Raw genomic sequence first — 288,358 nt, 5'->3', positions numbered from 1 at the left:
TATAAACTACTTCAGTTAGTATTTATTTTATTAATAAAAATTAAAATTTAGCAGTAGAAGCAAGATTTGTAATAACTTCATAGTTGTGATTGTTGTATGTATAATTACATTTTATACACATGAAAGGATTTCAATGATTGTTTACTGAAATTAAAAGAAAATACCAATGAAGAAACCAATTTAAAAGTTATATTTGAAAAAGTGAGTATAACTACTAAATAATTTTAATTTTTTGAGGGATCTTGTTTCCCACTAATTTTACTGTAAAATAAAGTTTTATCTCAACCCAAATAGGGATGCAAATTCTATATTCTGCATCACAAAAAAGGAGTAATTTAACATTATACAATAATTGTTATTATTATGTTGAAATTATGATTTTGAGTTATTGTATACCCAATTTTTTGAATGAAATGTGTGTGTTTTAAGAACAAAACTTCAATGTTCACATTCCAAGAATGAATATTAACACGTTCAGCACCAAGGGAGCCTCTAAGGTGGCCAACGAGCTATTATTTTGCCATCTGGTAGCACCATAGAGGCACTCTGTGCAACGCTTCGTTTGTAGCAGTCATCGTCATTGGTTGTACAGTTAAGCTTTGTTTCTTTTCGCGGCGTATTACTTGCATGTATAGAGACTGTGTATTTGTACTTGGTCCAAGTTTTTTTTCTTATTGTTTGAGTATGGCTGACAAATTGCGGTTCCTTCACAACCAAAGAGAACACGTTTATCAGCACAAAAATTTATGACGAATATAAAAATATTCGTCAAAAAAATAAAAATATTTATGATGAATTAAAAGCAATTTTAGAGTGTGATAGTAGTGACGATGATTTTTATGGAGATGATGACTTCGATTATTGTTGAGGGGGTTAATAACAATGAAATGGAAGAAGTGACAGATGATAATATTATCAATAAAAAACCGATATAAAAAACTAGTCTTTCATATTATTGAGATAATGTTACTAAATTCTTTCAAACTTTATTGGAATTACAAACAACAAAATTCCTTTTCATGATTTCTGATTGGCTGTAATAGAGGAATTGTTATCCGAAAGTTCAATTGTTTAAGGAAATGTGAAGATAGTGAAAAACATGGTCTCACACTTCAGAAACAATGCCATCAATGAGCTAAAAAAATTGCAAGTGGAAAGAAAGATACAATATAATATTGTACTTCCTGGTTTGTGTTTTGAATGTGATGAACTATACCACATGTAAAAGTGTTAGGCCTAACTGTAAGTGCATCAGTTTTTAAGTATAATGGCCTATTTCATTTGTGACTTTTTAAATATGTTTTATTTGTGTTATATTGAAGAATAAAAAGATTGGCTGTAGCTTAGAATTACCTAGAAACTGGTCACCAAATTGTTTTATTTCAAAATGTAGTCTTTAAAAATGAACATAATTCATGTTTCTTCTTGAATTTATTCAGAATAATTTTGAGTAACTGTGAATGTCTTGACTGGTACTAGTAAAAAAAACATAAGTTTAAGCAATAAACTTACTTTACCAATTTAGCAAAGCAGAAACTTCATTATTGAATAACAAAAAGGGGATGATTTAAATTTAGCAAAACATCTTTTTATAAAAGTTTCCAATCATAAAAACACTGAATTGTTATCCCTACCCTTAAAATTTTATTAATAGGTGGAGATATCTCTTCAGTTGTTTGGTTAAGGTTCATTAAGAATCCTTTCTTTTCTAGATCTAACACCCATCTATAAAAGATAAATGTACTAAGTTGCACTGGGAGGGGATTAGATTGGAGATTTAATATTTTTGAGGTAATAAACTTACTTTTTATTGTGATTTCTTAAAATAACAAATGTAATTTATAATTTTTTACTCTATTTTTTATTCTTATTCTAAAATCCTTATTTTACAGTGTTTGTTAATTAATTTTTTTTTGTTTTTATTTTTTGCTTTTATACATTTTATATTTAATTTTTACATAGAGATTTTAGTGATTATATCCAAATTTAAATTTTAAGCAGGATTTTTTGTTTGTAAATGGTTTTTGGAGTGTAATCTTTTTTTTTCATTTCATTTCAATAATATATATAAATGTATATGTAATATGCCAGATCAATTAATAAACATTCTATTTCTGATATTAACACAAATCTAGAAATTAATCAAGATGACAAAAAGTTAAATATAAAAGAAAAATATTACACATATAAATGCAACAAAATTTAAATTTGATAAACCATCAGAGTGTTTGAAGGAGACAGTCTTATAAAGGAAGTATTCATATAACAGATTAATATGCAATTTTCATTTAATCATTTATCTCAGTTTATTACAGTAATGTAAGAAACATTACATTCTGTGCATGGTTTATTTTAGTATTTTTAATATCTTTACTTAATATGCAGTTTAATTACATGAATTCAACATGACTGAGGATACAGGATCTCACGAAAGTATTTTCCTGATAAAATTAAGGTTTTATCTCAATATTCTGTAGTGGGGTGGTTTATATTAATAGAATTTAAAATGTAAAATGTATCTGTATATAAGGAGCAATACATATATATACTATCTCTAAATCATAGTTTTGCCTGCACCATATGGTTACTTGCATTTCCCGTAGTGGTCAATTCTTTTATTTTATGTTTTTTAGTCAAGTAACCGGAGACAGGTGCAGCCAGTCTCACACACACAGTTACAGTGGCTGTGTTGGTTGAGTGCCTCCTTCCCCTTTTAAGGGATGCAAAGGTATATTATATATATATATATATATATATATATATATATATATATATATATACATAAATTTTTAAAATCAATTCTTTTATGAACCATACTCCTCTGTACCAATAAATTAATTTTGTGATATATATGTAATTTTGGCATGTTTTATATATATATATATATATATATATATATATATATATATACGAGGTTATCTCCAAAGTAAAGACAGCTTCATTGTAAAAAAAATTTATTCTGAAAACTTTATAAATATTTTTTGTTTCTCTTGAACTACTTCTCTATACAATTGCCACATCAATTAAGACATTTATTATACATCAGATTCAATATATCCTTGTCATATTCTTCTGCCGCCAGTATCTGTCAGTCTTTGCTAGGTGAAGACCTTTACTAGATAGAAGCATCAGCAAGCATGTCTTTCCAGTGATTTTCAATTTCCAATAAACCAAGTACAGCACAAACAGCTGTATATGTTTGGTATAGCATACCATCAACAGTTTTCAAGTAATCAAAAGATGTAGGTCCTTTAACATTATGCAATAACATACACAGATGAAAGCATTCACTTTGGTTTGGATGAATTGTATATACTCTACCCAAAACAGTATACTTTTTGATTCCTGGAAATCCTTCGATGTCAGTTCCACACTTTCTTCTGCTAAACTTATTATTATAGGTATAGTATCTAGGAACTTTAGGATATAACAGTGTCTTAGTGAAGTCATCAGACCGACAGTCAAAGAAAGCAATAAAACTGGTCTTCTGTGGACTTGTCAAAATCTCCAGCACTCTGGAGATTTTGTTCAGTGAAATAAATATGTGACAGTTTGTTAAGTGAACTGCTAAGATAACAATAGTGGGATAACGTAGATGCATTGGAAAGTTACAAAAACGCTAATTGGCCTCAGGTATACAAATATATCTACCATTAATGCACTGATCAAATTGATCTCTGATTTTCAACCAAAAAAGTTGGTGGATCTGAACCTTATGCAATATATATATGGAGATATATTGAATCGCAAAATTCAACATTTATGTGGGCATTAAAACAACATGACAATAGTGGACAATGTGGGATGATCCATTTATTATAAATATCAATTTGCATGTTTAAAATTGTCATATGACCTCTGTCCTCTGGATTTCTCCTGCGATAAGTTGGGTAACTGATCTGCAGTTTGAGTGTTGCAAATGATCATTCGATGATACTTTTTTGAACATTTTCCATTTATCATACATGGTGATGATTTATGTATATTGCCAAATGGTCCGTGACACATACGTTTAGAAACATGTCATATAATAAATAATAGGTCAATATTTTTATCAGGGAGTTCAGCAGATATGTTAAGATCAATTTTATCAGGTTGTATTTTAGTTACTAAACATACTAATATGTGATGAGGTAAGCCTGGTTTTTGCCACCTGACACTTAGTGCATAGCAGTTGAACAAACCAAATATTTCTTTTTTGTTAATAACGTCTAGGAGTTTTTCATTTTCAAATGGAACATTTGCAATAACATACACATTATATGTTACACATATACTTTCCCACCAGAACAACATATGCCTGGTGCTTTATCTTTTCATTGTTTTGCAAAACAATGATTGCATATTTTTATCATTGTACCAATTAGTAAATCTTTACTATTAATATAATCCAAATGACTATCATATTCAAAAGCAGATCCAAACTTTAAAGTGGCTTTCCTACATTGTGTAGCATCGTAAAATAGATCCTCACACGCTCTTTCATAATCTCATGTAAATGCGATATAGATATTCGTCTCGCATCTGTAGATTTTCTACCAATATTACGTCTTTTCTGTTTAGGCATGATTTTAGAAAATGAACTCAACAAATACTGCCAAAATAGATAGATAAATAAATTAATTTGAATAATCAAATATTTATCGCTGAATAAATACCACCAACATAGATAGGAACATAAATTTGAATAATCAAATGTTTATCGCTGAAAAAATACTGCCCAAATCATTCTCTATGAAAATGATGGTGCATGGGTTTGCTTGTTTGTTGTATGTGCTCACAGTTTTATTTTATCTGCTGTTAGTGCAGAGTAGCCAATGGTGTGCACCGGGCAGCTGTACACAGCTCCAGGTGGCTGCACATAGCTCATGCTAAAAGCAAAGCTTTACTTTATGCTCTTTCCTGCTAGAAGCAGTCCTTTGTCAATTAATTTACAGATTATTTAATTTAATTTTTAAGCGTATATTATTTTAATTTATATCATTATTACTTATTAATTTTATAAATTTCAATAATCAAATATTTATTGCCTATCACAGAACCAATATATCATATTACCTGAGAAATCAAATACAACTGCATTAACCTAACTACTATATGCACATCAAAGAAAGAATTAAAATTTTCTGATATTCAATAAAATAACAATTATATTGGCAACTTATGCTCTTGTGATTAAGTAGATTGAATTTGGTGCAACATGTCCACCACCTGGCCGAGAGCCAATATACTATGTAAAACATTGTTGCCTGAGCGCAACATATCTGCAATCTAGTGGAGTCAACATTCTACATACAGAGGTAGTAAAGCATTATTTTTTTAATGTGTTTCATTATTATTGTTTTTAATGATTTTTTTGAGATGAAATATACGAGGTCTGTAAATAAAGTAATGAGACTGGTTCAGAAAAAATATTTATTTACAATCCAATTACACATGGACGCTTCAAACGGTTTTCCTACTCTTCATAGCAGTGTTGGAACTCAGGAACTGGACTATCCTTCAGATGGTCGGTTACATTTTTTTAAAAATGTTTTCTACTGATCCAAAATGGTGTCCTTTGAGGTTCTTTTTTAAAGTTGGGAACAGGAAAGTCGCAGCGACTCAAGTCAGGTGAATAAGATGGTTAAGGAACTACAGGAATGTTCTTCTTTGCCAAAAACTCATTAATTGAGAGTGCAGTGTGACAAGGTGCACTGTCATGATGCAGCATCCAGTTGTCTTTGATGGCTGGTCTCACATGGGCAACTCTTTTCCACAAAAATTTCTTGGTAAACATATTGATTTACAGTCTGTCCTGTAGGCAAAACTCCTTAAAAACAATGCCATTAATATAAAAGAAACAAATTACTCGTAGCATGATTTTGATTTTTGATTTGCTCATTTTTGTTTTTTGGGACATAGTGAGTTTGAAGTGTGCCACTTCTTGCTCTGGAGTTTTGTTTCTGGGTCATAATCAAATATGCAAGATTTATCACCAGTAATAACATATTTTAGAAAATCAGGATCAGTTTCAATTTGCCCTACAAGATCGCGGCACACTGTTCAACAGTGAGGTTTTTTGGGATGAATTTTGTACAAACTTTTTTCATGTCCAATTTGTTTGTCAAAATTAGATGGATTGTGGTATGGTTCAAATTCAGTTGTTCAGCAACCATTCTGACAGTTAATTGCTGGTCGTACCATATCAATTCTCTGATTTGCTAAACATCGTCATCACGTTTTGATGTTAATTGTTTTCCAGAGCGTGGATCATCTACAACTGATTCCCGGCCATCTGAAAATGTTTTAAACCACCTAAATATTTGGGCTTGTGACAGCATCATCTCCATATGCCCTTTTCGGTTTTGAAAATATTTCAGTAGGATTCTCACACAATTTAATAGAAAATTTAAACCTTAATTAATTTAACTTAATATATATTTAATTTACCTAAAATCAGCTAATCATATGTTTACTAGTAACTTCGCAGTGTTGCCACTTTGGCTGCCAAAAAAACTGGTCTCATTACTTTATTTACAGACCTCATATATACAAACCTTCTCAGTTATGCCAAGAAAAATAGGTAAAAATTTGATTGTGATTGATCAGGTAGTTTTTTTGTTTATCTCGAACAAAAAACATCTCTTCTCTTTATATTTTGATTATATATATATATAAAAATAAAATATATATCTAATATATATATATTTGATAGATTATATTTTGATACGACATATATATATATATATATATATAAATAAAAACTGTGATGATTTTTATGGTAAAACTCCATGTTTTATGGACAACATTCTACTTTTGCTATGGTGATGAATACCTTTTGTTGGATTTCAGTTTTCTTTGATCGGCCTCTTTTATATGATATAAATGTTAATGTTAAACGCAAAACAAAACTTTAAAGAAAAGAGTGGTAGATGTGAGATTGGAAATTAAGACTTTAAAAAAACACAGCTCCTAATATGATCTATTATAGTATTGTGTAATAAATTTTATATAACAACATACATATGAGATTTTATCAAGAATTTTTTTGTAAAAATCTAGAACAGTAGTGAAGTTACATATACATGGTTATTAATGGCTGTGTAACCATTTAGTTATAATAATGCCCTAAGAGAAGATGGTTCACTTTTCTCATCAAAAGAAAAACAAGAGGATAGTACATTTCTTGTACCACATTACAGAAACGAGTTGCTTTATCCTACCTCTTGAGGAATACAAGTTGTATAGATTTACATCATATTCAACTTGGATTGTACAGGGTCATTCATGGGAACCGGATGTTTTTGAAGTGGGTTGTACTCAGGCGTTCGTGGTGGGAGGGGCACGTGGCTGGTGTCTGACGTTTCCTTTGTTCATGGCATTTACATTTTAGTCGTTGAGATGGAGCCGTGGACGCTAGACCAACGCCTGTACGCGTATGACAGTTTTGTGCGAAATGACGAATCCGTAACTGCTGTTCAGCGAGATTTCCGCAGTCAGTTAAATATCCATCATAATGCAAGTGTCCCTTCTCGTAACACAATATTGCGATGGGTAAATAACCTTCGAACAAGTGGTTCAATATTGAAGAAAAAACCATCGGGTCCCCGACAAACTGCTAGCACTCCAGAGAACATCGAACGAGTAAGGGAAGCCATTGTCAGAAGCCCACGCCGCTCTATTCAGAGGCATTCAGCAGCGCTTCAAATACGGTAAGACGTATTCTGCATACAGACCTGCATTTCCATCTTTACAAGATAGCCCTTGTGCAGCAGTTAAACGAGCAAGACTTCACGCAGCGATTACAATTTTGTCAACAAATGCTTACCATTTTTGAAGAAAATGAAAATTTGTTATTATTAATGAGTGACGAGGCCCATTTTCATCTGAATGGCTTCGTCAACAAACAGAATTGCTGGTATTGGGCAGAAAGAAACCCCCATCAGCTTCACGAGAGACCACTTCATAGCCCAAAGGTGACTGTCTGGTGTGCAATAGGAAAGGTCGTTGTTATTGGACCATATTTTTTTAAAGAAAATGACGCTGCCGTAACTGTAACAGCTGATCGTTACATTGCGATGTTGAATACGTTTTTCATCCCTGAGTTACAAAACCGGGGAATAGATTTTCAAAATGTGTTATTCCAGCAGGATGGAGCTACAGCGCACACAGCGAGGGCAACGATGGCTGTTCTCCGTAACTTGTTTCCGGGATGGATCGTTTCCAGATTCGGCAACATTCCTTGGCCCCCTCGGTCCCCCGACTTGAGTAGTTATGATTTTTTTCTGTGGGGGTTTCTGAAATCGCATGTGTATGGCAATAAACCGTGTACATTGGAGGACCTAAAGATTGCAATTTGTCATCACGTCACCCAGATTGATGTAGACATGCTGCAAAGAATTGAGGCCAGTTACCGTGAAAGGCTACAACAATGTATAGCCCAAAATGAACATCACTTGCCGGACATAATTTTTCGTTCATGAGTAAGTAACAAATGCTTTGATTTAACAAGTGTTTCAGTACCAATAAAACTTTTTTAAAGTAAATATTCAGTTTTTTATGATTATTTTAAAAACATCCGGTTCCCGTGAATGACCCTGTATAAACACAAAAAAAATTAGTTGATTGTTGAAAGACACGCCAACATAACTGGTGATGGTAAAACCAATTTTTTGTGAGTGATGTTTCAAAATTTGCTACCCTACTGATAACCGTCTTAGTTTATTGGCTGATAAACAGTTTCCAACAATACATACTATGCATTTTGAGGTGTATGTTCAACTGTGTCAAGAAAAAAAGAAATTGTTTGTTGCTTGGATAATCCCTCTCATCTTTATCATCATAACCCCAGCTGGTGGAATGGTAGATGATTTCTGTATATAAAGCTATTGTTCATATATCTATTGAGCTAGACACTAATTGAGAACCTTGTCATCATGTTGGCTTGTAGAAGATGAAGTGCTTATATTATAAAGTATCACTTTTTTAAGAAAACAACATAAAGTGTAAAACAACGAATTAAAATTCATAATTTAAAACAAAAAAGTGGTATAAAGAAAAGCTAGAAGGAGGAATTGAGGCAGAGCATTTAATATCAAAATCGCACCAGAGACATGTTGTGGTACATCTAAAATATAAGGAAAGCAAGTTAAAGGAAGAATATAATCTTATGTTGAATGGTGAAATCAAATAACAAACATTTTAACTATGCATAAATTGAAATCATACTGAAAAACAGAGATGTGCTTTATGTCATTCCTTTTATTTATACTGACTTTTTCATATACTGGTATGCAAATCTGCATTTTTAAAAATAAAAACTTTTTAAACACTGAATTGTAAGTTTATATTTTGCTTATTAAATCAGTGGGTAGATATTGTGAAGGAAGAGAGAAAGAACTATTTAAATGATATTTACCTCAACATTAAGAAAGGATTACAATACCTACAAGGAACAGAAGAGGTGGTACATAAAGTTAAGATGATGGGTAGATAAGTTTGGATGTAGAGCAGGAACTTTCACGGAAGAAATCTGTAAGTATAACAATGTCCCACTAAATATGTAAAAGAAGATTTACTGAATGAAGTAAGGAAAATTATGGCTAAATGGAAGAAATGCTTAAAATGAATGGTATAAGGAATTACATATGACAGATGAGAGAGAAGTTATAGAAACTGATTTTTTTTTCTGAGGCTGAACCGACTTTAGGTGAATTTTACAGCACTTCACTCAGAGCAATGTACATCCTCAGATATTATTCAAGGCATTTCTTGCATAAGGAAAGAGATGTCTGGTGAACTCTAAACCCAATGCATATTCAGCGGTATCATGTGGTTAATGGATTCTCAAACCTCATATGATGCTCACAAACTGCTATAAACAAAACCTACACACAGTACACAATGCCTGTGAGCTGAAGTTACAAAACAGATCTTCTGCATGTGTTGTCAAACGTGTTCAGACATTGCCATGTATGTCTGTTTTTCAATCAATTAATAAATCTAGGGCAATCAGTCTGTCAGGAATATCTTTATATGATACAACAATACATATTTATTTATTTATTTTTAACAATCACAATAATTTATAACTCATTTATTATGTTAAAAAAATATACATACACAAATAATGATTAGATGTGAACAAGACAATGTTGACATAAATTAAACAAAAACAAAAGTTGTACATCAATAATTAATCTCTGGTCTAAAAAAAAAACAATTGGCAATATATAATTAAAGTTTCAACAACAAAACAATTTTTATGTAATTATTTTATTATAAGATTTAGAAATATATATATATATATATATATATATATATATATATATATTAATTTAGAAAATAATTATCATTTGATTAATATAATAGTTACACATAATTTCAGTATTATGCAAATCTACTCTGCAATTTATGAGAAACAATAATAATTCTATTTTATAAAACACAAATAATAATACCAATAATGGTCAAAGAAATATTAAGTTATAGTAAAATATGATGTTAGAATTACATGGTAATTTCACCTCAAACTTTTCATCAAATACTACACCATAAAGTTCTGTATCATATAACCAATTCAGAAAATATCTTCCAACACTTTTTATCATCTGAAAAAAAAGGGAGTTTTATAGTAAATTTACATACAACAGAAAACTTTTTTTGAAACTTCAGAAAAAATGATCAATGATGTTAAAAAACGTATATAAAAAATGCTACAGATAGTCAAGTGCAATGTTTTGAAGTAGATGACAGCTTCATCAAGTTAATTAGGACAATGGAAAAAGCAAGCAGCAAGCACCAAACTGAAAACAAAAAGATGCAACTTGATTCCTTTTAGTATTTTATTTTAAATCTTTTGTTGGTTGAGCAAAAGAATACTTAAAAACTGCAATAGAATTACTGGAAACTCCCATACCCGTTACAGATTAGCCAACAAACAACTGATAGTAGATGAATAAAAAAATTATATACGATATGGTTACATTATATGTCAGTATTATTCATCAGTTTATTTGAGAAATCAGTTCTACTTTAATGAAATAAATTGTAAACAAAATAGACTATCTTTAGCCTCTCAGTTACAAAATAGAGAATTAAAAAGTCACTAAAAGTTATAATATAATCATTATTTAATTATGTTAACACTTTATGTAACTTATTTTATATAAATTAAAAAATTAACGAACATATAAGATCAGGAGTTATCTCAATGAAACAACGAAAAAAATACAGATATTTTTTATTTTAACTATGATTTCTTTATTATTTTTTTTTGTTAGTTGTGTAAAAGAATGTTTAAAAACTTTCCTTCTTCTAAATGAAAAAGGAAATCAGTTAGAGCTACACCTCATAATCAATTCATTTATTATATTTAACCTATTTAATACAAAAATTATTAGAAAATTGCTTTCAGTTATTGTATAACTTTACACTAATAATAATAATAATAACAAACAATAATGGCTATACTGACTGCTGCAATCTATTGCCTTATCTGGATATTGTGCTGTACAACCTGTAATAAAAATCTCCCTCTCTTCTACACTATCCATAACAGAAACATATACACTAACAGAAAAAAATTGAACCACTACATACAAACTAATAATCTGAATCTTATAGCTTCTTCCACATGCTTATCAATATATATGGTGTTTCATTATAACACATTACTACTTTGCTACTAAAATCTGTGTTCTTTGTGCGACATGTGGATATGGATTATACCTTTGCCTTTATTTCTGGTATGACAATTATTAGTTTTATTTTTGTCAACATATTTTGTTTTTATAACAATTTTTCATTTTTTGTGCTCTACAAAAAATTTGTAATTAATTATGTATATTATATTATTGTTTGTAATTAATTATTGCATATAAACAAACGTTTAAAATGACTGAAATAGTTAATTCTTAAAATGTTATTTCTCAAATTGAAATGGCAGACATGTATTTTATAGTTGGAAAACTGGAATTAGCTGAAGCAATCTGCCTGAATGTATAACATTTTCCTAATTGGTGTTTGACAAGTGAAAAGTTTTTTGTAATTCTGCAAGAAAGGTCAGGAGAAACCTGAAACTTTTCTCCTAGAGTAGATGAGCAAGAGAGATTGCAAAGCAAAACGCATAGAATTGGAAGATCAGGTACTGGAACACCTGCATCAGATTACATTTGCAATGCTCTGGTGGACAAATAATATTTCACTTTTCTACCTAATAGTTGCAGACTGTATGTTACCCTTTTATCCTCAGATGAACCAATAAAATTTATAAGTGCCAGAATTAAGAGATTCAACCATTCCCATTTATGAAGGATCATCATCTTTAATACTTAAGTTAATTTCAAAATCAGACTTTTCTTTATTATTATTCACCTCTATCTTCCACTATTATTTGTTCACAAATCATATTTAATACAAAATAATGAAAAATAAACAAAATAACTGTAACACACACTAAAAATAACACTAAGTGATGACAACAATTCATCCACGAACATATGAACAAGTCGACATACATCACAATTCAACTAATAACATATTAGAGTTCTACAAGAAAGCAAATGGAAAATTAAATAAAAAAAATTGTATAAATTAAAAATTTTTGTGTTACTTTTGAAAACTAAAAAAGACTCAAAGACTAAATAACTGATCATATTAACAGCTGAATTTTACAAAATACAATCCAGAGAATTGATGTAAACAGAACTGGGTGGTACAAAATATAAAAATAATGTGTTACAAAGCTATGTAGCAAAGTTAGTTTAGCTGTACTACCCGCTGAACAAGTTTTATCATTGCTAAATTGATGATTGGTAGTACTGAGGTTAAATAAATAATCAAATATTAAGGCATTTAACAGAAAAATATTTTTGGGTCTTATTAGATCTGCTATCTTAATTCCTCAAAATGAAGTATTCTTTTAGATCCATTATTTGTTAACATATGATTCTACTTACTTAATAACAGTTTTAACATTACTACTTAAAAATCTTGGTCTTGAGAAAATTCTGATGATCACTTTCTCAACTAATGAAAAACACCCACCTACTTTTTTGTCCCTGATAAACATTTTGTATTAGCATTCATCTCTAGTTTATCTGGCTTCTTTTTTATGGGTTTTAAAATATCAAATTTAGTATAATTCTGGTAAATAAATAAGTCTCTGATGCATTTATATGATCAAGAAGAAAAATAAGATCAGACTAAATTTTAGAGGCAATAAAGCCTTTAGAAATGAAACATTATATTCAGCATTAATCCATTATCATTCCTACACAAAAACAGTTACTACATTAAACTTATCCAATATTACATAACTGCTTGACTGACTGTACAAGGATGGCACTTATGCAACCTATTTAAAAAAAAAAAAGCAAAATATATGAATTTCTGTTCTTCTTAACTTTTATAAGTTTCAAAAGACTGAATAACTGACCATACTAACAGCTGAATTTCATAAAAAATCTTCCAGAGAATTCATGTAAATAAATAAAACTGTGTTTATAAGAAAAGTGATTACATAACAGGAAAAAGTAATTTCTGTGTGTAAATGCTATACTGCTTTTTTATAATAATGTCATATGAATGGACAATAAGCACTGTCAAGATGAATATAATCAGTAATCTAAAACAAAGTACTCAATAGTTTAAAGAACAAAGTCAAAATCAATATAAAGTAAAATACACTGCAGAAAAAATTGATTCAATGGATCATCTGATAATGTAAGAAGGGGAGCTTTGTTATTTTTAAAATCTATAGTGCTGTTATATTCTTTTACTTCTAGTAAATTGTCTCAAATTCAAATTTAAATTTGTAAAACCGATTGTAAAATTGGTGATTTGCATCAGTAAATGACAAGAAGAATGTAATCCATCTTAAATAAAAACACTCATCAAGGAGAGATGAATATGGGAATAAACACTCATCACAAACTATGAGATGAATATGGGAAACTTTTGGTGTAACAACAAGGAAACTGTTGACCAGCTATAACCAACATATTAAAGATAGTACAAAATGTTTCTAAAATTAACAAATTACAGTGGAAAATGTTAAAACGTAATACACAGGACTATTATTTTTTCATGCTAAGAAAGACAAAGATATATGAAGAGAAAGAAACAGAATATGAAAAAATTAATCAATCATGTATAATAAAACTAACCAAATCAGTTTGGAAAACTCACATTTGAGATAGATTAAACTATTATAGTTAGTACAGTATAGATATAAATCTAGTAACTGACATTCTATGGTTCATGTAATAAAGTTATGGTTATGTAATAAAGTGTGATTTCTGAATAGCTGTATAAAGTTGCACGAAGTATTCTATTTAATTCAAACCATGCAGTTCATTTTGCATATAATATTTTACATTGAGCAAGGCTTCTGGAGTACAGTTTTCTGTAAAAAAAAAACATATGTAGATGATATTTATGTATGCATACAATTACAGATTCACGTCCAATTACAATTGGCTTCCTATTTATGGATGAGTATTTAGATGAGATAAGGTAAGTGAACTATGAAGAGCTTTTATGAATGGTTAAGGTTTTATACCCAAAAATTCATGATAGGTTAGTAGAATTGTGTTAAAAATATGTTATGACCTCACCATAATTAATAATTCAAAAATTACTTACAACTTGAATTTCCCTTAACATGACCTTTGTAAATGTTAATATTGTAAACATTTTAAACTAGCACAAATTTCTACATATATACAAGTTATAATACATATGATACCCACCAACTATTAACTCATACAGATAAGAATGTGTAGGATATCTATTCACATTTTTTATTATTAAACTTTCTAAGCATGCTTAGCATTATATTATCCATACAAATCATATGTTACTTCTACATACCTGTGCACTATTTTATTTCAATAGGCTGTTTTTACTGAAGTGGTAAACATTTTACTTTCTGAGTTAGCATTCAAAAACTGGCAAACAGCTCAGCAATGGTAACAGATTGAAGGTCTATATAACCGATGGTGGTGTAGTGGTCACCGTGTGTCCATCTACTGAATGCTTGTATCAAAGGTAGTACTCTATCTACCATATAGTAATATGGTAATTCTGCTGAATTTCAAGAAAATTTAGCATCAGCAAAACATTTTCAACTGATGTTGATATTATAAAATTCCAAATTATTCATACCAAATGTCAAGCAACCAAAATAATGAACAGTGTCTTTTTTGCCTCAAAGTGGCTTACTGTTTTCTAAAAATTTATTAATTCAATCGTGAAGTTTATAATGACAAATAGGTGGTGACTATACCATATATGTGGTAAAGAGGGAAAGCCAGAAAAGAAAAAATAACTTATATGTTTCATTTTGACTGGTACTTTTTAGGTAAAACTTTCATGTTAGTAAACGACTTATAAAATACTACCATTAGTTGGGACTTCAGTTATAAAGAAAATATTTTAAGGATTTTTCCATTATATTTTTTGTCAGTTGACTTAAAAATTACAGATACGATTAAATATGGGAATGCCTATGATGCTAGCCATTAGCTTTTTGGTTCATATAAACCAAAAATGATTTTTTAGTTTTTAAATAAATCACATTTCTAAAAAATAACATGATCCCCTTAGCAATGATAATTACAATCATATTTCAGAAAAACTAGTAAGTTTCCTAATAAAATATGCAAATGTTTTTTACATTATCATTAACTAGAAGTGGCTCAGTTGTTGCGACCAAGTACTTGACCACGGCCCCAAGTATGTCTTCTGGGACCTCCTTCATCCACTCCAGGTGTTGGTTGGTTGAACCCTCCACGTGCTGCTGGTACACTGCCAAAACCATGGACTGTTCTTTGATTAGGGAACCAGTAATACCTAAAAGTATGAATATAAAGTAAGAAAAATATTGAAACAAAATAGTTCACTTGCACATTTTCATCCACAAATCATATTCACATTTGAAGTTTGTTAAAAAAATTACTAAAATATAGTTTGGTAATGTTTAGGGCTTACTTGGGAGTTATATTCCATTAGTTTTGAAAAAAAAAAAAAAGTCTGAGAAGGTAGTGAGCAGAAAGGGTGCAGAAAGTCACTCCATTTTTAGCATAAAACTTGCAGATTAATAAATGTTGAAGTGCAATGCAATGTCATGGTGGAGTAGCAAAGATCTACTTTCCCAATTTTCAGGCCTCTTCATCTTGACAATTGCATGTAGTCTTTTTAAAGCTTCAAGGTAGTAAAGTCACTTTATAATCCTCCAGGCAAAACTTTGAAGTGAATGACACTTTTAATGACTTAATATCTGATTGAAGTTCCTCAAATCTAATAATATATTTTTTAAAAATGCATGGTGTTCAGACCTACCCATACTCTCCAACCATTTATTGTACACTTTCTTTTTTATTTTATCCAAAATAATTATCAAATTTACAATCTACTTCTCGCCAAATCAATCTTCAACTAACAACCCCATCCACGCAAATTTCTCCATACTATATCAACCAACCTGTTTCTACATCATTACCTCTGCTCTCTGCCTAGTTAACCTAAAGCTAAATTAATTCAATAGTTTACAATGTAGTTATAATGCTTATTCAGAGTTTGAATGTAAAGAAAGTCACATTTTGTTTCCAAGTACAGAACATAGTCTGATGCAGACCTGGATAGAAAAAATCATCTTAAGAAAAGCATCTTTGAATTCTTGTAATATTATATCAAACCTCTATTCCGTACATTACAACTGACTGGCATTGCTGCTTCAAAACTCTCCTCTTAATTGAAAGTGGCACTTCATTGTTAATACGTTATACCAAATATTGTTTTGAATAACACTTGCAGCCACTTTCTGTACAAGAAAAAAATTTTTTTTTGAGAAAATTATACCCAAATACTAGTAATTATTTACTATTTCAAATAAATTCCCACTAAAATACCATTTATTCCTACTAGACATTCCCACCACACCATCTAAATACCAACATTCTGGATTTTTCCATGTTTATGACAAGGTTATCTGTTACTGTATGCTTTTAAATTATTGATCATTGTCTGCAAAACATGAGGATGAGATTCCAACAGTACAATAAAACTTTTAATGTTAAGACCATCAGTAACAAGAAACACTTTTTAACTTCACAATTAGATAAAAAGTGTTATGTCAGACTGCCATTACACCACATCAAAGAAATTGTATGTGAGTACAGGTCCTTTAAGACTGACTGATACCATTACATTTCATAATCCAATACAATACAACTTATAAATCAGAGCTGACCAATCAACGCTTCAAATGTGGATTTGAAATTTAAAAAATGCGTGAAATTTTTTCCTGCCTTAACATTCAGCTAAACCAATATATACATAAAGGTTGAAAATGTCATCAAATGCCGTAGACTCATTTCTAATTCTTGTCTGAAACTCATTTAATTTACTCTGTTTCCTTACCAGTTCTCCAATATTTAATAGTACCCCACAAAAAATTTATCAATGCCATTTAATAAGAGATACCTTTATAATTAGTGACATCAGATCAAAATAAAAAACTACATTACCTGTAAAGAAATCTTTAAGTGTTCAATAGACTTTTTTAGTCAATGTCATCATAAAACTACGAGAGAAATTTTATTTAATAAAATTTTATTCCTTAAAATAGGCGATGGGATTTTCATCAGTAATTCTGATCAATCTTCATCTGATTATAAATTTTGGCAATTTTTCTATCTTATATATATTTACCATAGTTAATTATTATTTTATTTTTTGAAAACTCCTCAAATTTATTACTGCTGGTTAGTGTTCCAGCAGCAAATTCATTACTGCTAGAACACTGAGTGTTCAGTGTCTCCCTAAATCTCTCTTTTCTTTGAATGGAAAATGCATCTTACCCTTTGGGCTTCCTTTTAGAGAACCTAACTTCCGAACTCTTTAGACCTCTTATATTTAATCTTGTTTCCAAATGTAAGAAACCTATTGAATCAAAACTGTGAACTTTTAATTACAGTTCTCATCTAAGTAATAATTCTACAAGAGTTCTGATATATGAAAAACAGTATTAACTTTAAACAATAAATGTTCTTAACTTCCACCAAAAATAAAGTTTAGCTACCATATAGAAAAAGTTACTTTTTTATATATTGTCTTTTGCCTAAAATTTCCAAGTACAAGTTAGTATAAAGGAGAACTTTTTCTCTGTATTCATTAGACAACCAGAAAATTGTACTGCTACATCAAAATTTTTCTAGAAAAATATTAAATGCATGAAAGTAAAGAATTGTACTTTAAAAGAGATTAAACTTTAATAGAAATAAATTTAACAATACATTTATAAACATTCACAGCTGGCATTTCACAATTGGTATTTCACAGTTTCAAAGTCTGTATTCACAGTTGAAACAGTTTCAATAGATATAAATTTGTTTCTTAGAATTCATTTTAGAACGAAATAGAATTATTTTGGTAATAACTTAACTGGTTACATTCACAATCTGTGGGCCATCTATCCCATTTTATGTTTTCGCCTACATAAGAAGTAAATGCACATCAACTCATTCATATCTTACTCGCCTGAGTAAAATAATTTAAAATTAAATCCAGCTATGAGGAAAATAAAACCCAGTCAGATTATCAGGTAAATGACAAAATAACTATTGAATATACCATTTTGTTTTTTCTAGTGATACAGTTGATTCGAGACCAACACTCTAATAAATATCAAATGATAACATTTAAAAACAAACTATATTAAGACGACTGTCCAAAAAATAGAAATGGTAAAATATGATTAACTTTAACAGCTGACATTCAACCCAACATTAATGATAAACAAGACACGGATGTTCTTTTTGTGGAAAAAATTCTGTCTTATAAAAACTACAATCCCTTTTATTACTTACAAAATAGTAGGTGTTTTTAACAGCTGTGGTCCTCCCATTTCTTGAGGGAATTTAAACATAAGGAAAAAGTAAAGATGTCCAATTAATATTCCAACCAGCTCCAGTACACCACTAAAATATAGTAATCACTCAATTAATTTATATTAACACTAAACTCAGTTATGTATTTTATGTTCTTCACACAAAGGTTCCTTGACACAAAATTAAACAATGTAAATAAAAACATTAAGTTACAGACTAATAATACAATAAAATAAATATTTTAAATTAAAAAAATTAATTCTTTATAACCATACAAATAATTTGAACTAAGTGATAAAAATAAAATTAAACTAGATAGAAAAAAATCCAATAAAACCAATTGATAGAATCTATCAGTTGGTTTTAACCGATAGATATCAGTTAGTTTTTATCTGACAATGTAATTCACAGTCTTCTTGTTTTATGTAACTTAATGAAAACTGGTTTTAGCATAGACAAATTAAATGGAGTATGGTTCCTTTCACTGCTGCATTGGGCCATGACTTTGTGGTTGAATGTAAAGTTAAAATACACTATTTGTTCAAATAAACAGTTGGAGCATTACCTTTCCTATAATTAATAAAATATGAGCAGCCATCTAGTCAAATCAGAGCAGAATTAAAAAAAAAATTATTACTACATTCTTTTTACATAAAATGTAACATATCTTTTTAACTGTTAACACAAAAAATTATTTAAATCTGCACTGATCCAGTCAGCGTACCTGTGTTTCAGTGTTGCTTTTTTTTCCTGTCTTGTCATTTGGCTGGTCTGATCTTAACTTTCATTCCTTTCTAATTTGTTCTAATCTTCTAACCTCAACATTAATTACATCCTGTACCTTTAGTAATTTTTTTTATTATAAATTTTAATATTTGGTTTTTTCTGTATGGAATCTTTTTCTACTAAAGAGCAAAAGGGGTTATACATTAAAGGATAGGAAACATTTGTAAAATATAACTTAGAAAACAATATTAGCAGCCACAATAGTAAACCAACGAATTCTATTTATAGTATCTAAAAAGTGATAGAAAAGGAATAAATATGTTATTGTAAATTAATGTAGGCATAAACAATATATATGCCTGTGATGAAACAGGCCAAAAGCACTTTACTACTCAATCTAAAAATATAACCATGCACAACAAACAGAATAATCCTACCTAGTAATATAATAATAAAACCAGTAAGGTGGTAATATAATAATCCAATTTCTCATCTCTATTAAGCATTTCTTAATAATTCTAAAAACTTATTTTAATTATCAGGAGCAGTAAATTAAAAAAAAATTCTTGATTGTTTTCTACTACATTCTTTTTACATTAAATTTAACTTAACTGGTTTTTTTTTATAATTATTAACCATAAAAATTACTTAAATCTGTATCATGCAAATTCACTTATCTTTGATATTCTGTTACAACACTCACTTTCACTATCACAGTCTAAATGTAAAAAAAGGTTTCCTTTATTTTTATACATTTACGGTTCAAGTTTTAATAACCAACTTTAATGTTTTATATTTTTTACATTAAGGTTTTCTGTGATCAATTGATTTTAATATTAATCAGTTATTCTCAGTTAATTTTTGAACATCTATCACAAAAAAATTGTTATAATTAGCTTACATGTTGTTTCACTACCTAAACCATCTTGATTGGATTCAAATGAAGATGGTAAGGTGGAATTCTAACGATACAAGGTGTCCTTAGTATTGCACTGTAGATCCATGTTTTTCTAAATATCTGACAATGTGATACAGTCTTCTTGTTAGATGTAACTTAATGAAAACTGTGGTTTTAGCATAGACAAAGTAAATGGAATACGGTTCTTTTCACTGCTGCATTGGTCCATGACTTTGTGGTTGAATGTAAAGTTAAAATACATTATCTGTTCAAATAAACTGTTGGAGCATTACCTTTCCTATAATTAATAACCTATAACTGTGTTTAAATATCCACTTGTCTCTCCCTAAATATCGATTTCTCAAAAATTGTCTTTTTATTTTCCGTTTTACAGTACTTGAGAATTAATTTTTTTCAGAATAACCACTAACTTTAACTAATTTTAAAACCATATCTGAATTTCTTGCAACAATTTTTTTAAGGTAGGCAATTCCTTCTTCTTTGCCTGAAACTTGTTAATTGCTGTTTTTACAACATCTTATTCAAATCCCTCCAATTCACTGACAGGTTTTGAAAATTGTTTAAATTTCTTCAATGAATTCAGTGAACATGACACATGACTGTGATGCTGATGAAGCACTTTCATTCTTTTCAAAGTTTTTGAACCTGTGATCTTGATATCTCACATGCAGCAGCAATTCTTTCTTTTCATTTTTTAGATGGCTATTATATTCTTGTCATTCCTCTTTGCCTGAACCCTATTAAACCATTCTTGAACGCTGTTATACATCTTCTGTAAGCTGAGCAAACATGGATGCAATGTTGATTAAGGAAGCACTTTCTTTCTTTTCAAAATTTTTGAATTTATGATCTTAATATCTCACTAGCAAAAGCAATTATTTCTTCGCATTTTTGAATAACTATAATATGCTTATCGTCTGTAAATGTTCCTATTTTTAGAGCTTCTTTCTTAAGAAAATTATAAACATTACTGACAATTTTATAAGCTGAATTATGAAGTATTTTATTCAAAACTATCAATTTAAATTCTACCATAACATTCAAAAAACAAAATTAATGCCAATTAAACCCAAAACCAGAAATTTTTTAATATATTTCACCATGTAAACCAAAAAAATAATTTACAAAAACTATGAAATGTAACAAAAGTATTAAATATTTATTATGTGATAATTATATAACAGTCTAAGTACAGTTATAGGACACACTAAAAATGAAACTATATTAATTTATTCAAAATGGTGATTGGATAAACTAAACATACGAGGTGTGACAATAAAGTAATGAGACTGATGTGAAAAAAAAGTTGCTTACCGTTTTAGTCATGTTTAGTGTTGTCTCCTTCAAAGTAGTTCCCCTCTGATTGCACACACTTATTCCAGCGCTTCTGCCATTGATGGTAACATTTCTGGAACTCATCTTCTGTAATATCCTCCAAGACCCTCGTCACAGCTTTTTGGACATCCTGTGTTGTTTGAAAATGGTGTCCTTTGACTGCCATTTTGACTCTTGGAAATAGAAAAAAGTCGCTCGGAGCGATATCTGGTGAATAAGGTGGCTGTGGTAGTACTGAAATTTGTTTTGAAGTTAAAAATTGCTGTACTGACAGAGCAGTATGGGATGGCGCATTATCGTGATGCAGAATCCAATTATCAGCAATGTTAGCACGGACACGAAGAGCTCGGTTACGAAGTCTTTCTAAAATTTCTTTGTAGAAATATCGGTTAACTGTTTGTCCAGGAGGCATCCACTCTTTATGAACAATTCCCTTGGCATCGAAGAAACACACAAGCATGCATTTCACTTTTGACTTTGACATGCGAGCTTTTTTTGGTCTGGGTGATCCCTTTGAGCACCATTGCGAACTTTGGCGTTTTGTCTCTGGATTGTATTGAAAAACCAACCTTCATCACCAGTGATAACACGGCTCAACAAATCTGGATTGATTTCCGTTTGCTCTAACAGATCGGCTGCCACATTTTCCGTGTTTCTCGCTGTTGTTGTGTGAGATTTTTGGGGACCATTTTTGCACAAATCTTTCTCATACAAAGATCTTCAATTAATACCCGTATTAGACGAACCGTTTCTCGATTGATGTTGAGTTCTTCTGCAATCATTTTCACGGATAATCTTCGATCAGATCGTACGATTTCACTCACCCTGGTCAAGTTGACATCTGTCTGTGAGGTTGATGGTCGTCCACTGTGGTCTTCATCTTCAACATTCGTTCTGCCTTCACTAAAAATTTTATGCCACCGCAAAACTTGAGCTCTTGACAGAACCTCCTCTCCAAAAGCCTTCTGAAGCTTACCATAAGTTGTCGTCGCGTTTTCACCCGATTTAATGCAAAACAAAATGGCATACTGTTGCGCAATATTTTGCGGTTTCATTTCTGTGAAGAGAGACACAAACACGTGTTCGCTTATTACAGCACAACTCACGACTGAGCAGTTGCATCAACGTGCCGCTTGGACTAGAAGTAGCTTATAGACCAAGGTCAAAGATGGTGTGCCTACGCAAGCTGCAGGGTTGCCACATCTTGCAAAGAAAAATCAGTCTCATTACTTTATTGTCGCACCTCGTAAGTAATATAATTAAGTTTTCAAATTTATTTTTAGTTATTATTAAAAAAATAATTATACACACAAAATATACATACAGTTGATAAAGGAATATAATTTATGGAAAAAGATAGTATATATCAATTGCAGTAAGTGCCTGCCTTGTATGTTTTTGTCTAGTGCATTGTATATAGGATATAAAATATTCAAAGATCTTGCAGACTGGAATAAAAATATATTTTAATAAAATATTCTCTAATACTTGGCAATGAGTCGCAATAATCAATAAAAATTTATCTTGCTTTTTTGGGACACATTAGGACCATGTTAATTTGACCCAATTCGGTAGAAAGTCTAATAAGCTGTAACTTAACAAAATAAACAAAAACAAATATAACCTGTACAAAATAGACAAATATACAATTAATATTAATACATAACAATTTCCTATACGGTATATTATATGTAGCCAACTCTGCTATTAATGAAGAATGAAGTAAAATGGATAAAGGTAAGCAAGATTATAAATTACTGAAATTATAGCATTATGATACAGCACTAGTAAAAAAAAATCTGTACAGAAAATTCATTCCTTTTTCTTATCTGTAAAAGTTGACTGAAGCCAATACTGGACTGAATAAACTGCAGATTGAATAACAGAAATAACTTCCAATGAGTTATTTTAGGATTGATCTATTTTTAGTATTTTCAATATATCCCTAATAAGGCATGGGATTTATAGATTAGTTTTTAAAGGTATCTTACCCACAATGTAATTTTTACTGGACATAGGTTGAAATACAAAATAAAATAATTTAATACTGTGGATTATTATTATTATTACTATTATTACTGTCAGATTTCTGTGAAAGTGCATGTATAGTCATTAAAGTTACCACAGAAGCAAAGGATATTATTTATGCAAGTAAATTTTTCAAACTTTAGGCACTGAATTTGCTAACTCAATCAAAAGGAAAAATTGCATTTTATATTGTTCTTCAAATGAGAACTGGAATGGTTCACTGAATTATTGTCACAATGTTTAAATAGACTTACTAAGAAATATAATTTATAAGATTTCAATGTGTATTGTAGTAAAAATATTAGCATATATAAGGAACTCCATAATATTGTAAGCAAGTATTATTTCTAAATTATAGTTCATATTATGATAAGTTAGAGGTCTATTTAGAACTAATATTTTACAAAAATCACTCAAATAAGATAAATGCAGTAAATAAGAAGTAATCAGATTGTGGTTGTAAAGTTATAAAGGTCTTAGTGAAAGACAGCGAAGAGTTGAGTGGTATACAATAAATGACTTTTAAGAGGTACACTCTAGCAAACAAACAGAAATAAAAATAAGGTAACAAAAATAAATAAATAAACTGGTATCAGATACGATCAAAGAAAATTAACTTAATTTGAAATAACATATATTTATTAACTAATTTATATATCACTTCAATTTTGTTGGGTTATCAGGAGAATGCAACTTGAAAATCTAAACTTATCAAGAAATGAATGGATATCCAAAGAATATGTTAAGTCAAAGTAACACCCACACCATTTAGAATAAACAAAGATATAATTAAACAAACAAAAAAATTATGAAAAGTACAAATACACTAAAAATTGCAATGTTTAAGCGTCAACAAATATGGTAATACGGAAAGTAGAAAATAAGGAAAGAGATCTCAACTCAGGAAACAGTGGCTGTCAAAAGTTGTGGAATTGTAAAGGAAAATGCATCATCATATAAAGAACAAATTTACAACATTTCTTTATTTCTAATTTGTGTTTGAAAAACAAAAACTGGAAAAAAAATTATAGACTGTTCTTAACAAGTTTCCATACCTTTTCAAGAAATACAATTTAAAATAAGAAAACAATATTCAATATCAAATTTACAACATGGAAATATTTAAACCAATAAAAGTAACTATTTGTAAGTGTGCAAAACTGGTGATAAAAATATTAGCATGATGTCCATAATTTTCTGAAAACATTGTGGACTTTGACAGGAAATTAAACAACTTTTGCATTTATGTACTGTAGGCCTGTTTTCAACAAACTATGAAACTGATATCATAGTATAGTTTTTGTATATAAAATAAAAATAAAAAAAGTTTACATATAAAGGAAATATGTAATTCACAAAAGATTGTAAAAATATTCAGTACAATTTTGATTGAATTTGTTAAGAAACAATAAAAAAAAGCAATAAATCCTTGAATTATTATTATTGAGTGTTTAGTTACTAAAAAGTGAAATGAACCAATCAATGTAAAATTAATATAATTACTGTTATAAATAACATCAATTTCATAGAAAATTTACTTTTTTAAAATATTAAACCGAACTCATAACATCTATAAATAAATCAAACAATCTACTACCAGAAGAATATTGTAAAATGAAAAAAAGGACTAGGATTAACTACTTTATAGCATACTATTATTTAACAATAAAAGGGTAGTATATTGTACTTAACTCTTAGTACTTAGCATAATAAACTCTTAGTACTATTTTTAATGAGGATATTTAGTCAGGGACTAAATGTGAATATATTATGATTACTACAGATTCAGAAGAGGAAATCCCAAGACATGTAAACCTAGCAATTAAAAGTTTATAAAGGGTTTAAGTATAGTAAAGTATGTTAATGGTAAGTAATAACTAAAAATGAGAATATTTTAATGCAGGAAGCAATATGTAACACATCTCCATACATTATTCACTGAGAAATATATTATTTATATCATAAAAAAATAAAATAAATATAAAGAGCAAGTGTTTAGTTAATTAGAGAGTAGAAGAATTAAATGTCAGCAAAAACAACTTGAAAAAAGTTGAATAATTCTTCCATTTAATGATACAACTATCATTAATTTTGTACGTCACTTTGAATTTAGAATTTTTTAGTTATAGCAAGTGAAACATACAAGTTAAATCTGAAAATATAGATGGAGGACTAATGAATTATCACAAAAAAACTTACCCTCCTGATATGACGAGATTGAATGCAAATAACACCCAAGGAAGATACATAGCCTTAAATTGTGAACCAAACCAGAAATTAACAATAACATCTTGATTTAGTTGACACCACACATAAAGGACACTGAGAACCATTGGATCCATCAATAACTGTGAACATCAATAAATATATTTGTCATTTTCAATAATGCAAGTTAAACCATTTTATTTTGAGGTGAAATATCAATGTGTAGTAAGCCCAATTAATTTACCAGTAGGTATCCATTCTGGTTGAACAATCCTAAATGAGGATGAATAATTAAACTAAAGTACACAAATAATGAGTTTTAAAAACAATTAAACAGTCTACATATTGTCTACTACATCATTTCTAAATAAATAATGTTGCTAGTCTCTTGTGAATAATAGAATTGGTCTATCAGATGTTTCATTTAAACTCCTATACACAATTGTATATTTTGAAAGAATACTCTAATGTGAAATAAACTTAAGTAATTAATTATTATCTTTAATGATCTGTTCCTATCTTGTACAATTTCACAGGCTATATTATGCTTAAACATACAATATAGTTATAATGTAAACCATTACGACAAATGCACAAAACATTCAGTAATTTAATAAAAATAAGAAAACATCACCACAAATTATTTCTGCATGGAACACATTAATTTGTTTATTTTTATCATCCTCAGATCAATACTAGAATGGAAAAGAAAAAAGTATATGTTTTCATATTTTTTTGAGGATGACAACATAAATTTTAGTTTTATCAATAACCAGTTTTTCTGCTGTTTCATTAAAATTTTTTCCAAACATTAACAACATACAACTGTTTTACATGACATTTTCCCTTCAAATTTTGGCTTATAACTGATATAGAACAAGATCTCTTGTATCATTCTTAAGCACTTCAGAATTTAAAATAATGACAATTTTTCATTTATTCTTGTTTCACAATTGATTTTAACTGTTCTATTATTAGTTAAAATATGCAGTAATTGCTGTGAACAAATACTCACTGTTGAAAATAATTACATTAATTAATTAAGTAAATAACATCCTCGAAATATATCTTGCTTTTATTCATACCAGAAAAATATTTATTTACTCTTATTATATCTATGAGAAAAAATCAGTTTTATAATATTGAAAAATGCTCATTAACTTTTAGAATCAGCATTAGTTTATACAAAAAATCTGATGTGGACACCACATGACTTCCTTGTATGCCTATTAAATTATATATACTCATTTTTAAAAGTACGTAAAATGTTAATTTCACTAATAACTTCTGATTTTTTTTTTGTATTCTTTTTTTTATTGTTATTATTTAATTATTATTTATTGTAACTTTTTTTATAATCGGAGGTTAATTATTATTAATAAATCAATACATTTAAATTAAAAAAAAAAAAAAAATGAAAAAAGGAAGAAAATTTTAGAATAAAAGATAAGAATTTTTTGCAATTTATCAAAGACTGGGCATGTCTGCCTCAAGTGTATATGTTCTTGTGAAGGTCTATTTTTCAGTCACTCTGTAGTTAACTTTAATGTAGATAAAATTCAACAGAAATAAATTCCAGAATAATTAAATAAAATTAAACAGAAATTAAACTAGAAAATCCAAAAATAATACGATTCTAAATTATAATTTTCAATTAATGTTAAATAATCTGATGTTTCACCAAATCTATTACATACGTATACACATATGTAATAATGCCTATTAAATTACATATACACATTTTTAAAAGTAGATAAAATTTTATTTCACTAATAACTTCTGATTATTTTTATTATTATTGAATAGTTATTTATTGTAATTTTTTTTTACACTCAGTAGTTAAAAAAAAAGAAAAGCTGATGAAGTATGTATCGCGCATAACTCAAAAGTGATAAGCTGTAATATGTTGAAATTTTGGATTTAGGACTGTTGTAACTCTAGTTGTGCACCTCCCCTTTTTATTGCAATTGACTGAACCAAAAGTGTCCAAAAAGCCCAAAATACAAACAAATTTAATTTTTGACTTTTTCTTAACTGCAGTAATAAGCCCTCATTGAGAGCTTTTCAATGATGTATTGTAAGTGGTACTTATTTTTATTGGTTCCAGAGTTATAGCCAAATAAAAGTTTAATTAATGAAATATTTGGATCAAGGGGAAGGTACATCGATTCATCTCCTTTTCTTGATAATTCTTTTTTTTAAATTTTTATATACTGATTTATTAATAATTATTAACCTCTGATTGTAAAAAAAATTATGATAATAATTTAATAATAACCATAAAAAAAAAAATATGAAAAAATATTAGTGAAATAAAATTTTAAGTAAAATTTTATGTTTTTCATTTAAAAAAAAATGTGTATACGTAATTTAACAGGTGTAAATGGAAGTCACGTGGTGTCTACATCAGATTTTTTATTTTTCTGATAACAGTGTAATTACAGAGAAACATCTCAGTATAAAAATAAGGAACACAATAGAGAGACAAGAAAATAAGAGATGCTATAAAGTTTTCAAAATATAATGCAATCATACAATTCCAACTTCTACACACTAAGAATCCTTTTGAAACAGATAAAACAGAAAACTTAAATCGTATTTTTCTGTAACCATTCCTTTCTAAACAAAGTGCAATAAGTATTATACATAAATTAAATGAATTACATATATGTAACTGTCTGTTATTTTTGGGTATACATTTCACCCTTTCAAGAAAATACAGAAAATATTGATTGTGTAAATAATTAATAGTTAGAATACATAACAGATTCAAAAAACTCATCTAACAAAGGAAACAGAATATACATGCAAATGGGCAGTAGTTTAAATACAATAAAAAATGGTATGTAGCAAGTCTATCTACAAAGAAATGAGCTTAATAAAAAGTATCTAAATGAAGAATCATATCACTGCCTTTTGCTGGTAATGAGGTTATTACGTAATTTCCACACTAACTGAATAATACTATTAATGATTTGAAAGAGGTTATTTTCTGTGTTTAAGGCAATTTTCTTGGCCAAAAAGATGAGCATTAAATTTTGTTTTAAATTGGGGATAACCTTCACACACACTTAAAATGGTACAGGATTAAGGAGAAAAATGTATGAACTATACAGTGTTGTAGGGGCTTAATTATTTCAAACTAAGCAGGATAAGGTTTGTTTTTTTGTTTTTTTTTTTAGGGCGAAAAACGGTTGAATGTTATCATCGCCCGGAAAATAAATAAATAAAAGTAATTAAAGTTGTTAGATAAAATTAAAACTTAAAACTACTATCACAGAAACAAAATCCGGAATGGGTGTAAAAGGCCCATTCTCGGATAACAAAAACACTAACATGTAACTTAAAACTACGTTAAAAACAATCACATTAAAAATAAATAAAACTTAAAACTAAAAAAGGAGATAAAACTTAAAACTATTACGTTTAAAGTCTTACAACTAATATCACAAAAATCTTACAACTAATATCACAGACGAATTTAAAAAACAAAAAAATATGAATATATATATATATATATATATATAGAAAAAAAAAAAAAAAATTCCGATAGGGAGTATAAAAGGCTCGCTACTCGGATAACAAAAACAATACATAGGACGACAATACATACAATTACAAAAGAATACATACTTATTGAATTTTTTGTATTAACCCTATACTACGTAAAAACATAAACATCCGGTTTAAAACCTCCTTATCATCACGCAAGATACCATGGATGTTACTAGGTAGTTTAAATTTACGATGCAATGCCGCATAACATATGCAGTCCACGAGTATGTGGCGCACAGTCACGCGGCAGTTGCATCTTGCGCATAGAGGTGGTTGTCCTCTTGTAAACAGGTACTCGTGTGTGACTCTCGTGTGTCCTATCCGCAATCGACAGAGAACTACTTCGTCACGACGGGGTTTTCTGTATGAGGAGTTCCATGGTAATACAGAATCTTTAATCTAACGGAGTTTATTATCAACGGTAGCTGTCCAATCACCTTGCCACCTTGTTCTTAATAATTGTTTTACATAGTTAATGAAATCAGAAGTAGCAACTCGGGTGGTGAAAGGAGGCTGGTTACATGCTTCTTTGGCAGCGGAATCTGCATGTTCATTACCTGGAATCCCTACGTGGCTAGGGACCCAGCAAAAACTTAATTCTGTGTTGCGATTATTCAACTCAGTGATTGCGTTGTAAATTTCAATGACGATAGGATGTTTGGAATAAAAGTTTTTTAAGGCTTGGAGAGCACTACACGAGTCACTGCAAATAAGAATTTTTCTATATTTAGGGTTAATGATGTTTAGAGCCTTATTTATAGCGTATAGTTCAGCGGTAAACACACTCGTAATACAGGGTAGACCAAACATATAAGTTCTCTCATTAACAACAAATGCACACCCAACTGTATCGTTTTGTTTCGATCCATCAGTGTATACAACCGCGTCTGGTTTCATCTTGGAGAGAACACACTGAAACATTTGCTGAAAGACAATAGATGGTGTTGATTGTTTATTGTATGTGGTCAGGTCAAAATTAAAATTTATAAGGTTTATTCTCCACGGAGGATATGAGCAAGGATATATAGGAAAGAATGACGGTTTGTCAACATTTATATGCTGCAGCAGACGCCAGGTACGGATACCTACCGGTGCAGTACGACGTGGATGGTCCTCATACTTTCCTAGATTAGGATTTCTAAAGACTGACTCAAGAGCCGGGTGATTTGGTTGTCCTCTGAGACGAGCAAAATACGATAATAAAAGCTGGTCTCGTCTATCCCAAAGTGATGGTTCACCACAGTCTACAAGTAAGCTTGCGACAGGACTAGATCTAAACGCGCCTGTGGCAAGCCGAAGGAAAGCATGATGTACACTATCTAGTATTTTAAGCACGGTTTGACGAGCTGAAGAGTAGGCCACACAACCGTAATCTAAACGGGAGCGAACAAAGGAATAGTAAAAACGTATCATACATGATCTATCGGCTCCCCAGTTGGTGTTAGTAAGGACTCGCATCATATCTAGAATTTTGGAACATTTTGTTTTCAATTCTTTTAAATGTTTGACCCAAGTAAGACGGGCATCAAAAAATAAACCTAAAAACTTGACGTAAGTAGAGATAGTAATAGTCTCACCGTTCAGAAAAATTTGCGGAATAGAAGGGTTTCGTAGCCGAGAAAAAACGACACATTTTGTTTTTTCGGCTGAAAATGTGAAACCAGTAATCCTGGACCAAGCTTCAAGGTGAGATATAGTGTTCTGCAGCAATCTCTCTACTGTAGGTGCCGAACGGCTTGCAATGTAGATAGCAAAGTCGTCAGCAAATAGAGAGCATGAGACAGGAGCCTGAACACATTTGGTAATATCATTTATGGCTACAGAAAATAAGGTGGCACTTAATACACTACCTTGGGGCACTCCATTCTCCAAGATGACACTATCTGAGAGCGAATCATCCACACGAACACGAGCCGTTCGGTGATTTAAGAATCCCCGGATAAAAGCAAGCATATTGCCCTTGATTCCCCATTTTTTGAGAGTGTTAAGAATACCACGTCGCCAGGCTGTGTCATACACCTTTTTTATATCGAAGAAGATAGCGACGAGGTGTTGCCGATTTAGGAAAGCGTTTTGTATGGCTGTTTCCAGTGACACTAAATGGTCAATAGAAGATCGTCCTTGTCGAAAACCACACTGTTCTGGAGATAGAAAGCCATGTTTCTCGAAGTACCATGTAAGTCTGCGGTTTACCATTCTCTCCATTATTTTACACAAAACGCTTGTTAATGAAATAGGGCGATAGCTTGAGGGGTTCGTCTGGTCTTTACCAGGTTTTAGTACTGGTATAATAAATGCTTCTGACCAGCCGGGTGGGAAGACTTGTTCGGAGAATAAACCGTTGAAAATATTCAAAAGTTGTTGTAGTGCCGAATTAGGAAGGTGTGAAAGCATGGAAAGGCGAATGTTGTCCGGTCCAGGGGAAGTGTCCCGTGAATTTTTAAGTGCATGTAACAATTCTTTAAATACGAATGGAGTGTTTAATTCACCAACCGAATCACCAATGTTTAACGATAATACGATTTGTATCTTGTACCGTTGAAAATCGTTATTATATGATGAGGTGAGAGACACCGAGCGGAAAGATTTTGCTAGACTATTTGCCACTTCCGAGGATGATGAAAGGAGTTCTCCTTCATCAATAAGACCAAGAATAGATTGTTTTGGTGATCCGAAGATTGCACGAATTTTCTTCCATACAGTAGACGTGGAAGTAGTGCGTGAGATAGTGCTCACGTATTTCGTCCATGAGTTCCTCTTAGCGTCCAAGAATACTCGACGGCACACCGCTCTAGCCCTGCGGTATAAATTTAGATGTTCTGTTGTAGGCCTACGATTAAATTTACGTAGTGCCTGCCGTCAATTCCTAATAGCATTTTTGCAATCATCGTTCCACCATGGAACGAAAGGACGTCTAGGATTACCCGATGTATGTGGGATATATCTGTTGGCATTCTCAAGTATCATGGACGTAAAAGAAGAATACTGGTCGAGGATGTTCGCTCCATCGTCATACTGAGATTGGAATGCTTTATGGTATCCGTTCCAATCTGCCTTTTCAACAATCCATCTCCGTGGCCTTCTTTTAATCTCGCAGTCTACACCGAAACTAATAATAATTGGTCTATGATCACTGGCGTGAAAGTCATCACAAACCGACCAATTTAAATGAGGGAGCACATTCGGTGAGCATATGGAAAGATCAAGGTACCAGTTGATAAGGACATGAATGTGTGTGATCCATTATTCAGTAGGCAAAGGTCAAAATCTTGTCTCAATCTGTTTATCGTATTTCCTCGAGTGGAGCAGAAGGTTGAGCCCCAGGAAATATGATGGGCATTGAAGTCTCCTACTATTAACGATGGAGATGGTATTTGTGTGAGGAGATTTGAGACATCTAAAGCACTGAACTCAGTGTTCGGTGAGAGGTACAGATTGCAGATATGCAATTTGAAGGGAATAGAGACCTTTACTGCAATAGCAGGAATGACAGTGGTTAGTTGAATTCTTGTAGCTGACACCCCATTCTTCATGAAAATCGCTACTCCACCACTCTCCCTACTGTCTACTAGGCAGTCGTATCTCTCGCAGAAGTATCCTCTAAGTCTAATTCGGTCATGTTGTAGAAGGTGAGTTTCTTGGAAACACATGATTAGTGGATCATGTGTGTGCGCTAGTACTCTAATATCTTCAATGCGGGACCGAATACCTCTAACATTCCACTGAATAATGTACAGTGTAAAAAATAAATAAAAAAATAAATTTCGGAAATTATATAAAAATTAGTTGTACGTGATTCGGTTTTTCTTTTTTGTATTTTTTATTTTAAAGAACTCCGATGCCCTAGGGTCGGGTGGTTCTTCAACCATATCCTCCAGTATATGAGGTGATGGTGGAGGAGATTTATTTGAATGGGATGCTGTAGTTGACATCCGAGAAGAGATAGTTATGTGGGTTCCCTTTATGGGGAGCTTATTAGGTGGCTTACTGCCAGCTGTGATAGTCGCTATTCGTGGCGGTACGACTTTGGGAATAGGAACTTTCGTATGTATCATACTGTTTGATTCACTAGCTGCGACGGAGGACTTTTTATTCATTTTTGTCAGCTCTGAGATAGTGGCTGTAAGTGAAGCTACTTGATCAGATAGCATCTGAACAAGTTTTTTAAGCTCATTGCAGGATCCGCACTGCTGATTATTAACATTTGTAGGAATTTGTTTAGATGTAGCGGTGGCAAAAGATACGTCTGGTTTAACCAGGTTCCGTGAATTGTTTATCTTTTTATATTCTCTACGTGCAGCCGGAAAAGATAGTTTTTGCTCCGTACAGATTTTGAGAATTTCCTTTTCTTCTTTAAAAGTTGGGCAATCTCGGGAGCGGGCTGTATGTGGACCACTGCAGTTTGCGCATTTTTCACTTTCTTCGCAGTTAGTGTCATTGTGACCTTCTTTAGCACATCGAGCACAGATCTCAGTTTTTGTACAAGATGTTGTAGTATGACCAAAACCTTGGCATCTGAAACATCGCCGTGGGTTGGGTATGAATGGTCGTACCCGAACCGAGCGGTAACCCACTTTAATCTTTTCTGGTGGAACAGGGAGATTAAATGTTAATATAAGAGACGGTGTCGGTTCTTCTGTTCCGTTCTGCCGTTTCATTATACGTTTTACTTCAACAACATCTTGGTGGCAAAGCTCATCAACTATTTCCGAGATATCTATATCTAGAAGGTCTCTACAAAAAATTACACCCCGGCTCGTATTTAACGTTTTGTGGCATTCTGCACTTATATTTATACCACCCATATTACGGAGACGTAAGATAGATCGACTCTGTTCATCGTTGAATGTTTCAACCAAAATCGATCCGTCGCGTAATTTCCTGATATTCTTCGGGGAGCCACTTGCACCTGTTATGGTTTTGTTTATTAAGAACGGTGAAACCTTTTGAAGGGAGCCACCTTCCTGACTATTTCTGAGAACAACGAATCTAATATTTTTGTATTTCGATTCTAAGAAGTTCTCTTCAGTAGGACTTTTATCCTCGTCAGACAAAGCTGACCGAGGTCTCTTCGCAAGACTTAATTTGGTGGTTTTTTCAGATGGACCACCAACCATCACTGTGTTTGTTGTTGGAACTGAAACCCTGGTCCCACGAGTACCGGTGAAAAACGGACCACTCCAGCAGAGCGCATGCGCACTGGAGCCAGAGCCAAACACAACTGGGCTCGCCCCAGCGCCCAGAGAACACCGCCCGAGACCCACCACGCAGAGCCACCCACCCATCGGCACGAATTGCTCCCGCCCCGGGCCACGGCCGCGCCCCGCAAGACGCCGCAACACCACCGAGCGCAAATGTAAGAAACATCAGTGTAGGTTGTTGTTGTGTAATTGTGTATGTGTGTATGTTGTAATTTATGTAGTGTTCTTGGTGTAGTATATGTGTAAAATGTAAAGTGTTCCGCAGCTCATTGTATAGTGGGAAGGAAAGCTGCGGAGGCTAGGCCCGTGGGGACGCCAACCCCCAAAGTCTTAAAGAATAAGACTCCCCGTCGGGGAGGATAAGGTTTGTGGAAATTCAAAAATCTGGATTTTGTCAGAATCAACTGATAACAATGATGTTAAAGAAGTACATGCCATTATCAGGAATTTTTTTTGCCGATCCATTAAATTTTATAAAAAAAAAACTTGATCCAATTTTGGCTGAAATGGAACATGGATCACATGCAAAATTAGTGTATTAGCTGCTAACTAAAGAATGTTTTTTATATAACAAAAGAGGCATTGTGGTTTAAAAGAAATTCTCAGAGATAGATCAAATGATGTTGAAAAGTATTTTGAAAATCTCATCAATGGGTGCTAAGCTACTATTAATGGGAGTATGGCACTTAAGCTACTACCAAACCACAATCATCACATGGGTGGAGAAAAATCATTATGGCTAAACATCATGATCATGTTGAAGTTTTCTTTAACTTAAAGCAATTTCATCATAAACAGTTTGTCAAATATAAGAGGTCAATTATACAGAAAAACTTTGTTTGACAGTAACAATTAGAAGAATAATCAGTTTATTCTAATAAAGTAACATTTATGCTATACTTAGGAATGTTCAGCACATGCAGTTTCTAATCATTAATATTTTGATAAATACACAATAATTGATGTTTTTTGGCCTTTTCTGCTTCCTTGACTTTGCTTTTACTGACTGTTTTTGTATCAGTAACTAAAAATCAATCTTGAATAGTTACAGTATAGAGCATACAGGAAATTTACTAACAATACAATCTTTTTAGGATTACAAATAAAAGAAATTCATTCAAAAAAAAAAAGAAAGCGATCTGATATAAGCAAAAACACTGAATACTACATTTTATAGGTGTAGTACTTTAACAGATGTGCAGAATAACAAGTTAACAAACATTGTTTTTTTTTTTAAAACTAAGTTCAATCACTCCTTTTTTAAGTTTTATCTCTATATAAAGAACTCTCATATGTAATACAGCATTTTCATGAATAGAGAGGTGATCTCAGTCATATTTTAAACATAATTAAAATAGAGCAAGAAATGACAAACAACCATAAAAATGAGACTGGGCTGAAAACCAAAGCCCATATTTCAGCCCATCATAGTGGACTGAAATATGTTGAGAGGATACAGATAAAAATAATGTAAAGTTATCTAACTTTTGAGTAAATCTAACTTATGGTGTACGAGATTTCAAGTAATATAGTTCCCTTAAAATTTAATTAAAATTTGTTTTTATAAAGTATTAACTGTAATTTAAAACAAACTTACATGAATTTCAGCTAAAAGTCCAACAATTACACAACAAATCCAATTGAATATTAACATAAATAGATAGTCGGCAGGTCTATCACCAAATACATCTGTAAATAAAAGTAAAAATGTATGTTTAAAAAATACCTACATATGCAGAATAAATATACAGAGTTACATAACTACTGAATTCTTCCCACAAAAAGAAAACAAATCAAAAGATTATTTCCAAAACAAGCCCAAAGCAATTAAAAGGGCAACCATCTTGTAGGTGGAGTGGATTCAAAATATCTTTTCCTAAATTTCTGATCTATTGATAATTTCTGTAATTAATAATATATCAGAACGGACAATTTTAGACTTTTAAATATTTAAGGACACCAAATATTTTAATTCCCCTAGAGTGGAGAGAAATGAGAAGTCTAAAAGTTTGATTTAAATTGTAATAAAGAAAGTACATCTCTGAAATGCTTTACCAATTGTAAAAATCTAAGTTTGCAGGATAAAAATTATAGGAATACAAAAATTATTTAGCAAACATTACAAAATAATATGCTACTTGGCAGAAACTGCAATCAAAATTTTATTTAGTCATCTGGATTATTTTTCTGATTTACAAAATATGAATAATCCTCAATTTTACTAAACATAAATCTAAAACAATCCTAAAACTGAGTGGTATGCTGAAGAAACTAATAATAAATTAACTATAAAAAATCTGAAGTCGGTACTGAAAATGAATAGATTAATAAAGGAAGTGTAACTGCAATTATGTATAATAGATGACCTATCCTCAGCATATATGATATGAATACTTGGAGCACTGTTATGCTACTTAAACAATAAAATACAGGTGTGACAGAATGGAATCTCACAGGTTAATAAAAAACAGTTAACGATATACAAAAAAACTTTTCATTTCTGAAACGCAGATATATGAAGCTTTGTTTGCTTAGGTTTTAAAAATTATGTCGTCCAAATGGCAGCCATCACAAGTGACAGACTCAAAACCATTCCTGGAAGTTTTGCATCACTCTCTCCAGCATATTGAGGAGTAGTGGTGATAACTTCTCTAATCACATTCTTAAATAGTTTAAGGATTTGAGGCCCTCAAACCCTTATCTAACCTTTAAACATTAATCTTATCTTTCAGATAGCCCACAAAAATAAAATTGCAGGGCTTAGATCAGAAGAGTGAAATGGCTACTTTATATTGCCCCACAATGAAATATGATGTCCTAAAAACATTTCTTGCCAAATGGCACAAGAGCAACAAGCAGTGTAAGCTGTGGCCCCAACCTGTTGAAACCAGAAGTCCTCTGATTCTTCTTTATTGAATTTTTGACAATTGGGGCTGGAGAAATTTTCCCAATGTGTCACAGTACTGATCAGAATTCATAGCAATGGTGATGCTGCCATCTTTAAAAATGTAGGGCCCTACAATGCCCAAAACAGATAAAGCACAGCATATGGTCACTTTTGGACTGTGAAGTGGTTTGTGGTGAAGCTATTGAGGGTTTTCCGATATCCAGTAACAAAATGTTTGCTTGTTTATAGTGCCTGAAAGATGGAAATGAGCTTCATCACTGTTCCACACAACAGACTTAGGGCTCACTTAATTCCTGTGCAAGCCATTTTGTATGGGCGCAAATCCAAATCAATATGCAAAATTTGGGATTTCAGATCAATCTGAAATCCCAAGTCCAGAAGCATGTTTTTGAGCAGAATGGCTTGGAGACTGCTCTACAGATACTCTTCCTGAGCAACATTTTCAGGCATTCTGATAGTCCTAGAATGGCCAGCTGGTCATCTCAGTAACGCAGAACCTGTTGCAATCCATTTCAGAATTATTTTCCAATCTGGAATGGCCACACTTGCCATTAAAAGGCAGTGCATACAAAATTCTCTTTGCATTGTTATGGATTCTGCATTTCTAAAGTAAGCTTTTGATAACACAGCCCTCTTGATCACCTGACTAAGGCATAACCAACTGACAAACTTCATCCTCCACCTGAACGAAAGGAACCTATCTCACCTCTCTAGCCCAGTCAGTGACCTTGTGATATATGGGACACCATTCTGCTGCACCTGGTACTTCCACTGAAGATATATTCAATATTAATAAAGTTTAAGGTTTATGGGTCATTGTTACTTTCTATCACATTTTAATATATTGAAATGAAGATATTAATTTCACAAATGAGAATGACCAATATAATTATTACAGCACAGATAGATAACTAAACACTTATTACTTTATATCTCAAATCATACTCAAATTTAAGCCAATAAAACTAACACAAAATCTCACCTCTTTCAAGGCGCACAGAGTAACTATAAAGGAAGAAACAATTGATTAAGAAGTGAAAACCTGTTGCAGGTGTCAATGGGTAGAAAAACAATGCAGTTAGAGGTCTCCATATCTGTAAAAAAAAGAAAGAAACTATCAAGTTATTACACTATACACTAAACACACTGTAATAATCTGTTACCATTATTAATAAATAATGGTAACAGATTACCATTAAATAAATAATGGTAAGTAACATTACAAAATGAGTGCTTAGATTAGAATGCAGAAGTTGTTTAACAATGTATAAATGCAATTATTTATTAGAGTAACTAAGTATGTAGTTTTAATAAAATATAAAAATTAAGATTGTTAAAGTTGCTTTAAGAATGGATCAGTCTTAAAAATTGCATTGTTACAAGATATGTGTTCACCATACCTTAGATATTTTTATAACAAATGTAAATAATATCATAAATGAAAAAACAACAAATTGCTCATAATAGCTTTATCTAAAATTTAAAAATTATTTTTAGTTTATTCACTTAGTAAAAATACAGTAATAATTGTGGTTTTTTCTCTTAAATTTATCAAAGTTTATCCTTTTTAGTTAATTATGGGAAAGCTGTTAACTTTTGGCCTTTAACATTTTAGCCTTTTGTATAAGGCTAACTAACATTATTAAGAGAATAATATTATGTAGAATTTTCTCTTTAATTTGATTTGCAAGACAATTTAAAATCAAAATTATATGCTATTTCTGATGATGTGTTTACTATAAATCTGGTTGGCGTATAACAGAAAAAAATATCTGCAATTACAAGGTTAAATAATGAAACTATAAGTCTAATAAAATAACAGTAAGACTGAGTTTATGAATCATATCCAGATTGACCTTCGGCCTTCTCACAAACATTTTCATCCAGCAGTTGGTATATTGCTACATAATATTTCAGTCACAGGGGTTTTTACATGTACTAGAAAAATGTCTTTGTACTAATAACACTTTTATTGCAGACTATTAGAATTATGTGCTAACATTCATTTTAACAAAACAATACCAATTTAAAAATAATCACAGCACTGACCATCAATCTTCTATCAACCTATCCATCAAACTAATAAAATATCTGCTTAAATAATATAGCAAGTCGTTCACTTGAAACTTTTAAGTAAAGTTTCAAAACATGGTAGTGCAATCACTATAATCTTTTCAGTTATTCGACATTAACTGTGACTTACAGCAATCACATGTAAAAAGTGTAAAGCAGTTTCTTAAGGCACAAAAAATTTCAGGAAGGTTGAGAAAATCTTCAACGTAATAAACAGCCAGTGCCCATCTAGACAGGTACAAAAAAAGAAGAAAAATGAGGTTTTTAAAAATGAAGAATTTTTTATAGTGTTTGAACAGCAGCATAAAATGAATACTGATATACAAACTATCAAACTTATGATATAATTAACACAATGAATTGTGCCAGGATGGTAGCAGGATTTTTCAGTTCTGATCAGAATCAAATCAAAAGTAAATCTGAACATATATTTTACAGTAAATTAAAGTGGATTTACAATTTTTAGAGAAAGTGTTTACTTAATGAAACCTGGATTTTTCAGGATGACCCTCAAACGAAATCCAGTCTATGAACAATCTGACCCAGAGGACAATCCGATCCAACCAAGAGAAGCAGGAGGAAAAAACGTCTATGGACAAGAAAACCTCAACCTGTTCAAAGCTGAAGAAAATCAAGTCCACACTCAAGGAAATGCAGTGGATCAAAACTATTTAAAAAAAGTTTCATAAACCTAAGAAAAGCTGAGGAAATTTGCTAGAAGTGTGTTTAAATAGATTCTTCCTTCAAGATAATGCATCAGTTCATGGCTCATTCATTACCTGGGAAGCAATTTCTGGCCAAGCAATACATTGCAAAAAGTTACTTATCTGAGTAGTGACTCAGAACTACCACTTGAAACATTTATATAACCAGTTAAATTGTTCAAAAGGGGCAGCATTTTTTTAATCACAAAGATAGATATAAAATAACATATAAAATATGTATCCAGTTTTATATTAAAAGATTTGAATGTTTTCTCTTCATACGGTGTATAAGTTTGTCTTTATATATTCTGAATATATTCTTTTTAAAATTATGTAAATTTTATTATGATATTTAAAACAATATAAATAAGTTTGTGATGAGCAATACATTACTCGTTTTTATGTCTGCTGCTGTTAATATAACAGTATATTACCATAATTAAGCGTATTCTTTTTATGTAGTAATATGTATATAAACTGAACACAACACCAAACTCTAATAATCTTTAGAAGTTTAGAAACAATAAATTATTTGAAATATGGGAAATTTTTTTTGTATATTAACAAACTGGTTACTTTAATTTAATATTAACCTTGTGCAATTATATAATCAAAACAAAACCAATGTAGGGCATGGTTACAGTCTACCACCTTTTCATATGTTGATCTACCTTTGTTAAAAATGTGTTAATTACTGTGAGCAAAAAAAAAAACCAGTAATACTTATACATATAATTACAAAACTGGTATTAAATAAAAATTTTATGCATTTTCGTAAATATATTTTTGAATTTAGTGAAATAGGTTATCGTACATTAAAAATTCTACTATTACATTTCTTTTATCAATTCAAATTAGGTTTTGATTATATTTTTCATCTTTTTTAAGGTATTCCTTATCCATGGAAGAATTTCCAAACTCACATTAAACATAAACATTTCTATTTTCTGAATCTGCTAATTCCTGAACTATTATTATCTTTCCTCAACCTTCTTTAGATGAATATATCTCCTTTGCCACTCTGACAATTCAATTTAAAAAATTTTCTTTTTATACAGATGCATAATTGTATGGCTGAAAGCTAAGCTGTGGATACTATTCAGTTTTCTTTGCATGGTACTTTTCATACACTACAAAATCCCATTTCCATATCCCACATGCAAGCTTCAAGCTTATGTGGTAATAAAAAGTAAAAAAAAGAACAAAAAAACAAAAATAAAAAGAATTTCTAAGAAAAAAAAAGAATTTCAAGATTTATATTCTGAAGAAAGTAGTTTATATTCTGTAAAAATATTCTGCTGTCAAGGGTGAACTTGACCAATCATGAACATAACAGTATGGTTGTATAAATTAAAGTTTCCACTTACTAACAATTTTTAATATGTACATCCTAGTACTTTTGAAGTCACTTCAGAGCAGCAGCCGTACAAGTCTGCTATGTTTAAGCTCACAGTTTGATGAGATACAGAATAATCTTTATGGAACATCTTAATCTAGCTTTAAAAAAGGATAATCCATTTTTGGTATATGTACATGTCAGAAAACAACCATAATTTATTTATTACACAGAATGTTTTGATAATGCCAGCACTATTTACGATTTGATATGCTTCACAATAGACAATCTAAATGTATTTAATGGTGACACAAACCAACAACAATGCAACAATAGGTGCAGGTTGAACTACGTATTTCTATAATTCAAGCATTATCCATAATATGTGGTACTTTGTCTATTTAATGAACTCATCAAATTAAAAATAATGTAGGGATTAGAATATTTAAATGATAACTCAAATATTAACTTCTGCAGTGATTTTCAGTGTGAGTGGGTTCATGTTACTCACTTGTGTAAGTCAAATAAACGCGATTAATTATACACTTTCAATCAAAGTATTTAAAATTTACACAGCTTGTATAAATAAAATAATCAATATGTTATTATTGACAAATCAAATTTTCAGTTCAACCCACTATGGCAAAGCCTTAAGTATATTCAATATAAGGCACACCAGCCAGTCCCTCTTGGCATTACTTATCTGTACAATTTTTTACTCTGTAGAGCTTACAATGTTTATTTGTGGAGTGAACATTATGAGTTTTATTTTTAATATTATGATCAATAGAATTGAAATATACTTTATCCTTTGTGACAATGGTTCTTAAGAACACAATGCTGACTTATTTTATACTACAAATAAAGATATTAAACACTTATATTCCTAAGATAAATTAATTGTAAGTGATCAGTAAGCCTACAGCTTACCAAAAGTTTTTTACGTAATGCGTTATTAAATATCGGTCAGGAAAAAAAATTTATTTAAATATCAGTGAAATAGTAATTAATTACTTAAGTGGGGAACAAAAATGTTGTAAGGTTCTTACTTTAAAATGCACAGCGCACTATAAATGAACATCATCTAAATGATGTAATGTCTTAACAATCCTTAAACAAACTAGATTCAGAGGGTTAATTTGCATAGTTCAATTTGTCAGGTAGAGTTCACTGTGGAAACTAATACAAATTTATTTTGTCCAATTAATACAAGTTATACGATTTCTGCGACTAATTCATTGAATTTTCAAAGCCATAATCTTACAAAATCCGCATATCAAGTAATATAATTAGACATACAAGATTTACGTGTACTTAAAAGTTAAAGAAACTAACTATTACTACGCAGGGGGGATACGTACCTGAAACTTATGGATAAACGGATCAAACATCAAAATAAGGTTATGAGCTCCGATTAAACCAAAACGCCCAAGAAGCGAAAGTCCAGCTGTTAAACTCAGCCAACACCTGGTAAAAATGGGTAAAGATTTAAACCACTCTGGTATATCAGTCATTTTAATTTGTTCAGAACACTGTCGGAAACAAGTGAAAACTAAAAAAACTTTTCAACGTAACCCGAACACTCAAACTTGTGGTAACGTCAAGTACAATTATTTATTAACATAAAATACGCAGAATTATAACTCTTCTATTTTTAAAATTAATAGTACTCATTTAAGTAAATATTAAAATATATTATGCCAAGCAAAACACGACACGTGTAACACTACCATTGCCGAACTACTGATATTGCAGCAAGTCATTTGATATCACAACAAACCACAGAGAATGCAATTAACATTCAGTGATCAGCTGACAAGTTCCTGCCGTTATATTTCTTGAAGTTTAATAATTTTCCCATTAATATAATTTTAAACACTCTTAGAAATTTAATTTACAATAATATAATTTTTTATCGCACCTTCTATAAGTGTTAGACATATATTTAAGTATGTTGAGCAGAATACATTTTGATGAATATTTTTTTGTATTCTTATTACGAAAATGAAAATTTTCACAAATATAATCTTAAAGAAGTTATTGAATTCACCCTTTTTCAATTAATTCAGACTTACCTAGATACACTGTTTAATGACAACAAAAGAAATGATAATACATTATTGTTAAGCCAACAATAATTTTACTGGCTATATTGTTAAAGAGGGAAAATTAAAATGACTTCAGAGATTTATTATATTTCTTTAAAAGAGACGTCGGCGGTTGATAATTTTTTCTAAGTAAAAATTCGGGACATTAAAATAAATTTTTTGAAAATTTAAATTATTTAATAATTATTAAAAACTCCTTGATTCTTATGGAAATAAGTCATTTTGAAGTTGAATCAAATAAAATTCTTCTTTTTGTGTAATTTTAACTGCCAAATGCCAGTCTTAATGCAAATCAAGCATCAAAATTTGCGAATTTACTTCAATTAATGTAAAATCTTTGTACACAAGTTAACAGATAAATGATAGTTTTGGTTGAAATATATTGCAGTTACAGCTGATATATTAACAGATATGCCGCATAGATATTAACATGCAGTCCTACAAACAGTGACTAATGATGTAAATAAGTAATGATATCAATAGGTGGATGTGATTGAAAACTATTAAAATACTTTTACTGCAATGAGATATGACAAAAACAACTGTAAATCAATACTTTGGGTGTAATCTTATTGCTCATATTTTTACTATAACAAGTCTTCTTGAAGTATATCAAGTGTTATTACAGTTTTCTATGTTACTGAAATGTGCCATGTAAATTTTATTATAATTAACATAATTAGTACAAAAAAAAGGTACTATTGTGTTAGGAGGGGTACTTGATTTGCTCTGTTTTTAAGTACTGCTGTTTTCTGTATGATTAATATGGTATTTTGTATGATGAATTTGTATTTAGTTTAAATATCACTTTTGTTATTTAATGAATTGTAAATAATTTGTACATGTAACATTACTTAGAAAGATTAGTGAGTGTAGGTTATGTTTGGTATACACGGGTACATGAATATTATATATAATAAATATTATATATTAATAATATTAATTTTTGATTTGTCAGTACATAGAATCCTCATTAACCAAACATATGCTTGCTTTGCATGCTAATCTCATCTAATTGTCTAGTTAAACTATTATTAACTAAATACAAAAATTTATAGTACTTAGCACAAATGTAGTGCCCCCTTAACACAATAGTACTAAAAGATTGCAGAAGATAGGTTTTAAGTTTTGTACAGGCATCATAATGCCTGTACCATCAGTTTTTTAAATATTTAAAGTGTAAATAACAATTTACACTTTAAATATTTACTTTTATAAAGAATAGTAACTTACGATAAGTGAAAACATCATTATAAGCCAACATTTTAAGTGGCAGTACATTAAACACAAGAATTTCAGTTCTGATGTCAGAAAAAGTCTAGTTGTAACTAGAAGGCAGAAACATCATTAAGTATTTTACTATACTTTACGATGTTTTGGTATATAAAGCCAAAAGTCATCTCTACAGGGGATTGTCTGATAACAAACTCTAAAGCCTGTAATAAAGGGGAAATGATATTGTTTTTAAAGAAATGTTGAGCAGTTTTCCTTATACAGCAGAATGATTCCTTGAAATTATTTAAAAAATAGAGCACTAGAAATAAATTTACTGAAGAAAGGATAAATTTACTACAGCAAGTAAATTTTCTGTAACACATTACTGTATTTATAATCCTTAGTTATCTGAGTCAAAATGCATTTGAATTATAGATCTAATAAAATTTTGTTTTCAGGCTAAAACAACTTCGAGTTTGAAGATTTTCAATTGGTTACAGTATGTCTTTATTTCTGTATATGAAAGAAATTCTATAAAAATATTTATGTATTATATCAGATCATCTTTCAGAAAAATTCTAATGACTGATAAATTGTTGGATAATAAACAATAAATGTTGACTATCAGCCAAATACCAATGATTGCTTTGTAAATATTCCCATAACTTTAAATTACTGCCCAAAATATAATTGTCTTCTATCAGCTTATGCAACTTGTATTGTTATTGTGATTTTGGATTCCTAGTTATCACAGCTAAAGCTTAAGCATAAATTTTAATAATTATAAATAGCTTATTGAAGAATAGTGACTAGTAATATAAATTAATCAATTCACTGTTTTTTCATTCATTGCTGTAACCAATCTATGAACAAGTTGAAATATAAATTCTATACTTTTTGGCTATAAGTTTTTCATTTTCTCTTTAAAGTGGGATTAGTCTGTAAAAGTCAGCTGAATAGAAATATTTTTAATTATTTTTTTTTCTGTACATTTTATCCTCTGTGATTTACTGAAATTTAGAAATAATTTGGTACATGTATGTATATTAAGTTGTCAGAGGCAGACAACTATTACAAAGGAAAATTTCATTTACCTACTGAAATAATGACTTTGGTAGAGCTATATTTCAAGATTCAGCCAGTCCAAACTTTAGAATAATAAAACACAGAAATAGTAAACACAAAATTCTAACTAGTCGCTGGACAATGGTCCGTGTTAGTTAAAAAATATTTTTGTTACAAACATGCTGAAATTTGGTGTATTTGAAGTGGTTTAAATTTTAATAAAGTAGTTTATGTTTTTAAGTGGTTTAATAAATGTTTAATTAATCTTTTATTCATAGTGCTGAAAAAGTAGTTTTTGGACTACAAAAAAATTCTGAATTGTGTATTAATCTCATCTCAAATAAAATTTTTAACTGTATTAATAAGATTAAGCAAGGAACAAACAGAAAGTACAGTAAAATTAGAGGATTAATTAATAAATAAATTAGGAGAGAAATCTGATAATCCTTACTATGTACCAGTGCTTTGTTGTAGAAGTTTACCAGGATAGGTAAAAAACCCTTCTAGAATTTTAACCTCTGTTTTCTGCAATTTAGTGTTTATTTGTGATTTTTCTCAGGTCTTTTTTAAAGATTACTACAAAAATTTTCTGCAATGAATCAGGTATAGATTTAAATTCCAGAAATTGATTCTATTTGATAACTACTGAAAAAAAATCAAATGTATGATATAGCAATCAAATGTATGATATGGCAATTAAATAATTAATATATTATATTAATTTAATTAATAGCTATTAAATATTAGTGGCTGTATTAATATTTGTAAAAATCTTTTAATGTTAATTTTGGGAAACAAGTTTCATAAAATATGTAAAAAAAGTAAAATTTTAATGAATGATTTAACATACTGTGAAAATACAATAGTTACTAAGAAAAAGGTACATAAGTTATTATTGTGAAGGATAGAGGGCAGATTGGTTTACTAAACATTTTTAAAAATTTTATAAAATGAAATCTTATAAAACCAAGATTAATAAATTGTTTTTGAAAATTATCAATTAAGGATGCGATAAATAAGGCAATATTTTGTACAATTGATTAGTCATATGATAATTGATGAAAAATGTGACTACAATTTTTAGTGACAAAGATTTTGATATTTCTTGTTGATTCACAAAGCAATGCATTGTATTTTACAATTTTTCCCAAGATACAGAAATCTTGCAAACACATATTTATATTGGTTAAATAATAAGATTAATTTTTTATTTGCAATTTTTGATTAGTAAGAATTAAAAAAAATATTGTAATTCTGAAATGAAACATTTACATCTCAATATCTCTCATCTCAACATCTTTATTCACTTTTTTTTAAACTACAGTTCTTAATATCATTTTAATTAGTTTTAAATTAACCTACAATATTAATAACTACAATAGAAAGTAATTTTTATTATCTTTTGCTATAAAGAAGAATAGCTATTCAACTTGCATTTCATGAAGAGTATGCACAGCCCATGGGATAGGATTACCAGGGGAAAATAAGGGTTGAAGTGGATTCTTTTGCCTTCTTCACTGACCCAAGTATAATAGAAATATTTACATGCCAAGCTCACAAAAAGTAATTAAAATGTAGCTTTGTGAATAACAAATGTCACTTTCTTCACTAAAAGAACTGACTGTGGAGGAAGTGAAAAACATTGCTCTCAGAGGAAGCAAATCTGCTGGTTCTTGCACAAAAGGTATTTTACAAGAATTACAGATAGACTGAGACAGGTGATGCAAAACAGACCCATTGGGCTGGTCTAGTGGTGAATTCAAATCAGCTGATTTTGAAGTCTATATTTTTAAGGTTCAAATCCTAGTAAAGGCAGTTACTTTTATACGACTATGAATACTAGATTGTGGATACTGGTGTTCTTTGGTGGTTGAGTTTCAGTTAACCATAGCTTCAGGAATGGTTATACAATACTATACTTCATTTACATTCATACATATTCTCATTCATTTTCTGAAGTAATACCTTATGGTGGTTCTAAAGGCTAAACAGAAAAAAGAGAGGGGATGTAAAACAAATCAATTTAACCCTTTCTTTTATGAAACTATACAGAGTGGTATCACAAAGTTTTCCCAGGACTTTTATAATACTAATTATTCTATTAATGAAAATAATGGAAATGTTCATATAAACATATGTCCTAAAATGCTTTGTTTGTGGGTTACGGCTAGTGAAAGATTTTGCTCAGATTTCAATTACCCCAGTAAAAAAAGGTTGCACTGAATTTTTAGGACATAATTAAGGGGCATAATTAATGATTTCAGATGGGTTTTGACCTGAAAAATTGAATAAAATAGATCCCAGAACTGTATCTGCAGTGAGTTTTGAGAAATCTGGGTGAAAACAAATTAATTGGGTTAAAAAAAACTGTTTTTTACTTTTTTCGTGAAAAATTTTGGTTTTCAGTTTTAAACGGAAATATCCATTTTGATGTATGTGCATATGTATCTTGCATAATTCAAAAACGATTAGCTGTAGAATGTTGAAAATTTGGATTTAGGACTGTTGTAACATCTAGTGGAACACATCCCCTTTTGATTGCAATCGATTTGACCAAAAATTTCCAAAAAAGCTCCAAATCCAAAACATTTTAATTTTGTACTTTGGACTTTTTCTTAACTGCAGTAATAAGTTCTCATTGAGAGCTTATATCATAAGTGGTATTTACTTTCATTGGTTCCAGAGTTACAGCAAATAAAAGTTTAATTAATGAAATGTTTAGATCTAACAAGGGGAAGGCACATCGATTCGAATCAAGTTCATTTACTTATTGATTTAAATATGTTGACTTATTAATAATTATTAACCTCTGATTATAAAAAAATTACAATAAATAATTTAATAATAATAAAATTATTATTATTATTATTATTATTATTATTATTATTATTGTAATTAGTGAAATAAAATTTTATATCAATTTTATAAAATTTTATATTAAGTATATCAAACTGATATAATTAATGTACAGATGAATACAAACAGATGAATACGTTTGTTTGGTATAAAGTTTGGGTGTATGTAATATTTATGCTTCAGCTGCTGCAGTAGATCATGAAATATGTCTTCTGAATTGCAAGTTTCTAGATCCCAAAACAATTAGAGCGACTTTAAACAATCTTAGGAAACAATCTTAGGGAAACAGGTTCACGTCCTAGTATTTGTACCAGCTATGAGCGATCTGTCCAATATGATGCTGTTATTGATGTATCAATGTAGCCTAGGCATCAGTACATGACACATTCTAAGCGGATTGGAGTTTTGCATTCGATGGTCTGGAGGACATTTTCACAAATAAGTTTCAACCTTAACATAAACAGTAGTTTAACATCTACACCCAGGAGACTTTCCGCTTTGCTTGGAGTTCTGCAATTGGTGGAATCCAAATCAACAATTCTAAAAGTATATTTTATTTACCCATGAGGTTAATTTCAGTGAAGATGGCATCAACAATTTAATGCAATGAGCATACATGGGAAGAAGTAAATTCTTATGAAACAGTTGAAGACAATTCTCAACAACGAAGACAATTCTCAAAAACAATTTAGCATCAATGTATGGTGTAGTCTTCTTCACATTAGCTGTTTAGACTAAATTACCTGGTCGCTTAAATGCTGATGTCTACCTTCAGTTTCTGCAAGAATTGCTGCAGCTGTTGAAGATGTTCCTCTAGCGCTGAGGCACTAAGTATACTTTCAACAAGATGGTGCGCCTCCCCACTTCTTGTGCTGTTTCCACTCACTTAATCATCATTTCCCTGAGAAATCGATAGGTCATGGAGGTCCACATTCCTGGCCGCTGAGATCACCTGATCCTGACACCTGTAAATTTTTGTGTCTGGGGTTGAATGAAAAATATTGTATACAGAATAAAAGTACATTCTCAAGGAATTAATTGTCCACATTATGGATGTGTTGAAAAGCACCAGTTAACTTCCTCACTTGACAGTACTGATTATGTAGCGACTGTATTTATTGTAACCATACCATTTTTAATGGATTTTCTTTATTTGAGGTGACAGTTTTTTGGTGAAATGTTTCTTGTATTCGATTATCTTTAATATCATGAGGAACATTTCATAATATTCTAGAACAGCAAACATAATACAATAACACAATTTTTTAACATAATCTCTGTTTAGCATAGTGCACTAGTTACAATGTTGACTTTTTGATACCATCATAATATATGATTTTTGAAACTGTCGAAATATGGATTTGTTTCAACTAATTCATTATTTGATGAAAATCTCTTTCCACTCAGCTATTTTTTCATTTCTGGTAACAGGAAAAGTTACAAGTTACATGATGCTAAATCTGAAGAATATGTTGAATGTGAAGCAATGCATAGTAAAATTTAAAACATTTTCTTTGAATTGTTGCTGTGTAAGATTGTGCATTGTCATGATGAAAAAGCACTTTCTTAATCAATAATTGTGTTTTCTTTTCTTTATAAATTAATTGATCTAATAATGATAATGTAACATTTACCTTTAATGGTGTTTACTTTGAAAGATTATCGATAAGTTATTGTGCCCTGTGCATTCCAAACAGTCATCATAACCTTTTCAGCTGATCCAATAACTTATTGCAATAACTTCTACTTATTTCAACTATTTTTTCATTAATTGTGTCTAGTGAAAAACCATGGTTATGGTTTTTATTTTATGGATTGTGTTTACATAGTTTTAAAAATGCTTATAAGTGATCAGACTATTATATTTTTTGTTAAGTAAATACAACATGTATCTTTCCAGGTAGCTTTACATATACAGAACTGTTCTTATAAAATGTGAATTTGTTGGATTGGGATGTTCACAGTGTTAGCAGTCTCATGCACCATATTTATTTCATAATATTCCAAAATGAAATGAACTTTTTTCAACAATTTCTGATGTCTCATTTAGATGTCCAGTGTGTGATTGGTCTTTTGTTCTTGTGTGTCTGTATCTAATGTCACCAAGAGAAAAATAAATTGTTGATGATGGGACTAATTGCCAAAAAAATAATAAAGTTCTCCAATGACATCTTAGGCCATCAAACTTCCAAAAAAAAAATATTTAATCTGTGGATAATCACTTGTTATTTCCTATTAACAGTTTAAAATTTTCCTAGAATTTTTGTAAAAGTTAATACTGTCAAACTAACTGTCTATATTACTGTGCTAACTATACTGTCTAATTATTAGTTATTCATTACATTATTGCTGCCATCTGTTTCAATTACAGATGTTTATCAAATGTTCCTTGTAGTTATTCAGGATATAATGAGTGAAGTATATTAAATTATTAAATATAACAATTTGCACTGAATCCTTTTTAAACAATTATTTTCTTTATTATTTACTAACATTGGTTTTTTTAAAACTATTTTGCTGTCTAACAAATAATTTTCTTAATATGAGATTTTGAAATCTTAAAACAATTTTACTGTAGTAACTGATCAAAAGTTATCACAGGGTTACCAACTTACTCATAACCCTCTAATTATTGAATGATCCATGTACATAACCAGTTATTTCATCTCTTCCTTCTCATAATTTATGTTACTTCTGCTGTGTGCTTTTCAGTTTTTGTCAGCTATCTTGGAAACCTTCTTGAAGATTAATATAATTTAAAAAATAAAGCAATGTAAATTTATTTTTCATAATTTTATATTTAATAGAAATTTTATATACATAGTGTGTGACTTTTAGTAATAGCTTGCAGTGGTGACACAAGAGTTTCCAGACTTAAGATAACTAAGTTTATCTAGTATAAATTATTCAAGCTTATATAAAAGGACTAGAATTCCTTGAGTACTGGAATGTTCTGTAAGGAAGAGGGATGGGAGCTGTCTATTATAACGGATAAGTTGCTGCCATTTCTCTTTTATTAAGTAATATTTATTTAAAAACTGGTTCACATGATTTTGTATCAGCCACTTCAAATAGTTTGTGTAAAAAAAGTTTTTTCTCCAATAATAAGTAGCTACCTCAAAACATACTGAAGCATTGTAGGGGTGAAAAGTTATCCCTCTCCAAATATGTGGTGTATGGAAGTAAGTAATGTGCATACACTGTGTAATACATACTACATAGTTTATGTACTATAAATTGTAATTAAACTAGATGAAAAGTAATTTGCATCTAGAAGTGCAAAAGGCAGAAAAAAATTGTGTGTGTGTGTCTGTCACACACACACACACACACACACACACACACACACACACACACACACACACACACAGAGAGAGAGAGAGAGAGAGAGAGAGAGAGAGAGAGAGAGAGAGAGAGAGAGAGAGAGAGAGAGAGAGAGAGAGAGAGAGAGAGAGAGAGCGAGAGAGAGAGAGATTATAAGTAACTTATAAACATTATCATAAAAATTGTTGAAATTAAAATTTCATAAATGAAATAACACTAAGAGCTTTTTTTATGTGATGGTAATCTAGTTGTTTAGGTAAATTTTTGGTTTCCATCTGGAAACTTTTTGTAAGTAGTGTCAACCATACGTCTAATTGATTTGATACTCTTTTAACTAATTCCTTGAACTCTTCACCCCTGTTAGAACTGAACTTAACTAATTCAATTGTGTGCAGTTCTAAAGAGTTAAATAATTTTTTATCTGTCATATTTTTTGGTAAAACAAATATATTATGATAATTAGTGCTGTTGTTAATTACAGATTCTAAGTTTAATATATGTATACAAATTGCTTTTGAAAACTTATTTCTTCTGACTATTTTCTTTAATTTTTTTTTATATTTCACAGCCCACTTAAGCAAATCATCTTTTAAATAAGAATCATGTTCTTTTAATTCAATTCCTATGTGTAACTTTCTTTTATCATATGTAATGCCAGTTATATTATTCATTCCAGTCTTAAAATTATGATAACTTTCTGCACTTTGACTATAATTACTTTTGGATGTTAGATTTGCAATTTGATCATCTTGTGATAAAATTGAATTAATGAATAATAAAAGCAAATCCTCATTTTCTTCAGCAGCAAAAAGTTGTAAAAAAGCACCAGCTGAAATTCTGTTAATCTGGTTCATGTTAAATAATTGACATTTATAAAAATATACCAAACATGAAAAAATGAACAATTGTACTAAGTTCTTCATTACTTTTATTTCAGGTTTTTTATTTTTTATTATTTATTTCATAAAAGCTAACTTTAGTCTTATTCAATTAATGTTGATGTATAGTTTAATAAAAAAATAATGTGACCTTCTGAATGAGAGACAAAATTCACCTTTTAAAATCTGCAACAGAATAATACAACTTATTATTGGTCATTAGTGGAATATGTAATTGCTAATACCACAAGCTGATGAAAAATGCTCAAAATTATTCATTTTTAATGAAAAATCAAATGAGAGTTACTTTAATGACTTTTAAAAATTATATTCATATTTTCAATCATTCTTTTGATCTTCTTTGGTTTAATCACAGGTTGCAAGAATGATTTTCACTGTTGGCAAATGAATACTGAAGGCATTTCCTTTGTTACCCATGAAGTAGTAAACTTATCTTCCCTGACACAATCTGCATGTTACATAATTCTCTATTGATCTGAATAATATATCGATCAGTTATTACATTCTGTTTATGAAATGTCCATTAGATATTTAAATATCCTTCCATGTTAGGCTCCTCTGATATACTGTAACACTTGGTTATAATTTTATTTGAACAAGACCAGTCTTATAACTAAAGCTGTTTTTCCATTATAATACTCTTTATCGGTGGTTGCTATCATGAATTTATTATAGGAGTAACTTTTACAGTTATATTGAGAAGGCTTGTGATAGTCCTCACCATGATACATGTTATGTTCAATATGATTATGACTGATATCCTTATTGGTCCTTGATCCTTCACAGGACCAGAAATTGTTGTAAGGTACACTTTTTAATGTAATGGTTGAATAATTTCATTGATCTTTAATGAAAAAATCTTTATTGATCTTTCAAAAAAATTTACATGACCAAAATTTCAATAACGGTGAAATAAAATTAAGATTTACAAATTAAATATGAAACATTTCATTGACTCTTGTGGTCATTTGATTTTTGTGACTAATGACAGATATTTACAATTTCTAAAACTACCTAATCCCAAATAAATTATGTGTTGTGCGAGTAAATTTAATAAGTACATCATTAAGATAATGTATTTCTTATAAGGTAATGAAAAGTTTAAAACAGAAAAACTAATACAAACTATCATTACAGTTAAATGACTCATTAGCTAATTGACTCTAATGTAAAAAATAATTATAATCAATATTATAATAAGTTAACTGATAAATTAATTCATGTAACTTAAAAACCTTGTGTTCCATTAGTAAACAATTATATTATTTATTCTTTTTTTCAAGTTCATTAAAAAATACAATAATTGTATTTGCATCTGTTCAAACATATGCAAATAAATAAAAACCTGTTGTCTTCATACTGTCAAATTTTTACATAGTATTTAACAGAACAGTTTTTAATATACTGAAATAATATTGATATTGATTCAATATCTTCAAGTTAAATTGAACAAGGTTATTTAAGTTCTAAAAAATTTGGCTGTCAATTTTGAAATTTTCTAAAAATCTTTTTTTTTAGATCTTAACAAGTTATCTTTTTTTGTTTTTCTAGATTTTGCTGAAATTTGTATCTGTATTATAATGCTTATTATTAAAAAAAAAAAAAAATTGTGTCCTAATATCATCTCTAACAAATGGTATCATACTGAAGAGGTTGGAGGTAATAGATAATGCAATATAAAATTTTTGTTCTTAATGGATGGAAATAAAATCCAATGCACCATAAAGTCCATTTTGCTGTTATTTTAATTTCAGGTGAAAAGGAAAGAGAAAATAACACAATCACTGGCCACTGTTGTTGTTGTCACTGGCCACAGTGACAAGGTAAGGTTTTAGGTAACAAAAAGTTGGTATAAAAAAGCAAAATTTATTTTGATCAGTATCAATGCATTATACAGATCATGTCAGGAATGGAGAGGTGTGTTACATTGCAGATAAAAAAGGGATTATCCACCATCTGCCTAGATGAATCTATGGAAATGAGGTAAAACCTTGGTTAAAGCAATGCAAGTTTTGGGTGGCAAAATAAATGAGAAACTTTTTTGCATAATGCAAAACTAAAATCTCAAGATTTAATTCCTTCCAGGGAGGAAGTTCAGCTCAGATAAAACTGTTTTGAAAATGTGACTATAACATATAGAGATTTTAATTATTGCCTCAGTATAAAAAAATGACAGGTAACGTTCTTGATATCCATCACCTGAAAATGAAAGAAAAAACTTCTTTAGGGAATGCAATCCCAGTAGATATATTTTTGATATATAGGAGGAATGAGAATTAAAAATAGCAAGGGACTTATTTGATTTAATTTGTCTTGAGATTCACAGAACAATAAAACAATTCAGGCTGCTACTCTATTTGAGAATCTAGTCCCACAAGTCACTGAAAGTTTGAATCTAGGAAATAAGTTGTAGGATTCAACTTTTATGGCACAGCAATCTGAATAAAAAACAATGTGAGGGAGGTAAACATTCCAATCATATTATGTAAAAAGAGTTAGTTATTAGAGTGCAAAAAAGTTGATCGATTTTTTGCCATAATTGAAAATGAAACAGAAAAGTAAAAAAAAGAAAAACATGACAGTAAATAATGACAGAACATAGCAGAATGACAATAAATAACCATCCAGCAGCCCAAATCTCAAAGATTTAAAATACTAGTAACAAATTTCGCAGTAGTGTTAACTGGTTTTACTGGTTGTAAACCCTGGATGTATAGCTCCCCAACATTTTTGTGCTTATAGACTCTTAAGACCACTAAATTAATAAGGATATTTTTTAAAGACATGCAGACAAATGAAATAAAAGACTGAAAACTAATTGTCTTGGATGATGTGGAGTATTTCTTATTAAATTATTTTCTGAATTATGAGTGATATATGAACTAAATTTTGTACTTACAGACCAATTGCAGTAAAGATTTAAGTGCTATTTTATTCTGAAATGATTTGTTAATATAAATTCTGTTTAATTCAAAATTTCTTTTGGTGAAAATATATTTCAGCCTGTTTGTATATTGATAGATATTCTTTGGTCTACAACTATAATTGTCATAATACGAAACTAGTTTTAAGATATTTTTCAAATACTAAGTTATATTTTACAAATAAATAATTTCTCTGTAGCTAGCATTAAATTAGTAAAATAAACAATATCAAAAGAAAAATATAGTATGATCTTATTTTTGTTTGTAAATATAAACTTAAATTGAATCAACCATAGCATCTATTATTTATAAATTAATAACATGTGGGCTGACCGTGCTTATACATTATCTACGCATATTTCATTATAAGTAGAATGGATAGACTCTTAATAAACATTTACTAATTTAAAACAACCTTAAACCTTGGTAATATAAATAAAGTATTTGGTTGTCTTTCATTACAGTCTCTTCCATTTGTACTGAGAAGGAGCTTTTAAATTAGTTCTTCTTTAAAATCAAAAGAATGTAGTCTCAGTTGAATATGTAAATATTTATGTAAATATTACATATACAGAAGAGTCTTTGTATGCAAATATCAACAACACTATTGTCTGCATATCTGGCTATGAAATAATTACAAGTAACACCTAAAGATGAAGTACTTTTACATCGTATCAAATATTTTCCATATCAATGTTTAAAAATTTTTTCTAGTTGATTAAATTCATTTTACTTTTAAAATCTAATCTTAAAATTATACCTAAAATTTGTTTTAATTTTTAAGAATGGATTTTCTAGATAAAAACGGACATAAGTATCAATTTTATGAATTCAGGAGATAAGGCAGTTGAAATTATTGATATCATTTTACTAAGATAAGCATTGAAGCTTAAACTGTGCAGGGTAAAGTAACTGAAATACAGATGGTGGTTGAATATTTACTGGTAATGCTTGAAGCAGAAAACAGTATATTAGGATGAGAAAGTATATATGTATGAGACTTAGACTTATGAGACTTAGTATGAGACAGTATATAAGTTAACTGAATTCTTAGACTGCTAGAAAAAACTAAATGATGGAAGAAGAGTTACTCTGATATAGAAGAATTTGTGGAAGGTACAAGAAATTTAGTAAAGCTTGTTAAAGGGTTAAAAAATGTGTTGACAATAAAAAAGTAAAGGTTGGAATGGCTTCTATGTAGCTAAGGAAAAAACCATATGGAGTCTTCTTTCAGGAAAAGGATTGGTGCAGAAGAAGGCAGAAGAATTGGATTGTGGTGTGGAAGGTGATGTAGGCCTAATAAAAATGCAGGAAAAGGAAGCAGTATGAAAAGTGGACTATAATTATACAATTTCTAGATGGTTATTACAGTGCATTTACAGAAATTTTTTATTATAGTATAAATACTATAATGTTGGTATAAACCAACATATTAAATTATACCAAAACTTATGGTACAAATATACTAAAATTGAAAACAAGTTTTAGAATTCTTATCTGAACACCCTTGTTCTTGTGAATGATTAAATGATTTTTGCTTCAGAAAAGTTTAACTTAGAATATACATTGAAAACGCTAATAGGAAGTCATAGGAAATAGGGTTTAAAAGTTAATTTTAAACTGAGGGATATGATAATAAAATCGGAAGGGATGTTGAAAAGGTGTCAAATATCTGAAAACTGTGTTAAGTGATTTAGCCAGAAAGAGGTAAAAAATACTTATTAATTGGAAGCATGAGATGTGATCAAAAAGTATCTGACCTTATATTTTACTGTGGTAACCAGTTGTGGCGCGGAAAGGGGACTGTAGTGGATTGTGACTTTGACTCATATTAACTGCATATGATTCACTATTTTACAGCCAGTCCCTTGCTTAGCAGCTGCGAGAGTAATACTTGTGAGTTGTGATGATGTGTTTTTGTTGCTGTTCAAAATTACTTAATGAGGTTGAGCAGAGCTTATGCATTGGCTTTTGTCAGAAACTTGGTGATAGCAGAGACAATAAGGAAGATTCAAACAGCTTTTTGTTATCAAGCTATGGGTGTTACTTAAATTAAAAAGTGGTACTGCCATTTCTAAGATGGCTGAATGTCTGCTGAAAGTAACAAATGCTCTTGCAGACCCTCTACCAACAAAAATCCTAAAAAATCAAGCAAGTTAGACAAATGGCAATTAATGCTCATTGAGTAACACTTAGAGAATGAAGATGAAATAGGAATTTTATTTGGTTTGGTGGATTGGTTTTAACAGATCTGCTCAAAATGTGACAAGTAGCAGCAAGCAAACTTTGTCCTAAAATTTCTTACTCGTGAACAAAAGGAAAACAGACTGCAAGTTGCACTTGCGTACACAAGATATGCTAGAATATGCTAACAGTGATCCTTATTTTATAATATAATTAAAGAATTATAACTGGAAATGAAACATGGGCCTATGGTTATGCCTCTGAGACAAAGCCAGAGTCATCCTATTGGAAAACTCCAAGTTCTCTGCAGCAAAAGAAAGCCAGGCAATTACAAAAGAATTTTTGATTATCAAGGCATGGTTCATTTTGTGTATGCTCTTCATAAGAATAAATACAGAGTATTTCATAACTATTCTTCATCAGTTAAAAGAAGCTGTTTGGGGCAAGAGACCTGGAGCTTTGGGAAAATGGTGATTGGAAAATTCATCATGACAATGCTGTAGCCCATGATCAATACCGCAAGGATATGGTATACTGTTATTTGGCAGTTGCAGTGAACACAAACGAGTGTATCAGTCTGAGAAATGAGATGTCCATGAGTGAGTCTAGTGTGCCCTATTCGCAACGGACAAATAATAATCTCCTCTCGACGGTTATCCTTGAATGAAGAGCTCCATGTGGATGGTGTTATTAATTGGACAAAGTTTATTGTTGATGGTAGCATTCCATTCATTCTGCAGTTTATTATGAACCACCATCTTCAAGAAAACAGACAAAATCACCCAAAACAATACAATTAGTGAAATGAAGCTGCAAACAAGCCTTCTTTGCCGCACGATCAGCGCCCTCATTGCCTGAAATTCCAATATGGCTAGTGATCCAGCAGAAGCTCACAGTTGTGTTATGCTGAGTCATTTTAGAATTAACACTGTATCTCACAGACAAGAGGGTGTCTGGAGAATATGTCACTAATCGCCTGCAAGGCACTCATGGAGTCTGAACAGACAAGTACATGTCAAAATAATGGGATAATTATATCTAAGGCTTTCTTAATAGCAAACAGCTTTGCAACGAAAACACTGATGATGCTGGGAAGTACAAAAATGTATGTTCTAATTACAAACTACAAAGTACAACCATCAGAAATATAATTTTTAGAACCATTTGTATAAACTACAGCATTAGGATTCACGCTATTTACAATATTATAGATATTATATAAATTTTCTCTACTAGAGAAGACCACCAAAGGGGTAATAACACTGAGTAACAGTATAAACTGGAGATATTTGTACATTTACAGATAAGAAAAGGTGATGAGCTCTGATGCTCAGTGGGCTGTAGATCACAACTGCTCTTGATGTTGATTAAAATGTGGTTTGGCTAACATCGTGTCATAGGTTGAATGATTTGGTTGCATTTTAATGTGAGCTACATAGTAGCAGATTGTTTGGTTTAGTCTACACCAAAGAGATGGCTTCCCACTGTCAACTAGAAAACTTAATCAAGGGCTTGAATGAAACTCACTGTAGCAAGACGGATAAATTAATGATGGACTACATCAGGCATCATAAGAGGTTGGCTCGTGTGGCCGAATAAACCATGCAGTTGTTGTCCAAGCAGGAACGGACCAGAGCTCTGTAGAATCATTATCATGCACACTCGATCAGCTCCCCAACGAGTATTAGATAGAATTCTCAGCATGTCTAGTTTTTAGATGTTAGTTGTTGGTCAAACCACAATCCTAAAAATCCAACCCGGGTGCATGGTTCAACTTGTACACCACATAAAAACAGTTGAGGTTGAACATATTAACTCAACTGGGAAAAGCAGATGGTTTTCTTTTTCTCCAGGTAAAAGAAAAACCCAGTTGTTTTACACCACAATTCTAAATGAGTTATTGTGTTCTGTAGCAGACTCTCGACAGTAGCTAAAGTTCTAGATGCAATGTAAATTGAAAAATAATCTTCAAATGGTGCTTTTACACTCATTTTGTTACAGTATTTATGGCTATGATAAACAAAGTAACACTTATGATACTTCTCTGTGATGTTCTGTTTCTAGTATAAAATCTTTGGATACTGTCGTTTCAATTTGAACTTCAAAGGACCGACTACTGAGGAAACTCCTGATAAATGCAAGGAGCTTCCCTTGTATGCCATATTCATGCAGTGTATTCTGGATTCCTCTCCTCCATACTGTGTCGTATGCCTTTGCATATCGAAAAATACAGCAGCATGGGGTTAGCGAAGTAGGAAGGTGTTTTGGATAACAGATTCCAAGAAATGATCAATAGAAGATCTTCCTTGGTGAAACATTATTCAGGGACAATTAAAGCATTTCTCTCAAGGTATCACACTAGATGACAGTTTATCAATCTTTCCATCACTTTGCACAGGTACTGATCAAGGAGGTGGGACGATAACTTGAAGGGCACGGTTTATTTTTACCAGGTTTCAGTATGAGAATTACCAATGCTTCTAATCAAGAAAATATTTTTCAGATATTTTTTTACAGATAGTCAAAATATATAATACAGTATCCGGGAGGTGAGATAACATACTGAGCCTGATATTATTTCTAGGAGATATTTCACGGGAATTATTCAAAGCATACCTTAGCTCATCAAAAGAAAAAGGAATGTTTAATTCATTTCGTGAATATCCAGTAACAAACAGAATACTTTCTATCTGCAACTTATACCTCATAAACTCAGAACAGTATGACGATATAAGGGAAACTGACATAAATGAGTTTCCAAAAGTGTTGATCACATCGATTAGTGTGGTTACAAGGATGCCATTGCTTTCAAATCCAATTGGCAACGAAGATTGTCCTGTTCCACATATAGTCTGAACTTTTCTCCAAACAACCGATGATGGAGTTTTCCACATAATTCAACCATGATTTCTGTTCAGTACACCAAAACACTTGACGGCATATAGCTTTTCTGATAGGCAAAATTCTGTTGTAACTCAAAGGACCGATTAAGATTGAGATTGTGTAAAGCCCTGCGACAATTCCTTAGTGCACTCCTGCAGTCTTTGTTCCGTCAAGGAACAACAAGCCGCCTTGGCTTTCCAGATGTTAGAGGGATAAATTCACATGCACTATTGAGTACCATATCAGGTGTGTAAACATGGTAAGTTGGTGGATTGTGCTACTACTTTTGTCATGTTGGCCAAAATTATCTTTGTATCTGATCTAATCCACTTTTCCAACAATCCATCTGCATGGCAGGCTGTAAGCCAAAGATGGTTATGTCACCTGCTAAAAATGCTTCAACATAGGTTGCTGCCATTACATGTATGGTATTATAAGCCAGATGGAAGAATTGATGTTGGCAGACTGAGATGGTGATGGGCATCGGAACAGGTTAACCAAACCTATGAAGGAGGAGGAGCAGGAGGAGGAGCAGCTTCAATCTTTTCACACAGTCAGTTCAAAAAGGTTCCAAATAGGACATTTTCATCTTGTAAGGATGCCATATTCAATATATAATGTTAAGGATGTTTTATTTTTATCATGGATAGTTGGCAATGAAATTTATTTAAATCTACTATTGGTTCCTTGCTGCTCTGCAGTGTTATTATTACAGAGTACAGTATATATTTCTTTAAAAAATCTGCAAAACTTAATGGATCAATGTTGCTCTACAATGTTATAATATAAATTAATGTTATATATTTAAAAATCACAACACGTCTCACCCCAACCCCTTGATTTTCTCTTTCCTTTCCTACCACAAGTAAAATACATACTCAAAACCTATCTTCAGTCCATCCAGACATTATAATGGACAGACTTATTTTTAATAAATCCCTATTTATTAAAAATAAAGTCTGTAGATATGTCATCAAGCAATGACAGACCTTCAAAGTGATTTTCCTATGAGTAATAACCTTGGAAAATTTCTTAATTAAGTAGTAAATAAGGATTTTTGAGGAATTCTCAAAGGAGACTCAAGTTTGGGGTCTAATGATGCTTGATGACATATCTGTGGGTTATTCTGATCAGAATAAAAAAAAAATTAACTCTATCCATGCAGAAGAATGCTGGGAAATATACTGAAAATAGGTTTTCAGCCCAATTTTTAAAAAATATAAGAAGAACCTTGAAATGAAAAATGAACTACATTAATAAATTTAAGATTATGACAAAATTAAACAACAAAGCTACATATACTAAATGAAAAGACAAAATATAATATTGTAACACTTGTTTTGAGCACATTTTGAACAACTGTCCACATCAAAGAAAATGCCAGCAGTAATATTTAAGTGCTTAATCTAAAATGTTTATTGTTTTAATTATATTAAATAAAATTCTCACATTTATTACTTAGTGTATTGCTGTTTTTATTTTAAAAATGACCATTTATGTGTAATTATTTATTAACTGAATGTTTTCAGTTAAATTAATGTAACAGTCAGCTACCATGAAAATAAATAACTTCATAACAATAATTTAAAATAAGATAAACAGAGAAATAATTGAAAGATGTATTAATGTGAAAAATTCTATAAAAAAGTGTTTTGTAAAAGTTTGAGTTCAGAATGAAAACAAAATTGCTTAAAAAGATTTATATGACAATATTAGCAGTAACAGATCAAAACAATTTATTCTGATATTTCAGTAAATAACAATGATAAACATAAATTTTTGTTTCCTAACATGCGATACATGATTTTAATCTGTTTTTTGATGCTGAAAACAAATATGAACTCAGAATCTTTATATCACCACCATTTTTGAAAAATTTTTTAATTTTAATTAAAGGATTTTTTTCATTTTTCAACATAAAAATATTGTATTTTGTTAAGTAATTTTTTGTTGTTTAACTTTGTTAACATAATTTGTAAGCTATAAATAAACAATACTAGACAAAGAATTAATCACATATTATGACATCATATCTAATACTGAAGAGTGGGCCTTCATGGATAAGATTAATCATGTCTGTGCAGGTCAAAACAAGTACCTGAAAACATAGCTGTGTTGTTTGTATTAAGCACTGGATTTAGGAATGAATTAATTTTGTTCAGTCTTATTGCTGTCTTAAGTTTGTTAACAGTGCAGTGTCAATAATGGCTTGAAATTGTGTAAATTATGTGGATGCCTTTTGTTATGTATGTGGTGAGTTTACCATAAAAGCAAATTAATGCTTTTTTAATTAAAGAAGCATATCATTTGTATTTCAGTGTAAAGTTGGTGATAACGATAAGATGTTGGCTTCTCATATAGTGTGCACTAACTGTTCTGTATGTTTAAGTGGATGGCTGAAAGGTACATGGAAGGCTTTGCCATTTGGTATACCTATTGTTTGGGGTGAACCAAAGGATCATGTAACCGATTGTTACTTTTGTTTAACAAGTGTGTTTGGAATTTCTAAAAAAATCTAAGTGTAATGTAAAATATCGAATGCATGTTTTGAAAGCAGTGATGAAGAATAAGGCAGTACTGAAGAAGACAACAATGATTTTGAATTATCTGCCAAAAAGCCACATCTTATACCACAAGGTCAATTAAATGGCTTTGTTAGGGATTTAAATTTATAAAAAAAATCAAGCTGAACTGTTAGAATCAAGATTGCAAGGTTGGAATTTACTTCAAAAAAATACAAAAATTTCAGGCTTTTGAAGCCGACAAAAAGAACTTTCTCAATAATTTATCTATGAAATTAATTTGGTTTATTGCACAAATATTGATGAGCTTATGTTGTTGCACTTAGGATAAGTTCATAAACACTTCTAATAAATTTCTCCAAGTATAGTTTAAAAGTGGTTCTACTACACAATGATAACAAATATCCTTCAATACCAATCGCTTATGGTATTAATTTGAAAGAGACATATGATGTGATGAAAGATGTTCTTGAAAAAATAAATTATAAAAAACGTAGCTGGAACATATGTGGTGATTTGAAAGTTATAGCTATTTTGTTATGCATGCAGTTAGGCTATATTAAGTACATGTGTTTTCTTTGTGAATGTAACAGCCGAGCTAGAGATAAATATTATGTTACCAAAGAGTAGAAGAAACAAGACAATTTAACTCCAATTGGGAAAAATATTATTCATGAGCTGTTAGTTGAACCCAAAAAAATATTTTTATCCCCTCTTGATATCAAGCTAGGCCAAATGAAAAATTTTGCCAAAGCAATGAAGAAGTATAGTCACAGATTTTTGTATATCAGGCAGAAATTACCGAATGTAAGTGAAGGAAAAATTAAAGAAGCAATATTTGTTTGTCCTCAAATAAATGAGTTGATCAAAGATTATGTATTTAACTCAATGTTAAAAATGTAGAAAGTGCAGCTTTGGGCTTCATTTAAAGATTTTGCAAAACCTTTCTCGGCAAACAAAAACCCAGCAATTACCACGATATTGTTAATCAACTTCTTATTTCATTCAGAGCTTTGGTATATAATATATCTTTGAAAATAGATTTCTTCTCCACTCACATCTGGATTTTTTCCCAGACAACCTGGGAGACATAAGTGACGAACACAGTGAATGTTTCCAAGACATTTCGGTGATGGAATGGCACTATAAACGTAAATGGAATACTAACATGCTAGCTGATTACTGTTGCCCATTAATTTGGGATGTCTCTGAGCTTATTTATAAAAGAAAAGCATCAGTGAAATCATTCTAACACAGGTATTTCCATTCAAAATTATAAATTTTACAGATTTTTACTATATTTTTTTACCTTAATTTTTTTTGAAGCGTAATTTATTCAAAACTACGGGTGATAGAACAGATCTGCAATGTAAAAAAAAGCAATTCAAGAAATAGTATCACACTTAGAGAAACAGTAAAAAATTTTTTTTTGTCTGTCAGTGTAATTTATAAAAAAAGTTTCATATTATTTTGATTAAAAATAAAAATGAATGGTGTGTGTTTGTGTGCATTGTGCATGTGTGTTTTAATAATAATAATAATAATAATAATAATAAAGCACCTTTTAATCCATCTGCAGAATAAATATTTAGAACTAATTTCTACTAACATCACATATTATTGAAATAAAAGAAAGAAAAGATTGTTATCTATGTTAATTATTATCAAGATTGTTCTGAAGATACACAGTCATCTGAATAAAAATGTTAAAGAATGTAATAATTAAAAAAATTTGAAATATGGTATGAATGCAGATTTAAAAATAATCTCTTTATTAATAATAGTTATTAAATATTTCTTAAGTAATATTTTGTGACTGGTTAAAACATTTGAGGAGAGTGATTTTTATCTTGGAGTGAAATCATAATTTTATTGTTTCCGTTGATTGTACAAGTAATGTGTTGATAACTATTTATGGCCTTATACTTTCTCATTCTGAAAAAAATGTAGTGACACTTTTAAAAATGCAGAAGTGGGTTCTGGAGGAGTTTCTCATAATTTATATTCAGCTTCTTCAATAGCTGTATTGTGGCTAAGGCATAAACACTGTTTTAAAGCAGTTAAGAAACTTTCAGTCTTTGGTAATTTTATGCGTGAATATCTTGTTTCTGTAAAACAATCTTTTAAAGTTGATTTTGTTTTATTTGTTGTTGAATGTGTATCTGTATAAAAACAAAAGGCATTAAACAGGGCTATAAATTGATGTTAATTTGTTGTAGGTTTGATAGTGGAACTTTCTTTAATTCTGGTTGTTGAAGATTCAACAACCAAAATATTTGGTACATCTTCATACATCCAGAGTAACATTCAGTGACATCAACACAAATTATGGTTAGTATCTTTATACTTATGTTCTAAAGAGGATTTACACAACTTCTTAAACTCTTAGGAAACCATAATGAGAGGAGCTACAAAGTATTCAAGCCTCAGATTAGTGCTGTGGTCAGACTTCTTTATTGACATAAGAGATAATGCTCACTTACAACAAACCTTTTTTTTATCTAAAACTGTACGGTTTCTACAATGCTAATATTAATCATCCCATATAATAACTCCTGCACTGTCAATATTATGATGATAAATCTCTCAATCAGCACATTGGAGACACTGTACATTCTGATTATTGTTCATTCTTGATGAATTTTAAAAGTAGAGATACTGTACTGAAGATTAATGTCACTAAAAGGTACAAAAGGTCACCTCTCATAGTAAAGTTAACTGGGAAAATACTCAATCATTATAAATACTCTTAATATCATACTAGTAAATATTCAATCATTATTTAATAATTTATCATTTAATTATTTATTTGGAGAATGATCCAAATAAGGTTTTTTTTTTTTGAGTTTCAAGTCACCTTTACACAAAATTATAAAAATCACTTTCCTTTGATAAAAGTAAACACAAGAGGTTAACTGAAAAACACAATAAGTTTTCTCATGAACTTTCATAAATATAAAGTAATGGCTGCAACATGTTCTACCATTGTATGAAATTTTGAATTTCAAAGGAAGGTTATTGCAAAATTAGAAATTATCATTGTTATGGGAACTATGCTAACTATATTCTGCTTTCACCAGAGGAACAAAAGTATTAAAAATTTTATCATGATGTTGTAGAACATATATGAGTACAAATAAATGCAAAACAATTATATATATCTTGTCTTGAGAAATAGCCATTAGAATGATTATACGAGAATTTTCAATTAACTACTATTCATTGGCAAGAAATTTCACCTCATTGGAAATTAATATAAAAGTAGTACCTAGACTGAAGCCTCCTAAAGCTAAGAGGTTGGTATTTATTTAATTAATATTTATTTTATTTAATTACTTTGGAACTAAATTAAAATTTATAAATAAATTTAATTAAATTTTTAAATTAAAAATATAATCTAATCTAATCTAAAATAATCTAATTAAAATTTTTTAATGAAAGTTTGTAACTACCATTTTGCATTCTGTAACCAAATTGCATAATAAGTATTACACAGCTATCTTTCCTTCAGTTCTGAAATATTCTAAGTCCATAACAGTATACAAAATAGGAGACTGGATTCTTCTGAAGTTATGGGCCTATTACTAGATTTTTTGAATTCTCAAGAATGTTTTGGTAAAATTACTAATATTAACATGATTCTAGAATAGAACAATCAATTCTAAAGGCTGTCAACGTCATAGTAAAATTATGGAAGCCTTTGAAAGTAAAAAATTAAAGCTTTATATTGTGTGATGTGGTACTACCTCCCATAAGAAGGCTATTGCTAACTTGGAATATTATGGAGTTATAAAGTGTCAAATTAAAACTTGTCCAGTGAACATTGTTACTTTGTGGTGTATAAAGTTTTAGGACATAAACGAAGAAAGTATGTTCTTCTGTTCGCTCTCTCGACCCGCATGAAGTAATTTCAGATAAAACTGAAATTCTATGCAGGCTTTTAATGACCTATTGCCTGATGGCAACGAAATTTAGGAGACCGCACATCATCTGCGGGTTCGGCTTGACGTTGGCCTGTTTCGCGAAGATGCAATGTCCTTGGAGGTTACTGAGGCTGAGGTGCGCCAGGCCATTTGTGGTTTGGGGAGGGAAAGGCTTTGATGGCATAACGGTGGAGCTCCTTGTTCGCTCTCTAGGGGTGTGGGTTAAGACCATCACAAGAATTTTTAATAAATTGTTGTTTGGGGATACTTTCGTGTGTGTTGGTAGAGGGGAATTGTAAAATTATTGTATAAGGGTGGTGGCAAGGATCCCACTGTTACTTCATCTTATAGTCCTCTGACATTGCTGCCGGTGATGTATCTTTGCATAAACGAGAGGTTAACTTCGCATGATCTTGATGGAAAATCAGTACGGGTTTCGTCCCGGAAAGGGTACGGAGAATGCTATGCTTAAGGTATTGTGTACTATCTCTGCCAGTTCGGCGGATTATGTTCTGGGTATTTTCTTGGACATTTCCGGAGCCTTTAACAATCTACAGTGGCCCTCTGCCATTTATCAATTACAGAAACGAGAGTGTACTGTGTGTACGGGTGTGTAATTGCATGAATTGCAAAGCTTTAGACACCGAGATATGCTACTCCGCGAGGGTGGTTACGAGGTTAGCGAGACTCTGTGCAAGGGATGTCCTCAGGGTAATGTGTTGGGTCCTTTGTTGTGGTTAGTGGAGTTTGTCTCTCTTCTGCGGCTGAGGTTGCCCAGGGGGTGTATCGTCCTGGCTTAGGCTGACGACGGGCTCCTGCTGGACGAAGGATGCTCGCGAAGATTGAACTCCGAGCCATCCAGGCTTGCAGAATACTTACGCTATGGGGTCATCAACATAAGATGACGTTCGGCGCGGAGAAGACCACGATGATACTCCTACACGGCGAGCCTGTGTATCGATGTTAGATCAGTGTATAAAAAAGTTAAAGTTCAAAAATACTTCGGGGTGTTTTTTGATGAGAAATTGGAATTTAAGAGGCACCTTCAATACGTCGCGGAGAAGGCGTGTGGTGCCTTCTTTGGTATTCGATGTGTGGTCAGTCCTGACTGTAATCTTAACATTAAGACCATGAGTATCCTGTAAGGCCATATGCGAGGCAATTATGCTATATACGTCGCCTGTTTGGGCGGATAGGTTAAAATTAAAAAACTATCGGGATATATTATTAAGCGATCAACGTCTTATACTGTTAACGATGACGGGAGGTGATCTTTGTGATTGCAGGCGTGATTCGCATCGGTAGCATCCTGGCTGAGGTGTAATGAAATATATTAAATGCTGAGGTTTTGAAGATGATCTTCGGTAAAGCCCATAAGGGCTTGATACGGAGGGGATGGTGGTAGGTGTCTTCCTCTTCGGGGTCAGGATGTCCATGTGTGTCAGTGTATCGGAGGCTTAAAAGCTCGGTGAGTAGAGGCCTGGAGTCAGTGCAGAGATTGCGCAATCGCTCTCTGCCAGAACCGCACTGCCTGTTCCACTGGAGTTTCCGGTCGGGGGTTTACTCCGGCGGCTAACCTTGCTACAGAAGGGATTAATCTTTCATGAACAATCTATCGTGAGTGAGAGTTCACATTTATTGCCATAAGAGAAACTGAAGAAGCGTTTTGAATTTGTACGGATTACAAATGAGGTAAGGAATCTGCAAAGAGTTATTATTTCAGAGAATTAGAGATGAATGGCTATTTTATAGGGTGTGAAAATACCTTACCGGGGGAATTCGAAACCGGGACCTCCGGATAAAAGGCCGATATGCTCCCACTCGTGCCACGGAGACCGGCTAGAATTAAGTACCTCGTGTTACAAAAGAAGATGATAATTTTGTGAAGATAAACTCTTCCTTTTCTTATTGCTCTTGAAATAACTAGCTGTGCTGGTAACCCGATAAAAGAAATAAGACATTCAGTGGTATTTACGTCGAAGCAACTAATGATATCTATTCACAAAAGATTCTTGTTTTTTAAGCAAAATAGATGAGTATGCTGTACGTATTGAGCCACAGAGCACTCTTAATCAAAAACAGTTGTTGTTTTTCGCCACTTAATTCAGTTGTTCTGAGCACGAGATTGTCGAGAAGCTGTCAACACAGAGTATAATAGAGTGCTGAAGGCTGAACACGAGAAGATATGGTGAAGTTTTACCTTCTGCTTCTCATGTGCTGTTCATTTGTAACAAATCTTCCTTTCCCGAGAAAGTGCGCACAGGTATACATTCTCTAGATGTGCGAGATTTTGTGTTGCAACCCTTGCGGTAATTGTGGTTCCAGCGATTTGGCCATATAGCAGCTCGATGTGAGAGGCCGTAAATCATGGTATGGAGAAAAATCATGAAGGGATGATCCTCTGTGTTAACTGTAAAGAACAACATACATGCCTGTCAAGAAACTGTCCTGTTTACAAAGACGAAGTAGCTGTTCAAGAATTGAACAAGTGAAAACATTACAAAAGATTACTACTCGTATTTCGAAGGCAAAAAAATTGTAAACAGCCGTAAACTTAGAGGAACAACATATGCTCAAGCAGCGGCTACTGTTATAGATGGTTAGGCAGTGGCACAAGTATTGATCCAGATCGTCCAGATCGCCTCAGTAACCTTGCGCAACTTTAGTTACCGTGATAAGAGAGAATAATAGACAGCAAAATGAAATCTTTCCCTAAAAACAAGCTTTAAGTCCTCCCCGAGTTACAGTCAGTAAATGTTTTGAATTAAAGTAAAAGCACATCTGACCGGTTCAAAAAACAAAAATAAAATTGAGGTTCAGGTTGAGATACGTAATCCGCCAGATGAATTTATTAAGAAAGTAATTATTTCAGAACCTCTTTTATTTTCCCAGACGGTCTCACAACTTAAGGAGTGACATTTTCTCCACTTTCCGAGGAAACGGCTGGAACGACTCCTAACATGGATGTCGCTCCTGTTTTTGTCCTTGAATCGACATCTATTTAAAGCGCAAATCCATGCCCTTCTTCATCTGCCGCTTCCTTAGTTTCTGACTCTGAGCCTGGACGCTACACGGGCGACAACACGATTTTAAACAACGTGGTAATTCCTAGGATGGAGAAGAAAAAAGGATTGTCCAAAATGCAAATTCAGAAATTAAATCTCGATTAATCACAAATTAAACGATTCGATTCTGCATGTTGACAGAATCCATGTTGGATGTTTGTCAAACATCCTTGAACTCCAACGCTTGGTACATGATGTGGACCCTACTTTTATATCTTTGCAAGAAACATATTTCCGTCAAGTTGTAAGTTTCAGTTTAAGAAGTTGTAATATTTTTCAGAGATAAACAGCCAAATATAAGAGTTAAGGTGGAGTAGCACCTTAAAGTTAATTTAACGTTAACTAATTTAACGCTCTAGTCGACGTTAACAAATTTAACGTCGACTAGAGCTACTATCGAAGCGGTTGCAACAAATACAGAACTCTAAAAGCGGTAGCAATCAGAATGAACCGTTCGTCACATATTATCTACAGCATATACTTACCAAACTTTGATCGAAAGGTGGATGACATAATGCGATTAATTGCCCAACTTACCTCACCCATACTGCTAATGGTTGACTTTAATACACATAATCCTATTTAGAAATCTGATCGCATAGATCACGGAGAAGAGAGTTGGCCAAGTTCCTTTTAAATTCTGATGACTTTGTTATATTAAATAAACGTCAGAGACGGTTCGACGTTCTGAAGAGATTTAACATTTATAAGTGCATTGATGCACAGAAATACACTTTCAAAAATGTACAGGACCTTCACGGAAGCCACCAATTTCTGGTGCAAATATCAACCGGTACTTCAGTGAAAGTATATCTCATTCCAAAAAGATTGTTTGGTAAGGCAGACTGGACGAACTTCACTGCTAACATAAAACTCCCTCAAACAACTAGAGTGATTGAAAACGATCTCGACGCAATAACTGATATATTTGACTTAGCATCAATATATATTTCCAGAACACCCCAGGAAGCCACTCGTTCCGTGGTGGAATAATGAAATTCACTAGTGAAACGATTAGAAAGAAGAAAAAAGCATACAACGCTTTCAAAAAACGTCCAACATCAGAAACTATATTCATCTTTAAAAAATACAGAATGTATCCAGAAAGTTTTATAGATAAAAAACCATCCTGGCAACAATACGTCTTATCCATTAGCAGAAATACGAGTGGGCAAACGTTTGGAAGAAAGTGAAGGCCATCTGTGTACATAAAAACTTTACCCCATGTCTGCCTTCATTCTGAATTTGATCTAATATATTCACCAAACGATGGACTTGATCGCTGGAACTCTCGAATTCCAAATCGGTTGATTTGGGAAGATGCGTTCACCACTAGACCATCCCGGTGGGTTAAGGTGTCTTGTGTTGATAATAGTTAATACCAACGTTGATAATAGTTCGGCTGGTGAATGTAATTCTGGCAATTTCACTTTTCCACCCGCGCAGCACATCCCTGATGTTTCATTCATAAATTTGAGGGCACTGCAATATAGTCAAATTTATCCATTTTTCGAATAACCACAGTCGGATGAAGATTGTAATCATAATTATCATCGTAATGGATCTTTCTTCCCGTTGCTGCTCTGTTTCAGACGAACGGGCTTCAGCAGTACGTACTCGATCGGTTTCCAGTTTTGTTTCCCGTTGCTCGTCTTGTTTCCCCTTTCTTCGTGTGAAGATCGTAATGCTATTTACTTTTGTGCTTGAGGTTTATATCGACCAGTCGCTTGTCTTTGGGTGGCATAATTAATTTCACAGCAAAAATAATGCTTTGTGACGTCTACAACCGTATGTAAATTTGTTAAACACTTTTTATTTTTTACATTTTAATTGACTTGACAGCGAAAGTACATTACGAAACAGTATTTATGACGAGTACAACCGTATACAAATTTCTTAAAACTTTTTATTTTTTTACACTTTATTCACTAAATTCATTATTCACGTTTTAGTATCTTTGATCTTGTAATTCATATATATAACATTATTGCATTAATTAATTATAAATTCGTAACAAACGCATGTAGAGTTTTTGAAGGATGGACCCTAAATATAGTGAGACATAGTAATAAAAAAAGTTACATTTGTAGAGTAACAAAAAAAGTGAAAACTTTTATTTTAATATTTTTAATTCCTCCTTTAATAAAAACATTAAAAACAAAATCAAAAACCATCTCAATCATAAACACAGTATCAAATATTAAATTCAGAGAACGTCTAAGTACTCCTTTTGAAATTAAAATTTGCTTAAGACAAGAAGAAGGAATATCTTCCCTGCTTTTCAACCTCATCATGGACAAAATATACTAAAGACCTTCTAGGAAAGATCGGAAAATGAATACGGATAGAGACAAAAAGTAGCGGAACCCAAGTCAGATGTCTGGCCTTGGGGATGATCTGGCTCTACTAACAGAAACACAGGGAGAAGCGAATCAACAGGTGGGTGAAAGAGTAGGCCTTTGAAAAATCATAAATAATGCTCAACATAGAAAATTAGCCCAAAAAGAAAATTGACACCGAATACGGAAATCTAAAGTAGTGTCTGGTTTCAAATATCTAAGGAAATAATAAAATACAACAATATAGGTAGAACGGTAACAGTTTAGAGAACAAATAAATTTGATAAACTACGTTTCCTGACCGAAGATACCTACAACAAAAAGAATATCTCAAAAAGGGCCAAACTCAGATATTACGCTACAGTGATGAGATTAGTGCTACTATATGGAAGTGAAACGTAACTTACGACCTAGGAAAAAAACAGAAAAACAAAAAGGAAAGAGAAACAGAAAGAAAATTGAGAACAATCTAAGAACCTGGCCATAATTGTCCTAGGCCCCAAGAAAACAATGGAAAGATACAAACTGAAATCTAACCGAGAACTACATGAAGACAGAACTCTGGGCCATTATATAGATTAGACGGACAGAGAATAAATAAACAAATATTCATAAAACTCTGGGAACCAAAGAGCAACCGTGGTACCAAAAACAAATGAAGAAAGATTTACAGAACCTAGGGATCCAAGAACAGGAAATGAAAGCTAGAATGCTACTCAGACAAAAACTATTCGAAGTTGAGTTTAAAACGATGAGAAAGGAAAAGAATTACACCAAAGTGAAATGTTCAGAAGAGAGAAAGATCAAACACGCAGAGAATGAAAGAATATTGTGAGAAAATAAAAATAAACTAGAAGAATATCATTTTGATTTGACAACAAAAAAAATCCCGATAGATATAATGATTAAAGTCAATAAAAATTGAAATCAGTAAAAAAAATTGCACATTATATATTTAAATAATGTTTTTAAACATTTAAGAAATGGTTTTTAAATACATTAGAAATGACAGCGGAAGCATAATAAGGCTCTTTAATAAGTGAACTGAAGTTCTTTGTTGAGTTTACAAATACAGTTCTAGTTCTGTTCATGTAATATAAAACAAAACTAAAATATAAAAGAAAATTTTTTTTCTTTTTTCTTTTGGTGTATGCAAAGTATATTTATTAAATATACCGTTACAAAATGAAAATAACAGTGTACATTTTTAAATAATTATATCTAGTATAAATAAAATAAAATATTTAAATGAACTACTAAAAGAAAATGTGAAAGATCACGTGAAAAAAAATTACAATTCAAATTTGTGGAATAATATCTGCCTTGGTATATAGTACCTCGGTTAGGAGTATTATTCTTTTATATAAATCGCTGGTTCAGAACACTAAATATATATAGATTTTGTTCACTTTGTATTTATATATGATCCATTAATGTTTGAATGAATGATACAAAAGATTGTATCAGTATACAGTATTACAATGTTCAATAATATATATAATTTACTGTATGTATATGTTAACATAATAAAATCTGAATTTTGACTAAACAATATTAATTAATAGTGTAAGCTAGTGTCAGCGAGTGAATTAGGCCAACAAAGCCCAATGAATGAGGAAATGATACAAGAATCTGAACAAAATTCATGTAAATAAAAAAGACTATTAAAGAAATGTTGAGAACAATGTACGAGGATGACAAAACTATATTTACAAATAAAATATTACACGAGGCTTGGCTGATAAATTTTACACACTAGCGTGCTACACGGAGACAAAAGGTTCTATCGAGTTGGGCGTGGTAGCAGATATAGCTAAAATCCTCCATTAGAAACCTGCGATAATGTGTTGAAATCCGTTTACCGGTTTGTTTTCAGTAGCAGTTAAAATTGAGTCGAGCACAACCAATATATCAACACGGTTAAAACAGCGCGCAGTGATCGAATTTTTAACAGCAGAAAATGTGAATCCTACAAATATTTTTCATCGTTTAAAAGCGGTTTACGGTAGTGAAACTGTTAACAGGATTACTGTGAATAGGTGGGCGTTGAAATTTCAGGAATGTGAAGCTGGTAAAGCGACAATTGAGGACGCACCTTGCAGCGGACGACCAGTTTCTGTGACTAACGAGAAACATCGAAAGGAGGTGGATAACTTGCTTCAAAGTGACCGGCGAATCACACAGCAACGCACTGTTTAGGCATATCTGAAGAACGAGTAGGCTATATTATCGAGCAATTGGGTTACCGTAAATTCCGCATCCGCCATACCCGCCGGATTTGGCTCCATGCAACTTCCACTTCTTCCCTTCTCTCAAGAGGGATCTCGAAGGTAATCATTACACCACCGACAATGAGGTGAAGGAAGCTGTGGCGACTTGGATCCGAGAGAAAGAACTGCCAGAATTTTTCAGTGACGCAAAAATTTGTCACACATTGGGAAAAGTGTTTCCGTGTAAACGGGGATTATATTGAGAAATAAATATTTTGTAGCTAAGGCATTGTAGTTCTATTTACTTTTTATTTCATTCCAATATCTCTTTTCATTCCCATGCTAAGCAAATATATGCAAAATTTATCAGGCTAGCCTGGTAATTAAGTAAAAGAGAGAATAGTTAAAAATTAAAGACAAAAAGTAATATTTTAAATTATTTTGGTTTAAATACTATTTACAAGAAACACGTTTAAAATTATTTTAAGTTTTACTACGGTTTATCATTACAATACTAAACACCTGCTTAAAAAAACGCTGTTATTAAGTGAATAATATGTATTATTAAAAATATAATTAGGGTATAAAAAGCCGGCAAAGATTCCAAAACATTTCCGGTGCCGCCCATTTTGTTCTAACAAATAGAAATTTCTTATTTATAATGCGAAAGTTTGTGGCGGGTTCTGTCTCCTCGTTTGCACAGCATCACGACAAAATCAAATGACTGATTGTTTTCAAAATTTCAGGATATATTCGTGTTATCCTCGGATACCACGAAGCCATAGATTTGAGGCCAGATTGAAGCCAGAGATCGAGGCTCTAGCCCACTTGAGGATGAAGTTTTCTTCGTTAAATATTTGTGCACTTCAATTACTACTACTCTGTCTTTTGTAATTTAGTTTATTTTTTAGGAATTTGTAAAGTTTGTTTACTTTAATTGTTATTTATCGGTATTATTCTCACAACTTTGAGGATAATGAACACAGCGGGGACCAGGGGGCGGAGGAGCTCCCTGGCTAGACAGAAGGAGCAAGCTTTTGTTTTTAAAAAATATTAAAATAAAATACTTAATATAAAATAAATGATAATGATAGAATGAATAGTATAAATAAACCAGTAGTTTACCTAAGGGAAAAGACTCCTACCGCACTGCTGTGTGAAGCTAATCTAGAGATATATATGGCTGACCACCAGCCAGTCAAGCGCTTTAATATGGTGGACAGGTACTTTACTGGATCGTGGATACCGGTGTTCTTTGGTGGTTGGGTTTCAATTAACCACACATCTCAGGAATGGTCGAACTGAGAATGTACAAGACTACACTTCATTTACACTCATACATATCATCCTCATTCATCCTCTGAAGAATTATCTAAACGGTAGTTACCGGAGGCTAAACAGGAAAAAGAAAGGTACTTGCTGGCATTCAGTGACCTAGGCGTGGCAGCGAATTGCTGTCTAGACGAAGTAAATTTAAATTATGGATGTCATATATATTTTTAGAGACGGGGTGCGCCTACCCAAGTGAGCGGTTGGGACACGTAAGCCGGTGGTGTATGGCACCGCGCTTAATCAGCTCACGCTGTTAGGTAAGCTCTAGGAGTTATTTAGGACACTGGTCGCTAAACTGTTTCGAGGCTCATTAGCCGTTTGTGGCACAAACATTCGGTCTTATGCTTTAGGACGACCGAATGGGGTGGTGGCGGGAGAAATGCAAGCAAACCAGTGCGAAGTACGTTGGGAACCAATGAAACAATGTCATCTAATCTTTTACAATTTCGTAGGGCCGTCCGTTTATATTCAAATATTTGAGTATTCAGTAATAGATTTCAACTATTTATAACGTTTGGCGTACAGCAAATGGTAATTTTATTGTTTTTAATTTAGATTATTGATGTACTATTTAATTGTGGTTTTATTTCACATTTTTATTTCTTATTTTTAATTTAATTTGTAATTGTTAATTTTTAATGTTTATTTACGTACTGTATAAATATAGTGTCCGGGCGCTGATAACGGCACTCAGATAAAAAAGCGAAACTAATGAAGAAGCCTTATGAAGTAAACCTTTTTGAAACGTTTTGGAGCAGAGACGAAGGAGGCTTATAGGACGATATGAAGAAGCATCATTTGGGTTTTTGGATCAGTTTTACAGCAGAGAACGTCCACTGAATTGTTATTTTAGTCGTATGAAGAAATAGCGTAAAATATTACGTTAGTAGAATTATTGCTTTCTTGGGAAGATTTTTTAGAATCTCTGCTGTTATCAGATTGTATCCTGGGGACTTTCTCTTTGGAAAACGTACAATTTCATTAAAGGTAAAGAATTTTGTAGGTAAATATAGCTCTAAAGGCGAAAGCAATACCGATTCAATTTGATTAAGTGTGAGGATGGGGGGAAAGTTAGAAACTTGAGGCAAATTCAGAAGCTTTATCTTCATCTGAAAGGGAAGCATTTTGAATATAAATTATATAAAGTGAATATAAATATAAATCGGAAGTTTCCGACTATAAAATTTAAAGAAGAAAGAAAGGGAAGCATTTATATATCGGTTATTGCTACCAGTTTTAAGGAATAAAAATATCCGTTTTCACAAACTTTTTATGAAATAAGAAATTCCATGAAGATTATAATAAATTGAAAAAATGTTGACTGAAACGATTTCAGTAATTGTGTAACCTTGGGAATTTTAAAAGTAGCCGCTGAGACTGATTTTTATAATTGCCTATTTTTTCAATGGATTCTTGTATTAGAAACTCGACGTCGAGTCAGTACAAGATTCTCAGACAAATACTTGTATTTCTGAAACAACACCAGTAACGTGAAGCGAATTAATTGTACGAGGATTTTTTTCTTTTTTGAGTAACTTTTAAAATTCTATTAGCTGGCGTTAAAAATCTACATGTAAAAATATTCATGATTCTAAACAAGATTAAACAAAAATATTCTAGCAAATATGTACAGTTTTTTATTAATTCAGTTTTGAAATTTGTAATGTAGTCGTAGGTGCATAAACGTCATGAAAAGCTAGTAGCTTTTGGATTAATCTTAGGCATTTTTTGATAACGGTACGTAAAACTTGTGCAAAATAGAAGAGAAATGAAAGTCTATATAGAAAATCTTATGCTGTACCATAACATGCTGTCTTTGCAATCTTTTAACATGCTGTTAAAAGAACTGACAGGGAATATTTTACCACAAAGGGATATTTTACTTTTAATGTATAATTGTGTACAATACCTGCGTTGCATCTTTTTAAGTTACTGAAATTGACAGTACTTGCCGCGACATCATGACGTTGTGATATTGTGGATTGCATTTTATGATCGTTCTCTTGATATCATTAGTTATTGTGGTACTACGTGTTAAGATACTTTACCTGGATCGCATCTCTGAAAGTAAAATTAAAAAAAGTTTCTATAATTTAAGCAGTAAAGTGAAATAATTCCTTTTGACTCCGTTACTTTTTTCACGGTATTTATTCATAAAACAGAATATTGTTTTTTTTTTGTACGACATTTTATTTTTTCTGATCGCAATTTATTTCATTTTATGTTAGCCGCTAACATTTTTAATGACTAAATACCATGTTTTGATGTATTATTGGTATATTATGACTTTATAAGTTATCTTTTCGCATAACTTTTTTGAAATAAAGTAACAAACTACCAATTTTTAGTCTTTTTGTTCAATAAAGCGAATTTTTGTTTAAAAGAAACATGCTTAAAATTTTACTACTTTGTTTATTGGTATTTTAATTGATAAAGCGCTTCACCATTATTCCGGCTATTAAAACCTGAAATGATTTTGAAGCTTAATATTTAGTTTTAGAAGATTTAAATATAAAGAAAGAACTATGATAATCGATTATTTAAATAAAATAGCAGAGTTTACAAAATTGTAATAGTTTAGAAAAACTAGTTTTCTAATTGATTATAACTTCTGCTTGATTATTTAGGTAATTTTAACTTCCAAATATTTCAAAACCATGAACAGGTAGAAAAAGCGTAACAAAATAAAATAAGTATTAAAATTTGTGTTTTTAATAACTCTTCTCTGTTTATGGCGTTTATCACAAATTTGAAAATATGCTAATCATTTTTAATAAGAAATAATACGTAATTAGATAAAATTGAAAAAACCTTTTAACACAGCTGGCTTTGTTTATTCAGACGCCTTGTGTGAAAATGTAACCGCTATGATTTTTTAAAACATGAATTCAATGTAATCAGAAAAATGCATTTAAATGGGGAATAGAGTAATATGAATTTTGAATGGAATATTAAACAGATTTTGGAGGCATCTCTAATTTTCTATAGAACAATTTTTTTTTTCAGACAATTTAAAAAAAAGTTGTAATATCTATCTAGGTCTAATCGTCTCTCTTTGAATAAGAATTGCATGTTAGGATGTAGGTTTGACTTATCAAGGGTTATATATTACCTGGGCGGCCCAGATTGGCACCTTCGTATGACAGCAAATAAATATACTTAACTGTAAAAAGTGTTCCAATAATTATTATGAAATACATTTTTTAATTATTGGAAGTATCATTTTCAAGTTCAACGTTTGTATTATTTACGATTAACGTCCGAGAAAATAGCACTTGAGTAAATTTTTACGATGTTTTGCGAACATTGACGTCAGTTCAGAATCAAGGAGAGAGATTGCATAAGGGAAGAACTACAGGAAAGTGGTCACTTCCTTTCCTCTCTAAAAGTACTCATTATCAGCATTAATGATCACTGCGTTAGTCAGATATAAAAGTAAACTCTAAAATTATCTTAAATATACTTTAACTACTCAACATTAATCAACAAAATACACTATCGTAGAATAAATGTTAAATTATTATGGACTCGTATAGTATTAGTAATATCTAATTAGAATATTTACACGTTCTTTTAACTATTTTAACTGTTGCTATACGAATCAATATTTTTGTAACTTTTAATAAAATCTAATTATCTGAAGAGGAGATTATTTTTCATAAGACTATCTAAAAACTATGTTTGCCATTAGTACATTTTACTATCTATATTAGTACACTTAAATCATAGTTAACAAAAGTAATATTGAAATTTGACAGCCTAATGTTAATCTTTATATTCGTAAACTTTTTTCAGATTTTATTTTTTTCAGTTTTACTCGTGTTGTTTACGTTTATTTATGGTGTAACATAGCAGAATTTCTATTATATTTTCTGTGAAGTTATATGGTTGCTGACTTAATTATTTTATTAAATTACACGCATTCTTCTACATTATTGTAATATATAGAATGATAAGTACTTTGAGATTTTTCTTTAAATTTACAAGTAACAACACTTTTTAAAATAACTCTACTTACAAATTTAACAAATAAATTATCTAATAATTAATAATAATTGTTACAAAATAACTAGAAAAGTATAATAATAAAAGTATAAGTACTTTTTTTTTGTTATTTTGTAACAATTATTATTAATTATTAGATAATTTATTTGTTAAATTTGTAAGTAGAGTTATTTTAAAATTTAATAATTATATATTCTGTTTCTAATATAAAAAATGTATTTTTGTGGCGTTTGAGAAAATGCCAAGCCTGATCGAGATTCAAAAATTGAAAAGCAAATAAAATTATCTTTTAAATTCAGAAATATTTAAAATAAAATTAAGAACTGCTTTTCGCTTCGATTATGAGTTGTAATCGATCGATTTGAGCAATTTTTTTCTGTATGTGCTTAACTCGAATAATTAGCGGTTAATTACATTTTTAACGTTTTATTTTTTTAAAACAATCCATTAGTTAATACGTACATTTGTTCTTATTTATTTATTCTATAATTTACTGCAGGTACTAATCGAAATCCGAACCCAGAACCTTTCGTGTGAAGGCAGATGCGCTACCATTCCATTACTGAGGTCGGCACGCGACCTTTATGAACGCAAATTTATTTTCCTGCTGTTAGCTTCGGAACGTCATCCAACTACTCACTACTGGTGTAGTGTGGATGCACAAAATTCGTTTATGAAAAAAAGAAATTATCCATGCACGTAGAATTGTTGAATATAAGGAAGAATTTCAGTACTGGCAGAAAAACCTAATTTTCTTGATGGGATTTATTTTTATACCGTGTTTATGATATGTTAAATCGATTGATTAAATTATTACTTCCTAATTGTTGTTTCTCAATGGTATAACATCTAACCCGTGCTCTAAATCTCTGATTATAATTTCACTATAAATCAATAGTCAAAGCATAAAGCTCAGGTTATACTATTTATATTAAAAGAAAGAAAATTATATTAAAGAATATTATATTATATACATTACAAAAGTAAATTATTAAATTCTGGAAGTAAATCATATCAAAAGAAATATTTTTATCGACGTAATAAAATTTTCCCATTTTTGTAGCTGCAACTAAGACCGATAATTTATATGAAATGTTACTATAATCTGCATATTTTGTATTGACAATATATTTGTTAAATTCTGTATTTTATTGAATTGTTACAAGAAAATGCTTAAAAATATTGTCAGCTGGATATGGAAAGATATTTGCCGAGTTGACCTCTCGTAGATGAGCCGTGAATTGTTGAGTGTTAATTAAATGTAGAAAAGACGTAAGAGATAAAGAAATTAGATAAAGAATAGTATATTTGCTACTTGTGTTATACATTTTCCGACGAGTTAAAAAATAAATAGCTTATTTAAAATTAATAGTAAAAAATTACGTAATAATGGTTTTATTTTATTTCTCTCCCAATAATAATGTTTTCATTAATGTATGAAAATTCCCTAAAACACTCAAGAGAAATTACAGTGAAACGTCACCATTTCACTAAATATTTTAATGCAGGTCTACTTTATATGTGTGAAACGCGCAAATATTTTTGTCCTATACCGATTGTTTTCTCACTTTCTTGCTCACTTTTTTCACTTTTTGACTAAAGTTTTTTTGCTTGAAACAAAACCTTTATTCCCGTTTTTAACCCGTTTTTGCTTTCAAGCAATAGTTATTTTAGCTATGATCATTTTCAAAAAGAACGAAAAAATTCAGTTTTATGAAATGATTAAGAAAATATTTAAATGGTATTTAAAATCAAACGTAATTATGACACAGACGGGTTGATATTTGAAAATTAATGTGTGATTAAAGTTTAACGTTATTACGAACAATGTTTAATAATTTTGCATAAAATTGCTTGTCGGCGGCGCTACATTCTGTGGCCAGTAATCCACCCATTTTCAGTGTAGGGTAATACCAATTATTTTAATGCATATCTATTATACATATTACTGATTATTGTATTTATTTTAATAATTATTATCGAAAATTTTTAAGATTTAATAAATATGTTACAATTTAATTATCATCTGATATATATATGATATTTTCCGATTTTTATATTATACTTCTATGGTTATTTATATGAATGACAATTGATGCTAAAAATGTTTAATATAATTTTGTTAAAACTTGCCGAATATTTTTTTAAATTTACTTTTATTAACAGTAAATGAAATTAAGTATCTCTAGTACATACTATCTTCAGTGATACATATTATCAGTACAATAAATAGTATCTGGTGGGATAACCACGCATGAAATGAGTGGGATGTGTTTATTTATATAAAAGATTCTACATAAAATAAACATACTTTTTAGGAAATATGAACTGTTAGCATTCAAATTATTGTTATTTTTACTCTTGATTATTAGGGTACAGTTATTTTTCTATACTTTATTTTGATATGAATTAACTTTATTTATCTGGAGATGCAATATTTAGTTATTGAACCTTTTTTTAAAATGTTTAATAGATTAAAAAAAAAGCCCAATACTTGGAACGCAGTCCAAGTATTGTTAACCAAATGATGATATATAATAAAATAAGGTAATAATAAATACAACAATATTACTCGTAATTAAATTTTAATTGATCCATAATTTTCGATTCATGTTTATGCAGTTATTTGTGATACAGGATAGTAATAAATATTTGTAATATTCAGAATGAACTTTATATTTTTATTAACGAGATGTGTAGATGTGTAGTATAGAAAGGGAAGTGAGGGGGAACAATCTATTTTTCAGTTTTTAAAATCAATTACTTTTTAAATAATTTACTTGATTAATATAACGTTATTTCAGTTGTATAAAATTGGCTTTACGGAACGGAACGGAATGCAAAGATATCGGAAGAATTTGTATCTCCCTACTAATCGCATAACCTGAATAAAAGTCCCTTGCTGCTGTATCTTTCTTTCATCGGGCGGGTAATAATTTATTTAATGGCAGTTATGCAGAGTGAGCAACATAAAACCGAACCCATAACATAACCGCTGCAGTATAGGTAGGTTATGTTAGAAGGAAATTTTATGAATGATAACGGATAAATTATGTAAGAAAAACATAAAAAGTAATTTAAATATTGCATTTATTTACCTTATTGTTACAAAAAATGCTCAAAATGATCACCCTGGGCATCGATGCACTTCTGTGCTCAACTTTTATACTCTCGATAGTATAGAGAGTAGTCTGATGCAAAACGTTGTTAATTTCTTGTTGTTAATTGTGTTAATTTCTTGTTGAATGTTCACCTTCAGTTCATAAATATTGTGGAGATTAGATACATAAACTCTCTCCTTTAACTAACCCCAAAGGAAAACATCGCAAGTAGACAACTCTGGGGAACATAGAGGCCACCGTCTTCTGCTGACAGCTCATTCATTTGTGAAAGCTGCATGAACGCAATTCTGTGAAACGTTTGTTGTGTGACACGTTGCTCCGCCTTGTTAGAAGAAGCTGTGCTCTTTTTCATTATCAGTTGATTACGCATAGAATTCTTTGAAAATTGTGAGGTAAACTTGTGTATTGACAGTCCAGTAAAAAAACATTGATCTCATTATACGATTACGGGAAACGGCACACCAAAGACCAATTTTCTCATCGTGAAGTAGACGCTAAAATATCACGTGAGGATTACCTGCCATCCAATGCCTGTTGTTCTGCGAATTCACATGGTCGGATAAATGAAACCGTGCATCGTCTGACATAAAATACGATATCGGATCTATCTATCTACTAACAATGTTTTCAAGAAGCCAGTAAAACAATCAAGTCGTTTCGGTTTGTCTGTCTCGTTCAGTTGCACAGTTGTAACGCGGTACGGTTTCAATTTTAATTCATGAAGAATTTTACAAGATGTGTATTTTAACACCAGATTGTTGGGTAACTTGCGTAATGATTTTTTTGGACTGGCAGTAATTTTTCTTTCAATATCGGCAATGACCTGTGGAGTCCTAACGGAAGGTTGCCTATTTCGTTTTGCATTTGAAGCCGAACCAGTTGTACGCCATTTTTTAATTAAATCGTATATACTACTCTTTTCTGGGTACAGGCATTCAGAAATTTTTCTACGAATACTTGATGTGATCTTTCAAACGATCCAGAACGAATGTAGGCCTCAACTATAGCTATCCTCTCCTGGATTGAATAAGGCATTTTACACAAACACAATCGCATTCACCATACTGCACTACACAAAACGTATACTGCACTGACACGTAACGACCTGACAAACGGCATCTAAAACACCTAGTAAAATGTAAATCCACTAGTCGCGCTAGTTGTATGAGAGTCTTTTATAAATATTGTTGGGTAGCGGTTTTTTTATGAATTCGATTTTATGTTTCTCACTCTGTATTTATTTTGTTTTATTTATGGACGGAATTATTTGCTGCGTTCCGGTCCTTTAGACCGGGGAGAAATTGTTTGACCGGAGCTGACCTTGGGAGACTAGCCGCATATGAGCTTCATTCTCTCGGCGTGATTCCCGTTCAATCCGTCCCGTGAAATCTTTTCGGTGCTAAAAATTAAAATAAATGTAAAGTGCAGGCCCAAAATCGCCTCCGGTGCTCTTTTCTTAAGAGAGGACGACCCCTTAAACAAAGGATTTCAGCCCACTCTAGATTGAAAGGAAGCGCGTTACGGAAGATAGGCTATTAGCACATCGTTCCGCCGGGTCACTACCGATCAAAAACTTCACCAAACGAATCAACGCCATCTACTATTAATAAACCGCCAGTATAATAGAATCACCCAGCAGCAAAGGTCGCAAGTCCGTATATTGCGAAAAGTAGGAGGGTATTGCACTCTCCGACATCCTTGCGTTCCGTTCAGTTTCGCCTAGCAGAAATGCGTTGGCTTTATAAGAGGCTGTGGTGTCTTTATAGCTTTGTATTACTTTCGATCTGGGATGTGTGAATGTTTAGAAACAATAAGGATAATTTATGGGTTAGGAATTGTATGCCAAATTATCGTATTCTTTTATATATTGCTTATCTCACTATCAGAGTATCAGAATAATTATTTACGTAATTACAATTTTTTAAATAAAAGAGAGCAGAGATTTTCATTCGCCTTCGGTATTTCTGGTTACCTTCCTCGGCACAAAATATAATGTGGAAGGTTTTATTTTTCTTTAATTTATGTAATTTTATTGCTTGTAACAATATTAAGAACACTGAGTAAATGACTTTGGATTTCGGATGAGCAGTAGTACTGGCATTGACAGTAACACTACTGTACTGTAAGAGTGGGTTTAGAGATTCTCGTCTTGAATGATCAGAACCATTCAGAATTATATATTGCGTTATTTAAAAAAGTATATTCCCGAGTTAAATAATTGTGAGAGAATGGACTCTATCAAAGGTGATCCCTTTGCATCTAATTTTAGATGCAAGGAACCCTTTATTCCCTTTGCATATAATTTTTGTCGTAATGAAGTTGAGAATGCCAACATTTTGTTTCATTCGGAAAGGCCTTTGGTCATTAATACTCAAAGATTGTATCCATAATTTTTTTCAAGCTGTTAACTTATACGTTAAATAGTTATCTACATTATAATGCGTTTCCTAACGTTTGGAAGTTAACAAATATGAGTCCGTTTTTAAAAAAGGGGTTGTAATAGATGTCAATAATTAAAGACCTACTGCTTTTCTGTCTACAAAAGTAATTGTACACCTTAGTTTTAAAATAACGTTTTATAAAAAGTACTAACAGGTCACAGCTCGCTTCGCTCACCCTTCTGTCTAGTGATAGGACTCCGCCCCCTTGACCCCCCGCTGTCTTCGTTATCCTCATGGTTAAGAGAATAATAGTGATAAATAACAAATACAGTAAACAGATTTTAGAAATACCTGAAAAAAAACTAACTTACAAAAGACAGAATAGTAGTAACTACACTAACTAAAGTACACAGACTTTTGACAAGGAAAAATTAACAACTTCTCCCCAAGGGGTTTAGCGCCTCGATCTATGACTTAAAACCCTTCTTACCTGGGATAACATGAATATATCCTGAAAATTTGAAAGCAATCAGTCGGTTGGTTCCCGCGTGATGCTATTGTAAACGAAGAGAAAGAACCCGCCACTAACTTTCGAATTAATAAACGAGTATTTTTTTTTTTTTTTTTTTTTTGTCTTCAGTCATTTGACTGGTTTGATGCAGCTCTCCAAGATTCCCTATCTAGTGCTAGTCGTTTCATTTCAGTATACCCTCTACATCCTACATCCCCAACAATTTGTTTTACATACTCCAAACGTGGCCTGCCTACACAATTTTTCCCTTCTACCTGTCCTTCCAATATTAAAGCGACTATTCCAGGATGCCTTAGTATGTGGCCTATAAGTCTGTCTCTTCTTTTAACTATATTTTTCCAAATGCTTCTTTCTTCATCTATTTGCCGCAATACCTCTTCATTTGTCACTTTATCCACCCATCTGATTTTTAACATTCTCCTATAGCACCACATTTCAAAAGCTTCCAATCTTTTCTTCTCAGATACTCCGATTGTCCAAGTTTCACTTCCATATAAAGCGACACTCCAAACATACACTTTCAAAAATCTTTTCCTGACATTTAAATTAATTTTTGATGTAAACAAATTATATTTCTTACTGAAGGCTCGTTTAGCTTGTGCTATTCGGCATTTTATATCGCTCCTGCTTCGTCCATCTTTAGTAATTTTACTTCCCAAATAACAAAATTCTTCTACCTCCATAATCTTTTCTCCTCCTATTTTCACATTCAGCGGTCCATCTTTGTTATTTCTACTACATTTCATTACTTTTGTTTTGTTCTTGTTTATTTTCATGCGATAGTTCTTGCGTAGGACTTCATCTATGCCGTTCATTGTTTCTTCTAAATCCTTTTTACTCTCGGCTAGAATTACTATATCATCAGCAAATCGTAGCATCTTTATCTTTTCACCTTGTACTGTTACTCCGAATCTAAATTGTTCTTTAACATCATTAACTGCTAGTTCCATGTAAAGATTAAAAAGTAACGGAGATAGGGAACATCCTTGTCGGACTCCCTTTCTTATTAGGGCTTCTTTCTTATGTTCTTCAATTGTTATTGTTGCTGTTTGGTTCCTGTACATGTTAGCAATTGTTCTTCTATCTCTGTATTTGAACCCTAATTTTTTTAAAATGTTGAACATTTTATTCCAATCTACGTTATCGAAAGCCTTTTCTAGGTCTATAAACGCCAAGTATGTTGGTTTGTTTTTCTTTAATCTTCCTTCTACTATTAATCTGAGGCCTAAAATTGTTTCCCTTGTCCCTATACTTTTCCTGAAACCAAATTGGTCTTCTCCTAACACTTCTTCCACTCTCCTCTCAATTCTTCTGTACAAAATTCTAGTTAAGATTTTTGATGCATGACTAGTTAAACTAATTGTTCTATATTCTTCACATTTATCTTCCCCTGCTTTCTTTGGTATCATAACTATAACACTTTTTTTGAAGTCTGACGGAAATTCCCCTTTTTCATAAATATTACACACCAGTTTGTATAATCTATCAATCGCTTCCTCACCTGCACTGCGCAGTAATTCTACAAGTATTCCGTCTATTCCAGGAGCCTTTCTGCCATTTAAATCTTTTAATGCTCTCCTAAATTCAGATCTCAGTATTGTTTCTCCCATTTCATCCTCCTCAACTTCCTCTTCTTCCTCTATAAAACCATTTTCTAATTAATTTCCTCCGTATAACTCTCCAATATATTCCACCCATCTATCGACTTTACCTTTCGTATTATATATTGGTGTACCATCTTTGTTTAACACATTATTAGATTTTAATTTATGTACCCCAAAATTTTCCTTAACTTTCCTGTATTTTCCACTGTCTATTCTTTCTGTCTATTACTTCAACTTTCCTGTCTATTTTACCAATGTTCATTTCTCTTTCCACTTCTGAACACTTTTCTTTAATCCACTCTTCTTTCGCCAGTTTGCACTTCCTATTATAGCATTTCTTAATTGCCGATAGTTCCTTTTACTTTCTTCATCATTAGCATTCTTATATTTTCTACGTTCATCCATCAGCTGCAAACGAGTATTAGACATACACAATTGCAGCTATTTCTTTTACTGAATCTAGAATTACATTTTGTCAGCAAGAATTATTCAGTTGTTGATCAATCACATCAAATTTGATTTGGGGTGTGTAGTTGATGATTTCGAGAGTGATCCACCGATTAATGTAATTTATACGTATTGATGTAATTTATACTCACTTTCAAAAAGTGTAGATCATCAAAGGCAACTTCATTGCTTTTATTTATCGAATAATCTTACGGAATTTACTCGTTCGTACTTGATAGAGTGCAATTTATTTATTATTCTGGCCTTTGCTTTCAGGACTGCGTCAGAAAGTTATACCTCAGTTGAACCACAGGAACTTTAATTTATATAAATGATATTGTTGACTGTTTACATTATATTCTTAAGTAAGCGTGAAGATAAATGTAGATAACTCCCGGTTACAACAGGGCTAATAATTTTATATCCTAGTCAGTTGAAAAAAAATCATTTCAATATTGAAAAATGTTCTTTAATGCATTTTTTGAAGAAGAGCAACATCAATAATTTTGACTATACTATTAATACATGGATATGGGCTCGAGTAGATTCCTGTTAAGAATACTGTATCACCGTGCAGCTCTTCATGCAGGAATAACCATCGGGAGGAGGTTATTATTTTCCATTTGCGAATGCGGTACACTAGGCTCTTTCATAGGCATCTGATGACAGACCGTTGCACCCTTTGTATTCGCTGCGACTGCCTGCGAACTGTATTCCACATCATTGTGGATTGTGTCTGTTATTCGGCATTTCGTCGGTAGTTTAAACTAGGGGCTAACTTCCGAAATATTCTAGAAAACAGTGAGACAATATTATCGAATGTATTGTCATTTCTTCAAGCCGTTCGTCTGTATTCGAATATTTAATCATTTCTGTAGTGTGTTTTTTACTGTTTTAAAATCTTTGCAATCTTCAGTTTTTTAATTTTTATATTTTCGATACTTGGTGATGTAAATAATTCCAACTCTATATTTACAACAAATCTGTTGTAACTAATAATGTTTAAATAAATAAATAATTGGTCTGAAAACGGCTGCTAGTAACCGTAACCATTCTATAAACGTTTAAACTGGTCAAGGACATTGAGAAAAAGGACTGCGTTTGAGTCCTTTTTTTATTTTTTTTTTACTAGGCGTAAAATCAAAGCCGAACTTTTCTTTGATTTTCCTTCACGAATACTATTTCAGAGTTCTGATACTCTTTAGGAGCTATCTAATCTTTTATGAAAAGTTAGTTACACGATTCTTTTCCTTCATACCATCTTAAATTTTTTTCATTTAGGAATTTCTTTCACATAATTTTCGTTATGTAACTGTTCATTTCATATCCTCTTATTCTTTTCTTCTTTTCTTCTTTTTATTTTTACTTCTTTAGGTTTCTCAATGTTTAAATTTCGTTGATGAATCCATACAGATATTTTTTATGTGTGATAATAACCGAATGTCTCCTTCCTTGTGCGAACCTTCTTTTGATGTTCATATTATTTTTTAAGTAGCTACTTAATACAAACGAGATTTAAACAGTAAAATTAAAAAAAAAAAAATACAAAAAAAATTCAAAAAGTTGTCATCGGTCAGAGTTTACTCGATAACAAGTAGCTGTTACTTTCGCTTTTTAGTTATTACTATATTTAATTTGAAAGATTAAACGGCAGTCAGATTTTATTCTGAGATTTTATTTTTGTTTTCATATAATGTATGATGTCAATGCGATGATATAAATATTTATCAACAGACATAATGTAAAATAACATACTTGTATACACAAACGTTAATAGGTAAGGAATTAATTCTACCGGTTTGGCAAATAATAACCGTATAATATTCCATGGGCTATATTCTACATACGAAAAATAAATGACTTGATATTATGGCACTTTAAAAATATTTTCGTTTGTCCTTTATTCTGTCACCGTTATTTTTTTATTTTAAAATAATTTTGTCTTATTTCATCGGAAAATGAAAATAGTTTTGTCATAGGTTTACTTACTACAGCAATAATATTAGGTTGATCAAATTACTTCGACTAAATATTTATAACTGTATTCAAATGTTTAATTAATAAAAGAGTGATTAGTAATCATTACATATCGGTTGCCGGATTATTGCGAATTTCAAAAGAAACAGACCATTTTTACTAATTCCTAAATAACAATTTTATTTACCGTTATGTTTCGAAGTACTTCAACAAACTGAATTTATTGAATTTATTATTATTAAGTGTCTAACAGATTTATTACACAGCTTTCTTATTTTAGAAAATTTTAACGTAACACATTCATAAAGTGAACAATTGTTATCCTTTACAGTTGAAAAATAATTTATGATAGGAATGCAAACAGGTAAACTAAATATATATTTTCATGGTGAATCTTAAAATCAAATCAGGTTTATTCCAATCATCTTCATACTTTCAGTTAAGAATCTTAAAAGACTAAAGAAAAAAAATTAACTTTATGATTTCAGTATTATATAAGGTATAATTTACACAATCACTTTTTCAGTATTTCTTTGTAATAACTATCAGTTAGGAATTGTTGAAAGTAAATAAAATGTAAAATTGTACATGTATGTTACCGTAACTGATAACTACTAGCTGAAAAATAACTTGTTATGTACCGAGAATTTCTTCCTTTGTAAAGACTTATTTAAGAAGTAGTCAGTCGTTAATAGATACATCCCATCTGCCTTAGTAAAATTGTTCTATTTATAACATATCTTGATAAAACTCCTTGTTTTTCACTTCCCCGCGATTGAATTTAGAGGGAGAATGTCAAGGTAATAATATAAAAAAAATAAAAAAAGAATTTTCAATAATATTTTGCATCCTAAATTTCTGTAATTCACAAAGACTTTTTATGTTAACAGATCAATATTTTCTGTCCTTTTATTTTTAAGAAAAACAACGTTTTTAAATGATTTTCTAAAAATAATTTAAATGGTATCAATAAACCCTGATCCCATTAGAATTGCATAAAACAGAAGACGTTTCGACTTTTTAACACTCCAAATTAACAACATAAATGGATTTCATTTGTTTTATTTGTTTAAATGTTTAACGTTGTATAACATTTAAAATGTTATACAACGTTTAAATGTTTAATGTTGTAGATAAAAAGTAGATAAAGAAAAATATTCATTTTTGTTTAAATATTTTCTTTTCTAACATGACAAGGAACAACTGTTATCTACAAACAAAAGGGTACCCATGCGTTCACCTATATCTGCAATCATGTCCGAAATCTTCTTACGTTTTGAAAACATCATAATTAATGATATTTTGAACAAGCATCAAATATTGTATATTAGGTATGTGGACGATATATATTGGTCATATACAATCCAACTACAAATGGCGAACATATGACTATTTTAAATATACTTAATTATTACAATGACTTAAAATTTACGTTTGAAATGGTAATTAACAGGAAAGTACACTTGTTGGACATTGAGATTGAAATAAACGGAGACAACATTGTAGAAACAGCCGTTTATAGGAAACCAACCATACATCACACCACTATACACAAAGAATCTAATCATCCATGGTCACAAAAAACTGGCACGCATAAAAATTGAAATTTTAAAGCGTTGCAATACACAAAAAATAACCCTGGGTTATTAAGCTGAAAAACCGAAAAAAAATTGATAAAACAAATAGCAGTTTCCAGTGGCTTTGATAATAATCGAATTGTCGAAAGAATTTATAAAAAACAAATAACCAAACATCAAAATAGTTTTACAACGTTGCAGCAGAATAATAATAAAGAACTTACTAATAACTATTTCATACAATACACATATACGAATAAGATCATAAAAAAAATTATTAACGTTTACGATAAAAATAAGTATAAGAAAACATACAAACTTAATAACCACGTTTTAAAATATTTAACGGATAACAATTATAATAATTAATAAAATTAATAAATAATAATAATAATCCAACCCCACATCCGTGCAATAACATCTATGCACACGTCCGGGGTGGGCAACGACGTGGTACTTCAGTACCTTCACTTATGTCGGCCAACGAGGAAATGGTCTTGCTCAGGAGTTCCCTGTGGAGTACGGGATTGGCGGTCCCGAGCTGTCCGAGCTGGTTGTGGCTTCTCAGTTTCGCTGTTTGAAGGGGTGGGTGGCATGACCGTGATCTATTTACCGATGCTGGGGGGAGTGCCCACCCCTCTTTTCAGTTGTGGAGCCGAGTTGAGGGTGGGCTGCTATGAGAACGGAAGCTGCTGGTGGAGGGGTAAAGGATGTAAGGAGGAGTGCAGTAGGTTTCTTCGTTGAAACGGTTAACGATTTACAATCCTCACGGTTGTTAAAGGCGAAGAAGATTGGACTATTAGACTTTGAAGTATCACCACGTGGAATATTTAATTCATCAATGGGTGTAATTGTGTGCAGGGACTTGTTAAACTGTACCGAAGAGAAGATCGTCGATGAACTCGGTGAACAGGGAGTTATAGCTTGTCGTCGATTGAACACTCGGCGCAGTGGAGAAGTACAACCCTCTGCGTCGCACGTATTGACATTCAACAAGCCAAAATGCCCAGAAAAGATAAAGGCTGGCTTTCGCAGACTAGACGTCCGTCCGTTTGTCCCAACACCATTGTGATACTTTGGATGTCAGCGGTATGGACATACAACGCTACGTTGCAGTTGTTAAAGAAAAGAGTTCTGCTCCTTTGAGAAATGAACTTTTGAAGACGAAGGATAGGGAATGCAGGCAAGAAAAGAAGTCTGAACAAAAAGTCGAAATTACTAAAATCCCCGTGCAGGGAAGTGACAAGATAGAGATGAAAATCTTAGAAAAAGAAGATTTAGGAAAAACAAATATGGAGCCCACAAAATCGGAGGACTTTGGACGCCTAACATGTTCTAGCGGTGAGCGCATCCGGTTTGGACTGTGATGTACTTCTCACCGCGCCACAGGAGCCGGTGTCGTTTGATGTTGACTGTAAGAGATCCTCCGCGATTTCCAGCGGAGGAACTGAAGGATCGATTAGAGGCCTTAGTTACTTCAGAATTTGACATCGAGGCCTTCAGAAAGATGGAGAAGAGGAACAAAAAAGGTATGGCCTAAGGGAAAAGCTAGGCTATAGGCGTTAAGATGAAGCTTGTTTTATATGCCTTGACAAATTTTAACGAATGGATGAATATTTTAATTTTTGCGTAACATTATTTAACTTTTTTTTTAATATGATTTTGATATGTATTTCTGGATGTTTCGTTGTGAGTGTTCTACGTGATGTTTTAAACGGCAAGGACCCTTTACACCCTTGTCATATTGTGTTTAATGGACCTTTCAATGTGCGGTTTAATTTTCATCGCAGAGAATTTTTGTTTTGATAGTTTTGGTCAAATTTCGTAAGAAATGGGTAGAATGATTTTAAAATGGCAAGGGCCTTTTCACCCTTCTTATGTTGTGTTTCTCAGATTTTAATTACCATTGAGAAATCTATCTTTAGATGCTCCTTTTGAAACGACTAGCCCTTGACTATGTCACCTGTGCTCTGTTTTTGGGGAGGAAAAGATACTTTTTCTATTTTTTATTTTTTGACGTAGAGGGCTAATGGCCATAGCAGTCGATGCCTCTAAAACTTAAAAAAAGAAATAATAATAATAATAGAAAATTTAAACGGATTATATAAAATGAAATGTAATGATTGTAAGAGTATATACATCGGTAAAACCAACAGATCTTTCAAAAAAAACGTTCGCAGAGCATTATAATGCATACAAGAACAAGAAGAGAAGCATTTCTAACAGCTGATCATTTGCTACAAAATAAACGTACTATTACCGATTAGGAACACAACTTTTAGAAACATACAGAAACAATAAAAATAAAAAATAAATACATATCTTAAAAAGAGTACTACATTTATAAATTCAAATGCATAACATGATCAACCAACAAGTATCTTTTGAAGACGACATTTTGATTAGACTCAATAAATTGTTAACTATTCACGTAACAACATAACATAATTCACATCCAACTGATCTGTATGCTTATTATTCAAAAAATTATTTATATTTTCATCTGTTCATTTAATCATAACGTCGTCAGCTGATGAAGCGATTGGTTCGCGTAACTTTCCACGAAATTCGCACAAACGTGTATAAATGCTGCACCTAGTTCAATTCCAACAAGTCTCAGTCAAGTCGACCCTTCTATCGAATCTATTGTGAATATGCATGTTGTATTTGCGTGTTAATTACAATTCACGGTAATAAATACTCACGGCAGTAGATTTATACAGAATCATGGATAAAATTTTAAGTGGGCGTAAGAGAGTATTAGACGATAATGAATTATCAAGTGCACAGACGAGTGCGGCTCCGAAAATAAAATCAAGAAAATATTCTCAAGAAAACTTAAATTTTGGGTTTACCAGTACTGAAGTAAATGAAGAAAGACCCCTGTGTGTCATTTGCTGAAAATTTTTGGCAGTAGACAGCGTGAAACGTAATAAACTTAACCGACATTTGGAAACGCTTCATAGTGAGTCGTTAACAAGTTCCGAGAGTTCTACGAATTAAAATTAAAATCATACGAAAAGCAAACACAATTTTTTAAAAAAAACTTTGTGAATGAAAAAGCTTTACTTGCCTGTTAGAAATTTTCATTTAAAATAGCCAGATGTAAAAAGTCTCACACCATTAGTGAAGAGCTTATTTTGCCGGCTGCAATTGAGATTGTAGAAACTATGTTTGGAGATAATTTTGCCAAAGAATTGCAGTCCATATCTTTTGTCAAATGATACTGATACCCGTCGAATTGTTGATATAACTGAAGATGTTCAGCATTAGTTTTTTGGGAAGTTACGTGCAAATTGTTTTCAATTAAGCTTGATGAGACAACAGTTAGCAATAAATATGCTCTTTTCATCGCCTATGTTCGATTTTGTAATGGTATGTCAGCAGTAAAAGAACTACTTTTCTGCAAACCAATAGAACTCAAAGCAACAGCAGCCGCATTATTTGCTATCTTAAATGATTTTATAAACGAGGCAAACATAGAGTGGAAAAATTGCGTCGGAATATGCAGCAATGGTGTTCGTTCAATGTCTGGAAGATTCCAAAATATACAGTGTGTCTGGATTCATTACATGATCCACAGAGAACTCTGGTTTCCAAGCCAGATCTTTATTGCAAGGCAAGATGGTTATCACGTGGGGAATTTTTGCAATATTTTTATGAATTAAGAGATGAAATCGCCATTTATATAGAAGAGGAAAACCAACCGGAAGCCGAGAACTTTCGAGATGGTTTATTTGTGATCGAATTGAGCTACTTGGTCGACATATTCGAGAAATTAAATACCTTGAATCTTCAAATCTAAGGATCAAATACACATATGTTGGATACGAGCGATAAAGTTAATGCTTTTTGTAGAAAAATGAATTATGGAGCAGAGATTTAAAGTAAAAAACCTAGAAATGTTTGTAAACGGCATGAATGTGTTAAAACTTACAAGGCTGAAGAACAAAATGCGAAAGTTGTTTTGTAACCATTGAAAATCATTTAGCCATGGAGTCATTAGCCAAAGAGTTTTAAAAAAATATTTTCTTGGTGACGACAACTTAGTAGCAAGCTACGAGTGGGTTAGGGATCCATTCCGAAATACTCCCGAAGGGCTCTCAACTGCCGAAAAAGAAATATTCAGACTTCACGGCAATTGGCTTAATCAAAAGACAATATAGTAATAAATCACCCTTTGAATTTTGGGAAGGGGTGGATGATGAGTTTTCTGCTTTGAAAACAAGAGCATTTCATATACTACTACCAGTTTCAACATCTTACCTTTGCGAAACCATATTTTCTGCGGTGGCTGCTTTGATGACAAAATATAGATGTCGGCTAAATATAAAAAAAGAACTATAAAAAAAGAACTAAAAAAAAGAAAAGAGTGTCTATTTCTAATATAAAAACTTCCTTCGAAAACCTTTGCTCTATAAGACAGGCCCAAGGTATTCACTAATAATTATTAAACTTGTTTTTAATTTAGTATTGATAAGATAATTATTAAATACATTGTGCAATGCTGTATAATACTTATAATATACTGCAGTACTTATAATATACTTATAAACAGGATTGTATATTAGTGTAAATGTGTATTTTATTATTTATTATGTCAGAATGTATTTTGTCTTGCTTTCCTTGCAGTAAATTAATAATTCTTTTTAATAATATTTTCTTTTCGATATGCTCGCGCTCCCCATTTAATGTTATCACGCCCTCCTAGGGGGCGCGTCCCACAGATTGAGAAATACTGTAGTACAGCATTCACTATATTTCAAAGTACGTACGATCTATACGCTTACCCACAAACAATTTAAACTAACCACTGAAATCTATATACATTGCATTCAAAAGTTACCGTTACAATGCCGTAGGTTATACAAAGAGAATAATTTCTTATCTGCAAAGGTTAACTAATTATATCTCAACTAATTGCTCCGTTTGATAAAGTATATTCATAAAGCATTTAAATATAGTTTATCAGTTTACCATTTTTTTAAAAAATATTTTAAGTACGTAGTTATGTATTCCTTAAAATAATAACTAATCTATATTCTCAAAAAGCTGTTTTAAGTCGATTTAAAAAAAAAAAAAAATAGCTAGGTTGATATGCCTACGGACGGCAAAATTCTTGCCTATAACTATATTTTCTTCGGTTTAAGATGGTAAATTGTCTTATTATAAAAATTAAGGTTAAAACCTTTATATTTATATTACTTATCCGACATACTTTGTAGAAAAATAATAGTCTTCCTACAATGAATAAGTTAAGGTGTTGTATTTTTACTTTACCGATTATTACGTACATCTGGACAGAAAAGAAAGTATTAATAAAATCTCATTTCACCATTCATAGGTAAGGTCAAAATAATTATTTTCCGTAGGCATTAGCTTACGGTGAGTTGTAAATTTTTCCCGATGAGTATTTTTATTTTCCCGATTGTCAGGAATATCGTGAAAAATAAATTTTTTTACACAAATTAAAATGAGAATGCAAACTAGGACAAAATAATTACTAAAATTTGAAGAAATGAAAAACTGATTTTTCTCCTACTTGAAAAATCCAAATTAAAAAATCCCGTATTAAAAAATCTATAATTGGATATGTAGTTGGATATGTTCAGGTTCTATTAAATTTGGAATGAAGAAATTATTTATCATTAACAGCAATAATAATATTATAATAATGGTATTAACTGATATTATTTGTATCAATAAAAGGAGGTTAGAATGAATGAAATTTTATCTTTTTAGCTTTTTTTATGAATGGGTCAAGTGGATGGAGTACGGAGCCACTTCCAACGGCTCTAAACTCTTCTAACCTCGGTTTAGAAATCTCAGATGTCGTCCACGGTAGAGAATGATTGCTGAATCAGCCACTGGCTTCTTGCTACTTAAGTCGTCCTTTTGTGGTACACTATTCCTTCTATTGTACAACTAGTAGTGCCAACATTACTTCAGACATTCCATGTAGAATTACTGTTCATCTATGAATTTATGCTTTCTAAACTTTAAAGTTTTATACTGTACTTTGACTGTTTTATATTGACATGCTCCGTTTAAAGTCATCTTAAAATCGCCTTAAAATAACTAATGATGTAGAAAATAATTTTATAACCTTTCTGGACCATCGTGACCCCCGTAGGGGAAGACAACCTCCGCCATCCCTTCCGTTCTTAGCCCTTATGGGCTTTACCGGAGGTCATCTTTGAAACCTCGACTTTTGAAATATTTGTCCGCCTCGGCCAGGATGTCACCGATGCGAATGCCACGAGTAACATTCCCACCAGTGTACTACTATTTGATGACCTCAAAACAAAACACATCTAACTGAGTCTTAAGTAAGACTGAAAGGACTTAACTAATCAAAGGAACTGAATTACCTAACCCTAGAAGGTAAAAGTGAGTTCAACAAACAACAAGAAACATAAAATTACTACGTGAAACAACAACACAGCAACATTGAAACAAAACAAAACGAAGGACAAAAACAACAACAAAAACGTAATTTATGAAACAAAATATCAACAAAAAAATCCAACAGAAATCCAATCAGGGCTCTAGATCTCCTCAACGATCCTTTATTTTGCTAAGTACAATATAAAACTCTCCACTTTGTCCATTCGTCCTGGCTCCTCTAGTTTACATGGAGATCCAACGTGGACCCGATAAGATCAAGCCGACAGATGGTCTCCGTGCACATTAACTCGTACTTCAAGCATTCATAAAGAATATGGCAGGTGCCATCCAATTGTCCACACTGAGGACACACCCCAGAATTTACCAGGCCGAATTTCTGCAGCTTGTCCCTAAAATCACCATGGCCGGAAAGAAATTGAGTCACATATTTATTATAATATACCCAAGAGGCGTACCGCAAACCAACAACATTTGGAAAGAGATCATGCGTATTAAGCCCATCCTCTCTCTCATCCCATCTGGTCTGCCACAAGGCATTGCCATGTTGTTCAATTTCTCGAACTATTTTCGTAGTCAACTCACCGGACCTCTTAGCAACATTCCGCTGCTGCTTCTTAGACGCAATCAAGTCTATCGGTTTCACCTCTGCAGTCACCAAGATTGCCTCCCGTGAAATAGTACGGTAACCACCCGTTACCGTTAACAATATTAGGCGTTGAGCCCTTAATAGTATGTCCCGATAGACTTTATATTTTAGCCACATCCCCAAACAGGCGCCGCATATAGCAAAATAGCCTCGCACACACCTTTATATAGGATGATAATGGTCTTAAAATAAAGACCCCAATCAGGACTGACCACACACATCGAATACCGAAGAAGGCGGCACTACAGGCCTTCTCTACGACGTATTGAAAGTGCTTCTTAAATTGTAGTTTTTCATCAAGAAACACTCCGAGGTACATTTGAACCTGAACATACGTTATACGCTAGCTTGCCATCGAAACAGACTCGCTGACTCACTGCCAAACGGGCTTTGACGAGCATCATCGTGGTCTTTCCCGGGCTAAACGACATCTTGTGTTAATGACCCTACAGCTCAAGCATCCTGCAAGTTTAAGTGGCTCGGAGTTCAACCTTCCTCCGCGAGCAACCTTCGGCCAGCAGAAGCCCATCGTCAGCATAAGCCACATTGTAATATCCGCTGGGCAACCTCAGCCGCAGGAGAAAATCAAACTCCACCATCCACAATAAAGGACCAAACACGCTGCCCTGGGGACATCGCTTGGAAAACATCTTGACAACCTCATGGCTGCCATTGCGGAGCAGCACATCCGATTACTGAGATAACTTTGCAAAACTTACAATTTACTTACAGTACATTCTCTTTTTCAATTGATAAATAGCAGAAGGTCACCATGAAATTATTATTTGCTCCGGGAATGTCCAGGAAATTTCCCAGGACATATTCCGTCTCATTGGTCGTTGCCACACTCATCATACGAAGTATGGCGTCCTCAGTACCCTTTCCGGGAAAACCCGTACTAATTATCCATCAATAATCTTTGCGAGGTTAACTTCTCATTTATACACAGATACAAAACCTTTTCAAAGACCTTACCAGTAAGTGGAAACAACGCCAAGGGCCTATACGAAGAAGTAAAGCAGGATTCTTGTCGCCACTTTAAACAACAATTTTAGAATCCCCTTCTTTCAAAAGTATCCACCAACCAACAATTTATTAAATATTCGTGCGACAACACTTACGCTCACTCCAACCGAGCGAACAAGAAGCTCTTCGTTATTCTATCAAAGCCTGGGGCCTTGCTTCTACCTAAACTACAGATAACTTGACGCTGATGACACTGCACCTCCGCGGAACTGAGCGACCTCCCGCCAGTCCCGCAGGTGGTATGCAGTCTCTCCAGCTACACTATCATCAGGTAGTAAATCGTCTAGTAATTTGTGTAAAATTTCAGATGTATGTGAAATTACACCAAACCTGGTCAAGAGAGCAGACAGAAGAATGCCCTTTCATTGTTTGTGCCCCAAGACTCTATAAGAGCGCCCCAGGGAGCTCTTTTTCTCTGTTCATGAACAAAGGAACACTAGGAGTTTCTTTTCACAGTCCGAATTTTATGAAAGTAATGAGATCTCAAATCTCTGCATTCAGCAACAAGGGCTGCTCGTCGTTCCCGATCACCCTCGCATTGAGAAGCTCTTCGTAAACGATAAACAGTCCTCTTCATCCCTCACAGTTCCCTATTCCACCATGATACAAGCCTCTCTCGACCGGGACTTCGGGGAATTGAACAATCAGCGGCAACAATAAAAGCCACCGAATAACCAATCGCCAGGTCTTCCAAATCCAAGACTTCCTATCCAAAACTCGGAGTGAACGGATGAAGTCGATGAGAACTTGGCCGAAAGAAAACAAAAAAACTTTTTTCAGTCCACATGCTTGTGCAGGAAATGACCCTGCTGAACCGGAACGTTAGATCGGTAGCGCTTACTCAAGCCACCAGCAATCTCATAGACAATCAACCGATGATCACTTGAGCAATCACAACTACCTTCCAATTACAAACATTGACAGGGATAAACCTACCAACAGTAACATCGATGCTCGTTCCACCAAAACCGTCCATCTACCACACCTACGTAGATGTGCAACTCACCAGATTATGTACCTGTAGATAAACTCACGTTATGTACCTGTAGATCATGCTGGACTAAAAAGCCCTCTATTAATTCAACACCATCATCGATGAAACAGCTATGCCACAAGAGTGACTTAGCATTCACATCCGCACATATATTGATTGGATCAGTGCAAGAGAATCGTAGGATTTTATCCCAGACCTTAAGATGACGATCAACAGAGGAAATATAAACTAGCAACATACAGATGCAAATTCTGAACATCTACACGGACAACGACATGATGATTATTTGAGAGCTGTGTCTCAATAAAAACACAATCAAGTTCCCTTCTGCACAAAACAACGGTCATGCTTTTAGAACCGCAGTAGAGCCTCTTCCAACGAGAAAAACCTGGCAGATCACCGGACACAATATATGGATGCTGCAAGAAAACAACATCCAGTCCTCTACATAATGCAATCTCTCCAAACTCAATCTGAGCAATTTAAGCACGCTGTGCATCTAACTTACCAAATCATTTAACGAAATAAAATTACAGTACATATCGAGAGCTCTCTGACAACACCCTCAATCTTTACTGTCCACAGATTGCTTATGGTCCTTCCGAAGACGTTTGCAATTAACACAAGTCGGATCCTCAGACTTTAGACATTTCTCACACATGAGTCCTTCATCACCACAATGAGCGCAAAGTGCAGGACGTTCACAGAACTTAGCCCTGTGACCAAACCTGCAGCACTTAAAACAGCGCTGGACATCTAAATACTCTTTGATCTTACGCTAAGAAAAGTCTACAAACAACCTGCCCTCTGCAGTGAAGCTCATGAAAAGTTTGGTACTAACCTCGAAAATCCCATGGAAGTGCTCCGCCTCGCAGCTACCCACCCGACTTAAATAATAATCGACAGTCAGACTTGAATGTAGTCTCTCATTCATCTGAGTATTTTTCTCCCTAATTCTTCCTCAGACAGCCATCGATCTATGTCATAGACAAACACTTTAGGACACCTCTTGCCTTTAGGGTCGACTTTCATGTCGGATTTTCCGACTTTAAAGGAGTCAGAGATGACCCGCACAGTAGTTTCTTTATGGTCAGCAGCGACGAGTAACCCTTTTTCGTCTCTCTAATATTACAAATTCTCAGGTTCTGCCTCTTTTGTCGACGGATGACCTGAAACTCGTCTTTCATCTCCTTAGCTGTTGTAGTAGTGGTCTCTTCCTTTAGGTTGACGAACAAAACCTCTGGCTGCTTACGGGACAAATTAGTCTCCTGCTTCTCTTTCAGCACCTCTGCGTACCGTTTATATTGAGGCAACCCTTGCGGTGGAACCAAGGGAGGGGCGGAAACTATCTCCCGCATAATAGTCAATTTTTCATAGCCTTGAACCAAGGCCTCAACAATGGATTTGAGTTCCCTGATCTTAGGGAGAATCTTAACCCTCACATTAGCCTCAGTACTTCTTGGGTTTTCCAAAAATTGAATTAAGAAGTCGTACTTTTCTTCAAATGCCCGTACTAAAGGGACTAAACCTCCAGCCCTCCCATTACGGTTAGAAAACTCCTCAATCATTAATTGATCTTTTTTCTTTCCAGCTCGCGAAGAACCAGAAGCACTTGCTCGCCACTCCTCTTCCCCAAAAGAGGATGAATTGTTGTCGAGCCTAGCCTCAATCGTTTCCTTAATCTCCTCGCGAGGTTTAGCTCGCTTGGACTTACCCTTCTTTTCCTTCAGTTTCAGACATTTCTGAAATCACTAACACAACAAAATCAGTATCCTAAATACAAAAGGCATACTTATGTTGTAAATAAACAACAGTCAATGGCGAAACACCTTAACAAAATAAATACTAATAGTAACACAAGAAAACAAAGACGACAACCAATAAGAAACAATGTAAAAAAAATGGTTGCTAATAAACAACAACTTTTAATAAATACGAAAAATAAATAATAATTAAATTATATGATTTAAATTGAACTAAATATATATGACTTTGATATAACTTAATTTAATTTAATATAATTTAAATTAATATTAAACTGTCCAAGTCAGTTCTAGTCACAAAAAGGCCAAACAAACTACTACCTATACAACTGGTCTAGATAACCGTAAAGGCTACCTAGCAAGGGCGGCTCGCGTTTAGGCACTGTGGAACTATAGCACTCCTATCTCCAGTTGATATTATCGATAACATTTAATATAATGGGTCCTTTTTTCTTTAATTCTATCTTTACACTTGTACAATATAAAATCCTTAAGCGTAATGTCAGTAGCCGTCCTCCAGTTTATGAAAAAGATTCAAAATCTTTGTATGGAACTGTGCGCTTCACAGTTCCAGCGGCGTAGTGTTTGGCTGTTGTACGCATGCGCACATAGGAAGCTGCTTGCGAGGCTGTAAGGGAGAGAGAGCACTGTCGCTCCCTAAGCGCCGACTCTGGCTTGTTGGTGGAAGGTAGTTATCCTTATTCCTTCCCTTTCCTATTTTAGCCGGTGGAAGGAATATGAAATAGGTTTAGTCGTTTTTTCAGTAGTGATCAGAAGATGGCAGAGAGCAAGGGATCTTTAATTGCCAAATCTGTACAAAAACACGCTGGAAGGGTGAAAGAGAAGGTAATTAGTAAAAACTAATTATGTACTCGTTTCTGCGTAAATAGAAATTTAAATTAAGCACCATTGGACTATAGTGTTTTTAAGCCGACATTTTATTAAGTTATTATCTAATAATACTAAAATAAATATTATATGTATTAACATCTTATTATTTATTTGGTTAAACCGAATAAATACTACCACTACTACCTACACGACCAAAAATTCACAAATAAATAATATATATATATATATATATATATATACTAATCACCAAAAACTATACAAAAAAAACCCAATCCCTTACTAATGTATCCTGTACAGATACTTTTTTAAAAACAAAGAATTATAAAAAAAATTTTCAGCACCTATACAAACTCAACCGTCCTAGTTCGTGTTGCGTGTTGAACTACACCTTTCTGAACCAATAAATTCCTTCTGACTAACAGTTAATCTGACTGTTAAAAAAACAGATTTTGTTAAAAAAAATCCTATTTGTCGTTTGATAATTAGCCAAAACTAAAAAGCATTGCTTTTTCTATACATTTTTCTTTAATCAATTAAAATCAGATTTCTAACAGTAAGATTCTATTAAAAATTTACTGGACTAAACAAATTTACTGACGTATTGTTTATTATAAGACTAGTAATTTCTGAAGGTTAGTTATTAATGAAGCATATTAATAAAAAATAGTAATATAGAACCGAGTTTCTTCCTGTACCGTAAACTGTACCGTAAACTTCTTTACCTATAAAATCGTAGTTTAGGCATGTGAAAGTGGATAATTGCAATAATGTTACGATAATAGTCATTATTGTATTTCGTGGTGATATTGATGACGATGCTGTCTTAACGTTTTAACGATTAATCTAAGTCAATATAAACTCATAAAATAACAATTGTTTTAAGAAAAAGATGCTTCGAAAATACACTTCAATAACTTAGTTGGCGTAGTGATATTCCCAGTAGCTTGTTTTTAAGTGGTTGAATAATATCATTTCTACCTTTTAATTTTAATGTTGCTTTAAATAGTAACGTGAATTCTGATAAGTAAGTAATAATAGTTGCAAAAGTGCTTTTGATACGTAATATATTTTACGTGTTTTTAGAAAAAAAAAACTGTCTTAATCATTAGTATGATAAAAGTATTTATTCTAAACGAGCAATTTACATAGATTTCTTACCGTGTGAGTTTTGTTGTATGTGTTGTTATTCTAACTGTATTAAAAGATTATTTTAATAATAATTAAAATTTTATGTATTTTAATATTATGTACAGATGAATTATTATTAGAATAGAAGTACACTAGAAAAATAAATATGGTTGGGAAGATTAGCAGTTCCCACTAAAACGAACTTAAACGAAGGAAACCTTGAAGCTATTGATGATAAGAATGTTTTAAAAAACCAGCCGTTAGAGACGAGGCTTACTGTCCAGCCATATTACTGCTATCAAATCATTTACATTCGATATCTGGTAACTGAGTAAAAAAAGTATTTTCTTTTATTCACCTGTACAAAGACTGTATTATTGAATAAAGACTGGTGAATAAACACTGTATTAATTAGATTTTTCATTATGCTACATGAGAATAAAAATTGTTAAGTTACTTATACTTTTCCGCGGCTTTGCGTCCGATCACGTTTGGTTTCTTTTATTTTGGAAGCTCTGATAGATTTTACTTTTATAATTTCCACCACTGAATAATTACAATTCACTGTAATAGTAACAACAAAAATGTTACTATTATAAAACGATCGTATTAAATAATTAAACTACGACGATAAGTTATATTTTTATAATAAAACAGTTCTTTTTAACCATGCAAATATTTCCTACTCATAAATAATTTAAACCAGTAGTAGTCAAGCTGGTTCCTACCGCCCACTAGTGGGCGTTCCAGCTTTCATGGTGAGCGGCAGGGGTTTTGTCCGATAATGTAGCACTTTCCTTTTTTTTAGTTTAATTTACTTTTTAAAAGATTTTCATAGCATTATTTAAAAACTTTTTCATAAAATTCCCCGTGACGATTAAAATTTCAGAAATATACTATTTGTATCGCCCGCGCATAAATTTAATTCACGTTACGTAGGTGAAACTAAATGACGCTATAGTGCAACCGCAAACAAAAGAGCCTCATCCCAGATTAGCTCACGCATCTGGTCAGTACGGAGATAGATTTGTGAGAGTGAACATGTGCCTACAGCTTCAAACAAAATGTTGTGAGCCTGTTTCAAAAAAAAAGAAATACGTTTGTGGCTATTTACCAGACTATCTGAAGATGGGTTTCATAGAATCTGTTATTAATAAACATCCGCTGTGTTTATTGTGACATAAAAAATTATCCAATGAGGTAATGAAGCCAAGTCAATTGTGAGAACATCTTTCTACAAAGCAGCCAAATGATAAGGACAAGTTCATTGAATATTTTCAGGAAATATATACAAAATTTCATACAATCATTACTTCATTTAAGAAACAACATGCAGCAAAGATGTTTTAATTGTCACTTATCGCATTTCACAATTAATTGCAAAAAGTGGCAAAAGTTGTAATACTGGAGAAACTGTAATAATATCCTCTATAAAAGAATTTATCTAACAGTAATGCAACAAGATATACCTGAAATTTTAAAAACGTTGCTCCTAAGCGATAGCATAGTAAAGTGACAAATTGAAGAAGTGGCAGTTAATGTTGAAAAAACTTATAAGTATTCTCCAAAACTCTTCATTTTTCTTGCAATTGGATGAGTCTACTATTGCAGATAACAATGCTTTATTGGTGGCATATGTATGCTATTTTGATGAAGACAATAATACATTACGAGAAGAAATGCTATTCACAATAAATCTCATTACAGATGCAAGAGGATTATCTATATTTAATATTGTGAAATTATACTTTACAAAAAATAATATTCCTTTGAATAATATTGTTGCATGTGCTACTGATAGAGCCACAATCAATGGTAGGACGCTATCGTGGATTTATTGCTTATTTGTTGGAAGAAGTGCTAAATGTTTTATGTATTCATTGTGTAGTGCACAGAAAACTTCTTGTAGGAAAACATCTAAATACAAGTCTCCATTCAATATTAACTATAACAATTTGAACCACGAACAAGAGAAAATCCAATGAAAAAAATGATAAAATGTTTTGACAGCTTTGCCAGAACAATAATGAAGATTTTATTAGGTTACTTTTGCACACAGAAGTTTGGTGGCTGTCAACGGGTACATCTTTGGCTCGTTTTGTAGCATTATATGATAGTGTCGATTTTTTGAAAGTAATAATGAGACCAATCTGTATCAACAGTTAAAAACAGTAAACAATGATGACTTTTATTTAGCAGATATTTTCAAGAGATTTAATGATGTCAATTTGCAGTTTCAAGGAGCTAGTAAAACTTTTATAGGTTGCCAAAGTATTGCATCATTATTTATTGACAAACTTGAACTACTTAGTTGTAATCTGTTGAAGAGAGAATTTCATCACTTTCCTAAATTATGATCTATAAAAGATGATGTTACTCCAGAGGATATTGACAGATTCAATAGCCAACTCAACAAACTTAAAGTAGACATGGAAAAACGATTTGAAGATATTTTGAAAGTGAAGGTGTAGGACTGGATGAAAAGAAGAGGCTGATAAAACTTGTCAAGAAGATCTTTTAGAAATTAGGTATGATGAAGAAAGTAAACATAAATTTGATAGTGGTGGATATGAAAACCTACGGCAAAATAAAAAAAAAATGCCTAAAATAAGTGGATATATCCAAATAAGTGGAAAATGATATTCAGTATATTGATACCTTTCCCTACCTCACATCTTATGGACTCAGGCTTTAGTGCTGTTAATCATATTATTATCAAAGGAAGAACTGCCTGAATATTTCCAAAAGAGGAGACTTTCATTTGTTCCTTACAAAAATTGAGCCGGATATCCAGTATTAAGTTTCACAGCATCAGCCTCAGGGATTCATTTATCATTTAATTAATTAAATGCAGTTTCATCAGACTTCATGCTTCTATGTGTGCAAAGTATATATACAAATATGATTTAACTACAATAAGTTGTTTTATAAAGATTTATTCTGCCAAACTTAGTGAAAGTCTGACATAAAGTATTTAGTAAGTAATTATTATTATATGTTCTAACTTGCTGTAACTCTGCTTAAGTTTATAAAGTAAAGTTACTTCACTACTTTATAAATTACCATTACTGTGGAACCGGTGGGTGGTTAGAAAAATTTATTAAAGACACAAAAGTAGGTAGGTAGGTATAAAAAGGTGACTACCACTGATTTAAATTATACTAGAACTTCATCTTTGGCAACTAATTTGTAGCTTAATAACTTGTTTCATAGTATCAATAAAAAACTGCAGGTAGTCTAATGAACATAATGAATATGTTGTTATATCGCAATTAAATTAATTGATATAAATAAAAATGAGATTAAATACTTACGTCATTAGTGTGGGTGATACATAAAAAAAATTAAAAAAAACAATTGAAAATATCTTTATTTACTGCAAGAAAGCAATTATTAAAATATGTATTATATAATAATACTTTTAAAAACATTCTAAACCCTTTACAACTACTTGTTGAAGAACTACATAAAAAGAGAGTTAAAACAAAATTAAAAATGAACTAATTCAAAAGAAGTATAAATTCCTTTAACATATATAAGATTAACGAAAGGTTTTCAATGTTCTTAAAATGGAGATTTTTCTTTAGTGACAAAACAGCAAAACATTTGTATTAATAGGGAATTAAAATTTGTGGATTTTAATTCCATTTAAAATCTTACATTTTTTAAAAACTTTTTTTTGATTGATGTTGAAATTTTGGCATTAAAATGCTTTATTATTTGTGATATTTTAACATTAAAGAATCCAGTATTTCAGGAAAAAATAGTTATTTAAAAATTTAATTAAAGTATGCCAAGAATTAAAAAAATCAAAACTTACAGGATTTTAGAGAAAATTTATTATTTTATCGTATTTAACTTTTATTCATTCACAAACTAAATTTTTTGAAAAAATGAATTCAAATCATGATGTCAGAATGGTCTAGATGTTTTATGAATCCCTTAGCAGTAATCTTACACCATAACCACGCAGAATAAATCTCATGTTGTCGTCTGTCATGGTTCAAGTATCAATTGTAACATTGACGTCATTGACATTTTATTCTGCTTTATACTCTTCTATTTCTAGAATGCTACTGCTACATTTTCCAAACATTGTGTAACCATTGGGTTGTAACTGGTGTAGTTTACTTCAGTAATAATTACACAGTTATTGATGAAAGATGAGATTATTTTTAAGCTAAATTTTGTAAAGTGTAATGAATAATTTTATAAATCATGATCTTAAGTGTGAAATTAAAAAAAAACTTGTAATTTATTAATGTTTAGATTTTTATTCAGTTTCTTAAACTATATTGATTCTGATACCTTATAATTTCATTGTTTGATAAACAATGATAAACTTGATAAATTAAATCCTATGTTGTATGGTAGTAAATCCTTAAACTGAAATGTTGGCTTGTATCTATGTATTTTTAAGGCAGTATTGTGTATTTTTCATTTTGAATATTTTATGTTTCAAGAGCAGAAAAATTTGGTTAAAGTATTTTTGTTTGATGAATTGTAGGCAAATAATATTCATTACTTATTTTATGTTTATCTTTAAAAATAGAAACAATAAAATTTTAATGAGTAGTTAAAAACTACACAATTAAAATCTCTCATGAAAATTATCAAAGGACATAAATCCTTTTTACATTTTACATGTACTTATAAAAATAGCAATTGTGTAATTTTGGTTTATAAATTAAAATGATATTTATTATTTTAGTAAGATTAATAATGTACAGACAAATTTTTTTTTTTTAAATAGCTCAAGTAATGAAGTAACACAAATGAAAAGAGAAAAGGAAGTTTATAGCTTTAAAGATAATTAAATTATAATACTCATTGATAAGGGGGAAGAAAAAAATCTTAAGTTATTTTTCCAATGTTTTAATCTCTAAATGTCATTTATAAGGAAATTATAACATGATTATATTTTTTTATAACTATAATGGTACATATTAAATACCAATTTTCTTCAAATTACATTAAAATAATAACAAGCTCAGTCAGTGATATGTTAAATTAAATATATAAATAAAATAATACATATTTTACTCTGGTTTCTCCGTAACTGAATGTAATAAATATATATATTATCAGGACTCAGAAGAATTCAGGAGTCAGGAGATGTAGAATTAGGATCACAATTAATTACATTGGTCAACATAAAATTTGGAACTGAAAATGGAGTAGGTGTTCTATATAGTATTTTATATGCTGAATCTGAATATATATTTCAAAACAACCCATCACGTACAATTCTTAAGTTACAACCCCTTAAATTTATTAGTTCCATCATTCGTGTAAAACAATTCAGATAAGTTAGTTTGTCTGTATGTTTGCTTATTATCATCTGATTTTACATTGTGATGCATGTTGTAGATCTATATTTGATACAAAACAGTTGAATGATGTCATTTCATGTCAAAACAGACATGTATAGACATGTCAGTGAGTCAAGTAATGAGTAATTCAACATGATGAAATTTTCTTCAGTATGAGTTCAGCTCTTGATATGACTTGCTGTGTTCTTTATTTAAGGTAGGTTTTATCATACACATATTATAAAAATTGTTTCATAAGTGATACTATAAATTTAGTGAAAGATTTTTATGACAGAACAACTTTGTCAATGTTTAAACGGTCATAACCAAAAATCTGTGGGTGATGAAGAAAAATTGATTTCATTTTAAGATTTAGCATAAAAAATACATTTTAATTCACCTATTTTTATCTCAGTTCCAAATTATTGTTCTTTTTTGTTGACCCATGTTATAAAAAAAATAGAAGTGTTGTAAACAGATATTAATATAAAACACACTTGATACTAATATGCAACACACTTGTTTAACTACAGTTTCAAATATTTATATATATAAAACTGTAATTAAACAAGTGTGTTCAGATCTCACACACAAGGTAAATGATCTCATTTCTTTATATTTTCTCATGGTTTAAATCAGCTCTTGAAAAATAAATATTTAAAATGAAAAATACACTATACTTCCTTAAAAATCCATAGATACAAGCCAACATTTCACTTTAAGAACTTACTACCATACAGCATATGATTTAATTTATCAAGTTCATCATTGTTTATCAAACAATGTAATTATAAGGTATCAGAATCAATATAGTTTAAGAAACTGAATAAAAATTTAAACACAAAAAAATTACAAATTTCTTTCACACATGAGATCATGAATTTATAAAATTATTCATTACACTTCACAAAATTTATCTTGAAAATAATCATCTTTCATCAATAGCAATGTAATTTTGGTTGCATTAAAGCCAATAAAACTTTAGATGCATGTTTCCTGAATTCCTTGTTTTTATGAAATAATAAAAATAAGATAATGAAATATGAAAAGAAAAAAGAAATATATGTTATATACATACCTATGTTGTATAATGTATATATGCTATATTGTATAAATGTACGTACCCTGAAATTCAGATAATTAATTCTTACAGTGCTCATTAGATTCATTTTTTTTCCACTGGAATATTTTCATTTTTATTATTTTCTTTATGGAATCTTTTTCTAATTCTTTATGGATTCTTTATGGATTTATCATACACAAAAAATTGTGTTTATATAAATTAATTATTTAGAGTGTCTAATAACCATAAAGCAATGCCATTGCCTATAAATAATTTAACAGAATAATTTTATTAAATTTAGTTGTAGTTAGTGATAACAAGTTTGATTTTTTGTGAAGAGCAGACAAGAGTACTACAGTCAAGATCTACCTGAAAAGCATTTGAATTGAGAAACATAGGTATGCATACAAACTGCAGATGAATAGTTTCATTCAATGACTAATTACAGTTTCATTTAAATTATGGATAAGAATTGCAACTAGAAATAGAATATGTTATTAAAACAATTTATCTTATCCAACAAAAGTATATGAAAATATTTAAATTCAAAAATATATTCATTACTGATATAAGCTCATACTTATTATAGTGATGCAGTCATTTTATATACATCCATTATTTTATCATGGATGAGATGAATTTTGTATTGTGTGAAAATGCTAAGCCTGACTAGGAGCAAAAATACACACCTGAGATTTTGTTTCCTTATCAGACTCATACATTCTTTCCTCAATGCTGGTTATTATTGTTGACAAGAAGGTTTATCATCTTTGCTAGATTGTAAAGTTTCTGAGAGATGGCTACACAATTGTCCTTTTGCTATTATGTTTACAGTTTTGGAATGAACTCTGTGATGACACAGTGTATTTCTAATTTTTCCATTAGTTTTTGGTGAGATGAATGCACAGAAATCCCAGGTTCTTCTGCTTTATACGAACATTCAAACGCCTACTTGATCTCAACAAATTATTCTCTTAAGCAATCTTCTTTTGAGACATTGAGTTAAAATCTGCATAATGTCTAGCCATTATAATTTTTAATCAGATAAAATAGATCAGAACTCTAATGTGAAATTATGATTAATAATTATTGAATGGCGAACTATATGTTAAAAATAATTTCATAATTAAATTTAGTTCAAATCTTTTCTGTACATTTAACTGGGTTTAAAGTAGTAAAAAATCTTTTTACTTTTGGTTTAGTCTTATGAATTGTACACTGTTTACTTTTTCTTTAATAACTGTACATTAAAATTTCAAATTTTTATTTAAAACCTTAAAAAAATAAAGTAAGTATTCAAATAGAAACATATTATACAAATTAAGGTGTATATTATTTCATTGAAAGAGATTTAGTTAAGTTTTTTCAACTTACAAAGAGACAGGAATGTATTAATATATATTACTCGTATAATAGCAGTTAGTTAAATATTCATTATGTTAGGGTGAATTGTTTGACTTTCCTCATGCTTATTGCATGACAATACATTTTCTTAAAATATTTTTTTTTTTTCTGTAAGTAGAGCTATTGTATTGTGTTACAATGAAGTATTTCAATATTATTAAAAAAGTAATTCTTATTCAAGCACATATACATGTTTGTTCTATTTGAAGTAACTAAGTGTAATTTCAATTTGTTGTCATAAAAATAATAGTCCTGCCTTATCATAATTTTTTTTTATACAACAGAGCTTTCTTTTGCATATGGTGTTAATACTCGTATGTTTAATGTGTAGTTTTTATTTGCAAATAAATACAGTTTTGAAGTTACATCTGTATACTTATTGATATAAATAAGTAGAGTTAATTGAACAATTCACTATTATAGCATATTATAAAATCCATATATGTTTTTCAAAAATATAACTGAATGTTTAATAAAAAAAAAAAATTATTGCATATTTACAGCATTATACAATTAATCTCCTTCAAAATATACCTAGTAGTATAAAAAAAAGTAGTTTCCTTCCTGTTATTCACACTTTTCCTGATCTCCTTTCCATTTTGAGAAGCAGCGCTGAATCCACTTTCTGAAATAGCTTTCAGAGTGTTCTAATAATTTTATTTTGCAGACTCTGCATCTCAACTCTCTTATCTTTTTAATGGAATTTTAATTTTAGAAATTAAAAAAAATTCAGCTGGTGCCATGTTGGGTGAGCATGGTTGTGGAAATGTCACTAAAGAAAGTTTTGTACAAAACACGCATTTTGCAGGAGAGTGTGCGCTAGCATATTTTCATGGTGAAGGAGTTGCCTTGCCAAATTTCAGGTCTCTTCTTCACATTTTCTTTTAAACATCTGATGACTTTTAGGTAGTTAATTCACTGTTAATTCACTCCATCTACATAAACTCATTGCAATGACTGAGACTTTGTTTCCGTATCAGACCCATACATTCTTTTCTCAATGCTGGTTATTATCGTCAACAAGAAGGTTTCAACATCTATTGCTAGATTCTAAAGTTTCTGAGAGATTCTATACAATTGTCTTTTTGCTATTATGTGGAGTTTTGAAATGAACTCTGTTTTGACACAGTGCATTTCTAAATTTTCAATTAGTTTTTGGTGACATGAATGCACAGAAATCCCAGGTTCTTCTGCTTTATATGAACATTCAAATGCCTACTTGATCTCAACAAATCATTCTCTTAAGCAATATTGGAACTTGTCCAATGATGACAATGTCTTCCTGGACGAGGATTGTCTTCGGTAGATTCTTGATCACTTTTAGAACACCTGAACCACTCATAACCTAGTGTGTGCTGCTCAGAGTCTTTTAAGCTTTAAATCTTTTCAATCATTTTGTGAGTTTTGGTAAAATTTTTGACAAGCTTAACAAAAAATTTCACCTTAATTCTTTGTGATGCCAGTCCCCACATCTCAAAATATCTGTAAGAGCTCTAGATAAAAAATTCTACTATTTTTTTAATTGACCTAGTATGTTAAAAATAAATTACTAATAATGGTTAATTATAAAAGTAATGGTATCATAAATAATGGTTAATTATAGTAATTACTAATAATGGTTATTGTTTGAAATAGAGTAGAAAATTAAGAATAGTAACTGGTTTGTTGGTCAGTAGCTTTAGCGTTTGTGCATCTTACTGATGCCTAGGCTAGATTTAATAGCTAATGGTGACATTGGTAATAGTTCATTCAGTTCTTTATAATGAGAATTCACCCAATAAATGCAATTATCAACATTTAATAATTTTTTGATTTATAATTTAGGAAGAATTTATCTGAAGATATTGAATTAAGTTAAAAAATAATAACTGAAAAGAAATAAGGTGGCTGGTTTGACCATTATAACCTATTGAACATCTCTATTACTGTATAAAAAATGATAAACATCATGTCCAGTGAGATGACATATCATTTTTCATACATTCGTTCATTGGTTGATGTTATTTTTATATTATTAATTAGAATAAAATTTACTGTGAAATTTCACTTCGTGAAAAAGTAAATCTTTCAAAAAGGGGAATTTAATTTTCTGGTGCTCGATCACCCACCAGTCTATATAGATTATTCTGATCAAAATTATGTATAAATCATGATATCTCAAACTTAACTGCAATTCCTTTTTAGATTTCATAGCATCAAGGAACAGTTTATAGAATCTAGTCTGATGGTAATCCAATTCCCACTTTGTTATTTTTATGATCATACAAAATAGGAAGAAATTGTATTATAAAAGCCATAGTATCATACTGATTTATGATTTATTGTTTCGATTAGTGTAACTCTAACATTTAAAAATATTTTTATAAAAAACTATATAATTTTTTCCTTTTTTTGCTTGATGAATTGATTCATTTACTTCAGAAGCTTACAAAGAAGCTTGTACATGGGAATGGAAATTTTTTAACAAATGAAAGATGCCATGCTTGACCAGGATTCGAATCTAAGACCCCCAAATTTGAGACACTGATCTCTTGTTCAGAAACAAATCAATCTTAAATGTAAATTATATTTTTAAAGTTCAATTGTCTGCTGGGAGCAATTAAAAAGTTTTGATGTTATTTCTAACTGGGGACAGTCAAAATTTCAGATATCATTTAATCAAATTCTATGGTTTATTAATTTTTTCTATATTTTTTCTTTTTAAGGAAGAAGGATTTTCAAGGAATAATTTTTTACCTAGAAGTGGTAGGATTTTCTAGTGTTTAAATACTGGTTAATACAAAAGCATTATTGATTTTAAAAAAAGTAGCAGTTTTTAGATAGGTAGATGAAAATTTTTCATTTATATATCTTGTTTATATTTTTAATGTAAAATATTAAATTATAAATGGGGGTGGTATTTCTTCTATAAGTGACACTTCATTCTATACATGCTGGGGGGCTGACTATATAATGAACATCATTACTCTCAGAGAAAGCAACCCAAATTAATATCATTTGTACCTAAGCTGTTTTAAATTCATCTAACAATAAGAAAGAATGTGACGTAATATTGTGTAAAACAAATTAGTTTCCATCTTTCTATGGGAAAAAATGCATTTATGCATTCTCCATTCAGAAGGAATACACTAGGATAGTTCTGGAAAAAACAGGATTATTGAAAATAACTGTAAATGAACATTATACTACTGAATAATGCCTTATACTACAACTATACCAACTGTCTAGGGAGTAAACATTTTTTTTTTTTTAATCATACAATAATAATAATTTATGATTTTAAATTATGTTTTTAAATTTTTGATAAAATTGCCCAACCAATCAGGACTCCTTACAAATAAAGCTGTATGCAGAATTTCTGAGTACAAGTAACATAACCTTAGTTGCAATATGAAAGTTTTCTAAGACTAAATAAAATCTTTGTTTAACATGCAGGATATTAGGCATTTAAATACACTCCTTTACTCTATACAGCCATCACATGATAAATATAGTTGAATATTTTTACGTACTCCAAGCAATCAAAATAAGATAATGAAGAAATAAGAAATAAAAATGTAACCATTAATTAGACAACAGTATGTTGGATGTAACCTAAATTACGTTCAGGAATTTGATAAAATCAGTGTTACTAAGGATTCATCTGAATATTTTTACTTTCATTTAAAGAAAATATAAGATTAAGAAACAATTTAATTTAATTTTACATTTAAAAGAAATCACTAATAATTTGTTGGCAGTCAATAATGTTGCTGTTTCTATCATAAATTATTTTAAAACAAATATTGTTTTTCATTTTGTGTTACAGGAATCCTTTTTATATTAAGGTTCAATATGTAATGACAATTACAAAATGGTGGTATATAATTTACGTAAGTCAACCTTTAAAGCTAATAATTTTTGTGAGTGATTAATAGTGTGTATTAATCATATATGCAATAGTGTTTTATAACATGTGTTCAAGTGGTGTATTAGCAAGAATACTTTATAAGTAGTAATAGTTTTTTATGGATTTCATAGTAAAAAATGCATTTTGATGAAGTACTACAACAAATAGGTGAAAGGGGACCTTATCAGAATTTAATATTATACTTATTATGCATATCGGGCAGTATACCTTCAGCATTTTTGGTTTTTTCACAAGTTTTCACTAGCGCTACTCCAGATCATTGGTGCAAAATACCATACTTTGACAACAACACAGGTTAGTTTTAAAATAATTACTAATAACATGTTTTAAGAAATGGTTACATTATTAGTGCTCATACATAATTACATGCTTATGTGCATATGTGTGTGTGTGTTTTTTTTCATATCATAATTTTATCTAAACCAAAATATTTCTCACAATGTAGGAAATTAATTTTATAATTTTATTTTATTTTTGTTATTATTTTTTTTTAATTCCTTGGTATAGAAACACAACTATGAATGAAATGTTCCCAAAACTTGATGTGAGTGATGTGAATACACCATCCACTGGCATCCTTCAATAAAAAAAAACTGAGAGCAAACTAATCTTCTTTTAGAAGAATAAAAGCTTGAACTGCATGTCTGAATAGAGAAACGAGTTTGAGCAGAGAACAGAACTGATTAAGTATATCAATGAGGTAGTGATTTGGTTGGTCTGTCTAAAATAATGTGTGATGTAATTTTGAGTGAAAGAATTATGAATAAATGACTTATGTACAGATTATGAATATAAAATATTAACTAATGACCATTATGAATAGGCTGTGCTGAAAAACTTGGAAATGAGGATGTAGTGACTGGAAGTTGGTGATAAGATTGATTTTCCACATAAGACGGTTGATGTCAAAACTTATGGCCATCAATAATGGAGATTTTGAGGATAAGTTTGTGATGGTAAAGAAGATAGCTCAATTCTTTTATTAGAGTTCATATAAATTTAATAGCCAAAATAATAGGAAGATGGTTTTCCTGCATTTTGCATATATAGGTTGATTATTTTTACTTTTTTGGCAGATTTTAAAATTTGTGATATAATGTACATTGTTCATGTAATTCATGTTGGTTTGATAGTTAGATTATGAACTAATGTAGCCAAATTATTGAATATCTTAAACATTGAATGTGATGTCTTTTTTCTCATTTCTTCTACAGTAACTTTATTATTTATTAAGGTATTTAACTGGAAAATTTTATTGTTAATTTCCCCAGCCTCTAAGAATGTTAAAGAAGGATCTTAAGGTAGTTTCTTGTTCGAAGGTTCTGAAACTTCACTAATCAACTGATTATCATTTTTTTGCATAATCATAAACACTATTTCCCTAGGTAATAATCTCCAGCCAAATTTTGGTTAGTAACTCAATCTTGAAGTTCTATTTTGGGTTTCTGAAACACATAAAATCAAGTAAAAAATAATCAACAAAAATAAATAAATAATACTTACAAATTTACATAATTTTTCAATTTATTTGAAAAAAAAAAGAAATGATATATATTAGAAAAATTAAATGATTTATAGAATTTTCTAAATATCAGCCTTTAGCAACAGGATTAATTCAAACAGAAAATGAAAATGAATATTTCTATTAGTTTTTAAAAATTTGAGCTCACCTGAGGTCTATGAAAATTCATTCAGTCAGTAAATTGCAATAATTTGATTTGCTAAACTCATCACTCAGAAACGATGGACAGCAAGAACTATGACTACAATTATTTAATGCAATAACAGTTACAATATATACAGCCTTACTTTAATGAGGTATTAAATGAATATTTTACATTATTAAAAATGTTATTTACTTTTCAGAGTTATATGAACAAAAGCATTATACAGAAAAGTATTTTATATGAACAGTTACATTATCATAACACGTTCATAAGAAGACAATAATACTTCATTAGAATTCACTGTTTCTTGTCTTAAATAAAGATGTTCTTATTTTCATGCTTAAAGATTAATACTTTGAGATTTAATATTATTAATATTCAGCACAATTAGTATTTCCCTTATTAAGTGTAAGGATTGATTATATACAATGAAAAATTAATTCAATGATTGTAAAAAGGACTTTTGTCAAATAAATGCCATGAGTACTATAAGATAACTATTTTTTATTCTTTAAACTTTTATTTCATTATTTATTTATATATTTTTCTGTTTTTAATATTACTAAGTTAAGAATTTGAAATATGATGTAACTTCTATTTGGTGGAAAATTGATAAAATTATGTGTATTCAGAAGGAGCCTTTGTAACAATAAAAATTATTTCAATAGCATGTATTTTAGGTTGCTGTGCAGGATAACTATAGCAACAAATGCCTCAATATTGCTGATGATAATGTAAAGAAGCTGGATAAGATTATAATTGTAATAAAAAACATGTTTAGTTATAATGTTTTCAAATTAAACTTTGATCTGATGAAATGGTCTTTACTTTCAAAATAATTCTTGTGTAGTGTAAAATCTGTATCACCTCGTTCTAGATATGTGCTTACTTTACTTTTACACTAGTCGCATTATTATAAATGTATTTCATGTCCATTTAAAAAAGATAACATTTTGTTGGAAAATATTATCATACTTAGTTGGGTTCTGAAAAAATTATAGACATTCTATAATTCAAAATTTGTTTTGTTTATACCAGGACCCTCATCATTTGTTTGAATTATTAGGGTTTACTATCTTTATTCAACTGCAATTAAATACTTTTTAGATGAGGCCATCTGTGTAGCAGCAGACTGTAATGGATTCTAAAAATTAAAAACCCAATAAATATACCACAAAATATTCATTGTTCATCCTTGTAACAAAATTATTAAGAAATAATTTAGTTAAGAATATTAATTATGTTTTTTAGATGACATAAATCTAACATAATTTCTCTTTTATTCTTGGTTTTTTAACATTGTATAAAAATGTAGTCTTATTAAGTATCCACTCTTTCAGATTATTCAGGAGCTAATCTATTACACAATAGTTACTTAAAACTTATTTTTAGGTTTTAAGTAATCAGTTTGGTTATGAAACAGAATTTTGAATCACACTTTGTACATTTTTTTTAGTCTTTTAAGGTTAAGTTTGATAATACAACATTAAATAAGATTGAACTTTAGTAATAAATTTTCATAGAAACAATGAGAAAACATTAACATTTTTAAAATTGTAATTAATCTTACTATGATTATGTCTGAAAAATCTCATTAAGTACTATCCTGGAACATTAAAAAAATGTTACATCTGGCTTTAAAAATTTGGTGTAGCCATGGTTAATAGCCCCCAAAACTTACAAAATTAACTACCCAGGAAGTGGTTTCAACTGACCTAGTGATTGTGTATTTTTGGCATATGACAATGACTAAATGGATTCTGTATTTAATAAAACTAAATTAATTATATTTTTAAAAATTAAGTATTTTATAAAATTAAACCTTGTTTTTTCTGCAGTTATTCTTGAAGGTTTCAATCTATATGAAAACAAATTGTAGGAATTACCAGAGATTGTACTTAAAAGGTGTCTTTTTTTGAGGCAGTGTAATTTCTGAAGTTCCTTTGCTTTTTAAACACATTATTTTAAAATGCTCTGTCTCTAGAATCCCTTTAGTTAAGATGGTATATGACTGGGATTAACATTGCTAACCAGTATGTATATGGATGAATGAATTTTAATGCGTTAAAAGTAGGTAACCTTTGGCATAAATGAGCTTATTTAAAAACATAAGAGAAGATTTTATTGGGAAAAAAACACTTAAATTTTTTTGCTTACTAGAGAAGTTACCTCTAAAAAAGATCCATAAAATAAATTCTTGGAAACATATATTTATAAGTAGGCATCACTGTAAGTGGCCTCAGGAGCTTAACTGGGGAGGGCTCTGGTGAATAGGAGTGATGATGTCCAATATAAGAATTCAGACAAAAGCATTCATAACCTCTCTCATTCCAACTCCAACAAATGACATGTGGCATCCCTGTTAAGCTGAGCAACTAACCAGAAGGTTTGGGTATCCACTCAGTGGGAAGTTGAGTCAGCAAGCAGATATATGTTGGGGACTGCGGAGTCCTTCCTTATTGTAACATTGTAACCTGATGGAGATCAGTTCTCATCTCAGGAAGCATGTGAAGTGCAAGATCTGACTAATGAAGAAGTGTTTTATCTATTTTTTATGGTTAGCATGATTGCCTTAAGGAGACAGCCCCTCCGTCATGATGAGGTGCTGCAGGCCGATAATCTGCACACTTTAAAATTATCATTATTGAAAGCAAAGATAAAGAGTGAACTGGACCAGAATTCAGGCGTAAATATGCAGATGAATCAAATTTAAAGATTTTTAGGACAGGGAATGTGCGTAGTATACTTGGGAAGGAGTGGGAACTGGTGGATGAACTGAAACTTGCCAAGGTTAAATACTTAGTTCTGACAGAAACAAAGAAAAAGGGTCAAGGTTATGAATTTCTGTGGGATGGATTGTACATTGATCTGTTGTGGGGAAGAGTTGTCATAGAAAGCTGGAGCTAGAGTGGGATATATTATTCATAATGAGGAAAAATAAAATAAAAAGGGATAGATGTTTATAAATGAGTGTATCATGATTGTTGTGGATGTAATGGTTGCAGAAACTCTTGTATCTATGTTAATTACATATGCTCTATGTGATGATGAAAGGGTTGATAACAAGGATGCCTTTTATTAAAGCCTCCAGAAAGCAGTTGATGAGGAGAAGGGAGAGGTTATGATACTAGGTGATTTAAATGCTTGTGTGGATAATGATCCAAAGAAATGGGAAAATGTAATTGAACCAAATGGAGAGAGTGAGTTAAATGATAGTGGTGAAAGCTGCTGAGATTTTGCATTGCAAAACAAAAAAAATAAGTTTGTCAGAGTTTGACATTACAAACTCTAGCAAGTTTGTGCATAAAGATATCCATTATTTTACTCGAGTGGTGCCATACAGGAATGAAAAATCTATTATTGATCGTATAATTGTAGAAAGAAGAGCCTATGTGGAGGTCCAGGATGTGAGAATGAAGATAAATCCAAATATTGATAGTGATCACCATCTTCTGGTAATGATCAAAATTTTAGGAGTAAGCCTTTTCCTGAAATTAAGAAAGCTGAGAGAAAAGCTAGTACAAAATCAAAAAACGACAAACTGAAGAACGTGGAGGTCTAGACCTTTTCAGGGAAGAAGTGGAAAAGGAAATAAATGCAGTGCCAGGTGTTTGGAATTTAGAATCACTAGAGGAAGCATGGACAAAATTTATATATTGAAAGCTGCTGAGAGGGCCTATGGAAGAACTAAAACAGGAACACCAGAGAAGAGAACAACTTTGTGGACTGAGAACATTAAAGCAGAGGTAAAAAATAAGAAATTACTATGGTACAAATATTTAAGCTTCAAAGGTGGCAGAAGATTAAAACATCTATAAGAAACAAAGGAAACTGGTCAAAGAGGTGGTGCAGGCATCCAGAAGAAAATGCTGGGAAGATTTCAGAAGTTTATGGAAGAGAATAGCAAGGAAAATCAGAAGTTATTCTATTCTCTACAGCTTCTCATGTTCTATTCATCTTCATGATAAATACAGCTTCTCATGTGTTTATTACCCTTTCTCATGTTCTTCAAAACATGAGAAAGGGTAAGGAATGTCCACTGAAGTTTGTAAAATCTAAAGATAGTATTCTACTTACAAAGGAGAAGGATATAACAGGGAGGTGGAGGGAGAAATATATGATGGAGAGATGGACCTTCTCCAAGGTCCTTGAAGGAGATAATTTAATTGTACCTCACACTGAAGGAGCAGTGGATGTATTGGACACTGAGGGTGACATTAAGGAGGAGGAGGTCTGTAGCCCTGAGATAAATGAAACTAGGAAGGCAGCAGAATATCACAGCATCACTCCTGAAATGTTGAAGTTCATGGGAGCTTTAGGAAAAAATTATTACTCGGAGTGATAAGATTGGTCTGGTGAAACAAAAAGATACCAAATGTTTGGGAGGTCTTAATTATAGTCCCTATTTTTAAAAAAGGCGATAATAGGGAATGCCAGAACAATAGAGGTATATCTCTGCTGAGTGTAGTTGGAAAGGTGTTTTCTAGAGTACTTGATACAAGACTTCAGAGGCACATGGAACCCTTGAAGAAATGTCCAAAAGAAAAAGAAAAATGGGCAAAAAATATGGTAGATTTTAGAACGAGGTTGGATGTATATTCATAGGTGATGAATGAAGACAATGTCTTGTTGCTTGTTGAATAATGGTTTAATGAATTGTCGTCTTGACAGTTAATGAAATGAATTGTAACATAGTGTATAACTTGACATATAAAAATTAAAAAAACATATAATTAAATAAAACATTAGTCCGGATGGAATGAAGTCCATCCGGATCAGATTCGAGCGCCGAAAGCTAGTAACTATGAATAACACTAATTGTCCATCCGGACGAAATGAAAAATGTGACCGCACCCTGCTAGATTCTGACATAGAATGCTAGTACGACTTAACTTTCCGGTTAGCGCTAGCACCCACTAGATCGCAGCAGCAGACGGCTCGTCGTGAAACGGAACACACCGCCCATCAATTATGATTTCCTTAATTATAATTTTGTGATACATTACATGAAATGAAACCTAAGATGCAAACAAAGAGTATTACGTAAAATAATTACGTAAACTTTGAAAGTAAAAAACTACAGTTAATTCAACAAATCTAAGATTGACACAGGCAAAACTTACAACCAAATTAAATTGAAATAAACAAATACATTAGGAAGAAGTTAAATAAATCTGATTGATTACATTTGGAATGACTTATGTCATTGCAAACATTTAAATTTGGAAGAACAATCGATTTAATAGTTCTTTTTATTATCGTGTTTTTTCATATCAACTAATCTAGCTAGTCCATCGTTACCTGGATACACTTCTACAATTATTTCTAATTTTCACATCAGTGGAGGAAGATTACTTTCTTTAATTATAACTACATTGCCAACACAAATGTTATTATTTGAAATTTTGCACTTACTTCTCGGTTGTAGAGAATGTAAGTAGTCGTTAGATCATGTCTTTTAAAAATCTTTCAGTAATTTTTGTGTAAGCTGCCACATAGCAAGCTTATTTACGTTAATGCATGAGAAATCAGGGTTGGATAAGGAAGTTATAGGAACAAAAATTAAAAAAATGTCCAGGAGTAAGTGGAGTAGGATCAGATGTATGCCGCCCAACATGACGGATAAGTATTTCCAACGTGGAATAGATTTCTTAAGGAGAAAGATCTGACAATATACGATTATTTTTATTTTTTAAATTATAAATGAAGCGACGACAATATGAAAATATGTTTAATGTTCGTACGAACGAAGAAAATAGTTTTGAAAGTTCTAAAGTTTCTGTTATTTGAAGAGTAGCTGAAAACACATTAGTTTTGCTACACTTCTTCTCTTCCTTGAGCGAATCTGGCGGAATCATAGAAATGATAGGCGAATTGGGATAACCAGACGTTCTCCTCTTCCTTTAGAAAAGACGGACCAATCCACCAGAGTTGTGACGAGGTTAATGCATCCGGCATGCAACCACGTGACAGGATGTCTGCGGGGTTATCCCTTGAAGGAATGTGCTTCCATATGCATTCCTTAGTTAGCTCTTGAATTTCGCAAACTCTATTTGGGACGAATACCTTCAATCTATTAGGAAGCGAAGACAACCAGTAAAGTACTACTTTAGAATCCGACCAAAAATGGATTAAGTCAAATCTTATACTTAAAATACACTTAATCTTATTGAATAAACGAGATAATAGAAGAGCAGCATTCAGCTTTAACCTAGGAATAGAGATTTGCTTGACTGGAGCAACTCTAGATTTTGAACACAATAAGTGGGTTTCAATGTGTTCATTGCTATCAACAGATCTGATGAAAAGACAAGCACTGTATGCGCTACTACTTGCATCACAAAAACCATGTAATTGATAACTCTTACTAAAACTAATTTTAACTAATCTGGGAATCTTAAAATTACTTGAAGATTTGAGTTGAGAGTACAGAAAATTCCATTTTAGCTAACGGAGCGGGAAGAACTTCATCCCAGTGAAGGTTGGTGCACCATAACTCTTGTATGAGCACTTTAAACGGAACGATTATAGGAGCAAGTAGTCCTAAAGGATCGAACAATGAAGAAATGATTGACAAAACGGAACGCTTGCTTTAAGAACTATCTTTTGGTTTGAACTGATAAATGAAATCATCGCCTTGAGGATTCCAAAATAATCCAAGTGTCTTGACATTTTCATCCTTATCTAATTTGATGAAAGAATCAGAATTGTCAAACATATCTGGAACGTTGAAATGGCATTTATGTAGTGAAAGTCCATATTTGCTAAGCAATAACGAAACATCATTGTATAATTGTTTCAACTGATCGATGTTGTCACAACCAGTGAGCAGATCATCGACATAAAAATCTTGCTTAATTATTTGGCAAGCTTGAGGAAAAGAAGCTTCATTTTGATAGGAAATTTCAATCAAATATCTTGTTGCTAGAAAACTTGAAGGTGCTAAACCATAAGTAACTGTCTGCAAGTTAAATGGAATGATTGATGAGTTGGTATCATCACACCAGAGAATTCTTTATGAAAAATCTCGAGGATTAATGCGAATTTATCTGTAAATTTTAGGAATGTCTCCTGATAGAACGTAGCTGTGAGTTCTAAAAAGAATTATAATTGAAAATAAATCTTGTTGTACTGCTAGACCTGTAGCAAGAATTGAATTGAGTGATTGGCTATTTGAAGTTTTCACATTACCATCAAATACTAATCTTGTTTAGGTAGTGGTGGAAAATTCACGAAATACTGCATGATGAGGCAAATAAGGTTTCAGATGGAACCTTGGACTGAGATGAATCTACAGGTCGCATGTGATCTAATTCTTGATATTCTTTCATGAAATGGAAGTAGCCTTCCTTGAGTTTAGGGTTTTTTCTTAAATCTACGCCGTAATAAATTGAAACGATGTTTGACATTTGCAAACGAATCTCCTAAAGTACAATTTTCCTAGGAAGAGATACAACAAATCGTGCCTTTGTCATCACGAAAGGTATTTTCAACGAAATGTTTTTCGCAGAAAGATTCCTCCTTGGTCGGTAAACGATCTTCTATCTCTTCGGATTTCCAAAATGATTCTAATTGAGAGGAAAGTTGTTCATTGCTGACAAAAGTGATGTTGAATTTGAATTGTTTTTCCGCTTACTAGGTTTAGTAGGGATTTAACTAGAAACTATGAAACAAAGACGAGTTTCTTGAAGTATGGTATGGTTGGAATTATGAGTTAATTGAAAAGGCTTAAGTAGATAAAGATAATATTGAGCTCCTAGGAGAATATCGATTTGCCCAGGAATACGAGGGTTATTTTTTTTTCAAGGTCCGATCGGTCACGAAATAAAAACTCGCGCAAAAATCGGATGAACCTTTGCGCATATGTGTTGCGCAGCGTCTCTAGTATGACCTTCAATCACGCCGCGTCACTTTTTAGTTCTGAACACGCAGCTAGCACGTAAACATGTCTACAACAATAGCATTTCCCGCCAAGTGTGAAGTGGTAATTCGATTTCTTCAGGCTGAGGGGTGTAATGCAGCTGAAATTCATCGACGAATAAATAATGTGTACGGTGAAACTTCAATTAGTGACAGCAAAGTGCGACAATGGTGCAGTAACTATAAAGCAGGACGTACAGATGTTCATGATGCAGGCGGTCAGGGAAAGAAGCGGGTGTCAACGGATGATTTCGTTGAGCGATTGGATGAGGCAATTCGAGAAAATCGTCGGTTCACAATTTCTGCATTGAGTGATTCATTTCCTGAAATTTCAAGGTCAGCTCTCTACACCATTGTGAGTGAGAGACTTCAGTACCGCAAACTGTGTGCGAGAGGGTTCCCAAGATACTGGTCCGACCATCACAAAACAATAAGAATGGACGCCTCCCTAACGTTTCTCCAGCGCTACCGCAGTGAAGGAGAAGATTCTTTGAACAAAATTGTCATAGGGGACGAGACATGGGTTCATTTCGAAACTGAAGAAACAGAAGAACAATCCAAACTGTGGATACATTCTCATTCTCCCAGTAAACCAAAGAAGTTCAAGCGAACCTTCTCCAACAGAAAGTGTATGGCTACTGTGTTATGGGACCGGAATGGAGTTCTCTTGGTGGAATTCATGGAACGTGGTACTACCATCACTGCAGCCTCATACTGCGTGACTTTTCAACGTCTACGAAGGACAATTCAGAATAAGCGGAGAGGAATGTTGTCATCAGGCATTGTCTTTCTCCATGACAATGCTCGGCAGCACACAGCAGCTGTAACAAAGAAGCTCCTGCAGCGTTTTCGTTGGGAAGTGTTTGATCACCCACCATACAGCCCGGACTTGGCTCCATCCAATTTTCACCTCTTTGCTCACATGAAACGCTGGCTAGGAGGGACAACATTTTGGCACAGACATCGAGCTGCAGACCAGCGTAGAAACATGGCTGAAAACACAGGCGGCTCCGTTCTATGACGAGGGTATTGGAAAGTTGGTACCACGCTACGACAAATGTCTAAATCGGATTGGCGACTATGTAGAGAAATAGCGTAACTATGTAAGTACTTTTTACAAATAACATTTTTTTTTATTTTAACTGTGGTTTTAATTTCGTGACGATCGGACCTTGAAAAAAAATAACCCTCGTATTAAAGTGAGGATCGGCTAGAAAAAGGTGGGAAGGAATTTCCCAGTCAGTTACGTTTACAAAATGATTGGGTAACAAACCTGTAATGGATGGCATTACATGACATTTCAAGTTAAAATTAAAATCTTCATATCTAGAATTAATATTTAAATCAATTCTTAGCTTAGATTTGGTTACATTGCTAATACCTGTGATCGGAATGAGAACAGGTTTGGTTTGAAGCCCAAGTTTGGCGGCAAATCTTTCAGTACAAAATGAAATCATCGAAGCGGAATCAAGTAAGACCCTGGCTTGGATGAAATTACCTTTTTTATCTTTTACATTAATTACAGCGGTTGCAAGTAAAATAGACTTATTAGGTTCTTATGTACAATATGAACTGTTAGCTGAAGGAATTTGATTCGGCTTAGAAGATTTAATTTCTGGCTCTTGAAGCGTTTTATCTAAATGAATTAGTGTATGATGCTTTCGTGAGCATTTTTTACATTTACGATTGTTTTGACACTTTTTCACAATATGCTGTTTACTTGAACAATTAAGACATAATTTTTCCTGAAATACAAAATGTTTCCTTTCATTAACATTATAACTAAAACATTTATCACATTGATGCAATTTATGGTTAATAGTTATACATAATGTACACATAAAATTATTAGAATTATTTACATGAAATACATTTTTACTAGAACTAGGTTTTGAATAATCATATTTTTCCCCCTAAATCCTGCATTAGGCGGCTGTGGTTTTTGATTACTTTGAATCGTGTCTGTGGATTCAAGTAGTTTACGCTTACATTCTAAGAAAGAAATGAGCTGTTCTAACTTTGGAAATTCATTATTTTCCAATGTTTTTCCCAGTCTCTTAAAGTATTTAAATTTTGAGTAATTAACTGTATTACAATAAATTCTAAATAGTCAATATTTAGATTCTTTAATGCATTAATATTTGAATTAACTTGGTCAATGAATTTAGGTAAATTTTCAGAATTTTCCTTTTTTAATGGTTTTAAATTAACAATTTCTAAAGCATGTTTAACTGCTATCAGCCTTTTGTTATCATAAAGAACTTTACGTAGTTCTATTGCAGTTTCATAATTTTCAGACGTTACTGATACATTTTTTATTACGTCAAGAGCATTGTCTCTTAAGTAATTTGCAAGGTAATACAATTTTTCAACATAAAATTGTTCTCGGTAATGAACTAAACTATTAAAACGATCAAAAAATTTATGCCAAGCCTTCACATCACCGTAAAAGGGCTCAATTTGTATAGGTTTTAAAGAAATTGGATTAGGATTGTTAATCACTTTAGTTGCATCAGTTACTTCTGAAATTTTGAAACGATTTTCTAATTTTTTATGTTTTAATTTAAGTTTGTCGAAAATATTATCATGTGTGCCTCTCCTATCGGTCTTCATCTGTTGCATTGTGGTGCAATTCGATTTCAGACTGAACATCGAAAAGTAGTTTTTCGTATTCTAACAGTTTATCAAACGTAATGGTAAATAGATCGTAATCGCCTGAATTAAGATGAAAGTTTTCAATGAATGTTTTTGAATTGGTTATACTATTCTTCATAATGGGTCCGTCCTATGATCTGGATCCGCAGGCTCTTCGAGCTTCAATGCAGTGGGGAATCTACCAGCAGGCGAAAGTAAGTGATACATCTCGCCGGTCCTTCTACCCTCGCACTCAAGGATTTTCCTCACATAAGTGGCGGTGATAACTCTGTATACCTGGAACTGTATAATCCCAAGGCGTCCACTATTGTTTTTCCTCACTTTATCAACCACTTCGACGAGTGTCTGCGCCAGTTCCCCGTCATTGCCTGATCCGTGAATGTAGTGTGAATTTTTTTTTCACCGGTACCGCTTCTCCCTCAACATTACCAACTAGTCTGGCTTCCAAGGTGGCCGTAAGGACATTCCAGGCCGCCATTCCAGAACCCCTCAGGAGCTGGGACACCTATGGGTGTAAGAATGCCAGACCGTCAAGTAGGCGTCCTGCAATAATCTCATGTAGATCACAGTGTGACCCCAGTGCCATCTCTTCTGTTAGGTATGCCGGCCAGATGCTGCAAAAAGTCTTTTTAAGCCAAGTCAAAGTCAACAAGTTGCTGTGGTAGTACCCCGTTATCTAGGCCGTCTACAATGGGGTATCCAGTCATCATCATCGTCTGTGTGGCAGACTCAGCAGTTTGTCTCCTATCAGTCACACGGACAGATTTGTCATACACCTTCTTTAACTCCTTAGTCGTAGTAGACAGTTCTCCTATCTCTTTCTGACAAACTCCTCTAAGCCATAGGGCGAGTCCTCTTCCTCAGTAGAAGACCTGTGATACTGCCTCAATCTCTTGGCAGATTTTCTGTATTCCATCCTGGATCTCTGTGCCACCGGGGTACGTCCCTCCACCAGCGATTCCCCAGTAAGCACACCAACCGGAGTCTGCACCGAGGTACTCGCACCAGACTGAGAGGGCACAACCTCTATAACGTCGCCTCGTTCTGTTCTATACTCCCTCGTAGCTATTACTGCTTTTTTTGGATTTTCTTCCATATTAGCGAGGATATGAAGTAAATTTCTCCAGATTCATAATTTCCACCTTCTTCCGAATTAAACGATACCCCACAAGGCACTCCTGGTTGGTGAGCGAGAGTTAGTAAGGGGTTGGTGGGGGTAAGGAAAATGTATCTCCCCAAATCCTGGGTCAGAATTTTGGGGGGTAAATAGATGGGGAACGGGGTCGGTGGACCCAAAGGGTTAAGTCGAGAAAGGAAAGAGTAAAGAGAAAAGGGATAGGAAGTATTCCCCTAGTTCGTCTCGTATATAACCCAGCACATCATTGATGGATTACTTCCACATGGAGATGGGGTTCCGGCGACTACTTCAGGTAAGATAGTGGATCTATCAATGTTCACGAAGGAAGAATTGATCACAGCGATGAAGCGCGTCCCTCGTGACAATGCCCTTGGTCCTGATGGGTTACCGAACCTTGTGATTAAACTGGCAGTCCGAGCTAATATAGATGTATTTTTCGACGTTTATAATACCTGTCTGAGAGAGAGGGTATTTCCCGAAGCGTGGAAGGTACAGCGACTTATGTTGGTGCCGAAACCTGGGCGTGATCTGGCACTTCCATCGTCTTATCGTCCACTGGAGATGATTAATACATTGGGGAAAATCATGGAGCGTATGCTCCAGCAAAGGCTGGTTCGTGCGGTGGAAAATGCAGGCGGCTTCTCGGGGAGATAATTTAGTTTTCAAGCTGGCAGGTCTGCACTTGATGCGGTGGAGAAAGTGATAGGCACGCACTGATCAGCATAAGCTACGATGCGGCAGCTGCTGGGCATCCGCAACCACATCGTCGAACTCAACGATTCAGATGAGAGGACCTAAAACACGACCCTGTGGACAACCTTTTGAAAGGATCTTTCCTACTTCCGAGCCGCCATCACGAAGGACAACGGTTCTGTCGCTGAAACAGCTCGAGAGAGTCTCAATCTCATTTTGCATAAAACCACGCTTCCATAATTGGAACAAGGCAGAGGGCCACTACAAGTTATTGAAGGCCGCGGATATGTCTAGAAAAACGCCGAGTACATACTTACACTCACTGGTCGAATCCATCACCCTAAGAATACCGTCCTCCGTGCCCTTGCCAGAGTAGAAACAATACTGGTCTTCCATCAGCATACGATTAGAAGTCAGCCTGCTATTAATGCGGATGTACAAGACCTTCTCGAAAATTTTACCTACTACAGGCAAGAGAGCCAGAGGTCGGTAAGAAGAACTCACGGTGGGGTCCTTGTCGCCACCTTTGAAGAGCAATTTCAGATCACCACGTTTCCAACACGCTGGGAAATGTCCAGCAAAGAGCAACCTATTGAATACCCTAGTCAGGGGACCAAGAATCACCGGCAACGTGCGAACAAGGAGTTCCACCATGATATTATCATATCCGGGGGCTTTATTTCTAGCCAGCTGCAGGTTACTTGGCGGACCTCCACCTCAGTAATCTCAGAAGACAAATTTTCAGAGCGAAAACCTACAACTTCCCTTCGAACACGTTGATGATACGATGTTTCACCTACCTTGGTATCATCCGGAAGCAGATCGTTCATCAGAAGAGTAAGGACACGAACTTTTTCTATTACAACACCATCCTGGGTCGAGAGAGCCGACAGAAGAATGTCGTTTTTCTTCTTGTGTTCGAGTACTCTATAAACCACACCCCATGGGTCTTTATTTCCCTGCTGTAGTACAAACGAGCACTACGAATCACGCTTTAAGCCCTAACTTTATGAAAATACTCGGTCCTTTTCCGACGATAGTCCGCAAGCAAAGCTGTACGCCGATCAGGGTCATCCTCACGTTGTGCGGCTCTCCTGAGCCGGCCTACATTCTGCTTCATCGTGGTCAATTCCCGAATTCACCATCCAGCTACTCTCTCTCGAACTGTACCTCTTGGGATCGACTGGTCAGCGGTTTCAATTATCACAGAAGAAAAATTCCCTACCAGGTCATCTAATGGGACATTGTCCAACCTTCGAGAAAAAACTCGAAATCTGGCCGCAAGTATATTCGAAAACCTAGGCCAATCCGATTGCCTATGCAGGAAGCGCCCCTGCTGAACAGGGACGTACCCCCTATAGACATCGCGCAGCCCGCTTACCTGATCGAAAATTATTAGTCGATGATCACTCGCGCAATCATCAAACCAATTTTAAATTCTACCAGCGATCTCCTTACCAATGGTAACATCAATTATTGGTACCATGGAAGGCCCTCCGCAATTTGACTGCACCGACGAAAGTGGACAATTCCATCTCATACCATCAAATTCCATACCATCTCGCCGCTGACCTTTCCAGCTCATCTAAGTCTAGAAGAACTCGTCGAACAAGAAAAACTCGTTGCCGTGTTCGGAGAGAAATAACAACAAACCAAAATGACTCCCATCTTCTCCATCCAAACAAAGCTCCGATCATTACCGGACCTGACGATGGGGAATCTAGAACTTATACTCCCTACTACCGCACCTTGTCGGTCATCTAGGACCCATCCATCCCCAGTAGCATGCTAGATCGATGGTTCCGAAATCAGAATCACATCAACATCCCCCTCCCCGACAACAGCCGCAATCTCGTCGTGGACAACGGGACTCCTTGTCGCGTTAATTTGCAGCACCCTCATATTTGGGTGGAAGCTCTGCAACCTCTTTCGCCCAAGGTATGTCCCTCCTTATATTGCACCTGTGCACTTCGTTGGATGGGTACACTCTTTCTTCAGGTGATCCCCGAACCACAATTAAAACAAAGTCCAGAACGATCTGCCTCCTTGTAACTAGTTGCTTGATTCCCTGAACTCCAACATCTAAAGTACCTCTCCTCATTCGCCCGGAGGGACACTCTACAGGCCACCCAGCCTATTTTCACACGTCCACCTTTCAATAGCATGTCTGCACCTCTTGTCAAAACTATCACCGCTGCCACCTTTGTCAATCCAAAAGCCGACCGAATCGACACAACCTTGACATGTCCAACTTCACCTATCCACTGCAACCTATATCTCCTCTGTAGTCGTCGATTCTTCAATATTCTTAACTAGAAGGTATACCATCCTACCTAGTCTTCCACTAAGCTTAACCTCGCCTCTTGTACTTTATTCGGTATTTGTGTTTACTCGATATTGCACTTTATTTTAATATTCGGTATTTATTCGATTGTATTTTCTTCGGTTTCTCGGCTGCTTGTCCATCCGCCTTTACCCTGATCTGTAGATCCTGGCCATCCCCTTTCCTCTCCGAGAGGACCTCCTCGACATTTTCCGTCACACTGCTTGAAAAAGTCTGCAAAAGTCCTTCTTTCTGCCTTCACCACCACTGTAGCCGTCTGGAAACCAACAGCTCTATTCTCCACCTTGCTGGTCCTTCTCTTGCTCTCCCATACTTTCTTCTTCAGGTGCATCAAAATTTTCGTAGTAAATCTCCATCCACTCAATAACCTTCCTCATCCATTGCCCTACCTTATCAGAAACTACATGAAAACAGACAACGCTGTCGGCCTCAAGTATCTTTGGAACCATCCTTACAAGATGCCCAAGAGTCGTATCTTTCTCATCCTCAGAGTTAATAATAATTATGTAGTTGGTTTTGCTTCCACATTCCAACGCTTCCCCGGCAAGTATCCCCTTTTCCACAAGCACTTGTCCTGCTTGAAGCTTTCCTTCGCTAATCAGCCTCTTAATCCAGGGAATTTGAGAAATCACCCTCCTTCTGAACCACTAGTCACCTTCCGTAGCAATGTCTAAGGTCCAAGCCGCACACACCTCCTCCACACTCTCCGGGTCATCCACCTCAGACACATACTTGGATACCTCCCTCGGCCATCTCCTCTTAACTAATTCCAGCAGCGGCTCCTCCTCAACCCCTTTTTCTAGAGCATCTGAATTGCCTGCGACCCATAGCTTACTGGAGTCTGTGTAGTAGCTTCTCCAGTCGCTTTAAAGGCATCCTTCGCAAACCAACCAGATGCCTTAATCTTTTGTAACTTCTCCATCAGTTCACCCAATTTCCCAGAGCATTATTTAATCTCGAGTTTTTTTGTTCACGTTGGCAGCCACCAGCTTACTTAATCTCTTCACCTCGCTACCAATGTCAATAAGTATTTTATTGATGTAATTTCCGCCACCAGTAGTTGTATAGGATCTTCCTCCTTCTCCCTTCTCCTCTTCAACAATCGGTCCAAGGGACCTGTCTTTTTGGGCGACTTCACTAAATTTCTGGTAGCTTCAGGCTTCATTAACACAAAGCGTCTACCTTCCTCTTGTATAGGGGTAGGCTGACTCGCCCCCCTAACCGGCGACCTCGGCAAACTCTTACGCGGTTTAAACTCTTCTTCTCCTTCCATACCGCTTACATCGTGAAACGAGTACTTTCCTAGTATTCAGGGCCCTAAACCTCGTAATTTGATACCTCACACGATCTTTTTTGGGGGTGGGTAGGGATCGAAAAAATATATCAACTCAAAAATGGGTTCGAAAAACTTTGGGAGGGAGAGTCAAAATCTTCTAGGTTGGGCAGGGACAAAGTTGTTCAAGGAAAACCACTTCCTCTACAAACCGCTCCACGACTTAGGAAAAAACTTAGAAAAGATTTTCACTTACCACTACAATGACAAAAGCTTTTCTTCCTGTAGTAAATAACTCAGCGACCGGATCAAACCCGTACAACTCTAACACACTCAATTATAGTCCTTATTCCCCATAACAATACGGATGATACTTAAAAAAAACAAAACACAATAGCAGCACTGTCCGTTATCCTGAAAACTCATAAATAGCAAAACACGTCCAAGATAAACCACCAACAATGTCGAAACGTCCAAACCAAGAAAAAAAATGAAAAACCCGTCCAAACACTTAAAAAAACGCAGAGCGAAAAAAATGTAGGTCTATACCATACAAAATCTCCTACTCGACTCTGTCTATGGCCTGATTGGGTCATACAGTGGACAGATTATAACAGCAAAAAACTTGTATAAACAAGTTTTGCTGTAACTATACCTCAGGATAACAATACCTCAGATTGTAGGTTCTTTATGTTGCAATAGAAGAGGTTCATGCAAGCTGCTTGAAACTAAGATATCTCTTCTCCAGTTTCAAGTCTATTTTTTCTCATATACATTTAGTTTCAAAGTTAAGATTTTGACTTTTTATAGCTTAAATTTTTATTTAGTTTTTGAGCTACTTCCTTCAATAAATGGGAATATAATTTATGTTTTATGTAGATTAATATGTTGCTTCTCTTAACTTATATTAGTTTTCACAAATCTAAAAAAAAGTGCAATTGGAAGAGATACATACACAAAATGACCCTTCAAAAAAATATGTCCTAAAAATAGAATAACCTTGTTTTAAATATCAAAGAAATTCTATTATTTCAGGTCGAAAGAATCTAACACCATTAGAACAACGGAATATTGCAATTCCTATTATCAATGGAGAATATGATAAATGTCACATGTATAATATGTATCATTCAAATAATGATATTCTGGAAATAAGTGACGGTTTTCCTCATTCATCTCTACTTCAGAATTCATCACTATCAATAATTCCATGTCCAAATGGATGGAACTATGACACTACTTATTATGATAATACTCTTGTAACTCAGGTTAGTTTAGTACACTTATTATTTTTTTTATGACAAGGTAAGTTATGAATGAAAGTAAGTACAAATTAAAAAAAAAAAACTGTTTATTCTTTTTACATCTTACGCTGTTTTCAATTAATCACAACTCCAAAAATGTAAATAATAAGCATGAATATATTTACTTTTGCAACTATTCGAGATTATTTGCTGATCTGGATTTGAATCTGAATAGTGGAATGGGAGTGAGTGCCTCTACCACTCAGAAGATTCTGGGTTCAATTCTCTGGTTGGGCTTGGCAATTTTCACGTAAAAGAAGGAGAATGGTAGCTATAACTGAGCCTGAAGTTTTCAGAGAGAATTAATAAATATCTTTTATACAACCACGCATTGATAACTGACTGAATGATCTGTCTATTACAAAGGTATAGCAGAGGTATATTATACAGAGTGAGCAACAAAAAACCGAACTCATAACGTAACCGCTGCAGAATCGGTAGGTTATGTTGGAATGCAGTGGTGGTTCGTAGCTAAAATTAGTGAGGGTGCTGCTTCAGAAAAAATTTTTCTGGGCCTTTTGAAGGCCGTGGTTAAAGTTTACTGTAAAATAAAAGAACCGAAAAAATGAATCATATAGAATAGCTGGAAGCAGAATAATAATCTAATTCTACACTTTATCACATTCAAGAATATGGCTCACGGTTTTTAAGCACAACACACGCAGAGTAAAAAGAAAACTGCCTTCAACCAGCACGCTAGGGTCGGAACTGCGTGAGCCACAGTGCTCTCTCTCCTTCACAGCCTCGTATGCAGCTTCCTATGTGAGCATACGTAGAACAGCCAAATACCACGCCGCTGGAACTGTGAAGAGCACAGTTCCATACAAATATTTCTTTATCTTTTTCATAAACTGGATGATGGCTACTGACTTAAGGGGGAAGCTTACGGATTATATATTGTACAAGTATAAAGAAATAATTAAATAAAAGAGGACTCATTATATTAAATGTTATCAATAATATCAAGTGGAAATAGGGAATGCTGCAGTTCCACAGTGCCTTTAGGCAAGCTGCCACTGTTGGAATGAAATTTCATGAATGATACGGATAAATTAAATTAGAAAAACATAAAACGTAATTTAAATGTTGCATTTATTTTCTTTATTGTTACAAAATATGTTCAAAATGACCACCCCGGGCATCGATACAGTTTTGTACTCGACTTTTATTGAGAGTCTGAGACAAAAAATTGTTGTCAATTGCGTTAATTTTTCATTGAATGTTCATTCTCAGTTCATCAATATTGTGGGAATTAGATGCATAAACGCTCTCCTTTAAGTAGCTCCAAAGGAAAAAATCGCAATGTAGCAACTCTGGTGAACGTGGAGGCCACCGCCCTCTGCTGACAGCTCGTACATTTATGAAAGCTGCATGAACGCAATTCAGTGAAACGTTTGACGTGCGACACGTTGCTCCGCGTTGTTGGAAGAAGCTGTATTCTTTTTCATTATCAGTTAATTGCGTATAGAATTCTTCGAAAATTGTGAGATAAACTTGTGTATTGACAATCCGGTAAAAAAACAGTGATCCCACTATACGATTACGGGAAACGGCACACCAAAGACCAATTTTCTCATCGTGAAGTAGACGCTCAAATATCACGTGAGGATGACTCGCCATCCAATGCCTGTTGTTCTGCGAATTAACATGGTCGGATAAATGAAACCGTGCCTCGTCTGACATAAAATACGATATCGGGTCTATCTGTCTACCAACAATGTTTTCAAGAAGCCAGTTGCAATAATCAAGTCTTTTCGGTTTGTCAGTCTCCTTCAGTTGTTGCACAGTTGTAACGCGGTACGGTTTCAATTTTAATTCATGGAGAATTTTTCGACAAGATGTGTACTTAACACTAGATTGTTGGGATAACTTGCGTACTGATTTTTTTTTGAACTGGCAGTAATTCTGCTTTCAATATCGGCAATGGCCTGTGGAGTCCTAACGGAAGGTTGCCTATTTCGTTTTGCATTTGAAGCCAAACCAGTTGTACGCCATTTTTTAAATAAATCGTGTATGATACTCTTCGCTGGAATACAGGCATTCGGAAATTTTTCTACGAATACTTGACGTGATTCTCCAAAGGATCCAGAACGAATATAGGCCTCAACTATAGCTATATCCTCTCCTGGGTTGAATAAGGCACTTTGCACAAACACAACTGCACTCACAACAATCAGTAGTAACATATACACCCAATAGTCGCGCTAGTTGTGTGAGAAACTTTCATAAATAGTGTTGGGTAGCGGTTTCATTATGGACTCGGTTTTATGTTGCTCACTCTGAATTACTAAAAGAGATTACAATTTTCTTTTTTTTAGTTAACATGTATTTTTCTGTGAAGAAATGGACATTTTTCTACTGATCATGATGTTGTTTTTTGTAAAATTAACTTTAAGTAGAATTTTTAAATTCAATTTCTAGTTAAAAACTTTCAATTTAGGTAATTTTTTAATTTTAAAAACTCTAAACCCCCTTTTTCTGAAAACCCATTAAAAAAAATTTACTTTCTGTTCAAGAGCTGTTGGTGATAGCAAAATATTCATGTTAAAAATAAAATTTGTTCAAATATTCTAGTACTTTAAAATTAGCTTTTATTTTCTTTATCGTTTGATATTTTGAACTATGTTTTAAAAGTACTCTTCTTCATAAAATATTATCGATAATAATAGTTGCATAGACAATTAAACTTGAAAATTACATTTTAACTAATTTTTTCCCCTCTTTAACTACAAATTGAGAAAACTACAGCAGTTAACGTTTAATTATGCTTTTAGGTTGCCACTTTGAAACAAAAAAATTAAAAAATATTTAAGGAATACTACACTTAAAAATTCTCATTAAAGATTAGATACTTATATCTACCTGCATTTTGTAAAACAATCCCCTACCACATCAGAACTACTCTTTGATAGTTAAATAGGATAAAAGATAATTTAGTTTAGATTATTTATTCTAAAACATTTATATTTTTTATTTCCACTAAAATTATATGATAAATTTCTGATTTTGTCATAAATAAGTGAAAAAAACGTTCAGAATTCCTCTGTGTAATATTAACAGAACTTTGATTATATTGTGCTGAAGAAAATTTTTCACTGCAATAGTTATTCCATAATTGTAGATAACAAGTTCGATATCCTAATGCTAGTCTGACTACTGCAGCACAGTTTAATTTGTGACATTATAGTACTTTTCGTTTAGTACACATTCACTTTGTTTACGATGAAAGTAAAAGGATATTGATATAATGCTCATAAATCTCCTTATTTACGAAGTATGTACTGTTTTGGTATAAAAATAAGCAATTAAAAAAAAAAATTAAAATCATGTTTTTCTTCAAAAAAACAAAAAGAAAAAGTAATTCGTATTAAAAAGTAAAAAATAGTTTTGTTTTCAAGAAAATTTCTTTTAGAAAAATTTCTTACAAAAAAATACTTAAAAGGATTTTCGATTTATGCATGACTAAAAAAAATAGGTTGGGCACACACTAATAAAGTGTTGCCCCATGCTTTTCTTTTTAGTCATGCTTAAATAAAACAATTTTTAAAAGTAATTTTCTTGAAAACAGAATTATTTTTTACTTTTTAGTATGAATTACTAATTTTTTTTGAAGAAAAATATTTTTAAAAATTAAAAAAACTTTTTTTATCTTCAAATTTTTAATCATAATTAAATGAAATTGCTATTAAATTTTACATTAGTTTTATATAAATATATTTAACCACTTAATGTACGAGGTGCGACAATAATGTAATGAGACTGATGTGAAAAAAAATGTTGCTTACCGTTTTAGTCATGTTTAGTGTTGTCTCCTTCAAAGTAGTTCCCCTCTGATTGTACACACTTATTCCAGCGCTTCTACCATTGATGGTAACATTTCTGGAACTCATCTGTAATATCGTCCAAGTCCCTCGTCAAAGCTTTTTGGACATCTTGTGTTGTTTGAAAATGATGTCCCTTGACCACCATTTTGACTTTTGGAAATAGAAAAAAGTCGCACGGAGCGATATCTGGTGAATAAGGTGGCTGTGGTAGTACTGAAATTTGTTTTGAGGTTAAAAATTGCTGTACTGACAGAGCAGTATGGCATGGCGCATTATCGTGATGCAGAATCCAATTATCAGCAATGTTAGCACGGATACGAAGAACTCGTTTACGAAGTCTTTCTAAAATTTCTTTGTAGAAATATTGGTTAACTGTTTGTCCAGGAAGCACGCACTCTTTATGAACAATTCCCTTGGAATCGAAGAAGCACACAAGCATGCATTTCACTTTTGACTTTGACATGCGAACTTTTTTTTGTCTGGGTGATCCCTTTGAGCGCCGTTGTGAACTTTGGCGTTTTGTCTCTGGATCGTATAAAAAACCAACCTTCATCACCAGTGATAACACGGCTCAAAAAATCTGGATTGATTTCCGTTTGCTCTAACAGATCGGCTGCCACATTTTTTCGAGTTTCTCGCTGTTGTTGTGTGAGATTTTTGGGGATCATTTTTGCACAAATCTTTCTCATACCAAGATCTTCAGTTAGTATTAGACGAACCGTTTTTCGATCGATGTTGAGTTCTTCTGCAATCATTTTCATATAATCTTCGATTAGATCGTACGATTTCACGCACCCTGGTCAAGTTGACATCTGTCCTGAGGTTGATGGTCGTCCACTGCGGTCTTCATCTTCAACATTCGTTCTGCCTTCACTAAAAATTTTATGCCACCGAAAAACTTGAGCTCTTGACAGAACCTCCTCTTCAAAAGCCTTCTGAAGCTTACTGTAAGTTGTCGTCGCGTTTTCACCCGATTTAACGCAAACACAAATGGCATACCGTTGCGCAATATTTTGCGGTTTCATTTTTGTGACGAGAGACACAAACACGTGTTCACTTATTACTGCACAACTCACGACTGAGCAGTTGCATCAATGTGCCGCTTGGACTAGAAGTAGCTTATAGACCAAGGTCAAAGATGGTGTGCCAACGCATACTGCAGGGTTGCCACATCTTGCAAAGAAAAATCAGTCTCATTACTTTATTGTCGCACCTCGTATATATGTTTTATACAAATATGCATGTAATTGTTACATACATGTATATTCATTCATATTCGTTTTGGTCTTCTTGGATCGTGGGGAACTCGTTGCTTGATATTCAGCTTGTTCTTTGCTTCCCAGATCTTTTTCATCTTTTCACGGTGATTCCTCTTCTGTTCATAAGTCCACTTCTTGTTTGTCCTGGGTTTGTGAGGTTTGAAGTTCTTAATTCTGTCGATTATTTTCGTGAATTTACCACTATCTTTTATGATGTACTCTGTAATCTTCATTTCCTGGGCTTCTTTAAATCGGTCGATTAACTTTCATCAGTGTAAGGTGTTTTTAAAGATAAAAAATCAGTGTAAGGTGTTTTTTTCTTTTAGCACGATCCTATTTTTTTAGATATTTTTTTTTTAGCGCGGGTGATGCCGCAACGGGTTTGCTAGTTTATTTATATGACAAACGAAAAAATATCAGCCTGCCTAAGAACTTGGCAGAAGAATGTAATTTGCATTATAACAAATTTTAAAAATAATTAAAAAGAACGCACCTTTATTTAAATATAATTAATTAATTAATACATTCACCATATAAGAAAGTTAATTACTGTATTCTTTTTCCCTTAACTGTTCAGTCGCGTAAGGGTCTCGGTCATTTGATAGATCATGCTTCTTCATTACTTCCGGCCCCTGACAGCTTCTTTCAATTCCGCCACACTCCTGCTGGTAGCTCCTTTGATGGTGTCCAGCTAACAGTTTCTTGGTCGGCTTAGTCGTCTTCTTCCGTCCGTCATGCCTAATAAGACATTCTTTTTTAAGGAGCCATTTTTCCTCATTACTTAACCAAAGTATGGTAATCGCTGCTCCAGCATTTGGCTTTCTAAGGAATGATTAGACTTGATTTTATCCAAAACTTCTTTGTCAGTTATTTTGGCTATCCACGAGATTCTTACCCCCCGGCGCAACACCAGAGCTCAAAAGCGTCGTTCCTGCGCCAGGCAGCCTTATTGATGGTCCATATTTCACAGCCGAACAGTGTAATAGGGAAGACAATTGCGCAAATACAGATAATTGTCTGCATTTTGTTTTCAAGCTGATGTCCTTGCATTTCCATACTTTGTTCATTCAAATCACGGCAGCCCTACCAATTGCTAGACGTATTTCATTTCAGATGTACAGATTCCATCCCAGTAGATTTTTGAGCCAAAAAAAACAGAAAATCTTCAACCACCTCTACTTCTCGATGCCGATTCTTACGCTGATGTTCTTATCTTCTGCGGTCGTCATGATTTTCGTCTTCTTAATGTTGAGATAAGCCTCGCCTCTTCACTTTCTTCTTGCACAGTCCAGAGTTTCAAAATCTTCCACGCTTTCTGCTAGCAGGGTCGAATCATCTGCGAATCTCAGTTTGTTAAGAATTGTTCTACCAAGCCTTACACCAACACTGGAGTCATCCAGCAATTCTCATAACAAATTTCTCATATAGATTAAAAATTAAAGGGGATAAGATACACCCTTGTCTACTACCTTTTTTGATCTTAACCAGTCAGTGTCACCATATGGCGTATGGACTGTGTTTTCCTGATTAAGGTATAAAGACTTGATTAAGCATACAATTCTGGCGTACCTATTTCTCGGAGGCAGTTCCATAATATGTCTTGGTCGATGGCATCAAGTGCCTTGTTGTAGTCAATAAATGAAATTCATATTTCATTTTTTAAACAGAAACAAAATTGAATATTTTATTTTTTAGTTCAGTCTCGTTTGTGATAATGCATGGTGGCCATCATTTTCTACAACGTTATTCTATCTTGGATCATTAGTTGGCAACATTCTACTAGGATGGGTTTCAGACAGGCAAGTAATATTTGTAATAAAATAATAATAAATATTTTGTTTTTATAGTTTGATATATTTAACCACAGATATATACTGGCCAGTTGGGGTTCTTTTCGCTCACTCGACCGTCTAGCCACGGGGCTTCGCTTCCTAGATTCCCGGAGCCCAGGTTGGCCAAGACAAGCCGCGGGGCCTACTCAGGGTTCCTGGAGCCCTTCGCAGTCTCCCAGGATCACGGGGTCGACCCCAGGGCCACAGAGCTCTCTTCTTCGGGGTCTTTCCCGATTTTTCAAAATGGGGGAAATAAATGCAAGCTACATTTATTTATAATTAAAAAATATGAATAAATTAGCGTATTTTTGTATTATGAAAAACTGGAATAACCAAAAAAAATTCCTAGAATTTCCCTGTATTTAGAAAGTAAGTCAATTAATTGTTCATTAATTTGTTATTTCCTTAATATTATATTTGGTTAGGTACAAATAAATATTATTTCACGCATTAATACCAATGAGTATATTTTATTTACTACCAAATGTGGATGAGGATTTAAAAAAATTATTAGAATATCATAGTATTTTAATTTTCATTGAATATGGGAAACTATGGAACCTGGGGTAACAAGGTTCCCATGTGTATTTTCAATGAGGTTTATAATGTTCCCTGAAGGTATAACACATATTTAGAAAAAAATAGTTTAAACATTAAACTATTAATATTAAACTTGAGTTATCATGAAATTTATACTGGCCTCTAGAAGCATCACATCATATCTTGAAAAAAAACCAGATTAAATAACCTAATATTTAAAATTTTTGTAATTAACAGGAACCAGAGGTCCCTGCAAGGAGTCACATACCTCTTTAGTGTCATAATACTCATTTTTCACTTACCCTTGAAAGTAGAGCACTCTTTAAATATAATGTTTGGAATTAATTAGATGAATGACAAAGTGATAACAAATTCAAATTATTAAATGATTCACTTTTAAAATAATGGAAGTTCTTATTCTTTAGGACCTTTCATGAGCAATTAGTTTTTCAGAATGTTTTTCATTGTAGTGACTGGAAGCACCCAATGGCTGAAAAAACCCCATGAAGAATAACTGAATAATCCATTTGCCCTATTTTGTTTGTTCTATTGACAAGAGCATCAGAGGGTCTCTGAAAAGAACTCGCTGTGGGGGTCTTTGTTTCTACCTTTGAAGAGAACTTTAAGATTACGTTGCTTCCAACAAACAGAATTATAGCTAGAAAGACATTTTGTTAAAATTACTAGTCAAATTGTCTGCAAACACAGACTTTGAGAGAACAGATAAGAAATTCCACCATGATTCCATAAAATACAGAGGTTTTATTTCTTTCGAGACTACAAACTATCTGACAGATCTCCGCTTCAATAATCTCTGAGAACAATTCATTAGAGTGAAAATTTGAATCTTTTTTACGGACTACAAGATTTCATGATACAAGATTTTGTTTCCCTCGATATCATCCAATAACAAAAGACATGATCCTGATCAAAGACTACACCTCCTGGTTGAGAGAGCTGACAGAATAATATCTTTCTTCCTCTTATGTCCAAGGAAGCTATACACAACACTCCATGGGGTGTCTTTATTTCCCTTGCTACTGTACAATAAAGCACCAGAAATCTCTTTTAGTAGTCTTAACTTTGCTAAACTACTTTGTTTATCATAATGAACAGTTAGTACTGTTCACTACTCAGGGTTACACTCGTGTTAAGCTTCCGCTGGAATTAGTTCATATCTAGGAACATCTGAGAGTTGATTATAATTGTAGTCAATTCCCGAGCCACTAAGCTGCTACTCTCTTTTCAAGTTACTGTGCGATGAAATCATCTACAAATTAATCAGTCATCTGCGACCCAATATGCCAAAAAGGGATTTGGAATTTGCATCAGCGCCAATCAAAATTGGATGATCATTAACTAGCTGAAGAATTTTATCCCAGTTTTCCAAATGTTCACCGGATTCCTTGTACTGAAAGTACAAACTAACACAATGAAATCAAAAACCATTAATGACAAGCTTGACAAAGATATTATGTGCGTCAGAGATCTACCATATGAAGACATAATCTAATGACTTCCTATATAGAATTGCGGAAATATTGTTTTGACTAGTATAAAACCTTTTCCAACCACTTAAACCAGGCAGGTCACCCTTGACCACAGAGTATTGCAGAACAATAACACTGACACACGTATTAACATCACCTAATTCAACTTGAATTACACAGGCACCTTAGGCGTTTAATTGTCCAAACCTAACCATATAAAGAATTGAAATACAGATCAACAGCATGCAAATAGCAGCCACAGTCCTTGCCATTCACGGAGTGCCTATGTACCCTATACAATTTTTTACAGTTGACAACAGCAAGATCCTACACCTTCTTTAGACAATTCACATGCTTGGGGTCTTCTTCGTCACAATGCACCCAGATAGAAGCTTGTTAGCAAAAATTTGCTCTGTGGCCACACTTAACACACTTAAATATTGCTGCACGTTTATATATTTTTTGAAGCAACGGCATGAAAAATTTACAAAGATCCTATCTTTGGTTGTGAACTTCTTAAAGAGACCAGATCCCAGTTCGAAACACTGTGATATCTTTGGGTATGATATCTCTTGCTCACAAATATCACCTTGGGCTTCTTAAAATTGGCTTCCCGTGGACCACGAAAAATTTTGGTGGAGTGTGGATCTGAACAACAGCTTCTTTCAATGCTTGATTCTCTTTTGGCATAAAAGCTAGTATCTTAAAATGTTCTGCAAGAGTATTCCCTTAAACATCTTTAGTTTTGGCCTAAAAATTTTGTGAACTTTCACAGAAGTGCTTCAAACGATTTCCAAAAAAACCTAAAGTTAATCTAAGCTGTCTTCAGCAGCACAAAATAGAGGGCTAGAACTGCCTGGTCTGCCCTTAGCCTTATAAAAGGTCACCAATAACTTCTTTTTTTGGAGCCTGGGTAGATGATTCTGCTTTTTGATAATTGTTTTGGATAATGGTATATAGGGACTGAGGATCAAGGAGAATGTCTTATAACCATTATGATATTTTTTACTTTTTTTTAAAAGTAGGACATATTTTTAAGATGAACTGTTTAAATATTCCATAATTACTATTTTTGTACATTTAAAGTGTATAGGAGATTAGAGTAAAAGTGACTAAACATTTTTTAATTAAGGTGTTTTATATCTATTTTACATTTTCCTAGAACACATTTTAGTAAAAATATGCAAGAAAAATAAGCAGTTTAAAATTAGTTATTAATGATTAAAAACAAAAATTAGATAAATAATAACGTATAATATTAACTTATTTTATGACTTACAAAATTCTATGATGTAATATCAATTGTATTTTCAGAACTAAGTTTTCTTATGTCATTCTTGGTAAGAAAAAACCTTGTAATTTTTATAAAGTTATCACATACATGACAAGTTTAGTATTTTGAGAAGCTATTGTTATTAAAATGATGTAAGCACCTGACTATGAATAAAATTAAGGTACTATTGAATATGTCTAATATATACAGTACTACTAATTGCTTATACTATAACTAAGTAGAGAAGAAAGAAACAGCTGTAGTTTAAATTTTTAACTAACTTGATTTATCAAGATATTTTATATTTTTTTTTAATGTACAAGAATTTCTTTCATTTATTAATATCAAAGATCATTAAAAAAAATTATAATTTATAAAGCGCATAAGTTTTAGTATTAAAAATAATAGTATACCATTTAATGAAATAAAAAGAATCAAAAATGAAATAATATCATACCATAATCATAATATCATACATTGGTAATTTGGCATGAAATTTATTGTAATGAATTTTACTAGCAACAATCAAATTAAGTGATTTCATATGTGATCACAGAATTTGGTTTCTATACTAGCTGAGATATAATTAATCTTCCAAATAATTTATTTTTAGTGGATAATTGTAAACTTCTTGAAATTACAACCAGAAGGTTTTATTCAAATAATACTTGGAATAGTATTTTGAAAATATAGCAATGTCGAATCCATATAAAATATCATCAGCCAAACCAGTTTTTAATAGCTATTTTAACTGGACAATGAAATTTTGAAATTAAACAGTGAAAATTAACTTTTACTTTCAGCTGTGCGAATAAAGATTTTATATTGGGATTTAATGACAATGAGTACTAGGTGGCAACCATAAACAACTATTTACATTGCCATTTTTTATTTATAGCGATAGTTCATTTTCTTATATACTATTAAAGCTGGGAAAGTAATGCTATATTAACAGTTAGTTAATTAATTAAATGAGAATAAAATCAGGAGTGGTTCTGAAATTTTCTTTATCTACGAAGGTACCGTCGTCGTATTGTATAATAAAGAGGAAAACAAGGAAATCATTTCCTTGAAAATTATAATAACAATTTCCTTAACTTTCAACCACAAAATATAAAAAGCCGAAAATAAGTTTAAGTTTTGTGCTGTTCAGGCTGTCTCAACTGGCGATGGTATTTGAATGTTACAGTTTGCAAAAATTATATTTGGAGAGTAGCACCATGAGTTTTAGCATATAAATAAAGTGGTATTTTGCAATATAATCTTTCTAGAGCCAAAATTGTCAAAAAGGTAAGGAAAGAGAATTCTAGTAAAATCATTAAATTATACTCGCATATTTCTGATGATAAAGTTAGCATTAAATTCTAATTGCTTAGATTTTTGCAGACAATAAATTTATTTATACTTAGTTAAAACCATTTTAAAATTGTTTTATGTAAATGTGAATTTTCAAGACCATTTTGTAAATCACCACTGTTTTTTACACTTTTATTTATTTTAGTTTTATACCAATTCTTCCATATGTTTTTATAAAACTAATACTATGGTGTCCTTTGTTTTACTGTATGATTGTTTTTCAGGTGGGGCAGACGATTTGCTTTTTTCTGCGTCCTTTTTCCAGATGTGCTACTTTCTGTAGCAACTGCATTTTCTCCTAATTATCTAGTATTTACTATCTTGAGAACTTTTTCAGGAATGTGTTTTCCAGCCTTATATCAGGTTTCTTTTATTCTTGGTGAGTTAATTTTAACATACTCTAATGAAATATATGCTATTTATTGAAAGATTTCGATAATGTAAAATAAATTACATTATTTCTGAAAATATTACATTAACAAAAAAATAAATAAATAAATAAATAAATAGCCAGTGGATTGTGCCAGATGATTGTTAATAGAATGAAATATGGTTATGGAATTACAAACTGTGTTTCTAAACTAAAGAAAATTTGATTGTAGTAAAGTTAACAGAAATAAAACATTAATTATTCATCATGTATTTTCTGCACATGCAAACTGTATTTATGTTATGCTCATTGGTATGAACACATCATGGAAGTATTGTTAATAACTGGTCAACATGATTTTTGTCTCATGAGTACCAAAAGGTGTACTTAATGTAGATTTTTATCCTGTTTTCAAATATGTATTCAGAATTTCTCCATCATCCACAGTATTTTAGTTATTTAAATTTTTTTAACATTTTTTCGTCCATTTGTCCATTGTCAAGTAAAAGCTCCTTAGTATTGTAAAATTATGGAACCAAATGAGCTAACTCAAAGGGTAGTGTGTGTTGTGTTGTGCAGGTTCAGATGTGTATAGACATGTTCAAATGTGATCTAATGTAGCATACATTCATCAGAACGATGCCAGTTGTGAGACAGTAGTGAACCAGTAAACACGTTATTGTGTGTCTGAATTATTGAGAATTACATACTTACAACTTCATTTCTTTTAATTAGTTGTTACAAAATGCCTAGAGTTTGTTTAAATCATCCTAACAATTTTTGTTATGAACGTGGTGAAGTGACGCTCAAGTCCCGAAGGCAAAACCTTACTCCATTAGTAAAAGTGTTATGAACTTTATTTTGGGTGTAAAGTCAGGGACCAAGGGCCTGGGCCACACATATCTGTTGTTTATAGTGTTCTAGAACATGATGGGGCTTCTTACTGCATGGAAAAATGGGAGACGCCAGATGCCATTTGCTATCCCTATGATTTGGAGGGAACCCAAAGAACACTCTTCTGACTTTTTCTGCTAAACAAGAATTAAAGGGATTTTGTCAAAATCAAAACATACAGTAGTGTACCCTAACTTGCAATCTGCAAGAGAGCAGTTCAACAGTGCGAAAAATTACCAAATCCTCCAGAACATGTGACATTAGATGAAGAGAGCTCAGAGTCTCATTGAAGTAAGGATGAAAAAGAAACAGATTCTGGTAATACAACTTTTGAACAATGCAGTTCATCTGAGCCTCATTTACTCACTCAAGAAAACCTTAATGATTTCATACAAGATTTAAAGTTATCCAAAAAAATAGTTTGAAATGCTTGCTTCTGGGCTAAAAGGATGGAATCTTCCTCAAAAGAACAAAGATATGCACTTATCATAATTGTCATTCTGAATTTAAAGACTATTTTTCTGAAGAAAATGGCTTAGTGTTTTGTTGTGACATTTCTTCTCTTATGGAGACATTTGTTAATGAACATAACCCAACAGAATGGCGCTTGTTCATTGATTCCTCCAAAGTTAGTTTAAAAGCTGTGCTTCTGCATAATGGCAACAAATTCCTATCAGTACCTGTGGCTCATTCTGCTAGTTTGAAAGAAACATATGAAAACTTTAAATTTTTATTGGAAAAGCTTCAATATGTAGTGTATGAATGGAATATTTGTGGTGATTTGAAGGTAATTGCACTTATTCTTGGTCTGCAGCTTGGTTACACAAAATACTGTTGTTTTTTGGGTAGTAAGAACAGAAATACACATTTCATTAAAAAAGAATGGCCTAAACGCGAATCACTCACTCCTGAAAAGAAAAATGTGAATCAGACCCATTGTGTAATCCTAAAAATGTGTATCTACCTCCGTTACATATAAAACTAGGATTAATGAAGAATTTTGTCAAGGCCATGGACAACAATATTCCTGGTTTCTTAAAACTTAAAACAGAAGTTTCCTAAAATTATAGGCGGTCCACAAATAAGATCATTAATGCATGATGAAAATTTTGAATAACTATTAAATTCACTGGAAAAAATGGCATGGCAAGCATTCAAAAATGTTAATCAAAGTTTTTTGGGAAATCAAAAGGTGGAAAATTATTGTGATATTGTCAATGATCTTATAACATTCTATATAAATTTGGGTTGTAATATGTTCTTAAAAGTACACTTCTTGCACTCACACCTACATTTCTTCCCGGGAAATCTTGGCGCAGTGAGTGATGAGCATACTAAACACTTTTATCAGATGATTTAAGCTATGGAAAAGAGGTATCAAGGCAAATGTAATCCTACTATGCTGGGCGATTACTGTTGAACCATCAAGAGGGATACTCCACAGGCGAAATATAGTAAAAAAATCATAATTTTTTACTCTCTAGGTGAGTAAAATGTTTGAATATGGTGCAGTTAAGAATACAGAAAGTATTAAAGTGTTTGAAATTATAAATGCCTGTCTCTCGGAAACCTTGCATAATGGGGGAAAACTGATATCTATTTGAATTCAGGAGAAAAAATACTATTAGAATCATATATTTTTCTTCCTGAGACAAAAAAAATTATTTTTTGTTCTCCAGTGTTATTAATTAGTCTTTTACTAGTATTGTGGTAAGTTTTTCCATTTTTTATGAAGTTAATTTACTGAATCAAATATGAATCCAGAGATTCATCTTAAGGGAGAACCTGAAAAAAATTACACATGAATTAAAGTTTATAAAAAAAAGTCAATTTAACAATAGTTTGTTAAATTGGCTTTTTTTATTTGTTAGCAGGTTTGCAATTATTATCAAAAACATTGTTTGGGGGAATTATTTTTGGCAGTGTATCATACAGATTTGTTTATTTTGTTATTAATTAAACTGTATTATTTGGCATTATATCAGGTTGTCTAAAATGTATTGAGCCTTTGAAAGCCAAAATTGAGAATGCATCAGGTATGGGTGGGTAGATGCATCAAACCTCCTATTTATTATCTCAATTTCTGACAGGTCGTTAAAGATATTATGTGGTCTGGCATTGTCAGCATGGTATACCAAACCATTTCTGTTGACTAATTCATGTCGGTTTTTGAATTGCTAGGGGCAATTGCTGTAATTGTCGATAGTACAGGTTTGAGTTTACTGTTCTATCTGACGGCAGCAATTTATAATCCAGGATGCTCTTTCAATCCCATCAAACGACGCGCAGCATAACCTTCCTAGAAGTTAGTGTGGACTTTGCCGCAAAATGTGGAGCTTCTTCTTATTTTGACCACTATCTTTTTGCACATTGTTCTCATAGGTCATCCACTTTTCATGATCAATTGCTTCATAAATGGCTTGATTTAGTTACATTGCAGTAGAGATTCGCAGATAGAAATTCGATTGAATAAATTTTTCTGATTCAGATCATATGGCACTCAAACTTTGAGCTTCTTTTTGTAGCCAGATTTCTCCAAATAGTTAAACACTGTTTTGTGATGGATGTTTAGATCACCGGGGATGTCATGACTGCTTACATGCTGGACTTCCTCAATTTTTGCCAGAATATCATTCACTTTTTCTGTGATTAGTCACCCACTGCGAGGAGCAACTTGAACATCAAAATTTCCATAATGAAAGTAACTGAACCATCAGTTTTGGCTCTCGCTTTTGGTAACGTGTCTTGTCCATAAACAGCAGAGATTATTTCACAGGCCTGCACAACATTTGTGCCTTTATCGAAATAAAATTGTAAAATGTATCACAGTTTTGTGGAAAGTCCATTCGTCTTCAATACATTACGACTGAGTATAAGAATTCCAACACTTTTTGCGTATCTACTAGCTTCAACTGCTAGCTATCAAATGATGTTTGGCCTGATCACTGAAATTCATATACTCTGAGATTTGAGATGTTAACCTGTCTCATGTGCAAAAGGCTCATACTTTTTAGACTACCTATTAGAATACCAGTTTATAGTGCACATATGTAATTACTGTACTTATTTTTACATTTTCATATATTTCTCATATTTTCTTTAGATGTTCAGTACAAATTAATGAGTATTATCTGCAATTTATATGAAAAGAACTAAACTTATATAGATTAGGCAAAGCCAAAACTGTGTTAACAAATCATGTATAAGATATACATGACCGGAATAGCAGCAAACTGATGATTTTATCAGATCTGTATTCTGCTAGCAGGAGTTACTACCTTAAAAAATCATACCCCTATTCTGTTTCAGTTGTGCAGACTAAAAGAACCTACATATTCCGATAGATTACCTCAAAAATAATATTTAAACCTATGCAACTTTAACTTCCTATGATGCAGTACAATAAAGAAATGTAATTACAACAAAATTATTTGTTTAGTCATAAGTATTTCACTGTTTGCAGTATAATACCTAAAGCACTGTTTTTACAACACAGAGAAAATTATCATTATCCACTTGCATTACTGTTATCAGTACTGTGAATGTAGTACTAAACAACCATTTACCAACATACAGAATAATAACAATCTGTGCAACACAACATGAAAGTGATACTGTAACTTATACTTTTATATGATTTTTTAACAATGTCTTGAATACAAATATTTAAAAAATCTTACTATAATAAAATATGAATATAATTTCACTGAATTTGCAATTACAAATAATAATAGCAGTTTTTGCAACTGGTGAATACTTTTATGATGATAATAAATAAAACGTGGTTATTGTTTTGGAACATTGATTTTTTAAAAAATATTTATGTGGCTGATATTTACAAAAAAGCACTTCAATAACTTGTCTGCACGTTCAATATTTGGACTGATTTTATAGTGGGAAGTGCATGTACCTTACTGTTCAATATGTGTGATAGAATACAGTGATAAAATGTTTTCATAAGGAGTATAGTGCTATGGAGTACATCTATGAATTTAATTTTAATTGTTATTTTATACTATAGTTGTTAATATTAGTTTTTGTTGAATTTTGATTATGGCTAAAATATTGTCATTTAATTAGAGGTAATAATTTTTGACACAATGTTAGTAGTGTCCTTCTTACAACTAATAACTGTTAAGCTAATATTGTCAAAGTAATATGAAAGAAATGACTGTAATCATTAAAGAAAACTAATAACATTTATTAGGAATATCTGCTTTTATAGAATTTAGTTTTTAAAAATAGTGCTTCACTGATCTTATTTAACAATTGATAAATTCATATACTTATACTTTGAGCTATTCTGACAACCTCCCAATAAAGAGAAAATTAGTTGCCATGAATTTATTGATTTACTTTGCTCTTTTTGTGAATTGTTGTCATCTTGATAATACATACTCATATTTAAATGAGTGCATGAATTGATATGTAATATTGAAACTATTATATGTTTCAGCATTAGAATTGATGGGACCACGGTACAGAACTATGGTAGGAATGATGATGACGATATGTTTTGCACTTTCAATGTCTCTTCTTGCTATTCTAGGATATATTTTACGTGATTGGGCTAGTCTTTCATTGGCAACATCAGTTCCATTTGTGATTTTATTTAGGTCAGTATTATCACATCTATAAATTGTTTATTTTTTAGCATTATCTGTGGATAAATGATTTTTTTTTTAACTGACTATCATTATACAATGAATGATAGAAATATTAATAATCTAGCCATATTCTGAGAAAAATTTTCATTTTGGAATATATGGGTTTATCTAGAGACATCAGTCATTCAAACTATATCTCACGTGAACTTCAGATACACTTATTTCTGAAACAACAGCCTCATGTCCCATTATAGTTTCTTAGTTATAAACAAGTTTTGCTGTATATGAAAAGTGCTAAGCTTGATTGGGAATAACTTATGATATTTGAAACTGAGAATAACTGGATGATATTTTTTTTTATTTTTGCATTTTCTATATTGAAAATATTTATATAGTTAACCACATATTTTATTACGAGTGAAAAATAATAATTTAGAATTTACAGAGTTGTAACTTATTATAAAATTTATATTACTCCAAAAAAACCAATTCAAACATAGAGATCTATAAAAGTAATTACAAGCACACATTGGGTTTTATTTTTATAGAATCTAATTTACTCCAAAAATAAGTTATCAATAACATTTTTAATACTTAATGCCAAAATTATGTTAATATATAAATTTTATTATAAATCTTTATATTTTAAAAGGTTAAAACTAAGTACAAAAAAAAAATTAGATTACAAAGATTTTGTAGTTATAAAAATTGTTCATTAGGCAAGGTAATAATTTCTGTTAATTTTTATAATGTAAGAAAATAACATGTAAGACAGTAGTATTATTCCGGGGGCTTTGTATCAAATAAAAGCCTGCAATCCTCCATAACAGCTGGATAAAAATGAACACCATCATTACAGACAAAATAACTTGTTTCAAACGTACATCCAAACGGTTTTCCAATATCATGGATTTGAACAAGTCTTGAACCTTTGCACTAGCAGTGATACTTTTATAGAAGAGAAGGTCTTCTACAACATTATTGCTATCTATAGACAGTACATTGCAAATAAAGTGAGCATCGTTGTTATTATTATTGTCTATGACCTCATCCACCAGCAAATCAAGTTACTAACCTTTTAATCTTTCATTTAATTAATCATTAATTAGAGGTTCTCTACTATGGTCTGTAATTTAAGACTGCTTGTGTTTTAGGATAAAGGCATTAAAAGTAATTTTCTATCAGATTCACTGATCGTATTGTTCATCTGTAGCAGTCAGTAGAATGAGTTCTGTGATTGTGCAGGGTTTCTTAAATTTTGCGATTTTTTTGTGCTAATTTGTAAAGCAAAGAATTGATTGTTATTGATTATTGTTCATAAAAACTATACTTTTTTATTTAACTCTTTTAGCTTCTTGCAAAATAGCCATGAGATTTAACTACGCTAAGATGAGTGGTTTCTAAATGGCATTTTTTAACTTTCTTGGTAACATGCACTCTGGTGCCAAAACTTTCATGCACAAATACATTGTGGCTTCTCTTCATCATTCACTTCTGTCAACGTAAAATGTTCTTTATGAATGTTCGAAGTACCAGTTAATGTGTACGGAGACCATCTGGCATTGGATCTCTGTGTAAACTGGGGAGCCAGTGTAAATGGGCAACAGTGGAGAGTTTTATAGTGTATTTAGCAGAAGAAAGGATTACTGAGGCAACCTAGAGTTTTGCTTGGATTTCTCTTGTATTGTTTTTGTTGATGTTTTGCTTTATAAATGATGTTCTTGTTATTCTTGTCCTTTGTTTTGTTTCAATGTTACTGTGTTGTTATTGTTCCATGTAATATTTTTATGTTTTGTGTTATGTGTTGAAGTCACTTTTATCTTCTATGGGTAAGTAGTTCAATTCCTTTGTTTAGTTAGGTCTTTTCAGTCTTGCTTAAGACACTGTAAGATTGGTTTGCTTGGCATTTCTCCTGCCACCATCGCATTCGGTCACCCTAAAACATTAGACCGAAGGTCTGTGCCACAAACGGCTACTGGGCTTTGAAACAGTTTAGCTACCAGTGTCTTAAATAGCTCCTAAAACATACCTAACAGCGTGAGTGGACTAAGTGCGGTGCCATACACCACCGGCTTATGTGTCCCAACTGCTCACTTGTCTTATATTTTTGTAAATAAGTAGGTGCACCCTGTCAGCTACTAAAAATATATATGACATCTGTGAATTAAAATTTACTTCGTCTAGACAGCAATTTGCTGCCATGCCTAGGTCACTGAATGCCAGCAAGTACCTGTCAACCATATTAAAGTGCTTGGAGCATTAATTGGCTGGTGGTCAGCCAGATATATCTCTAGATTAGCTTCACACAGCAGTGCGGTAGAAGTCTTTTCCCTTAGGTACACTACTGATGGTTGAATATAGCAACCACATCAAGGAATGCCCACACAGTCTGACAATGCGGCTCTTGTCACATTGACTTGCCGCTTATAAGTGGCCAATTTTCCCCTTGACCTCTAAATTCCAGGGTGACCCAGTCTCTGGCCCCTCCCCCCCAAGAGCAGGGCAGTCAAACTTCAGGTGTTCATTTGACTGGACCTACCTACAGATACACAGCTCATCAGCTGCCAGGCGGAACTGAAACAGATATTGGTTTAAATTAACATGATTGATGAGCACCTGGGCATCCGTTGCCCTTAAAAACGAGCTCAAGGCATACTATCCCCCAGATCCTGTATAAACGTATACAAGGATTTTTCGTTAGTTGTGGTGTTCCATTCCAGCTGCCATGCTACCACGGAGAGGCTCTGCAGCCTCTTCCGCAAACAGGAGATAGGCAATTGAACGAAATTTAGATCCAGTATATTGCTATCATCGTTCCTCTTAGGTGCTGGTACGACTCAAAACCACATCCCAAATACCTCGGCCTCCCGACCTCTTCGCAATCTCCACATGGCAAACTTTCACCACTAAATCGATTGGGAGAGCCTTTCCCAATATGGTGGTAGCCTTATTGCAGGTTGTTTTAAAAGCACCAGTGCATACTATCAAGGCTCTGCGCTGGGCACTCCTTAAATTTTGAACAAGTGCTCTCTCTCTATTCATATCCAACCTATGCGCCCAAACGGGCGTCGCGTATGAGGTCATGCTTTCAAAGACTCCTCGGTACATCATGTATATTTGATGGCCCGACAACCCATAGTCTTTCCGAGAAATCCTTCTAAGTTTGTGCATACTGAGACGGAGTCCGCCGCTACTTTCCTAATGTGGTTGCTAAACAGTAACTTTTCATCATACAAAACACCTAGGTACTTATGAACTCTAACTCGGCCGATTACACAGCCAACTCGGCCTTGAGAAGCATAAACTTCATCTTGGGCACAGAAATCTTTAAATTTTGAATGTCCATCCAGCCCTCTACGGTTGACAAGGCTGCCTGCCCCTGGTCTTTTAGTTGTGGTCGTGAATTACCACGAACTAAAAGGAGACAGCCATCGGCGAAAGCCTGGGCCGTGACCCTTTCTGGAAATGTCAATCCCAGAAATCCGTCGAATACCAAGTCCCACAGCAGGAGACCAAGATCGGAAACCTGCGTGCTTACACTGGTGACGGATTTTTCCACAACTAGGTGAGCATCCTTAAACAGAGCCGTACGGTTAGACAAATAGTCACGTACCACGGCCTGCAGGGCTACGAGAACATTGCGGCGTTCGAACTCATACAGGACAACAACGCAAAGAAGGAAATTCTGTCTCTATGTCTATAAAAATTGCCAAAACATATTTACAGTCGGCACTTTCTACCTCGGCAAGAGCATTTAAGATGCAATCCTCGGTACCAACACCTTTCATGAAGCCATACTGGCCTCGATTTAGAAAACAATTCACCTCAATACTTTCCCAGAGCCGTTCCACTACCAGCCTTTCAAGCAACTTGCCGATTACCGGCAAGAGGCTTATGGGTCGATTACTACTGACCTCAATAGGATCCTTTCCTGGTTTGAAGAGCACCCTCACCAAAACCACATTCTAACAAGTCGGGAAGCAGCCCCAGCTAAGGCACCCCGAGAACAGTCTACCAAGCGACTCTCTTATAACAGGCAGCAGATGGAATAATATATCCGGATCAAGTTGGTCAATCCCCGGTGCCTTTTTCTGTGCCATTCGAGAAACCACTCCGTCTATATCTACGGGATCCACAGCCCGTACGCCAGAGAAAGGCATAGTCCCCGCCCCCCTAACGTCGACCTCTGCTTCACCTTCCAGAGCATCTGGAAACAGAGTATTCAGGAACGCCTGGTAAGTCGCCACAGATGTTAAATTGTGGTCACGAATACCAAACCTGCATCGAATACTGGGTAGCATGTGCATTGGCTTTGTCCGGTAACGTGATTTTGTGAGCTGCCAGGGGTTGCGCTGCAACTCGCGCTTGAAGTTTCCCATAACTTGAGTCTGGCTTCGTTAATTGCATGTACATACTTATTATGGGTGCGCCAGTAGATCCGCAGACCCTCAGCGCGCACGTCATCAACGATAATCCCCGTTAGGGGGCGACGCTGGTATCTTTTCCTAGTGGACCTAACTCTTGCGCGTAGTGCACTAAGGTCAGAAGACCACCACTTTTTCAAGGGTTTCCACCTGCGTTTAACAGACGGCTCTCCGGAAGCAGTGGTCATGACGGCTCTAGGCACTCCCCGATCAGCGGACTGGCCACTAGCTAAGGACTGGCCATTGGAAGGTCCGTCCAATGGCCGAGGCCACCTTATAGCAGCCAGTCTTGATCACCCGGCCGAATCGTTCAACCATCAATTCCACCTCCTACCTGAGCTCCATGCGCCATTCCAACCCATGCAAGGCAGCTGCGTACTCGCGCCGCAGCATGTCCTGATCCAGGCTCCTTAGGTTATAGCGACCCGAATCTGGAGCGCTTAGACCGCCTCTGTAAACGATCTCATAGGTTATAAACCTATGATCACTCACACTAGGCTCGAGCCAGATAGTCCAACTACTTGTACTTCGCAGCAAGTCGCCCGTCACCAAAGTGATGTCGATGTAACTTTTCCACAGTTCGGAAGAGAAAGTTGGCGGTTGTTCTGCGTCGTTAATCAAATAGAGGTTCTTGGCTTTAACGAACTGTTCAATATCAGCGCCTCTGGGGTCGATGAGTGGTGAACTCCAGATGTTAGCGTCCGGAGCAACCAGCACTCTGATGCCCGGGAGACCTTCCAGAATCCTGTCAAACTTCGCCAGCAAGCTGGCGAAGTTCATCCATACTTCATCCAAACTGGAAGTATGCCGACACCATTACAACATCGAGATTACCCCTCGTGATTCGCACGACGGTGAATTGCTCATCAGACCAATGGGGCATCCAGAAGACACCCAAAGAATCTGAGCCAACTACGACCGCGAAGAGAGGCCGTCCCCTACGAGAATGAATAACATCCACCCCGTTGAAACCGACCACCCTACCACCGACCGCATACAGCTCCTGGACCAAGAGGACCTCGAGGTTGTACTCCTCAAGAAGCCTCATGGCTTCACTGGTGGCCGCCCGGGAATGATGCAGGTTTAACTGCCTCAGGCGCAAGCGTTCGACAGGGTGGAGTCCGTCCTCAAAGACTTCTTCCAAATCAGGCGTCGCCATAAGCTGTATTCTTTACACCTCTCGCCCGAGCAATCTCATACGTCCTACACTGCCTACCACCGACCCGGTGTCCAGCATCGCTGCCTTTCAGCAAGGTACAGGCAGCGCAGACTTCGCAGGGCAATTGCCTGCCCTGTACCCCGGAAGAGCACAGTGACCCCACACATCTCCGAATGTGCTCTGCAGGGGAGAGAGGTGTGACCAAAGCCCTGACACTTGAAACATCGGATTGCTCCCCCTGATTTCTCCATAGCGTCTCTAAAAAAAAAAAAAAAAACACCGACTGTATCGCCAGGCACTACAGGAACAATCTGGAAAATCCTATCACCTAGACACAAGACAAGGTGAGCCAGAAGCAGTGATTCCAGTGGTCCAGCAGTGATCTATCCCGAGCAAGGCCACTGTTCTCACGTAGCTCCTCTCGAAACATCAATCGCTAAAAGCTCCTAGAGCAGACCACCGGCGAGGTCGAAGCGAAATCGCTTTTCGGACCTGCCAGGGGGTCGAAATGATTATTGGCCCAAGAACCTAAGAACGGGGATACGATGCAATAACAAAGGAAACGTCCTTATTTAGCCGACAGTGGCACTACTGCAACACACTACTCAGCTGTGTTGCCTAAACCCCACAGCAAATCAGGTTTACTGATAGCCACTGATCATTGTCAGCCCAAATAAGTCGACCAATTTTGGTAACCTAAAAAGGGGAACGCAACCTCATTCCGTTCTGCGCAGAAGCCGGGGACAAGTCCCGCACTCCCCACCCGGTCAAATTATGGAGTCTCGCGTGGCGTTACCAAGTCACAACCAGGTCTGCCTCCGGCGGAGCTACGCCCCCTGTCGCACGGGTTACCATACCCCGGCGGCGCGGCCACCCAAACTGGCGGGTGCCCCAAATCGAATCACAAACACCATTATAACCGTGGCACGATGCCAATGCACCTGCTTACAAACAATCCAATGCCTAAGCCGGAACCCTAGCCACCCGGGATCCTACCACGACCGAGTACCTCGACTAAACTCCCTCTGCAGACCTACACACCACAAGGGCGCGAAGAAAACCAAACACTATAGACTACTCCTCGCGGATCATCCAGTTAATACGGAGATCCAGAAAGGAATGTATTCTCTTAAGTTCCCTAACAGCTCGTGAACGTTCGACTTCGCATCGGGGAGAGATGTAGAGGACCTGGTCCATTGTATCATTAGTCCCACAATCCGGGCATTGACTCGAATCCACCGAACGAAATCTAGACAAACTCGCTCGAAAGGCACCATGCCCGGAGAGAAACTGCGTGATATACTGATTGGGGGAGACCCATCCAATCGCATCTAAATCAGATACTATAGGAAATATACCATGCGTGTAATGATCTGTGGAGGATTGGTCTCACTAGACCTGCCAAGACGCAAGGCCCCGGGCCTCAATTTCCTGCCTTCGTTCTGATGTCAATAGGTTATTTACCTTGGAAATGTAGCTTCCTTACGCTCATTAGGTAAGATATCTATTGGTTTGATTCCGGCTATATCACAGACTGCCTCCTGCGAGACTGTTCTATAAACGCCTATCACAGCCAGCAAGAGGAGTCGCTGGGCCCGCAGCAAAATGTCCACGCAATATCTAAAAGCTGTGTGGTGCGCCTAGACAGGCGCAGCATACAGCATAATAGCTTCGCTGACATCTTTGTAAAGGATACGCATGGTACGGTAATTCAACCCCCAGTCGGGATGAATGACTCTACAGATTCCATAAAAAGCATCAGCGGTCTTTTTTGCTACTTACTGTGGATGATTCTTGAACCGAAAATTCTCATCTGGGTGTTATTCAATTCGAATAACACCCAGGAATTTTTGAGCCGTAACATACAGAACGGGGAGACCAGCCATCCAAACCCGGATTCGTCGGGAAGCAGCCAATCGGCCCTTAACCAACATCATTGTGATTTTCTCTGGGCTGAAAATCATCTTATGTTGGAGACTCCACAGTCGGTGCGTTCCACAAGCATGAGCAGCTCGGAACCGTACCTCGTTACTGATTGAATCCCCTTCAATCAGTAGTAGCGCGTCGTCAGCATAAGCGACGATACGACAACCATATGGTAATCTCAGACGTAACATGAAATCGAATTCTATGATGCAAAGAAGGGAACTCAGACACTGCCCTGAGGGCATCCTTTAGTTATGGTCTTATGAACGTCTGAGCCGCCATCAGACAGGGAAACGGTCCGATGGCTGAAATAACTTGAGAGCACTTCTAATTCATTTCCTGTACACTTATGCTTCTGCATCTGAAACAGGGCAGAGGGCCACCATAAGTTGTTAAATGTCCCGGATATGCCCAGAAAAATCCTTAATACATATTTGTATGAACTAGAGGAAGCTATATCCATCACCTTTAGTATGGAATCCTCAGTGCTCTTGCCCCGTCAGAAACCATACTGTTTGTCCATTTGCAAATGAACAGTGGCCAATCTAACATTAATACGAAAATATAAGACCTTCTCAAAAACTTAGCTAATCGCAGGCAAGAGCGTTAGTGGATGGTAAGAAAAACCTTCAGTAGCATCTTTTCGCCACCTTTGAACAACAATACCAGGTCTCCACGCTTCCAACACGCCGGAAAGTTGCCGACGAAGAGCAACCTATTATATATTCTAGTTAGAGGACCAAGAACTACTGAAAGCGCTCGGACTAGGAGCTCCACTGTGATACAATCATATCTGGGGGCCTTGTGCCATGCCATACTGCAGATCACATGATGCACCTCCGGCTCAGTGATCTCAGAAGATTGTAAGTCAGTTTCGAAAATCGCAACCTCCCGCCTGATACGCCGGTGGTATGAAACCTTACCCATCATAGTGTCATCCGGGAACAAATCATTCAGGAAAATATTAAGGACACGGTCCTTGTCAATTACCACACTTTCGCGGACTGACAAAGCTGACAAGAGAACATCTTTCCTGCGCTTATGTCCAAGGGCTTTATACACAACGCCCAAAGGGTCTCTATTTCCTTGCTCCTGAACGAAGGAACACCAGGAATTGGGCTTGGAGGATTTAATGCTATGAAAGTACCTAGTCCTCCTTCTGCGGCAAGAAAAAGGATTCTCCTTCGGTTAACATAAAACCAAACTCCAAATAACTATCATAATATTTTTGATACTTATGTTTCTTCATAATCTTGTCACTGGTTGGTGATGTGCCCTCTTTGTTTTCACTTTCACAATGCTTATTGCTGTTTAGTAAAAATTGATTCATTTTTAAAATGCATATGTGAAAAAATACTTCAAAAAGTGCACTTGACTTGATTACAGCAATAGTCAGTTGATACAATCTCTAAAATTCATCACAAAAACTGGGTGAAATTAACATGTGTATGTATCTATGTGAGAAAATAAAAAAAATAAAATACCAGGAAATTTGAGAAACTATTAAAACAATCAAAAGATTAATGTTGTGTCATCTAGTAACCATTTACAGAGGTTACTGCAAATATTACTAAGTGGTTTACACCAGCTCCACTAAATGTCTCATCCTATGACTTTGATTAAAAATGGAAAGAATATTATGAAAATTGTATATTATTTAGTGGTGCCCTGTGAGAAAGTTGCAGCTTCTCAGAATTTGGGAACCACTGCATTAATAATTAGTATAATATTTTATCAGTTTTAATTAATTCACAAGTAATTGGAATCATTAGTAACACAATTAAAATTTTTTATTCATTTACTCCTACTGGAAAATCACAATCTGTTTGAGGTGAACTGTTAGCTCACTTAAACCTGAATTTCTGAAATTTAGGCATTATAATAAAGTAGTCGTTAGAAAATATATCAAAGAATAAGATAAATAAGAATAACTAACTGATCATTTGGTGTATACAAAGACAACTTGATTATAGTCAAATTTAAATCAAAAAAATAATACATTAACTTCAATATAAACTTAAGTTTGTTTTTAGAAATTAACTTTACTTCCTATTAAAAAATTGAAGATAATGACATGGTCTATACTTTTATTGTCTAAGCATACATTCTTATAGACTGTAGATTGGGTATTCTGAATAATTTTTTTACAAAAGTTTGTAATTTGTTTGTCTTCTTTTTTTTTTAATTAATGATCTCATTTTTGTTGAAAATTTATTGTAATTTGATATTTTTGTAATTTTTTTGCAATTTGAAAGCTGATACGAATTATATTCATGTTGTATTTGTTTCAATATTATGCTTATGAATATTATTAATAAAATCAGGCTGGATTTATTTTCATTAACACTTATGTAAATGTAGAGAATAAAAACTAATTATCATCTTTAAATGTGTTTCTACAAAATTTTCTTTTACTTAAATGAAACATATACTTTATTGCTTATCTTCTAATGAAAATGTTCCCTCTGAACACACAGCAGCATCACCACATACATCGTAATCTAAGTGTGAGTAAACCAGAAAGTTAATTCAACATTTTAAAAACATTTATGATCAGAAATTAGCTATTCTTAATAAAAAAATATACAGTGTTAATTTTGGTGGTGAAGAGTGACACCTCTGAAAATAATATTAAATGCAGAACAATTATTTTTCCCTTAACGTTAAAAGTATGTTACTTCATTTTTCAGTACACTTTTCATTTTTTCTGCATTGTGGCCAGCTTAATTTTTTTAAATAGTATCTCCTATACTTTCTGTCAGTTTTGGATAGAAAACATGATTTTAAGACTTTTAGGGTATTTTTTTCCTAAATGCAACCAGTCCAGGAGCTGCATATGATTTCCAATTGGAAGTCTGTAGTGTATGTACAATCTTACTCAAGTGCATAATCTGAGAAAGATGAAAAAAATACTACAAAATGCACATCCCCAGCATTTTCTGATCAGCAGTCTAACTTGATTAATATTTCAGTTGTTTTCATAACTGCAACCAAAATACAGTGATCATATGATAAACTAACAGAAATAAACCACTGATTGACATAATAAACTAGCAGTAAACAATTGAAACTGTAGTAACTGCAACAAATTGAAAATTTCAACTGAATGGACTAAATTAAATTGGATGAACAAAATGCATTCACCCTCACATGATACCCAGAAACAGAATAACTTCCTTAATCATCTCTTAAAAATTGTACAAGCAACAAAAATCACATGTTAATTTTTACATAGCACATAATACCTACTAACTCAAATTTGAACAATATGAAATTTACAAACATTAAATTTGACAAAAAAATTAAACACAACACAGAACATATACTGTTCTGTATCTTAAGAAAGTCACTTTAACTCCTCCCCTAAGTTTTTAAAGTTTGAAAATGAAAAACTTTTTACTTTTGTAACACTTACTAAGCCATAACTATTTCTTACTTAATACTCACCCTGTCTGGTTATTGAGGGTGGCAAGGGGAGCTTGAAAAAGAAATTCAAGTCTGGTGTATAAACTGGTTATTCAATACTTCCTCCTTTGCCTTCTTTCTTCAAACTGAGTATTGAAAAACTCTAACAGAGATGCCATAATTTGATAGTGAACCATGATATTGAAAAATTGGCTGGTTTTTTCATCTTGGGTTTGGTTGTTCATTCCTTTATTATGTGCAAGTGTTTGGGCCTATTTAGTTAGTGATCCGTTGATAAAAATCATCCAGTGATATGATTACTGTAAATTTCTACCACACAGGGTACTTGTATGACCAATAGGGGTGCAAAGATTCATCATCTGACAAGTGAAAACAGAACTTCGATAGATAGGATAGAGTGGCTTAAAGTTCAAAATCTGAATGGTACAAGAAAGTTAAATGACTTAAGATCTAGTGAAGAAATAACCTAATATTTAGGTGTCTACTGTCTACAGGAACAGATAACTGGATAAAACTTGTTTCTGATTTCTGTAAAAAATGTTTTAAAATCAAGGGAGTGATGTTTGGATTATTCACGCCTACCAGTTTGATCCTGTGAGACGAGGTGCTAGACTGATTATTGCCCATTTTCTAGAGAATTGGGACATAGAATATATAATGAAGAATGTTGAACCAGACAGGATAGGGACAGTTTTGCAGTTTTTTGAGGCTTTTTTAAGCAAGTAAGGTTCATGTTGTTTAAGTCAACTGCTTTGTTAGGAAATCTAGAGAATTGCAGGTAGGAGAAAATGCTTATAGTATTTGATAAATCTATAGTGGAAGTAAAGTATTTGTCATGTTCAGATAATATCATTTTAATTGTTAGGAAGGAAGACAGTATAAATGTCTTAAAGATGATTTATAGATTGATGTTAATGAAGTTAAAACAAAGAAAAAGTGGTGAAAAAGGTCTGTAAGGAAATAGTGATGAATAGGGAAGAGCAGACTGCCAGGAGAGAATAGATAGAAGGAATAAGTGTGAAATTAGTGTTTCAGCATATAATAATGTTGGATGGAAGAGTAGATGCAGTCAATTAAATTTTATTAAATTTGTTAAGGGTTTTGACATCATCTATCTACCTTTCAGAAATGCATGTTGAGATGGAGTATGTAGATGAATCTCAAGGTTTTTCCAGAATAAAAATTAATAGGGGTGTTTGCTATATAAAATTATATTTTCAGAAAGATAATGGTGTAGGGAGTTTGTTGGGTTAGAGGAGGTTTAAGGTTGATAAAGATGTTGTGCAGATTGCTATTATGGGGAGTTGGGATATTGTTAGAATAGATTCTGATCTTGAGATTTTTATTTTTTTAAATGGAAATGAAAATGAATGGAAACTGGTTGTCATTACAAAAATATTTTACCTCATTTGGGGTTAAAAATAACTATTTTGGGAAACTATAACGCTAGAATTAGGGAAGCATAGGTTCATCCTGAGAGAAATAAAGAAGGGGCTTAAAGTGGTTAAGCAAAGGATTTCACAGGATAGTAGTTAATTGAAAGGGTAAACAATTTTAGAATTGTGTGACATTTATAATTTAGTGATTTTAAATGGCTGTTGAAAGAGAGTTTTAAGGTATCTTGGTTTATTACTTACTTATAGACAATCTTAAAAGTCATCTTGTAGAGCTAATTCTCCTTTGGTTATATATGGGAAAGCTATATTATAATGGAAATGATGTCAATTTCTGTAAAGTGGCAGGTTTTCTTTGATATTACTATCTATTCTGTTCTCAAGTGTGGGGCTATAAGGCACATGAGGAACTTGAGATTGCTCAGAAATTTTTTACTAAAACCTTATTGGTTTGCCTCAAAGCACATCTAACACTGTTGTGTTCTATGTGTACGAGGGTTGTCTGCAAAGTTTTGAGCCTCAACATAGAGATGGTGGCAGCATTCGTCAACAAAAGTTAAGGAATGTATTCGCGCATGCGTTGAAAGGACTCACTAAAATTTCGGCCATTTTATACGCTCATTTGTTGTTTGATAATCGTTTGAGTAAGTCACTGTGAGTGTTTCTGTGAAAATGGAAAAAATCGAATATCATGCCGTGATTAAATACTTGCATTTGAAAGGCAATACGCCCACGCAAATTAAAACTGAGTTCGACGCTGTTTACGGGGACTCTGTCCCATCATTTGCCACCGTGAAAAGATGGGCAGCTGAATTTAAACGTGGTAGTACCAGCTTGGTTGATGATGAGCGCTCGGTACGGCCAAAAACTGCAGCCACCATCGTTATCATCGAAAAAATTCACCAAATGGTACTGGACGACCGACGAATTAAGTTTGATAGCACAGGCTATGGGAATATCGAAAGAACGTGTTTGTCATATATTAACTAAACAATCGGATATGCGTAAGCTATCCGAGCGTTTGCTCACTTTGGACCAAAAACGCATTCAAATGAACATTTCCAAGGCCTTGTAGCAGTAGTTTAAGCAAAACGAGTTAAGATATTTTTTGCATCGATTCATAACTGTAGATGAAACGTGGATCTACCACTACACTACTGAGACGAAACAGTCAAAACAGTGGACTGCAAAGAGTGAACCTTCTCCGAAAAAGGCGAAAACGGTTCCATCGGCCGGGAAGGTGATGGCGACTGTTTTTTGGGATAGTAACGGAATTTTGTTCATCGATTATCTTCAAAAATATAAAAAAAATAACAGGAAGGTATTACGCATCAATACTTGACAAGCTGAAGGCAGAAATTACAAAAAAAAACGACCACATTTGAAGAAGAAGAAAGTGCAGAACAATGCGCCTGCTAACACTTCGACGGTCGCCATGGCTAAAATTTACGAATTACACTTTGAATTGGTTGACCACTCACCGTAATCACCAGATCTGGCCCCAAGCGACTTTTTCTTGTTTCCTAACCTTAAAGTTTCGTTTGGAGGAAAGAAATGTTCATCGGACGAAGATATTATCGCATACGTAAACGCTTATTTTTCTGGAGAATCACGGCAGCTACTATTTGAAAGGGTTAAAGAGGTTAGAGGATTGCTGAAAAAAGTGTATCGACTTAAAAGGAGACTGTTGAAAAATAGAACTATATTTGTCTGAAAAATACGTCTTTCTATGTTAGACTCAAAACTTTTCAGAAACCCTCGTAATAAAGGAGAACAAGAAAAGTTAGGATACTTTATGGATAGATGTGTTGTTGGAATATGGAGAAGGTAAGTAATAGAATACTTGGGATAGATTAGGTTTTGGAATGTTTGAATGGGAAGAATCGGGTACGTTTAGTTGATTACATTAGCAGTTAAGGAAAGAATTGATTACAGAATTTAACAATTAGGACATGGGTTAATGTAGGTTAATATTGTTACTATTATTTAATCATTTATGATATACGGGGATATAATCATACTTGATTTAATAAGTATGATTTATCCCCATAATGTGGGGATATCTTATATAAACCTTTTTTAATGTTTTTACCTATTTTAAAGAAAATAAACGTTTAGAATTTCTGGTGGTTAGCAGATTATATCTTGTTTATGTTGGAGAATTTTAGCTTTATATATTTTTTTCTGGGATGATTATTTATTTATTGCATTTTGCTCTTCTATTTTTGGTTTATATTTTATAATTATTTGTGAGAGTTATTTTTTTTTGTTTCTTGTTATAAGTATTGTTATTATATATTTCTTTTTTTTATACCACTTCTCATATTATTAAATTGTTTATTCTTTCTTTGTATATGTTGCTACCAACCTGGCAGACAACTTAGGATCATGCCTTGGATGGTTGTTTTGTCTTATTTATTTTTTTTCCTGAATAAACTTTATGATTATTAACACTATCTTTTTTCTATAGTTACTACTGGATTATACCAGAGTCACCAAGATGGTTGCTAAGTAAAAACAAGATAGACGAAGCTGAAAAAATTGTACAAAAAATTGCAGAAACAAATAAAAAACCGATCCCAGTCAATTTTTTACATAGACTTATGGTAAGAATTTAATAAATACAATTGCATACCATTAAAAATATCACTTTACTGTACCACTGAAGTAACTGTAGCAAGAAACATTTCTGTGAAAAATCTGACTTCAATAATATATTAAATTTCATACTTTCATATTTTATTTTACAAATTTATTTTAATTTTAACAATTATACTAACAATTTATTTCTAAGGTATAGTTATTACATTCAAGCATGGGAATTTGCGGATTTCTTTTATAATTACATGTTATCACTGTAAGCCCAATACAATAAAAGCTAACCTTTAAAGTTAATGAAATATTTTCTAGGGAGAAAATAATTTACTCTGAAATAAATTATTCTTAAATAAACTAATGAATAACTAAAATGAATGTGAAATATTTCAAAATTCAAGCAACCAAATTACGTATTCCTGATAATAAAACCAAGTAGTAAACAAACAACACGGTAAATATTCTTTAAATATACCTTAATAACTCATTCTTATTCACATTGAAGAAAAATGTTATATTTTCCATTGACATTATTACTTCAAAAATTTTCATATTTTTTCTGTATTAGTAGCGGTTGTTTTATTTTTATTAGGTATTTGATTACATTAATATTTTTATAATTTAATTTTTTTTTATACTTCACAAGTTATAAAAAAAAAATGTTTTAATTGATATGTTGGGTTTTACATGTAATTTTTATAATTTATATAATTAATTATTATTTAATTATTAAACCAGTTAGACCGTGTCGAGTTATCTAGAGACTCACATCAGAAATTTTTGCCATAACTGTTATTAACGGATTTGAATAAATAAGGCTTTTATCTTTTTAAAAAACGTTTAACATTTTTTGTAATAACATTTAAATAAACTAGCAGTTTCAAAGATATTAAATAACAATTTTTATGGCCGCCATTTTGAAATAGATTGAGAGATCCAGATTCATTATTTTTATTCAAGTAAAAATCTTTGTACCCTAGCATTCGAAATTTCAGGTAGTTTTTACTACTACTGATTAATAGCTTTTTATGATAAAAATACAGCGTGGCGGATAACCAGTAAACTGAGCGTTTTCGGATATATGTTTATAACGTTTTCATTATACAGGTGATTCAAAGAAACGGAAAATTTTGAAAGTTGTGTTGGTAGCCGTGGGCGATTGGTACCACTTGATAAGTGGCGCCAGCCTCTCTAGCCTAACCTGCCATTTCGTCATGGATCCTTGGAGTGGTGCGCAACGTGCATTTGCTATCAAAGCGTTTTACAAAAACAATGACAGTGTGGAGGGAGCGCGTAGAGAATTTCGCCGTCATTTTAATCTGGGACGCCACGACCGTGTTCCATCAGCACATGCAATTAAAACATGGATATCTAATTTTGAGGAAACTGGTTCGGCAATGAAAAAGAAACCTCAAGGCCGTGATCGAACCGTCCGTACACCACAGAATGATCAAGCTTTACAAAATGCTGTCACACGAAGTCCACATCGGTCAATCCGTCGTCTCTCAGCATCTTTACAATTGCATAGTTCAAGTGTTCGAAAAATGTTAGTGAAGGACTTGCAATTCCATCCATACAAGTTGCAGATCTTCCAGGAACTGAAACCGATGCAGTTGTGCGAGCACAATTCTGTAATGTAAATGCTTCAGAAGATAAATGATAACGAAGGATTTGTTCACGAACTGTGGATGTCAGACGAAGCGCATTTCCACCTCAGTGGATTTGTTAACAAGCAGAATTTCAGATACTGGGCACAAGAAAATCCTACGCAGCTACACCAAGGTCCGTTGCACAGCCAGAAAGTGATCGTGTGGTGTGCTATGTCATCTTACGGTGTTGTAGGCCCTTATTTTTTTGAGGATGACAACGGTCTTGCGATTACAGTGACTTCAGCTCGTTACGTAACCATGCTTGAAACCTTTGTTGTGGAACAACAAAAGAGATTTCCACCAATTCTTAACACAGCTTGGTTTCAACAAGACGGAGCAACGTCACATACTGCACGAATATCGATGGCAGCTGTACGCCGATTGTTTGGACAACGTGTCATTTCACGAAATGGTGACATTAGATGGCCTCCCAGATCGCCTGATCTTGCGATTACTTTTTGTGGGGTCACCTTAAAAGCAAAGTGTTTCACAGTAGACCTGCTACAACGGAAGAACTGAAGGCAAAGATCCGAGAAGCAATTGCGGAAATTCCAGTTGATATGTTACGTCAAACCATGAACAATTTAACGAAGAGACTTCGTGAGTGTTTACGTAGAAGAGGAGATTACCTGGAAGATGTCATCTTTAAAAAATAAACTAATATGTATGTATCCTAAAATGGCAACATTTGTACAATTACATGAAATAAAAATCATTTTCTAAAAAAAATTTTTTATTGTTATTTAATTTTTTTAATTTCCCGTTTCTTCGAATCACTCTGTACTACTGGTGTGGAGAACAATTTGCTGCATTTTTTAAACGGGTTTTCTGCACTGTGTATTGAATTATATTCAATTACGAAATTTTTAGAGAAAATTAATTAATTTTTATCATCTTTTGTCAGTCCTTAGCGAAACAAATTGTGGAGTTATAATTAATTGTTAATTGAAACAATAGCAACATTTTCAGTCTTTGTTATTTTCATGATTATTGTGATTGATTTTTCTGAATGCAAGTCATCCTCTTATTTTTCATATCCTTCATTCAACCAACTGAGAATGAATTTTTCATCTGTATGTATATGTTTTGTAGAAAGATTCACTCTCATTAAGAATTAATTACTATGGTGACAACGCATAGGATAAATAATAAATCGAACATAAATTTAAAGCACTTCATGACTGCAGCAAGCTGCATTGTTTAAAATGTCACATTGTTTAAAATTACAATGCAGTATTTTCTGCTATATTTCAGGTTGGTTTGTTTTTAATAAAAGTAACATTTCTTAAACTCTTCATCATATTAAATTAATTAATGTTACTAAATCAATTTTTCAGAATTAAATTGTATGCAAATTTTGTTCAGTTTTTTGTTTTGTTTTATCAGCAGTTTAATGAAGCTAATATTTATGTAAATCCTAAGAAATTGTGTTTTTGCAGCACTAATTTTATGCGTTAAATAATTTTTCAAAAAGCTACTAGAGGTACTGTTCTGGAACCTGTTTTATACAATTTTTTTTTAGATGAAAACCAATATGAAACCATTAAATTTATCCTTTAATTTAAGTTCAAACAATTTCAGTCCAACTTCATTTTACCTTTGGACTAGAAATCTGCATTAAATCTTTTGCAAGATATAACTCGAGAAGGAAGCATTTTTGGGCATATATGTATATGCATTTTTTCTTTACTTTCACTTGTAGTTCCTGAAGTTGTAAACCTTATAATCCTGAAGTTCTTTCTGTTACTTTGGAAGACATTCATATATATAAACTAAAATCTTGAAATAAAACTTTGGCACATTAATAACGTTTTTAAAGGTATAATTAACTGCATTTTGCTTAAAAAGTAAACATGTCTATGGACTTCAGTACAGTAAATTTTATGCTATTTTGTAGACTGTCATCAAAATTCAGACATATCACTCTTTGAAAATTTACAATTTTAAATTTTTGTCTAATGTATGATTACATTTAGGTGAGGTACTAAATGATCTGAATGTTTATGAACTGGGTATTCATAAATATGAACAATTTTTTGATTACTTTTCTTAAATTCTCAAATTTATGGTACTATGTCAAAATTTCTTTATAAACTGAAAATTCTAGACCATACTCGTACACCCCAAGTTATGATGTTCACTCAAAACTAATTCTGATTTCATGTACATACCTTACCTGCTGAACCAATACTATTTTCCCATCGAGACATAATAAACATAAATCAAATGCTACTATCACTATATTAACAATTTTGTTGTCATCCAAAAAAGTCCTAAAAAATAATTAATTGAAAAAATGAATATTTCATCTCATTTATATTCTCTTAATTCTATAAATTTGGCTGAATATTGATTATAAATGAACTAGTCTTTGGTTTATAGTTACCAAATAAATATCTGATCGTACATTATAGTTACATACAGCATCTTATTACACGTAAACCATCTTCTTCAATATTTCTGTTTATTAAATTTCGAAGTAGTTTATATTAGCTGAAATATTTTATGCGCAGGAAGGAAGTTCAACTTTGACGAATTCATCTGAAACTAGGTTAGAATCAAGTAAAGTAGTTACACCGATTGAAATTTTAAAATATCCGAAGATAAGACTAAGATTTTTAATTTTATCATTCAATTGGATCGCTAATGCTGTAGTCTACAATGGACTTTCTTTCAATGTGACAAATCTTGGAATTGGAGATCATCATGCTTTCCTCATTGGTCAGTCTTTCAGTCACATATGGATCTATTGTTGCACTGTAAGTACATTTATTAACACAGCATGATTTTAAAAGAAATTAATAATGGAAATGATTACACAAATTAATATTTTCTTTGGTAGGATTCACTAATTAATAGTAAAGCAATTGTTTATTTAATGAATTACAATTTACTGTTATATTGGTGTGTAATTGGTTATCAGTATAAATCAGTAAGACCACACACAATGCGTATCCTCATTCTTTCACTCACATTTCATGTCTAGACCTAGTGATGACCTCACTATATCAACAACTCTGTTGTGTTCTAAATGTGGTGCTTATTGTTTAATATTTTAATTATTACACTTTTCATCCTTTTTTTTCTTTCTTATTCAAGTAATTATATAAATAATTTATTTTTCATTAGTGTTTTTTAAAATAATTTTGTTAATACTATAACTAAGTTTTATTTTATTTAACTTGCATAATAATTTAGTTATTTTATTTTTTTACACATTAAAAATGCTGCTACTAATTGTTTAGTTAAAAAAAAGGGGAAACCCATGAAAAGAAGAGAAAATTAACAGTTCTTAATGTTTTTGATTCCTAGCTTGAAAAAAATTATCAATTCATGAAAACAGGATGAGAAAGTGACAGAACTCATCGGTGATTAAACATTTCTTAAATAATTTAAAAAAAAATAATTTTTTTCTTAAATAATTTTGTTAATACTATAACTAAGTTTTATTTTATTTAACTTGCATAATAATTTAGTTATTTTATTTTTTTACACATTAAAAATGCTGCTACTAATTGTTTAGTTAAAAAAAAAAAGGGGAAACCCATGAAAAGAAGAGAAAATTAACAGTTCTTAATGTTTTTGATTCCTAGCTTGAAAAAAATTATCAATTCATGAAAACAGGATGAGAAAGTGACAGAACTCATCGGTGATTAAACATTTCTTTTTTCAGAAGTGGGGTGGAAAAGATGGGAAAATTAACCATACCAAACAAAAAAACATGTTTAACTTGTTTTATAGGAATTTGTTAAAATGGCAAATTGACTGAAGATACAAATGGTTTCCATGATACTGAAAAACAATTTTTAATAAAGCATTAGAAATAGTTAATGATAACCCAAATTTGCCAAATTAAAAAAAAATATGATTAATTTTTGCCAAGAAATCAGAAAATACAGTCACTGACAGAAATGACAGTCTTAGTACTGGAGTACTTGTGAGCAATTATAAAATAAAATAAAAAAAATAAAAATAACAAATTCTGATGAAACATGGGTTAATGAAAGCAAAAAAAAGAGTAAAAGTATGGTATGATCTGACATAAATCAATTAACAGGCATTCTTGAATGGTCTCAGCACTGAAAAGAATCTATTTCACAGCAAAGACAAGTAGCTCATTGTTGTTTACATTGGAATTAAAGTTTGTTTTTTTGAAGTTGGGTTTTTACTTTTTGATGTGAAGAAAACTTCTGGTGACTATCACTGGATGGATGATGAAGTTTTCCAAAATTTATGTTAAAAAAGTAATTCAATTATTATAAAAAATATTGTACAAGTTCAATGGTTTTATTGTACAAGGCAATGGACAATATTAGATGGTCCAAGTGGAGTGAATTCCAAACACTTTTTAGCTGAATAGTAACTTTATCTTGGATTAATATCAAATATATGCCGGCCTCTGTGGCGCGAGTGGTAGCATCTCGGCGTTTCACCCATAGGTCCTGAACTCGAATCCCGGTCAGGCATGGCATTTTTCACACACGCTACAAAGCACTCATCTCATCCTCTGCAGAAAAAATGATTAACTGCAAACCCCAAGGTTAAAACAAAAAAAAAATTGTATTGATACAAAATGTATTAAGTCAGAATGGATGTAAATTGTGAGGCAACATCAGCACAAGGTAAAAAACTGGCAGAGAAGTGGTCCTCTGCCAGTTACGGTTGGGACATACGAGGGTCACACACGAATATCTAATATCAGGAGAAGACCCACACCTGTGCACACGATGCAACTGCTGCATGACTGTGCACCACATTCTCGTGGACTGCATATGTTATGCGGCATTGCGTCGTCAGTTTAATATACCCAGAAACATCTGTGATATCTTGTGTAACGATAGCGGGATTTTGGAACGGGTGTTTCTCTTTTTGCGTAGTATCGGGTTACTGCAAAGGATTTAATATGCTCATATATGTTTTTCTGTAAGGAGAGGTTTTTTAATAATTTTAACCTTTATTTTCAATTTGATTTTTTGGTTCTATGTATTTTATTTTACTATCCGGGGAGGGGATTTTTGCACAACCCATTGGAGTTAGGTAAGTTTTATATACTTTCTTTAATCTATTATTTTAACGTTTATATTTTATCATCTTTATCTGCGGTATTGGTTTTGAGTTTTATTTTGCCTTCTTGGCTTGTTTTAGTAAATTTTTATTGTATGATTAATATTACATTTACACCTTGTATAGTTTATTATTTCGGAGTTATTTTACCCTTTTACTAATAACTACTGGGGATGATAACGCCCAGGCATTTCTCGCCCACAAACAACAAAAAAAAAAGAAAAAGAAAAAAGAATACAAGGTATGAAAAAACACATAATGAGGCTGTTTGGGAGAAATGGCAGCTCTTCCTCTGACACTGATGGTGTAGCCTTGATGAAGGAAGTGAGTAAGGAAGCCTGCCAGAGGGAGATGGTGGCAAAAACTGAAGAATACATTCGCATGGAACTAAAGTATGTTAAGAAGTTGTAGGCTAAGAAAAGAGAAGGGTTAATTGAAGTTGTCTCCAGTAAGGATCCTAGAAGAAGGTTAAATCACTCCCAAAAATTAAAGGAAGATCAAAGGTAAAGATTGACAGTTGTGACTCTTCTGTATTAGTGGAGGATGGTGCTAAAGGGCATGTTACAGAAAATCCTATTTCTGGAGTTAAAATAGGAAATATTGAGGTTGAAACTGAGGTCTTATGTACAGAGGGTCTCTTGGGAGTTGAGCGTGGTAGTGCATCATTAGTGGATTGGGCCAGAGGGAGAGAAAAGAAGGAGAAGGGAGGTGGTATAAGTGATCTGGAGGGTATGCAATGCACTACATGGGATATTGACCGCTGCATAGCAGAACATACATACCTGGTTGGCTAAGTCCACGGATGAGAGGAGTTCCAATCTGTTGAAGGAAGAGTTGGTGAGGATCTTGCCTTTGGCGAGTATACAAAGTTATGCCAATGTGGAGGGTGACAGCTTTGATGATGTTCCCAAGATAAATATTGCTAATTTATCTAAGGTTAGATTGCTGCCCAAACGCAGAAATGTGGTGTTGGTTCATCTGGAAAAAAAAGCCAAGGGTGAATGAAGGCTCTCTGCAGAGGCTATCACTGCTAAGACAAGAGGCATGTTTAAGTCATAACAAGATGAAATTTGAATTAGGAATTTAAGAAAGATAAGGCAAGGTAGAGGAGCTCTTCTAGAGGCTGATGACAGGGGTGAAGCCAAGACGATTTTAGAAAATGTTATACTCAAGAGACAGGAACTGATACCCACTGTTCCATGATCATCAAAACTGAAGATGATGATTTATGATGTGCTAGATGACTAAATGCGCTAGATGAATAAAGAAGTGCTGGCATGTATCTTCAGCCAAAAAAAAGAAGCAAGACCTTCAGCTGAGAGATTCCAGAAAGAATTTAATCTTCTTAAAGAGGTCAGAATCCAAAGGAAGGAAAACTTTTGGGCTGTTGAATGCTCAGCTAAGGTTCAAAATAGGTTAAGGCTGAGGAACAGGATTTTCATCAATTGTAGCTACTCCCGTATGAAGGATTATGGAGATGCCACTCCCTCTTACAAATGCAGGACTATGGCCATGTCAGCAAGTAGTGCTGAGAGAGTGAGGTATGCGGTCACTGTGGGCTACAGCACGATTGGCGAGCTTGCATGAATAAAGAAAGAAAATAACATGTCCAGTTTGTGCTAAGTTCAGATGTAAGATGGAGCATCTGGTGACCAGTAGAGACTGTCTAGCTTACTTGCGGAGACTAGAAATTAATGTCAGAAGGACTGAATATAATCTGTCTGACCCTCAGCCACGATATACCTGGATATGGATGCCGAATATACAATTCCATTGGAGCCAGGGAACTGCCAGATATGTAACGATGGTTGGTTTCAAAAGCCCAGTAATTTGATGCAACACCACAGATTATTACATAGTGGAGCTAGCATGAAGTTTAGGTGCCAGATATGCGATAGAGTTTTTGGAGGACTACACGCAGCTTTCTGTCATTACGCTAAATGTAGAGGTATTGTGGTGCAAGACTTGTGTTAGAATTTACGATTTGCTATCTGAGATATGGCACTGAGGTGGGAGTCTCCATGCATAAGAAGCATAAGCATCCAGATGTTAGAATACAGGAAAGGTGTAGGACGGATTTATGGAGTGGAGAGGAAATGGAGATTGTTGTTTCTTATTTCCATGAGGAAAGTAATGCTACATACTATACTCAAGAGCTTCAGAACAGGCTGCCTCATAAGTCTGCTAAACAAATTCAAGATAAAGTAGCTCAGTCGCATCTGCGAGACATTATACTCTGTAGACTCTCTATCAGGGGGCTGTCTCAGAGGATGTGGATAGTTTAAGTGAGGATCTGCAGACAACAGAAAATGCTCCTTCCTCTCCCTTTATCAGAATGTTGAGAGGTACTCTTTGAACGGAGAGGAATCGCATGATGAATGGTTAGAGGACCCAGAGTTTCTTGGAATGCAACAGAGTATGTAAACCTATTGGCTATAGATCTGGCTAGAAAATAGGGTGAGGAAGAGAGACCAGATCCTAACTGGGTAGAAGATTTCATTGAAAGATTAATGTTGATTCTGAGGAACAATTAGTATCACATTTCAGAGAGGGGCATTACAAATGTCAGGAGGCATAGGCCAAGTAATAACATCAAAAAGAAGAGAAATGCGAATACACAGGAGCTATTTAAGAAATACCCTTCTAAGTTAAGAGAACTGGTCAGAAAGAATCAACTGGGTAATCTATTGCCAAGAGATGAAATCAGACTCTCCAACAATTCAGATTAGAGATGCCAATGATGTTTTTTGGGGTTATGAAGGAACATGTGAACTGTTAAGAAGTTCGTTACTGCCAAAAGAGAGTTCGTTAAGTCAAAAGAAGCACCAGATCCTGATGGGATAAAAAAGAAATGCTGGCTGGGATTCCAGGAATCCTGCTATCTGGTCTTTATAATATTTTGATCTGCACTGGTCATTTCCCTAAGAGTTACAAAGTAAATCTCACGATTAAGATTCCAAAGGAGGGGAAAGATCTGTCTTCCGCTGGTGGTTGGAGACCTATCACTGTCAGGAATCTCTTGTCTAGGCTGTTCAGTGGAGTTGTAGAGGGCAAACTCTGGACTTTTGTGGAGTTGTTCTCTGTGCAGAGAGACTTTTCTGAGGGAAACGGCTGTTTTAAAAATCTTAGATCAATGGACGAAGCAATATCAGCAGGTAAAAAAAGCAGTCTATGCGGCGGTTCTGGATATCAATAAAGCCCTTGACTGTGTGTCACATATGGTTATAGAGGAAGTCCTAAGGGCGCAAGGTGTAATTAGCCAATTGAGAAAAATTATCCAGAGTATGTACCAGGGTATCATCACGAGTCGAGTTGGTGAGTTCTATCTATATAGATCGTTGTCTTGTCGCTATTCGTTTTGGTAGATTTTTGGATGATTTTTTTGGTTATTCTTTGGTTACGGACGTTTGCATACTGTAGTTGATTGTTTTTTGGACGTGCTATAATATTTTTGAGTCTTTGGATAACGGATTAATTTGGTTTTTGTGATTTTGGTCATTTGCTGCGACTGTTGAGGTTAGTCGAATTTGGTGACCAGCTCAGTGCGGACAAGGGTTTTTAACGGTTACCTGTCCGATCCTTCTTAAGATCTTATATCTGGATGTATAGATACAGTAAGTAAATTGATTTTAATACTTTTTAAACATTTTCGTTCTATTTCTAGTACACCGATATTATTTTAAGTCAATTATTAAGTTAGTTATTCAATTATTAAGTCAACTAGTTAAACTAGTTAGTGACGTCACTGACTACTTGTAGCTGTAAACAACGTAACCGTGTTTACGTTGAGCTATTACGCGAAGCAGCGGACAATTTGAGGTTAACCTAACTGCGTCCGCCAGCCGACATCAGTAGTTTACCTAAGGGAAAAGACTCCTACCGCACTGCTGTGGTATATATATATATGGCTGACTACCAGGTAATTAAGGCTATCAGCGCTTTAATATGGTCGACAGGAACTTGCTGGCATTCAGCGACTTAGGCGTGGCAGCGAATTGCTGTTTAGACGAAATAAATTTTAATTTATGAATGTCATATATATATATTTTAGTACTTGACGGGATGCGCCCATCCATTTTAGCAAATATATGACAAGTGAGTGGTTGGGACACGTAAGCCGGAATTACCGCAATTACCCGCAACTCACCGCAATTAGTCCGTTAACGCTGTAAGGTCAGTTCTAGGAGCTATTTAGGATACTTGTCACTAAACTGCTTCGAGGCTCAGTTGCCGTTTGTGGCATAGACATTCGGTCTTATGCTTTAGGGCGACCGAATGTGGTGGTGGCGGGAGAAATGCCAAGCAAACCAATGCCCTAAAGGATTTTATAAAATCAAAGACAGTGCTAATGTGAGCTGGGGAGGACCGGATTAACACATGCTCACTGATTTCTCCAGCCACTACCCCATTCGATCGTCCTAAAGCATAAGACCGAATGTCTGTGCCACATAAAGCTACTGAGCCTCGAAACAGTTTAGCGACCAGTGTTCTAATTGCTCCTAGAGCTTTCCTAACAGATGAACGGACTAAGCGCGGTACCATAACCACCGGCTTTTGTGTCCCAACCGCTCACTTGTCATATATAACTAAAATGGGTAGGCGCAACCCGTCAACTTCAAAAATATATGACTTCAATAATTAAATCTATATCGTCAAGACAGCAATTCGCTGCCACGCCTAGGTCTCTGAATGCCAACAAATACCTGTCCACCATTTTAAAGCGCTTGGAGCTTTAGTTGGCTGGTGGCCAGCCGTAATTCTCGGATAGCTTTCCACAGAAACGAGGTAGGAATATTTCTCTTAGATAAACTACTGATACCGGTTGAACAAAGCAATGGCATCAAGACACGCCCATACGTCAGACAGTGCGGTTCTCTCTCGCCATATTGACTCGCCGCTTGTGAGAGGAATTTTCCCCTTGGCTTCTATGTTCCCGGGTGGCCTGAGTTCTAGCCCCCCCCCCCCCACCAAGAGATGGACAGTCGAACATCATGTGTTCGTTCGACTGGACATCCCCGCAGACGCACAGCACATCAGCTGCCAGGCGGAACCGAAACAAATATTGGCTTAAATTCACGTGGTTGGAGAGCACTTGGGCTTCCGTTGTCCATAAAAACGAACTAGAGACGTACCAAGTCCTGTATAAATCTATACAAAGACCTACCCTTAGTCTTGGCATGCCATTCTTGCTTCTATGCATCCATCGCGAGGCTGTAAAACCTCCTCCTCAAGCGGGATACGGGCAACTGTTCGAAAATTAGAACCAGTGCATTGCGATCACCGTTCCGCTCTGATACTGGCCCGGCTAGAAACCGCATCCCAAATGCCTCGGCTTCCCTATCTTTTTGCAACTTTCACATGGCTACCCGAACTTTCACCATTAAGGCTCTGCACTGGGCACTCCTTAAATTTTGAAAAACTGTTCTATTTCTGTCCAATCTACGCGCCCAAAAGGGCGCAGATGAGAAGTCATACTTTCGAAGACACCCTGGTACACCATGTACAAATGACGGCCCGACAGTCCGTAATCCTTCCGAACAATCCTCCTAAGCTTGTGCATCACAGAGACGGCGTCCGCTGCTATTTGCCTGATGTGGTTGCTAAACAGCAACATTAGCCAAGCAAACCAATGCCCTAAAAGATTCTATAAAGACAGTGCTAATGTGAGCTGGGGAGCCTAACGTTGTTGCTAAACAGCAACATTTCATCAAACAAAATACCTAGGTACTTATGAACTCTAACTCGGCTGATTATACAGCCTTTATATTTAATGTGTGGGTTACGACTGTATGATAATTTGTCTGCACCCTTGAGAAGCATAAACCTCGTCTTTGACTCAAAAATCTTTAAATTTTGCATGTGCATCCAGCTCTCTGCGGTTGACAAGGCCGCCTGTCCCCGGTGTTCTAGCTGCGGTCGTGAATTACCACGAACTAAAAGGAGACAGTCATTGGCGAAAGCCTGGGCCGTGACACCTTCTGGAAATGTCAATCCCAGAAATTCGTCAAATACCAGGTTCCACAGCAGGGGACCGAGAACAGAACCCTGCGGGTTTCCCCTGTTGACAGACTTTTCCACAGCTCATGATGAAAATTAAATTAACCTGAATCATTCGGCGGTTGCGCATTCTATGATGGAGAGATACTTTTCGGAAATCAGTACTGATACTCGTTAACACTCATCTCCGAACCTTATGCGCCTAGGGAGCGTCCGGGTTGGATATTATCGGAATGTGGTGGTGCGGCTATATGGCTACGTAGTCCTTTCCCTATACGCGAAGTACTCCGTGGGAGGAGCTATGTAAGGTCCTTATTTGTGGTATCTATTATTATGCCTGTTATATTTCACCAATATTGATGTTGGGAAATACAAGAAGACACTGATGGATCTTGCGAGAGACTTCCTGTCTGTAGGCCGGCCCTATTAACTAGCGATTTTAAGTGATCTACGACCTGGGGGTCGATGCGTACGGATCCTCGGGGTAGGTTAATGTAGACGTTATTATGAAAATTAATTTGGTTTGCCTGAATGTTGGATCTGTTAACACATTCAGAAGAGGAAATTATGAAAATGTAATTGATGTCTCATTTTCCACCCCGGTCCTTGCGGAGAAGATTACTGACTGTAGCGTCTGAGAGGGGTACTTAGCAAGTGACCACCAGCCGATAGTTATGTCCATAACTGATGGCGGAGATGGTAACACTGGACGGCAGTGCCAACAAGCTGCAACGTCCGGGATCTTGATCCGGGACACATTACGGGGAATATAAATCTTGAGCTTGTAAACGAAGCGATTACTGCCGAGGATATAGCTAAATGCCTGGTTGTCAAGTAACAGCGGGTGTACGATAAGACGCTTCTCCGTAGGTACAGCAGAAGAGGCTGTCGATCGGTTTACTGGTGGACGGCGGATATTGCACGGAAAAGAAAAGAGTATATAACTGCTAGACGAGTGGCGAAGTGCACATATCTGGACTCTGCTAGGGCTGTATATATGGACTTGTATAAGGCCAAGAAAATGGAGTTAGCACGCATGATTAGTAATTCTAAAAGACGCTGTTGGAGGAAATTAATCGATGAGATTGAAATGGATCATTTGGAGAGACGTACCGCCTGCTAGTCAGGAACAGTCTCAAATCCAGGACACCGGTTGCACGGGACCCTGGTGAGGTTGCTGATATCATTGAGGAGCTATTCCCCGTAGGAGAAGGTAATTTGCTGGAGCTGGAGGGAATTAAGAAGCCCGTGGCATTGTTTGATACGGAGAACTTCTTGCAGCGGTGGAGCGTATGCCCGTGGATAAGGCGCCGGGCCCGGATCTGCTACCTAACCAGGTGGTGGCCCGGACTTACCTCGGTATTACGCTCTGAAGAGTAGGCGATACAAAATCTAAATGGGAATGAAATATGGAATCATAAAATCGCAACATACATGATCTATCGGCACCCTGATTGGTGTTGCTAAGAACTCATGTTGTTTCGAACATTTTGTTTTTAATTCTTTGATGTGTTTTACCAAAGTAAGGCGACTATAAAAAATAAACCTAAAAGTCTGATTTGGGTGAGATAGCTCTTCGTTGAGAAAAACTTGTGGAATGGAAGGGTCCCGCAGCCGAGAAAAAACTAGACAGTTTGTTTTCTGACGTGAAATTGTGAAGCCGGTAACCTTGGACCAAGCTTCAATGTGAGATATTGTGTTCTGTATTAGTCTCTCTGCTGTGGCTGTTAAAGAGGACGTAATATATATGGCAAAATCATCAACAAATAACGAACATTAAACAGGTGGTTGCACAAATTCAGTGATACTGTTGATGGTTGTAGCAAAGAAGGTGGTACTTAATACACTTCCTTGAGATACTCCATTCTCCAAGGTGACGACGCTACCCGATAAGGAATCTCCAACACGAACACGGAAAGTTCGGTCATTTAAAAAAAACCCTAATAAATGCAAGCATACAGCCCTTGACTCCCCATTTTTTAGGGAGTTAAGAATACTACGTTACCAGGCCGTGTCGTACGCCTATTTGATATCAAAAAAGATAGCGACAAGGCGCGGCGGAATAGGAAAGCGTTCTGAATAACTGCTTCCAGTGACACTAAATGGTCAATGGAATGTCCTGGCGGAAACCGCATTGTTATACACATAGAAGGCCATGTCTCCCTATGTACCATGTTAGCCTGCGGTTCACCATTCTCCCCATGACTTTACATAAAACGCTTGTCAAAAAGATGGGCGGTAGCTTGAGGGTCGGTAGCTATAACTACAGACTTCTTATTCATCTTGGTTTTTCTCCGCCACCACCCCATTCGGTCGCCGTGAAGCTTAAGACCGAATGTTTGTGCCACAAACGGCTACTGAGCCTCGAACAGTTTAGCAACCAGTATCCTAACATAGCTTACCTAACAGCGTGGTGCCATACACCATCGGCTTATGTTTCCCAACCGCTCAATTGACATATATTAATAACCGCTAAAATGGGTAGGTGCATCCCGTTAACTACTAAAAATATATACGACATCCATAATAAAATGTATTTCGTCTAGGCAGTAATTTGCTGCTACGCCTAGTCGCTGAATGCAAGTAAGTACCTGTCCACCATTTTATAGCTCTTGGAGCCATAATAATTGGCTGGTGATCAGTCATACTCAGGATTAGCTTCCCACAGCAATGCGGCAAGTCTTTCCCTTAAACAAACTATGGATGACGGTTGAACAAAACAACCGCATCTAGGATCTCCCACACGGTCCGACAATGCGACTCTCGCCACATTGCCTCGCCTGCCTTGTATGTGGCCAATCTTTCCCTTCACTTCTAAGTTACAGGGTGGCCCGGTCTCTGCCCTTCCAACCCCAACACCTGGGCAATCAAACATCAGGTGTTCATTTGACTGGACCTCCCCGCAGACACACAGCACATCAGCTGCCAGACGGAACCGAAACAGATATTGGTTCAAGTTAGCGTGGTTGGTGAGCACCCAGGCACCCGTTGCTCTTAAAAACGAACACGAGACATACCATCCCCCAAATTCTGTATGAATCTATACAAAAATCTTCCCTTAGTCGTGGTGTTGCATTCCAGCAATCATGCTTCCATCGCGAGGCTCTGCAGCCTGTTCCGGAGGCGGGAGATGGGAAACTGAACGAAATTTAGATCCGGTTATTGTGATAACCATTCCGCTCCGGTACTTGCCCAGCTCGTAACGGCATCCCAAATACCTCGGCCTCCCCGCCTCTTCGAAATCACCACATGGCTGCCCGAACTTTCACCACTAAACTGATTGGGAGAGCCTTTCGAGAGCTAAGTTATCTTTTTATATTCTCTTTGGGTGGCTGGGAAATAAATCTTTTGCTCGGTACAGAATTTTAGGATTGCCTTCTCTTCTTTAAAAGTTGGACAATCTCGAGATCGAGCTGAAAGTATTCCACCACAGTTAGCACATTTTTCTTCTTCCTGGCATTTGGTGTCGTTGTGACCTTCTTTCGCACATCGAGCGGAAATTGCAGTTTTGGAACAAAAAGTTGTGGTATGGCATTGGAAACCCTTTGCATTGGAAACAACGTCGTGGGTTGGGGATGAAAGGTCGTACCCGAACCGACAGGTAACCCACTTTAATCTTCTCTGGTGGTACCGGTAGATTAAAAGTTAATGTAAGGGAAGGTATAGGTTCTTCCAATCCGTTCTGTCATTTCTTTATTCTTTTCACTTCCACTATTTCCTAGTTACTAAGTTCATCAGCGATTTCATTTATATTCATCTTCAGAAGGTTGCGCCAAAATATTACTCCCTGTCTGGTATTTAGTGTTTTGTGGCAAATCACACTTAGGTTTATGCCGTCGATATTGCTGAGACGTAATACGGAGCGACTTTGCTCATTAAAAGTTTCTATCAGAAACGTTCCGTCTCGTAGTTTTCTGATGTTCTTCGGAATACCAGTTACACATTTGTTAATCAGGAAAGTGACACCTTTTGGAGGGAGCCACCCTCCTGATTATTCTGAAGAACAAAGCAAACATTCTTATATTTTAGATTTGATTCTTTAGAATTAAGTATACTCTCTTCTGCAACTATTATCCTCGTCAGACAAAGCTGACCGAGATCTTTTCGCTAGACTAAAATTGGAGGTTTTGTTCAGATGGACCATCAACCATCATAGGATTTATTTGTGGACTTGAAATTTTGGCCCACAAGTACCGGCGATATAACAGATCACTTCAGGAGAGCGCATGAATACTGGAGCTAGAGCTAAATACAACTGGCTTTGCTTAGGTGCCCAGAGGACATCGTTTGAAACTCACTAGTATAGCCATTCACCCATCGGCATGATAGTTTCCACCTCGAGTTACGGTTGTGTTTTGTAAGATGTCGCAACACCAAATGTAAGAAGATGTGTAAATGTAAGAAGAAACAGTGTAAGAAAGTGTATTAGTTGGTGTAAGAAAGTGTATTAGTTAAACAGTGTATTAGTTGGTAAGGGTGTAGGTTGTAATTTGTCTAGTGTATGTATATAGTGTAAAGTGTTCTGCAGCTTTGGGTGTAGTTGGAAGAAAGGCTGCAGAGGCTAAGGCTGTGAGGAATGCAAACCCCAAAGTCTTAAAGAATAAGACTCCTTGTCGCAGTTGTGAAAGAATTGACAAGGTGGCTGTGAAGCCATGAGAGAAACTAGATCTCCTTAATATTTTCATGCTGCCCAGATATTATCATCTTTCATCTCGGACCTGCCCTCACGGAACAATTTAAAAAAGATAGATGGTACTATCAGAAGGTTAGTGAAGGATTTCTTTCATCTCCTGGCTTGCACTAAAAATGGGCTACTATATTGCAGAAGAGGGAATGAAGGTTTGGGTGTTCTGAAGATGGAAGATCTAGTATAGGCAGCCAACCTGAAAGCATATTGTGCATTAGAGAACATCAATGATGATATGATTCGGAAAGTTCTTGTTGAGGGCTAGGTGGCAGCAAGTGAAAGTTTTGCATGATGTATGAATCTGGGATGACCGAAGAGCCTGTCTGCCATTGGAAATTGGAAGAAAAAAAGAAAGGTAATGAAATTGGAAGAGTGGATACAACAACCTGTCCGGGGCTAGGGGGTACGGTGCTTTAAAGGCAACAAAGTGGGTAACTGTTGGCTATGAAGAAAGATGCTGCATGCTGGTGAAGAAATTGACCATTGCAATTAAGGAATAATCCTCAACCAGATCATGTCTTCAAAGACTAATTTTCAAATATTTTAATGTGACTGTAAAATAATGAAAATTAAATTTGTATAAATATTGTTTTATTACTAACAGCTAATTCTTAGTGCATAATTAATTTTAAAATCAGTAGCATTTTAGCAGGTAGGTAAGTAAAATAAGCCGGTCTCTGTGGCGCAAGTGGTAGCGTTTTGGCCTTTCACCTGGAGGTCCCAGATTCGAAACCTGGTCAGGCATGGCATTTTCACACACGCTAGAAATCATTCATCTTATCCTCTAAAGCAGTACTTTACTGGGGACCCGGAGGTTAAACAAAAAACAAATAAAAAAGGTAGGTAAAATAAATAATTTGTGAGAATAAACAAAAATGAATTTAGTGTGATAACAAAAATACGTGTATGAAAAATATAAAATAAATAGCTGAGTTATCAAGTTTTGACTGATCTGGATAAGTAATGTAAGTAACATAATAAATTAATACTAAAGTAAGTTAAATAAATAAATGCAGTAGTTATAGAGAAAAAAAAGGAAGAAACAGTTTACAAAGCACAGCTAATGCAGATGTAGAATAGATCTAGCTCCATAAGTTTAGTTTGTTTATATGTTGATAAAACTAAGAAAAAACTAAGTATATTAAATATGATTAATGAAATGATTCAGTAACTGCATCTCAGTAGAACATTTAAAATAAATAGTAAAAAGATCTAGTGTAAACTAAATAAAAAATTCCATACTCAAAGAACGAATGAAAACAGTCAGCCTTTAGTAATATCCTAAAAGAATCGCTTAAAAAAAATAATGATTACCTAGCCATTGTCTAAAAATGAAATCACTGGAAAATGTTTAAAACAGAATAAATGTTCTATTGATTATTAAATTTTATTTCATACTTCTATTTAAAACAAACAATCAATAATTTAATAAACTGTTTTTTATAAAAAAGTAGTGGAGCGTGGGTTTTTGAAGATATAAAGTTGCTATATTATATCATAGACTTTATTACTACGAGATTTGGTCAGAGATCTAATTTCAATAAAATTCATTTCTTAATGGGAGTGGAAAGAAAGAAAAATTACTCCTGCTCAGGGAGTATAACATTATTGGTTAGTACAAAACAATTAATGCTCTAATAATAATATTTTAACAGATTGTTCAGTAATTAAGCAGAATTACCATTACACAGAAGTAGACAAAATAATATTTTTTTAAACACTATAATTTTTTATTCAGGGGCATATAAAACATCTATTTTGATTAAAAAAAACTGGCTTTGGCTTTCTGAATTACTAAGCAAAGTATTTTCTTTTTATTTTTTCAGTAAAGTAGAAAATACCAACTACTATTTCTTAAATAGTAGTATGTAGACTACTAATACACAGTATTGTAGATTTCAGTAGGAGTAAATTCAATTTTACTCTGCAGACATTTCTGTTGCTAACTTAACTATTTTTCAACCCCTTAAATAATCATCATCAACTGGTACAATACAATTCTTGTGATAAATTATCCAAGGAAAAGGGTTGAATGATAAAGGAGAGAGCACAGAAAGGTATAATCTATTCCAAAGCCCTATCTAGTTAAAAAAGTTACCTTGCCAGAAACGAACTCTTTTTTTAAGTTAAACTTGAATGGCAGTAAAATTCATTACAAAATAACTATATGTTCTCTAAATAATCTTGTGTATAAATTATTTGCAAATTATAGACTCAGGGATGCTTTAAATGTCAAAATCAGCTGAAAGTTAGAAATTTAATATATTCATGGCCACAGTATGTTTTGTTTTATTGCTTTGTGTATCAAAAAGTAAAATAAGAAATGAATAACAACTAGAAAATTAGCTAAATTTTTTCAAAACTTCTCAAATGTTTGTACATTTTGGTAAATATACAAACAGGTTGGAGTGGTAAAAGATGTTTAAAGAATGGCAATGCACTTTTGGAGGTAAATTAGGAACCAGAAGAAAAACTTTAAACAGAAACTGTAGTAGTCTACTGAGTGTAAGATTTTACTTTACAATAGTTAAAAATTTACTTCTTTTACAATAGTCCATACGTAAATATAGCAAAATTATATCAAATACTGAAGGGGCATTCATACCTTCTGTTGAGTTAAAGAAATTAGAAGTAACAGTTATAGAAACACATGCACAAAACCATTATAATACAGTTTCATTATCAGTCTATATTATCTTGGATTGTTGGAAATGAACCCTATTCTATTAATCATTGAACTGCTGCAATAAGTATTGGTAGAGATACATTAAGTTCATTTGCGTAAGCATACCACTAATATAATTTATTCTTATTGTTCAGCTTCAAACAAATCATAATTTGGGTATGTTTCCTAATTAAATGTGTTTGAAAAGAATTTTAAAAATAAAATTAAAATTTTTTATACTAAATTAAAAAATAGATAAGCTGAAATTAAAGTTTATGGGATTAATCCAAACCATAGTGCACCTCATTTCTTTTAAATAATCCAGCAGAATAAATTATTCAATCTTTTTTTTTTATACAAAACTGAACTTTGATTATACACAAAGATTCAGTAGGATGCTCGTAATACTATATATTCATTCCCATGCACAAGCTTCAAGCTTATAAGATAAATTAGCCATTAAAAAAGTTGTAATAACTTAACCTAAAATAATACAGTTATAAGTATCTACAATTAATGCTATGTTGTAGTTAATAAGTATCTACTATACTTTTCAATATTTTAATATTTGCTCTTTTGAAGTAGCTGCAAACCAATCATCTAGTGCAAAGTAAAGCAAAATATTATTTTTATTAAACTGAGCGAAGAAAATCTATGATAAAGTAACTTGTAAATGAGTATTATGGAATCAGGTCAAAATGATTAAAAACAAATTTAAAAAATGACACTTTCTGTATATGCGGCAGAATACTTTCAGATCTTTATGAAGCTATTTAGCAGACCTTTATCATCAGTATTAATCATATATATTTTCACTGGTTCCATCTTAAATACTGGTGATTAAATCTAAAATCTGGTTCCAAATGTACTGGGTAGTACATTTTTACTGGTTCCATCTTAAATTGTAAGGAAAACCATTTAACTTTATTTACATGGTTAAATAGAATATCTTTTTATCAATATTTATTTTTTCTTCTGTTCTTGGTACTTCCTCAGAACTTACTCAGTACTTCCTCCTTTCAGATTGGGTTTTTTCATTCTTTTGACCAGATGTTCGGTTCTGATTTCTTTCTCTTTGCGCAGTTTTGTTGAAATTTCTATTGCTCTAGACCATTCCCCTGTACTGTTTTCTGTTGTTGATTACTTCTGGATTGTATGTTGTGTTCATTCATGCCCTTGACTACCTCCTTATACTACTTTGTTGATGTCTTTCTATTTTCTATGAATTCTAAAATTCTTTGAGCTAGCCTTTCTGTAGGCATTCTCAAAATGTGACCATAGAAATACAATTTCATTTTCTAAAGGTGGTTTTGAGTTTTTTTATTTGTAATAGAAATTTTTTGTTTATGTTGTAAACACACTTATATAAATTTTATATCATTCAAGCATATTGAATTCATTTTACGTACTATATAGTTCACATATTTAGGTTAATAAATCGTGTTAATATATTTGTGTCCAACTAGGTGAGTGCAAAAGTTGTTTTAGTTATGTGTTTGTGTAGAGGTTATATTTATTCTTTGCATGTATAATTGAATGTGGATCACATATTCAGATACAGATATGGTAAGTACATCATTCAAACTTATCATTTGTCCATGTGTTAAACAGATTATCTAACTACTTCAATGTGCTCATCTTGTTATTATTACTTTTTATGACTGCATAGGATCACTTTAGTCAGCCCATTATCCAAGTCTCTTCAATGGGACTGTTTGGGCCTCCTGGTTCTCCCAGTACTTTTTCATCATTCCGATCTTTTTGCCCTTTCTAGTGGTGAAAATGCTTGTGTTGTGAGTCTTCCTTGCGAGTGTTTTTGTTCTTGTTTAATTTTATCTTACCTGTGGTATCTTCTGGTGTAAGGTCAATTTCCTTCAGATCCTCTCTTATTTCTCTGAGCCATCTGCATCCTGTCTTGGTGTCTTTCGAGTGGACTGTACTAGCTGTTTCAGAAGTCCTGAATCTTGCGTTCTCATGATATGTCCAAAGAATCCTAGTCTCCTCTTATGCACTGGTGGTTTCTAACTCTTTGTACATGACTATTGGGCACAATCAACTACTGTCTGTTTTGTTTTTCTGTACTTTTTATTGATGCAGGTTCTTCCAATTCTTCTTTTAATTTTCTGTAGTCTATCTGTACTTGATTGTTTGTTCAGGTGGAAGAGTGTTTCTGCTGCATAAGTGGCTTCTGGTTTTATAACTGCATTGTAATGTCTTATTTTTGCATTTAGTGATAGTCATTTTTTATTGTAAGCGTACCAGGTTAGTTTTTAAGCTTTAGCTTGTTTGTTTCTTCTTATTTGGATCAAGGCTTTTTTGTTTAGATTGTTTGTTATTATTTCTGAGAGATATTTAAATTGGTTTACTATTTTGATTTTATTACCTTTTATGTTTACTTCTTTTAATTGTGATGATTTTTGGGTCATAATTTCTGTCTTTTCGAATGATATTTTGAGTCCAATATTATTTGTGGTGTTTTGAAGTTCTAACATCTATGATTTAGCTTCATCGATGTCATTTGCTAGCAGCACAAAGTTGTCAGCGAAACCAAGGCAGTTTGTTTAATTTTTCGGCCTACTTTTACTTTTTGGAGGCATTTTTCGAGCCATTTCCTCATTGCCATTTCTTCAGTTGAATAATAGTGGTGAGACACCATCGCCTTGGCGCAAACCTGTTTTGATCTCAAATGAATCTCCCGAGAGCTCACCACTGAATTTTACCTTTGGCTTAGTGTTTATTAATTTGGTATGTAGTCTGAGGTGTCTTAGAATTTTTATTGGGAATTCTCTGTGGATGCAGTCATAAGCTTTCTTAAAATCTGCAAATCATATCACCATGTCTCTGTTTCTTTTCCTGTTGTAATACATTATTAGCTTGAGACTCATGTTCTGGTCTGGACAGCCCATCCAGTCTGAAACCTCCCTGGTGTTCTCCTAGTTCTTTCTCAAGTTATGGACTGACCCTGTTGAGGATGATTCTTGAAAGAATTTTGTATGTTGTGTGTAGGAATGAGATTCTCCTGTAATTGTTAGGGTCTGTTTTGTCCCCTTTTTTGCGTAACAGATGGATGAGGGATGTTATTCAGTGTTCTGGTAGTTCTTCTTTGATCCAGATGTTGACAAACTGTTGATGAAGGGCAATTTTTGCTTATCTTCCTGCATGTTTCCAGATTTCTACACAAGTTCGATCTTCTCCTGCTGCTTAGTAATTCTTTATCTCACCCAGTGCTTAGTAGACTTTTTTTACTGTGGGAGAGTTGATGTTTTCTAGTGGTGTTGGCATTGAAATTTAGGAATTCTGTCGGTTATTTGTAATTTAGGGATTTGTTAAAATACATAGCTAGGAGTTTTCATGTTGTCTTTATTGTTATGGGCCAGTTTACTGTTTTCATCCTTTGTTAGTAGGGCTGGAGTTTCATATTTTTGGAGATAATTTTTTAAGGTTTTGTAGTAGTCTCTCAACTGTGTTTTACTGAATTCTCCTTCTATTGACTTCAATGTGTCTTCACAGTGTTGTCTTTTAATTCTGTTTAGTGTTCGGGTGGTTTCTTTTCTTTGGTTTACTAGATTTTGGAAGGTTGTTTCTGTTCTTTGGGATTGGTGAAACAACCATGCTTGATGTCTTTTCACCATTGATGTTTTTTTATGGGATTTTATTAGTGTTAATTCTTCTGCGATTTGTTTAAGGTTGTTGACTAGATCTTCGATTTTATCCATGATTGTTATTTTTGTGGTAATTTTCATTCTTGATTAGTTGGGTATGGTCCATTTTTCTTTTAGTTTTAGGGGCTTGCTTTTGTTGTTTTCTTTGGGGAGTAAATTTAATTTTAATTTTGACTACATAGTGTCTCAGCCTGTTTCTACTCCTTGGAGGACTTTTACATTGTAGATCTTCTTGTGATGGCGTTTATCAATAAAGACGTGGTCTACATACCATTTTTCATTAGTGTAGTCAGGTGTTTCCAGGTTCTGAGGCTTCCTCTTGAAATACATGGATTTCAAGATTAGGTTGTGGTTTTTACAGAGGTCGACAAGTCTCTGTCCATTTTTATTTGTTTTCTTTTGAGCGGGCCATTTTCTGATGATTTGCAGTGTCTTCTTTCTGTGCCTAGTTGAGCATTGAAGTCTCTGATTAACTGTTTAACATGGTTTTTGGGGATGTTATTTACAGTCAGGTCGAGTAGATCCAGAACCTTTCTGTTTCTTTTCGGTCTTTTGGAGAGTTATTTTTATTAATAGTAGGTGCAAGGGTTTTTTTTACAGTGCTGATTTTATTAGATGATTTTAGAGTGAGTAGAAGGTTCTTGGGGATTGTGACTTGAATTCTTGTATAGAGTTAATTACTTTGAGGCTGACTAAAAAACCTGTTCCAAAGTCTGGGACATTTTTCATCACTCTCTTCCCAGGTATACCTTTGTAGAGCCTATATCCTTCAGATTCCACTATTATAACTAGTTATCTTTATTACTGTATAAGCAATTACACATTATGTAGCTGCTATACCTACTTATCATTTATGAAGAATCTTTCATAAACTTTTCATTTCTAGATGAAAATTATTTTTTTCAGCCAATATTAAGGCTAATCATTGCAAAATTATTGATCAGTAAATGTCCTTTTCCCATCCTGGATAACAATGGCCCACTCTCTTGATGTATTGAGTAGGGTGAGTAGGCTGCCTAGACAGAGCCTAGAACTTCCTCTGAGTGGGTTTTTTTATCTTCTACATTATCTATGGGTGGATTATCCTCTCTTTTCCCATTCTTTCAAAAGTATAGGTATAGCACAGACCTTGCTGGGATCTGTGGAGTCAGAATATTCTTGGTGTGACATGATGGGAAAACTGCCTGTAAATTGATATGGGCCTGGATCTGAGACAGGCTGGTTTTCCCTGCTATTGGGTCCTTCTGTCTGTTTCTTGTTTGGTGGTTACAAAAATGCTGAAAAGCATATCTGGTAAAGCTTGGCCTCTTAATCTTTTCTTAAAATTACAAATTTTTCTTTTTCACCTCCCTTATTAACTTGTTCATCTAACATCAGTGTCTTTAACCTTTCTAACACTTTCTTTTTATACTCAGGTTAAACTTTATAGTTTAACACAGGTAGCAAAAACATTCCTGTGCTTCATAGTATTTAATAATGGCTTGAATCCATGACCAGTAAGAAATTCAGTTAGTGACATTATTTCTTTCTTTAAAATTAGTTTTTCTTTTTATTTTTTTCATATTGAGCAAAAATAAAGAAAATTTAAAAGATAAAATTGGAAAAATAAATAGGATTTGGTTTTGTATTTTATTGTTAAGAAATATTTCTATAAATGAAGTATGTTGATACAAATTAAAATATACTTTCATTGCACAGCAATGTTCATATTAGCCAGGAAGTCACCATATCCCCTAAGTTAGAACTAAAAATTTGAAATGAGTTATAAATGAAATATACAATAGAATCATTTTATTTACTCACTTCATAAATAGTATTAATGTTAATGATTGAGTGGGTCTGTGCGTTTGCCCTCATGTTGCATGCACAATTCTGTACATCCCCACATTTTCTCTGACATGTAATAAAACATTTCTGGTATTAGGTTACAGAAGGCATCCCTCACAGTGTCACCCAATTCTTTGTTTGTGGTGTAACGATGTGCAGATACATGTGCCTTAATAATTCCCCATAACTAATTGTCTGGTCTGGTAAGATCAGGTCTACGTGGTGGCCATGATAACGGAGCTGGTGACGCAAGAGTAACGCGGCCAATCCAATGTCCTGGAAATTTTTTCAGAAACACGCAGACTGATAGAGCAAAATTTTAAGGTGCTGCTGCAACCATGAGATCCTTCTTTTGAAGCTGTGGTTTTAACCACCATGTCTCCAACATCTCTAAATAAGTTTATGCATTCACTGGCCTGTTAAAAAAATAAGGACCAAACAAATGATGAGTTGTCATTCCAGCCCATATCATGGTGTGTGATGGATTTCTTTCCATGTCTGTCGTGTAATAAGAATTTTCTTTCGTCCAAAATAATACATTTCTGGCAAGTGAACTGTGATAGATTCCGCATTCGTCAGTAAAAAGCACCTTTCCACAGTGTACTGCAACAGGATATTTTTCTAATAAAGCCTGATAGGATGCAGTGCAAAGTTCTATATCTGCATCTGACAGTTCATTGATGAACATCGGATGAAATGGCCTAATTTTCAAGTCCTTTTTAACATGGTATTGCGTTGTCATTTGCGGTATACAAAGTTCAGCTGACTGTTTACGAGTTGATTTCATTGTGGATTGTTCAATGGAAAGCAGCACATGTTTCTAATCGCGTTAACTTTTGTCCACTCCACGGCCTATCTGTAACACTACCTAATTCAAACATGTTTTTCCCAAGCCAAGATTGTTGCTTGTTGTGGTGGCGGCACGGTTTATTAGAGCGTTGCCAAAACATATTTCTAATTGGCTTCATTGTTTGATTTATATGTTGTCGTTCATGTATCCATACACTTGTTACTAACCGCTCCTCGACACTGTAACTACTTGTGTCAGCCACTTTAGTACAGCTTTACTTTACTCAAAGTGCGAGATGTTGTAAAAATCTGTTGCCAACTGACCCCCAATGAAAATACTGTATGTTCTAAAAAAATACCCTAACTCATATATTTCATTAATGTTAGGGGTACAGTGACTTTCAGGCAACGCTGTTCACAATTATTCTTCTTCAGCTATTTTCTAAAATATAAACATACGAAAAAACTTATGAATTAAAGTAATCAGTGTATTTCACTTAAATTTAGGTACAGTTAGGTTAATATATGGATTTAAATACTAGATCATGAATACTGGTGTTCTTTGGTGGTTGGATTTCCATTAACCACATATATTAGGAATGGTTGACCTGAGATTGTACAATACTACACTTCATTTACATTCATGTATATCATCCTCTGAAGTAATACGTTACGGTGATTCCGGAGGCTAAATAGAAAAAGAAGAAAAAAAGTTAGGTTAACATAAATGCAACACTTGCAGAAGTAATAAAATCTCCTGCCATATTGCTGTAACTCTCTTTGATTTTGTGTCTCACTTTGATTTCATCTTTAGAAACAAAGGGTTTCACCAGGGTGAAAGTGTCAACAAGTTTATCTTCTTTAATAAGAGACTTAGCTAAAAGGGTATTCATCAAGTTATTGCTGGATTCTATCATATTCTCAGATGTTAAATCTCTGTCACTTGAGAGAGCTTTAGTTCTTCTTTGTGAACCAGTCCAGTGGTGCAATTCATTCTGATATATATTCTGCTGTTGTAGAAGATAGTTTTTTGATATGCTAACAAAGTGTTCTCAGACAACCTTCCTTCATATTCAAGGCTCCTCACCATTTTAAGAAGATCACTGTTCATGAAAATTTCTACTTCTCTTGACTTCATCACCTCAAACTCATTTGCTTAATTTCTTTCTATATTAGGCATAGCTTCTGAAAATAATGATAGTTGGATATTTAAGAAAATAATAGGAAAAATTGTCTCAATTTTCAAAAAAAATACCTTAATGATAATTGGCCCCTTTTCAATACTTAAAACATAGGAGAAATGAGATTCATAAAATTAAACTAGCCTCTTAATAGATGGCTGTAGAGACAACCATCTGGTCTTGTTGGTCCCAAAATATCTTTGAAGTCAACTTCAGGGAATTCACAAAATGACATAATTTTCCAACCTCTCTGTATACATGTGGAAATTGTAGAAAAATGTCACAATAATAGTTTGGAAATTATCTGAAAGATTGTCTGCAGCAGTTTGTACTGTGGTACACACAATATAGTTTTCATAACACGCTGAAAGAGAATTTCTGCTGATTTACTTGAGAAATTTTTAAATTCAAGAATTTGTAATCTGATGATTAAAGCTGACAGAGTACAATATCTCACAACTATTGGTACCATTTTCAAATCGGTGAGGTTGTTAGCATCCACAGAGGGAACACAGATATAAGAATTATCTAGTTAGTCTTTGATCTTCTTCTCAACATGTGTTTAAACATTAAAAGAATTGTTTAAATTTTCTCTGAACATATGCAATTTCTTTTGTTTGCTAATTGTCTTAGGAAGCCAGAGATACAGTCCATGGACTAAAAGCTATGGTAATATTTCATTGTATGGAAAACAAATTTAACTTCTACAGCTGTAAGCTCAAAAGTCTGTTTTCTTTTTAAAAAAAAGATGACAATTTCTGAATTGTTGTTTTTGAAGGTAGGCTTTCCTACCTTCCCCCTCCAAAATGAGCCTTTATATTTCAGTCTCCATAAATAATCAAAAATTGAAATATTTGGACCATTCTTTTCCAAAATGTGTGTAATTCCAATAAATAAATAAATAAAAATCATGTAGGAGAACAAGGGTTTCAAGATTTCTTCCATCTAAAGAGATCATGTCCCTGGCCCCTTTGATAAACAAAAATTTACATGTTACAACTCTGAAAATTGTTCTTTTTTAAAACATGTATCACTTTCTCAAAATGAAAAATGTCATGCTGTTTCAATTCTCCTTAACCAGCAAGGGTGTTTGTCTTCCTTTAATTCAAAATTAAAGCTTGGTATACTTAATTCCTTTTTTCCTAAAGTTTCAAGCTCCTTATAGGTGCACTAAAACTTTATGGTGTTGAGAAAGTCAAGTTACATACACAGAAACTTAAGCTCAAAGCCCTCATTTAATTAAAATTGAATTTAATTATTTTAAGTTTTCAAATTATGAAGAAAAAGTATTTTGTTGTTTTAACCAATTTTTTTCCAAATCTTATATTTTTGGAGTGAGTTAATATCTGGGCTCTCCTTAGCTCTGTTAATACTCTTATTTTAGTATCTGAAGAGATTTACAAATAGCAAAAATCATCATATGATTTTTAGAAAATGAATAAGTGTGTATATGCTTAAAACTTTTATGTACATACTGCCATCAGGATGGTCTTAACATTAAAAAACATCCTGACACAAACAAGTCCATCATATCCTGTTGTAAATTATTTCTAATTACATAACAGGAGTTACCATTTTGATAAAATGTGTGTGGAAAGTTAATCTAAACCATTATTGCATATAGTCTACCTTTTAACATAAAGTATTTGTGGAAGGCCATTACATTCAATAGGACACATATGCAACAGCAAATAAATGAGTTAGAAAAATCTGTTGCCATAATTATACATTCACTTGATGTACATAGAGCAGAGTATTTAATACGTTTAGAACAACTCAATAAGTACACAAATAAATAAAAAAAAAAATTACAGTTTCCTACAGTCTTTACCAGAATAATCTGACTATTACAGTTTTTCTCAAAACTTATAATACAAAAGGCTATGTTTATGGTTCATTTTAGTGATAATGTTGGAAAGTAAGGGATAAGGAAAGTGATTTTTAATAAAAACCAATTAATTAAAAAAATAAAGCAGTGTGTTGAAAAAACTGTTTAAATAGTGTTAACAAGTTGTTTTTTTTATGTTAATGAGAAAGACTTAAACTTCAATTGGAGCTTTATATCAGTGAATTGAAAACAAGAAAGAAGTTATTTATGTAATGGATGAACAGATGATTTCTTTATTTTGTCAGTTATATAAATACCATAATTTTAAAGATTAGAAATTTGACTAGGAGAAACTTACATTTGTCCAGATTTGTATTTTACATTTCCGGATTTGTTTTTACGTTTAGCTGATTTAAAAGCTCTACCTTAATGATTTTGGTAGTTAAAAAAAAATAATTACTGAAATAAGCTGAAGTAATTTTAAAAAAAAGAGAAAATTTAACATGATTTTTTAAATTCTGTGATATTAGGCCTGTATCAAAACCCTCATTAAAATGTATGTTCAGCTGTATGATAAAAAAATATTGTTTTTTGCAACTGAATGAATTGGTAGAGAATCCTTACTCATAAATAATAAAACAATACCTTTTGTTTATAAAATTAGAATAATTTAAAGTACTCCGGAAAAGACAATTCACTTTATTGGAAAAATAATTAGTAATATGTACATGTTGCTATAAATTGTTCATTAAAGTTTTCATTTTTACTTTACTCTCGTTAATTCTTTGTTATTGTTATTAAGTTTGTGTACATATTCACTTTACCAGACAAATAAATTAAAAGAAACCTTTTATCCAATATACGTATATAATATAAAATATTAATAAATGAATAATAATAAAAATGAAACAGTAAATTAAAAGAAACCTTTTATCCAATATACGTATATAATATAAAATACTAATAGATGAATAATAATAAAAATGAAACGGTAAAGTTTTAAAATGGACAGAATGTACAAATATTATAAATAGAAATATTTTCAAAATATGGGAAATTGGTGAAAGTAAAGAAAATGTTTATATAAATATAAGCTTATAAATGCTGTTTTTGTGTGGTATGGTTGCAAAAATAAAAATATTGGTGGTAACTTCTTTACTAGTAACTAACAGAATTCTCCACTAATCATTAATTCTTCTGGTTTTACAATTACTTTCAATGATAGATCCTGCACTTTAAAATTATGCAAATAAACAATGATTATTTCCACTAATTTCATAACTTAAATCTAATTATTTTTATTTGTTTCCTTTCAGGAGGTCTAATTGAGGTTCCTAGCCATTTAATAACATGGTATTTGATGGATCACTGGGGCCGTCGACCTGTTCTGTGCATTATGATGTTTTTTGGTGGATTATCATGTGTCTCTAGCCTGTTTATATCTGGAAGTATGTTTTAATCTCATTATTACAATCATTAAGTAAAAATGTGTATAGTTAAATAACTCATTCATGCGTTATTTTATCCATTACATTTTAAGAACAAACAAGTCATTGAATTTAAAAGTTACTTGTAAGTCAAAAAAATAATTAAAATTATATATTGCCTTTATACTTAGTTTTAAAATTAAATATGCATTTGTAGCACAATATTCATTTCACCATTATCATTCTTTTACTACTTTTACTTTTAGTCTAATCAGAATGAGGGCTCCATTAAGTCACAAAAAAAGTCACAAATTACCCCAATTTTGAATGCACAAAAGATGTTAGTACAAAATTAAAGAGAAAAAGTTTTAAATTTTGCCTTATGGTCTGAGGGGGTAAATATGAGATTTGTGAGTTACTTTGTACACATCAATGACCTGAAAATATTAGGACTGACAGCTGCAATTACTTCTGGGAGCCATAGTTTCAATGGTAAATATGATTGATGAGTATAGTGTACACATTTTGCTTCACAAAACTCCCAGAAGTAAAAGTCTAGAAGAGTAAGATCAGAAAGTCACAGGACTGTAGAGACAATTAATTCCATCCTTTCGATCCATCACTGGGAAATGTCTCATTGGGGAAATCGCAGACTCTGCATTTTGTTAATATGAAAATATTGTCCTACTGAAAGATAGCATAATCATCTTCTGTGTGGGAAAATATGCACATTTCAATTACTAAGTAACTTAAAGATGTACATTTGTACCACAAAGTGAATTAGTCTGATTACTCAGCCTTACCCATGAGCAAACCAATCTTTATATTCAATGAAGTGTTCTCAAGCAAATTCATGTTGGTTTTCTTTGTACCAAATCCAAGCATTATATCTGAGCATGTCAAGAAAAATAGCTTTGCCACTGTTAATTCTGTCTAAAAAATTTGTTATCAAACTCATTTAAAATAACAATAGCAAATTCAAATGGACCTTTCTTAGATTTTACATAGATATAATATACAACATAGATATAATACACATAGACATCACATAGATAAAATACATGCAATAACTGTATTTTCTGTCCTGTGAGATGAAGTATGTCATAGGAGACTTTAAACACCCTCATGAATAGATAGTTTTCTCAGTCCAAGTTCACGGTTGAACTTGATCTGTTTTCAACAGATCAAATCTGTTTATGGACAGATTTTGTGGTACAATAGAGGCAACTTTTTTATTTTTTCAGTTCTTTCATCAGTGATAGTGCTCTTCATTGAAAATATGATTGTGTTTTCTGAACCAAATTTGGGGATTCAAATCTCATTAGAAACAACATAAACTGAACATTTCTGTGTATGCCACAATCTCAACTCCTTGGAGATGTGTTGGCTATGTTGTGGCACATTTGAATGTGAAAATGTTCTACTCAGCACTTCATCAGAAATTACAAATTTTAGTATTTCTATTTCATTTGTTTAATTTTTTCTCTTTAATTTGAAAAAAAAAATTAATGTTTATCTTAGCTTATTTTATATTCTAATATTAAATAATTATAATCACATTTCTAATAACCCACCCATTTTTCCAGTCTAGGGCAAACATACATGTTTTAAATGGCACTCTATTTTCTTAGAAGAATTTTTTGTAGAAAATAATATTTTAAGACTTTTCATTCTTGACCGTTCTTTTTAAACCTTTTCTTTTTCATGTTTAGCCTCCGGAAATTACCGTTCAGGTATTGCTACAGAGGATGAATGAGGATGATATGTATGAGTGTAAATGAAGTGGAGTCTTGTTTTTAAACCTAAACCTTAACAATTAACAAATTATTCCATAAGCAGGAGAGGAGTAGTGCTGTTTTTAAAAAAGTTATATCTCATTATTTTATTTATATATTAATTATAAATAATAATTTGAAATTTATCTTCACAAATTATAGTAATAACAGTACATTATAATGTAATTGTATGTTTTTATAATTATTTATAACTGTAATTGTAATTTTGTTATTTTATTATTTTAATTCAAAAATGGTAATTTATAATCTTAAAAAAAGTCAAAATTACCCAATTAAATATTATGTTTGTGTTCAAGACCCTTGAACACAAGGGTCTATTGAACACAAGGGTTATTGAACGACCCGTTCAATAATTACAGAGACAAATGGCTGTAATGGAAAACTATTTAATAGATAAATGAAATTATTTGACATTTAAATTGGTACTCCTCACATAGAAAATATCAGCTGTTAGAAAAAAATTTCCATTATTAAAAAAAACTCTTTCGTTTATTTCAAAACTAGCTCTGCTTAAAACATATGAGCCATTGCTTAAAATATGAGCTGTGTTAAGATTTTATTTTCTGAAGGTGTAAAACCAACCAAAATTCATTAGCAGATGTTAAAACAATCCAGTATAGAGTATATTAAGAAATAAAATTTTTGTAAGTGGATTGAAAACTGTTTACATCAGGCAGAAAAAGTCACACCGATTTTCTTCATAGTGGAAGACCAGTGGAAGTTTCAATTTATGCTTTGAAAATTTGCATATATGATCTTATTTGTGTGACCAGACACGTAACAATTTGGGAAATTGCTAAAATCCAATGTGTTACGAGGTGGGTTCTGGGATTGTTGACTAAAAAACACAAAAATACTCATATTTAGAAGGAACTTATACGTCAGTTTTAAGGAAAGATAATACTTTTTTTACATCGCATAATAACTCATGATGAAAGGGAATGTGCTGGTTCTCTCTCAAAAAGTTAATTCTGCGTGATAACCTCCATCCACATACTGCTTAAAAGTCAGGGATAGCTATTCAAAGGTTCAGAAGTTCTAATCTCATACCATTAGAATTTATTTTTGGTTCCTCTCTTAAGAGATTTCATGTGGCACTACGTTTGGTAACATTAAGCAGAACATGAATACAGTACAAGAATGGCTCAGACACAAAGGTGGACAATTCATTATTATTGAATTAAGAAAGCTTGCAGAAGGAGAACTTTCCCATAGCTGGGGATTATGTTAAAAAGTAATGTTAAGTTTCATTGTTAATGGATAAATAATTTTTTTACAGTCTTTAATTGTTGATAGACTCTCATATTTTCATTATGTTATATAATGTGGTATTAGATTTCTTAATAAACTGGTTCTGGTTATTTTTATCTCTGAAACACATTCTTGTACATGTAATTTTTCTTCATGTAATTATAGTGAATGTTGAAATACCTTGGTTAAATACTAATTTAAAAATGCCAAGATTAAACGTTTTATGTTGCCCTTGTTCTCTATAAATATCTATTCCTTTAGGATAGAATATCAAAAGAACAGAGAGGGACCTCAGGGTTCTAAAGAACTCAGTTTTAGAAAAGTGATTTAAAATTTACCATAAAAATTTATTATGTTAATGATATAAAACAAACTGAATTGTTAACAGAAAAGAAGTTAAAGTAACACTTTTTCATAAGATACTTTAAATTAATATTCTTTACAGATAACACTTGGTTAACATTGTTGTTGGCCATGATTGGGAAATTTGGAAATGCTGCATCGTTTGGAGTATTTTATGTTTTTGTTGGAGAACTCTTACCGACTGTGATACGCAGCCAAGCAATGGGAATTGCAGGCTTCATTGCTGGTGTTGGGCTTTTAGGATTTCCTTACATCATTAGACTGGTAAGCTAAGAAATTGTATATTATGGTGGTTGTAGATTAATAACTTTCATAAACAGAGATAGAAATATTATGTATAGGCAATGCAGACAACTGACATAAGTGTAATTCAACTGAAAAAAAATAAAAAATGAACTATACAACTTAAATACCTCAGTAAAGGTTGTACCTTAGTAAAACTATAATATTACCTTAAGACAAATTTTTTTCCTCATCCTACTTATAAAAAATAATTTTTAGACTATTTGACAAAAGCTAAATTAATTTCAGTAAGTGTTTTCTGTTTGCCAAACAAGTAACAGTCTTATCTTTAACATTCTGTTTTAAATTCCTGGTGAACCGTGATTTTGCACCAAAGAGCAGTATACTGATTTATTAGCATAACAATACATTTAAAAACAAAAATAGATGTGTAATAAAAATAATAATACATTCCATAGTATTTACTATAAAATTGTGTTGCCTGCGTGCGAGCGCGCGCAAACACACACGCGCGCGCACACCCCCACACACATCTTAACATACAATTATTTTATATCAATATTTATAATATTAATATTTTTAATTTAATGTTAATTATTAAGTTTAATTAGTACATTCTTGTTTTTGGATTTCATTGATAAAAGGCAGTTACATTAAGTTATATTTGCATGAAACAACCTTAAATTTTACAATAAATACATTGCAGCAATGTAGAAGCCTGCTTGATTATGCAAGATAAATATGAATATGTTTTGATAAGAACAGTCTGCTAATAAGAATTTCCTTTATCCTTGTTCTTTAAAAGTAATTACCATCAGTTTCATATTAATGACTTGTTAATATAGTCCATCCCGTAACAAATTTTTTTAGGAGAAGAAAATGAAAAGGTGCTTGAAATCTTATGTTGGAAATATTTGTTTAAAAAGAACCTTGTACTATGCATAAATGAATTTAATCATGCCCATAGGCACAGAAAAAATCTAAATGACGATAAAAACCCTTTTCCATTTCAATATATATGAACATCTGTAGTAACAGATGTTCAAGTATGCACACTATTAATAAATCATAAAAGTAATCATGTGAGGGTATTACAATGTGCAGTTTCCATCTTTTAAAAATATAAGGAGAAATTTTTTGAATTTGAAACAATTTTTTCTGTATTTTGTGTTCATCATCGAAAGAAAAGATTTGTATTACAAATCAGTAATACATAAATTCAGAACTATGTTATCAATATCTTACACTTAATCTTTGCATAAACAGAATTTTGCATATATGTATTAGTACAAATTCATCAAAGGGGCTATCAAAACCTTAAGTGGAAAATTATTTCTGTCAGTTTTCATGCAAGAGTAGATTGTGTAATAAAGTTACTCAAATTCAAGAAGCTTATTTCATAATTTAAAAACTGTTCAAACCTTCAATAACATAAATTTCTTACTATTTGATAAGTAAAAACAGTTCTATTAAAAATGTAAAATTACCATAGTTAAACTCATGAAATTACTAAAATTAATTTTTTCTTTTCGCTAAAAAAAATTTATAAACTTATAAAAAAAATTATTTGTCGAAGCTAAAAATTTATTGTAATTTGTCTTAACTAGTAATTACAGTGCAGTATAGTGCTTTATTGAATGAGTATAAAGATGATGATGATGATGATGCATAATTTTATTTTAATATTACAGGGAGAATACAACAAAGTCTATCCACTTGTTGTAATGGGATTTTTGTCATTATCTGGTGGAATCATGTCATTATTTTTACCAGAAACTCTCAGAATTTCTTTGCCACAAACCTTAGAAGATGGAGAAGCAATGAAAGCTGATATACCTCTCCTCAGCAAAATAATGCAAAACAAGTATGTGCATTGTTAACATTTATTCTCTTCTTTATTGGTGATTCACGAGAACTAATTAAATTAGTAGTAATTATTAAATTAAGAATGCAAAAATACAATAGATTATTATTAAATTAAGCTAAAGTTCTTTTAATTAAAAGTATTTGGAGCACTTAAATAAAAATTTAACATTGATTGCAATAAAAATAAAAATAAAAATTTAAGTAATGGAACATATCAAGCATTCACACTCCCCTACCAACTTCAAAAATAGTATGAGAATAATAGAAATCATTAAGTCATAAATAAATTAATATTCTAGAAAAAATATTATTAATAAATATTAGAAAAAATATTCAAAATAAACAAACCAAACAAGATAAATAATGTGCTTTGATGCTAGTGAAAAATAAAACAGCATGCATATTTTATATATTTGTATAAAATAAATTATCACAGCACGTTTAATTGATAGTATGCAATTTACAAATCAACTAAATTTGACAAAAGCAATGAATTAAATCTTAGACAAAGAATAGATCTAATATTATTCAACTGGTTTCTTACTTTAGATGATTGATATTAACAGTGATACCATCTGTAACTCTTAACAAAGAAGCCACAGAATATCTCTTGCATAATTAATTTCCATATCTGATTTTAAAGCAGGTTGTTAACTAATTTTGAATAATTTTTTTTTATTCAAATTTTTTGTCTAGTTGATGCAAGAAATTAACATTTTTACTTCAGACATAAACTATAGAAAAAAATAAAAGAAGGAAAAATTAATGTATATTATCATATGACCAAATAAAAAATCAACCTTTTAAGAAAAAAACAGAAAATATCATCCACCAAAACTCCTTTAGATTCTTCATCATCACTCGATTAAATTCCATCAGTTCCTATTGATTTTGATGAAATTCCTCCTTCTGTTTTAAAAAGGTAACAGGTGTGACCATATTTTTCTTCTTACAAATTTAGTTTTCACAAACAGACTAATTCCCAGTTAAATTTAACCTCCATTATTTTTCCCCTTTACAGTATAAGAAGGAGTTTATTAGTTATAACATTAATGATGGTCTAGTTAATAGATTATTTTAAAAATTTATGCAAAATTATTTTTCAAATATAATATATAAACAACATATAGCATGGTTTTATTACAACATTTTATACTGAAATATCTATTTTTATGTATTTAAAAATGATTGAATATCATAGATTGTTATTTTTATAAAGATATAGCATATATTTTTATTTTTTCCAACCTCAATAAAGCATTCACTTTAGTTCTGTAAATATCATGAAGAACTTTGTTAATGATGCTACTTTACCTCACATCAGAAGGTAACAGATTAGAAAATAATGTATTAGCAGTATAAAAAATTATTCAGTGGTTGAATCCAACTATATTTGGATACAAATTATGTTTCTCAGGGAGATATACCACTAATAACTTGTTATATACCACTAACATGGGTAATATACAAGTAAATACCTATATTCCCTATACTGCAAAATCTTTGCTCATCTATCAGGTGAAAAATTATTAAACAAAAATCAATCGATTTAATTTTTATAGAGGTCAAACCATACTGTTTTACTTTGAATCAGTGTAATAAAGTGGTCAGCTTGTTTTTATCTTTGCTTGTTTTTTATGTCTACACATATTTCTCTCAGAAATACAGTATTATTTCTTGGCTCCTTCAAAACCATTTTTAGGATGAAAAAATGGACTGATATTTAGTGAATTCAACTTTTGAAGTTAACTTTTCTGAGTTTGTATTATAAACCTGTTACTACCTTTGTGAAAGTAGTTGTTTATTCCTTAAAAAGTAACAGTGTCCAACTTCCATCAACCAAACATGAAAATTATCTTCATATTACATCATAGTACATTATTCTCTGATAGACTTACTGTAGTTTTGTTGTAACTTACCTAATCATTGAAAATATGACAAATTCATTAAAAGTTAAATTAAAAAGAATTCTTTTTTGCAAAAAAAATTCTTATTGTTGTTTTTGCATACTTATTGAAATATTTTTCAGTTACTGTTGACTCCATTAAAATCATCTTATTCTGAATTTATATTTTATTTATTATATTCACATATTTACATTGTTATTATTTGATGTAATTATCTTTTTGAATTAATATGGAATTAAACCATCCCTTTTTTATTTCTTAATTTTCTAATTTGTGATCCTTCTCTGATTAAGAATTTCCTATGATTTTCCTTGACCCTTCCAGGTAAAGTGCTGGGGGACTATTTATTACATTTTTGAAGCAAGTACACATTGGTCCATTCGTGACATGATCTATATAATGTATTATTTTGGGTAAATCTGAATAATATTTATTAGTATAGATTTAAAATATTTTATACATGTAATTTTTATTAAAAAAAAAAACCAATAAAAGTAATGCAAAATTCATTCTAATGATATAACTTCACCTTGAACTTGTTAAAATAGATTTTTCTGTAAATAAAAATCTCCAGTAAATGAGTTAACATTTACAGTATTTGTCACTTATTTTAGATGGTAACAATTGAAAAAAACACTTCCAAAAATTTGTATATATACACACACAAAGCACTTGCAAAGTTACTGTGGCTTGAAATTATGGAAGTGTAATGATGAAACATTGTTAATTATTTATTTGTACTTTTATTTCATTATTTTATAAAAACAGATATTTCAATAACTGGAAAAGTTTATTAAAGGTGTTGAAAGTGACTTCCTCTGACATCAGAACAACACTGCACAAGTTTTAATTTTTTTTCAAACACTTTAACCAACTGATTTATTGGAATGTCTTGTGTGTGTTATTGCGGTCTCTAGTTCGTTAATTGTGTGAAGCCTGTTTTGATACACTGCTTGTTTTACTGTCTCCCATAGAAAATGGTCTGGGAGAGTTGGATTGGATGATTGTTGCAGGTCAAATTCCCCTCAAAATGATTTGTTCACCAAAGACATTTCATAAAAAAGTCATTGACCTGTTAGATGTATGTACTGTAGCGCCATCTTGTTTGGAACCAACTGTGGTCGATTTCCACTTCTGTTAATTGATTAATGAAGTTTGTTAAAACAGTACAATAACTTTCATCATTAACTATATTTTCAAAAAAGATTGGATCCACAATGCGTGTTCTACTCACATTGACCCAGACTCCAGTTTTCGCTTTGTGTAATTTCGCTTTCGTATAATTCATGGGTGTTAGTTGTTCACCACACTCATGAATTTTATGAATTAATATATCCTTCCAGATGAAACCATGCTTCATCTGTGGAAAAACATAATGTCAAGAATATCTACGGAATTTTGGCCAATAAAACATTTAAAGCATTGACAATAATTTCTTTTGGCATGATCTGTAGGTTTCAGTTCTTGAACATACATTACTATGTAGAGGAAGGTTTCAGTTCTTTTCTTACAGCTTTATGTGCGATAGCAAGTCAGATATCTTCTGCTGTGCTAACTTATGCATTGACTTGGATGGACTTTTGGCCTTAGCATCCAAAATATAAAGCAACTTCTGTTCATTTAGTTTAGGTGGTTTTCCACTTCGATCAACATCTTCAACAGAACCTCTTACCTGAAATTTTTTGATAAGAATTCAAACTGCATTGCATTGATGAATAGCGGCATTGAATACAGCAGTATTGGTAAATCAGATAACTTATGCTTCACTAATTTTGTATACTTCACCTTCACAAAAGACATGCTCAGAGAGAAAAATGCCTTTCTCTACTGAAAGAATCATTATGTCTTTTGCAACTATAATTCCCATAAATGAAACAGCACAAAATGAAATGAAGCATGTTCAATCACAACTCAAAAACTGACATCTTGATTTATTACTGAGCAACGCACAACAAATCCACAAGGCAACCGACCTAATGCTGAAAGAACAGAATACACTACATTCTAAAGCACACTGCACACTGACTTTCCGAACGTTCTGTATAATAAAATACATAACCAGTTGGTCCACACAAACAATTATTGAACTTTACTGCATTTTTATAGGCCATAAAAATCTTATACTCTATTTCAAATTATTTTGCATAATCTGAACAATTATGACAATAAAAATTTAATTTTATATAATTTTATTTTGCATTATTAATCTATGGTTTCTTTTCTTTTTTATTAAGAAACAGAAAGAAATCAGAATCAAGAAATACTAAAGAAATGGAGCTCTGTAATGGAACTGAATTGGAAGAACTTTGCCCTTCTGCAGGACGTCAAGTGAATTCTGATATAACTTCAAATTCTTGAACACACTCCTGAATGTTTATAAACATTTAAATACCGGATAATAAAAATATTTTCACTTAACTGTGATATTTAAAGAAATATTTAATTATTTAATGAAGCATATGTTTTCAATGTTTAGCACATACATAAATAAGTAAAGCCCCATGTGCTTAGTGTTTAATTTACTAGATTTGAAATATTTATATCTGAATTTTTTTCTGTTCTCAGTATTTCTTAAAAATAAGTTTAAAAAAATCAATGTTGTTAATATCTTTAAAAATTTTAATTATATTTTCAATTATGAATGTTTAGTAGTTCATGTTAATAATGAATCGAATGTGTGTAGAGTGGCTTTATCTGAAGTACTGAGTCCTCCTGTTATCTGTGGAACTGAATCCTCCTTTTATAAAGGTTAAACATATATTTCAGTAATTACTTAGATTAAGTTATAAGCATTTACTAATCTGGTGGGTTAAGTATTTGTCATTTTTTATAATACTGCCTCAATATAGTGCTCATCTATGATTTTTCTTTGACTAATACAGTTCTAATTCACATTAGATGCAACTATTATTACATGATCTCAGATATTGCTTTTTTTCTATTATAATTTTCATTGATGCAAACCAATCAAGATAACTGGATGAAATTTTTCTATTGTAACATTTCATATGATACGGTATTTTCAGCATATGCTTCGGTTGTATTTTGACAGTTGAATCTCTTTTTATAGAGTTTGGGTATATGAGCGAGTGGTCAAGTTCAGCAAGCATGGAAAATATCTTCTAAGATTTGTTAATAGAATCGAACAAATACAGTAGCGTGCAAATTAATCTGAATACAGATATTATTTAATACAAAGTAACTTTAGTTAGAAAAAAATCATACCTATACAATTTGTGAATAACTAGTAATTAACATGTCCTACTTTATTCTTAATCATTTCATTCACACGATTTGGCATTAATTCAACAAATGTATTGCACATTTTTTTTAATTTCATCATGGAATCATACCAATATTTAATGAGGTCAATTTTTCTGATACAATTCATTTTTTAATTGTTTTTTTACTATGTCTCAAAGATTTTGAATTGGGTTTTAGTTTGGGGAGTTGCCTGGCCATGGGAGCACTTTTTCATTCTTCAAAAATTTTTTTACTCTTTGGCAGTATGGCATGATGCCAAACTTGTGAAATACTCAGTTGCATTGTGGGAATTTGTTTTGAAGTTGTCACAGCCCTTTCCTTTAGAATATTGTTATATCTATCAATTTTCAACATACCATCTACTGGAAGTAATGACCAAGAGCCTTCAAATATGAAACAATCACAAAAATCTTTTTTCTGTGGATGTTTAACTGATCATTGGGTATGAGCCAGTGATGTATTTTCGTCTGGTGCTTTTTTAACATGTGGGAAACACATGTTTATAATGAAAAAGGAACCCTTTGCCCCTGAACATGAAAAGGTGACTCTTTGGAAAACAACATTTTTTCAGTCTTCCTTGGTCCAGTTGGCATGTGTTTTGGCCCACAAAAGACACTTTTTTGCACATTGCTGGTGTTAAAAGCTGTATTTTAACTACACAAGCTTTCTGTTCAGCTGCAAAAATTTTATTTAAATAGTTTTCACTGTCCCTAGTCCAACATCAGACTGAGAAACTATTTGTTGTCATACTGGTATGGTCAGAAAGAAAAACAATTTTCGAATGCTTCTTGAATTTATGTCCATTGTAATATATTAAAGACACAAAAACAAAAATGTGATTTTGTAATAAAAAATGAAAAAACTTTCACAAAACACTAACATGAAAATTGCTAAATAAGCAAAGAACAATAACCTCACATTGCACAACCAACTTAAAGAATGACTGTGGTCAAGCAGTGTAGCCACAACATAGAATAAACAAAAAAATTTCCTGTGTTCGCATTAATTTGCAGACTACTGTAGTGAAGGCTGAACTGAGGAATTGATCTAGATTTCAATCTATCAACCTTTCACACAGAATATTCACCTAAAACAAAAATAAAAAATAATATAAAATATGTGTAGCGAGTGCTAGTCTTCAAAAGGAATAAGAAGAGTAAAAGAATACAATCTAATACCACTTAATTTAAATTTAATTTAAAAAAAAAATAATAAGATGCATGAACAGTGGTGATATTTCACTCTGGTATTGAATTGTTGAGCATTAGCAGTGATCTACTGTGTTGACAGATTTTTATTAAAAAAAAAAAAGTTGTAACGGGATGTTATTAGATATAGGTGGTTGGAGGGGAAAAAGTTTCCAAATCTTGAGGTACTGTTAAGCTATAAATATGAATGTGCTTTTACTTTTGAACTATTTTGATGTAATGAGTTTTTATCCTTTATGATGTTTAAATTAGTTTTTTCTTTATTGTAATTAAATATCTTTGATTGTGTGTAGTCATTAAAGTAATATTATAATACTATTCAAGTTGGTATTTATTTGGATAATGTTTTTAAATATAGAAGTTTGTAAGAAGTGTAAACTTAGAAAGTTTACACAATTAATATTACTATTACATCCTATTAGTACAACCTCTTAAAAAAAAAATTTAAGTTATTAACATTATCTACAAAGCATTCTTAAGGTAGTTTCACTAACTAAATATTTTCACAAACTAGTCATACTTACATAAAAAGGACCTTCTGTATTTTTTATACAGGAAATGTAGAATTTTTAAGAAGAAATTGTCCATCTATATTGTTAATTAAATGATTATTTATTTTCAATATTGTTGAATAAAGTGCAAGATTTAGTAGTAATAAAAGTTTAAAATAATGATGTAATTTCTAATCCTGCTCCACCACATCCAGTAAGTTGATTAAATTTTCTCAGTATTTAGGCATTTCATATGCAGGTAATATTTAATAAAGTATAATAAGTTATAATTGAAGAAAGTAATTATTTATAAGTAATGATATTACAGTTATTGAAAACTAATAATCCAGATGAAAATGATGGTAAGTTTCTGATTTTAAAAGAGGTAATGTACAGAAATTTCAAAATCAGATATAAAAGTAACAAAAGAAGAATTTAATGACTTTAGAAAAATTGAGAACTGAAACTGTCTGTAGTAGTCATTATTTGATAATAGTGATTAGTTGATATTAATGATATTAGATTGCATTAATATTACATTGTTGCTACACTTAAAAATTCCAGAATTTTTATCACTAGTCATTGTCAAAAAATAAAATTTTGGGCCATAAAACTTAAAATCAGGTTTAAGAAAACCAGTCTATGTTTAGGAATAGCGATGGAATTGGTGGTGATCCAGTTTTAGATTATTATCAAATCAGAAATATAACTAATTTAAAGAATTACACATTCACAGAATTCATAAGCAAGGCGGGTAAGTAAATAATGTATCATTATGAATAAGTGTACACCAAAATAATCACCCAACAATTCCAAAAGAATGATACTGTAGAAAATAACCTCAGATTAAAGAGACTTGTTACCATACTAAATAAAATGTGAGAGTTATTGCACCATTAATGCAATTGGGTCATAGATTGAATGTTCTTATTAGGATTGTTTAAGGTCAATAGAATGTGTGCCCTATAAAAGGTGTATTTGATGAAGGATCAGTTCATAGGCATTGAAAGAGCTCTGGTATAAAGAGAAACCAATCTGGTGCTCAAATTAATTCTAGAAGACTTAATCCCAGATTTAGGTGGGATTTTTAGATCTCAACAAAGCATTTGATAATGTACAATGGGATGAAATATTTAAAATTTTGAGAAAGTTCTGAGTTAAATATACAGAGATGAGTTAATTTTTTAAACTTAATCAGCTTTTAAACTTTATCAAAGAGGAAGCAGTACAGGAATTGAAGGAAAAATGTAAATGTGAATTAACAATCCAAGGAGTGAAAATAAGTCCTGAGATTTTCTGATGTTATTTTCACAGAAACCAAAAATGAGTAAGAAAATATATGACTGATATATTGCTGCAAGAAAATTTTATTCTGTAATAAAAATTAAGGTAATTCGTAATAAGCTGTATTGTAGGTTTTCCAAATTTTTGCAAAACTGCTAATATCCATTGCTTTAAAAGTGTTTTTGCTAAGTACATAATTGTATGATTTTCGAATTCAATGCGCTTTTTCTTCTCGTGTGTCGACATCCCTGTTAACTGTCATTTAGAAAGATAAGAAAAACAAAGCTGGTCTTCTCAAAAACTGAACACAAAATTACACTCATATTGTTTTATTAGATTATATGAAATGAATTGAGTATCGGAATGTCTCATTTAAAAATGTTTTTCACTTAAAAAAATCATTATAAACGGAAATTCTGAAATAAAAATTTTACAGGCTACTGATTATTATATGTTTTATGATTGCTTGAAAACAAAATCAAAACTTTATCCAGAAACGGTTTCTACAATCGAGCGTATAGCATAATTCCTAGCTTATTGAGATAATGAACGGTTTTTGTTGTAAATTTTCCGTGAGCGAATTTAACTGACTAAAATACATTAATCAAGAGGGGCCATTATTTTTTTTTTGGGATCACAATGAAGAGTCGTTATTAGTCGCAAAAAATTTAACAATACAAACACTAAGTAAAAGATTAAAAAAAAGCAGTAAATTTAATGATAATATAAGACAAATGAAAATAACAATCAAAACGCGCATTATTTCTCACACAATAGAGCATATGACTATGTCTATGCCGAAGTAAAGTACAGGTGTGGTGTGCTATGTCATCTTATGGTGTTATAAGCCATTATTTTTTTGAGGATGACAACGGTCTTGCGATTACAGTGACATCGGCTCGTTACGTAGCCATGCTTGAAACCTTTGTTGTGGAACAACAAAAGAGATTTCCGCCAATTCTTAACACAGCCTGGTTACAACAAGACGGAGCAACGTCACATACTGCACGAATATCGATGGCAGCTGTACGCCGATTGTTTGAACAACGTGTCATTTCACGAAATGGTGACATTAGATGGCCTCCCAGATCGCCTGATCTCTCAGCTTGCGATTACTTTTTGTGGGGTCACCTTAAAAGCAAAGTGTTCCACAGTAGACCTGCTACAACGGAAGAACTGAAGGCAAAGATCCGAGAAGCAATTGCGGAAATTTCAGTTGATATGTTACGTCAAACCATGAACAATTTAACGAAGAGACTTCGTGAGTGTTTACGTAGAAGAGGAGGTCACCTGGAAGATGTCATCTTTAAAAAATAAACTAAAATGTATGTATCCTAAAATGGCAACATTTGTACAATTACATGAAATAAAATTCATTTTCTAAAAAAATTGTTCATTAACGTTATTTAATTTTTTTAAATTCCCGTTTCTTTGAATCATTCTGTGTTTGCTGAAGGATATTCCTATGCCTTAGTGAAGTAAAATCACAATTAAATAACAATAGTAAAAATCTAAATTAAAATAATAATTACTATCTGACAAATTTCATAAGCAAATAAAATACATTACAATAATTATTAAATATCTGAATAAAGAGTGGGGCCGTAAGAAAAAGCAAGATATTAGATAACACTGTCATATTGTTTGCTGCAATATTTCTGACGTTAGCCCGTATTAAATTTACAACAGCAATGCCGCTAACAGTCAGAGCAGAAAGTTTGTGGTGTACCGTTAGGTGGCAGTCGCAGTGAACACAAATAGGTGCATCGTTCTAAGATGAGACGTCCACGAGTGAATTCAGGGTGTTGTATTAGTAAACGGCAAATTATAACTTTATCTCGTCGGTTATTCCTGCATGAAGTACTCCACGGTGACACAGTTTCTTAACTGGGCGAACTTTATTGTTGATAGTAGAATTCCATTCACTTTACCACTCATTACGAACCACTACCTTCAGAAAACAGACAAGGTTGTCCGAAACAATGCGATTACTGAAAACAGGCGGTTGAAAACAAGCCTCTTTTGCTGCCCTATCAGCACATTCATTACCTGAAATTCCAATATGATTATCAGCACATCAGAAGTTCACACCTGAGTTAAGCTGTCATCACAGAAATAATTTCAAGAAACAAGTAAGTGTCGAAATGTTAGGCTAATTGTATTTAAGGCCGGCCTCCGTGGCGCAAGTGGTAGCGTCTCGGCCTTTCATCCGGAGGAGGTCCCGGGTTCGAGTCCTGGTCAGGCATGACATTTTCACATACGCTACAAATCATTCATCTCATCATGTGAAGCAATACCTAACTGTGGTCCCGGAGGTTAAACAAAAAAAAAGTATATTAAAGGCCTTAATTGTATGCAGCTCCACGAGAAAACACTGAAGGTGCTAGGAAGGCCAAACATGTATGTTCTATTGCCAACTACTAAAGCACAACCACCAGAATTATCTTGTTTAGAGCCGTCTGTATAAATTCTCGCATCATAATTCATGTTATTTACAATATAATAAAATTCTTGTTATAAGATAACCGGACTCGTGTATGTTTTATGATATTGACAAAGACTAAAGCAACAATTTACGAGAGAGGGTCGCCAAGGGGGATAGTAATATTGAGGAACAGTTCTGAAAGTAATTGCATATTTAGAGATAAGGAAAGGCGCTGAGCTGTAATGCCTATTGGGGCAGAAGATCTCGGGTGTGTCTCATATGGATTAAGATAAGGGTCAGAGAACGCTGCATCAAAGGTTGATAGTTTCGCTGCGCATTAATGCGCGTTACCAAGGAGGAGATAATTTGGTTTCATCTATACCAAAGACCACCACTGTTTGCTACTGTTATACCACTGTTTACTAGAAGTCTTACCACGGCGTTTGAACGAAAAGCACCCGTAACAAGACACACAAATGAACGATGGACTACACTGATCAATCTCAGAGCGGTGGCTCGTGTAGATAATTAAGTGACGCAGCCGTAATCCAAGCAGTAACGGAACAGAGCTCGGTAGAAGGGCAAACATTCATACTAGATTAGCTCCTCGACTGTTAGAACTCTCAGCATGTTTTAGACATTATAGCTTCCTTAAATATGTTACCGCGTCAGTCTATCAAGTATCAGGTTTGTAAACATGTTAAGTTGATGGATTGCGCTACCATTTCTGTCACGCTGTTCGAAGGAATTTTTGTATTCGATTCAATACACTTTTCCAATCACCCCTGCGTGGCCGACTCTCAAGCTAACCACTTTAATCGACTGAGATGATAACTGCTTCCAAAGACGTCATTGGCCACGCGCCAGATAAGACATGGAAGAAGGGATGCTAAACACAAGGACACATCGATGTACAACAATGTATCTGATGAAGATGAGTTTTTTTAAGAAAAAAACAACACTTTTTTTTAAGAAAAACGCATTTGAAATATCATCATCCGGGCATATCGTTTTTGTAAATAAATAAATAAATAAATGTTAGACAGTTGAAAATTAATTCAAAAACTAAAACCCAACAACATAAAACTACATCTTAAAAGGAAAAAGCCGTAACGTATGCTAAAAGCGAAATATAAACACAAAGATAAATCACATTATTAATCTCAATTAAAATAATAAAATTATTATCTTCTTTAAATAGCTGAGACAAACTACAGTAAACTCAAATATTTGAATATAAACGGACGGCCCTAAGAAATCGTGAAACATAAGGTAACGTCATTTTATTATCTTCCAGCATATTTCATATTTAGTTTGCTTGGAATTTCTCCCGCTACCATCCCATTCGGTCGTCCTAAAGCATAAGTCCGAATATCTGTGCCACAACCGGCTACTGAGCCTCGAAACAATTTAGCAACCAGTGTCCTAAATAGCTCCTAGAGCTTCCTAATAGCGTGAGCGGACTAAGCGCGATGCCATACTCCACCAGCTTACGTGTCCCAACCACTCATTTGTCATATATTACTGAAATGGGTAGGCGCACCCCGCCAACTATTAAAATATAAATGACATCAATAAATAAATTTATGTCGACAAGACAGCAATTCGCTGTCACGCCTAAGTTGCTGAATGCCAGCAAGTACCTGTTCACTATTTTAAAGCACTTGGAGCTTTAATTGGCTGGTGGCCAGCCATAATTGTCGGGTAACTTCCCACAGCAGCGCAGTAGGAGTCTTTCCCTTAAATAAACTACTGATGGCGATTGAACAAAGCAACGGCATCAAGGAACGCCCACACGGTTCGACAATGCGGCTCTCACCACACTGACTCGCCGCTTATGAGCGGCCAATTTTCTCCCCTTGACCACTAAGTTCCAGAATAGCCTGAGTTCTGAACCCCCCCCCCCCACCCAAGAGCTAGGCAGTGGAACATCATGTATTCGTTCGACTGGACCTTCCCACAGACGCACAGGTCATCAGCTGCCAGGCGGAACCAAAACAAATATTGGTTCAAATCGCGTGGTTGGAGAGCATTTGGGCTCCCGCTGCCCTTAAAAACCAACTAGAGGCGAACCATCCCCCCAAGCCCTGTATAAACTTATACAAGGACCTACCCTTAGTCGTGGCGTGCCATTCTTGCTGCTATGCTTCCATTGCGAGGCTGTAAAGCCTTCTGCGCAACTGCGGTCATGGCAGATGGTGGCAAAGCCATCTGCGGGAGATGGCAACTGTTCGAAATTTAGAACTGGTGCATTGCGATCACTATTCCGCTCGGGTTCAGGCTCAGCTCGAAACCGCATCCCAAATACATCGGCTTCCCTACTTCTTCGCAATTTTCACATGGCTGCCCGAACTTTCACATTTAAATCAATTGGGAGAGCCTTTCTCAATACGGTGGTAGCCTCGTAGGAGGTAGTTTTTTTTTAAATATCAGTGCATACAATTTATGCATACAATTTCAGCGGAAGCCGACATTCCTAGAGAACGTATATCTGGTTGGTGGTCTCGGAATCTGACAGCAATGAAGCAGTCTGTGAATCAACTAAGAATGGCTGCGCAACGAGAGGGTGATCCCGATCGGCGTGCGGCCCTAACTGCAGATTACCGCAGAAGGAAGGCTAGGTACTTTCATAGCATTAAATCCTCCAAGCCCAGTTCCTGGCGTTCCTTCGTTCAGGAGCAAGGAAATAGAGACCCTGGGGGCATTGTGTATAGAGTCCTTGGACATAAGCGCAGGAAAGATGTTCTCTTGTCAGCTTTGTCAATCCTCTAGAGTGTGGTAATTGACAAGGACCGTGTCCTTAATATTTTCCAAATGATTTGTTCCCGGATGACACTATGATGGGTAAGGTTTCATACCACCGGCGTGTCAGGCGGGAAGTTGCGATTTTTGAGACCGACATACAATCTTCTGAGATCACGGAGGCGGAAGTGCGCCAGGTGATCTGTGGCATGGCACGGCACAAGGCCCCCGGATATGTTTGTATCACAGTGGAGCTCCTCGTTTGAGCGCTTCCAGTGATCGTTAGTTTTTTAACTAGAATATATAATAGGTTGCTCTTCGCCGGCCAGTTTCCGACGTGTTGGAAGCGTGGAAACTTGTTGTTGTTTTTTAAAGGTGGCGACATAAATCATTCTGTTAGTTCTTCTTACCGTCCACTAACGCCCTTGCCCGTGATTGTCAAGGTTTTTGAGAAGGTCCTATATTTGCGTATTAATGTTAGATTGGCCCATTGATCATTTGCTAATACAAACCAGTATTGTCTGCCCTTCAAAGAAATACATATCATTCGAAGATGTTATGTTCTAGTAAGAACTAGATGTTCTTACTGAAATTTTATGAACCCTTGCAGCTGTAAATTTATCCATATTCTGCGCTATTTTGTGAGCATTACAACATGGAATTGTAAGTGGATCTTTTTTACAGCGTTACTTTACGTGAATAATATTTCGAGTCGCAAAATAAATTAAGCTTGAGTCATAAAATAAATAAAACCCATAGTTTCCTCGAGTGAATTTTTATAAAAAAAAAACAGCATTTACATAATTTTCGATGTTAATTAATCAAATTATCGATGTTAATTGACAATTTCAATGAAACACTATTTTCGCAAGTACCAAGTGACGAAGTATTTTTGTATTATTCGTGTCCACAAATTTTATATATGTATATAAAAAACCAACGTTACTTCAGGAAACAATTGGTAAGATCGGTATAAAAGAAATCGTAAGTGTGCACGCCATCTTAAATTTTCACATCTCAAAGACTTAGCCTTTGATTAAGATGACTTAGTCGCGGTAAGAGTCGTGTTATCTTTGCCGATTACTTATAAGCTTGACAGATCTCTACAAATTAACTTTCAAAAATAAGAAGGTGATGTTTATTTTATTAATTAATCAAATTTCTATTACAAAAAATGACTTAATCATTGAAAATTAATCTTTAAAGAACAAATACATGTTCCTTTGCCTACTTTAACAACTCGTAATTAGGTTCATGTAAAAAATGGAAAGATTCTAAAAATACAATAGTAATTTTTTAAATAACTAATTATGTCAAATTATTTGCTTTGCTCAGCTTTTGAACCAATAAATGGGCGATTATAAACCTGAGCTTTCCTGCTTTTAAGTTAGAACTTATCACAGTCATATTTTTATCTGGATAAAAATAACTTCGTTTATTTGCTTTATTGTTAACATTGTATTGGCTGTTCTAACGTGTTTATTATTTTTTTTAATATATCTATTGGAAATAAATTTTTCAAATTGCAAAATTTCTAAAACTGTAGAACGCAAACATTCATTTATTCTCTATATTTTTAACTTAATATTCTCATAAAAATGAAACAAAATCAGTAAATTTTTAATTTACAGGTCTTAAAATTACAGTCTCCATCTGTGGTACAGCATGAAAAGCAGAGTTTTTTTGTTCAATTGTTAATTTATTTCTAAAATAAAAAATTAAAGAATAATTTTATCAATTATTCACTACAAAGTAAAGCACTATAAAATTCAGTAAAATATGATTGTGATTGGATGGATTGTATTTTAATTCAAATTCTGACTCAGGTAAATATACGTTTAATGCAAGTATTAAACTAATTACTATCACTGTTTTAGAATGTCCTAGTTGAAACTGTCAACCCTACTAATTTTTAATATCCTTTTTTAATACGCAAAAAAACTTCTTTTCTTTTCTGGTTTCTTCACTGCCCATGATTTACTGCACAAGAGTTCTATATTTCATAAAGATATTTATGAAAAAGTATTTTTAATTTCTAAACCTATTTATAATACAAGATTCTTTCTTGATTGCATGATCTCTTTGCTTTTGCGAATTTGTTTTTAATAACATCATTTCACTGGCCATCCATAACAATTTTATAATATAAATAAGAAAAATATTTCTCTTCTGAAATTTTTTGATTTCACCTTTATTTTTAACTTACCGATTAAACAACTGAAAAAATGTCTTTCTTTCATCTTTATTGATTCAGTCATTATCTTTGTTTAACTTATTTTCCACTTGAATTTCTGTTTCAGCTATGGTTCATTTTGCTAGTAAGAGTGTTTTATTTTTGCATTATGAATGGGCAGTTATCATTTCAAGTAAGCTTGCCATGAAATATTTTTATTCTATGGAATGACTACATTGTTTTTGTAGGTGAATTTCATGTCAAAACAAAGCCTGCGATAATTTCGCAATATCAGTTGACATAACCGTATATCATTAAAACAAGATTAAAACTTCTTTTTAAATTATATTATATATTAGAATTATTTTTTACATCAATGTATAATTTAATTGTAAGTGGGAAAGGTATTACAAAAAACTTAAACCTTTGATTCTTTTAATAATTAAAATATTTGTTATTTACAAATAAAATTTTGAAAAAAATAATTAAAATATAGAAACAAAATCATAAAAACTGAATTATCTATCATATATATTTATTACAGAAATTCGAGTTAATAACAATATACCTGAATAGATATTTTAACTTTTACAATTTTTCTGATTTGTCTTAAATAAAAACGTATCTGAAATGTTCTTATTTTGTTGTATATATTTTTCCAATTTAAGAATTGTGTCTTCAGAAGGTATTTGATCACGGGTCAGAATCCAAACAAACTCTAAATAACAGAAAATTTTATTATTATTAGCCTCAACATCAATTCTAGTTTTCTAGTGACAGGCAATGACAATTTTGTTGCTGGTTTGGTTAATGGTTTTCTGTAAAGAACTTAAGCCTGTGCAAAAATGCAAGAAGAAATTTAGTACCATTATTATATTAAAAAAAAAAACAGTATTACTATGCTATGAGACTTCTAACCTCCTATTAGATAAAAAATTTAATAAAAACATTTAACCTTACATTTGTGTTTGATTGGAAAAGTGCAACCAAACTGATATTAATTCCAACGATTTAATTAATTTTTGTGAAAGATTTAGAAGTAGTTAAACGATTTTATAATTAATTTATGATTTAAATACGTAAACCTTATATTCATAATAAATTGTAAACATTATTCAATAAATGTATAATTATTGTATTAGACTAAAGATATTGGTTTATCTTAATTCTGTAACAGCCTTAATTTAGTTCATCTTATTCTGCAATACAGCATACACTTTCAATAAAAAACAACAGAAACACATTATGAGGTTCAAGGTATTCTATTATTCAATGTTGGAAAATTATAACAGAATATTAACTGAGAGTCATACTGTATTTGACTGCCTAGAACTAAAATTATGTTCCCTTCTATAGGACGACATGATCAAATAGTAAAAAACCTGTTTATTTCATTTTGTATGTCATAATTTGTTCTTTAACTTCTAAATTTAAAGAATTAAAATTTATTATACTGATATGAATTATAAAAAAAATATTTTATGTTAAGGTTAAAGTCTAAATTTCTTTTCTTTTTACTTCATTTCAAAATTAAACAAGGGGCATATGTAGCTCAAAACACAAGGGGGGACTTTCTGAATTTAGCTTCTTTCATGTTGGAAGGGTAGTTCATGAGGGGTAGTGGTCCTATGCAATAATACACATTAACAAAATGAATGATAAAATATTTATTGAAAAGGAACTAATTTTGTAACAACAGTTTGCAAATTGTCTAAATACAACTTCAACTAATTGCTCCTTGTAATTGAAAACCCATTGTCAGTAAATGCTTAACATAACAAACACATATAACCTGTTTTCACCAATGGTGCTTCTTAGCCATTTTTTAATTTGACGAAGGGAGCGAAATGAATTCTTGATAGTACTTTTGTGCAGGGCTGTAAAATCAATATCAGCAGACCCTTTCTAAATGTCAGGAAAAATAATTTTTTTTTTTAAAACCTTAATTATGTCTGAAGCTTCTTTACCTCATTTCACATTTTGAACCATGATTCCCTTTCTCCTTCAGCACCTTCTAAATTGTAGAAAGTTGCATAAGATGAGGTTCTTTCACTCCATTCCTCCAGTAAAACACCTCTCATGTTACTTGGATGGAAATTTATCATTGAAAATGCCAGTGGTTTGTCTGCAGAAAATCTGACTTCTAAAGTTGGTATGATGGAATCCAAGTAAGGAATTATTAGATACCTTATCCAAAATTCAGGTGGATCTTTGGCTGGATGATTGCTTCTAAGCTTCTGTCAGCCAGCAATGTGAGTGGCAGTTATATCAACATTCAAATACATTACAATGTCACCTGCTTCTTTTAAAATGACTTTAGTGACATTCTCCACATCTTCCCGATGAACTCGTAGCATATTAAGAATAGTGCTGATTGGCTTTGACTACATCAAGTGTCTTCAATTGAAGTGAATTTGCTATGGATTTCAGAATAGCGGAATAATTAGTAATTAATGCTACTGACATAGCAAATGAAGATTGCACGCTGCTGCATGCATTTGATAAGCAATTTTACTTGTTGCAGCATTTGTCTCTTCAGCTAAGGTCTCTAATGCATTAAGAATATCAACGAAGTGATCTTTAAAAACATGGATGTTCTTGTATTTCTCTAACCAGCTAGTCTCACATAATTTAAGAATGCTATCAATAAGCAAGCATCGTAAAACGGACTTGGAAAAAAATTTGATTAGCTCCTTGGTAGTCCCAATGCAGTTTCGAATTTCTGGGATAATGATTAAGCCATTCACAACAAGGTTAAGTTTGTGAAAAGAGCAGTCAAAGTAGAAGGTTTTTTGCACTTTTGTCTCAAGAAGCCAGTACACCTCCTTCTTTTCCAGACATGGTGGAACATCCGCTGAAGCCTAACTCCCACACATTTATTTAGGTTTATGTTTGTCACAAAATCTTTGATGGCTTTGGCAATACTCATGGCATTAAGTCCTTCAAGCACTACAAAACCTAAAAATTATTATTTAATTTCATTGGCATTTTTATAAGAAATGTAATCCAATAGACAGCTGTTCTTTGTCAGAAATATCCATGGTTTCATCAGCCAAAAGTGACGACATGCTTCCTGATTGTAGTGCAACATAAATCAATACTACATTATGGATGATAGGTGATTGATATGATGAGGTTATCAGTCAATGTCGAAATGGTCTTTTAGTTGTGAATCACTGCACCAATGCGTAAACTGGAAGTCAATAACTACAATGTCATTCAGATTTTTGCCTCTGACAGGTAAATCATGCGTGCCAAAAGAAATGAAGCAGGAAACAATTTACAGTACTTTTTGTTTTTCTATTAATCTTCATGAAGACTGGTGAAGTTGGATGTCCACTGAAACGCCCTCCATGAATGACTCCATTACAGTATGATGTCCCTAGGACTACATGTGCTTTGCAATAATTGTGCTGTCCTTGTATTTAGTGAAAGATCTGATGAAAGAAGAACAGCAATCACCAGCGAACACCTTTCACCATTCTGGCTGATAGAGGAAACGGGACATAATATTTACAGAAGGCAGATTTGAGTCGCCTTGAGAAAGTTAGCCTAGGTGAATATGTATCCAGCCACTGGTGATCAAATTTCCTCTAGAGGTATTTGGCTTCTGCCGCAAAATTGTTGTTCTTTGAGGGTATCCACACATTTTCCAGTCGTTCTTTTTATCAACCTGCATAGTGCTCACCAGGCCAACAAATTTTCCAATATCATCTTCTCACAATCCAATGTCATCTTCATGACAATCGTCTTCTTTAATTTCACCTTCAGTGTGTTACACATTAGTTTAAATCATAGAAGAAAGCCCCACAGTCACAGTGTTTGAACCAGAGTGTGCTGCACTTCCTTGTTCTCATCATCATCATTGCTACTGTTGGTATTTTTTTTTGGTTGTATATTTACTACAAACAAAATAAATCTAGTTTGACTAAACATTAATTTGGACATCGTCATTGCTGCTTAATTAAAAAATATGACTCCCATTACATTAAAGACTTATAGAAGAATCATCAATAAAAAGTTTATCAGACACAGACATTTTTTGAAAACCTGGATTGAAGAGACCCTGAAATGGGTTCTCCATATATCCATATCATAATCCTAAATTTGTCACAAGATAGTTAGATGTTTTCCTTTTTTTACTGTAGAATTTAAGATAAACTAGAAATGAGCCGATTTTACAGGTATAAAAATCGAGCAATTGCTAAAAACAATATAATTATCAGACCATGTTTTGAATTATTTTTAATTATTTATCAAAATATTGATTATTTGAAAGAACTTAACAAAAATTATAAACTTAAATACAAAACTCTATTTTATGTTGAAAGATCCAAAAGAATCCCTAATGGAATAATACAAGCATAGAAAGATAACCAAAAAATGAAGAATAACAAATTTTAAGTTACATACTTATAAAGCTAGAACCGCACTTATTTAAATTGATGGTACATACATTGCATGTTAAATAAAAACATGTAATAAAGATTACAGTAAGCTACTTACCAAAAAATGTTCTAATATCCATTCATTATAATAAAGTGGATGGCAGGTAGACGGCATGAAAAAACAAACTTTACAATTATAAAAATTTTATACATTATTTACACACTTGGGTGAAAGTAACAACTGTACTGACTAGTAAATAACTTCTGGAAGATTCCCATAGTGTCATGAAATGAGACAAGAGTGACAAGGCTATTCTACAAAACTTTGTTGCTCCAAGTAAGATGGTGCCAACGTGTAACAGTAGTTCTGAAATCTTCTTACAGATGCGAGTGTCTCTATTTTATAATTAATTTCTTTCAAAATATTATTTAATTTTACATTTTTCAAAAACTTGTTATCTATATATATTTTTGTTTTATACTTAAATCTTGAAGGAGGGCAGCTGCCCTCCCTTGCCACCTCTAGATACGTCAATAAATAAAACTATAATTGTTATTGGTAAATATTTGGAACATTGTTGGGTGACTAATACTAATAAATACCTGTAAGTAATATAATAACAGTTCAACAGGTACATGACCATTATTACCATAATAGAATTCAAACAACTGTACAAATTTGCATTAAAACTCTCTGATAATTTCTCCAGCTGTGTCAATTAAAATTTATTTTAAAAGTAAAATTGTTAAACGGCTAACTAAATAAAATATTTTTAATAACTTCATTCAAACGATTTTTAGTCATCTTTGTGACCATCTTTCATTCAGTGACCGGCTTCAATGTTTGTAAAGGTGAGAGAAAATGTTTTGAAGTCAGTTAATAAAAACATTCTATTAAAATTTTGTTCTGCTTGCAATTTCAAAAGTTGATATTTTTGAGTAATTTTCATCACCAACTGTCACAGAAAGAAATACAAAAAAAGTTTAAAAATTCATTCATATGTTTTGCATTTACTGAAAATTTTAAAGAATTCAGTGGCTTCAAGCTTTCTAGCATGTGATTTTATAGTTAAGATTCCAATAAGGTTTAGTTACCTAGTGAAGCAACAATTAAATTGTAGTTTGTCTTTTAAATAATTGTTAATGTGAATGTATGTTAAAACTTCCAAAATGAATAGGTAATGTTAGTTTTTACAGGTAAAAAAGAGATATACATGAAGTTACAAAACAGCACTGATGCACTACACAAAAAGGTGAGAAAATAGATGGTAACAATTACAAAGGACTGTCTCTCCTTCTACCAGTCATACAAAATCCCCTCATAAGCACTATTTAACACAGCAGAAAAACAATTGTACCCACAGCTAGGAGAATACCAAGGAGGTTTTAAAAAGGTTGCTCCTGAGCAGAACAGATTCTTAATTTAAAATCTATTATCACATCCTCAAACTGAGAGCCAAGAACTATGCAATCAACTTTATTTACTTCAAAAAATGTATATTCAGTTGATAGTGGAACACTATTTAAAATCCTTGAGAAATTTGATGTAATAATGTAATAAAAGGAAACTTATCAGACAAACATTAATAACAAACTACTCACTCCAAAGTAAAGTTCCAAGGAGAAATCTCAAAACCAGTCGAGATAAAGACTGGGGTAAAAGATGGTGATAGGCTTTGACCTCTTCTTTTTAACTATATGTACTGAAAAAAGTTATTTGAGAATGGAGAAAAAAGTAGAACACAAAATTAGTGACTAAATTACAATAGATTACTTTGCCATCCCCGATATTCTGTCTTATCAATTCTACAGACAGCAATGAAGCAAATAAATAATCTTACATAAGAACAAAAGACAGGGCTGCAGAACTCCTTCAAGAAAACAGAATTCTTGACAGACATAAAATGAGTCCCTTAAAAACTAATTATGGCAAATGAAAAATGAAAAACAATTGAAGAATTCAAATGACTAGGAGAAATAATTGAACTTAATATCTTTGAGAAGGACGCCATCTGGTCAAAAATCAATAAAATGGAACTAGCCTATCAATTAATTAAGAACATCTACAATAAAATATCAATATCAATGAACACTAAACTAAGGCATATACTACAGTCATTCGTCTGAAAGCTTTATATCCAGCTGAATGTCAACTAATGTCTGTCACTTAACTTCTTATTTTCTGACATTTAAACTTCTAATTGATAAACTATAAACCAAAGAATACAGATAGGGCCTATCAAAAAACAGAGAAAAATGCAGAAGACACAGCAACAAACTGTACATGAGAAAAACATTGCAAGACATCATGAGTTTACAGAAAAAACAAAAACATTGAAAGAAGTCCAGGATAGAAGGGAAAAAAGGAAAACATCAGGAAATGATGAAGGAGATGTGGAAGAAAAAGAAACTGAAAAAGGGAATTAATAGATGATATAATGTAATCAATAAATAAAAAAAATAGATCTACGTATGAATTTATCCTGCTTAAAATCTCATGAATATCTAATGATATGGTATAATTTAATATACCATATCTAATCTGGTCCTTAATTTATTCTTTGGTCATTACTGTGATATAATGTTATTTATTTTTTTTTAGTCATAGTGGCTAAATATGTTTTATGTAAATATATAGATTTACATTTGAGAAGCAAGATTTTTAACAATATATTATAATACCTAAAACAATTTATAAAAATATGAATGCACTCAAAACAGAGTCAAGAGGAATGGGAAATAATGAATCAATGTGAATTGATCACAGAACAGTCAAAGCATTTGAAAAAGTTAGGAAGCTCATGAATTACTGGTCCTTAAAAGCGATAAGAGGTAAAGTTAAGAGGGAAGTTGATTTTTACAATTCTGTTTATAACCTCTGGAGGTTATAAACACTGAGAAGAACACAGGTGTTATTACAAATAATATCAATTATAGAATTTTATTTCATTATTTATATTTAAGAGCATCAAACATTAATTTAATAACTACATAATTGTAACTTGGGTACTTGGGTATTTTCATTATGTGAGATATTGTTTTTATTATATAATGGAATCCATTACATTTTTCATTTTGAATTTCATTCTTAAATGTGTTTATTAAAAAAGCAGCTATTAATCTTTTTAAATAAACAGTGAAGATCCTATCAATACAAAATACACCAATTTATCAATTAGTAAACTAAAAAGTTTGACATGGTTTAATGAAAAAAATTCACTTTTAAACTAGGTAAACACTAATTTATGGAGGAAAATGTAAGAATTTCTAAGTTATTGATTTTTCATTTTAAAGCTTTTTTTACTATAATTTGTTAGAGGAATAGATTTGCAGTTAATAATATAAAAATTAGAAATTTAATTTATCTAGTCATAACTTCCCTTTATATTTTGTCGTAAAACTTCAGTAAGAACTCGGGAGATCCTAGAAATAATTTTTGAAATTACCTGTTCTGAAAACATAAATGTTCCTGAGGCAGATTCAAGAATTCTCTATGAAAATCACAATATCATATTCAACTATTTCATTGGATAAATATACGAGCATCCTGTATTTCCTTATATTTGACAACATCAATTGTGCTAGATTATTGATGTCTTTGCGGAGCAGTCTAGCATAATTCAAGGAATTTTTGCTTCAAGATCACAAACTAATTTGCCTAACATATTTCATTTGCTCCAGGCATTTTACCTTGTAAAGGATGAGGTCATCCACTTTATATGTTTATGTGTACTTAAAAAAAATTATTTCATGAATTGCATAAAGGGTGACACTTAACTAGAATAATTTTTTCTCTTAAAAACCACATATACTTAGTGTCGATATTTAGAGCTAAAGAAAACAATAAAAAAAGTTAAGAAAATTTAACAAACATCAAAGAAACAATTAGTTAATATTTTTAATCCAAGCATTATGAGTCACATCTGATATGACATGAATATGATGATTGACTTTTTATACAAATATGATTGACTTTTTCAAGAAATGTACTGTTTTATTTTCAGCCACACAGTGGGAGTGGGGAAGGTCTACGTAAAAACAAATTTCTCAAACAGAATATCTTACTTATTTAAAATTATAAATTTATGACAAATCAAACAAAATTTAATAAATACAACTTTTTAAAAACTTACTTAAACAGTTTTCAATCACATTTGAAACCTCATTAATGATTACTTATTTTGACATCTTTATTATAAATTAATTTTTGTTTTGGAATAATATTTAGTATGTTTTTTTAATTCTGAGATGTGTTCACCTGATACTCTGTTGAATTTTATTTTAAGAATAGAAAGTGTTACTGCTGCTAGCATGGCAGTATGTAGATTTTTGTCTAGTGATTGTGATGTTACATTGAAAAACAAATATTACATATAACCTAATGGCTTTGCTGTGGGTTCCCTTATTCCCAGCAACATCATGGAGACCTTTCTTCATCATTTAAAGTAAAAACACACACTTATCAACAATAAACGTGCTCATAGAATAATATACTAGCAAAGATATACTGATGACACCATCTTAAAGTACCAAGGTAACACAAGGCATTGTGAACATAAAAGTATAATAACAGAAACAAAATACAAGATACAACAAATTAAACTTAACAATTGAATATGATAAACAGATTACATTTTTTTACCTCACAACCACAAAAAGCAACCAATAAAAACAAAGTTTAAATGTAAATAAAGAAAACATTGACAGACACTTTCATCCACAACATTTCAAACCAGCTGACCTCATATAAACTTATCTGCTTTTAGAAGTATAATCTACAGAGCCCAAAAATGCTCATAACACTCAAAGTTCACATAAAAGAACTCTAATATTATAACAACTTTAGCAAATGCAAATTAATAGAACAGTACAAACAAAAAAACTGAAAACAGCTTATAAATTTTTAAAATGTGGTGGATATTACGTGTCCTTCAGAAAATTAAAAAACAGAACTATCATTACACTAAAAACACTATCATCAGATGAACACAAGCTCCTGAAATATATATATATATATATATATATATATATATATATATATTGCGTCTATTATATAATGTCTAAATTGGTTAAATGGGGTGATGAAGCTTGAAAGATATAATGAATACAAGAATGCCTTCCACAGTAACATTTGCCAACCACATCATAGAGGTAAATCATAAATCTATTAATACTGGCAAAAATCTTGGTATTCTACCAGTACACAAAAAAGTACACATCTTAACATATTTAAAAATTGTAAAATATATTAAAGACCAAAAGTGGTATGCTAAATAAACCAGATACAATTGAAATCTAACAGCAATTCAATAAATGATGGTATTTTTTGTAGTCAAAAAATTCCAGCATTTTTTGATTACATTGTAAATACACATGTGCCAAATAAAAAAAATAAAAACATATCACTAACAAGAAAATCAGCTGACACTTTAGAGAACAGTAGCACCGGACACTGAACATGATCACAAGAGCAACTGAAGACGTTAGAAGTAAGTTATTAAAACAATGTACTTATTAAGTTTGATTTAGTTTATCATTTCAAATGTTTATTTTGTCTTAAATAACTTCACAGATGACCATCATGGACAAACCACTGAAAAATTTGTGAATACATTACAACTGTTTAAAAATATTAATATCATGTGATTTCTAAAAGTAACTTACTAAAGTGAAGGAAGAATACTTCAACACAGGACCAAACTACTGCATATGAATCATAGTCAGTATCAAGTATCCAGTACTGTGCATCACTTCCTGTAAAAATTGTAAAAATGATAATAACAATAATGAAAAAAAATATAATAATAATGCCTGGACACAATCCTACCTCATGTTGGTGCATTTAACGTCTATTCACACGTCCTAGGGTGGGGGGGGGGTTGGAACTACATGGTACTTCAGTACTTTCAGTTCGGCCAATGGGGAAATAGTTTTGCCCAGAAGCTTTCCTGTGGAGTATGGGATTGTGGTCCCGAGCCGGTTGCGGTTGTGTTTCTTGGTTTCAAGGCATGACCGTGATCTGGTTTTCAACGACGCTGGGAGGACTGCAGAAGGGAAGTGCTTATTCATCCTCCCGATGGTGGAAACCGAGTTGAGGGTGGGCTGATGTGAGCTTGCTCTGCCGAAGTCTTGCGCCACTCAACATGGGTCGGTCACTTCGGCCCTCTGCAGATTTTCTTCCCACTCACACCGAGCTGCTGAACCCTTTACACCATATACATACACCGAAAACACTACATAGATTGCAACATATACCCTTACACTATAACACAACATGTTTCTTCTTACACTTACAGTCGAAGGTGTTGGGACACCTTACGAAACGCAATCGTAACCCAAGGTCAAACTATCGTGCGGATGGGTTGATGGCTCTATGTAGTGAGTCTCAAACTATGTCCTCTGGGCACCAGGGTGAATCCAGTTGTATGCAGTCCTAGCTCCAGTATGTGCACACTCTGTTGGAGTGGTCTGTTAAATCACTGATACACATGGGAACAGAATGTTAGTTTTATTTAACAATTCTTCTATGGCTGTTGGTTCACTTGAAAAGATCAAAACACGTGGGTGTTTCAAGAGAATTCAACCAACTTTGCCAGCCGAAGATTTAATCGTTGATAAGGAAACTGGAAATGTTGCGGAGAAAGTTAAACTTTCATTTATATGGTTTCTTGTTTTGGTAAACAACGTCACATTCATAAACGTTACATTCAGAATGGTAAATCCTTTGCAAATATTTCTCCCAAAAATGCTCCTAATAAGTAAATGCATGTTAACAGCTTGTGGGTCTCTGAAATTTGTTAAAAAGCTCAGTAGGGAGGCCCTGCTTGTTGAAGTAAATAAAAAAGAAGTTGTTGAAGTAAGTAATAAAGAACAATGTCGAAAACTGTTAGCCCTTAAAAAAATAAGAAAATATGGAGCCATAGAGGAGCTCCTTAAGACGTTGAATTTGCAAGGGAGAAAAATTTTGCTGTAACTTGGCAGAAGTTGAGTTATCTGAAATTACAAAAGAGTTGTCACCACAGTCAGTAACGTCTGTGTAGAGAATTATGAGAAAGCAGAATGGTGTTAATGTACCAACATCTTTCCTAATTCTAATCTTTTCTAGTCCAACCGTTCCTGACAATATAAAAATTGGTTACCTTTCTGTTTGTGTGCGACTACCAAAACCAAACTCCGAACTCCAGACGCTGCTTCCTTGTTTTGAGGTACTGTCAGGAAGGTAAATCCTTTGCAAATATTTCTCTCTTCCTAATAAATAAGAGAGTCGTAACAGCTTTTGGGGTTCTGAAATTTGTTAAAAAGCTCAGGAGCGGCGGCCTGCTTGTTGAAGTAGGTGATAAGGAGCAATGCTGATGAGTCAGTGGTTTGGCCACAATAAAATTGGTTGCACAAAGGAACAGTTTTTTGCATGTTCCAGCCGTACAGGGCAGATGATAGCATATGTGCTGATAAAGAAAAATATATACACTGTAAAGGTCCACACAAGGAATGTCACATTTATAAGGGAGAAAAATCTGTATTGAAGACCTGTACTGAGCAGAAAGTGTCCTTTCCGGTGGCAAATTGGAAAAACAGAAAATCCCCAGCATGAGGAATCCTGTACAACCTGGTATTTGCTTTGTGCAGGGTCTCTTAAACAACTTATAAAAAGGGAAAGAATGCGCATCGTGTAAAAAACTGATCAAATTTTTAGAAACTTTGTCAGAACAAGTAAAGTCCCTTCCACCTGCCATTGAAGCATTCAGTACTGGCAAGAAGGTAACTTCTGCAACAAGACCTTAGTGGTTTATAAAAAAACTAGTTCAGTCGGTATACCACCAGATAAGGTTTCTGCTGCACTGATTACGCAGCGAACTACTAAGATCCTTAACACGATGCCTGGCACATCATTTCCATCTTCCTAAGCTTCCAAGTCCCCTCCACTATCTCGAGATCTTTATGAGGATATGGACACGGGACATTTACCCTGGGAATAATCAGTATGTTATCTTCCTTCCCGGATACAGCATCCCGACATCTTTTATCTGTTTACAATATAATATTTCCTGACAAGATTTTTCCAAATTCTTGTTCAGAAGGATTGGTAATTCCCGTACTTAAACCTGGTAAAAATAAATCATGCGCTTCAAGTTGTCATTCTACCTACTTGACCAGTACCCTGTGTAAGTCGATGGAAACAACGGTATTCCATCGTTTAATGGTAACTTGAAAGAAACACCGTAATTGCTCCCGAACAATGTGGTTCCGCCAAGGTAGATTGTCTATCGATAATGCAGTTACTCTGAAATCTGTTACTCAAAACGACTTTCTACTTCGCCAACGCCTCGTTGCTGTATTTTTCGATATACAAAAGGCGTATGACACGGCTTGGAGGAGAGGAATCCTAAATACTGCATGTAAAAGGGAATCTCCTTGCATTTATCCGGGGTTTCCTGATGTCTTTTCGAGTTCGAGTTGTAACGTCGGTATCCGAAAGTTTCACACTAGAAAACGGAATACCACAAGGAACATAAAAAAGTGTTACGACAAGGTAACACTTAGGACTACCTTGTTTGTTGTAATAATAAATAGTATAACAAACTGCTTGCAAAAACACGTTATGTAGTTATGTACGCATTGTTTGTATATGATTTTTTAATTTAAATTGCGTGTAGTTGAATTTTAGCTACTGCCGAGAGGCTGCTTTAATACACAATAACCCATTTAGAGTCAAGACGTAAAAAGAGTACCTTGTCCCCGGAGAAGTGAAATGCATTTCCCGCCTGATGGATCATGTTGACCCTTAACCTTTTTTAGATGGTGAACCAGTTGAACTATGTACGCGAGCTAGATTTCTCGCATTGTCATTTCTCCAACGACTGACATGGGTAACACATTTGAAGAAGCGAAGGTAAAATGTCTAAAAGTGTTAGACATGCTGAGAGTTCTATCTAATATTCTTTGGGAAGTTGATTGTGTTTGCATATTGCGCTTCTATCGATCTCTGGTCGTTCCCACTAAAGTACAGCACGTGGCTTATTCGTCCGCACGCGCCACCACTCTAAAGATGCTCGATGCAGTCCATCATTCATTTATCCGTCTTGCTACAGATGTATTTCGTTCAAGCCCCGTGGTAAGTCTACTAGTGAAAAGTGGTGAGCCATTCTTTGGAATAAACGTAACCAAATGATCTGCTCCTAACGTAACTCGTATTAAAGCGCAACCAAATCATCCAACCTTTGATGCGGTGTTCTCTAACCTGTATCTTAATCGATAACAGGAAAAGCTGAGTTCTACTGCTCCGCTAGGCATCAGAGCTCAGCTCCTTTTCTTGTCTCTAAATATACAATTACCTTCAGTTCTTAATGTTACTCAATGTTATTACCCACCTTGGCGGCTTTCTATGGTAAATTACTGCTTTAGTCTTTTTTGATACTATAAAAAGTACACGAATTCGGTTATCATATAAGAAATACTTTATAATATTGTGGATATTAATAATTTATCTTATCTACGTTAAATATTTTATTTAGCGTGGATCCTGATGCTATAGTTTATATAGACAGCACTAATCACAATAACTCTTTTCGTTGTGCTTTTGTAGTTGGGATTAGAAAGTAAACGTTTGGCCTTCCCAGCATTTTTACTGTTTCCATCAGGGAGATGTACGCTATTAATAAGACCGTTAGTATAATTAGATCAACATATCGACACGTACTTATCTTTCAAAATTCTCTAAGCGCCTTGCAGGCGATTAGTGACACGTATTTCAGACGTCCTGTTGTCTGTGATATATAGTCTGTTATCTTTGAAATGATTCAGCGTAATACATGAATCCGTGAGCTTCTGTTCACACACAACTGTGAGTTTCTACTGGTTCCCTACTCATATTGGAATTTCAGGCAATGAGTGTAACTGTTGTTTATGTTAGATTTTTAATATTCTTATTATTTTGGTTTTATTTCGCATTTATCATGCTGTAAAAGCTTTTAAATCTGTTTAATTTTAAAAGAGTCACTTGGAAGACAGTGCTCGGGTGATGGATAAGTCAATATTTAAAGATTTCTGTGGCCAAAACGAAGTAAATGCTTCTGAAGGACGCAGACAAATTATTATACTATTACAATTATATTATTATAGTCGTAATCCCCACATTAAGTATAAAGGCTGTGTAATCAGCCGAGTAAGAGTTCATAAGTACCTAAGTATACTGTTTGATAAAAAGTTACTGTTTAGCAACCATATCAAACAATTAGCGGTGGACGCCGTCTCTGTAATGCATAATCTTTTGAGAATTGCTCGGAAGAACTATGGCCGATCGGGCCCCAATTGTACATAGTGTATCGAGTTTTCGAAAGAATGACCACTTACGCGGCACCCGTATGGGCGCATAGGTTGGAAAGAAATAGAGCACTAATTCTAAATTTAAGGAGTGCCCAGCGCAGAGCTCTCATTGTATGCTCAGGTGTTTTTAAAACAACCTTCTGCAAGGCTACTACCATATTAGGAAAGGCTCTCCCAATCGATTTAGTGGTGAAAGTTCGGGCAGCCATGTGGAAGTTGCGAAGAGGTCGGGAGGTCGAGGTATTTGGGATGCGGTTTCGAGCCGGGCGTGTAGTGGAGCGGAACGGTGATCACAATGCATCGAATCTAAATTTCACACAGTTGCCCATCTCCCAATAGCAGAAGAGACTTCGGAACCTCGCGATGGAAGCATGACAGCGTGAATGGAACACCAAGACAAAAGGAAGGTGGTCTTTGTATAACTTTATACAAGACATAGGGGGGATGGTACCAGTCTAACTACTGGTACTCCTGAGCAAATCGCCTGTCACCAAGGTGACGTCGATGTAACAAACATATTAGATCGACGTTTTAACAATAAATAGGTTCAAACACATTGACAATAAACGCGCATCCAAGGGTATCATTTTGTTTCGATCCATCCGTGTATACTACTGCGTCTGAGTTTGTCTTTGTCCGGGCTATCTCATCTGATCTGCATTGTTTGTTTCCGGCTCGGTATCCATCAACGAAGCCTTTCACCACGGTGCAGGCAGCGCACTTTTCAGGCGCAGTTTTATTGAGGCAATTTAGCCGCCTTATGCCCAACTAGGGCGCAATGGCCACACATCTCCGACTGCGATCTGTAGCGGATAGAGGTGTGTCCAAAGCCTTGACTCTTATAACAAGTTGCCATTTCTGTATAGTAGACAACCCTACTTGAGGTCCACACCAGAAACAGCCGACTACCGACCACCAAGACCTGCCAGATCTTAGGCGAGGTGACTCTTTGGGGTTTCCTTCCGCCCCAACTGCTGAGCCACCTTGGTCCCCCTAAGAAAGTCCTCGATAGCCATATCCAGTGATGGATTTTAGCTAAACATTGTCCTGAGGTTTTGGGGCTCTTCGTCCCTTGATGCCCATGGCATATCGTAAATGAATATCTGTGCCCTTCGCTCGGCCAGCAATTGAGCCTTCAGGCCATTCTTTTTAAGAGATGTTAGCCTCCTACAGCTGTTTAGCTTGTTGCTCATTTATGACCTCCAGCATAATGCCTTGTTTTAGTGACCTGGGAGATTTGGATCTTTTCTCTCCGCGGGTCTAGGACGTTTGTAAGGGTTAACTCAGTCAAGAACTTTCTCCATTGCCGGTTTAAAGTCCTTGACTCCTTCCACCACCTGATCCACCTTGCCCGATAGTCGAGTCACAACTGTATCGAGGGCTCGGTTTGAGGCCTGGAGGTTATCAGAATTTAGTGCCAGCTCCGCGACCATCAAGCTGTATTCTGAAGATGTGAGTCTACTAACTGGTGGACCTTGACCGAAATGCACGACTCTTTATTAGAAGAATTTTGACCCATGCAGTCATCTCTTCAATCCGCTCTTAACCCACGGATCCAGTGCAAGACTTCTTTGAAGAGAACACCACCCTAGGGACCGCGGGCCTAGGACAGAGTACCTCATTGTTATCATCCACCACCATCGGTTTCGCGAGGGGAAGCCCTTCGGACTTTCTTTGACTGCCACAACCGTGTTCTCCTTGTGTGGTTCGGACAGCCGTTTTCACCACGCAGCTTGATAGAGAGGCTTCTGCAGAATTTATGTACAAATCCGCCTTTTCATTAGGCGGTAGGGATACCCCCCTCGTAGAGACTGCAGTATATCTACCAGAGGCTCACGGCCTTGGTAGAGACCTGCTGATTGACCTTCTCAGTTGTAAAGGGTCAACAGTCACTAGATCTTTAGCTAGTGACTGTCACCAATTTACTAGTTAGGTAGTGCCATGACGCCGTTAAGGCAATCGCCTCCTGATTGATCCATCATGATTTCCTATTAAAAAATACACAGATTGCACTGCCTGGTACTACGATACAGTCTAAATGAACCTTAACGCCTAATGCAAGGCTAAGGTGAGTGTCAGCAGTTACTCCTTTCAAGTCTGTCTGTTCTTACACAACCCTGCTTGTTGTTGAGATGCTAAAAGCTCCTATAATGTGATGACCATCGGCGAGGTCAGAGCTAAATTGCTTCCTGAACCTTCCAGAGGATCATGAAAATAGCTGTCCTGACAAACCTACGAAAATTGGACACCAGATGGAAAAGAGAAAGTCCTTATTTAGCTGACAGTGGCACTACGGCAACACACTACACCACTGTCCAGCTATCAGTTCTACAGCAGCACAGGTTGACTAACAACTAACTAAGGTTGACTAACTGTCCAGTATACAAGGAAGAAGTAGTAATCCAAAAGGTTAAGACCATTCAAAAGGTAAGCTACTTCGAAGCGAGGAAAATTGTCAAAAACAGATCGCCAAAGGTAATGTTGTGCACAGGTGCAGCCCCTGCAACTTCTTTCAGAGCGAAAGATGTAATAGCGGAGCTAGCACTGACGTTAGCGAGTCAGGTTTAACATAATGTTAAAATATTCAGAAATTGTCCAAGTAGAGAAGACAGCCAAAAACCAGTTAAGAAAACATCAGATGTCATTAAACAAATAGTTCTCCATTGTGGAACAAACCTTCAGCCAGTTCCAAAGTGAAGGAAAGTGTTACCAAAATACGAAGAAGCCTGAAGCCAAAGTAAAACTTGAAAAAATTCCCATTCATGGAACTGAAAAGAATGAGTTTAAAATATTGGAAAAAGAATATATTGTATGACCACCAATGGAGCCTCTGAAAGCACGGTGGCCTTTACGGGAAAGGAAGAGTGCATCGAGTCTCATCTCTGATGCATTGCTCATCGCACAATCTGAACAGTATCATCTGATACTGGCAGCAAAACATCCTCCAGAATTTACTGCGAAGGATTCGAAGAATCCATCTCTGAGGTCTCAGACCATAATTTACTGTGGAAGATTAGAAGAACCCATCTACGAGGTCTCAGAAACCTTTGATGTCCTCGAAAAAAAGAATCAAATAAGGATGGTTTAAGGGTAAACCTAGGCAATAAAAAATAAGAACTACTTAGGTTTTATTATTTTTTGACGAGTTTAATGAAAGGATGAGCTTTTTAATAATTGTTTCTTCAACATTTCTTTAGAAATGGATTGTGTGTTTGATTATGTATTGTTAAGTAGTGAAGGCTGTATACATCCTTGTCATTTTTTGTTCTTTTGGGGGTCTTTTACTATTCTATGACAAATCTATTTCTGGGTGATCTGTCTGACAAGACTAGTTCACTGAACCCATTGTCCTTCGTGATGACTCATTGTATAAAGACTATATGAAAGTGTCCAAAAGAGATGGAGAAAGGCTAAGGCATGCCCTGGAAGCTACACACAACTCTGAGGAAAGTCGCAGAGCAGTGAAAAAAAGCACCATTCAAGAAAGATGCGAAGGATATGTTGTTTGCTACAGTGAACATTATGTCTTTGATGAGAAAACTAATAGACTTTATGGTTGAGAAGGAATCCTAAGACTAAGTGAAAAAAAAAAGAAAAGGATCAGGGAAGAAAGGAAAGGTTTTAGAGCAGAGGAAGAGCAACTTGAATTGGGGTAGGGTTTACTATGAGGAAAGATGTAGAAAGTAGAAAAATGCAAGGAAATATGGGAAGCATGTGCGGATAGGATTTTATGGATGAGGCTGAGAATAGAAGGAAAGAGCAGATGTCTAAGTTTGTGTCCCACAATCAGGGAATAGCAAAGAAAAGAAGAAGATTTTTTGGAGAAAGTGGAAGGAATAATTCAGAATAGACAAACAATTATAATAGGGAACTTCAGTGCACAAGTGGGAAAAGAAAAAGTGGAGTAGAAGAGGTAATGGGACCACATGGGAATGGAAAAGAAATGAAGAGGGTAAGAAACTGTTACATTTCTGTGAATGAGATGGGTTTATTATTGGTAATTCATGGTTAAAAAAAAGAATAGCAAGAAAGTTACCAAATATGGATTAGAAGAAAGACAAACCAGAACTGTTCAATGCATCAATTATGCATTAGTAGAGAACGATTTTAGAAGGAAGTTAATAGATGTCAAAATTGTAGCAGAGAAAGTCATTACAAGAGGGGATCACCAGATTGTATTTGGTAAATTAATAATTGGTAAACTGGTGAATGGAAGTAAAGAAGAATAATTTAAAGTTTGGAAATTTAAAAAGGAGGAGGAGAGGCAGGAATTTGAGAAAGAACTTAGGGAACTAATGCCAAAAGGTGAAATAAAAGAGGGAGAACATGATTGGATACAATTTAAAGAAGGTATGGTTGGAGGACTGGAAGGAGTATGGGATAGGAGTAAGGTTTCAGGAGGGAGAAGGAAACAAAATGGTGGAATGAAACAGTTAGGGATGCAGTAAAAAAGAGAAAGGATCTATGGAGGAAATGAAGGGAAAGCAGAAAGGAAAGAGAAATAAGATATTTTATGAAGAGAAAAAATAAAATGTAAGAAAAGATTGAGTGAAGAAAATAAAAAAATACTGGAAGGATTTTACAAGGGAATGGATGTTCAGGTTGAACATCTGCTGTATGGTTTGGTGAGAAAAAGGAGACAAAGGAAAGAGACAACAAGAGGCATAAAAAATGGGGATGGAACAGTTCTGGAGGAGAGAAAGGATATTCCAAGTAGATAAAAGGAATATTTTAACATCCTGATGAACACAGCAGGAAATAGAGAGGAAAGGGTAATGGAGGATCAAGTAGAAACTAAAAATGCAGCCATAAATAGATGCTAGATGGACTATTAGAATGAAAGAGATAGAGGAGTGGTTAAAGAAAATGAAGAATGGCAAGGTATAATAGATGGTATCTATTAATATTAATATTATATATTAATATTAATATTAATTATAATAGATAAGGTATCTAAAAAAAAAATTAAAAATAAAAAAAAAAAAAAAAAATTAAAAGCGACAGAAATTATTGGAATCAGTAGTTATACAGGCTCTTTAAGGCCATATGGGAGGATAAGGAAGTACCAAGTGATTGGAGGAGAGGCCTTATTATTCCAGTTTTTAAGAAAGGTGACAGAATGGACTAACAATTATAGAGGAATCACCTTATTACCACACATGATGAAGTTATTTAAATGTATATTAGAAAAGGAATCATATGAAAAATTGGAGGAAGAAAAAATCGGTTTCAGAAGTGGGAGATCGACTGTGGACCAATATTTACATTTACATTTAAGAATGTGAAAATTTACATTTATGAATTTCCAGAAGGTAATAAATGAGTGGGATGAAGTGATAATGAGGTATGATGAGGTTTAGTGTTGAAAAAAGCAAAATACTGGTACAAAGCAGGGAAGGAGGAGGTAGAAATAAAAGTAATGTAAGAGTAAATGGAGTGGCCCTAGAAGGTGTAAAGAATATTAACTATCCTGGATCAGTTTTTTCAGAAGACGGTAAGCTGTGGTAAATGATTTCTACCAGTATGAAAAATTTGGTATGGAACAGGAGGTGAGTAGGGGTTGCAAGAAACTTCTATTTAAATAATACTATGTGTGAGAGAAATGGACATGAGGGGATAAGTTAAAGAACCGAAGGCAGGCTATTGAAATGAAATTTAAGAGAAGTATGGTGAGGAAAACTAAGATGGATAGAGTACAAAGTGGTATGATAAGACGGAAGTTGGAATTGGAAGCTTAGTAGAAGAAATTACGAGAGATAAATTAAGGTGTTATGATCATGCAAATAGAATGGAGAATGAGAGCCTACCAAAGAAATTCCTTCATTACAGTAAAAATGGTGAGGGATGGAGAGGATGCCAAGAGAAAAGTGGGTTAAGAATGTAATGACTGTCAGCATATCATCTAGCCTATCCATTACTAAAATCTATGAATAATCTTTGTTAAATTTGTTTATTTTTTTACGTGAAAACAATAATGATTCTTTTTGCCAGCAAAATTATTCTGGCAGTATTCTGGCAGTATGAAGTTCTACTAAAAAATGTTTGCTGAATCTCCACTGGCAAGTTCAGTAAATAAAATTTTATTATAATAAACAGAAGTGCTACTATTCTCATAAATGAAAGAGTTGAATATTTCTGTTTCTGGAGATAAATCCTCAAGTGTCATAGAACTTGTGTAAGAATGAAATGTAACTTAATTTGATATAATGATGCATCCATGCTGAAAATCAATAAAGGTTTTAGCCAAAGTGACTGGAGACATTCAACATAAATGACTTAGTCATTTGCAAGAATAGTAAGCTTCCTATGCTAGACTTACTAGGAAAAGTAAAGAGTGAAATGGATTCTCACGGCTTTTTCAGTGAGTCAAGTATATTATTGGATGACAGTATGACAAACCATGAAAATAATGATATTAGCGCCTACACCTAACATCTTAACTAAGTTTACTAAAGGGTGTGATTGTATAATGAATACCATTTCTACTGGAAAAAGTAACTCTGACCTAAGCCTCTTGAAACTCAGATGCTTTGCATGGATCACAGTAATAAAAAGGACTGGAACACATAGTATAAAATAACAAATTACTGTGCCCTATTCTGTTAAAAAACAATGCATTATGTAAGCTGTATTTGTTGGATATGGAAAAACATGATTTTAAAAATAGTTATATTTAAAATAATATAACTAAATGGGTAATAAATAATTAATTATGAGTATTAGGATGAAAAATGAGGAAATAAATATCCAGTCTAATCCAGGAATGTAATTCAGCACCTAGCATATGCCAAATAGATATTAATAATTTATTATTTTCTGAGTACACAAATTAGTAAGAGCTTAAATTAATTTTAATATGAATTAGTAAAAAAGAAAAAATACCTACCATTGAGATTTACAATTAGTTTTGCTTCTCCTGATGAAGGATTTAAAAGCTTTGCTCCTCCTATTATTAATACATCCTGATTATAACCAAATCTGAAATGCAACAAAGAAATATTTTCTTATTATTAGAATATGAAAACCCATGCACATAATTTTAATTATTAAGTTTATCTGTAATGTACTTATATTTTAATGGAAGAAAAGCTAATCTTTGTTAATCTTAATTTGTCTTCATAAATTATACGTAAAATAAAAATTATATAGTTTATTCATAAATAATAATAAAAATACTGCAAAACAACAACATTAAGTAACTTAATGTAATCTACATTTCTAACAAGTATTTATAGAACACTCAAAAATAACTCAATATAACAAATATATAAATCATACATAATCAATATATATAACCCAATATAAATCATTTATGCTTGTACTATTTTACCACAAAAAAATCGCGATTAATAGGACTATCTGCTACATCACTGAAGAATTGTATTATAGTTCTGAAAAAATATCCTGGAAGCATATTTTGAAGATTTAGAAAATGAGGCAAATTAAATTTATTATTTTATCATTAAAATTTCTTTTTAATATGAAAATAATAATGAGTGTATAAAAAAATATTAACAATTTCCTGCTCAACTTGCCGGTATTTTGTCTCTTCTGAAAATTTCCTTATGATGAAAAACCCAAGAATTAAATAAATTTGAATCTTTTAAATCACAGCTTACTGAAATTTTCTTTATACGAATGAGGAGAAAATTTATTATACTCAAAGAAACTTTCATCTACTTTTTTTCATTTTTGTTTAGTTGATCTACAATTAGTGGCTACTACGAACTACTTGTAGTTCATGAACATAAAAAGCATGAAATAAATATAAAAATAGCAAAACTTGAACCAAAACAAGAATACTGTACTATTTTTCAGTTATCAACCATTACAAATGTACAACTCGCTTGGAAAAACTGCTTAAATTTTTCTGTATTAAGGTGATAAGAAATTTTTCAATTTCACCACTAACCATCATGAACAAAACAAAGCACTTATTAAGCCCAGAATAATCAGTCAAATGGAAAAATCCTATGGAATTGGAAAAAAAAACATATAATGGAAGAATCTGTAAGTTTGTTGATTTTTACCATGAGATGGAGGGAGTGATCTCAAAGCTGAATGAAAAAGAAAAATTGATAGAAATTTATTAGGTCAGAAGAGAAGGCTGACCTCCATGGCATGAGTGGTAGTGTCTCAGGCTTTCACCCAAAGGTCCCCTGGGTTCGAATCCCGGTCAGGCATGGCATTTTCCCACATGTTATAAAGCATTCATCTCATTCTCTGCGGAAAAAAATTGCTTAACTGCAGACCTGGAGGTTAAAAGAAACAAAAAAGAAGAAGAACCATTAAAATAGCTTGCTCTGTACAATAAAATTGAAAAACTGGTTAAAAATTTGAAGTCTCATCCATGACCCAAATCTGTTTTTAAATTATGATAAAACAGAGAACTTACTTATCTACTTAATACTTTCTTACATAGTAAGTAATTTTATGTAGTAATAATTTATGTAATAGTAACTAATGTAGTAGTAATTTTGTAAAAATACAAAATTAAAAAAAAAATATTTACATTGATACTGAAGCACTGTTTTTCACTTGTATGGGGTAGTACTCACTCCTGTTTCTGTTAGATATGTTACTGTCATTTTTATAGTCTTCTTTTATATAAATGTACTGGTAGTTAGCTTTTACACAACGATTTCCAATTTGAAAGAGATTAAGGTATCTTTTATACTCATACCATGTGCCAAGATACTGTAACAATAATTTCAATTAAAAAAATATGCAGTAAACACAGTCTTTTAGTCTACATTCAAGCAGGAGCAGATTTGGGATTTTCAGGAGAATGCACAGACAAATCCACACCCTATCATGAAAATTGAGTGATATAGTTAACATATTTTTAAAATCAAAATTCCATCCAGTGTATTTTAAATGGATTATTTTTCAGACTTATTTCCAGATTATAATACCAATTTTGATGCTCAGATTCTCTGACCATCAGAGAAATTCTCAGAGAATTTTCACTAGAGGTTAGCACCTCAATTGGATCATGCAATGACATTTTGACTGAAAAATTAAAGATGCATCGAGTTGCAGTAAAGTTTGTTCCTTGTTTGATAACTGAACAAAAAAAAAAACATCAAGTGGACGTTTGACACCAAATTCTTGAACAAGCCACTGACGATGAAACATTCATACAAAATTTCAATCATCAAAATGGAATGGCAAAACTCTGCAAGAAAGCACTTCAGTCTTGATCCAATGTCAAAGTGATAGTCTGTTTTTTTGCAATTTTAATGGAATTGTGCACTTTGAATGCTTGCCTCAAGGTAAAACAGTAAACCGTGCGTACTATCAAGGCGTGTTACAATGGTTTTGTGAAAAAATCCGCAAAACGAGATAAGAGTTGTGGCAAGACAATTCATGGTTCCTTCACCACAACAATGTGCTCGCACACTCAGCTTTGTTAATTTGACTAAAAATTATTTTGACTAAAGTTAATTTGTGCTAAAAATCAAATGACTGCCTTCCCTCAGCCTCTCTACTTGCCAGACCTGGCTCTTTGTGATTTTTTCTTATTTCTGAAATTAAAATCAGTGCAGAAAGATTTAGTTTTGAGACTATTGATGACATTAAAGCAAATTCATCGCAGACCTTAAAGGCCATTTCAAATGAAGCTATCCATGACTGCCTCGTGAAGTGGAAACACCACTGGGAAAAGTGAATGAATAGGGGAGGAAAGTACTTTGAAGGGGCAAGGACCAATAATTTAAAGGACCAAAAAAATTAAGTTTGGTTTTTTCTGAACAGACCTCGTACTAACAACTAGCATAACAGCCTAACTAAAGTAATTAATTATTTGTGAATGAACTTCTAACAGCCTGTTTACTTGAACATGTGGTCCTACATACCATAGAAATGATGTAAACAACCTTGAATCACTGTTATATTCTCTACCGGTGAATCTAGAGTTACTGATTCAATTTTTTTCTAATCAGAAGCTCAATGTCATGGTCAAGTTATGGTCATGCTGAAATTGGAGCTGCAACATCAGTCTTCTTGAGTACCTATACTGGGTTTGTGGAGCATATATGCATTTATTATTTAGGTTCATGAATCTGTAATTTATACCTCCTGCTCCTAGAGATAAAAAAATATTGTGGCATGGTATTATTTAAAAACTCAAGCAATAGCTTCACCCATTCATAAGATGGGCATAATGCACTGAAATGATGAAAACAAATGATTACAGCTACGGAAAAAGAGAAGAAGATAAATCTAGAAAAGAACAGACAAGTAGTGTATGTAAAGAAACACCAGTGGAAATACTTCATAAATGTGCCACTGACGGCAGAGAAAGGGTTTCTTTCTATTACATTGGAAATATGATTTAAGTGCGGTAGCTGCAATTCATTAAATTTTTAATTCAAGAAATAGTATCAGGGCATTTTTTCAATTTGTTGTTCAAATGGTGAAGTTAGTCTCCTTGCAACTAACATGTCTGAAAAGATCATAAATTATTTCATACCAATGAAAATGCAAAAAGTAAAAATTTTAGAGAATATATTCCTCAATGTAACAGTGCAATGCCATTTTTTGTTTTGATGTGAATGTAACATTACTTCCAGGACATGATCCCACACAATTCCATAATTATGGTCCATTTTATCAGCAGCCTGCAGCCACAAAACAAGTGTCCTTCCTTCTATGATCACAATTCAAATTCTATTAGAAAAAAAATTTAATTTGAGAGAATATTGTAATATTTATAATATTGCTTCTAAACAAAATTAAAAATGATTATAACTGTACACAAAAAATTAAGAAAATCTGAAAAAGAATGAAACCAGACTATTTTAAAATGTATAGTTATGAATTGAATGATAATTTACTACATTTCAATAATATTTCAATATCTGAAATTAATGCAGCTGTGGATCTGTAGGTGGTCCACCCTCAGTGTACTACATGCCTCTGAAAAGCGGCAGGTGAGCAAATATTTACTGCAATAGATGCATTGAGATTTACTACCCATGTTTAATTTGATCTTATGAGTAATGGTGGCATATTACCATGAAAGCAGATGTACAGAAAAAAAATAGTCTATTAACATTGGATTATATGCGAGAATGTATCCTAGAAGGTGTTAGGTGTGTTACTTTTCTGGGAAATTTCAATCCAGTTATAATTTCAGGCACGCTGATGTAAATTGATTGTTGACTATTGTTATCATCAAATAGAGGGTGACCAATTGAAATTTTGTAAGAATCCAACATTCTAGATTAAGGGAAACTGTATGTTGGACTTGCTGATAGATTAATGTTAAATCTGAATTTCTCAAGTCCAGAGTTTGAATATAATAATATTGCCTTCATCTTTTACTTTGAGTACACAAAATATGATGCAGAACTATAGAAATCCAAATTGAAATTTCTGTAAAAAATCAAATTTATTTACTTAGAAAGCTTTATTGCCTAAAATAAAAATAACAGTCAGACAAATGAGACCCCAAATAATAGGCCTTACATTGTCCTTGTATTTCATGATAAGTGAAAAGAACTGCTGCAATTAATTAATTCTGTAAAAATATTCAGAGATGTTACTGGTTTTACACACATAAGCAAATTTAAAAATTGGAGATTACTGAACTACCACATGTGCACTTTGTGATTCTGATTCTAGCAGAGATAGATAAAATCATAGATAATGGCTTCTTAGACAAAACTGTTCTTGGATAAATTCCCATTAAATCTGAAGACACTACACTTTTTCAGTTAGTGAGATTTCAGACGATATACAGTATGGTCCATTGGAATTTTAAATCTGTCAACAAGCTGAATGCAAAATATTCAGTGTTTCATTGACTTCCCAAAAAAATGTTCAGAAACTACTAAATAAAATGTAAATGGATGTTATATTTATAAAAAAAGAAACATGATGGTACAATTTTCAAACAGATAAGGGTTAATGTTGAAAGTGATGATATGTTACTGTAGCTAACAGTCCATTTCTCTTAAAATATTTCCAATTACATTTCAGTGTTTAAATGTGTAAGTGTAATTTATCTGAGAAAGTGTTGAAAGTATCAAGTACATTCATAAGTGTATCCATAAATAACATGATTTTACAAATGTTGAATTATCTGTAAAAGGTGACAATGTAATCAATCATGATGAAATAAAGACAGTTTTAAATACTAGTACCTTGGTTCTGTTGAAACTGCATATCACATTTTTTTATACAATATCCATGAAAAATCTTATACTCCAGTGCGTCCTACAATGCACCTGAAAATAAATAGTGCAAGAAGGAAGGACTATTACAGGGGTACATTTAATTGAGATAAGAATTTCTTTTCACTTCTCATTCTATATATCAGGAAATACTACTGTTCAATAAATTTCTAATGTTGTTTCTGTGTGACTAATTAAAAGGTAAAGTAAGGATTTGAAAGCTAATATCTAATGAAAAGTTGTAAATAGTTTGATCGTTAACATGTCTGAAATAAAAATGCTACTTCTCAGCTTCTAAGTAATTATTGTAATAATTAAATACAAACATTCTTCAACTGTCCTCTAAGCTCTCGTAATGCATTATAATCACAAGGGATCTAAGGCACTGTTGACTTAGAATCAATTATGATTTTAGTAATCTTTAAGCCAGCAACAAATTTCTACTGTATTATTTTTATTTACTTTAGATGTACTAAATTTTATCGATCACTATAATAATAATTTGTTGTATTTTAAATTAATTATTGAATAAAAATAACCATTTTCATATGTGTAAATTATTAATATATTTTCTTACTTTAGTTATCCTGAAGTTGTCTAAAGCTACAACAGATGGACATTTGTGACTGCCTATAAGTTGAGGCTGTGCGTATCTTACAAGAACGAGAAAGATTCCTAACAAGAATAGAATTCTTGAACATTTATCTTCATAAAGCACCTAAAAGAAAATAGTTATAAATATTAATTGATTAAATTCATAATATATTATCAACTAATACTGAATTTAAATTTCCTATGTGAATATAAGAATCTTATTCTGTTGGTACTAATGCAGGAGGTAAAAATCAAAGAAGCAAGATTAGAAAAATAATCATTGTTATAGAGCTCGTGTTAAGATAACATAATAATATTAATTGTTTATTTATCTTCTATTTCTAATTTGTACGTTGCAATTGGTTCAGTTTATGAGCAACAAGCAATCCTATGGCCAATGAGATGAGGAAGGATGATAAATATGATGTAAATGAGGTTAATCTTTATAGACTTAGGCTGATCATTCCTGAAATGTGTGGTTAATTGAACTCCAACACTAAAGTATACTGGTATCCACTATATAGTATTGGAATTCATATAAAAATAACTTACCTTTAACAGAAATTGAATTTCAGAACCTATGACTTCGAAAATCAGCTATTAAACAGCTGATTTTACCGCTAAGAAAATTTTACCATTAAGAGGATGATTTTACCACTAGACCAACCCGGTGGGTGTATTAATTATAGATTCTTTTGTGTTTTAACTTTCTTCTTTAAGCTAATAACTTTTCTATTAGATTTACGTATTAACACTTAAAAAATTAAAATCTTTATTATTAAAGAAAACTATTAAAATTTTATTAATAATAGCAATAGTAATGAATAGGAAACCAAAATAAGTTTTTATCTTTCTTTCAGAAAAAGGATAAAGAAAATTTGTGATAGATCTTTTATCATCAAATAGAATACATTTTCCATTAACTCAGTAATAGCTACAATTGTAATAAATATGACAAAAATATTTTTAAATGCTTGTTTTATTTACAATTATTAATATATTCATGTGTACAAAGAATAATAAACTAAAAAAAATTCATTATTTAAAAAAAGTAGTTACAAATGCAAGAATGCAAACTAAACATCCTCCACCAAGAACAAGGATACTTAGTGCTACTGTAACAAATATACTCATGAAACTGTATTCAATTCAATACCAGAAAAGTGTAAAAAATAAAATAAGATTTAAAATTACTCCTTAAAAAAAAAAGTAGCTCGAAAAAAAAAGCATGTCTTCTTAGTTAAATAAAAGTGATAAAGTAAATGCAAATATAGACAAGTACTTCCTACCCCTTACTGTTAATTCTTAAATTGTTTCTATAAATTATTTAATTTTCATGTGATATCTACATAATATACCCTGACAGAGCTTTTATCATAACAGATACCCATGGGTAGAATTAATTGAAACTCACTCAATGTAACAAAATACTCTCATTCCATCCAATTAAATATGGTATTTAAATATTGCACCATCACAGTAATATAGTATTCATCAATGTTCTATCAATAATGCAAATAAAAAGTATATGTAATAATAATAGTTACAATAGATAATAATTACAATCAAAAACTAGAACCCAAATAACTAACAGCTAAAATTTAAGTCTTAAAAATTTTACTTCCTACCAGAATGAATTTAAAAACATAAACAATAAAACAAAAACCTGAATAAAAATGAAATACTGCTTATGAATTAAAAAACTCCAATTTATGATTTTAACTAGGAACACAATTAATTCTTCCACCCTAAAATAATAACCTATGATGTTAGAAGCAACAATTGAATAACAAGAAAATTAAAAAAAATTATAGCAGGAAAGTAGGTAGTAAAAGTAAATAAATTTTCATCCATAGCAGAAAGTATCAAACATAACAAATAAATAAAGAATCAATATCAGTTATTTCATATCACAGTCTGGTGCTCTATGAAAGTATAACCATTCAAGTGGAATAAAGTGGAGTACTTACAACCATTAAATATTAAATTTTTAACGCAAGTTAAATGCTATACATTTTTTCCTGAAATGTACATCATAATAAAGCTGTTTGTTTGTGTGCTAATTTAGTGTTTAACGGTTTTGCATGTGTAGCATTTCTTTTAACTAATAAATTATATAAAGAAGAAAATATATTTAATGTCCGTACCGATAACAACACTTGACCTACTTGAATAAAAATAGTCTAAAATTTTTAACATATAGTAGTAATTTCATATATTATCTACTTTGTTGAGAAATCAAACAGATTTGAATTAGTGCAATCATTTGCCTACCGTTGGTCAACCTATTTATGCCAACCCATTTATGTCAACCAGATTGAATGCATTCCCAAGGAGTGCATTCAATCTGACCTGCCACATGATAGTTACAGCTTACCTTACTGTTAACTAAATATCACACAGCTGGAAGAATAAAGTTAAGTACAGTTCACCATTCTAATATCAAATCAAAGACCTACTGACTAAAGCCCATTCCAGGTTGAAAACTACACCTTTTCTGCCTGACACTTTTTATGGCAGTGCTAGCGATAAAGGCTAGTATACTGCCATAACGGGAATGTAATTCAATCAGTTGAAAAATTGGTTGTTTCTGGTGTTGCCTTCATGTCGCTAGGGTTTAAGAGCAGCAAGTGATACTAAAAAGTGGCATGATTTCATACAACCAACATGCTTATGAATAATCGTACTGAGGAATTACACCAATAAATTATTTCACTCTTGGATATGAATAACAATGGTCCAGTATTTTCTGTATGAATCTTAAAATCTGAACTTTACAAACAGACCTATTTCTGCGGAATGTATGACGAAATTATCCGTCGGGGCTTTAACAAATTCTTAGTTTACTTCTTGATTAACACATGAAGATCGAAAAAATTTTTACATGTAGTATAATTACTAAACTCGAAATCATTTTTTCAAGGGATCTGAGAAAAGTATAAAAAACAATTAATTTAAAAAAACAAAAAACAATTAAAAATCATCAAGTAATACAAGCGAAGGAGATATTTCGTGTATGGCGACGGAGTTCCGTCGCCATTCACGAAACATTTCCATCGCTTGTACTTCTCAGTATTTCGCCTTTTTTTTTTTTTTTGAAGAGCTTCGCTCAGCTGATGCATTTTAACTTAACTCTTACATCTGATTCGTCAAGATTATACTTTTTCATATTTCAGAGCTTCTTTATCACACGAAAATGAATGACAACCCCTTTTTAATATTCTTTAAGGGTTTCCGTACATCGCTAAATTAATATCTTTAAAAAAAATTAACTAGTACAAATGTAATCATGTTCTTCTCTTTCCCTTGTTCTTCATTTCTCAGAAAGTCGTGATTTCACAAGAATTCTGGGTGGGAGACAAAAACAACAGGAAACGAACTCGCAGCATAGAGATTCAGCAAATAATGGTTTGTTAACGATACCATAATGATTTATCAATTACAAAAACAATACGCCGGGAAATCAGTTTTGAACTTGGAACGTGAAAGAAGTTACTGATGAAAAAAGTTACGAAACATGTGAAATGAACACCGACACCCAATGAAAACAAGTGAGACTGACACCCAATAATTTCTTTCAGAATTATTCTGTCACTGCTTATGCAGTGATTCATACTTGCTGTAAAAAACAATAACTATATTAAAAGAACTAATCAGATTGACGCAACTTAGAAACTGCCGAGCACACATCTAAGCTGTACAATTTTGCTCTTTTAGTGATGCTCTTTTGTAGGATGATCATTTAAAAATTCTACGAGACGACTTCACTCACTGCTGTAACTGACTAACGTAAATTAAGATTAAAAAAAACTTTTAAATTAATCGAAAAATATAACATTTTTATCTTCTAAGTTTAAAGAGAGGGAATCATATATACCGCGCCTTGTTTGTCAGTTTTAAAACCATTACAAAAAAATGACGTACAGAATAGCACGCTCTTGATTTAGAACAGACTGTAAAAACGGTTATGAATCTTTCTTGAAAGACTTATAACTAATATTTCTGAAAGTAATTACGAAAATGTTTTTATGTAACATAATGCTAGAAAATTATGTTAAATAAAAAATAGTTCAAAGAAATAGGACTTGTAGTAAAATATAAATAGTTTAATTTTACGTTATGTTAAATTCGCTGCGAAAACTTAACTTTTAACGCACTTACAAAATTTGCGAAAAAAAATTTTTTTATAATCTTAGACACCATGAAAACATTTAATTACTAGATTTTAACAAATAAAAAACCAAAATAAAATTTAGTTTGTTTTACAGATTTTATTTTTGTAGACCAGATAACTCCTCAGTTCGACCATTCCTGACATGTGTGGTTAATTGAAACCCAACCACCAAAGAACACCGGTATCTACGATTTAGTATTCAAATCCGTGTAAAATAACTGACTTTACTAGGACTTGAACGCTGGAACTCTCGACTTCCAAATCACCTGCTTTGGGAAGACGCGTTCACTAGACCAACCCGGTGGTACTATTTCTTACCTAACTTAATTTAGTCTGCGACTCAAAATACTATTAATGAAAAATAACGCGGTAACGTGCCATATGTAAAGAATGTTAGTGGATGGAAGTCTAGTCGTTTAATTTTTACTGTTCATCTAATAATGAAGTTGTGCAGATAAATTTACGCTTAAAATCTTTCTCAAAGTTCAACAAATATAGTGATAAAGAAATCATTCTGGTAGCTAAGCGTTTACCTATTTTTAAGCAAAAATTCGAGCGTACACGTACACGGGATAAGAACGTACACGTACATTCTTATTTATATGTAATTAAAATAACATCGAAATATTTAGTAATTCAATTTCTCTCCGTTTAAAAAGAAGCCTCGATTAAACATATTAATATAATCCACTTATCTATATATTTTGTTATTTGTTTATTTCAAAGATCCCGTAAATAACAGCAATTTGGTTCATTACATTCCACAACCTTGATTTTTATTTTAATAATTAAACAAAAATTTCGTTTTTAAATTTTGTTTTTTTAAAATAACAATCAATTAAATAACTAATTTACTTTCTTCAAACAATATGTAACAACAGAAAACTAAATTAAACTAAATATTTGTAGTTTTGGTAAATAAAAATTAATTTATAATTTTAATAAAAAATTTCAAATAACTTTCTTAAAAAATATTACCATTCTTCTGTAGTTTTATATTTCTGATAGTAGAAAATTCGGTACCCGGTTATGACTGATTATGAATCATTTCTGTAAATTTTAACAAAAAGATTCATTAAAAATTACAATAATAATTGATATTTATTTAATTCAATAACGAGCTACATTCATATAGTATAATTTTTAGTCAAATAAAAAAAACATCTAGATACGGTAATAATATATGAAGAAGTACAACTTATTATTTTTTATTTTAAGTAGGACATTAGCCATTTTGATTATAAACTTCACAGCGTACGCATTTCGTAAATATAATTTTTTCCTAATTTGTAAGTTTGATTTCTAGTTTGTAGTCTGAATTAGAAAATAATAATAAAATAAATGGATGTAGCTGATTTTACAACAAAAAAATGACATAAAACGCAAAAATAAATGGATGTGTGTGAAAACTTACCATAGTCGAATCTAATCATGAAACACCACATTAATCGACGTTAATTAAGATTGTATAATGTAAAGTAATATTTCAAATAAGGTGTGCCCAGATATGTAGTTTGTATCTTTAAGTGAGCAAATGTTGTCACGGCAAGATGTTTTCAGTAACTTTTACACATTTCCATTCCATTATTTATCTTATCTTACACTTATAAATAAAAATAAAAATATTATTTTTATTTATGAATAAAAATACACTTTACTTATTAACGTAAATCAATAATATCTTAAAAAGGTTTTGTCTATTTATTTATCATATTAATCTATATTTAATTGGTGAAATGCTATGTCGATCAACATCAATAACATATTATTTATTTAAAAAAAAAAAAAACTGTTTTTTTTTCTTTAAAAAAACGAGAAATCTGATATCACCAAAAATTTTAAAAAACTTACGTTCAGCTTCACGACGAAACATGATAGTACTTACAAATTATTAAAGATGAACAACTTATTTTTAAATTAAAAAAAATTTATTCTTTCAAAGATCTTATGGTACTAATTATTATTACCATCGTCATCATTGAAATTCCCAATAATACTAATGTTAGTAACTCGATTTAAAAAATGCTTGGAAACCAACTAAGTACCGAATAATATATATATTCGGTATAATAATATGTGATGGTACTGAATTAAATTCAAGAACGAGCTTAATATATATTCCGTTATTACTCGTTTGTTAGTGCAGATTATCTAATCGAATATTAATATAGAAGTTCAAATTATTATTTCTTGTTTTAAGTAGGACATAAGCCATTTGAATTATAAATCACAAATAATATATTATTTCGAATTATATATATATATATATATATATATATATATATATATATATATATATATATAATATATAAGAATTTCTTTATATATTATATATAGAAAGAAAGAATTATCTTTATACTATATTCGTTTTATACATTTTTGCTAAATTATGCGTGTTTCTAAATTTCATATTATTAAAATATGTTGAGATTTAAGTATGATTTCTATTAATTATTTTATTTTTATTAATTATTGATATGGATCTTATCTGTCCAAAGCAGGTTTTAGAGTAATCACTGCAGTTTATTGTGTTGTACTGAGATGTTGTGTTCGAGTTAAATTAGATCTTTTAGTTAGGTCTGAGATCTTTTGTACTTCATTAATTGTTTTCAAAGTTACAAATAACCTCATTTCTTGTAAATTTTGGGGATTTTCTGTTATTTTTTTAATCAATTTTTTAGCGTTAGGTATTTTCTGTAACTAGATGTGTTTTTTAATTTTCTCTTTATTTAATGTAGCATGATAAATGCAAGTGGAAATTATTAACATCCACACTGTTGTTGGTGACAAAGGTATACGTATTAGGCGAGGTAATATGGGTAAAATATTTGCTAGTTTAAACTGTAAGGGCTGATTAGATGTTTGGTGGATAGTGTAATAGTTGTAGTGTGTATTCTACATACTTTAAAAGTGTGATCATAAATATTTTTTGTATATTAAGATCGAAAAAGTAAATGATTTGTTGGGTTAAAATGTTTGAGTATAGTTTTCGCCTATTTTTAGGGATTTTCGTTATTACTATCGGTTAAATTTGGCTGTTCTTTACAGTGTACATTATATGCATTTTTTCTTGTTTATTAACTGAGGGTTTAATGCAGATTCAGTGGAAAGTATATGTTAAATTCTTTTACAATGCATGCAGACCGAATGGATTCGGTTTTCACACGAATCCGAATTAACTGGTATTTTTTACATATGTAGTAAAATAATTCCAATAAATATTTCTTAACATTTTATTATGAATAATTCCTTTGATTTAATTCACAGTCGCAGTTACTTTGCGACGGTTTCTCTTGATACGACGCTTTCTTAAATGTTCCTTTTTTCCTTGAACAGCACGCTTATTCAGACCTGATTTGATAAGTATAATTTATAATTTTGTTATATTCTGATCAGAATGAAATATTTATCTATTTGTCGAGACTTTAATATCAAATAACTATTCCGTTGTCGAATTTTAAATCGACTTGATTTTAGATACTGAAAGACTTCTTGAAGGAAAAGAAACGGAGAAGAAGGAACTAATAATTTGTATTTGCCTCTGATGATTCTTCTGTTAAAAAAAAAGAAGTAAAACGTATACATGTGCGTGTATTATTATTATTATTATTAACACGCAGACATATATTTTACATAAAATATATATTAATTAATTTATAACATAAATATATATGTATGCATGAGATTTATATATATATATATATATATATATAAAGTGTGACTATAATTAATTTTGATAAATTAAGGTTGAGAATGGAAGTGATTTGTTGAATTCTTTTTCTTTAGTGAAATGTAAGGATGATTTGATTGTACTGTATTCAAAATCAAGAACGAGCTTAGTATATATTCTGTTATTATGTTAATGAAGATTATATTTGCACCTATAAATAATTTTACATATCTCTAATTCTATATCTATAACTGCTTTCATTTATGAACATTATCGAGTGGAACGTTCGAGGTCTTCGTTCCCGGACTGAAGATGTTAGGGTATTGATACGTGCACAGGAACCTTTAGTTGCTTCCAAGAAACGCACCTTCTACAAGATAACTCTCAGAGGCTATTTATGTGAGAGATAGGATTGTCTCGTTGATAGTAGAGAAAGTGGCGGGTTTGCTATCTTCATGCAGGGCAAGGTATCAACTAGAAGGATTCCGCTAGCTACCCTCATTCTCGCAGTTGCCGTAGAGATTTTTGTTCTATTCAAATTATACATCTGCAATCCATACCTCGCACCGAACTCTGAGTTTGATGCACTACATATACAAAATTTCCTCGTCGAAATAATATTTCCATCGTTATACATGGCTGAGATTTCACATATTGTAAATGAATATGTGAAATACGAACATACATAACATAAATATATATATATAAAACACAATACATTACAATAATATATATGACAATATATTCGTATAATATATATATATACACACATTATACGAATATGCTATTGAATATTTGTTTCTGGTATTTTTTATTTGCGCATATAACAGAAATAATTCTCCTAAAAAATTCGGTGATTCAAATTCTCTGCAAAATTATTAGGTTACTAACAACAACACTGCTCTTGTTGGTAGGTGTGCACACCGCCTCCTTTTATCCATCTCCCAGAAATTGTCTAATAGGTGGAAACTATTGACCTCGTTGACACAATTATTGACAGGAAATTCATTCAATGGAAAGGAAAGATGAGAATTGATGATGATACTTCATGTAGATTATATAGAAATCGTAAAAATGGTCGTGCTATTTTGATTTATACTACATAGATTGAGGATTTCCGAAGGCTGCGTTTGAGAATAACCAGGGGAGAATGCATACAACCAGAGACAACCTTTAACAGTAAGGAAACATTAAAAATTGGCGATTTCATATATAAAGTGTATTTGAAGCTATGGGTTTTTATTTTAATTATTGTTTGTTGCAGAATTCTTCAGGTTACGATTATACAAAGTATCTAGTTGCAAAGGAGCACTGCACATAATCTTTATATAATTTCTTTTAGTGTACTGTATATGTTTCTTTTATTGTAGGTCCCGATTGGAAATCCCGCTAGTTCATGCCTTATGGCAACGTAATTTAAGTGCGTATTTGGTTACGAGCTGGAAAAGTTATCTACAAACAGCCTTAACGTCACAAGAGAAAAAAGATTTCTTTGGAAGAAAGAAATGTGGTTATAGCCAGCAAATTAAAAATGGTAAGAGTGGTTTCGTATAGCTAGAATTGTCGCTGTACCAAATTATTTTAATCTATATGGTAAGAAAACTTTAAAAATCCTATTATAATAATTTTAAATTATTACTAACTATTACGATAATTTAAAATAACCAATCATTTTTAATTACATAAACGCAATATTAATCGACTAATACGTACAACTGATTTCAGTAAATATTAACATAAACCGATTAAAACAGGGAAATTTTACTTTAATTTTACCACTATCTTATAGTTGTACTAGCTTAGGTGAATAAACAAATTGTATGTATCGATTTTTATACTTACAGCCAAGATGTGGTTTTCTCAAAGTTCATTATGTTTACTAAATTTATAATTGAAAAAGATTCCTTTATTATTTACAATTATTGCGTCATTCACCTTGAATTCAGAAATTCAAGGTGAAGGTTATTTTTATTGCTTTATTGGCCCCGCAGTTGAGGAAAGTAACCGAGGACTAAGTGTTGCAATCTACTATTAAGTCTTAAACATAGTGAACCGCGATGATTATGCCATTCTGTTTTTATGGCAATTACACAGGATTCTTAATTTAGAAAAGGTTTGTAATTACTTAAGATATTTTGCTTAGATATAGGAGTTATATTTACGTAGATCCGTTGCAAGGAAGTTATTCAAATATTGAATAATGAGTATGATTAGCTAAGAAATTAAAAAAAAAATTTTTTTCGCATTTTTAAAACATCAGAATATATGAAACAACAAGGAAGGACTTTTAAATTAACAGAACTCCAACTGCTGTAAAATGCCAAAACCTTGTAATTGTAATCGAAATCGATCATTACCAAAATTATATTAATCCAACTAACATTGTAGAAAGGATAAATAATAAAAGCTTTTTTTAAGTAAAAACAAAAAAAGAAGCCACTAATAACAGAGATTTTTTATTCAGTTAATAATCATGATTTGTTTATTTAAATAAAATAGCATTTACAATTTACTAATTTTTTTTTGTTGAAAAATTAACTTGTACGCAATATGAAATAAAACAGAAAAAGAGACTATTCAATACAATAATCCAGCTTATATTAGATGGTCATCATAAACATATACATGTTTAGAATGTATTCGTCATGTCTTGTACTTATTAGATCAATCTTCAGAAACAGGAGAATGCTACAAAATAAAATAAATTGAAAAACCAAGATAATGCTCAACAAACGTTTATGAAGTGTGACGTCACATGTGAGCGGGAGAGTTTAATAAATAAATAATATTTAAAGCGAAAAAGTAACTAACCTGGCTAGGTTTCGAACCGGGTTTTACTGCAGGACGCGGCTGATTGACGGCTTAAACCCCCCGGCTACTGCTACTCTCCGGTACGATTAGTGAAATTTGTACATAAATCGAACGTATGCGAGAAAAATTACATTTAGTACCTAACGCCATCTTGTAACGTCACAATTCCCCCCTCCACTACATTTAATTATTTCTTCATATTAAAGCAAGACCTTCCCGCAGTCTGACATTTATTTAAAATAAATTTTCATCCGTCTTTCTATCGAACAATTAATCACTTTTTCTAAAATTCAACATACTATACCAATTTGTCTTTTAGAAAAAAAATATAATAAAATAAAATAAACATTAAATAAGTTAAAACAAAATTATTCATTTCCAAGAAGAAAAATATATCTACGTTCATACTTTACACATCCCCCACACACCATCTTTATTATAATATATTTAAGTAAAATAGTTAGTTACGTTAATAAATGAATGCCCTAAGAATATACCGTAACAAAAACATATTTGTGTTAAACACTTGAACAGTAAACATAATTTATAGAACACGTCTTATTACGTTTTTAAACGTGCTCTACAGCGGAGAGAGGTGTGCCCAAAGCCTTAACATTTGAAGCACCGGATTACTTCAGTATGATCGACAACCCTGCCAAGATCCAAGATCCACCCAAAGAACAGCCAAGGAACAGGGTGAAGCAGATGTCGGCGTTAGAGCGGGTGAGACACCAATCCCTGGCGTACGGGCTGTGGAACCCGTAGATATAGATCTAGTGGTTCCAACTGAATAAAAGTATTTGTATTGTAGTACGAAAGAGGGAGAAAACTTGGTAACGCAGAATTATCATTAAGCACGTAAAAGTAGTTAAAATATTATATATAAAACTAATCTCCAGTAATCAATTTTTATTAATTTTCGAAATATGAAAAAAACGTTCTATTTCTTTTAGACATATAAACAGATTTATCATTAAGTACGTAGAAGTAGTTAAAATGCTAACACAAAATCACAATGTTAACGGGAGTCGTCTATCGCCCTCTGACTATTTACAGCTCATAGTAATAAGCCTGGCCTCGTTGGGATGCCACCGATGTAAATGCTTCGGTAGACATTTGCATTGGTGATTTATTAACTCAGCTTTTGCCTTCGCTGTAGGCCTCGTCCGGATATCTTGAATGTCCTACATCGTATCCCACTGAACTAGCTAACCGAGTTCACGGAAGCACGAACCCCCGCCTAGTTCTACTTATTATGAGCCAATTTCGTGAATGTCTCCTATATCAAATTAAACACAACATACCACCAAAGATGTTCCCTTAACATAGTTGAGTTCAAACCTCAGACTTAAGTTAAATTAAATTATGGACTCCGGTCTGGTCCACTAGGGAGAGGCGGACACACCTCCTACTCCCACTCGGCTCCATCGCAGAGTCCCGCGTGACATTAACCTCATAAACCATCGTCGAGATGCCGCTACACCTCACAGCTGCATGGTATCCCATGCCCTCGGCAATGCAGTCGCCGTTCCGCCGACAGCTTTTGCAATTATAATACCTCTTGTCAAACTAACCGTGGCTCACTACCAAAGCGCCTACCTTCGGCCAATCAAACTGTCCAGGCGGACCCTAGCCACCCAGGTTCCTACTCTACTAAATCCCCTCGGCCGTCCTGCACAGGGCGAGGAATGGAAGGAAGCCAACAACAATTGCCCAGTCTCTGCGAGTCATCCAGTTGACTCGCAGATCAAAGAAAGATTTTACTCTCTCAAGTTCCCTAACAACTCTGGTACGCTCAGCTTCGTACCGGGGACAGACATACAGGACATAGTCCACCGTGTCATCTACCCTACAATCCGGACATAAGCCGGAGTCAACCAACCTAATCCTAGCCAAACTATCCCTAAAAGCACCATGTCACGAAAGAAATTAAGTAATATGCCGATTGGGGTAAACCCAGCTAATTGCTCGCAACTCCCATACCGCAACATTTGGAAAAATACCATGCGTGTATCGACCAGTAGAAGAATCGTTCCACCTAGCTTGTCCAAGAGTCAAAACCTTGGTCTTCAATTTCTCGCATACGCACTGACGTTAGAAGGCCTCTCTTCTTAGAAACATTCCGCTGGCCGAGGTTGGCAACCCTGCGGTTTCAAATCTCCCGCTCCAAGATGGCGGTTGCGACCCTAGGACTCCTAGCGGTGGCAGGAGGTGCTAGTGCGGCAGTAGCCCTATCTTCCTACTACTGCCTGTTAACCATATGTGTTGACTGATCTGGTGCATAGTCGTACCACCCAATTCATTGGTTGCTCATTTTCGCTGCTATGCTATCTGGGCCTGGTAACTTGCTCTCTTTCAATTTCTTTACTGCTTTTCGCACCTCTTCTTTGAGAATTTCTGGTTCTCTGTCGAATACTAAATTTACCTCTCTGAGCTCTGCTTGGTCGTCACGATGTAGGTTGCTACAGTACTCTTTCTGTCTTCCTCCAATCTCCCGATAGTCGGTAAGAAGTTTATTATTTATGTCTTTTATAACCCGAGATTTTGGTTTGATGGAGTTCGTAAGTTTTTGTTATTTTTTTCAAGATGTGCCGCGTTTCATTATTGCTGTGCAACTTCTCAGTTTTATTGCAGGTTTCTTGAATGTACGTCTGTTTATTACGACGACACAATCTTTGGATTTCAGCTGAAATTCAAAATAATGTAATGTACTGGACTGACCGGTGGTGCCTTTCGCTCTTCTTCGGTCCTTTACAAGTTGGACACTTTCATGGGACAATCAGTTTTTTTTTTTCTAGACTGCCACACTTCTTTCGCTGTCTCCTCTGTGGCTTTCAGGAGCATGTTTTTAAATTCTTCCCATTTTCTAAAAGATTCTTGTTCGCTCTTGACATATTTTTCACTGAACTTGACTTTTTGTTTCTGAAGATGTTCCGTCTTTTAAATTCTGAAAAGATTAGTGTTTTGTTTTACTCGATTGGTACGCAACTTGACTCTAAGAACAAACATAACACTTCAAGGCGTAATGGATTTGGTTACGAGAGCACGGTGAGAGCCACGTACTCAGCCTAAGAGGATACTGCCGGAAGTGTGTACTGGTATATTGGAAGTATGTATTTTGAAGTTTCTTCTACTGACTGAATTAGAGTAATCGTTCACCGTGGTAGTTTCTTTCACAAAGACCATAGCCACTGTGTGCTGTTTTTTCCGTTTCTTCACTGCCTACTTTTGCATTAAAGTCGCCTTTAAACAACTGTCATTTCTTTTGACGGTAGCAAATCATAGCATGAGGCAAGTTGATTATAAAACTCTTCTATTTCTTCATTATCATCTGCTGATGTCGGAGCGTATACTTGAATTATATTTAGTTTCACCGGCTTTGTGTTTATTCTCATTAGAAAGATTCTATCGTTAATCGGTCTATTTTCATATACCGCATCTTTCCATACCCCGATAATATGAGTGCACCATTGCTTAATTGTTCTGATTTTCCTGAAAAATATACATTTCCTTCTGATGCACAGAAGTGGCCGTTATCTCTCCAATTGTCTCCGCTAGTCCCAGTATTGGAATCTGGATTTTTTGACATTTCTCGATAACTGCAAGCTTGCCAACTTTCATTAAGCCTCTTATGTTCCAGCTTACAATCTTGTGTACTTCTCCGTTGGTGATAGCTAGCCCCCACTCGCAGTTGTCCCGCCTCCCGGAGATCCGATTCGGGGACTTGAAACTCCAGAACATTTAGCTGCGTGCAAGATCATGATGGGTTTTCTTTGAAAAGTTACTTGGTTTTCTGTTGCCTTCCACATCGATATTCTGTCAGGGTTTACTTCTTAGCCAAAAGGTTCATAATTTTATGGCACTAGATTCTCATCTCCTCACCTCTCGCCTGGGCGTAGTTGTGAGTGAAGTGCCGGTGGTCCGCTGAAAATGTCGCGGTCTATAGTTGTTGAATGGTATTTACTGGAATACGCCCTTTAGTTTGAGACACCGCACCATCATACGAGTATATCCGCCATAAAATTACATTATTTCATCATATTTAATTTAATACATTTATAATATATGACTTCACTCCTCACCTTCGCATGCAATTGAAAAACTAATGAACAGTATAAATTTAAATTAAAGAATTCTTTCATTGCAATAAAATAACTTTTACAAGAATTCAGACTGCTCATAGATTTCTGGGCTCACAATGATAAATTTGAGTACAAAAGAATTAGTTTATACTTACATCAACTGTAGGTTCTGTAATTACAATTATAATCTTTTTCTATATGCTTTAACAATATTTTTACTAATTTAAATTCTTTGATTTTCAATTCATACAGTACTGAGATAATTATCTGATATAAAACTTCTCATAAAAATGTTTATGTTGATATCACATTATCAAAACCAAAATTAAGATGAAGCAATTATGAGTTTGTAAATGAGAGCCCTGCCAGTTTGCCCAATTTAAGAGTTTAGCTTATTGTTACATTTGAGTTTTTGTTCGCCTCAAAGTAATATTTGTTCTGTATTCCTAATCTTGCTTTTCTAAGGAGATCCACAACATGCCTGACTTGGTTCTTCTTAAGTTATTAGTTGATTTGTGTAATAATTTGTTCTTGTGTGATTTGAATACACACATTCTGTGAATGGTTATACAAGTTTAATCAAATTTACCAGAAATAGAAATAGAAATAAATAGATATAACTACATACTGTGAATTTATATTATTAAATTTAATAATATAGTTAGCTCCCAAAAAAGTTTGCAATACTTAGGCTTTGATTGAATATTTTTGCTACTGATGGCTTCTAAGTAGTAACACTTGCTAAAGTTTAATTTCTTCATATTTATTAATCATATATTCAACCTTAAGAAAAAGTAGTAGAAAAAGATCAACATGTCAAATAACTTGAAATTTAGTTATAAATTGACCACATATTGAAGGAATTTCCTTACTATCTGAAAATGTGTACATAAACAATAATTTCACATTCACATCACCAAGAAAGAACTGAACAAAAGCTCCAAAAAAGTATTTTCAGGAAATATATTTTTAGGTACTGTTTATAGACAATATATGACGTTTTATTATTTTTTTTTTTAAATGTATGGGTTAAGTGAGTTTATCTACAATGTATGTAATACTTATAAATTGTTATTCCACTTCTCATGTCAGTGTAGTGGCATAATTTAAATATGGTATATTAAAAACTTATGACACAATTTAAATATAATAATAAAAAACAAAAATAATTATTAACAATGAATTTTGTTAGTTGCATGACAGTGATAATAAAATACTCACTACAGGATTTTCAGGACTTGTTATAACATCATAGCTTGTCATTTAATGTAAGTGATTTAATCTCAATGTTGTTTAGATTCTAGTGACAACTTATGAATACACTTCAATAACATTATATATTATTTCTAGAAAAAATATAGTATAATTTTACCATAGTTAAGTGTGATTCACTATATATTCTGTAATATTTAAGTATGAGTCAGCTGTAATGACAGTGTTAACTTAAGTTAACTGTGCAATACCTCTTGTAACACAGATTAATTGCACTATTACTATAATATATGTATGTTGTATAATATATATATATATATATAAGAAGAAATATTAAAATTGAAAGATAAATTTGAGATAACACATCCAGAAAAAAATTAAAGTAATGAGACTTGCCAATGACATTTTAATTTTTGTAAAAAACTTAAAATAAGTTTCAAGAAATTTTGATTGGTATGATTTTACTGTCAGGAGAGAAATTCAGTTAGAAAGTAAGAAGAAGTAAAAGAAAATTATTGAAGTGTAAGAGACAGTAGGTACTGGGGAATTAATTTTTAAGATAGATGGATGAAATGTTCCAGAAGTTACAGAATTTTCATATTTAAGTAGTAAATTACCATGGATGGGCAAAGTTAGGTAAAGAAAAATTAAAAGCAGGTTAATGTCAGCAAGAAGAGTTTTTTGTGAAAAGGAAATATGTTAGTATAGTATAGGTCTAAAAATTAGAAAGACATTTTACACACAACATAATTATGTTGATGTTAAGAGATTGACAAAAAACAGGAAATAACAGAGTCAGCATCAAGCCAGTCAATGTAAGATATTTCAAGAAAAAATAATCTTGATATTCCGATCCCCTTCTTCCCTCTGCTCTTACAATTATATGTTGCAAAGACAAGAACATTGATAAGAACTTATCAGCGAATGTTGTTTGATCAACATAGATAAATTTCAATGGCGAGAAATGCAGCAATCATTCATCAGTAAAACTGTTTTTCGGACAATCTTTAGCTCTGTTTATTATACAGCTTGTCATAAGGCTGAGTTGATCTAAGGGAGTGGGTTTGCTCCACGCTGATGGAAACAATCCACCTAAACATTACAGCTCATAATCCATTTATTTATATCAATGACTTTTCAGAGTTCAGTTCATATTAACAAAATTCCACTAAACAAAAAGTTTTTTCTTTTTCAGAAAGGAATAGTGGAATGAATAATATTTTTTAAAGAAATTTTGGCAGGATCTTTCATTTCATAGATCTCATATTGATTATTTAATGAATTAAACCAAAAAAGTTAGATACTTTTTTTTGTGTATGAAATGGAAGAGACTTCCATTGATCATTATTTACCGAATTCAGCTTATAGTTTCAGAGAAAACTCAAGCATCACCCAAAGTCATATGAAAACAACCAATCCTAATTTTGAAATTAATGAACATGTGAAGAAGTTACTAATCAGACAGGTACTGGTTTACTGTCAACCACAGAATCTAAAAGAGATTTTAATGATATAAATGGTGATTCAATCCTGGATGGTATTATAAACAATGTAGATGAAAGTAAATCCATTACCAAAGATGGAAGATAATGTATCAGGTTAAGCTGCCACAGAAAATAGGACCAAACATCCATTTTGTGACGCACGAGTTTGATGCTACCTAAAAATGGATATATTTACTTACTTAATTTCATGGATTTACTTACTGAAAATCACTTAATGATTAACTGACATGGTTGCAGCAGTTATTTCGTAATGGACTGACTGCACTTTCTGAAACTTGGTTGGTTACAAATAGAAGAAAAATTTCAAAAAGTTTTTAATAAATATCGAATAAAGAATATCAATAAAATGCCTGAAGTCTTCAAAATAGTGACAGAGCAAAACTTTCCATCATTCACAAAAAAGTCATTAAAATTGTTCTTACAGTTCTTTGACAAAATATATTTGTACATATATCTTGTACATATTTTTCAACATTTGAGCTATATTATCATACTGAATTACTGTGCCTATTACCGGGTACAATTATAGCATTAAAAAGGTATATTTAATTTGTTATTTTAGTCTTAAATTTGTAGGTTTTAGTTTTATTTTTAAGCTTGTAATAATTTAAATATATGAATTAATTGCTCAAATTCAAAAACAATATTACCGATTTACAAAGAAAAAAGTGTATCATTATTGTTAATTTTCTTTGACTAGTAAGCTAGCACACTGAATGGATTCTTCTTACTCTGTCTGTGAGGTTCATACACAGAGTAACACTCACACAGTGTGGCCTTATGAGTGCCCTGCTTAAGTTTACTTATCTCTGGGCCTACTCCATTATGACCCATGAACGAGTTAACCTTCTACCTCCAACCTTAGCTTACACCGAAAAAAGCTGAATACTGATCAAATCGAGCTCCTGAAGGACAGAAAAATATTAATATTGTTAATCACGGCTGATAGTTGCTATTTCAGTTTACATTTCATAGTTTACATTTCAGTTCACTAAGTAATTTGTGAACTGAAAAAAAATTGTGTAAATTCTATGAAAACTGTGTGGATGGGTAAGCAATGAAGAAAATTGGTGATTAAATTGAATGATTTTCGACTTTGTCTAGTAAACATAATTGATGATTTTAAAAAAGCATTTTCTGTTTAAAATTTCATGTGTGGTTAATCCATATGGTTAATATTTAAATTTGTGGTGTGGAGCTAATGAATTGTTTAATTTTATTATTTCTGAATTAATTTTTTTTGTGTTCATTGTTAAATGTTTTCAAATTCTCATATATTTTGTGTTATATTATCTTTTGCTTCTTCATATTAATAATTTATTTATTCCTTTTAAGATTTTCAATTTGGAAATTTAACAGTCATATACAAATTACATATAAACTTGCAAGAAATCACAAAACAATTATAAAATAGAAATTTATTAATTGTAACATTGCAAGTATAAATGAGTCTGTTGATATCACAAACCATTACTGAATGACTTATTTTGATAATACTCTTTTATTCATGATACTTAATATACATGTTATTTGTTAATGATAGTCTTATAGTTTTCAATGATTATAACTGGTAGGTTAAAATGTAATATTTTAGTTAATTTTTTTGTCTTCAGTCATTTGACTGGTTTGATGCAGCTCTCCAAGATTCCCTATCTAGATCTAGTTGATTTCAGTACACTCCCTACATCCTACATCCCGAACAATTTGTTTTACAGATTCCAGACGTTGCTTGCCTGCACAATTTTTTCCATCTAACTGTCCCTCCAAAATCAAAGCGACTATTCCAGGATGCCTTAATATGTGGCCTATAAGTCTGTCTCTTCTTTTAATAATACTTTTCCAAATGCTTCTTTCTTCATCAATTTGCCGCAATACCTGTTCATTTGTCACTTTATCTACCCATCTGATTTTTAACATTCTCCTATAGCACCACATTTCAAAAGCTTCTAATCTTTTCTTTTCACGTACTCCGACTGTCCAAGTTTCACTTCCATATAAAGGTATGCTCCAAACATATATTTTCAAAAATATTTTTCTATGTTTAAATTAATTTTTGATGTAAGCAAATTATATTTCTGACTGAAAGCTCATCTCACCTTTGTTATTCGGCATTTTATATTGCTCCTGCTTTGTCCATCTTTAGTAATTCTACTTCCCAAGTAACAAAATCCTTCAACCTCCATAATCTTTTCTCATCCCTTTTCAGTGGTTCTCTTTTTATATTTTCTCTTTTTATATTCAGTGGTCCATCTGCAATATTTCTCCTACATTTCATTACTTTCGTTTTGTTCTTGTATATTTTCACATGGTAGTTATTGCAGGATTTCATCCATGGCATTCATTGTTTCTTCTTAACCTATTTTACTTTAAGCTAGAATTATTACATCATCAGCAGATCATAGCATCTTTATCTTTTCACCTTGCACTGTTACTCCGGATCTAAATTGTTCTTTAACATCATTAATTGTTAGTTCTATGTAAAGATTAAAAAGCAACAGAGATAGGGAACATTGTTGTCAGACTCCCTTTTTTATTACGGCTTCTTTCCTTTTCTTTGGATTATAAATCGATGTATCATTTCTATTCAGCACATTATTTGATTTAAATTTATGTACCACAAAATTCTCCATAAGTTTCCTTTGTGCTCCATCCACTTTACCAATGATCATTTCTCTTTCTACTTCTGAACACTTTTCTTTAATCCACTCTTCTTTCGCTAATTTTCACTTCCTGTTTATAGTATTTCTTAATTATAAATAGGCTCTTTTACCTTCTTCATCACTAGCATTCTTATACTTTCTACGTTCATCCATCAACTGCAATATATCCAAGGTTTTCTACCAGTTCTCTTTGTCCTGCCAAAGTTTGCTTCAGCTGATTTAAGAATTTCCTTTTTAACAATCTCTCATTCTTCAACTATATTTTCTACCTTATCGTTTTTACTCAAACCTCTAGTGATGTCCTTCTCAAAAATCTTCTTTACCTCCTCTTCCTCAATCTTCTCTAAATTCCACCGATTCATCTGACACCTTTCTTCAGTTTTTTAAACCCCAATCTACATTTCATTATCACTAAATTATGACTGCTATCAATATCTGCTCCTGGTTATACTTTACAGTTAATGAGTTGATTTCTAAATCTTTTTTAACCATGATATAATCTAAAATAAAATCTTTAATTACAGTAATAATTAATTACATAATTTAGTAATAATTAATCACAGTAATAATTTAGTAATAATAAAATCTTTGTTTTACGTTTTCCAGACATTGCTTGCCTGCACAATTTTTTCCATCTAACTGTCCCTCCAAAATCAAAGCCACTATTCCAGGATGCCTTAATATATGGCCTATAAATGGCCATTATCATTAAATTATGACTGCTATCAATATCTGCTCCTGGATATACTTTACAGTTAATGAGTTGATTTCTAAATCTTTTTTAACCATGATATAATCTGATACCTTGCAGTATCTACTGGCTTTTTCTTTTTTTTGGCAATTACTAAAATCATACTTCATGCAAAACTCAGTCTCCTCTTTCATTCCTTTTGTCCTGTCTGTACCCACCACAATATTTCCTTCCTTGTCTTTTCTGATGCTTACATTCTAATCTCCAACTATTATTAAATTTTCATCTCCTTTTATGTGTTTAATTCCTTGGTCAATTTCTTTGTATACACACTCTACCTCATCATCATCATCATCAAGAGCACTTGTAGGCATATAGATATTAACAATTGTTATTGGCTTAAGTTTTGATTTTATCCTTACTACAATGATTCGATTGCTAAACTTTTTGAAATACTCTACTTTCTTCCCTGTCTTCCTGTTCATTACGAAATCTACACCTGCCTGCCCTTTATTTGATGCTGAGTTAATTATTCTAAAATAACCTGACCAAAAGTCATTTTCCTCTTCCCACCAAACCTCACTAATTCCTACTACATCTACATTTACTTATCCATATCCCTCTTTAAATTTTTTAATCTACCAACTTTTTTAGACTTCTAACATTCCACGCTCCAAGTTAATTTTATTGAGTCTAAAAATGATATGGTTTGATTTAAATTAAACAGTAATAATTGGTAAGAAAAATATGTATATCTTTAACGACTTCAATATAATTGACTACCTAAATCTAAATACCAAAAAAATCATCTAATTATGTTCAATTGTTTTATGAAAAGGTATAGAATTTAATTAATTGTGTTCAGTTGTACTATGTATATAGCACACTGCATGAATTGATTTTCATTATTATTAAATGTTATCCCTAATAGTGTCTTTTGTCATGATTGTTTCACTTATTTATCTTCATTTTTTGGTATACTTTGTTATAATTTAAATTGAATCTTATAGTAAAGTTATAATCACTATACTAATTGTAAAATATTAAACAGTACATGAATTTTTAATATTAACTTCAAATGAAAAATGTTAATGGAATTAATCTATGAGTCTAGTAGATACTAGACTCATAGATATGAGAAACACAAGTTCTTGTGTAGAGGCTATTATTCTGTGATGGTAATGAACGTTTGAAATTTATTTAACTTGGAATTTAAATTCTGTTAATGATAAAAGGAAGAGGAGATAAGAAATTAAGTGGTATTATTGCAAAAAAAGGAGTATTACACTACATTTACTGATGAGCAGTGTAGTCATACTATTAGTTTAAGTTTTATATCATTAATTATGAGTACTCTGATAGAAGATAAATATAATTTTTTAAAATTATAAATACATAATGCTGTATTAAAGATATAACTTACTTCTTGTTCAGTTTTTAATAAAATTAATCTAAATTCAATTAAAAATTACTGTAGACCTAATATAAAAATACAACATTACATAAAAATATTTAATGTAAAATTATGTTGTTGCAAACAGCATGTTCCAGCAAAGCTTATCTGGGAATTGAACATTAGACCTTCAAAATACAATTCATATGCTCCTGATGCAAATTTATAATTTCAAACAGGAGTAGAAATGTAATATGTTATAGATATTAACTAGCATTATTACTCAAATTTGTCAGTATGTGTTTACTCTTGCAAACGTAGATACTCATAATGGAGAATAGCAAGAATGAGAAGAAAAACTTCATAGATGTAAAATTGCTGATGCTGAGAAAGAGTTGATAGTGATAACTTACAATTATAAATATATTAATAAAATTGTACAAAATGCACGACTTGTATGTTTAAAAAAATGAATGCTTTAAAAAAATAAAATAAAAAAACAATTATTTTATAAATAAAATTTGTATTATATAAACACATACTACACATATCAATCATATAAATTAAACTTGAATTAATAAATACATTAACTATAAAATTAATCAATAACTTAACTAATATAATACATCAATAAATTAACTAAGTGTTATCTAAAACACTATAAAATTAAGCCTAAAAAAGTAATTTAAATACAGTTTACAAAAAGTTGATAATTTGTAATTTAAATAAAATATTTGTACAATAAATAATCATTAAAAATTGTACTTGTAAATAAAATAGTTACTTAAAGATTTAGTTTGACGGATGGGGTGGGGGGGTTGATACTTTCTGAACAATAATTTTTCACCTTAACTGATTGATTATAAACAGTAAAATAAACTTTTTTTATGATTATCGGTGGGAGAAATAAAATTGGAGTGTATATCATCTAATAACGGTTTCAGGAATTGGAAAATTAGAAGGTTCTAAAAAACTCAAGAAATTTCATACATTAGTATTATAACTACACTAACTATCATTTTATAATTTATAAGATTTCTTATGTTTCAACATACATAAGATTAAAAAAAAAATTAGAAATTATTGTTTTTGCTTTTCATTATTTTGTATTGGATTAAACAGAAGATAATTTATTAAAAAGCATTTAAAGAAACATTATATTTTTGTATTGATAGGTATGCACTAGCTGGGGAAAACAATATTGCCCTACTCCTTTACTTTTAAATGTAGACAAATCTATTCTCCTGCTGCTTTTTTTTAAACTAAGGGAAATTAGCAGCTCTTGTCTTGTTTTGTTTAAGAATGTAATATTACTTTAAAAAATATTGTTTTTAATAATACTTTTTAAAAAGTACTTCCTGGTCATCCCCTGATCATTTAGGTACCCCAATATTTACCTATCTACCTAACATTGTTCATTTTAATATAAAACTATGAATGCAAAAAGTGCTAACAGAAAGCTTAGGAAAAATTTAACTATAATACTAAAAAAAATTCAAATAATTTGACATTTCTACAACTGGTCAGATAAGTTATGTACATATTTTATTTTTTGTCATTTATTTTCTATAAATGCAGTTTCTTTAAGAAAAACCTGTTCATTAAGTAGAGATCTCATAGATTGTTTAATTCTTCTTACTTTCTCACTTTCTCTTTTTGGTTTAGGTTATTCATAGAATAATAAATATTCTTAATTCAGTTCAGTTTTAAATAAGGTGACCATGTCTCTTCAGTATTTCTCAGGACAGTTATTTTGATCTGTTCTGATGAAATATGCTCTGCTGATAGCATTCCTATCAATAACACCATATGCCTGTTCCATTACTTCCAGAGTCGGGTATCTTGCCCTTGTCAAAATCCATGCATTTCCTGAAAATGAAAAAAAGCAACTCTTCAGTTTTTATACATATCCTGAACCTAAATTATTAGCAGTTTGATAATTCATTCAGTTCCTAGAAAAAAACAATATAGGTTCAGAAAGTGTGACATATATAAATACTTGCGGGTAAGTGCTGGACCGCTAGTGTTTGTGATTTCTAAATGATTACATCATAGTAAACAATAGATTGTCAGGGCAAATACAGGACATAAGTGTATAGAGATTATGTTATCAATTCTAATCATTACTCTGTTATCTCAAAGCTGGCTCTTAACACTCTGAGGAAAAGAGTTTCCCAAAAATAAAATATAATGAGAATGGAAATATATATAAAATTCATTTGCTATGAGATGAAAACAAAAATTGTACACCAGTGATGTTTGATATATATATATAAAACAAAACAGAATGCACCTTCTAATGATGTAGAGGAAAAATGGGAGAATTTACTAAACTATATTCAGCAAACAGCATTTGAAGTACTGGGATCAAAAAAAGTGAACAAGTAGAAAGACATCATTCTCAGATATTTGGAATGAGGAGTAAGATGAAGAGTCAGGAGATAGCTGATAAAGTACCAGAGAAGCAGGAAACATATAAAAAAAATTAATTATAAAAGTGAAGAAATGACTGCATTATATAAAAAAAGTTACAGGAGTAGTTTAGGAGTTACTCTGGAAAATTTATATTCAGTCTTGGGACTCTTTCATCAACAATATTGAAGCAGATTTGCATGATGAAAACTAATGGTAAAAAGCAATGAAAATTAAGAATGAATATGTTAGAGAAAATTCATGTATCAAGGTAAGAAATAGTAAGCAAGAGTAGTTTGTGATCAACTTATTTCAAGTAGAGGTGATGGTGGTAGATTGGAGAGCCTCTACAAGAATTTATTTTGATAGAATGAATGTAATGATCCAAATCTGACACAGTGCAGTCAGATATGACTGTCAGCCAGATATGATCATACTGGATGAAATGAGTAGGACAATGGGAAAAGCTGAGAGCAGGAGAGATAGAGGGTAGGATGATACAGAATGGAATTGCTGAATTATGGGAGTGTATTATGGAACCTAAGGTGTTTTATGTACAACTATACAACATGGATTGGGAAAAGCATAGAGTACCAGTCTCTTGGATGCCAACTAAAATGATTAATCTGTTCAAATACATGATTAAAATAATAGCAGGACACTAAATTCTATATATGTTTTATATTTCAGTGTTTTCTCCAACCAGTTTTCCAACTATTGCTGGGTCTGGGTGTGCGTGTAGAAATTAGCAACTGCAATCACCACTACCAGCTTGCCAGGCCTAATATCGCTGCAGATATATAGCAGTATAAGTGTAAATGTACAGGTAAACATGTAGTCTTGAACAGAATCAGGTCAATGACTCTTGAAACTGTGGTCAATTGAAATCCAATCACCAAAGAACATCAGTATCTACAGTCTAACATTTAAATCCATGTATAAGCAACTGCTTCACAAGGACTTGAACCTTAGAATTCTTAACTTCGAAAATCAACTGATTTTACAATAAGTTTAACCATTAGACGAACCCAACGATATGTTCTATTTCAATATTTAATAAAATTTAAAAATCATTGCAAAGTGTCTGATACGGTGATGAATAAGCAGATGAATTCTAGAAAAGGGAGATCAGTTCTATAATGATAAAACAAGAGAATATATGAAATGAAATCAAATACAGTTGGCCTCAAAGGCAAATAGGCCAGTCAGGGCAAAAGATAACATTACATTACTACAAGTTTCACCTTGGATGTGAAATGTCATTTTTTAAAGATGTTTTTAATAAATTGAAGCAAGTTTAGAGCAATTTGTGAAATTGTTCACTTTAAAAAATAAAACAAGAAAAGACAATAATTAGATTTTATGATACAGGTAATATCTTTTTTTATTATATAGAAGTGAAATCTGGGTCATGTCACAATGGGATCTTTAATTCAGTCAACAGAAATGAGATTCTTGTGGGCAAGTTAGTTATTAAAAAATGAGAAATTAATTGATAGAGAAGATGTAATAAATTAATTTAATTAATTAAGCGTGCTGCCACTTTTAGAAGATTTTAAAAGGGATAAATCCAAGTGTTGTGGCCATGAAAGTAGAGTGTCAGAAAAACATTTACCAAACACAAAATTCAAGAAGAGATTGAGGAAAACCTTAAAGAAGATGAATGCCAAAACATGCTTGATAGTTTATCTGAGAAGTGGAAAAGATGACAAAGATTTGCCGTAGCTACAAGATTCACAAAATTATCATGTGGAAAATATTCAAATTAAACATTTAGAAACATTATTTAAATTTTTAACAGATAAGTTAAAAATAAGCTGCAGTTAACTATATAATAATAAAATTTCATTGAAATAAAAATTAATTAATTACTTAGTTCAAGTTGTCATTGTGAGCAGATAACCATATTTATCCTCCATGCATTAATAGTCAAATAATTTATGTTGGCAAGTAAATTACGTCTTTCCTTGTCTTGTAAGTAACTAAATATAAAGTGTAACATTACTGTTTAATCTCATGATTGACAACTTTAATTTTTTTCTAATATTGTCATTATGTGTTTATGTGATATGTTAAAAAGTCAATTATAAGATTTCAGAAAGATAAAATCGTTAGTTTGTAACTGCAAATTTTTTTTTTCATTTGGTATGTCAATTTAACTTAAAAAGAACTCTAAATCCTCAATGGTAAAAAATAATGTGATAAAAAGTATCTTGTGAAACATAAGCTTAGTTTTTTCTACTCGGACTCTCTCTAGATAGTAGTAGTTATGAATTGCATTCTAAAGTCAGTATTACGATGGAAGTAATTGAAAAAAATCGTATTTTCCTTTATAAACATGATAACAGTAGAAAAATCAATTAACTGCAAAGACTGATGTAATATTTTGTGGTAACGAATTTAGCAGCAAAAATAATGGGTCAGTAAGAAAAAATAAATAATATTCAAGGTGAAAATGATAGAGTTGAATGAGTTGAATTCATTAAAAGAAATACAACAGAAATTCAAGGATATCCCTGCTGGAAGGTGAAAAGTGTATTAATATCATCAACTTGGGCAAAGTTATCAATGTAAAAATTGATATCAGTGATGAAAAACATTGAAATACCCATAACAGGTCACTGGTGCCAACACTGAAAACATAGGTAAGTTCACAATTTTGATAAACTTCCTTCAGGAAAACGATTTGGCATATAAAAAGATATATGTGAAAGTATGTCTGATGTCAGCAAGTAAAAAAAGTTCTCTGTAGTTCACAGCTATCAAGAATAATTAAGACGTTAATGTAGACAGAGTGAGAAGATTTAAAGTACAGAAAAATCAGCACAGGAGAAGGTTTTTGTCAGTAAGTATAGATTATTTTTCTATTATTGAAGGTTATTAAGTATGTGTTACTTTTTGAGTATTAATTCTATTCTAAATTTTACATAATCTTTGTAAGTATATTATTGTTTACACTAATATTGCATTAATTTGATTAAGTTGATAACAAAATAATTTATTTTAAGATTAATTTGTAGTTTTATTTCTAGTTTTAATTTAATACTAAACATCAATTTGATGTAATAATATTGATTTGCTGCAAGATGGAATTTAAACCAAACAGAAAAAGGTGAGTTAAAACGTGAGTCTATATAAACGATCGCATTTTAAATTAGAGACTGCTTATTTGATATTCCTTAATTAGTTAACTTTCTTATCTGTGTTTAATTTGTAAAGTTCTTCCTGAAATTTTCTTTATCTTTCATAGTTATTTTATTTTTTATCAAAAAATAAAATGTGTGGCATAATTATTTTATAATATTATTATCTTAAAATAAGTATTTATTTTTTATGTAATCTTAGTCATATTTTAAATAACTGGTTCATGAAACGTTTTTTGTTATAATTTTTCTTTAAACTGGTTGTTAGAAATACTTTTTATGTTTTTCTTATCAGTTTTTTTAAAAATTGTATAAACATATTTATTCATATATTTATTTAAATTATATATGTATTAATACATTTCTTTATTAATGTACATTTATTTAATGTATAAGTAGGTAGTTACGTTTTAAATTACATAATATTTAAAATTCTATTTTAAATTATAAAATTGATTGTAGTTTTTATTTTTATTTCTTTTTATTACATAGATATATTCATTTTTAATATATTAATATCACTGAAATTAATATTTTTTTAAATTGATTATAGAGTAATAAAATAATTGCTGATGTTGATTTTAGTTATTTTCTGAGCGTGGATAATAGATTTTCTTGCTTGGATCAGAATAAAAAGAATTAAAATATAAATGTAATCAGAATAAGAATTAAAAGAAATTGATAAAAAATAGATATTTTTCTTATCTATCGTAATTTTATTGAGATTAAACATGATATAATAACTCTGACTGAGACTTGAATTTAAAATTCATGAGTTAAAATTACCGGTATAGATGGTTATATAATAATCCATTCTTAATGTAGTAGTAGTAATAATGAAGTGGAAGAATTATTTTATATTTAGTAATACAATTTCTTGTGAATATTGTGATGAATTCAATTGATTCTTTGCTATATTTTTACTTCCTTGTACGAAGTAAATGAAGTACTGTGATCATGAAAAATTTCAGTTTTCAGATTTCAACAGAAATATCCATTTTGACCATACCTGAATTCATTTTGGCTTGTTTTGATGTGAAGTCTGTATGTATGCACATATGTATCTCGCATAACTCTAAAACAATTAGCTGTAGGATGTTGAAATTTTGGCTTTAGTAACATCTACTTGTACACCTCCCTTTTGGATTGCAATTAACTGGACCAAAAGTGTCCAGAAAATAAAATTTTGGATTTTGTACTTTTTCTTAACTGCAGTAATAATTTAGAACTTTTAAACTACATATCATAAGTGGTACTTACTTTCATTTGGTTCTGGATTTATAGCCAAATAAAATTTTAATTCATCAGATATTTTATCTTACAAGGGAAAGGAACTTTGGTTCGAATCAGACTTCATCTCCTTTTCTTTTTTAACTTTTATTTTTAATTTAAATATATTGAATTATTAATAATTATTAATATCTGACTAAAAAATTTTTTATGATAAATAATAATTCAATAACAGTAAAAAAAAAAAACATGAAAAAATATCAAAAGTTATTAATAAAATAAAATTTTATGTACTTTTCATTAAAAAACAAAATTGTGTATATGTTTAACAACATTACATACATGTCTATTTTCTTAAAATCTTTAAAATCTATCGGAGATTTCAGTATCAATGTTACAGCAACCAGTATTATAGCAGAATCTACTATTACAGCTAATCTTTGGATTAGAATATGATAACTTTATAAATCAATTTACCGACGTAACTTAAACTTCATCTACTTTTATTGACTACACACTGTACAAGATGAAAGATTTATGGATTTGCAACAACAAATGGTAGTTTAATTTTGTGGTAAAGTTGAAAAGGAAGTGCCGAGGCTTAAACACAAAGTATACACCATATTTTAATAAGTGTAGAAGAAATTTATAGAATAATGGAGAGTGTGTTAAGTTTAGGAAAAACTAACTATAAGAAATGTTAAAACGCAAAAAAAAATTATATATGTAAAAAATAAAAAAGAGAGTATAGATGGAATATGTAGATAAATTATATGACAGGCTAATCAATGGGAAATTAATTTCTGAAGATAAATGGTTGTAATGAAGAATACTGAAGACCAACAATACTAAGATAAAAATTGGAAAAGGTTAGAAATTTGTGAAAAGTAATAAAAGAAATTTGTATGAAACAGAAAGTGGTAGTAAGATTTGGAAATGATGAAACAGAAGAGATCAGCAATGTAAGAGATTATTTGGAGAAAAAAGTGTTTGCCACCAACAATTTTCAACAAAATATGCTGAAAAATTAACAGAAAAGATATTAAAAAAAGCAAGAGGTAATGTAGTAGGAGAGAAAGAATAAACACAATAAAATACACAGATGATCAAGTGTTATTTGCAGAATCAAAGGAAGAAGTGCAATTAATGATGGAAAGAATTGTTGAGTTCAGAAAAAGTTCAAAATAAAGGAAAATGTAGGAAAAACAAAATGAAGAGTTGGCAAGAAAAAAGGCTCTGTTAATGTTTGATATCTTGGAGATGAAAGCTGTGTGGAGGAAGTAAAACGCATAATATTATCAGAAAAAACAAAAATAAGATTAAATATGGATATAATATATTTAATATATGAATTAATACATAAAGGATCATAAAAGGAAAAGAGGAAGAAAGGAGAGAATCAGAACACATAATCAGGATACTTTTACCATTAAGAAGGAAATTTTTTAAAAATGCTTAACGCTGAGGAAACTGTATAATATTTTGTTCAAAACTATTAAAAAAGATCGATTTACTATTGAAGAAGAAGAAAAAGAATTGTGACTAAATCCAGTTGTTTTGAGAATAAGAAAAATTTATTTTATAAAATTGATTAACACATCTTTTTAAAATTAAATCATATAAGGTACTTTCTTATGTTGATCTTTTTTCAGAAAATGGCTTATTCCTCAGTGTAGTAGTTTTCACTTAGCTTTATGCTAAGTATGTGAATATGTTTTATGTGAATATGTAAATGTGCTAAATATATGAATTAATTTTCACATACTATGCTTAGCAATAATATGGTAGAAATAATTTTACAGCTTGAAATATTATCTCCAATTAACTAACTATTTAATAGCATAATAATTAATTCAAACACAGGAAATTTTCGTTTCTTTCTGGGATTTTGCTGCTTAACCATACCCATTACCCATGTTCTCAGAGTATTGTGTATGTTGTTGGCTTACCTAGTAATTATACTAAGAATTTTTCATGTTAATTTTATCAGTTTTTTTTTATACAGTAACTCATTTTCATATAAGAAAAGTGAAAATTTTTTTTTTTTAATTTATCAATATAACAAGAAAAAGGTTTCAAAAGTAGTGTTGATACTTATTTATGTCTTAAAAATAGTGCTAGATACAGCAAACGTTTCTTTAAAAAATTTAAAGACGTTGGTTAATTTTACTATAAAGGGCAAGTGTGGCCCTAGTAAAAAACTAATCCATCACAAATCTGTTAATGAAACAAAGTTAAACTGACCCTAGTCTATCAGAAATTTACTTAAAACTAGAGTGAACAGCCAATATAACAAGATTTACATGACAAATTTCAATACAGACTGTTTGCAGCTGGAAAGAAACTTGCAAGCCACTCAGCAAAAAAAGTAGCTGTTATCAATAATTTACAAAATTGCATATATGGGTAAAAAAATACAGAAATAGTACAAAAGGGGTTTGTTTGGTTTGTTTTTGTATTCAAGTTCAAATGATTACAGAAGTTGGAAAACCATAAAATGAAAGTATAATCAATGTGCAACCAATAGTCAGTCAGTTACAAAAAAAGAGTTTTGTTGCTGTTTTATGTTTAAAAGTCGTGGTTCATTAGTGTTAATGGATTGTACAATGAATAATCATAAATATAAAAAGACTCTGCAGACTTTCTTTGATGTTTTGTGGTTGTTACAAATATGCTGTATGAAGAAATAATGTTCCTATAAAATTTAGTGTTATGCATATTGCTAACAAAAAAATTTTAAAAGAATATAATGTTCAAGTGTCTAATGGAGAAGCAGCTCCTTTAATAAAAGATATACTGGCTGATAGATTTTTATAAATTGAAACAGATATTACTTTTCTAAATGCCAAATATAAAACAACTTACTTTTGAATTAACTGAATTTTCCTTCCAAAGGTCTTTCAGAACAAACAGTCAGCTTCTTTCTCAATGGAGCATTCTGTAGTATACTATTCAATAGATACTTCATTAAGGAAGGAGTTGATGAAAGCTGTGAAAGGTCTTTAGGTGGAAGAGTTAAGTTTCCTTAATTTGAAAGACATAATTAAATATTTCATCATTTTAAAGTGTTATCATGTTTTATTGTCCAATGAATATAATCTTTCCAGTTATAATAACATTTTGTTAAATAACAAATGTGGTTGAATTTGCATGCTGTAGTGGCAAATGAGTTTCTTCTTTTTATGAAATACTGAATGCATATTGTATGTAGTACTTAAAATCAACAAGTAGATTAATGAGTCCTTATAAAAAAAATGTATTGCGTGTTAAAAACTGATTACTTTAAGAAGCCACATTGTGAGATTTTAGTTACTGAAGTTATATCCACTCATATTTTGCTACAGATAAGTGCTTAATTACAGCAATAATTATGTAATATTTTTATAAGTGTTGAACAAGGTAAGTTGGCAGATACTTACTCCCTTACAAGGAATCGAATTCAATTCTACCTGTGAGGAGAAGACAATACTTTTACTACTATATCCAATGTGGTACACCTATCTGAATTAAATTATGATGAACTTCATAAATGCTAGTTTCACAATTTTATTTTAGGGTAATCTTTCAGGTATCAAGAATTAAGGTTATTAAGTTAGGAGAGGCGAGTAAGGTACGAAGTTCAGATTTTAATTACAGCAAAAGCTCTTACAATCTTATTAAAAATACAAGATAAAAATTAATTACACGTTTGAGCAACAACGTTTAAAAATTTTACCTGCTATTTCAGAAATTAAACCATTTTATAATTTTTTGACAATTGTGAGTAGTCTTTAAACTCTGTATCCACCTTTAGATGAGTCTTCTGTTGCTAAACAATAGGTTAAATGTTGCTGTGTTGCTAGATTTTTGTTAGCAGAAGGAGCTTCACCAAATTATATACATAACACACATGCTATATAGTTTTAAAAGTTGAATATGTACCTAAGAAATTTTTATAAATGAGTAGAATGCTTAAAGATGGCTAAATCAACAGTGAATCTAAAAATGAATATGATAGACCAGTGGAAGTATCTATTCCAAGGTTACAGTATCATATTGACAAAATTATAAAGCATATCATTTGTCAACTCATTTTAAAATGCTTTTGATCATTACAAACATGCAAGTTTGATTGTTTATTTACAAATTTAGCTTTACCTTTTTCATTCAGTTTCAAGTTAAAGTTTTTGCTTTTTATTGTTATTACAGTTATTAACTTGTTACTAAACTGTTATTACAGTTTTTAGTCTTTCCAAGCAAATTACAGGTTATGACTTTAGCTTTTAAAAAACATTGATTCCTATAATCTTACAAGAATAAACAACTTGTGTAATCCTGATCATAATCAAAAGAAGGAATTTATTGATTCATACTAGAACTCAGACACTCTATTGCAATATATTTTTAATCCTTCTTTTTCATTCATTTTGCCATTAACTTAAATATTGTGATACTACTTCATGAAACAATTAATAGAATATTTTATACTTATATTACATAATTGTAAAGTAATATACTTACTAGTGCTAAAGAGACCAAAGTTTGTGCAAGACCAAACAACAGAGTAGTTTTCGTAATCCGTTTCAAGAATCCAATAAGGGGCGTCAATTAACACTGCAAGATGCCACACTGTCAAGCCAACAGTAATTCAGAGCTGAATGTCTAACTACTCATTTAAGTTAAAATGATTAATTTAAACCAATTTTATTATAAGGAAGTAACAACTATTACAATACAACTATTACAATATTTTGATATCACACTCTCTCATTTTTGGAAAGTGATGGAAACAATCAGTAAAGTGGGTTGTATTTTCTTATCTTATATAAGTTTCTAAGTTGTTATTTTTTATCTTAACTAGGAAATGTAGATAATTCTTTAGTAACAGGGAATTTTTTAAAACTGTTTTCTGTATTATTTTTATGGTAGTGTAAAATACCTTCTACATAAAATCCCTACAAAGAGAAAATTCATATACAAAAAAAGATATACATTCTCTTGTTTTATAGCATAGATAATATTGTTAAGCATATTTACCTACAATGAAATAAATGTTATTTTATTGTAGTTTCTGTTCTTTTTCGGAACAGAATATATTTTCTTAAAAGAAAGAGAAAAAAAATTGTTTACTATATTAATTAAATGCTTCATTAACTCATTTTGGCCAAAGATATACTGATTCATAAGCGAATGTCATACAAAACAATTTGTCATGTGTCTTATGCAGGCTTAATCCTGAGACATGTTGTAAATTTTAGATTCCAAGTATGCTATACAGGTTACAAGAGTCACATTCACTTGTGTTATCCACATCTACAGAGAAAACCTGACTCCTTCAGAATTAGTACATAATTTTTATACAACTAAAATTATTAATTAATTTTTAATAATAAACTGAACAAAATCTATTTTACATTAACATTTTCTAAAGATATATCATAACCCATCCATTTTTAGAATGTTAATTAAGGGCAGAATTAGTGATTTCTTATGGTTTTTGACCTGAAATGTCATCAAAAAGAAGTCCTAGAACCATACCTCCAGTAGTTTTTGAGAAATCTTGGATGAAAACCAATAAATTGGGGTAAAAACCACTGTTTTTGACATACAATACTTTGTTAAATGGGTGATAAACATTAATTAACTTTTACATAATTTTCACTACTGACCATCACATAAAAAATCTCAAAAATACTTGTGTAATTTAATTTTAAAAATGGTTGACATAGAAATACAGCTGATAATGAAGTTTATGTTAATATTAATATTCAGTCAATCTAGTTGTGTTTGATTGAACATAAAATTACTGTCATGGTGAGTGCACCAATCACCATGAGAGGTGCTTTCACATACACAATTATAAAGTCAGTGTGAGCATGCTCATACACATTGACATAAATTACTGATCATTATTCTTTGTGAAATACAAAACATTAAATACTTTTTTAATGTAATAAATATTATTATAATATTATCTAATGTATTTTATCAAACCTGGTAATGAAGGGAATCTAACATTCAGTTTTGATGAATCCATTCTTTCTTCAAGGCGAACTTCTCCTTCCATTGTTGACTGTATTCCAGTCCTGAAACATTTTTCAGTTTTCTTCTTTTTACAAACTAAATGAATAAAAATTAAAGTTTTCTTTATTTTTTTTACACTAGAATAAATACTCTGAATTTCAATATAAGGTATATCTATTTGAGTATAAATGATGTATAAAAATTGTATCTAGCACTATTTTATTTAAAACTGGGTTATAATTACTCATAAATATATTTGAAAAGGTTTTTTGTAGTATCTTTTAATGAATTAATAATTACTATCCGAACTTTTAAATAAAAAATCAGGAAAATCTTACATAATATGTAAATCTGAAAAAGATTACTTGTTTCATAGTCTGTGTATTTTAATGTATAGTATTTCATTTGGTTAATTTTAATATAAGGATCTAATGCTTATTAATTTCCCTAGAGATAATTATTTAATGCTATCAGAAAATATCTAATTAAGTATTGTATTTGATAATCCAACAATATAAACATATATTTTTTCTTACTCCATCAAAGCTTCACTCATACATCTGGCAAATATGAAAGGCCTCAGGTGTACTTTTGTACATACTTATTTTCAGTAGCATATATCTCCTTTGGTCTTGCTTTGTGAAACAAAACTACCTAGGTTTTATGAATAAAATGTAAACAAGCATGTTTTGTAATGGAAAAGTGCAGATTTTCATTTCTTCTTCTGAATCTGCTTTTACATTTTATTAACAAAAACATAACTATAATACACAAATGTGTGTATTTATGTTATATACAACATATATCAAATCTTCAGCAAATTTATTTTAAATATGTAGTAGATACATACAATATACACTACACTAGTATAAACATATGTTTTAAAATTCATATATAGCAATGGTCAGCATCCCACTGGCTTCCATAATGGAGTTATAGCCTGCCTTCCTTCATCCAGAAAGAAGGTTCTAGGTTCAAATCCCTATCAGGGTTACATTATTTTATTTGTCATAAAATTCATCTCTCCCCAAAACAAAGATGCAACAGTTGTAACTGGATGTTGATTATATATTTCATATAATCATCATCATCTTCAGATCCCTTTAATCGAAGTTACTTCTGATTGAAACTTCAACAAAATTTCTCACTTTCTCCATCACTCTATTCATCCATTTCATTCTTGGTCCACCCTTGCTTGGTCTTCTGTTTCAGCTGCATGCAGCATCCTGTTTGGTAATCTTCCCTCATCCATCCTTTCAATATGCACAAACCACCTGAGCTTAAATTTTCCATTTAACTTGACTGACTTCCCAATTTTAGTTCCTCTCTAATCATACTATTACTTATCCTATCTCTTCTTGTCTTCCCTAGCATGCTTCGCTGAATTTCATTTCTGCTCCCTGTATTCTACCCTTCATCTTTCAAACACCTGTACAGATTTCTGCCATGTAGGTAAGAATTGGCACAAAGTAGGTTTAATACATAACACTCTTATGTTGTGTAGTTACCTTCTTATTCCAAATCAGTCTTCTTACATTGTGATAAAATCCACTTGCCTTCTGTATTCTTGTACTTATTTATTTAACCATTCTTCCATCCTCAAAAAAAATTGTCCCCAGATAAGTAAACTCTTTACCCTTTCTATTTTTCTATCATTCATAGTTATGTCAATTGAGTTTCCCCTTTTTCTGTCTTTGACAATCATTTTACTCTTCTCAACAATAAACTGCATGCCATATTTCTGAATTTCTTCACTCCACACAATTATTGGAGTAATAAAATACAGAATTATGAAATTAAAGTCAAGTTAAAAAAAGAATTTCTTCAAAATTGTAAAATATTGAGACCTACACATGTTGTTCACCTTAAAACAAATTTTTTAAATTTTGTTTCTTTTCTCAAATTTGTCTTAAAAAACTTAAAGAAAAGTACATAGAACATAGTGTAGAAGGGGCACACATGAAAGTCCCTCATTTTGACCATTTTACCCAGGTGAAACAAACAAAAGATTCTGCTTTATGTTGTTAACTGAAATAAAAATAGTCTTCTTATTGTTTTTAATCAATATGGACTCTGTAGTTCTGATGTTTTATTGTCCACTCCATTTTTCAAGCAATGATTACTTATTACAATCATCTTGTCAAAAACTGCAATGTTAATTACTATAATAATTAAAAAACAACCATTACTATGACAGGACCAGAGAAGTATTTAAAAATAAAAATAACATTAAATATTTTGTGACAATACGGCTGATGTGTAGAAGTACTTTCACGCACATAGCATGTTTCTCAAGTTATTTCAGTATGAAAAGACTAGCTGGAAAGTTTTTAAGTAGGATAAGTTTTTAACAAATTTGTAAGTTACCACCATGAGTATGTACATAAATCTATAAATTTCACTATTTACAAAACAACTATTGTAATTTAATTATTACTATCAAATATACAATCTGATCCTTTTTATAAATTCTTTTATGTTAAGATTAGCCAGTTATTTTGCTTTTTAATTATTTAAATTATTTTTATTTTTTTTTTAACCTCTGGGACCACCATTAATTATTGCTTCAGAAGATGAAATGAATGATTTGTAGTGTGTGAGAAAATGCCATGTTGGAGGTCCTGGGTTTGAATCCCGGCCAGGCATGGCATTTTCACACATGCTACAAATCATTCATTTCATCCTCTGAAGCAATAATTAACAGTGTTTCTGGAGGTTAAAAAAAAATTATTTTTACTTGATCTAAATAAGCATTTCAACAAATAATTCTGATAAATATTAGAGGATTTTTAATTTTAATGGGTCATGAATTATCCATGTAATAAAAAATAACTGCTTAAAATAATCTATGATTATTGTTCTTCAGTTGATGAGAGCATAGATAATAAAAAATATACTCCAATGTAAATTTATAAGTATATCCTGAACTTTAGATTAAAAAGTAAATCAGTGTAATTCCATTGAACTGTATTATAAAATTTTATCTTTCAAGGAAAAAAAGATTATTTTCCTCTCTTTTTGTAGATAGCAATTTAGAGAGCAGTAAATGTAAAAAATTGTTTTCAAGATGAGATAGTGTTGCTAAAAATAAAATAAAAAACTTTGAAGATTTAAAAACAGAATCGACTCGTGTCCATGAAGATTTTAATAAAATGTAAACAGTCAAAGCAGTCTTTTTTTACTGATAAATTTATAATTTAAAATGCTTCTTAAGGAGTAAATCGGTCATGAAGTTGGAATTTATTTTGTAATCAGTACAAGAAAATATTATAGGTGCTCTCGACAATAAATTATGCACATTTACCTGCTTTTTGCTGCAGTTGATTGTTGAATACAATTAGAATGTCACATGAGACACTCTTGTGATTAGGGAACTATTTTAGTCTCTATATCACTTGTTTCTGAAGAATACTCAGCTGATTTCACTACTGAAAAATATATTTAACTGAGTTAATATTGACATTCCTGACATCTATATGTTATGAATGGATGCACTTTTCGCTTTTCAGATTTATTCTTCAACCTAGCACTCTGTAATTTCTGTCCAATTTGTGTTCTGACCTTTTTTCTAACATCATTGAGATCTTTTGTTCTTTTTTTTTAACGTATCCAGCACAAAATTTCTGACTCTTGGCTTGGTTTTATTTAAAATTATTCAACATTAACTGCTTTAACGTTTTTCTTTTTGCAGTTGGATCAAATATTGAAGTCACTGTCAGACTGATGACTGATAAATACTTGATTTGAATCAGTGTATCTATCAATGAATCAATGTATCTGTGACAATCATGGTTATGTACATATTTTGATTTCTCAAAACATTTGATAATTTGCTGCAGATTTTGTAACTTCCTAAACTGAATCATAATTTTAGTGAGTTTTGTGTTGCTTCTTTTATCCTGTTGTATCATAAATGGAGCCTCTTTTTTTAGTGACAATATTCAGCTCATTGTAGGGGATCAGTTATGTTTTATTTTACTAGCACACTATGGCTCATGCTGCTCTGCTGTATTTCCCTCAATCTGTTCTTGCCGTCTGACCCTTTGTGTTCCTCTGGGGTAACAGCAAAGCTCTTCAGGTCTGCTGAAGGTGATTAAAAAAATTATTGTTACTACTGTGTTTGATTATACTTATGTGAATATAAAGTATACACAAAGTGTACTTTATAAATAATAGTGTCTTTCACTATTATAAATAATAATGCCCTACATTAAAAAAAATTGTGACAAGTCCACACCAATAAACAAAAATTTCAGCATCAGAACTGCTTATATATATTACCTCATAACACTCCCATTCTTTTCATGTGAATGTAGGTGGATATGGGAGTTAACTGCACATACCATTTTAATAGATAACAGGATAGGATAATACTGCAGTTGTTAATGAAATCATCACCCTTCAGAAATCATTACATCCTCCATCATAGTAGTGATTATTTTATTACCATAGTGATTTTCTTATTTAGCTTATAAAGATGAATAAACAGGTTTTTAATTTTGAAAATAAGATAAATGCTTAATCAAAAAAGATTGATAATTTTACTGTAATTATTTAAGTGGATTGTTAATCTTGAAAATCATTGCCAAAATTATGATTTGTAGTGTGTGTGAAAAATGCCATGCCTGACCCGGGACTTCCGGATGAAAGGCCAAAACACTACCACTCGCACCATGGAGGCCGGTGCCAAAATTATGTTGTCTTTAACATAGCTCACTCAACCATTCCTTCCCTATAAAAGTCCTATGCTGCCTCTATTAAATCCGTGTGTATATATATATTTATTACAATTCAAAACAACCCCTTGACACAGAAGCATGCATACACACACAACCATCTTATCATAAATTAACAAGAAACGAAAGTAAAGTAACTGACAAGGAACTTGTTTGTTTGTTTGTGATTGTCAGCCTTCCATCTTCTCCTACAGTATAATTGGCACTGACACACTTGCCTGCAAATTCAAACACTGAGAAATACCTTTCTGCCTCGTACCACTTTCCTAAATACTGTGCAAACAAACAGTAAATAAGAAACAAAAAATATCAGTAAAATAATTTTTTTATATGTAAATACAATACCCTACATATTTAAATATATTATGCCTGTAATTATTAATTACTTAATTACAATGTGTTTATATATTTCCTTTTACAAATTTTCCTCATTATAATAAACAATTCCTAAGTGTGTTTGTAGTTTTATAATCATTAAATAAAGATTGTAAAAAAATTAGTATTATAATCTAATAATATTGTAATCAGTGAGAAGCATGATGAAACTTGATATGAAAGTTTTTGTAAAAAAAGTAATGATAACATTGATAGACCAAAAAAAAAAAAATTTAATGTTTCTGTAAGTGTGATACCATTTCTTGGATTGCTTTTTGCTTACATAACAGATCTGTAAATACTATTTTTCTATCACCCTTAGTTTTAAATAAATTATGCTTAAAAAAAAATTAAGGGAAAATATGGTTAAAATATGTAAAATTTATAATTTTGCATGACCATACCTGTGGAAGAATGATTTTAGGTGATGCTTTTCTTTTATAATTAGCCTCAGGCACATCCCGAATTAATGTCCAACAGTAATCGGCTAGCTTGTTAGCATTCCATTTCCCTTTATAGCGTCTTTCCATCACCGAACTATCTTGGTGGAAATGCGCACTATGTTCATCACTTATGTCTCTGAGTTTGTCCGGGAAAAATCCAGATGTGAATGGAGGAAATGTATTCTCAAAGACATATTACATCCCATAGCTCTGTATGAAGTAAGAAGTTAATTAACAATATTATGATAATTGTCGGATTTTTGTTTGCCGAGTTTGCAAACGTTTTTAAATGAACCCCAAGCTTTACTTTCTACATT

At 32.4% G+C, this 288,358-nt stretch overlaps 4 protein-coding genes across 10 annotated transcripts in view; 1 reads left to right on the top strand and 3 right to left on the bottom strand.

Annotated features, from left to right (window-relative positions):
- Positions 1-10,029: 10,029 nt before the first annotated feature.
- On the bottom strand, positions 10,030-43,641 carry Der-1 (derlin 1). The gene is made up of 7 exons (XM_075366752.1): positions 43,227-43,641; positions 38,735-38,846; positions 36,442-36,533; positions 26,083-26,231; positions 18,855-18,965; positions 15,662-15,837; positions 10,030-10,592 (listed from the first exon to the last, which is right to left on the bottom strand). The coding sequence occupies exons 1-6, from the start codon at positions 43,377-43,379 to the stop codon at positions 15,684-15,686; spliced, it is 771 nt and encodes a 256-aa protein (XP_075222867.1). The 5' UTR covers positions 43,380-43,641; the 3' UTR covers positions 10,030-10,592; positions 15,662-15,683.
- Positions 43,642-78,652: 35,011 nt separating this feature from the next.
- LOC142325208 (organic cation transporter 1-like) lies at positions 78,653-210,909 on the top strand. 4 transcript variants are annotated; one of them, XM_075366675.1, is made up of 12 exons: positions 78,653-78,781; positions 116,764-116,827; positions 135,591-135,823; positions 142,638-142,741; positions 147,658-147,812; positions 153,154-153,313; positions 168,104-168,239; positions 172,391-172,598; positions 198,894-199,025; positions 202,497-202,678; positions 204,349-204,521; positions 208,665-210,909. In XM_075366675.1, exons 2-12 carry the CDS (start codon positions 116,809-116,811, stop codon positions 208,786-208,788), a joined length of 1,626 nt encoding a protein of 541 aa, XP_075222790.1. In that variant the 5' UTR covers positions 78,653-78,781; positions 116,764-116,808; the 3' UTR covers positions 208,789-210,909. The 4 variants fall into 4 exon arrangements, with proteins under 4 accessions (XP_075222790.1, XP_075222780.1, XP_075222799.1 ...); XM_075366665.1 differs by having other exon boundaries at positions 78,653-78,857; XM_075366684.1 differs by lacking the exon at positions 78,653-78,781 and adding an exon at positions 110,572-110,705.
- LOC142325223 (apolipoprotein D-like) lies at positions 210,477-258,178 on the bottom strand. Of its 4 annotated transcripts, none has more exons than XM_075366707.1 (7): positions 253,090-253,246; positions 247,485-247,625; positions 243,241-243,425; positions 241,615-241,706; positions 230,070-230,159; positions 220,586-220,735; positions 210,477-210,781 (listed from the first exon to the last, which is right to left on the bottom strand). In XM_075366707.1, the coding sequence occupies exons 1-6, from the start codon at positions 253,090-253,092 to the stop codon at positions 220,599-220,601; spliced, it is 648 nt and encodes a 215-aa protein (XP_075222822.1). In that variant the 5' UTR covers positions 253,093-253,246; the 3' UTR covers positions 210,477-210,781; positions 220,586-220,598. The 4 variants fall into 4 exon arrangements, with proteins under 4 accessions (XP_075222822.1, XP_075222838.1, XP_075222830.1 ...); XM_075366723.1 differs by lacking the exons at positions 210,477-210,781; positions 253,090-253,246 and adding exons at positions 252,654-252,725; positions 258,157-258,178 and having other exon boundaries at positions 220,436-220,735; XM_075366715.1 differs by lacking the exon at positions 210,477-210,781 and adding an exon at positions 252,654-252,725 and having other exon boundaries at positions 220,436-220,735; positions 253,090-253,243.
- A 12,200-nt stretch (positions 258,179-270,378) lies between these two features.
- LOC142325242 (apolipoprotein D-like) overlaps positions 270,379-288,358 on the bottom strand; it is a 21,161-nt gene continuing 3,181 nt past the window's right edge. The window contains exons 2-5 of the mRNA XM_075366738.1: positions 287,366-287,496; positions 282,458-282,549; positions 280,985-281,092; positions 270,379-271,568 (exon numbers count right to left, since the gene is read on the bottom strand). Of these exons, the coding sequence (XP_075222853.1) occupies positions 271,429-271,568; positions 280,985-281,092; positions 282,458-282,549; positions 287,366-287,496 (471 nt within the window). The 3' untranslated portion in view covers positions 270,379-271,428. The remainder of the gene's footprint in view (positions 271,569-280,984; positions 281,093-282,457; positions 282,550-287,365; positions 287,497-288,358) is intronic.

Source organism: Lycorma delicatula, chromosome 1 (assembly GCF_047948215.1).
Source record: "Lycorma delicatula isolate Av1 chromosome 1, ASM4794821v1, whole genome shotgun sequence".
Taxonomy (NCBI): domain Eukaryota; kingdom Metazoa; phylum Arthropoda; class Insecta; order Hemiptera; family Fulgoridae; genus Lycorma; species Lycorma delicatula.
This window is presented reverse-complemented; position numbering and strand designations above follow the sequence as displayed.

Bases quoted from the DNA above. Each gene is read 5' to 3' on its own strand.
- Der-1 (XM_075366752.1), bottom strand. From the start codon at position 43,379: ATGACTGATATACCAGAGTGGTTTAAATCTTTACCCATTTTTACCAGG. The intron at 38,847-43,226 runs GTACGTATCCCC...TTTTTTTTACAG, and splicing joins CGTTTATCCATAAGTTTCAG to ATATGGAGACCTCTAACTGC. The intron at 26,232-36,441 runs GTAAGTTTGTTT...TGATGTTCACAG, and splicing joins GACTTTTAGCTGAAATTCAT to TTATTGATGGATCCAATGGT.
- LOC142325208 (XM_075366657.1), top strand. From the start codon at position 116,982: ATGCATTTTGATGAAGTACTACAACAAATAGGTGAAAGGGGACCTTAT. The intron at 117,160-135,590 runs GTTAGTTTTAAA...CTATTATTTCAG, and splicing joins ATACTTTGACAACAACACAG to GTCGAAAGAATCTAACACCA. The intron at 202,679-204,348 runs GTAAGCTAAGAA...TTAATATTACAG, and splicing joins TTCCTTACATCATTAGACTG to GGAGAATACAACAAAGTCTA.
- LOC142325223 (XM_075366723.1), bottom strand. The intron at 243,426-247,484 runs GTAAGAAAATAT...TTATTGTTACAG, and splicing joins ACAACTTCAGGATAACTAAA to TATCTTGGCACATGGTATGA. The intron at 230,160-241,614 runs GTAGGTATTTTT...CAATTTTTACAG, and splicing joins ACTAATTGTAAATCTCAATG to GAAGTGATGCACAGTACTGG.